The following is a 284,344-nucleotide window of genomic DNA, read 5'->3' as shown; positions in this document are numbered from 1 at the left end:
TTATTTGTATTGGGAAAAGTATGGAGCAAATAAACTGATGCCATCCACAACAGCATTTACTGTAGAGCTGAAGCTAGGTTGAAAATTGTATTAATATTTGCAAACCAGTTTTTAGAGTTTGCAGAATTTAAAGCCGCATTGCATGAACATATTCAGACCTTGAAAGAACTTCCACCACAGCCTAAATCTACAGCAGATGCATCTAGAAAAAAAAAAACTTATTTTGGGCCAGGAGCTGGATTATAAAGCTGCAAAACTGAAAAGTCATTAAATGTCATTTAGGGACTAATGTTTGCCTTGTGCCCATTTAAAAGCTTTACTGTCTTGTGTTAGCCTGACATGTTTATGGTGCTGCCACCCGCTGAGATTTGTTTTTGTTGGCTGATAAACCACAGTGATACAGTCAGGCCCAAAATGAACTCAGTCCTGCACCAAACTAAACTTAATGCTGCAGGTGTTTAGAGAACAGGAGCACTGGATCTGTATGTAAATCATGTTTGTCTTGCCGACTCTTAAATTTCCATTGTATATGGTTAAGTCAAATGCAAGGAGTTATTTAATTTGAATATATTTTCCCAGGAAGCATGACTTATTGTTTGACCTTGAGTCACTATTAAACAGCAACATAAAGACTTGGGATGAGTTAGTAAAAACCTCACCACCGACAGCGTGAGTTAAAATACTCATGCTGTTAAGTCCACATATTAAAAGCTGCTGTTGGCCTACAATGCCAAAAGGAAAGGGAAATGTGAGTAAATAAACACTGAGCAGAGGACCCTGGAAGGGTGACGCTTTATTTGCTTGCTGCCCCGAGTTTAAAAAAACAAAGCAGTGGCAAATGGATGATTTAAGTCACATCAGAGGACACACGTCTCCTTCAGCCACAGACTGCAGCACATGCAACCAGTTAAGTTTGTCTCAGCTGCGAAAACAGTCCGACATCAGACACCCAAACTGTTTGACTGTTTTTGCGCCGAGGTCTCACAGAGGACACAAAGCTGTACCAGGAAACTGCAGAGGCTGTTTGAATATTTTCAATTAGCATAAATAAGGTAGTGTCTCCAGAGATTTCACTTCATGCAAATTAATTAAAAGAATCATGATTCATTGAAGATACACAAACTGATACAGACTTGTGATATCTGATAATCCCCCAATCACAAATTAAAGGTTAACAAATTCCCCCCCAAAGGATCAGCAAATAAATTAAGTTACAAGTTTCAGACACTCTGCTGCTGTTGGGTTAATTACGTTTTTCAGGAACCCTGAAGCATCGATTTTGTGTCTTTGTGGGGCGTGAAAACCAGCCCGCCAAATGCATGCTTAAATGTCAATTCAACAAGATGCATTTGAAGCAACTCTGTAACTTCATGGAACTGTGAAAGGCTCTTTTGCTCGTCCAGAAGAAGGATATGTTTTTATCCATACTGATGAGGTCACAGCGTGTTGTGCTTGCCTCCCACTGAGTCCTGTGTTGTTGTTCTTCAGAGATCGCCAAGAACAGCAGCTCTGTCTGGAACCACAGATCAGAAGAGACGGCGTCCTCTGTCTGAGCTGTATGTTTTTTCATTCTATTGATGACAACGTCAGGTTGTCCGTCCAACACTTCACATTGTTGATGGAGATATTCATGTTCCTCAGAGGATAAACTCTGATGCTGTGTGGATAAACAACTACCACATTGATTGCCATTGAATTGGAACAGATAGTCATGGTCTCCAGAGGACTAACTTTTCCAGTGTTCCTCATTTTGCTCTAGTTCCAGCAGTAAGTCATTTCTGTAATTGATCAGATGAAAAATCCTAACATCTTTTTTGTGGATTGTCCAAAAATTTGGTTCATTTATTCATGGTACCCAGAGGATGAATCCTAATGACCTTGGATTAAGATTTTATTTTTTTAAATATTTTTTTTGGGGGGACTGGGGAGGGAGCTTTTTCTGCTTTTATTAGAGCGGCAGGAGAGTGGATAGAATCAGGGAGAGAGAGGGAAATGACATGCAAAAAAGAAGCAAAAAAGAAGCAAAAGGTCACCTGCTTTAAGGACGTAGGCTCTTTGTACATGTGGTGCACAGACTAACCACAGTGACCCTTGGCTTAAGCTCTTGTGTTGGAAAAGGTTTTCAGTAAGGGACTTCAGTATGAATGTTTGTATCCCCCCACAGGATTTATTGTTTTAACTTTGGAAATCCCTTAACTTTTCATAGCTCAGAGTGCAAAATTATTTATATATTTCTTCAAAAATCAAATGAAAAAAGGAAAAACAAGTGTTTGTGGCAGTCACAGGCCCTAAATAAGTCTGCTCATTATTTTATTTGGATTAAACTAAACGACTCAATGGTCGCCCTGACTGTCGATGTACCTTACTGCACACATATAGAGACCTGGAGAAGATTCTTCCTCGAGTTAAAGCTATCAGCTAGTTGTACAAGAGTGGCAGATAAACATCGTTTTATAGTTTTAACATGACATTAGCATTCAATAAAGTAAGTCCGAACAGACCTGTGTGTTTGATGGAGCAGCTTTTGCATTTTTTCAACCAAATACTTTTGAAATTTTAGTTTACTCTTGTTGGTTTTTTCCATAATTGCCTACCTCAGCTTAAATTCACCATTTTTAGCACACACTATTTTTCAAGGATCTTGTTTTCTTACATTTGCATTTACATCTAAGGCGTCTAAGTTGAGCATGTTTAATGCTAATGGACGCTAATATTCTGCCCCTTATCCACCTTTCATCATCAGGGCCACTGTTTCCCTCACAAATGGGTGTGGTGCGGTGGTCTTTGTTGAGTGGTTAAAATGGAAAATACATGAAGAAATGAAGCAGCAGCAACTTTCCACTGTTGCTTGGGACAAACTTGTATACCTATCATTCATGTTGTAGCAAAGAGAATGCATGTTCCTTGCTCTGGTGATTTTCTAGACTTTTCTTGCAGTCAAGCAATCCCATTAAAAGCTGAAAACCAACAGTGTTTTGATCCTGCTAACAAGTACCGCCTGTGTAGCCAAAGCCGGATATAGTTTAATTCCTCCGTGCGATAGAGCTCCATTGTTTTCCAACAACTATTAAAAAGACATCAATGAGCCACACCGTTACACTGACAGATACGTTTCTTCATTAAAGTGAACAAAGTACAAGCAGTTTATTTTGAGCTCATCCCAGATTCACAATCCTGCTGCTGAACACTCACAGGAGCGTTAAACGTTTGGCTGAATCCCCCAACGAATACACTTTTAAGTCCTGTTCAAGTATCATTTGCAGGAGCTAACCAAGCCTAGGTCTTTCAGGAAATTGAACAGTCAAAACCAGTCTCTTTTAAAACTCAAATGACTGAATCTGAATGGTGTTTTAAAGATTTAGGTCTCCAGTTGGGAAAAAAAAAAAAAGGGCTCTGGGCTAAAAGCAACAGACACTTGGCTTTGGTCTTTTCATGGGAATAGGGAGATACGTTTCCTGTCTCTGTGTGTCTGGCCATGCTTAGGATACAGATAAAACAGGGCAACGGTTGTGTTCAGGTAAAGCTGGGGAGAAACATTAATCAATAACTATGCGACCACATGTTTATTTTCCTCATCCTTGCCTGCCAATAAAAGTAAGAAAAGCAGATCATCGTTACTGGAGTAGACCCGGGTCAACTGTGCCATTGTAGGCTGTGAACGTTACAAACCGAGAACACAATGAAAAATAATGCCAAGAAGGGATAGACTATAGAGGTTATGTCACGCACCCCATGTACAGAGGCTATAGTCCAAAGCCGTGCAAGCCCTTCCAGAGAGGGGGCGTGGCCAGACACAGCTCATTTACATTTAAAGCTACAGACACAGAAACGGCCTGTTCTGAGCAGGGCTGAAATAGAGGGGATTATAGGTACAGTAGACAAGAAACAGGTGATTTTTGGCAAGAAAGTTCACAGACATGTTTAGGGGATCTCTTAGACTTATTTAAACTGAAAAGGAGTATAATATGTGACATTTAATAAAATGGCTTCAACCTTAAGAACGTGTTCCTTTAAACATGCTTTAGCTTTAGCCAGCTTCTATTACTGATGATTTAAGGTCTTGATGTCTAATGAACAAATCTTGAATCCAGTTAAATAATGAAGACTTTGACAAGACTTGAAAGATTAAGAAAGTAGGCAGTTGGAAATGTTCAATTTTTTCTCACAGTCACCTTGCATATTACATGATAACAATGAGATTAACGGGTGCTTATACTTGAACTTGGTGCAGCAGTATTCTGAATAGAAAGAAAATTAACCAAATCTTTGAGATGAACTGTAAAATCCAACATGTCTGACAAAATTGTGGGGGCGGACTTCAGCCTGACAGCCTTGATCTGCTAATCAAACGCTTCCCCAGATCCGAATAGAAACATGGGGACGTACAGTCGTAGCTTCATTCACTGATTCTAGCCTCTTGAATGTGAATATTGTCTGGATTCTTTACTCCTTCCTTGCAGTTAGAGGAATATTTAGGGGGTATAGAAAAACAAGAAATTCGGAGGATGCAGTTTTGGGCATTTTTCAAAACAATAATCATCATTTTTGATCATTTAATCGACTAAATCGATAGAAAAATATCTAACGTCTTGACATAAATTGCAGCCTTACAAACAGTCCCTGTTTACTAGTTGCATATAAAATGTCGGTGTATTAGTATTACACACCGCTTTTGCATGTGGGCTTTGATTTTTCTACCTTTTCAGCAGGAACAGCAGGGGCTTTGGGCTTCGCTTACACCTACAGGTTAAGTCAGCAACTAACTTTATGAAGAATACGCTGATTTTGAAGCACATCATATGTTTGATCAAAGACAACGCCCCTCCATAATTGAACTATTACTGCCATAGAGGAGGCTTGTCAAGTGTTTACTCTGATTGGCATGGCTAAGAAAATGATCCACATTTCAAGTTTGAAGCCTGCGCGAAATACAGCACATGTAAACGTCCACAAAGCAAAAGGGTGATGGAGGTTCACACACTGTGTGTCACAGAGCACACAGTGTGTGAGGTCAGAGGGTGGATACGGCGTTGCAAATCTGGCACAAATTACACGCCTGCAGCAACCGGCAGTGTGAGGGAATTCCGGATAGGAAGCTGTGAGAAGTCATCAACCAAACTCTTTCAAGAGGATTTGGTTGTAATGCCTCCTCCACTGGAACAAATGGGTGAGCTGCCTGAACAGAAATACAGTTTTAAAGCGGTGGAGGGAGAGTCTGAATGATTTAAGGTAGTTAGACTGCATATGTCCACAGGATCACTTCATAGACGACAGAAGTGAGAAGGCGACAGAGGAAAAGTCTCTTTATTTAATCAACTTAAGCAATTATACACTACAATAGATATTTACCGTCATAGAAAATAAAACACTTCCTCTTCATAGGATCAAAAGCTTTCATAAGAAAGAGTGATCCTCTCTGTGTCATTATATACATAAATGTATTTTTTACTGTATAGATTACAGGGTGACTGCTGGTTATGTGATGCAGACTTGGTAATAACTGTCTCAGATTGATTAAATGACACAACTCAGTCATTGATTTAAAATCAGTTGCACTAAATGTAAGCCTTTCTTCTTAAATCTAGTAATGGTTAAAAATGTTTCTACTTACATGTTGTCTGTAACTAAACATAAACACAGCCACCAGAGGGCCCTCAAGACACCATGAACAACTTTGAGGCCCTGGCAGATCATCTTAACCTTGAACAAAGATAAACCTATTTTATAATCACTCAACTTTGTCTGATATTTTTTCGTCTTGGTAACAGAAATAAAAAGTCACCAGATTAAGTTACTCTCTCTCACACACTGGGTAGTGATTCAGCACTGTCAGTTCTGATGTACTCTGTGCTGTATACTCTTCTAATAAACCTGCAAATTAAAACTTCTGTTCATACTGTTCATGCCTGACAAATATATATTATATATATCGGTACAGGTCTGTTATTTATCTTATGATGACCACTGAACACATTCATATGTACCTCTTAGTGTTTATCCCGTATAATACCTCTAAACATGAAAAATGTTCTGCTTTAAACAATGTATTTATACCTTTATGAAGTAGATAGGACAGACAGTGGACAGAGTATGAAATAGGAGAGAGAGTTGGGAAATGACTTCCAGGAAAGGACTTCAGAAATGTATTTATTTTAATGTCTTTTTTTTTGTATTATATTTTGTATTCTAATGTCATCTTTCTGCTTAAGTATACTAATTGTTATGTCCTGAACGTTCTTAATGTACTGTTTTAAAAAAGGTATAAAGCACTTTGAACTGCTTTATGTATTAATGGTGCGAACTATATGTCAATTATATTAATATTAAACTAGCCTTGACTTGCTTTTTGCACTTTAGGTGAAATGCTTCATTTTAATTTCTCATTACTTTTTTTTTTCTCTACCAAATAACAGTGAAGCGAAATTGAATTCAGTCAATTTTCAGTTTTTTTTTTGATGATGTAATAGGATATAAACTATTCTGATCAGAGAAAATCTAACACATCAAAAAGGCATCACCAAACTTTAAGAGCTGAAGAATTAAGAAGTGAAAAAACTGATTTTAAGTCATGACTTAGCAATACAGCAGTAAATGTGGGGAAGTATTTGAGAACTGACATTTGTAAAAAATGGCTACAAACACTTCCTCTTCTTAGCCCCCCTAAGACCTCTTGATCTGTTTAAATCCTCAAAGATAAAGTGCTCAGACCCACCCATGGAAAAAGCTCCCAGAAAGCAACAGGTGCAATATATGTTTTCATACCGGTGTTGCGTGTCAAAACGCCTTTGAGGATATGGTTACTTCCAGACAGTGAGCGAGCCACAGGAAGTCTTCTCACACGCGACGATTCAAGGGAGTAATTTAGAGTCCTTTAGGGCCGGTCGGTAAAAGCTGCCTCGGGTCTCTCCCTTCATTTCCTCGACGGTCACAAAGGGAGACCATCAAGCAGCTCTGCTCTCGCATTGTGAAGGCGCTGATGTCGGAAAAGCCTCGTCCCTGTGCAATGACCTGCAATGTATAGTTTACTCGTATCAAACCTACAGTTCCTTCCTCCAAGACTGAAGGGAAAAGGAACAGACCGGATTTAATAACAGCTCAGTTTCAAGGTCAGCGTCAACAACAAACAGGAATTCATAGAAGAAGAAAACTATTATTATTGTTGTTTTGCATGTTTAAGGATTTCAAAAGGCAGCTATTTACATTTTTTCTCCTTGTGGGCAAGGGAAGTGTAAGCCCAGATTTTCTAAATGATTTCACCACGATGGCTTTTCAAGAGAAGACAGAATGAACTTTGGTTAGGGAGGGTTTTCTTATAAACTGACCAGGACAGGGTCTCTTATTCGTTCTCTGTCTCTGGCAGATCACAATCTGAAGGGTTATGGTCAACATTTAGTAGTTCATTTTTAAATAGAGGATGGTCCTATAGGAGCAAGTAATTAAATCCAATTCAATTCAAACAACTGTGTTAATCCCTCTTGGTGCAATTTGTTTGGAGCGACTTGTAAACATAACATGAAGGTTGCACAGAACGTGAGCGCCTTCCGGGTTGTGAAGATACCAGCAAAACCAAAACATCTCTTTAATACTATTACAGCACTGGGACTTTTTTCCTTCTATTTATTCATATCCTGGGGATGATGTGGATGCTTTTATCCAAATGTGTGTCTTCGTGGGGAATGGTATTTATTAGTGTGAATTTTATGCAAGTGTACCTTTTTAACTTCAACGCACCTACAAGGAAAAGTGATCCCAATTTTGTTGAATCCTATCATATAATGACAATTGTATGACAATACTTTAAATGGAATTTAATTGAACAACACTTGCCTCTTACAAACCATCTTTTTTAAATGTTGTATACTTAATTAATCCTCTGTGGGAAATGTGTCTTTGTACTCTGTTATTCTCTCAGTTGCTAGGCCCATCTCCACACATGCACAAACAGGAGCTTTAGACGTGCAAAGATGTCGGAGTGAGGGGACTACATATGGGACTGAATCTGACCTGCAATGATCATAAAAAAATCCCCCTGACATCCCCAAGGGTGTCAGGGTCTGACTTGTAACTCAGCGCTGTAATCATCAGGAAATACAACAAGGACACGTCCCATTTTTTAATAAGTGCTTAAAAAACATTTGACAAATCAAAAAAGCTGCAAAAAGCTGTCATCTAAATAAAATCCAAAACTGATATTTACATTAAAAGTCCAAAAGTTGCGATTTTTGTATCTGTTTTTAGATGTTAAAGCGTATATGGTGCTCCTTCTATGGGCCTAACCATCTTGGAATAATGCATCACTTCCAAGTCAGAGTCATGGAAGTGACTCTTCTCCTCTTCTCACCATTCTGCCAACATGTCAGAATGAAGCAATACACCCGGCTGACAAACTGTCAAGACTTTATGTATCACTTGAGAGGCATTGTTATTATTATTACTTAGACCTGTATGTTTCCTACCATCACAAGTGAAAACCTCTGCTGTCACTCAGCTGTTTCCCCGTCATAATTTCAACTGGACAAAAAAATAACTGCCAGTAAATTTGAATTTGTTTATATTAGAAAAACTGATGATAGATATTAAATCCTTTACATGGCAGACATTCTCTTGGTGGACGAGTATAATTTATATAAATAAAACACAGATTTACACAAACAGACTGATATATATCCTTTAAATAACATTACATATGTTCTAAAAAAAACTTTTTTTGTTTGGTTAAAGAGTTGCATTTCCCCCTGCTGGTAAATCGTCACTCTGCAGTCAGCAGCTGAAAGAGAAAGCTCCGTGTGTGTGAATCACCTGAACGAAGTCTCTGAACAAAACAAACTCTAAGCTGCTCCAGCGTCAGCGCAGATCAGGTGTGGAAGCCCCCAGGTAGGTGGTGAGGTCTGAGTTGTTTGATTTGATGAGCTTGGCCGGGATGGTCGACATGTTTAACCTCTGATAGGCAGCGAACCTGTGACAGCCTCCGAAAGAGTAGTAGTAATTTCCCCCCTCTCGACCTTTGATCCAGAGCACATCAATGGGCGGAACAACACTGATGTCTGCCGACTCCTGGAAGGACAGAAAACACGAGGCTCAATACATTCAGCACGTTTAGAGCCGAGAAGAAAACAAAACATGCAAGTACAATATAATGTAAACCTCTATACTCACATAAATATATCAGTGCATGAGCTTTATGTTCTCAAAGCTAACCACTTCAGAGATGGTGTTTTTTTGTTTAGTTTTTCTTTATTGAAAATGAAAGGTGAATTCCCCTCTGCAGCAAAGGTGAAAAGATAAAACACTTATGTTTGCCCTGCCTTTTTTCTTAAATTATTCTTTTTTATTTACAAATCTCAGGTACAGTAAAGACGGTGAAGTCTCACAGTAATCAAATCTGAAGTCTACAACTGTGGGATTCTCCTGTCTTGTTACTATTGTAACGTGAGGGTCCGATGTGTGGTGGATGGATCACTGAAGGATGGAGACGCACTTTACTGTCATCCACATTGTTCTGCTACACAACACAACCAACACTTCCTTGTTACTCATCACATGTCCCCGTCATTAGCCAATCAGAGGTTAGGATGATTAAACTCAAGGCAGACATTATGACACACACAGAAGTAGATTCAATATAATTTGATCACAGTTACTAGATGCTACTGCAAACATTAAAACATGGAAGTATATCAATATTAACTTTGTAAACTCAAATATGTAAATAGTTCACTGTATAAATGTTAACTGATTTTTAACTTAAACTTAAATACATGGATTAACTCAAATATATGAATTTACTTTACTTTTATTATTTTTTTTTTAATTTACTCCCACAAGTAAATCACAACATGTTAAAGCCTATGTAAGTTATTTATAAAGAGATACATTTGACATGAAAACAAATCATCATTTTACTGTCTTAATGCAACGCCATATCCTTAACTTTTACATGTATACATAGGCTACATATTATTATTTTTTTTACCTTTATTGTGTTCATCAGACTCTGGACTTTGAGCTCATCCAGTACAGGAGGAATGGGTCTGATGACGACATCCATCGGGACGTGATGAACCTCTTTGATGTTGTCCGAGTGAATCGACTGACCTGACTGAATGGACTCTGACGACATGTTTCTACAAGATGAAACAAACAATTTCACCCCGGGGTTACCGCCGAGCCAAAGCCGAAACATTTACCTGCTGACTGTAGTAGTAGAGTCTGGTCATCTACTTCCTCGAAACTAGTTTGTTTACGTAGTGCGTAACGTCTGTGTCGTCAACAGAATGTTTTAATTGGTCATCGGCGCTGTCAATCACAGATGTGCCACGCCCCCTCAGAACCGTTGGCTGGTTGGTACTAGGTAGTTAGGCAACAAATAGACCAAAAAGCTTGTTTTTTTCTAACGTTAAAATCCCCAAACGTGTATTTGTTTCGCAAATTATTGGCACAAGCGTTTTAAAACTGTCCTTTGTGGTCATATTATGTTAAAGAATGACAATGCCTGCTGAATTAGATAGCTAGAATAGGTTGAAACACAGGCAAACTGGTGCATTGTCAAGAAGTTGTCAATGCAACATTAATATGTCCTCACTTTTTAAGGTTAATATGGTTTTCTAAGCAACAACCCAGAACTTTCAGAGCAAAGTAACCAGTTATTTTCAGTGGAGTCAACTAATGAAGGTAAGTTCAAAATGTTGTCTTTTTTTTAGCTCTGTTTTTAGGCTCCACCATAGACTGTAAACATATGTAAATTACTATTAAGTAATTACAAGGAAGTATAAGTTACTGTAAGTAATTTAGGCTCCACCAACGACTTATCTGGCTCTGTATCTGCTGATTAATCCAGCTCAATGGTTATTAACTAAATATTTCTGTAACGTGATACTGGGCAGGAAATGTAGATTGGGTGATTGTTTTAAATGAATGCCAGCTGTAGACATAAGGTTAGCTATTAGAAAGGTTTGAACTAATAGTGGAATTTGATGGGTTGGCAGCTAAACAGTAATTTAAAACTCTTTATTAAACTTTAAATGTTAGGAAACTGCAGATTAAATAATTTTCTGTAGGTATTACTTTCAGTGACCCTTTCCGGTTGTCACATCGTTTTTACCGTTTAATTTGATTAAATTGGTAATGTCATGTGAATATATAGGCTAGTGCAATCTCCTTAAATATATGAATTCCTCTCTTTTGTCTGTACACCCACATAATTAGTATTTAAGTCAGAATGTTTAGAAATGCAGTGTGTCTGTAACCAGTGATGGAAAGTCACTCATAACATAATAAAGTACAGAACAATACAGACAAGGAAACAAACAGAGCATTGTATTACACCAAATAGTGATGCATGTAATTGTATTTTGTATTGTCTATGCTTAAACAAACATTCCAATGCACTTTGTTTTCTCATGTGTTGAGAATATGTTTGAAGATAAATGGACCTGATCTGTCGTTAAACTTCAATAACAGAAATACTTGTAAATCAATAAAAATGACGACGAGCAATCAACTAAGAAGAAGTAATGGAGTATAAATCTCATAACAAAGTGAAGTGTTTGTTTTTCCACACAGAACATTAGGGTTAACAGGCTGGCTTCCTGGCATGTAAACAGCCTTTATTGTTAGAAAGCTGTTGAATATTTCTTGGTATAATAGATGTAGTGCCAAACACAAACTTTAGCCCTTTTCTAAGACAACTTATTCATTTCGTGGCCAAAGTGTTTCTCATTAAATTGTATTCCTGCAATTAGTCATGCAGTTGAAGGGAGCCGCTACAAGCTCACAATCCTTTGGTGACAATAGTTTTTAATGAGGTCAGTGTTTTGTGTTGTCGACTGTTGCGTGATATAGGCTTCCTCCATCAAAGTGCACTAGTTGGTGATTTTCTATTTTTGCAGGGATTTCAAAGAGCCAGCCAGGTTGCTGTGGTTACAAAAAAAAGGGACGTCTGGGCCCGCAGCATCGCACAGGTAAGTGGAAAGCTTCAAAGATTTGTGGCAGTGGAGCGGAAACAGAACTATTGTTGTTTTCAACCAACGCACAGCTACAGCATCTTCTAATGAGACAATTAAAAATGATTTCTTGGACAGGAGAGGCAGGCCATTATATTGAATTATCACAAATACTTTGAACTGCAATGGCAGCGTCTCTTATGTTGATTAATTGGTCACACGGGGATCAGTAGCAACATGAAGGAGGTCTACATATATATAGTGTTTAATCATTAACAGTGGTATCAGAACATTATATATCCTTGTAGAATAAAACAGAACAAAACACAGCCTGTGATTTAGGACCTGCAGTGAATGTAATCACCTTTTTTTTAACTTTTGCAGCAACAATCTGTTTGTGGTTTCCCCAAAAGTCATTTTAGATTTTCTGCTTTTTTCCCCCCCTGGAAGAGCAATTTGGCTGATAGCACTATAATATAAAGTAACTGAACATCTCCAATTAGACTGTAATACGCTGTTATCGAGCGCGCCGCTGCCTGCATGACTTGGTGTTACTGTCTGAATAACTACAGTATTGTAAATATGTATGGTGACATATCCCCCCCTGGGCATTCACCACTTTATACAATGTCAGATTCAAGTGGTTTCTTTGCTGTCAATCAAAAGCCACTTTATCACACGCTGAAAGATGCCAGCATCACACAAAGAGAAAAAAACAAACCCTGTCAGTCAAAGCATATAGACATGTAAATCATCTCCAGTGCTGAGGTGTGTTTGGAGTCCCACTGCACTCTGTGTGACCCTCTGCTGTCACAGCAGGACTGTATTCTAGTCACTAACATATCTCAATTACTTAGATTGAGTTAGTCACACAGGTACAGCGGCAGGTCACGGAAGAACAGTTCCCACATAATGATTTGCTGTTAATATTAGATTTCAGTCCCCGTGGGATTGTCACACTTAGAGCAGCTGGAGAAAATTACCTGCCAGCGTTCCGACAGGGAAGTGAGCTATATTTATTTATACCATCTTTTTTTTTTTTTTTTTTTTTTACACGTTGACATGCTTTTAAAGTGATAATTATTCTGACGGCGATTTCCAGTCTTCAAACTATAGCTTTGTGATAGATGAACGTGTCTAAAATTGTGACACGGTTTAGCAGCGGAGGATGTTGCTGTGTTTGCGGCTGGATGTGTGACTGATTTGTTCACTGATGTTGATTATTCACTGGTGGCTCTCGCAGCTTAAACTTATGAAATTACTCTCTGCGCTGACTCCTTCTAGTAAACTGCCCAGAACGGGATTTCTGTTTAATGATCTTCCTTGCCTTGGAGTGAAATTGCTCTCCCAACCTCACCCCAGAGAGAAGAGGCGCAGTACATTTGGAGTGAGATTATTTAGATGCGGATTAAGCTGCAGACTTACATTTCAGTTCATTAATATTAACCCTTAAAACTGAAGCAATACATGTTGGGTTTTTTTAACTGTTCAGACATCAACACAAAAAGCTTTCAAATATTCGCATTTATCTGTAAAACAAATGATAAAAAACCTTACGTCTGTAGTTCTTTTGCTTCCTGTGTTTCTGCATGTATTGTATATATGAAAAGGAAAAAATGAGCTATTTAAGGAATGCACTCCTTGACTTCTGCTTGAGTGCTGATGACAAGTTGGATATCTTAGATGCATAAAAATGTGATTTTGACATGACTTCAAAAAGAGAAGCATACGGATGAGGTGGACCCTCTGCCAACAGAGAGACGGGGAAACAGATGGGTTTTACACAAACAGCACAAACATCAAGAACACTGAGTTAAAGAGCTTGGCAGTCTCACTTGATGAAACAGTGAGGAATGGAGGCACTTTTAATGAGCCTCTCTCCTGTGATGCAGAATGTGAAAAGACAAACTGTTAGCTCTTAAAGGGCCAGTTACAGTTGGTTGGCCTTGAATGGTTGAAAAGAACGGTTTTACTAACCTCTTGTTGACTATTGTTGGTCACTGTGAATGCACATTTGTTACAAGATGGATAGAGATGGCATAAACCGAGATTCAGGAAATATAGCCTCGAGTGGAACATGTCCCACAGTTGTGTTTATCAGTTGAACATTTAACAAAGCTTGTTGTCGTTGATTTTGAGTGCTGACAGTTGGTGATTCACCAACAGATGGCGCCAGATGTATGGGCAGGGTCAGAGGAAAGGCCGGCATGTGTTGAATCCAGAAGTGATAGTTTTTCTTATTATAAAAATGTCTTGTTGTTTCTTATGTCACCTGTTAGAAACGGAGAGACACCAGTTGCAACTGAAATTCTTTTTCATTGTAAATTGTAAATGAGCGTTGATAAAGAACAGAGAAGTATTTATTAGACTGCAGTTTTTGCACACACTTCATTTTTTTTAATTGAATGAATATCTGAAGGCCCATCACAGTTCACAGAGCCCATATGAACGTCTTCAGATGACTAGTTATACGATCAGTAAATACTCACATTTAAAAGGGTTCTTCCAGGAATAAATCTGGGTTTTTCTATATTTTCAAACAAGTCAAATCATTAGATGTATTCAGAATAATTATCCGACTAATGGATTTATTGACTGACTTCTTTTAGCAACAAAGTCTTTTTTTTTCCAGGGTGGTAAATCAGTGTAAAACACTTAGGGGCAAAAAAAAAGCAAATAACATTACTACCAATTGATCTGTTATATTCTCATATATTTTTAATTTATTGATTGATCTTTAAATGTCAGTTCAAAGGGGAGATTGGTTGTTATAGTTTGCTTACATTCCAGATATCCAGGTTACCATCTCAAGTCGATATAAATGTCAGAAGATGTCATTTTTGCATTTTTCCTTTACAGACTCTAAATTACCGGTATTCAAATTGTTGTTCATATTTTTTCTAACACCGAACCATTCAATTTATCGTCTAATCAGTTCAGCTGTAATATGATATGCTGCTGGATGTGTCTTGTGTGAGAAAGGAACCAGTTGCAATTACATTTGTACTACTGAACTTGAAACCTATTCATTATGAATATAGATTTTTGTCCTCACGTGTCTTTAATCACAGTCATCTTTGCCGTAGAGATCATTTGTCTGTGCATGGAAGCAGTTCAGTTAAAGTTAGAATAAACACAGCTGTAAATTCACAAACATTTCATCCATAGTTTAGTGTTTGTTTTCCTTCAGTTTGTGCTGTTCAATATCTGTTTCTGCTGCTGGATGAAGATCTGTGCAGTAACCTCGCGGCAACCCCTCGCCCCATCAGAAGGCAGTTACATTTCCTCTCAGAGAGTCACTCAGAAGATGATGGTGTTCTCAGGTCAATATCTTTGAAGTGAGCATGTGGCGTGCTCAATTTTGTAGGATGTTTTCAATAATTTACCTGAAGTGCTCAGTGTGTGTGTGTGTGTGTGTGTGTGTGTGTGTGTGTGTGTGTGGTGGTGAAAGGCGAAGGCTGAGCATCATGTATGAAGGGAGCGCAGCAGTCCCCCCTACCTGCCTGCCCGTGCTGATCACTCATTGCTTCTTGTTCTTACACACACAGCACAACCTCGGGCGTAGTAATTGGATTGCATGGGTCCTCATTTTATAGTCCATTGCTGTGTAATGAAATCAGTTATTTACTTTCATCATAAAATGTGATAAGGGACAACATCTGCCAGGGTAAAGTTTGAGTGAGTACGCCCATGAATGATGATGTGAGCTCTCTGAAATGTTGCTCCTGTGTGCAACAGAATCAACACTGAGTTTAAACTCGACAATTTATGTACCTGTACTTATTTGTGGAACTTCAGCAACTAAACAAGCACAGACGCTTGCAGTGACAGCCACAGCAATCACCGCTTTCCAACGTAAAAGAGAGGAAAGAGCAGCAGAAGTGTCCCTGCTCTGCTCTCTGCCTGCTGCCTCATTATACTGCTGCTGTGCTGCTGGAGGACACTGAAGGACACAAACGATTGAATTCAAGTGTTGTATATTCCCTGGAAACCAATCAAGAAAAGCCCCAGAATAATAATCCCTGTCCGCTGTCATGATTCATTTTTATTTTGTTCCATATTTTCCTCCCGCTTTTGAGTCGCTCAGAAAGACTAGTTCCAGCATAAAATCAATGTTCCATTAAAATTTAATGACCGGGAAGGGCTTAATAGTGGTGGAACAGATGCCTCTGCTTTTGATAACGCCGACATCCCAAGAACTCTTATTCAAAGCTGGATTGGTGTTGTCAGGTCTTCTGACCGTTCCTGCTCTCAGCTGCTGAGAAAAAAACAAAGAACATTGACAATTGGGGGTGGGGGGGGGGCCTGTGGCTGTGAAATTAAAAGAAAGTAAATTGACAGTAAAGCCCGTAAAATTCATCAAACATTGACACAGGAGGCCACAGCTGATGGCACAGTACAGTCTAAACTATGATTTATTCACTGTGTTGACTAAAGGCTGTTTCAAACAGATTCCTGATACACCATTTATTCCAGTACGTTTCATATTATACACGTATATATTTCAGAGAAAGGAGTATAGACAGATATTAAACCTGATTGAACAGGTGGGCCCGTCTACATTCGCCTGCACTGTGTGTGTGTGTGTGTGTGTGTGTGTGTGTGTGTGTGTGTGTGTTTGCAGGCTTTCTCAGTGACGAAAAAACAAAACAATTTTGAAATCAAATGTGATCATTTGGAAAGAAAAAAGAGTAGACGTCTGAGTGGTTCCTTGTGCTATTGTTTTTATTAATGTTATCATTGCTATTGTTGTCAGTATTAATTGCAGCAGAACAAGAAAAATCAAAACACCCCTCAGCAATCATGGCTTAGTTTCTTCATACTCAGCTGGAACAGAGAGAGAGAGAGAGAGAGAAAGATAAAGAGAGAGAGAGCTAGAGAGAGAGAGAGAGTGAGTGAGAAAGAAAGAACGTGGAAAATCTTAATCAGTTTTTTTTTTCTTTGAGGACCATATGGAAGGTTTCAAGCAGCCAACCATATGTTGAAGGCTTTTGTCATGGAAATCATACTTTTTGGCACTTCTTCATTGCGCAGCCAAGCCGGGCACATAAATAAAATAGAACGAGAACAGAAAAAAAAAATGATACAGAACATGATCAAATCTTTGAGGATACAGTTGGAAGTAATTTTTTTATCAAGACACTCCCTGATTCGCATGGCCACCCAGACTGCAATTGGTACCTGTATTTGTCTCTTTTTTTAATAAAAAAGACAACATGAATAGAAAAAGAGCAATTAAATGTCTACATGCATTGTCATATTATTGCTGTGGTATATTTACAGTTCTATTTACAAAATCATCAAAGAGGAACAATGTTTCCCTACATCTGTAGTGAGAAGCCTCGTTTTCTGCCATTAGTATTTTCTCTTTAGACGATCTGTAACACTGCCAGTTTGAGATTCAAGCCTGCGTACGATTTCCAATTTGATGTTTTTAATGATCTCATTGCTTTTATCTGCCTTATTAAAACAGAGTCCCCAGGTTTTCCCAGCCCAATATAAAATAAAACACATATTTTAAAAAGAATCCATAGGAAGTAATGACTTCTGCATCGGTTGAAGAATACAGCGACGCGCCCAACTGTGTGTTCTGCAAGTAAATCAAGAGACAGGTGGTTTGGATGCTCTCACGCAGTGATTCAGCTGTAGCACTTAGACGACCATTGACAGGCGGAACACGAGAGGATGCATAAACTGAGCAAAACTCCTCTTTTTTTCTCTTTGTTTTTTGATGTTTTCTTTTTAAGGGCGAGCTCAGCATTACTGCCATCGTGTCATCCATTTGGAAAATGCAAATAGCTGACAGTGCATTTGCCTGCTGGTGCTTGACCTTCCCCTTGGAGGTCGCTCACCGACTCAATTACGCTCCCTATCTGCAGTCTGTCTGCAAACACCTGTTATCCTCCCACACTCCGCCGCCCTCCGCCAATCCCACTTCAGCACATCTCATCCTCGCTGCGTCTGTTTAGAGGCAGTTGGGTTGGGATGAGGACGGCTGGTATTTGATTTGGTGGGGGGGGGGGGGGGGGGAGGTTGATGGAAGAGTTGGAAGTGCATTATTGCATGTCATTTTATTACAATTATCTCTGAAACCTTCATCACAACAGTTTACTTTGTGACTGACTCAATAAGTGCTGTTTAGGACATTTATTCACTTTCAATCTTCAATTTCTTTCCTTAAGCTGAAACTTTTAGAGTTATATTGAAGCATTTTGACTTTGACTTGAAATATATTTGAAAGGATTTGTTATTTTAGAAAGCTAAATGAAGTGTATTGTAATCCTGTTGTGTAACCCTCCAGTACGGTTAGATCATACCTACTACTCAGCTGTTGGAAAAGATTTAGATTTACCTGGAAGCTTTAAAAACAAAAGAAACATTTATATAAATCTTAACAATAATATAGAAAAGCAGTCGTTTCCAGTCGAATTAATGGCTACAGCAGTCGGGACTCACTGTATTTAAGATTCACTGTTGCTCATAGTTACGCCATCACTATCATTATTGCTTTTACACCTTTAATTAGAGTCGTAGATGACAACTACATTTTTTGGCTTTCTGATTTTACCAAATTGCTCGTTTTATTTTCAGGCCCACGTGTACGTAAAAAATCAAACCTTTCTGGAGTTTGTTTATTGCCTGAGATTTGAAGACTGAAAATGGGCTAAAAAAAATCTCCTGTAACAAGGAGGCGTTGGACTTTTGGAAAAACAGTAAGATGATGAATATTTTCGTTTTTCTTATTCTGTTAATCTTTTTATTGCTCCAATCGACTGAAAAGAGGACAGCTGTGATTGTTATACATGTCAATCGCCATTTCAGTAAAGTTATTGCCACCAAAACAAATAAAAAATAATTCTGCATTCATTCATTTGAAGTCTGCTAACACTGGTTCTGTACATTGTTCCTCTTTAAAAAACTAAGTCCCACGGACTCTCTACAGTTTTCATGCATATAAACATTTTCTTTGAAGATCAGCAGCATCTTGCAAGGTCAATGGATGTTCCTTTTTTAAATAATAATAAATAAATACATGATAATGAACACATAAGCAAGTCTTCAATAAATACACAAAATCAGGTCGATAAATAAATAGATAAATAGGTAGTTAAATAAAGTATTTACATGATAAATAGATGAAATGCATCTCAACCGTGGGCGGAGCTTTGAGCGACATATAAAAGAGACAAACAGAATCTTTGAGTGTCACTTTGTAACTGAGGGTGTGTGAGTCCATACCTTCACTCTGAGGTAACACAGGCAGAGGGGGAGCACCTCAAACACTGGGTGGACATTGCTCTTAAAGATGGAACGATGCACCAGAAAGGCAGCAGAGTTTATGCAAGCCACCATGGTGAAGGAAGAACATCAAGAGTTTTCATTGCTATAGAAGAGTCGACCGCACATGGCACTTATTACGATAGATCATTTGGTCTGGCTCCCAGTGTGTGTTTTTTTTTTTTTATTATCTAAGTCTGTATATCAGAATGAGACTATGAATTGGATCAGACAGAGGGTGTGAAAGCCTGTTCAACAGGCCAGTTTTAAAATCTCTGCTCTTGCAGATTAAATTGAATGACCTATGGCCTATGATCTTGTATAGCTTATTCAATTATTTTTAGTTGAATACCCACAGTTACAAAGATGCTTTTCATCAACAAGGGATAATAAGCACAAAAAAATAAATTTAGAAAAATCAAATAGAAAAATAACATCCGTTGAATTGAAACATTGGTGTGAAAAAAGGGTTTGTCTTTTTACCTTTTTAAAATGATCTCCCTTTTTTGCAAATACTGTCATAGTTCACATTTTCATAAAAAGTTCATGTTGGCAGTTGCAAAAGAATTCAATTCTTAGCAAATAAAAAGCAGCATAAAAATACAAGAGGTCATTTTGTCTCTAAAAAACAAAAGAACACTGTAAGTCCTTTTTTGTGTGTGTGTTTTTTTTTTTCATTTTCTCTTTACTATTTCCTATAAAATATCAGGAATCTAAATATTATTACTATTGATATCAATATCATTATAGTCATTGATAAAAATTCACATGCCAGGCCTCATATATAATTGTGTGTGTAAGTGTGTGCACACGTGCGTACATTTCTGTGTTTTTGTGGAGTGTGTGTGCATGTCTGTGTGCGTCTGTTAGTGTGTGTGTATACATGTGCCCACATCCGTGCAAGCACATGTTGCTTAATTGTGTACAACTATCATCTACAGTCTCTATTTGGGGGAAGGTTGTTTGATTGTATGTTTCTGTGGACGATTAGCTACTGTGCAGGGAAAAAATCCAGCATCTTTTGAAATTGTCTTTGCCATAATCATTAGAGTTTCTTCACGTAATCTCAGTGAAAATATTGCTTTCTAAAAAAAGGGAAGAAAAAAGGCATGGAGGGCAGAGTGAACAGGGTTATTGGTTGTGAACCGACAAACAGAGGTTCAAAATTTAGCTTCTTCTTCGCTGTTAGTTTTCTGATCCAGAGTCGTCTTCGTCTGCAGAGCCCTTGAAGCAAGCTGACTCATAGTGCTTGTTCAGGTAGGACTTGAGAGCGAAGGTCTTATTGCAGCGCTTGCATCGGTAGTGCTTGAAGGCAGAGTGTGTTTGCATGTGGGCGCGGAGGTTTGAACGGTCAGCAAAGGCTTTGCCACAGTGCGCGCAGGCAAAGGGTTTCTCCCCCGTGTGCGAGCGCATGTGACCTTGGAGGAGCCACGGCCGACTGAAGGCCTTGCTGCACACGTCGCACTTGTGCTTGAGGTCGTGGGTGAGGATGTGCATGGCCAGCGCAGGCATTGACACGTACACTTTGTTACAGGTGGGACACTTGCGGGCCATCTTGCTGTCCAGGCTGCGGTGCGTCTGCTTGTGTCTGCTGAGGTTGGAAGAGGTGGCGTACGTCTTGCCACACTCGTTGCAGGTGTGGCGAGCCGTGCCGGCTACCCCTCTCTCCTGAGCCCCGCCGTTGGCGCTGCTGCTTCTAGAGCCCCCTCCCCGACTCTCGCTGTCTCCCTTCCGCCTCGATCGCCCGTCAGAGATGAAGAAGGCATCCATGGTGTAACCCTCGGCCAGGGCCTCTGATTCACCACTGTAGAAGCCGCTGGCCGTCATGCCAGACTGCGGGCTGTCGGGGTGCTTCAGGTCGGGGTCGCAGTACTCCCCTCCACTGCTCACCTGAGTGTAGAGGGGGTCTGACACCGGCGAGGCCAGCTTGTGCTCCATCTTCTTCTCCTCCTGGTATACAGATGGCGTGATGTAATCCTGGATGTAGCCTGGGTAAGAGACACACGCAAACACAGTTGGCCAGGGGTTGTGATGGATAAGGACATAGTGACATGCTGCTGATTACATGATTATCATGCTGGATGAACGCCCTGCACGGAAACGGTGAAAAAGTGAGTGGCAGCACAGAGGTAATTGCATTTTTTTTGAGAACTCACAGGTTGTACGCACAATCTGGAAGTGATGCAGGGAGGCATGACACACTCTGCTGCGTTCAGGAAGGTTGAAATTTTACAATGAGGCTGAACGTTAGATAATAGCTCATCAAGGAATTCTCCTGTGTAAGAAGATGCATATTAAAGCCCCTCTTAAATAAAGTAGTCTTATTAATGACAGCTTCCTTTCCTCATGTCAGTTCTCTATCGCTGAGGTCTGTCTTCATGTTTGTTTACCATAACCTGAAACCTTGACAGATGTCCACACTTTTTATTTTGTCGTTTTTCTTTAAAAACACATCCCACAACATTTATCTCTAAACAGATGTTTCTTTTTTCCACATTGCAACAAATACCTGATTTTGTAGGACCAGATAAACTTGTTACATAGCTGCTTACATCCTGTAGGATTTCATCTCACTTCTCAAAGCACAAAGCACCACAAGTCATTTCAATGCGTCCAACTGCATAGAACATGATTTCAGAGAGATATATTTCTGTTGGCCTCATTCATGTCTTTTCTTTCCCTCCCAAGCAGCCCGGTGCCAGAGGAGCTAAAAGGCTTCCTGGCAGCTAACAACACTCAATACATTCTTATGCTGTGAATATCAGGAGCGTAATAAATACTATACGCATTCACCTCCAGGGCTGATATTCTATAGGCTCAACATGTGAGTGCAAATGTAAAATAAAGTGAAACTCTTTTCTTGAGAGAAATAGTGCATAGCTGCAGAAAAAAAAAGCCATCCCTAAGCAGTGTGTGCAGCAAGCGGTGGAAATTAGTTATTGACTGCTTTTTAATGAAATTCAAAGTTTAGAAGTGATCAATAGGCTATCATATGTAAAATAGTGCAGCTGTTACAGCAGCCGAGCAGGGGAGAAGATAGAAATAGTGCGATGAACAGATCAAGTATCTGAGACACACAATTATAGTTTGTCGAGGACAGTGTGCTTGAAGCCTGATAATGTCAGACATGGCTTTAAACACATTGTTTGTGAAGAGGGTCACCTGTGTACCAGCGGAGAGCACGCTGAAGAGCCTCCAAGAAACAGCCCATTAAGAAATCAGTTGAAGTGCTCTCTTACTACAGGGGTCTCCATTCCCAAAGGGGTTCTGTTCACACACGCACTTTGTCAAAGACATGACCATGACAACCCGGGGACAGGGAAGCACCAGGTCTGTGCACACAGCACTCCACCGCACTGCATGAGGTCACAGATTGTGTTTGTCTGAGAGAGATCAACATTTTCTTTCTAAAACTGAAGAGAAGCTATTTATCCTTTCTAAAAGGAAATACCTACCTAATCAATTTAACAAATGCTGCAGCTCTCGCAGCTAAATCCACCTGAAGGGTCTCTGTACTTCATGCCGTGTATGGTCTTTTATTCCGCTGTTGTTGTTTTTCCACATAACAAACTGTATCAGTGTAAGCAGCATTGTTTACTTTGCTTCAATCATCCAAGGTCAGACACAGAGCTCATCATTCAGGACCTGCGCTGTATCAGCCTTTACAGCTCATGGACTCACTCCTCTAATGCAAAGTAAGCATGTAATTAATGGACCCTCTCAGCCACCCATCTTTGTTGTTCCACAGACACTCAAGTCAAATGTCTCCACAATGGGGGGAAAGGAAATCTGCTGGCGCTGCAGAAGTGCTGATGCCGGGTATTTCTGCCATACTGAGAATTCTTTTATATTTTATCCTTTTGACTCAGCATGAAAATAATCTTTTGTTGAAATGAACTGCCTTTTTTTGAAACACCAGTGTTGCGCGCTACCTTCTTTTCTGCTCTTTGATAGAATGCTTATGTTGCATGGTGTTGAACAATAGACCGAGGAACAATAGAGAATAACTGTGATTATAAGAATTGATTGTTCTCCTGAAAATATAAATCTATGATTCAGCAGGAAATGTAAACAGCGTTGATTTCAAGCTGCAAAATGTGCCTGGTAAGCAAATAGGAAACACATGTTTTTATTTCTTGCTTTAAATTCTTTGATCTGTACCCAGTTAGCTGGTTTTAATTCAGCAGTTAAACATTTCCAACCAGCACAGGAATCTTTGCTATTCCACTAAAACCTGATGCATCTAAAATCCACTCGGCCTTGTTATAGAAGCGGTTGAATAACAGGTGGGCAGCATCATCACAACACTAAGCTGTGATCTGTGAAGCCTCTCTCGCTGTGGAAATAACCTGACAAAGCACAACAAAGACACACATATGGTCCCTGAATGTGGCCACAAAATGGAAGCAGCGAGCTTAAAGCAGAGCGTGAAAGTGAAGGTCGCCTCTCAGCTCAGACCGGAGCTTCCTGTGGCCGGACCGCCGTGTGCTGACCACAGTGCAGCTATGTGCCTTTCTTCATGTTTACTGTACAACCTCCATCACGTGATCTGCCTCACTGCTGCCCCAAGCATTTTTGTCTCCCTTTTTCTCCTTCCCTTCGCTCCCCACCTCCCTCCCGGCCGTACTGTACACTGTGCTGATGTCTCTTGTGGCGACGATAGGCCTGCACGGCTGAAACTCTAACCCCTGCTAGTTTTTTTTTTTCGAATGCCCGGAAGGAAGAGAAAGATGTAGTGGAGTGATGGGGGTGGGGAGACTGTGCATGCTCCATTTGGATGGGAAGAGGGGGGCAAGGGAGGATCGGACGGTGATGGGAACTCAAGGACAATAACAGCTAAGGACAAATGTATCATCTGATACTCATCTCTCATATTCATGAATTTTTTAGTCCACATGAGGGCCAGATATAGTCAGCGTATGTGTGTTCAGCCGACACAGCAATGGTACAGTCATACAAATACGTAACTGGAGCTTCTCCTGATTATACACACGTTTTGTTCCCTATTTACATAAGCTAATCCGCGGCTGTGACCTGAATTGTGTCTGTCCTTCACTGGAGTCAAAAAACAAAAGTCTGGGAGCAGGGTGGTGGGGGTGGGGTGCCTCTGGAGAGGATTATTTAGGATATTAATGCAAAAATCAGCTGGCAGCATGTTACGTCTCGCACTAATTTACACACTACGAGCATGTTATTGGCTCGAGCAAAAGAAAATCTCACCCGATGCAAAAACAAAAGACGATGCCATCTGTGCTAAGTGTGGAAATGTCAGGCATGCTGAAACCAGCATCAGAGCTGTAGCGCTAACAAATCTTTTACTGGGAAGACTGCAGGCATGTTAACTCACCATTCTCACTAAGACGGACCCCAAGGCTGGTCACCGAGTCTGTGATGGAGCGTGCAAAAGTGAACGAGTCGTCCAGGTGGTGATGATGATTGGAGGTGGCCACATTGGACGAAGAGAAATCATCAAGCTTGATCTTCTTCACCAAAAATGAGCGGGGCATGTTTCAATGGATAAAAACACAGAGCTGAGAAAAACGCATGAGAGAAAATAACGGAGACCCTCTGTGGAAGCACGCGTGCAGAGCTGGCTTGACGGTAATCCTTGCGGTTAATGTGGAGACAACGGCCAAAAACATAAGATAAGAAAGAAAATGGAAACCAGTGAAGAACAAGGCTGACGGCAATGCTGTGTGATACTCTCTGGCTCCCCCAGCTTCCCCCGGAAAAATAAAAAAATAAAAAATAAAAGCGATCCTGTTCAGCACTGGATAGCTCCTGTGATGCAGCAGGCTTAAGGGACCAGTGAGAAAGAGAAGAGATGGAGACAGACAGAGAGAGGAGGGAGAGAGAGACTGTCAGACTAGCTGAGATCAGCAATCACGCCAGCCTTTATATGGGGCACAGGCAGTGGAAGATCAGGTGGTGCTGCGAAATGGAGCTGCTTAGCTTTAATCCATCAAATGTCCCCGGGGACACACATCAAATTACTACTGAACCGTCTGTGCATTCGCACACAGACAGAGGAGAAAGAACACAGCCAGACCCCCACTGCCCCCACTGCTGCTCCCCCTTCCCCTCCCCTCTTTCACCCTGCCTATGCTCCATGCTCGGAGGAGGAGTAAAAGAGGAGGACAGACAATGGAGATGTGGATGAGAGCACACTCAGTGTCCTGTCCCCCATTGTTTTCAGATGAAGTGGCACAGTTTATGTTTGCCTTGTACAGGCGCTGCCTCCCTCATGTCATCTCTGTTACCTCAGACAGCCTCAGATCTCTGGGCTCCTTCGCCACGCTGCGCCGTACACACACGCTGAGGGCACCCGTACAGTACAGGAGAGGTTATCTGAGCGTCTGGGAGAGCTGGACCCTTTTATTAAAGCTGCTCTGGATTCCAGCAGTGTTGACGAGCGAGCTATGGGGAAGCACCAGTGCTGATCTGCTCGGCTGCTCTCGCTCCCTCCACATTACGGCTGCACAGATGTGTGTCCTGCCATGCGTGGCAGTGAATTATCTGATTAATTAATTACATTTTTTTTGATTAGGGTGAAATCTAGAATTAGATCCATGCTTGCTAAATTGGCCAGCTATCTCTGGGTTGGTTTGTATTTGTGAGGATTCATTAGCTCACTTTATTGATGTTATGCTACATTATACATTTTATTTTTTCATTACAACTCCACGATCGTTGTTCTCTTGTAAGGATGAATTAAAGAGAAATATTCAGACAGAATCATTAAATCTCCCGGATGGTCTGAATGCAACAACTTACACTGAGGCAAAAATGATGCACCTGTTTGATTCTCTATCAACAGGAAACACTCAGCATCACTTGTTCGATTAATTCATGGGGACAGTATTAAATAAAAACAACAACTATTAAATAACAAAATCTAGAACGGTTATGTTTGCTTGTATAATATGATGAGGGAGTTAAAGCATCCAAATAGTGTAGAGACCATGTGCATTCTTTTCTGCTCCGTTTTGAATTGGAGCTGTTACGGTGGTGGTGAAGTCATCATGGGGACATCATGTTTGTAATATTCATACACAGTTAGTTTGTATTTTTTTTTTTTTAGATAATCACATCAGCAAGTCAGCAAATGTGGAAAATGTCCATTTCATTTTCTGAATGTTTCATGATTTTAAAGAAAAAGTAAAGAAAACATTTTTTAATTCTAATTTTCTGATTAAATTCTCACTTCTGGTAAGTCATAATTCTGCATTTCTATGACCCTACATTAAAGAAATTAACTAACAAATGATTTTTTTCTTCACTTGCTTTATTAGCTGCATAAAATTCTCTTTTTTTTTTCTTCCTCTTCTCAACATCTTTCAGCTCAGTGAATAAGTACAGCTGTTAGGTGAATGAACATTCTTCAAAAATGTTGCTTTAAATTCAGTTTTATCAGAGGAGCATGTTTTCCATATTAAAAATATTTTACCACCACTTGTGGATTCCAGCTGAAAGAAAAATTCAATCTGTCCAACAACCCATCACGCTGTCTCTCCAGAGATGAAATGCTCATCTTATTACTGATTGAATATATATAGAATCCACGTTTATCTTGAAATTATACTCGACTGTGCTTTAGTTGATGCATTTCTGTCCAGAGCTTTAGGGGTGCCCCCTCTCCTGCCGGGTACCTCTAACTCACCATGACAGTAACAGTGACCCTGCAGCTCGGACGGTGTTAAATCGGTCAGGTCAGGATTTATCACACGTGTGTGATTGTACATTACAGGACAAGTTCACATTGCTGTCAACGAGCGAAGCTTATAGAGCCGAGGCAAGGACGAGAAAGGTCAGCAGAGGCATCATTGTCTAAAATAACGAGCTGTGCTGACGGCTTTCTTCTATCGGGGGAAATATTTACGTCGTTTAATGAAGCCATGTTTTAAACAGAGTATTGGTCTTGAATGAGCTAATTGCAACAGTTTGCTTTTAGATATTTCACTAAACCCGCCCTAAACATCAGCTTCTTGTGTTGTTTGAGTTGTTGCAAAGATCATTATTTGTTCATGAGAAAACTGTTGAATTATTCCTCAGACTTGAATCCATGGTGCAGACGGTTAAATAAACAATGAACCCTCGTTGATTCACATTGAGCTTTTCCAGCAGCTTCTCCAACCTGACGGTTCTTAAACTACAGCCCACCCTCGACTGAAACTCTCATTATTTCTATCTCATGTCCTCAACACAGCAAGGGACTGACAGTCTTAACATGTTTAAGTATAAACATTTTTACACTGCTGTAACTAGCAGTTATTTTATTTTAACTCATTTTAAAAATGCCCAGAAAGCCAAAAATAAAGTCATAAAAAAAAAAAAAAAAAAACTTTGTCAACTTCCCGGAGCCCAAACATCATGTTTTATTCAACCAAAAGTCCAACACCTTCAAATATTTAGCTCACAACTAATATGGAAAAAAGAAACCACTCCACTTATTTCTGGTACCAAAACCAGAACACATCTTTTTTTAAACAGTTCTTACCGGGTGACATAGTCTGAAAAAATGTGACGACATGTTACATGTAGTTTCAAATCATTTTTCATTTTTCATTTTTACATGAATTGAAAATAAATGTGCTTGCTGATCTAAGGCCAGTCAGTGGAGCACATCTCATTGTGTTGAAAATAAAGGTAATGTTTACACAGTATACCAATACATCTGCCACTTCCTAATAAATGATAATTTATCCTTTATTTCCACCTCATTGTATCTGATGCTGGAGGAAACCACCTGTAACTGTTAAACACAAAAAACAAGAACACTTGCAGAAATGTTAGGTGACATTGTTTGTGCTCGTCATTTTCATGAATATCATTTATATATATACTGTATATTATTCCATTATATTGTATAATGATAAATAATGATGAATAAAATAGCGAGTGCAACAAGTTGTCAACAGGTCAGATGTGAAATGTGAGAAACAAAAAAGAGAATCCTGCTGTGATTGAAGCACTTCTCAGGTTACTTGCTGTTACAACAGCAGGAAACTCTTTGCCAATTGTTTCCTCCTCCTCATGCCGGAGCTCCGTCCACTTATGGCCCCCAGACTCCATCTGACATGTGGTCACTGCCTCAGGACGTTACCATAGTAACAGACCCCCTCAGGCTGGAGGAGGAATGTTTTTTTTTTTTCTACTCCGCTGCGGCGCTGGAGCAGGGGCTCAGCTCTGGTCAGATGGGAGGGGCGGGGGGTGGCGGGGGTGGTGGGGGGGGCTTTCATTAACATCCTGTATGGCCCTCCAGGGTTATGGAGATGACCTGAGCAGCCGAATGAATGAAGTCAATCTAGTTGATTTGTTCCTTCACGCTCTTCCACAAGAGACCCCCCGACAATTACCCCATCTACAGGAACATTTATTGTCTCTATTTACAGACACGTGGGGTCTGTTTAATCATTTCCTTTCAGGCTAATTCAGACTCCTGATATAAGAGAGAACTATGATTTCCACCTGGATTTTGATGCATTAAAGCTGAAAACTTAAGCATCTGATGCTTGGCTCTGCTTATATAACGTCACTCTGAGCTTGTTGGGCTAGGTGAAGAGAAGCTAAGAGTCCATTAAGCACAGCCATCTATAATTCACCTCTCTGCTGCTTACTGGGTCACTTCAACGGGGCTTTTTTGAGCTGCAACAGCGGGAGACTGTTTTTCTCTTTGGAAACATAAGCACTGCTGATGATTTTTTTAAAAGTTTAAAATACAGTATGAGCAAATATTAAATGCAACAAGTATTTGTTTAAAAGGAAACTCTTGTTTATTGTTTCCGTTAAAGACATGCAGTGTCAGCCATCGTGCGCGCTTTTGACAGAAAGCCTCTTTTTTGAAAACCTTTTAACACAGACACTTATCAGACATGGCTCAGCGAATAAGGTCATGTAACCAATATTTAACATTTACTGTGGATTTCTAGTCCAACATGCAGCCTGAATGGACCTTAACTGCCTCCCCAGCCGTACTGTATCTAATGCTGTTTGGCAGAATGCTCAGTGTATCACTCATGCCCTATTTGGCTTGTGTCTGCCTGTTGTCCGCCATGCATCTCGGATCGTGTGTGCATTTGTTGTCCATGGGCAACTGTTCAGTAAATAGGGCAATTAAGTGTGAAAAGCAGAAAGGAGCTAGCATGTTCGTATCTCTTTGGTGGGGGGGGAGATAATTTATGCTAATAACATCTCTACCGCTCAAGCTGCCCAAAAATGATAGCAGACCCCTTTGGCTTCAGAAGAATCTTTTCATCCTCTTGGAAGGAAAAAAAAAAAAATGGTTTCTCAACACCTTGCAAATAAGACAGCTGTGTGGCAGTGAATGAATCTTTCTCCCTCTCTCTCTCTCTCTGCCTTTCATCTGTAGATGATAATCTTTCTCCTTCTCTGTCTTGTATGGAGCATGTTTGTTCTTCATTTAGCCTGTGGAATACTTGAAACCTAGTTCCTCCATCCTCCCCCCCCCCCCTCTCTCGCTCTCTCTTATAGCCTCACACCCTGCGCACAATCTATCATCATTTTTCCTTCAAGAGCCGTCATAGGAAGTCGCAGCACGTGTGAATGTATTACTGTAAATAGTATCCCATGCATGAATGATGCTTCTTAATAACGCTTAAACTCAGGCTCAGTATGCTGTTCATGTGGCATAAATTCCTCCATCACACTGAGGGGCACACAGGCGTCGGGTGGCTGTGGAGAGCAGTGGCCGTGATGGCGGTTCAATAAATAACCCCAGCGAAAGTGGGAGCAATAAACCATACGAAATCTCTACCAGCTCCCCACTATCACCATGCTCAGCAAGGAGCTCTCATGTCAGCCACTAAGAACAAATGTATCAGCTTCCAAGGCTAACACGATTTCTTCTGTGCACAAGTGGAAAGAAGGCCTAACCGGAATGCAGCCTCCAGTTTGAAACATTTGGTCTTAAAGGAAGAGTTCGACATTTTGGAAATAGTGCTCATACCTTTTTTTTTTTTTTTTTCCAAAGTATAAGATGAGAAGACACAATTTTAATACCTGCATGCTAATTATGAAACTAATGCAAGCTCGCGGGTTTACTTTGCTTAGCACAAACACTGGAAACTGGGTGAACCTGAAACCAGTAGCTCACATGAAAGTAAAGAAAATCTATCCACAACAAGCAACTCTAAAGCTCTGTGACTAAGAAGTTATTTCTTGTTTTTTTTATCCTTAACAAAAACTAAGTGTAAAACTCACAATTTTGCTCACACACACACACACACAGAGACGTTTTCTTCTTGTTAACTAAAATAACTTAACTTATTACGACGTGCAGGCAGAGAGACAAGCCGGCATCACAAAACATTTGACATGTGATTATCTTTTATAGTTTCTGTAAGGAGTTTTAAAGTGGTTATGAAACAGACTGGAATAAATATCGCTGCTTTTTTTTAAGATCCTTAAAAGCAAACAAGTCCATCAGCATTAAGATAAACTATTTCTATAGAGTTATTTTTAATGTCTCAGATGAAGTGATTACCATCGACCACAAGAAAGAGCCTTTTTTTTTTTTTTTTTTTTTTCACATTTCCATGGCAAAGAGTCAGAGTGATCATTTAACTGTTAAGAAAACCAGGATGAGATTTTTTTTAATTGTAAAACAGCACAAAGGACAAGATCCGATAAGAGACGAGATGTATCAGGGTCGACAATCTTAAAAGTTTCTTGCAGGAGATTTCAGTTGGTAACCTTATCAGCAAACATTTGTTTTTTTCTATTACAGTGGCTCTTATCATCGTTTGTTTTTTTTGTCCACCTGATGAGTTAAAGTCAAACAATGATTGTTTCTTTTACCTCTGATATTTGGTTTCCACTTTTTGGGGACATTTTTGGCACTTTGGGCACCACATCATCCCGTTTTTCACCAGCCGTCTCTGCCACATGAGGCACATAGAACGAGAACGCCAAAAGTGATGAAAACAGTAAAGTAAGAGATCGGCAAGGCAAAGAGCTGAAACTCACTACTGAGCAACATAAAGCTGCACAGTAGATTTATATTTAGATTATTATCAAGTCGAAATATAACATTTTGTGTGTGCTTTTTCTCATTTTATTTATTTATTTAAAATGTATTTCACCGGGAGAACCTCTTTGAGATTAAGAATCTCATCTACTAAAGTGTCCTGGCCAAGAGGGGGAGCAGCACAACAAACAAGTTACAGACATAAAACCCAGAGAAATTACAGACACAGATCAACAGATCCTGAGTCACAGAGCAGAAAAGTCATAATTCAAAGCTTATACAACCTGGAGCATCTTCCTCCAACACTTTCAATCTCCTTTAATAAGATTTAAAAAGACCAGCTTCCTCAGAAACAGATCATCCTGCAGGAGATTTCAAGGCTGCAGGAACCTGAAACTCCTTTTCCCCGCACTTTGGGAACAGATAACAACAACAACACAAGTAATCAATCATGAGGTCATGATCGGCAGCTCTCTGTTGTTGTTAAATTTGAAGCAGACATCTCTGAAGAGGCTGATTTAGATTTCTGAGCTACTTTTCAATCTTTTCAGTCTGAAGGCTAAGCTAAGTTGGCAAACTGTCGGCATATACATTAAGCATTCAATCACCTAATTAGTACATCTAACTCACCATCTAACTTTTGGAAAGTAACAATAGAAATGTACTTTACATAACTCGTCTCTTTCTTTGAGTAAGTTTGCTGTTGATTCTTCTCCTTCCTGGTTTTTATTCTCTCCCAAATGTTAAGTTCTATTTCACAAGGGAGCTGTAATCATTTAATGCCCAACCAAAGATGTTCAGGAGCGCTTCAGTGTGTTCCTAGTAATGCCCTTTCATTTTCTAATGCTGTAATTAAACCTTAACTATAATAGTCATCATCACACCTTGCTCTGATTTATCGAGAATTAATTGTTCAGATAATCTTAGTCTAAATTAATTGGGTTAATTAATCACCAGCGTGTCCTCGCCCTCCCTCCTTCGAATAAAGGCATCGTAGGTCTTTTCACATTATGTTCCATCACGAAGGTCAGAGCAGTGGGTAATAGACTGTCGTTTCCAATTTGTACCTCCACGCAAAGGAAGAGCAAATGCATTAGTGAGATGGTATCAGCGTGTTTAAAATTAGACAACAAATGGGCAGATTTGCATGCATGCAGCATGCATGGAGCAGCCAGCAGAGAGAGTAAGTCTGCAAAACAATTACACACTGGCTACTCATTTTCTTTTTGAGGATTCACTTCACCTGTTTGCTGCCAAAGGGACAAACAAAGGAAGCGGTGTGTGTGAGCCCAGGACAGTGTGGTTTTATTGAAAGGGGGAAAAAAAGAAATCTGCAACCAAACAAATTTTCCAGCTGGCAACATTGAAAGAGGCATTTCCTCTTATGTGTTTTTCCTACCAGTGCATGTCAGAGAGAGAGAGAGGTGAGATCAATTTCCACAGGATTAGGCTGCCTGGGGAAAATGATTGCTTTTTCTAATACTTAGTAACAATTTTTCAATTTCCTGTGGTCTTTGTTACTCTCAACATTTTTGCAAATGAGCAAAACAGAGGCAAGCGGCGTTGCTGCTCTGCAAACTTCACCTTGGGACCAAGCATCATTTGCATATATATTGAGAGCATACGTTTTTGGTTTATAATAGTCACCATTCTGAGGTGGGGGCGGGGAACCGGGGGCGGCTGGCAGGCATTCTGTCACCTGTTATGAGGCCCTTGTCCATGAACATCCCTGGGAGACGAAAGCAGGCGATAATTACGGTGCTGGGACTAAACTGGTGTTGCTCTCTACCTTCACACGTTGTTTTAAATCTAAGGAGAAAAAGTAAAACAAAGATAGCTCAGGGCACCAAGCTCTCAGAGATTCTTTTTTTTTTTTTTTTTTTTTTTTTTTAGGAGGCTACAAAATTCAGAAAAAATTGAAAGAGAAAATGAAATGAATCTAACGGCACAGCTCTGATCCTGTGGTGATTACAGTGTGAGCCTGACACTAATAAATCCACACGTTCCACTCTTTGCACTTTCACTGTGAGCTGCAGCTAACTACATTCAGGCAGAATCAGAGGAGATGCACTGCAGATGGTCACATGACAAATGGCTTTATTGCCCCGCTATGGAGATTTGAATCATAATTGAGTGTCTCTACAGTGATGTGTGCACTTGGTATGACTCACAGTAAGTCTTTTGCCAGAGGACAGATGAGCTCTGTTGCTTCTACTTCAATCTGCTGCCGCGTATTTAGATTTCACCTCAAATCTCTTCTAAATCAGACTCACTATTTCTGTTCTATCTGAGAATTTGTGCAAGATCTGGATGAAGAAATGATTTTCTCTGAGAATAATTTAAACTCAGAATGACAAATACAAATACCGACCAAATGAAATTGTTGAATTCATCAGTTATCGGTTTTAGTGGTAAAGTTGAATTCAGAACAACATGAGCATGCACATTTGCACACCGATGCATGAGGGCCACGCATCACTGCTTTTGTGTGTGTTGAGCGCTTTTCAAAGGGCATGCTTTGTGCAGGCACAGATGATGCAGCTGGCAGAAGCATGACTATTGCTGGAAGCACGTCCACATTGGCACACTTACAGAAAGCCCTGGCTCCTGGGTCACACTTTATATAGGCAACATAAAGGCAGACTGTCCGTCTGCTGTCTGGCCCTGCGATAACGGCTGTGATGCTCCTTCTTTTAAGTCCGGGGACACTTGGAGTCCTTCTGGTTTCTTGAATCTGGAACTGAAATGAATGGCTCTATAATTGATTGTCTAATCATTTTTGTTTTAGCATTAAAAAAAATCTTATTTCCATTATCTCAACTTGGCGCTTTTTGTCTTATGTGAAAAGTGAAGTGAATATCTGAAGTTTTGACTGTGAAAACGTGCACTATTTGAAGATGTCAACTTGTGCGTCAGGAATAATAGTTTTTTTCAGTTTGTTGATTTATTGAGAAAAAGACATTAGGTTTAGATCAATTCTTTCTAATTTGTATCTGTGTGGATACTCTCCTCTGATTTTACAAAGTTTTTTATTTAAGATGATGTTAGAGCTAGTGTTACAGGCAGGCAGTTTTAGGGGAAAACAAATCATATTAAGAACAAATCAACAGGCACTTTAAATGCTTCAACAGTTAAATTAGGCTGCCTTACTTTTTTTATTCTCAACCCAATCCTCAAAGTTAAACACTGTAATTCTCTACCACTGTAACCGGATCAATCATGTTTCCCATGGAAAGATAGCTCCATTTATTCCATAATTGCCTGATAAATTAACCAGCACAGACACCTGTCAAAACAGCAGACAATCTCTGTGAATCCACCTCCCAACAGGCTCATCTTGGTGGGCTAAGTTGGTAATGACAACTCCCCAAGTCTGTCCCCTCAGGCTGAAGGATGAGAGCACCATAGAGTTCTCTTTTCCCATCCGTCCCTATTAGGATAATGCATCAAATAGACATTTTAATTTGAAGTTCATTTTCTCCTCAAGGCTCAGTAAATGTCTGCTAGCTCGCACGCTGCAAGAGATAACCTTTCTTCGCTGTGTGTGTGATCTTTTATATTTTTGTTTCCTAATGAAATGTTCGCCTAGTTATTTACCACAGTTTTGGCAGTGCGGGTGGAAGAGTGTCAATTCTGGATATTCCTGTGGCTCTTTGGAAATCAAGAGGCCTCCAAAAGCAGAAAACACAAACCTGATGTTTCATTCATGGAGCTCCTCCTCCAGCCTGACTAAAACCAAACTGCAGATGACTCATTGATTTCTACAAACAAACCAAATTGCCAGGAGTGGTTGACTCCATGTGACTCTGAGGAAAACCTCATCACTCAGCAGTTATATTGTTGTGCACCCGGCGACCTCCTTTTTTTTTCGACCGAGCTAGTGTGACGGTAACGTGCGTGAAATGAGCGCCGAGCGCCTGCCAGCGGTGCCTGAGCCCTCGCAGGGCCCGACACCTGCCCGCGCTCAGCTGTTCCTGCCACGGTTGACCGCATGTGGCTAATAAACAGACCTGTCCTTATCGCTGGAACTCCATTAACGGGGGGTCGCAGTCACCTGAATCCCTTGCCGAGCGATGGCAAATTACAAGGCAAATGTAATGGCTTTTTCTATATTGCCACACACTGAGATAGTGAATTACACCAAAGGCCTGATGTTATTACATGTCCCCAGGACGCTAGCTCTGTGTTTTATGATGACTACAGTGAAAACCAGGTCAGTGCTCAAATTGTCATGGTCTTCGCCTCCATTGCTCTACTTCTATCTATCATATCCATTCAAAGGGGGGAACAAAGGCAGGCAGCAGGTCGTGCACTTCATGTCACAGAGTGTCGAGTATCTCAGTTCCACATTTATAATACTGACCTCTAAATAAATATTTGTGGAAGAAGACAAGAATGTCTTCTTGACAGCGTTACAAAAGCAAAGGGGTGAGATAACGGGGATCCACGGTTCTCTTTAACACTTATGACAAGTAAGGGAAGAAACAGCTTTTACCTATCAGGTTTAATACAAAACATTCAGTTTTGACCTTAAAGATCAGTCGGACCAAAATCCAGAATGGTCAAAACATTTAATACTGAGCTAAAAAAACTGAATCAATTCATCATCACAGGGTGAAGAAGATCTTTGAATATTTTTGTTCAAGTTGAACTTTGATGAATTTTGATGCTAAAATTTGCTCTGTTGACAAACAAATGATGAGTGGACTGTACTTACATAGCACAACGTAGCAGAATTTAGTGTTCTGAACCCTCAAAGAGATTTGACACTATGTCACATTCACACACACAAACATTAATACACAGATGGAGAGGATGTAAAGTGGCAATCAGTAACAACTAATCCAGTATTAACACATTAACATGCCGCTGGCTTTGGCACTTGGGAGCAATTTGACCAAGGACACTTTGACATGTGGACTGCTTAAGCTGAGATTGGACTGCCAACCTTCTGATTCAGAGCAGACCGACTCTACCACTGAGCCACAGCCACCGCATTGATCGCTTCTAACCATGTATGCATGAGAATAAATAAATGCAGCATTAGAAGTGATGCCCAATCCATTCTGTTGTTAGTGGCTCTGCAGAACACAAAGCCATAAAAGTTTAACTTTTAGCACAAATAAAACTACCCAGATCTTCCGATTAGCATCTGCAGCATGTGGCCCTTAAATCAATCGCGCTTGTATTTTATTCAATCCCACCTCCAAACTGAATTTTTTCGGTTCTTTATCTTCATCCATTTCCAGAACCATCATTAAAAACCCTGCAGAGACATTTGTAACTACACTATTAACAAAAATAAATCTTGCCTTAGAGCATGGTCAAAAATAGGTCAAACACATAGTTTCACACTGTATATTCAGCACTTCTCTTTTGCTTTTATGAATAATTATTTTTAACAAGAAACAGCTTGTATGTTCTGGTGTTCTATAAAAACCTGTTACAAAGGTAACGTTACACAGTAACGTTACGCCTGTGCATGAAGTGCATTGTTGAAAATATAAAGGCTTACATTTCATATTCAAATAAAAGAAATAAACGCCAATAGATTCAACTGTAACTCACTGTTTCCATGATTCAGTATGTCTTTGCACTGTTTTCCTGCAGCCAGTAGTTATTAAACGTAGCCTCTCTGTGGTCTACAGTAGAGGAGGTGGGGGGAGGGGGGGGGGGGGGGGGAGGGGTGGTAGCATTCAAAGACAAGGGGTTTGTTTTTGATTATTGAACCCTGTATCTTTTCTGTGGCCATACATCTTCCTCTGCCAGGCCTCCCATGGGCTTCAGGACGTACAACACCACAGGCCAAGTCTCGAGAAGGAGGCAGGGACAATGGTACGTTCAGGTCCCTATCCAGATACCACTGGGGCCTCATTGACAAATTGTCCTTGTCTGGCCGCATGAGAGGGTGGGGATTGCGGTAATTGCATATTTCCCTCTAATTGCATTTGTCACATGTGGGGTCTGCTGCTGTGGAGCCAGGTCTGAGGCCCTTTCTCAGCGATGTGTTAAACCCAACAGCTGAACTCTCACCTGCACCACGAGAAGGGGATGTGCAAGAGGAGGCCTGCAAAGAGGGCAATAAATTATGCAGTGGCACAAAACATCAGCAGAGCAGCAGTGGAATCGGGCACTGAGGCAGCCGCCAGACGGAGACATGCTGCAGGTCCATTAGAGCCTCGGACGGGGTCAACAAGGGCTTGACTCACTGACGCTGTTTAAGGACAGTCAAGGGCTTGTAACACATGGCATGAAGCTCATGAGGCACAGACAAAAAAAAAAAGAAATCTTCAAATAATTTTGCATGAGAACAATTTTTCCGCTTTTACATGAACACAGCTATAGTTATTGTTTGTGCAGGTTGTTTGACACCCCTGCCTTTAATGCAAATATCGGAAAGTGTCGATGTCCTGTCAAAATATTATGGAAAATTTGTCGATATGAAATGAAAAACTATATCACCGGAGCAGCAACTTTTACTGAATCATAATGTATCCCCTAACCAGCTTTATATGATTATCAGGGGGGTAAGAGTTATTTACAATATGCAGTAGCTCTGGCACATTAGCGTCTTGTTAAGTAAGCTATATCCCTGTAAAACACTTCATGAGGTGTGCTGGCCTCATGCAACTGTTGGCTTCTGTCTCCACATAAACAAGCACAAAGCCTTGGGAGGGTTTACAGTGAGCTTTAAAAATCTTCCTCCTGTTACAGACTCTATTTTGTGTATTCTATCTTCACTTTGAAATGTATTTGTTTTCTCTGCGTTTTGTATTATTTTCCTTCTACATATCGACACAAAATCCGTTCCCTTGATATTGCGCCCTATATCAATCGATACCGGCTTTGTGCAGACTAAAAGCTCCTGTGAGCAGTTTTTGGCTTGTAATGAAACAGACTTAAATGAATACTGATGCAGCTAAATGACCAACAAAAGCAAACAAGACCATCACAGAGAAGGCTGATGAATTTCTGTATTCTTTTTTTAAATGCCTACAACCACCACCGCTGCTGCAGGGTAGGCGGCAGACGAGGCGATGAAAATCAGCCTGCCAGAACAGCCATTTATTTTTCCAACCCGGAAAGGTATTGTGAGTTTAACGTTCGAGATTTAAAATGAAGAAGGATGAGATTGTTTTTTTTATCAGAAATCACAAGAACAGGACATGTTCAGCAAATAGTTAAATCGTCACGCTTTGTCCACAGGGGGCGCCAAAAGCAACACAAACCAACGTTTCTTACGGGAGCTTTAAACGATGTAAAAAAGAAGACAGCAACACAATTCTTGGACAGAGCGGTTAACCACAGGTGACTGATTAAAGATATGAGTTCACATACCAAACTTGTTGTGTCAACTGAATACTATTATACTAATATTTTTTTATTGAACTTATCAATAAAAAATCATTTAGGGAAAATGCCAGGCTAAAACGTTTGTAATTTCTATTTGAAATAATATGACAGAACTGTGTCGTCCTCCAAAGTATTTTTTAGATCTCCATATTTTCTTAGCTGGAGCTGCAACTGAAATGTACTTAGTTCTATTTGTAAGTCTTCTGCAGACAGACTCAATTCAAGAATATTAGTATGTTCATTTCATTTTTAAGATAATAATCTTAAGCATTGGTCCTACCCAAACATATTCTTGTAATTTAATTTAAAAAAAAGAAAAAAAAAGGCAGCAATTCCTCAGGTGTGGGACTTTGAGCTTTTCTTCTAAAAAGTTTTAGTTTTCAATTTCAGTCAATAAAACAAAGTGCGTAAGCTTTATTTTTGTGCTGTTTCACGTGTTTCGGTCTTCCCTGCTCTGCCAAAGTTTGGTGTGTTGTGTTGAGGGAGGGAGTCAGGGGGACAATAATAACGAGCAGCTCTCATCTTGGCTTCTGGCGCCTCGTGATATGCGGCCCGGCTGCTGCATTATACAGAGGGGTTGTACAACTACATTTTAATCCACTCGTGTTTCTGGCCTGATAAAAGGATTCTCTCCATCTCTTTCTGTTTAATTCACACCATCATCAATCAAATGCGTCCCTGCCCCCACCACACCCCCACCCCTCCCTTCCTCCTGGGTTTTGGGGGTCTGCAGCAGATAGGTTGGGGGTCCCCCGAGGGGGTTAGGGACATGACGGACCGGTCACAGATGCCGCAGAAATTAAAATGCAAGAGTCTGTGCAAGGTGTTACATTTCTCAGACATGCTCATTTGCAGTAATATCTGAGCAACATAAGGAGGCTTATCTGTGATTCCACATACGACTCTCACAAGATTATGTGAATATGATTAAAAAAAAACACGCTGTTTGGGCGTGCGATCTGCATAGTGTGGCTACAAGTGTGGAAGATTCCCTGTGCGGTAGATACACTGCTTTTGTCTTCCACTATTGTCTGCACATGACAGTCGCCACAGGCTACTTAGTAATGAATATGTGCCTGTAGCATGTGTGCTGTGTGGAGCCTATGAATAGAGTAAATATGCACATCTCTGCACAACAGGTCAGCTTCTGAACACAGGCAGAGGAGAATATGATCAGTGGCAGACTGGGCTCCTGAAACTACAAAGGAATTATGTATAAACAAGTGCTCGGGCTGTGACTAAAGTGTCACGCGATGATGTCTGATGTCCCAGCAAAGCCTTTTTTGTCTAAATAAGGCTACAGTTCTGTGTTCTTCATTGTCTTTCATAGATATCCACAAACCTCTGATGGTGGCTCTCTTTATGTGACACATGAATATACGCTCCCCTGACAGGTAATACAGACTGCAACAAAAATAGCACATTTGTTAAAAGCCTATGTCGAACACTTTCATGACACATTTATAAAAGTAAATCATTTGCAGCAGGTTTGTTCAAGAAACATGCTACAACCCGTACGGTTACAATCGTGTGTTGTCCCTCAGTAGGGAATAGTGCAGCAACTGATTTTATTTTTATTCTAAGCAATGCAAATGATGAGGTGTTTTGTGTGTACCAACTATTAAAAACAGAGATAACAAAGTTTTGTACAAAGTAGAAAATTATAAAGACATACAGAAAAAAATAATAGTTATCAATTCATAAGCCACCAACATGTTACATCAAAGTATGAGATTTGGAAGGTACAATAACTACCTCAGGTATTTCATCACTCTATGACAAAATTAGTGTTAGAATTATAATCAAACTGATCACCTTTTAATTTAATTGTTTCCTGTAATCGATCTCTTTTTTTTATTCTTCTAGTTTAATGTTTTTCCACTGTTGCTTTCGGAGCTTATTTGGCCTTTTATAGTGCGTACAGGTCCCTGACAGGTTTGTATGCTGTCTACATTTTATCAGCATAAAGAGCCACGTTCCAAAAGGATGCAAACCAGCATCGGTGTGTTTTCAGTTTTCCAGGCTGTTTTTCAGCAGGTGTCACAAAGTGAATGTCTTAGTCTTCCAGACTACAACTCTTTCTGAACAGGCCAATTTGAACAAAGGATTAAGTGTTCATCATTAATCAAAAGGCTAATCTTTGTAGATTTAAGCAAGTGGTTCTCAAAAGTCAATACAGCTATGATTTAATCAGAGAATGTCATCACAGTTTACAGAGTAAAATGGAGAGCTAACAGACAAGGTCTTGAACAAATGATTTAAAGCTGATCACCTCTGCACACAAAAGGCTGAGTTTAAAGACCCACAGTGGGTTTACAATACCTCCGGTTATTATATGATAGGGAATTATGTTCTGTTTAAAATAGGGTTGTCTCAATAACTGAATATAAAACTAAGATATGAAAAATCTAATCATAACAATACTGTTGGCAAAATTGTTGCCGTTGTTCTTGTACAATAGAGACAGTGCTCCCTCTCTCTTACAACTTGAAGCAGCATTAGGTTAAAAGAATGACTCAAGCTCTGTAGTCTATTTAAAGCTTCTGTACTTTTCCACATCATCATCATCACATTATCATAAAAATAAAGGGGACTGTATCGTTTCAAAACACCGTTGCTGGGCGAACCTGAGGAAACGACCAGCACTGGAGTATATATAGGTTGTCTGTGCACGGGTTACGCTATTCAAATGTCATTTATATTAACCTGGTATGAATGTGTCGAACATTTTGAAAACCTTAGTTTAGAATCGAAACAAAGATGGAAGCATTGAAGTCACTGAACTGTAAAAACTGTTGTGTAGGATAACACAAAATACACTAGATTAAAGAAAATATATATAAAAAATAATAAAAAGAAACAGCAATTATTTTAATTATGATTATTTTACACAGTATTTTGTCTGAGGTGGTTCTCAGAGGCTTTGATTATCAAATCTATAAGTTGTATTAATTGAATGCAAACTTTACAATCACTGAAAGACAAAAGAAAGACCTGTCGCTTAATCAGCTTCAATGATCTCAAACAAGGCCTTTATGTTGTATCAGTTAAACACATGTAACATAAAGTTAGCATGATACACCACTCCTGCTCTCTCTCTCTCCCTCTCTCTCTCTCTCTCTCTCTCTCTCTCTCTCTCTCAGCGTTAATGCAGCTCCACCTCATAGTTGTAGTTAGTAGTTTGTGGGACAAAAGTATCAATATTTCATGCCGAGTGAATAATTCAACACCTGTGTATTCCTCTGCGGGTTCACCACCAGCTCTGATCCAGTCACTTCAAGACGTCTTTTGAGGATGGAGAGCCCTTCAGCCTAAATGACACTTGGCCAAATAGCACTTAAGTACATGCTCAATATTTTAACAGGGCCACGGAAGGAAGCCGTGGAGTGGCTGAGCTGCTCCTGTGAAGCAGAACAGGTGGATTGTTTTTGTTCGTGGAGAGGAACTGCTCGGCGCTAAAAATCGACCCGGAATTCTCCAGTATAGGTGGTGTAGTTACACAAGGAAGAGAGTATTATTACAGAGTTGTATTATATACATTCATGTCTGCTATAAGTGGCATTATAACAAATAACCCTTTCTGTTTCTAGATTTTCTTAATCTGAACAAATCCTGAGAAAAGAGCTAAATCTACCATGTGAAAGTCTTCAATACTAGAACTTGATGCCTTTTAAACTAACATGTATTGATTGATTCATTCATTGATTCATTATTAGCTTTCTTTCATAAGTTTATTATTCATCTATTTTCTATATATTTTCTTATTATCTGTCTTTTATTTCACTTCATTTATCTTTTTGTCAACATAAATATACATTTGTGTATCTTGTCTAAAGAATACTTGATCATTTATAGCTCTGGAAAACGCACACTGGTCTTCTTCAGCTTGTCTCAGCCCCACTTGTTCCAGGGATGTAGTAGATGTAATAGTTATTATTTCTGTTCATATATTTCCTTCTTCTTTTTTTTTATTGCAGAAGTTCACTTTCTCAAGTTGTAAACTGTGTGTTTAAGGTGGCCTATCAGAGGGAGGCTGGTGTATGGGGGGAGTGAGTCAAAGGAAACTATACAGTGTTCATTATTAACACACACAATAAAAGGACATGTCACCCTGGGCAACAGAGCAGCTCATTGGTGCATTTTTAATAGTTTTGGACAGCAGTAGAGCTCTGCAGAGGCACAGAGGTATGAAATAGATGAAGCACGGATACACGGTCAATACTTGTTGGTTGGATCAATTCATTGTCACTTTGTACTTTGTCAACAGGTGTGATCTGTTGACTAAAAAGATATACTGTATATTGGATTTCCCCATGTGTCTTAAAAGAAGAAATGCCACTTGTAAACAGGTTTTTTTTAAAAATGGTTTAAAGCTGAAGAGTTTCCATCAGCAGTTCCTTTTCTGGTAATCAAATTTAGCAAATTGTATTCTGAACTGTGCCCGGATACGTGTAAAAAATAGCTATTGAGGAAGCTCTGATTAACGCTCTGTTGATGAGAAAATTAACTTATATACACTTCATTATAAACCCGGCAGACCTCAAGGACCCAGACTTTTATGAAGCTGGGACCAGATGTCATCCAGCCACAGCCCCAATTAATCTCCGGGCCTTGTAACACGCCCCTAGAAACAAAAAAAAAAGACGAAAACCCTGATTGGGTGTGCAGGGCAGAGACAGTGAGTAGAAAGCGAGGGTGAGAGATGCTATCCGGGGAGCAGCCGGCCCTGGCGAGTCTGCAGAGGGTAAGATAAGAAGGGAAGGGGGGCTGTAGCCGAGCCTGGGTTTCAGAGAGGAGGCTGAGGTTATTCATTGCTCTGCCGTGAAAGCTTGAGAAGATTACCCAGAGCCTGGTTGGCAGTGATACAAGGGGGACAGGCAGAGGGGGCCCCCCTCTCACCCCCTTTGTTCCCCATCCATCTGCTTGAATCTCACAATGGCTCATCAGGACCAAGTAGGGTGGAGGGGTGGAGCAGCAGCACAGGCTTGCAGAATGGGAGGAAGTGAGCGTGTGGGGTGGGGTGGGGCTGAAAGGGAAGGGGGGGGGCAACCTGCAAGACATTGGGAGGTAATGCAAGGCAGCGTAGGCAGAGTGGTAGCTAAAAGGAGGGTGCGATAGCGCCGGACGGGGAATGAATCCTGGAGCACGCTGCTTGTTGAGATTGAATGAATGGTGCTGCAGCTGACAAGCTCTGACAGACTACATTGGGAAAGGCCGGGGAGGCGGGTGTTCACATTGTTATTTCCTGGGAGGTAATGGGCTGGCAGCTCCTCTTCACTCTGAATAATCAGTACTTTGGTTAGACTCAGACACCACTTCAAACCATGATAAATACACCACTCCAAACCCTCGCCACCAAGAGGATAGCATTTGTCTCTAAATGCCTTGACCACCGTATTTATCTTGTTGAGGAATGATCAGATGATGAAGGGTGCTTCCTTCCATTATGCAGGTAATTATAGGTGTTTTTACACAGGAAAACCAGCAACGGCGGCTTACCTTTACAGCAGGGGGCTTTGAACAAGTCCCACCGCTCTGATATCAGTGAAGGAAGACTTTAATGGTGAAATAGATCCCGTTTATTTCTGGCTGCCAGGCAAGCGTACATGCACAAATACAGTTAACGTGTTGCTGTGCATGTTGTAATCAATGCACTCACTCCTCGCTGGCGCTTTAACATAATCATGGTAATAATTCACTATTAGCTGCCACTGCAGGTGGTGATTCACCGCATGCATCTCAGAGTGCAGGAGTGCTGCAGGCTTTTTCTCGGGGAAAGGAGGGCAGTTTTTTTTTACTCAAAGTGCAGCAGGTTCTATTAATGGCAGTTCATCATAATGCAACGTTCACCTTCACGGTGCAAGAAGAAGCACATCCCACGGTGTTTCTGCACCTCAGTGACTGTATAGATGCTGAAGAGTGGAAGCCGTATGGATAATGTTTACTTGATTCTATTGAGAAAGGATTTATCTTCTTCTTCATCCCATCAAATCAAGTCATTTTTTTTTCTCACCATGTTGCTCAGATAACCCTCTCCTGAAGAAGTGACACTCGGGGTCAACCCGGCTTGTGATTGTTCTCGGTGTAACTAGTTCATGTGTGTCTGTATGAACAGCTAGAGGCCATTACACTGCTGAATATGAATAGCAGACCAATTACTTTGGCCCAGATGGAGGTGCATGCTCCTCGGAGAACGCCCCATCCTTGCCTATCACCCACACACACACACACACACACGACACACACACGACACACACTGCACTCTCTTTGGTAGTAAATGTTGAGGAATATGAAGAGGCTAATGAGGTACACAATTATGAATTTCAAACTGATATCACTCGTTGACAACATTTTAGATCCACTCTGTGTTTGACATTTGCGTCCCAGCAACAATGATCCTGCAGCTCCAACCGCGTCCTGATTGTGCTTCTCATCTAATTGCTTTGCGTTGACGGATGACACTCAGCAAAACTGTCATTTTAATGCATCCGAAACCTCAGAGGAGACGAGCGCACTGTTTAAGCATTTCAGCCGACTCAAATTGAGTGAACGGATGTCGCCGTTGATTCCTTTCTCCGTCCCAGTGGAGCTTTTACTGGGACATTCCCAACAGAATCCTATCTCAAACCGAGCCAGTGTATCTGGCGCTCACACACACAGAGGACATATGGCCAATCTCCCATCGTCTGCTGCGCTATTTACGGCTCAGTAGCCTGTCATTTGTTTTGCCTCTCAGAAACCAGTATGACACCTGTTTGAATTCTCAATAAAAGGCTTTTTTTTATGTCTGGGAGAAAGCTGTTGTCACTTAATCTTTCTCTCTACATCACTAATAATTGGAGCTGTGCTTTTCCTCGTAAGATTGACAGTAAGGCTTTTGTTTTTGTTGATTTGGCTCACAGTGATTGTCAAGTCAGCTATCAAATGTCAACGAATCAAAGAATTGTTGGGGCGTCCATGTGCATCTGCTCCATTTCCTCCGTACACACTGACAGCTCACTGAAGCCGAAACAAAATTTGTAAAGACCCAATATCGAACTTTTAACCGAGGGCAGTATCACCAATGTTTGGTCCATTAGCTCATCTTCTTGCTTACTACCCACTAAATGGTTCAAGATAAATTGAGCATTTTATACCCAAACTGCAAGCAAAACCAAACTGTTCTTTACTGCATGTGCCATGTTTATCTTGGCTGGGATTGGCTGAGCTTTGTCCAGGCTGTACTCCTACCTTACACAGTGTGAGCTGGGATATACTCCAGCCTCCTGTGACTCTGCCTATAATAATAAAAAGGTATACATGATGGGGGTGGGTGGATGGATGGTCGGATGGATGGACTGATGGATGGATGAACGGATGGATGAATGGATATTTAATGTGGGCTGATTAACAAAGTCACTGACGGCTCTCTTGCAGCACATATTTATATAGAGAATTGTATCCATAACAGGAGAAATTGAAATCATGCTAATTTCAAGGTTGTAGCTTAAGAGAGTGCTAAACTGCTGATACTCTTAGTCACAGTGAGACAGCAGTTGTTAACATTGAGCTGATGTATTATATTCAGTGAGTCACACATTTGGATAAAAAAAAAAATGTAAATACCCACATATGCAGGAAAAAAATGGGAAAAGCGGAGAGCTTTCTTTGACTATTACTTAACAGGATTTTATATCAAATTAATTTTGCAGGAACTTTGAGATAATAAAGCAGCTGACTCAGAGAAACTGGAATTTTTGGACTTTTTGTGCCTTTAATGTAGAGATAGGACAGTGGGTAGAGTTGGTAATCAGGGAGAGAGAGAGTGTGGGGAATGACATGCGGGAAAGGAGCCACAGGCCGGAGCCGAACCCGGGCCCCCCGACCGGAGGAATAGCCTCCATACATGGGGCGCGCGCACCAACCACTGCGCCGCCAGCGCCCCATTATGTCCATATTTTTCATATAAGTTGTTTTATGTTTTTGTGCGCCACAATGTCATACCCACATATCATCAGGTTAAGATAAATATGAGAGATTTCTGCTTTTAAACAGTGTCAGTCGAGTTTTTCATTCCACACAAACGTTGATAACTATAACATAATTATTTCTTCTTAACATGTTGTTGTGTTAGTGTCACAAACAGAGGGCACAGAGGTCAGGTCATGACCTTTGAATGTTTTAGCACCCTGGGGGGGTTACAATCTAAGGTCAAGACTCTAAAGACAGTTTTATGCTGATTCTATTTTTTTTGGCTCCGCTCATTTAAAGTCCTGGAACTGTGAAGCATTTCAAAACCCATTAACACTTCATTTTATGGGTCGCTTGTTTCCAGGATTGATTCCTGGAAAGAACAATGTCATCATATACTTGTTAAAGGGAAAGAGAGGAATCTCCTCAGATGGTGTTTTTATTTGAGTTGCTTGAATAACACATTTCTAGAAGATATAATTTAACAGCAAAGAGGAAGAGAAAATATAAAATCTGAATATTTTTATTAACATATAAATAAATAAATTCTTGCCATAATGACCTCAGTGTTTGTAAATATTGACTACAGCCCACGTTAACAGTTCTTCCCTGTGATGTTATGTTTAATGGACTCACAGTGGGCGTAGTATGTCATATTTTCCCTCTGATCCTCGCTGACTTTCGGTCTCCCGTAACCTGAAAATCATCGATCCAGCGTGATAAGCTCACGAGCAGAGGCTGAAGAAATGAATCATCCTTAACCTTACACTTACACGCCTGATCAATAACAGGAAACCAGACTGCACAGTTACATTTTCTGTGTTAGTGAGGATCCCTTTCTTCATTAATTTGACGGCAAGTCTTCGCTCAAGAGATCAAAGGTTTCTTGCGGAGCAAAACAGATGTTTGCTCAAAGCTCTGTGGACCATAAGAGGTGAACGCTCTGGGCCCAGGGGGGCTTCTGTGCCCTGGATGTGGAATCATCATCTTTTGTAACCGTGCTGAAATGTCTTCCTTCTCCGCTGGCTATGAAAACCGGAGAGAGAGCCACAGGCGCGATGCGTCAAATAGAGAGGAAATCAGGACAAAATTTACTTTCCAATAAAAAGATTGGTGTTGAAAATTTGGGTGGAAGGAATGCAGGACTTGATGTGGCTACAAAGAGTTGCGCAGGTCTATATTCACCATTATCTACGTTTTACTTCATGTGCTGATCCTTGAGTCAATAACCTGCATGAATAAATAATTGCAATGACAATATTCCTGTCAAGTTGTTAACGTGGATAAGGAGAAAGAATATATTCTGTTCTTTTTTAACCATACATGCTTTGATTAACAGATGAACCAGATAAGCCATGCTAACTGTTAGCTAGTTGGTTTGTTTACACGAAGCTATAATCTATAAAGCTGTAAGGAAGTGGTGTATCAGAAACAGCTGTGAAACTAAGGTGTGTTAAAGGCTCTGTTTACATGACTAAAAATTCATATTTTTTAAAAAATAAACCACTGATGCTGTCACTCTGCTTGGACATGCACATTCTTTTTGAAGGCAATAATTCAAAGTATTGCGGGACGTATGGGGGCTAGGGTCCTCCAAACGGGCGGCACAGGTTCGAATCCCACCTGTGGCTCCTTTCCCACATGTCATGCCCCACTCTCTCTCTCTCTCTCTCTCTCTCTCTCTCTCCCTGATTTCCAACTCTATCCACTGTCCTATCTCTCCATTAAAGGCACAAAAATCCCAAAAATAAATCTTTAAAAAAATAAATAATTCAAAGTATTTGCCAAATGAAAAATTTGAGCTGATGATAGCGCTGGATGAAAAGTCATGGGAACACAAACGTTTCATACACTTGATCGTGAAGCGATCAGAACTAATCTCTGAACCAAATGTAGACCAGTTCATGAAATAGTTGTTGAAATATGTCGCTCGAAACACAGTTGAACTCAAAGATACTGAAATACTTTAGAGGAGAAGAAGTGAACACTTTGGCATCCTGGTGATTACTAAAACTAAAAGTTACTAAAAGTAGAGAGAAAAACAGAGATGATTTGAATTTGAATTTATTTATTTAATAGGGACAATGCAATTTAACATAATTTCAATACAAAGCATGAAACTGATGTGCTGCATAAAGAGTATATAGCTATTGCTAATTTCCAACTCGTGTCCCCAGTCGGGCCTTTATGTAAACAAACAGATTAAAATGTTCAACATTCAGTTACATAAAACCCCATAACACGATATGAGGATACATTAAAATACATGTACAACAATACAAATGTTATAAACCAGTTTAAAATGAAGTTTGAAGATATTAATTAAAAGTGGGTACAGCTCTGGCTTGCTTTGAGCATTTCACCTGTTTTGTAAAAGATATTAAGGCGGACATTCATTTTATTTCAGGTGGTAATGTGTTCCAGAGTTTGCAGCCTTTGATGGAGAAGGCTGATTGACCAAACGTAGATCTACGATGTTGTACGCTACAGTCTCCATTCACAGTGCTTCTCGTTACCCTGTTTCCGTCCTGTTTTCGAACATATCTGGAGAGATGATCAACTAAGTGTTTATGATTCATCATCAGAGAACCATGAACGTCTGCACATGATTTCGCTCCGATCCGTCTCGTAGACGCTGAGAAAATGAACAGGGTACGTGTAACTTTGACGTGCTGGTGTCACAAGGAGGAAGGTCAAGGGATCACCAAAGTCATTAGGAGACATCATCAGGGGATCATGATTGCATGTTCAAAATTTAACGGGAATCCATTTCAAACTTGACACAGTTGAGTCTGGATCGTGGGGGTCAGCTGACTGACAAACAGCGGCATCAATAAAGCAACACACCCCTGTGGCGACTTCAAATGTCTTTAATACCAAACTGTCTTGATCTGCAGAACTTAAATCTGATCCTGATGATCAGTAGATCCGCACCCAGCAAAGCTTCCTTTCCCTCGTCTCTGATTTCTCCGCTCTTCGGATGATCATTTGGCCTCCAACACAGGAGACGTACAGTATCCACACTACCCGTTATGAAGGGAACAGGAAGCGGCGCTCGGGTTTAGAGTGTCACCCTCAGGCCACAGAGTGCTGAGTCAGTCGCCACTCACAAGGTCTCCTCGCCCTGCTTTCACCCTGCCGGCTGAATTATTCATTAAAGCAGAGGAAAGCACAGGAGACCCTGCTAATTTCTCAATGGGATTGTTGGCTGTCCTCACACTCGGCCGTCCAATGAGAAGAAACGCTCGGAGGGTGGGTTTTAATATGATCTGTGAGTATTTTACTCGATATGGACATCACTCGCTATCCACGCAATTAAAAGTGCTCTCATTGACTCGTGGCACAGCGGACACATCTTGTGTTTCCTGGTCTGATGTGGCATTAGCTGCTTTCAAGGACACCGGACAGCGATGTGTGGGCGTCTGAATCAGACCCTCGCAGATTTATTGAGTGCACTCACGCCATCGATACATTCAGCAGAGGCTCTCAGAGTTGTTTTAAAGGTTGGGGACTTTGCCAGTTGTCGTCATCAAAGAGAGTGTCTCCGTGTTCGTGTCCTTTGGTTATCTGGCGCCCGGCCATCGAGGCGTGCAGAGGTCTAACTTAGCATATGACATTCTCTCCAGCGACGAAATCCCACATAATAAACGAAAGTCACGTGACAGCGAGAGCGTCGAGGCAGACGGGGCAGCGGCTTCAGCGTGTTTTTCATCTCCAACTCTTCTACTTACTGAGCACAAGTGCAGGCATGAGAGAGATCAATAAACTGTGTGGGGTAATTAAATAAATCATGAGAGCGCAAAAAAAAAAACCCAGCAAGGCTACTGTCGAACAACTCAGTCCTTTGATCTTAATTTAAAAAAAAATCCAGATGTCAGACCGATTAAACACAAGTACATCCAAATTAAATATTTGATCACAATAGATATACTGGAAGCACATTGTTTATGTTCAACCTGACTTCATTATTTAACAGTTTCTTCATTCTTCAACACTGAATCCAGCTTCACATTCACATCAATCAGAGACGTTCAATATATCTACAAGGTCAGTGGTATCAAAAATCATGTTCCCATGAGCTCTTTGAAGGCAGATAGTCTTCTGACGGTCAAAACTGAGTCAGTCAGCTTTTACCCTTTAAATAAATTAAATATTTTAGAGAGAACTCCCAGCTTTAACTTATTATATTAATGTCTTCAGCCTGTTACATTGACAAACGACACTGATACAGTTCTCACTTCTGATAGAGTTGTTTTTGGAAAGTTCTGGCCCAATTATTTTAACATTTCTTGTAAGGTCGTGGCGTCGACCAGAGAATAAAACGCCGTAGTCGCTCGACAATATCTGCATGAAACTTATGAACGACCTTTATTGTTGATAAAATAATATTGTCTAACCTGTTTTTAAAATCCAACTCACAAACCGGTCCAATTTTCAATGTGAACACAGTTTTTCTACTGCACAGTTCTTGATAACCAGCTGAAATGTTCATGTTCACTACAGTGACGAAGGGTGTTGTGCTTTTCACGCCCGCATGTTAAATATGTGAAATAATTCCAGTTCAGGCGTATGTGCTCGGCTGGGCAGTACACACACAAACATGTTTTAAATGAATCCTTAAAGTGTTTTAAAGATGAACAGAAATATAAAGTGGATGTGTTTGCAGACTGTTATATTATATACGACTGTACTTTTGGACTCTTGTGGGTGTCCTTCTAGTCTTTCATTGATTTGTTCAAATTGAAATAAAAACACTATTTGCCTTTGGAGACCTTAGAAAAATGATGAGGTGCAACGGCTGCTGTATGATATGTTTGACTTTATACTAAAAGAAGATCTTCTTGCGCATTATTGGTTCTTTCTTTGGACGCTGACTGACTTGAATAGTAACACACACGCCCTCACACACACACACACACACACCCACACACACATTCCACAAGCCCCTCATATCCAAATCATTAAACAGCACTGAATTTGTAAAATTTTTATTATCCACCAAGTGCAGAGTCATTTTTATGAGTTTGAATCAGCAGCCAATAGTGGTTTGAAAATGCAGGTACAATAGAAGATAACAAGACTGTGGGGAACGAAACGGTGCCAATGAAGCATTTTAGAGGAAAGGAGAAAATGGAGTCATAAAGCAGTTAAGAATTATGATATGCTAACAGCACAGAATAGAAACAACAGGGGCATTGGAAAAAAAAACCACTTAAAACTGAATGGTAAGTATACTGTTTTAAGTATTGACTTTAATTACACAAAAACAACAATTCATGCATTGGTGAGTATCCCTGAAGTTCATTAGAGCGGGAGAGTTTATTTCTTGTTTTCTTCAAAATCATCAATCGTGACTCCCTCATCCACTGCCTGTAAGTCTTGTTTGCTTCCACTGAACTTTTAAAAGGACGTTACACTATCTGATTATTTCCATTGTCCTTTAATTCTGCTTTTGTATTGAATTTCACCGAAAACAAGACACTTCAAATAAAAAGGTCTGAGCTTCTCACACGAACAGAGGACTATTATTCATGGCTCAGGGCATTCTACACCACCATCAAAAGCGTTCTCTAATGTTCTCAGAGGGGATAAGGTGTTCAGGAGCAGCGGTGAAATGAAGACTCAGCATGAAATAAAAATCTGTTTTCACACTGGGCTAGAAGAAACGCATCTTTTTGTCCTTTTTACCTCAGATTTCTGCACTTCATCTACATCTTTACATCTGTTTACAGGGAAGATAAAAGGCTTAACATGCATGTTTCATTAGGATCTATAGGTCTAAGTGTTTCCTCCGGCTCTCTAATGCTACCTCCGTTTGTGCTAATTACACACCCAGCATCTTGCCACATTTGTTTGTCACCTCTTTCAGCTTTAAATATCAGTTTCATGATTACAGAGAGAGTGAGAGCGCTGCACCTCTGGGAGCAGCCGAGTTGTCAACAGGCACAAATGACAAATTTTCTGCAGCCTCCCACTCCCCGACACACCGAGCACAGAGAAAGAGAGAAATATGCCGACCTGTTCACTGACGCTCTCGTCCATAGCCCCACATCCTTGCAGCAACAGATGGACGGCCTCGAGGCAGTGCCTGAGAGACTTGAGTGAGGGTAAAGCTGCCAATTGATTGCTAAGATCAGGTGTGCGTCTACACAAAGGCACCTCCTGCTCTTTTCAAGGAGCAGGGTTATACTAGCCTCGGGACAAATGGAGACACAAAACAACAGTGGCATCTGTGGCAGGTAATGATCCCTATACCAGAAATCTGGGTAATGACAAACCTCGACCATTTGTTGCAGTTAAAATCACTGTTGCTCTTTGTGAGCTCCGCGTGTGTCCTGCAGCAACATGTGCCCAAGCTGTGAGGGCGGCGCGGGACAGTTACAGCCGTAGATCAGCCCGAGTTGGAGTTGAGCCAGGGAGAGCAGGGACGGATGAAATGATGTAAGCTTTTATCCTCTTCTGATCCTACCTGCATCCATAAACTGGGCTGCACACATTGCACGAGGTCAGAGGTGGATTATAGCGCACTGCATCAGCTAATGAGCATATTACTGGGTTTTTTTCTAGCGTGCATATTCACACCAAAACAAACACTGCATGATTCAATGCTGTCTTTCGTTTGTCCTGCCAAGGCTGTCACTTCACTTTTTTACGTGTGACTAAATGTATTAGGTTAAATAACCTTTCCCTTCACCATTCAATAAAGCTTCAGTCATTTATATGTTTTCCGAGTGCAAGGTCTACCCCTTTGACTATATTTTATACAGCAGCCATTTTCATCTGATGTCACTCTACGGGTGGAAAGCTCAGCTGCTTTTGTTACGTCATGTTGCTGTGTTCAGCTTGTTAGTAAAACTGGAACCAGACTGGAGTCATATGAAACTGGAACTGAAACATTTTTTTAATTAGGGCTCAGTCTCGTGGTCATGTATGATCGTGCTCTTCCTGTTTTTGTGTTATTGTTTGATAGTTTTTATCCTGCACTGTTCTGTCTGTTTATTGTTGTGCTTGTTTGTTTTTGTGTATCTGTTGTCAGGCTGTAGTGTGTGTCTCTTTACCTGTCCCTATACAAATAAACATTAATATATAAATTAATTCCAAAAACAGACTGATACATCATTATAATTTCACTGCTTACTGATTGATCAGCAATTAAACAACAGGTGTGATTGTAGTAATTGGGAAGGTCATTTTTCGAGGTAAACCACACATTTGAAACAACACTATCACATACAGCATGATAGCATTCATCCAACTCCTACAGCTAACATCACTGTCTGTACTTTAACACCAACATGCATTCAATCAAAAAAAAATATCTTTGCTTGAGGCTTTTCGTTTTTTGTAAATAATTATTTCCATCCGCTGTTGTATGATCATGCTTTTTTTTTTACATGTTCGAAATGTGTTTCCACGTTAAATTTATGGACGAAAAAGAAAGGGTGATGTTAACAAACATCTAATAATCTTTTTGTTTTTGCCTTTGAAATATGCCTTCATTTCCCTCCAGGTTTCCACTCTCCATACTGTAGCTTCTTCAGATGCAGTGACTTGATATCATTTGTCGTATTAACAACATTGCACAACTTGTAAACGAGAACACTGCTCTTCAAGCATTACCTCACATGAGGGAGTGCTTTAGTACTAAAAATCAACACGGCTATGATTCTGTCATAGGCATGAGGCTGCATGTTAACCTCATTGGTTAACAAATACCCAAACCAGCGGTCCGTCTAGTGGCACAATCTCATCAGATATTTGACTTACAATACAGAACATCATCTTTTTTTTATGTTTAACACTCTCATTGGTTTCCCAGTTAACCAATCACACATCTGTTTGCAGTGCAGGCAACACAATCAAATCTTTCTGCACATAAACGTCCCCAAACATTTAAAGAGCTGTGCAAAATCAACAAGGGATACTTCAAAGGTTGTGAATCAGTGATTGGGATTATTTTTGTGCCCAGGTAACCAAGAAGTGTCACCTGTCTTAATCTGCCTCAAACAGGTGAATGTTTACATTTCAGTCATATTGTACCAAGAGAAGAAAGCCTGAAAAGAACAACAACTCAACGCGCACTGAACGACCTGTCCACTAACGGCTCAACTGACATGTTGAAGCACAATCTCCACCTGCCTGCGAGTGATCCAATGTCATGTTTCCCCACAATGCCACTGTGGCACGGCTAAGACAAGGACCCCGTCACCCCTGGACTCAAACATCAACCAACAGGGTCTCGCCTTGATCCCTCTCTTCTCTCCTCTTGCTTTAGTAAACACGATAATAGCAGAGCTGTGTTGGTGTGGGCTCCATGTTAACACTGTGGCTGTCAAAGGCCATCATGCCCCTTCAAAGGATGATGGCTCTCTAAAGTGGGCTCTCTCGGCAGCAGCCATTTTCCACTTGACTGGCCCCACACACACGAGGGGGACTGGTAGCCCCTAGCAGCTGGGCTAGACTGGTCACTGGGGGTGGGGAGAAGGAGATGAATGGGCTGGATGTAAGAGGAGGGGGCTAAGAGCAAGAAGGGAAGGGTGTCTATATGCATCAAGAGGTGTGTTTGGAATATTGTCAGAAAATATGCCCTTTAGTTTACCCTCTAAAACAGTGTTCCTCAATGGGGGTCTCCCAAGGAGCCGTTTTGGGAACTTGACTTTTTTATGGTAATTTCCAAAAATATCTGTCGTGCATTATTCTGAGAATATTCACACTAGAATAAATGCAATAATAAATGTCTTATTAATAAAGCCTTATGTCATAGAATATAAAAATAATGCACATTTCAATACAGTCATTTAGAGAGGTGAATGTTCACTTGTTGCAACAGTTCGGTTTGAGTTTCTTGTTTTATTTTTGTGCAAACCTAGTCTCAGTAGTGAAAGATGAAATCAAGACATTTTTTTTCATGGATGACTAACAGGCATACAGCATCACATGTGGATAAAGACGTGAAAAGAAAGCAAGAATTGAGCCTCCATCAGTATCAGGAGGAATACATTTTAAAGAGAAATGCTCCAACAACTGCTTTTTTGATTTTCTTTTGCTGTACAAACTTTACCAACAGATGTATGAAGCTGCTGCCTTATGCAGCGTTTTTTCCAGTTTTTACGTTGTTTGGAATCAGACTGATGGCTCGAGGCGATATAATTTTTCTTTAAAAAGGCTTTTTTTTCAACCAAAATTATTTTGTGCTTTTACTTTGCACAAACAGTTTCAAAGGTCAATTTTTTTTTTTGCACATGTAACAGCTGCTCTAAAACCCTTCTGATAAGGATGCTCCTGCTCAGGTGTGCTTACATATATAGGCTGACCTGCTCATTGTTTCTGTTTCATCTCCACACTGGCATTTGCATAAAGCATCATTCTGCACGTCAGCTGAAACATTTTGCTGCTCGGCAGAAACCTGCCAAATCTGCTGCACTCCCTTGATGAGAAACAGACAGCCAGTATCTCATCAGGAGCTGGGAACAAAAGCCCATCGAGATGTTATGATATGAATGATAATTTTGCTGGTGTCTGTTTGCGCGGCCGTGTGGGCTTTGTGTCAACACTCCGGGTCCAGCCAGGTCTCACTTGGGACAAGGGGAGCGGGATGCATTTTCATAAATCATTTCTTGACAACACATCAAGGTTATGTGGTTGGCAGTGTGGCGCCTGTAAATTGCCTTTGCATTGACAATGCAAAGGAGCTCCGCTGGGATTTAAGCAGTTCAGTAGCTATTTATGGCAGGAAAATTAGGATGACCTTTTCTCATACTGTGATAATGGTGCCCTCAATGTAAACCAATGAAGTGAAATGTCGTATTATATCCTGGAAATATATACCACTTTATCCAGAAACGATATGCATACACACAAGCTAGGTTTTGTCACCGCTCTGCCGTCTCTTTACTACCCACAGTGTGGAGGTAATAATTAGCTCACTACAGCAGGGTAACAAGTTAGCACCCCCGTCCTGCTGTGCCGCTCTGTAATTGGTCCCCTCATGTGGCACAGTCGGCCCCAGAACAAAGGGTTCCCAGAGGGGGAATCCATGCTGACCCATGCTGAACCCTCCACAACAATGACAGGCAGGAAGCATTTACATATGCTGACAGACTTGTCTCCTCCTAGGGTGGAGTGCTAGGCACTTCATTAAAGCAACATCAATACCTGCTGATAGAAAACGAGGAGTGGGCCCGCGTGCATCACTGTCTGCTCTGAGACACTGTAGTGAAATGACACAGGGCTGTCACATCCAATCTCAAATAAATGGACGGCGTTTATTAAATGGAGTGTGTGTGGAAATTGATGGGAGAGATGCTGTCTGAGCTGTGCCCGTCTGTGAATCGTCTGCATGCATCAGCAATCGGTTTACCCACAAGCTGTTCACCTGAACATCAGCTGCCAAAATCTGTCTGGCTGCAGGTTCAGCCAAGCAAATTTTCACACTTCCTAAACATTGTTTTGTTTATTTACACCAATGAAAAGACACTTCCCTTTGTGTGGCCGTGCTTTTAAACCGTTTAAGATGTTAACATGCCCCTCAGTGATCCCTGCGGTCCCTGCATGCAAAGTCTCACACAGGTGATGTATGTGTCGATTCAGCAGGAGTGCAGGTGGGCTCGTCAGTCATGGCAGCATCATGGTGCTGTGGATTCATTCTCTTATCCCGTTAAAGGAAGGGTAAATCCTCCTTCCATTTGACACGCTGCTCATTTAGCTGAAAGGCACGGAGGCTGGAGGAAGGGAGCTTTAGTGATGGTGGTAGTAGTATGATTAGGGGGGTGGGGGGGGGGTTCTCTTTGGGAGGTGTCGTCCTGAGCAGATGGACCTCTCTGTAGCGTAGTTAGTGGAGTCTTCACATGGCAGAGGAGTCTGCAGGATCTCACAGGACCGGGACCCAGCATCCAGGTGGCCGCGGCCCCTCCTGACCAGCTGGAGGAGCGATGGGACCATCTGACACTCGCAGGGAAATGATACACTTTTCTTTGCTGCTTTGTTTTGTCCCGAACACAAAAGCCCCCCAAGCCAATCAAGGAATTTAGCTAATGAAGCTTAGAGGCAAATCCTTTTGATTACATATAAATACTCAAGGTCGTGTAAACATTGGAGATCAGCATTATGTGCAATCTTCTGATGAACCCAGCATGTAGAAAATGTTTGATACTTTTTGATGCCACCTGTTTTAAAACAATCCAATCTGTTATTTTCTATATATATTGTGTTGTAAATAATCTACATCTATCACATATGACAGGCGCGTCGGAGGATTGAGGCCAGCAAACATTTTAAAAAACCAACGGCAATGTTTCCATGTAGAAAAGTTGGCAATGTTTTTGTGCAATTTAAAGAGTGTGCAGGAGATTATTTGCCATTTTTGGCAATTAAAAACAAGAAATTTCCCATTTTTGGATGCCTAGGACTTGTATTTTCTGTTGCAGTGGTAACCAAACAAGTGTTAATATCATGTGATATTTACAAATTAGTATCAAAGTTTAAAATGCTGGTAATGTGACAGCCCTAAGGTGAAGGAGGAGACAAAATCATCATTCTCATGTATTGTTTGTGATCACGATTTCATTCAAATCTGCATCGACAACCAACCGACTGCAGTGATTTCTGTGCAGAATTACACAACACCGCAAAGTAGATTCAACAAATCCAAGTGAGAAAGTCCCATCTGTGCTTCCCCTCCACTGATCCTGCGCCCCGGAGGCTACATAGGGCTAATTGTAGCCCCATTTTCCCTTTCCTTATCTTTTTGTTTTTACTCAGTGCCGGGGTCAGGGAAGCTCCCAAGTGACCAGTGGAAGGAGCAACAGCCATTGGCCCCCGCTGAGCATCAGTAATTAGAGCCCCCCCCTCCTCCTCCTCCTCCTCCTCCTCCCTCTCCTCCTCGAGGCTGGGGAACCTCTCGCTCTCCTCCTGAAGGGCAAAGGTTCAGAGAGGAGGAACAGCTGCTGATGGGAAACCACTCTGCGGTTCCCATGGATGACCAGCGTCCCTGCGTCCTCCTCTGAGGATGTGCAGCAGCATCTCTGATAGGGATGATGGGGCCCCGGATCAGACGTATTATAGGATCGTTGTCTGTCTGGTTTCTCGTGGCTGCTTATCTTCTTCTCTTGCTTTTTGTTTGTTATCAGCATTTCTGTGACCAGTTGGTGATTTATTATTCTGTCAGTGATTTATTACTCAGAGCATTTTAGTCTGCGTTGGAAAGGCGTTACTGCAAGACTTAAAAATGCATCAAATTATTGGCTTGGCCTGTAAAATATACTTCCTTTTGTACAGGTGGTATATTTAAACATCAAAAAGTAAAAGCATCTGTGCTCTTACTGATGCGTTGAAACAAATCTCTGCACGCCTGAGTGTGTGACGGGTGCGTCAGAGGAGGGTCAAACTTAAAGACAATGCATTATAACCGATGAAGGTCGGTTAGATTGAAACGTTGTATGATCAAATCAATTTATCAGCATAAAGCGAGGCAGTGCAGGAGCCTTTCTCATTGTCTCTTACTGATGCATTCAATCATTGCATTTAAAAAGCTGATGCAACAACGCGTTAATGTTATAGGTGGATAGCTGGAGTTATAGTTTAAAGTTCTTTAGATAGTTAAAAATAACTGAATTGGTTTTTTTTGGGGGGGGGGTGTGACATGCAGGAAAGGAGCCACAGGTCGGATTTAAAGGACAACAGCCTCTGTACTTGGGGAACTACAGTAACCACTTAGCCTCCGGTGCCCCGTATACACAAGTAGTTTTGCCCAGCTGTTTCCACTCCATTAGGATCTATTTATTGATTTGTCTTGCCCCTGTGAGGAGTTTTTGAGTAGTTATGAAACAGACTATTGATGCTTCTTTATGACCAACAAAAGCCAATTAGACTATCAGTGATAAGATTGACTATTTCTTTATGATAATTTCTATATCTCTAATACGACTGGCAGGTAAGGGGGGGGGTCATTAACGTGAACTACAGTACACTGCAGAAACAGCCTTTGTTTACTATTTCCACTATTGTTAGGAGATTAGCGAAGAGATAAGATGTACTGCTTTGTTCCTTAGGGGGCGCCAAAATCAACACAAACCAGAAGTTCCTCACAGGAGCTTTAAGAAAAACTTCACTGATTGATATGTAGAATAAAAGATTGTCCAGGTGTCATGAAATTTGGAAGAGCCAGAAAGAAAAGAAAAACGGGTCTTTTTAGCATGTGGGGTGTTTAAATGGCAAATGTCTGATAGGGGGACAACACAAAGGAAAGGTGGCAAAGGCCAAAACCATCGCACCTTTTGTAAGAGATCACAAATAACTAGTTTGATCCAAACAACCTATTATTATATACGTGTTCATGTGTTTTCTTTATGATGAATCTCAATCTTATTAGTACAGTAATATCTACATCTTTCAGATCAATTCAATAGAATAAAAAATACAAATGACAACATGGGATGCTGGTCTCAGGTGGTAGAGCAGGTGGAGGATCGGTCCTTGTCTCACTGGCTGCAGGTTAGACTCCCGATCCTGACGCTGTTTGATGCATATCCTCCCCACATCTCCTGTCACTCTCGCTTTCAGATCCAAATAAAGGCAAAAAGCACCAGAAAAACAATCTAAAAAATAATGACAACATTTCTCTGAAAGTTGCTTTAATAGAAGTGGAAATTAACTCTAATATAAAGCTGGTAGTGTAACAATATAGATGTGTTAGTGCTGATTGTCTCACTTATATATTCATATTTATAAAATGCATCAACAGCCTGTTTTCATTTTATACATGTTTCAATGTATTATAGTTGTAATCATGTCAGAATGTAATCTTTAGCTCTAATGCTTCAAAGCCTTTTCCACTCCTTTGTGTGTGTGTGTGTTTTTTTTTCTTCATGTAGACAGTTTAAATGTATTTCATGGACAAGATTTGTGGTCACTGCAGTAATAGCTGTTAATGTCCGAAGTGTTCTTACTCCACCTGGTGGCCAAACAGTTTGAAGAAAGGTGCAAGAAACTCTCGTCTGTGAATGAATGAATGAATGAGAGGTGTGTCAGTGTTCAACTTCTGATATTTAATGTTTATACAAGTTCATAGTTTAGTCCATGATAGTGTATTACATGACACATTTATAAAGTTAAGTGCAAACATGGCTTCAAAATCAAAGAAATAAAAACATTTAAAAAAGGTTCCTCATTTTAGGAAACGTGCCTTCTGGCTCCGCATTGAAGAAACGATTAATACCTCCTTTATGTGTAGGCTGCATATGAAGCTTGAGCCTGTCGCCTGTTAGCTTAGCTTAGCATAAAGAACAGAAATGGGGGGGGGCAACGCTAGCCTGAATCTGCCCAGAGTAGAAGATAAGATTACTAGCACCACTATAGTTAATTAACAGGTTTTATCCTGTTCAAAATGTACAAAAATCAAATGTTAAATCTACGGCTCATTTGTGCTTTGCAAGACTGATTCCCCCACGATGCACCACAGAACGACACAGGTGGTCACTCCGGCCTGTGGCCATCAGACTTTATAACTCCTCCCTCTAAGAATCACACACCCGGACACTGAAGAAGAAGAAGAATTTATACTTTATTGATCCCGCGAGGGGAAATTCGTTTTTTACACTCTGTCTAGTAAACATGCTACACAAACATGAACTGAAATACACACACATGCACAAACAGGATCCTATGGACATGCACTAATGGAGAGGTCTCAGAGTGAGGGGGCTGCCCTACGGCGGGCGCTCCTGAGCTTGTGGGGGGGGGGGGTTAGGTGCCTTGCTCAAGGGCACCTCGGCAGTGCTCAGGAAGTGGCCTGGCACCTCTCCAGCTACCAGACCAATTTCCGGACTTGGTCCGTGCCGGGACTTGAACCGGCGACCTTCCGATTCCCAACCCAAGTCCCTACAGACTGAGCTACTGCCGCCCAACTGGATTATTAACCTGGACATGTTATTTAACTCTGAAACTGTCTGCAAACTGCTCAATACACCGTGCAATATCTTTACACCTTTACAACGTGCAGTATCTGTTTACAGTTCATCTTGTACATTCATAATGTAAATATTGCTTTATCTTGTATATATCCTATTACTGTAGCCCTACTTGGTACTTATTGCTCATTTTATTGCTTACTTTATTATCTCTATTTTATTTTATTTCCTGCTGCTGTATTGTATGAAGAGCAATGGTAACACCGAATTTCCCCCTGGGATTAATAAAGTATTTCTGATTCTGATTCTGATTCTGAGTGAAGAAGAAGTGAACATATTTGGAGTAACTGTAAAAAATAAATAAAATAAAAAGCAGCAGCTTACATTTACGGTGTTTTCATAGACACGCAAGTCCTGAAATGATCCCAAACGTTTTCGGGGTGAGCTGCATGTGTTCACAGGAACAGACACAATTTTCACCCTAACTTTGCCGGGATCTTTTCCTACCAGCTCCCTCGTGGGTGAACAGTCATGACCTTTACATCACCAGTGTGATCTTTGAGCACGTAATAAAGCTAGCTTCATTCTCTTTTCCACTCGATCACTGATACTGTGGATACGTCTTATTACACGTGGCTTTGATATGAAGGGAAAAACTGTCCTCACAGTGTCTCCTTCTGTCCCTTCCACCATCACCACTTCACTCTGTGAGCAACACGTGTCAATAAGCAACTCATCAAGATTTCATGGGCAGATTGTCTTGAAGTTTTCTAGACAATCTTCAGTAGTGCATGTGTGAAAACAGCTCAAGAGTTGTGTACAGATTAAACAAGATACACCGGTTAATGAGTGCTGATAGGATCCTTTTGGCAGAGCTCGGCTAGCAATGTTCCCTTTTTTTCATTCTTACAGCTAAGCTAAAATAGTTGGCTCCCGTGTCTTTCCCCATACTTAAGCACATATAGGAGTGGTATTGATCCCTAATCAAACGCTCAGAAAGAGACGGTCTCTTCCCTGTCCCCAGTCTCCTCCGTTGAAATATCAGAGACATTTAGTGTTGCAGAAGTCTCCAGACTGAAACAGCTGGTAGACGTTGACCAGCGGGAACATGGTGAGCGAGCCCACTAATGAGCCCATCTGCGCCGCAGCGCCACACCAGACCAGGGCGTTGTGGCTCCGGTCTCTCAGGATAACACCCACCATTACTTTGACATAAGTCAGCGTCCCCGTAAAGAAGAGCCATGAGAGCACCTGTAGAGGGCAAAAAAAAAGAAAAAAAACAAAGTGGACTCAGCAGCAGTTCATCTGATAATATTTAAACATCAGCTGTGTCTAAAAGGAAAAGAAAGACAGGATTTCAGGCATGATGGTTTTCAAATATTGCTCCCTGCTCCCTGATGTTACCACATCATTAGTTATGAGAGTGAGCAGAGTTGCTCAATCCTCAGGTGTTTTGTAAAAGGAGAAGTTGAACTTTGCCAAGGACGTTCCTCTGATAAAGAAATGCGTTCTGTTCTTCCCACGCTCCACATCTTATTATTTCACGTATCTATCTTCACTTACAATAATCATCTCTCCCACCGCAGAGCCTTGAAGTAGCGGACATGGACTCAGAGCTGCCATGGCCATGTTGTAGCTGCCAAATCCCGTCCCCAACACCGTCAGCCCTCCGAGAAAGACGAGTGACCTGAAAACAAGAAAAAGGTTATCAGCAGCTGTTTCCTCATTTCTAACATTCCACTTACAGATAACTTTGGATTTTCAAAGGACGTTTGATTGACTTTTATAATCCTGTAAAGCCATAAACTGAGTGTAATAAAACCCTTGAGATATTCGCTATTTAAGTACTCATTATACAATAGTTGATTGGGTGCCTGTATGAACACAGAAAGCTGTTTTATTGCTGTGATCAGACTAATAAAAGTCCACCATCAGGTCGGTTAATTTAAAGATGATTTGTCTAAATAAGTCTGAGTCAGCTAAAGAAAAGGGACTTTCTTCCAAGTTATTCTTCTCAGTGTGCAGTTCCTTCTTTTTATGCTTACTTGTTTCCTTCCTGATCTGCACAGGAGGGACAGTAACACAAACTGCTGAAGCGTCATGAACACAAAGCTGAGGTCCTCCCATTATGTTCCTGAGAAAACCAACTTTTGTAACTCAATGAAGTCTCTAATTCAGAACTATTTTATCAATCTCTCTGGAAAAAAAAAAACTCTGCAGGATGCTTAGTTTACATTAAATATTAGAAAAACAAACAGCACCCAGTGAAGCAGTTAAACTGTGGCCTTCATGATTTCAATCAAAGTGAAACAATGTTAAACACACTGCTGCTGCTGCTTTATCATAGTTCATAGGTTTCTTCCATATCTCTGAATGCACCACAGCTCTCTTCTAACGTCATCATTTTGTGAGTTTTTTTGGTATTCATCTCTACTAACCCTAACCCTAACCCTAACCCAAAAAACATTCACACCCTTCCTGTGTATCAGTGCTGCTGCTGTTACAGACCTGCTGAAGCGGAAAGCGACCACCTCTCTTGACTGACATTTTCCTCCCAGTTGTAAAGAAACCGGTGCTCAAATCAGAAAAAAAACAACCTGACAACAGTACTGGGAATAAAACTACCATCCCTATCGTGTTTGTTTTTTTGTGACACCAGCACAGGAGTCATTTGAATTTCCATAACCGCGAGTGTCTCCTTCAAAATGACACAAGAATCCGCTGTGGGCCGTACCCACCTGAGTGATTTTTGCCGTTTTATCAGAACATTAAATGCGTGTTTTCATTAGAGGGAGCAGCGTGACGTCAATACGGCAACTCCTCCAGCCTGTGCAGACTCTATTTACAAATTTGCAACATACGTCAGGGATATTCTGGCTTCATCCTGTTCAACTGGAGGCAACGCTGTCCATTTGTATATACAGTCTATGTCTTGAACAGTGTTCAGTTTATCATCCCAATGAAAATCACAGTTACCATGAGTAACAGATGCACCTTCTAACCTTGCAAGCTCGTGCTAGCGTTAGTCAATTACTTGCTAATCCATTATTCCTTTCAAGCACTCAACTCTTATACAAATCTGATCCTGTCGCTGAAATACCACTAAGTCCACAAACTGACTGCTGTAACGGTAGCCCCGCCTACTTTTTAAAGAAGGTAAAACTTGTTTTAATGTTCAAACATGCATGTGACTATTATTTATAATAGAGAGATATAACAACTGTGATCAGTGTAATAAAAACATTACATGTGTAGGACTTCTAACCTGTTTTGGAAGAACATTGCAATGGTGCAAGCCAGCGGATTGGCGACTGAAGACAAAGCAGCAGAGAGGTGATAGGCCAGGTTCCCGTAGGGCATACAGGAGTACGTCTGCACAGAGGGCAGGAGGCCGTTGGTGGCGCTATTAATCCACACCACCAGGAAGTAGATGAAGGTCAGCTGGTATACAGAGTGTCTGTGGCCAAGCAGAGGCCTGCTCTGGCCTAACCCGTCGCCCTGGCCTTTCACGTCTTGTCCGTCCTTCTCCGCTCCGGGGTTATCCAGCCCCGAGCTGACAGATGCCACCGTGTCTGGCACGAGGTTTTCAGTGGACAGCTCGTATGTGCGGGGAAGCCTGTTCAGCGCTGTGAAGGCCGCCAGGCTTATACACGTCATGGCTGCCAGGAAGAAGAAAAACACCCGGGGGGAGAAGTTAGGAGGAAGGTACTCTGTGTGTATCGTCCACGTGTCCTCTCCTGTGTGGTTTCCCGCCGTCTGAGAGGAGTTGACACATTTTGCGATGCCCACACCTTGCGCCAGAGCGACTACGCCAGGTATAAAGCCACTTAGCCCCTCTCCGATAAAGAAGGTGGTGACGTATTTAGCCGGAAGCTGCATCATGAAAGGCAGGAAGGTAACTGAGGAGGTGCAGTCCACCAAAGAGAGGAAGAAGGTGATGATGAAGAAGGCTGTGCTATGCAGCGCCCCGGCCACCACCGTAGTCCTGTCCCAGAAGAAGGCAAGCAGGATGCAGGCCAGGACCCCGTTGGAGAGGATAAAGTAAATGACAACATGCTCCTTAAGGCAACCCGGGCACAGTTTGTGCATGAGGGTGACCATCAGAGGTCCCAGGTTGGCCAGCTGAATGATGACCGTCAGGTAGGATGGGAGCTCCCAGGCCTCCGGGAGCGTGTTGACGATGAGGGGCAGCTCCACCCACAGGCCGTTCACCGCCACCCAAGAGCCCAGGCCAAAGCCACAGGCCAGCAGGTGGACCAACAGAGCCATGCTGCAGCGAGATCAGTCTGAGGAGAGTCTGCAGAAGAAGAAGGCGCCTCCCAAAATAGTCCCACCTCCCCTGTCTGTCATACCTTGAACAAAAAAGAAATGAACATTTAACTCACTTAGCCACTTTATATTCTAGCCTAAGATACATTTTTAAGGATTTGAATGTTACTTACACTAGACTTACAAACGCTTATTCAGCAAAACAACAAATAAATAGATATTTTCTGACTTATTTTTGGGGGTTTTGCAACTGGACAAGAACAAAAGTTAACCAACATCAGAGCTCTGTCACACAAAACATCTCAAAATTCTCCTCAAAGAAAAAAAAAAAAAAAAAACTAAAGTTGTTTGTGAACTCCTCGAGATGTTTGAACCTTTTCATTCATAATCCTTGAAGTTTCTCGTGCACCTGTCAGATAATCAGTTTGATATCTGTCTCATGGCGTTTCCTTAATCATGACTTTGAGACTAATGTCGAAAATGTGAAGGAGAAGAAAACACAAGACACTGTTGACTCATAATGCCTCTCTTGCTTAGATCACATGAATCAGATACAGTCGGTTATTAGAACTTCAGTTATGGATGACGTACTCACATCCTTTTTGAAAGTACCACTTCAACAATCTTAAAAATAGTCTAATAAAAATCCACATTAAAAAAACATTATGACACTAGTAGTGGACAAAAAACGGATAAGTCATTGTGAGATCATCGATATCTGCATCGGTGCATAAGGAGCATTTTGCGGTGATGTCAGCCTCCCACTGAGCATCACAGGATCAATCTGATGGTTTCAAGGTGAGTAATGGTGGAAGAGGAACCAAGGAAAACATTTATTTTCACTTTACAGACTTTCCTGTAAACTTTATTCTATTCTTTATCTATTAAATATTTTAGAATTTGACTTTTCTTGGGCCTTGATATTTATCAAAATGTCTTGTGGTGGTGCCTTGTGAGAAGTTTAAGGTCAGTATTTTGTAAGTAAAACTACTGATAAATCATCGACTTCTGGGGCGCAGGATAGCCTAGCGGTTATGTGGCACACCCCATGTACAGAGGCTGTGGTCCTCATAGCAGTGGCCGTCGGTTCAAATCTGACCTCTGCCCTTTTATGCATTTCATCCCCCACTCTCCAAAAAATATATTTTAAAAAATCATAGACTTCTGAAGATATCAAACATGACAGAAGACTAAATGTTTTAAGGTATAGGGTGGAAAATAAGATATCTGCTATATGGTGTCATCTCTAACTTATTCAAAACATGTGTTACGCATAAAAAAAGACCGCCCCCTTTTACATGTATTAAAAGTCAATTTACTCAGTGTGCATAAAAAAATACCTTCAATCAATCAATTTATCTTTATTTGTATAGCGCCAATTAATCACAAATGTTACCTCAAGCTTTACAAAAGAGCAGGTAAAACACCTTACTCTTTGTTATATTAGATTACTAAAGAGAGGGTAAAACACCTTACTCTTTGTTATATTATGTCACTAAAGAGAAGGTAAAACACCTTACTCTTTGTTATATTAGATTACTAAAGAGAGGGTAAAACACCTTACTCTTTGTTATATTATGTCACTAAAGAGAAGGTAAAACACCTTACTCTTTGTTATATTATGTCACTAAAGAGAAGGTAAAACACCTTACTCTTTGTTATATTATGTCACTAAAGAGAAGGTAAAACACCTTACTCTTTGTTATATTATGTCACTAAAGAGAGGGTAAAACACCTTACTCTTTGTTATATTATGTTACTAAAGAGAGGGTAAAACACCTTACTCTTTGTTATATTATGTTACTAAAGAGAGGGTAAAACACCTTACTCTTTGTTATATTAGATTACTAAAGAGAAGGTAAAACACCTTACTCTTTGTTATATTAGATTACTAAAGAGAGGGTAAAACACCTTACTCTTTGTTATATTATGTTACTAAAGAGAGGGTAAAACACCTTACTCTTTGTTATATTATGTCACTGAAGAGAAGGTAAAACACCTTACTCTTTGTTATATTATGTCACTAAAGAGAGGGTAAAACACCTTACTCTTTGTTATATTATGTCACTGAAGAGAAGGTAAAACACCTTACTCTTTGTTATATTATGTTACTAAAGAGAGGGTAAAACACCTTACTCTTTGTTATATTATGTCACTGAAGAGAAGGTAAAACACCTTACTCTTTGTTATATTATGTTACTAAAGAGAGGGTAAAACACCTTACTCTTTGTTATATTATGTCACTAAAGAGAGGGTAAAACACCTTACTCTTTGTTATATTATGTCACTAAAGAGAGGGTAAAACACCTTACTCTTTGTTATATTAGATTACTAAAGAGAAGGTAAAACACCTTACTCTTTATTATATTAGATTACTAAAGAGAGGGTAAAACACCTTACTCTTTATTATATTATGTCACTAAAGAGAAGGTAAAACACCTTACTCTTTGTTATATTATGTTACTAAAGAGAGGGTAAAACACCTTACTCTTTGTTATATTATGTCACTAAAGAGAGGGTAAAACACCTTACTCTTTGTTATATTATGTCACTAAAGAGAGGGTAAAACACCTTACTCTTTGTTATATTAGATTACTAAAGAGAAGGTAAAACACCTTACTCTTTGTTATATTATGTCACTGAAGAGAAGGTAAAACACCTTACTCTTTGTTATATTATGTCACTAAAGAGAAGGTAAAACACCTTACTCTTTGTTATATTATGTTACTAAAGAGAGGGTAAAACACCTTACTCTTTGTTATATTATGTTACTAAAGAGAGGGTAAAACACCTTACTCTTTGTTATATTATGTTACTAAAGAGAGGGTAAAACACCTTACTCTTTGTTATATTAGATTACTAAAGAGAAGGTAAAACACCTTACTCTTTGTTATATTATGTTACTAAAGAGAGGGTAAAACACCTTACTCTTTGTTATATTATGTTACTAAAGAGAGGGTAAAACACCTTACTCTTTGTTATATTATGTCACTGAAGAGAAGGTAAAACACCTTACTCTTTGTTATATTAGATTACTAAAGAGAGGGTAAAACACCTTACTCTTTGTTATATTATGTCACTGAAGAGAAGGTAAAACACCTTACTCTTTGTTATATTATGTCACTAAAGAGAAGGTAAAACACCTTACTCTTTGTTATATTAGATTACTAAAGAGAAGGTAAAACACCTTACTCTTTGTTATATTATGTCACTAAAGAGAGGGTAAAACACCTTACTCTTTGTTATATTATGTCACTAAAGAGAGGGTAAAACACCTTACTCTTTGTTATATTATGTCACTAAAGAGAAGGTAAAACACCTTACTCTTTGTTATATTATGTCACTGAAGAGAAGGTAAAACACCTTACTCTTTGTTATATTATGTCACTAAAGAGAAGGTAAAACACCTTACTCTTTGTTATATTATGTTACTAAAGAGAGGGTAAAACACCTTACTCTTTGTTATATTATGTTACTAAAGAGAGGGTAAAACACCTTACTCTTTGTTATATTAGATTACTAAAGAGAAGGTAAAACACCTTACTCTTTGTTATATTATGTCACTAAAGAGAGGGTAAAACACCTTACTCTTTGTTATATTATGTCACTGAAGAGAAGGTAAAACACCTTACTCTTTGTTATATTATGTCACTGAAGAGAAGGTAAAACACCTTACTCTTTGTTATATTATGTCACTAAAGAGAAGGTAAAACACCTTACTCTTTGTTATATTATGTTACTAAAGAGAGGGTAAAACACCTTACTCTTTGTTATATTATGTTACTAAAGAGAGGGTAAAACACCTTACTCTTTGTTATATTAGATTACTAAAGAGAAGGTAAAACACCTTACTCTTTGTTATATTAGATTACTAAAGAGAGGGTAAAACACCTTACTCTTTGTTATATTATGTTACTAAAGAGAGGGTAAAACACCTTACTCTTTGTTATATTAGATTACTAAAGAGAGGGTAAAACACCTTACTCTTTGTTATATTATGTCACTAAAGAGAGGGTAAAACACCTTACTCTTTGTTATATTATGTTACTAAAGAGAAGGTAAAACACCTTACTCTTTGTTATATTATGTTACTAAAGAGAGGGTAAAACACCTTACTCTTTGTTATATTAGATTACTAAAGAGAGGGTAAAACACCTTACTCTTTGTTATATTATGTCACTAAAGAGAGGGTAAAACACCTTACTCTTTGTTATATTATGTCACTAAAGAGAAGGTAAAACACCTTACTCTTTGTTATATTATGTCACTAAAGAGAGGGTAAAACACCTTACTCTTTGTTATATTATGTTACTAAAGAGAAGGTAAAACACCTTACTCTTTGTTATATTATGTTACTAAAGAGAGGGTAAAACACCTTACTCTTTGTTATATTATGTCACTAAAGAGAGGGTAAAACACCTTACTCTTTGTTATATTATGTCACTAAAGAGAAGGTAAAACACCTTACTCTTTGTTATATTATGTCACTGAAGAGAAGGTAAAACACCTTACTCTTTGTTATATTAGATTACTAAAGAGAGGGTAAAACACCTTACTCTTTGTTATATTATGTCACTAAAGAGAAGGTAAAACACCTTACTCTTTGTTATATTATGTCACTAAAGAGAGGGTAAAACACCTTACTCTTTGTTATATTATGTTACTAAAGAGAGGGTAAAACACCTTACTCTTTGTTATATTATGTTACTAAAGAGAGGGTAAAACACCTTACTCTTTGTTATATTAGATTACTAAAGAGAAGGTAAAACACCTTACTCTTTGTTATATTATGTTACTAAAGAGAGGGTAAAACACCTTACTCTTTGTTATATTATGTTACTAAAGAGAGGGTAAAACACCTTACTCTTTGTTATATTATGTCACTAAAGAGAGGGTAAAACATCTTACTCTTTGTTATATTATGTCACTAAAGAGAGGGTAAAACACCTTACTCTTTGTTATATTATGTCACTAAAGAGAAGGTAAAACACCTTACTCTTTGTTATATTATGTCACTAAAGAGAGGGTAAAACACCTTACTCTTTGTTATATTATGTCACTAAAGAGAGGGTAAAACACCTTACTCTTTGTTATATTATGTCACTAAAGAGAGGGTAAAACACCTTACTCTTTGTTATATTATGTCACTAAAGAGAGGGTAAAACACCTTACTCTTTGTTATATTATGTTACTAAAGAGAGGGTAAAACACCTTACTCTTTGTTATATTATGTCACTAAAGAGAAGGTAAAACACCTTACTCTTTGTTATATTATGTCACTAAAGAGAAGGTAAAACACCTTACTCTTTGTTATATTATGTCACTAAAGAGAGGGTAAAACACCTTACTCTTTGTTATATTATGTCACTAAAGAGAGGGTAAAACACCTTACTCTTTGTTATATTATGTCACTAAAGAGAAGGTAAAACACCTTACTCTTTGTTATATTATGTCACTAAAGAGAAGGTAAAACACCTTACTCTTTGTTATATTATGTCACTAAAGAGAGGGTAAAACACCTTACTCTTTGTTATATTATGTCACTAAAGAGAAGGTAAAACACCTTACTCTTTGTTATATTATGTCACTAAAGAGAAGGTAAAACACCTTACTCTTTGTTATATTATGTCACTAAAGAGAGGGTAAAACACCTTACTCTTTGTTATATTATGTTACTAAAGAGAAGGTAAAACACCTTACTCTTTGTTATATTATGTTACTAAAGAGAGGGTAAAACACCTTACTCTTTGTTATATTATGTCACTAAAGAGAAGGTAAAACACCTTACTCTTTGTTATATTAGATTACTAAAGAGAGGGTAAAACACCTTACTCTTTGTTATATTATGTCACTAAAGAGAGGGTAAAACACCTTACTCTTTGTTATATTAGATTACTAAAGAGAAGGTAAAACACCTTACTCTTTGTTATATTATGTTACTAAAGAGAGGGTAAAACACCTTACTCTTTGTTATATTAGATTACTAAAGAGAGGGTAAAACACCTTACTCTTTGTTATATTATGTCACTAAAGAGAGGGTAAAACACCTTACTCTTTGTTATATTATGTCACTAAAGAGAGGGTAAAACACCTTACTCTTTGTTATATTATGTCACTGAAGAGAGGGTAAAACACCTTACTCTTTGTTATATTATGTCACTAAAGAGAGGGTAAAACACCTTACTCTTTGTTATATTATGTCACTAAAGAGAAGGTAAAACACCTTACTCTTTGTTATATTATGTTACTAAAGAGAGGGTAAAACACCTTACTCTTTGTTATATTATGTTACTAAAGAGAAGGTAAAACACCTTACTCTTTGTTATATTAGATTACTAAAGAGAGGGTAAAACACCTTACTCTTTGTTATATTATGTCACTAAAGAGAGGGTAAAACACCTTACTCTTTGTTATATTATGTTACTAAAGAGAGGGTAAAACACCTTACTCTTTGTTATATTATGTCACTAAAGAGAGGGTAAAACACCTTACTCTTTGTTATATTAGATTACTAAAGAGAGGGTAAAACATCTTACTCTTTGTTATATTAGATTACTAAAGAGAGGGTAAAACACCTTACTCTTTGTTATATTATGTTACTAAAGAGAGGGTAAAACACCTTACTCTTTGTTATATTATGTTACTAAAGAGAAGGTAAAACACCTTACTCTTTGTTATATTATGTCACTAAAGAGAAGGTAAAACACCTTACTCTTTGTTATATTATGTTACTAAAGAGAAGGTAAAACACCTTACTCTTTGTTATATTATGTTACTAAAGAGAAGGTAAAACACCTTACTCTTTGTTATATTATGTCACTAAAGAGAGGGTAAAACACCTTACTCTTTGTTATATTAGATTACTAAAGAGAGGGTAAAACACCTTACTCTTTGTTATATTATGTCACTAAAGAGAGGGTAAAACACCTTACTCTTTGTTATATTATGTTACTAAAGAGAGGGTAAAACACCTTACTCTTTGTTATATTATGTTACTAAAGAGAAGGTAAAACACCTTACTCTTTGTTATATTAGATTACTAAAGAGAGGGTAAAACACCTTACTCTTTGTTATATTATGTCACTAAAGAGAGGGTAAAACACCTTACTCTTTGTTATATTATGTTACTAAAGAGAGGGTAAAACACCTTACTCTTTGTTATATTATGTTACTAAAGAGAAGGTAAAACACCTTACTCTTTGTTATATTAGATTACTAAAGAGAGGGTAAAACACCTTACTCTTTGTTATATTATGTCACTGAAGAGAGGGTAAAACACCTTACTCTTTGTTATATTAGATTAGAAGGACACCACCATCATGAGCACAGCATTAAGCGACATTCAGCATTAAAGTGACAGTGGCAAAGGAAAAACCTCGAACAGAACCAGACTCATGTTGAACAGCCAATCTTGTGTGAAAGCTTAATCATCAAATGTCACATTACTATTATGGTTTATCCGATTATCCGGTCTGTATTATTTCAGCACACGTTTGTGTCAAATCGCCTTAATCAGCAAAAACTTTATCTATCAAGTAATCATTACGATGTCACCCTTAGAAATAGAGTGAAGTAGAATTGTTAATTATCACATAGGTGGAGAGAAAGTTGACCTTGTAGACAAAACAACATGCCTTTCTGTTTCTGATAAATCCATTATTCATTGTTTTCTAAGTGCTAAGTTAGTCTAAGTCTAAGTCTCATTGGAGTGAATGTCAGCTGAGGCCAGTTGAGCTCCTTAGTTATTATCAGCAGACGTTTAAAACTTTCATGCGTGTTACCTCAACAAAGCAAGTCACACTGCAGCCTGCAGACTCTGTCTTCACAGACGTGACAGCTGATGGCAGCTCAACGTGATCTCTTTCACTTCCACAGTATTAAGCTGATATACATTTAACAACCCTTTCACTCGCCGTGGAGGAAACTTCATGAAACTCCATATTTTGATCTCACTGACTTGACATGTCAAGTCAGAAAACAACTTTTGTAAAAGCTCACATGGATGTGGAATTACGCAAACACTTCATCTGTAAACTATGTTAAGGCTTTGGATAACATTATCAGTTTAAATTTGTTTAAAGAGCTGTCTTAGTGTTGATTATCGTGTTCCATTTGAGTTCAAACTACTTAAACAAACACGCTGCCTCAAACAGAGACGTGTACTCACAAGTGTGCTCGGTCCCTGCAGGCCTTCAAGACGACTCGCTGTCATCTTACATGGAGGTTAGTGACAGATCCACCTCGGGCTGCTCTTACACAGAAGCTCTGATGGGAATCACATGGCTCCTGGGTAGGTCAGAGTCCACTGCAGCACGCTGATATAGAGCTCCTCTGGATAACAGAGAGGGCAGTGACTGAATCCAGCGAGCTGCCTTTATTGCACCCGCCTGTTTACTAGGTCAAGAAGGTGCTGAATCGACTCGAGGTGCCCCTGACATTTGCGCTCACCTGCAATCTTCTCCTGCGTCCAACAAGAACACAGAATGTGCAGCGGTTGTTGTTTTTGTCTGTCCGGGGCTGCACTGCCCCCTACTGGCGTCAGGGGAGAGATACAGCTTATGAAAAAGGAAGTTTACATGAACATGCTGTTTAGTTCAGGGATTGGGCAACTTTGGTCACAGCAAGGAGCCACATTCATTTAATTCTCACTGCCAGAGGGGCCAAATTGTAGAATACAAAAACGACTACAGTCGATTATGTCTCAAATTTAACTCAACATATACCAGTGATCAAATATTATTATGGACATATTTCTGGTTTTCATGATTTCATGGTAGATTTAGTCACGTTTTCTTCATGTTTCCAAATAATTGATGTGTAAAAATTGACCCGAGGGCCACGTTGAGGGTTGATGGGGGCCGCATGTGGCCACCCCTGGTTTAGTAAGTGTGATGGTCGATTGTAATTTCTCTCGATTAAAAACATCTTGCAGCTTGTTAAATGAGTGAACTGGACTGATTCACATGTAGACAGAGATGTAGACATTTGTAACATTATTAGTTTGTACAAGTTGTGACGTGTTTGCTGACGTTTCAGAAAAAGGGCTGGCGAGTGATGCAGTGAATCTAGAGTCTGTTGGGGCCTTAGGGGGAAAAACAAAAATCAATTGGGAGGCCCTCCAACCAGTCAGATGGGGCCCCATTAGGGCAGTGTCCTACTGTCGTTGCAAAATGTTCACATTTTGGTGCTGCTGTTGTGGTTTCAAGTTCGTCAGCCCTCTGGGGCCCCCTACTGGCCCCGGGACCCTTTGCCTGTTGACAAGCAGCTCCAGTAAGGCAACACTGAGGTCAACAACTGGCAAATGTAAACTGAATGCATGATTACTAAAGTATTACTAACACCTGTGCTTCTGTATATGTCTGCAAATGTAATAAAATCCAACATATTTTGTTTACCTTGGACTAGTTGGTGTTATTCATGCTCATTTTAGGTCAGTGTTTAAATGTCCTTAAATGCTCGTACATGTTTTTTCTAGCAAACAATAGTTCTCAGATCAGCGATTACTCTGGATTTAACTTGAGGCGTAGCAAGTATTGAATAAACGTTTGTCCTCCCCTGTATTTGTCCCCACACCACCTAACTGGTTTTCTCTTCTGTGGACCTACACCTGTAAGTACATCTCTAATGAGACTGTACATTATCTCACATCAGTAACTCTGCAGTTTTCATACAATGTTTTTTAATGTTGCACATGTTAATATTGAGTCATAAGGTGCGTTACAAAGGGCAGAGATAAGGAAATCTAAATAATGATGTCATAATAATAATAAGCTTCATAACTATTATAATGAAGGTATCAATCTTCTCATTGTACTCTGGACAAGAAAGTGAAAAAGATATTTCCCCAAAATGTTTTAAGTGTGTCTTTAATGAGCCTCTAGAAGTGTTTTCTGTTGAATCTGCTGGTTGTTTGAAAGTAGGAGTCACATAAATAAACACCTTACAGAAGGAAAGCTGCTTCTGCTGCAATGCTCTGGATATCATTTGTGTTTGCCTGCAGCCCATCAGCACCGACACGCAGTGATCTACATGGACACAAACGCATGAACTTAGATGTATGAACGAAGTGGAGAACGTCAAACAAACGACCACATGAAGCAGCATCGAGAGCTTCACGAGTCAGATAACGGCTCTGACGTTACTCAGGCCCCAAAAGAGGTAGCTTGACTTCACGCCTAGATTTGATCATGGGACTTCTGCAGATCTACTGTGGATTTGCTTTCTGTGCTACTAAGCACATTCAGATCAGATAAGAGATACTGCACGTAGTGTTCACTTTATACAGAAGAGAAAAAAAGCTGTGTGACTATGGTGATCACTTCCTGATCAGCAAAAGAGTTAACCACAAGGCTGCTTCATTTTTTTTTTTTTTGTGAGCTGACATCATCAAAATATTTCCTTAGATATCTGTCCATGAGACGTACTTTAATCATTTGTTAAATGTTCTTGGTTTGTGGTTTCATATGTACACCTTCAAATATGAGGGCTGTCTTTATCACTAACGGCAACCACACCCGTTTTCAATGTGACAAAAAGAGAACACACACAAAGAGGTACACTCAATAAGATTATTTATGTTATTGTACAATCTGCATTTTTAACAAATAATAATAAAAAAAGATTAGTAACATGTACAGTATTCGAATGATCAGATCTGGTGTGGACCGAGGACTCCGCCTGCCTCGTCACATAAAGTCCACCCAGAGCTCCAGTGATGGGAGGGGGGAGGGGCAGGGGGAGGGGGAGGGGGGGCCAGTGCCTGGAATGACTTTCATGAATTCTCAATAAAGTGTGTTTGCAGATATATGTGCGCGTGTGTGTGCATGTTTCTGTTTTTATATACTTAGTCTTCTGCAGTGTGTGTGTGTGTGTGTGTGTGTGTGTGTGTGTGTGTGTGTGTGTGTGTGTGTGTGTGTGTGTGTTTGTGTGCATGTGTTTGTTTTTGTATACTAAGTCTTCTGCAGTGTGTGTGTGTATATGTGTGTGTGTGTGTGTGTGTGTGTGTGTGTGTGTGTGTGTGTGTGTGTGCTCAGCCAAAGTGTCTGCAGGAGGTGGAATGTCACATGGCGCAGGATAGGGGACAGAGGGGATGGAAGCAAAACAGAAGAGTTTAGGGGGAGGGAGGGAGGGAGGGAGGGAGGAAGAGAAAAACATGGAGGCAAAAGTAGCAGGGGCTCAGTTGGAGTAGATCTGGCCCTCAGGTGGCTGAGGAAGCTTCATGTTTTCCTTGCAGGTCATGAGCCGTCGCAGCTCCAGCAGCACCATCTGGATACTGTAGGAGTTCTGCCACTTGGCCAGTGCAGTCACCGCATGCATGTCAACCTGCACGACAGGAAGCAAGTTAAGTAAGGATGGAGGTGACGTTGCACATGGACTTCTCTAGATGATGATGTATTTCTGATGGTACAAGTCTGGTGGGACCACTGGGGACATCTCTTAGGATTAAAACTTGTCATTATTTTCACTATTGATTACCCTGCCGTTTTATTTCAATGTATTGACTGTTTGATCTATTAGAGGTTCAAAAAAGATGTAAAAATTATCAATTGCTCCGTTTACATTGCCAATTCAAGGCTGGATATTTACGCCCCTGTTACACCTTAATCCGCAATGTAAAACACATGGAGGCGTCCTGCTGGGGTGAACTCTTCTCGGCTGCTTTGTCTGCATCAGACGCAGAAATAATAAGAGGTGCAACAGCAAAACTGTGTCACTGTAAAATGTCAGAAACGGAAAGGAGGAGCAGCACTGTGTGTGTGTGTGTGTGTGTGTGTGTGTGTGTGTGTGTGTGTGTGTGTGTGTGTGTGTGTGTGTGTGTGTGTGTGTGTGTGTGTGTGTGTGTGTGTGTGTGTGTGTGTGTGTGTGTGTGTGTGTGCGCACGGCTGAGATGTTGTATGTGAAGCTCTTGCTGTTTGTCTACTTCGTTGTGACTCTCGCACTTCCTCAACACTGTAACACAATGTGTGCGATATCCATTTGGGACACAAATATTATGCCATGGCAGATTTTAAGATTTAAAAAAAAAAAAAGGATCACAAAGACGTGTTTTGTTTAAAGTGGATTTTGTGTTTTGGATGATCCAGGAGTGAAACACTGTAAGACTTTAAAAGAGGTTTACTCTTTTATCATTAGATGTTCTGATTTTCTTTTCTCAGAATTTGATGATTTGATGTTGATCAAAGCATTTTTTATTATGTTTCTGTCAATAAACGGATAAACTACTGATGCTCCTAATTTGCAGAATAACAGATATGCTACACTTTGCGTCGGGTCTATGTACGCTCAGTGTGTTCAGGTTCAAAACAAGCAGTCGTACTACCTCATGTTTTAGAAAAGAAAAATGACATTTGGACTGAACTGAAACTGGAAAGCAGCCAAAAAGAGCCGACATGAAGATCTAGACGTAGATGACTTGCGGCATATGCAAATTTTCTTCAAACATTAATGTAACGTTTGGATCATTTGTTAGAGGATTCAAGCATTCAATCACAGAACAACTAGCTGTTTGCACTGATGAGTCTGCAATATGAAAATGTCTGTAAACGGTCTTAAGTCATAAGTAATTCATTTCGGGTTTGGGTCGGTTACAACTTAAACGAGCCAGATGCTGTTCCTTGTCCGACTGCATGCATTCAGGACGAAGGGCATTAAAATCGACTCCCTGCTTCCAGCTGAGACATCCGAACTCTGCCTAACAAAGCTGTAATAATAAGAAGAAGTTTGGAAGATGTACATACCACACCGTTGGAGGTGTGCACGCCATTCAAGTTGATCTTTGTCACAAATTTGACAAACGGCGGTGAATCTGGGTACTCTGGCCCACATTCAACCTTCAGATTGTACATCCTGTTTTCATAGCTCGTCTGTGGACAGAGACGGGCAGTTAAGAGAAGAGGTGATTGGACGGCACGCTTAAACATCAACAAAGCAGCAGATTACAATCGATGTCGGCAACTTTATTACGGTGGCGGAGAACACAAGCGATGCATGACCTGAAGGTTAAAAAACAAATCTGTCCTCATTCAGGCCCAGGAGATCATTCTTGGAGTTATTCTCGTGTGTGTCTCCGCACACAGTTGAAAGCCTCCATCTTGATCTTCTCTCTCTTTCCGAGAACTGTGCCCTGTGATGCGTAACCTGTTGCTTCCTGTCGCTGCCTTGATTTCACTTTCACAGCGATCGCGAGCGTCACTCGTGACACTCTCCTTCGCGTCTCTCTGTGGATGTGACTTTTCTCGGCCCGTGCGTCTGTGACGCGTAGACACGGCCGGCTTTTAACCTCCTGATAACAAATTCAATATTTCACATGAAAGAAGTTCAAATGAGTGCGTCCCTCACCCTCGGGGGGCCGAGGATCACTCCTCTCCACCGTGTTAAGGTCATGTCCTCGTCATCCTCCAGGCCCCAGCTGACCGTTCCATCTCCAACACCTTTCTGGCCTTCCTCCAGCTCTTCCAGGAGCCGGAAATTGCGGGGAACTTTAACGCCTGTTTTGTGAACACACACACACACACACACACACACACACACACACACACACACACACACACACACACACACACACACAAGACAAAGTCAGACTGTTAGGCTGTTACACGTGCACCGTTGCAACCCAACAAAAAAAAAAACCCTGTATGCAATTACGATAATAAGCCAGTTACTATGCAAGGGCGTGTGCCTGAGCAATGACTTGCAATATGAAAGGTCATGGCATGACTCACACTGTGTGGCAGGGACATAAGGAATGCCTTGATTGGCCGGCTTTGAGCAGCCTGAGATCTGTGGTGGATGTTATTAACATCATCTGGACTGTGCTGCATCGTGTGGCCTGTGCACTCACATATAGATTGTGCAGGTCCCGTTAACTGATCCACGCAAATCACAAGTCACACAGTGATGTGCTGCAGGCTGCAGGCTGCAGGCTCACTCTCCTGCACATCTATTCACTGAAACTCAACATGTATGTTTTTCACATGATTTAAGGAGAAGTGTCAGAAAACGCACGTCATCGTGGATGGCAGACTGGTTAAAATGAACTGATGATTTCAGGATGGTTAGATTGAGTCTTAATCCAGCTGAGCAGTTTGTAAAAACGGGTTTCTTTAAGGAGAACATCTTAAATAAATCATCAGGGTCTTTTCATGGTTGGGTGGTGGTGCTCCGATCACCGAGCTAAACGAAGCTAAATGACGGTATTAAATACAAACCAGCGAGTTACACTTTCTTTAATAAGCAGATTACTGTATCTGGATGTTTATTCTGATGTAACGGAACCTGAAGTCCCGTTAACGGCAGTAATAATAATAACAGCATGTCGTGGATCTAACTTGTCATAAGCTAAGCTAACGGTGTCGCTGCCTATTCATTGACTGAAGCTTTCCGTTAGCTTTGATGTTTCCATAAAGAAAGTGATCCAGTTAATAAACAGCGCAGTTATTCAACTTGTTAACTACACGATTTGAATTAATTAAGCCGATCGTTTAAGTATAGCTTATTATGGTGATTGATTTCTCTTACATTTACCTGATCCGGCGGCGACCGCCATCTTGTCGCTACACAGCGGGCATGTGCATGTGGCTTTGCCATTGTGGTCAGCGGTGCGTGCGCGTGACCGAGACGCGGAGCTGCTGTTGCCTTTGTTTGTTTGTTTGTTTGTTTGTTTAAAGATAAAGATAAAAATAAATATAAAGAATAAAGATAAATATAGAGATAGAGATAAAGAATAAAGATAACGAATAAAGATAAATATAGAGATAGAGATTAAGATAAATATAGAGATAGAGATAAATATAGAGATAGAGATTAAGATAAATATAGAGATAGAGATAAATATAGATATAGAGATAGAGATTAAGATAAATATAGAGATAGAGATTAAGATAAATATAATGATAACGATAAATATAGAGATAAAGATAAATATAAATATAGAGATAAAGATAAATATAGAGATAAAGATAGAGATAGAGATAAATATAGAGATATAGATAGAGATAAAGATTGAGATAGAGATAGAGATAAATATAGAGATAGAGATAAATATAGAGATAAATATAGAGATAAAGATTGAGATAGAGATAAAGATAGAGATAAATATAGAGATAGAGATAAAGATAAATATAAAGATAGAGATAGAGATAAATATAGAGATAGAGATAAAGATAAAGATTGAGATAGAGATAAAGATAAAGATAAACTTTATTGATCCCCGTGGGGGAAATTTGTGCATTACAGCAGCTCCAGAAAACAGGAGACGGGAATATAATTATTAAAAATATCAAACATATTTACATCAGTTAAATAAAAAAAATACAATAATGGAAAATTACACAGTAACTACACTGGAAAGAGTTATTAAAGAAACACACAGTGTGTAGCATGAGGTGGTGATGCTGTTTGTTTGTTTGTTTGTTTTTGTTCTCTGCTAACTATTACTGTTGCTTTAGGACTGTTTTCTGACCCAGGACCAGCGGAAACTCAGATTGCTATACAGACTCGTACACATTGTGTGCTGTCTCTTCAGTCGATTTGATGTTCTCGTAACTCAAGTTGCTGCTATACTTTCCATCCACAGAGCACTTTGGTGGATGCAACAGTGGGATTTGTAGTTGTTGTTTTTTTTGTTTGTATTTTTTTAGTTTGTATAATAATAATAAAGTTTATTTATGTAGCGCTTTTCGCAAGACAAAGGTCACAAAGTGCTTTACATCAACATAAAACACAAAAAACAGCAAACATACAATGAAAGAAGAAAAAGAAAGAATGAGTACGTCATGGACAACATTATAAAATGTGCTATAACCAGGAACAATAAAACATAGACGAGTAGGTATACACTGGGTGGACCTGATTACCCATAAGCCTGTCTAAACATTAACGTTTTTAATTGTTAACGTTTTTAATATTACAGATGTGCTTTATTATGTGGAGCAGGGATGGGCAACTTTGGTCACAGCAAGAAGCCACATTCATTTAATTCTCACTGCCAGGGGGCCAAATTGTAGAATACAAAAACGATTACAGTCAATTATGTCTCAAATTTAACTCAACATTTACCAGTGATCAAATATTATTATGGACATATTTCTGGTTTTCATGATTTCATGGCAGATTTTGTCATCTTTTCTTCATGTTTCCAATTAATTGATATGTCAAAATTGACCTGAGGGCCACGTTGAGGGTTGATGGGGGCTGCATGTGGCCCCAGGGCCGCCAGTTGCCCACCCCTGATGTGGACAGATATCTTGAGTCAATTGTGTTTTTTTAGTTTTTTTTTTTAGAAAATAGTAGGTTGTATTTGCCTTAACTTCCAAAAGCCCTCGAGAAACCAAGGCAGAGTCCAGTAACTTCACTTGCTCAAACTGAGTTAAAGTCTTTGTTTTACTGTGGATCAAAGTGAAGTTACTGTTTCACTGCAGTGGAGTTAAGGTCTTCTGTCTTTGTTTTAATATCTGTCATGAAGCACTTCTGACACACACAGCAGCTTGACTAAAGTGTAGCAAAGAAATAGTGTTGGTTGTGTTATTTTAACCATGCAAACCAAGTGAAATACAGTAACAAATGGAAGTTAATGCCCCGTATTATTGTACAGGCAATGCAAAGGCAGAGTACCTTAACTTCCAAATAAGGGTCAAAGGTCATGTTTGAGCTAAATATTTGCATGAACATTAATAACGTGATTAAAAAGACAAAGAATTGCCACATTTCCAATATTCTGCCTGCAACTCATTTGGCTGGACAACAAAAAGACTTAAAAGTCATTTTTCTCTGGCGAGTTAAGGTCTTTGTAGGGCAGATTAGTCCTCTGTCTGGACCAAGGAAACTATTTAAAAGCTGGAGTGAAAGAAACCGAATGATGAGCAAAAAAATACAAATTTAAATTCAGAATTTGGGAGTGAAATGTGATTGTTATGAAGGACATGAGTAGAAAATGTCTGAAATGTTTAAATCATATACTGCAATTGGTTTAAATCTGCAAAAGTGACGAAAAACACAGAAAGGGGGCCAGGCGGCTGAAGGCAGCTGCATTTGAAGTTCATGTATTTTGACTTGTTAAAGTAGTAAGAAGATTATTGTTATGGAGAAATTTAATCTAACTTTGTTTACCAATTTTTCTTTGTAATTACACCTGGGCTTTCTGGGGTTGCCACCCTATTGCAAACCATATTAATAGTATCATTCATGATTTCATGAGAAAACAACAAAAACGACAGACAGAATAAATGAATAAAAATACTATTAAATCTGTACTGTTTATTTAAATAAAAATCTCATCTTACTGCTCCCCTCTATGTTACAGCAGTGTCAAAAAACACTTCAATAATACTCTGTTAATGAATTAATGTTAAGTTAATAACTTTATTTGAAGTTTAAGTTAAGTTATAATTAAATAGGCCTAGCTAGTAGGCTATAAAGCATCTGCTGAAGTCCTGTTAGGTGCATTTCATTGTGCATACATTACTGTATCTGCCTTGACACTGAAGTTTGTGTTTGTACATTTTTACGGATAAAAAAAAGTGTTAATAAATCACTTTTAAGTATTACTCTTAATACTTCATTAAAACAACGTTTTAAATCATGGTTCACCACAACTGTTGCCGCACCCCACCGTTGGGCCAGTGGTGGTCAGGCCCCTACTGAGTTGCACCCCGCTGTGGGTGTCCTTTATTTTTCTGCTTGGAAGGTGGCAACCGTAGGGCTTTCCTTACTGGGACTTGTCAAAAGGTCATCCTTGAAAGGCACATTTTTATCCTCTGATTTAAACAGTGGAAGCCCAGATTAGCCCATACAGGCAAAACATGAAGACCGTAACTAAAGGAAGAATGTGCATCCTGATTATAACACTTAAACATCTTTAAACTAAAGCCAAGAAAGACAATTATGAGAGAACACAAGTAGAGTAAGTATCAACAGTTTATTTAGTTTAGTTATAAATACAGTTTAATATATACATTGTAAGTCTCCCAAATTGAAGACAACAAAAAGGCATCAAGGCGTTATTCTGATATCCAAAACTCCATCACCACCTGCTTCCTTAACCAACAGCAACATCCACTTGAGTCCTGCCTGTGAAGAAGTATGAGGCATGTGATGGTCAATTTAAAGTCGGTTAATAAGTTGTCTTACCCATATCGCTGGTAAGATTTACAGAACATTAATGGGGGGAGGATAAGGCAATTAAATTCATAAATCCAAAGATAATTACAAAAGTGTTTTCAACAAAGCATGTCAAACAAAACGGACGACAATCTGCCCTCACCACTTACCAACAAGTTCACTTGCTTTCACAAACACACACGGTCGCAAAATACCCTTCAATTCCACCGATGAAAACCCATCGTCTCTAAGCATGAAAAAAAAAAAAAAAAACGAACCCCTCGGCTTAATCACAAATTCTACCTCGAAAAGAGGAGGCAGAGTTAACTGTAGTCATGATAAATGGCTGCAGTAGAATCTACAGTGATTTTAAAATCAGTCTTTGGCCAACAGAATTTGATTCTTTGATTTGATTCTGATTTTTAACAAATTCATTTTTAAACGACATGAATTACTCCAACAAGAATCCTGAGATCATCTGAAAACAATAAGAAAGAAAACGTGAAAGCAGGTCAGATCTGTCCTTACAGCCAGACTTCAACTATCATTACAAGTCTTTCTGAGAGCACACAGTATTTCATACATGGGCTCTACAGTCACTCCCACAAATTCATTTTCAAAAGTTTTCAGTCTTAAAACTAATTATCTGATTATATGATGTCTTGTCTAGTATTTCTAACATTATAATAAACTATTGTCTTATTTTAAAGCAGTGAAAATGTCTTAAAAACATTATTCTTATCTTATTATTTAAAAAAAGCTATTAGCTGAAGCACTGGAACATCCATTAGAGCCAAAGCAAAATGTCTTCTTTAGGAGACAAGTTGTCAATCAAGGTTCAAATGTGTCTACTGATTGCAGTTAGCGGTGCCCAAACAACATCTGCCTGATACTTTAAACTATGATGCAGTCGCATGTATTGCACTACCTTACACGCACGTCACCGCCCCTCACAATACTCTAAGGGCACTAAGCAATCTGCAGTGTACTTCTGCTGCTGACCTATGGTGAATCATTGTATAATCAAGTATGAAGGATTCAATATCTGGAATACACACACACATACATACATAAAAGAAAAAAACTATTTTGGCTTAAAAATCAAAATTGTTCACTTTGAATATAACAGCAGAAGCTTGTTGATTTGGCCTGATCGACACAAGGTCACCATCTCCAATTCAATTCTGAAAACCCTGCAGCTGTAGGATGTCCTCAGAATGAAGATGACAGTTCAAACTTGGAACCATTTGGTGAAGATTCAGGGTCATTTTTTGAGACCAATTACAGGAAAGCAGGTGACCCAATAAAATGTCTTTGCACAAGCCGACATGCGGTATGCATGCATCCTTTAGTTTGTGTAAGTGACATCTTACTCAGTAAAGTAAATTTGTCATGCAGTTCATTTTTTTTTTAAAAAAAGCTACGTTTTTCATCTCCAGTTGTCCACCTTTCCCAACATGTTTAAACAATGAGAAAAAGAAAGGCATTTCAACCTAATCAGATGATTAAGACGTAGAGTTAAGGGCCTCTTAATACACTGCATAGTTATTGACTGTACATTACATTTACAAACCACAAAGAGCTAAACATAAAACAATCACATAATCTCATCTGTTCCAGGTTAGTCAGTCTTCACCAAAGCCCTTGTAACATCACCGAGTTCAACTTGTCATGGTTACCAAGACGGTACACAGTGGCAACATTACACACGCGAAAAATGTTAAGACTCTCGAGCCGACGCTTCCTACCCACGATACAAAAGAAAAGCAGGATGTGACGAGTGATATCAAGGCTACAAACAGTTGGCACAACTTTGGAATATCTGCGTCTGATCGACTGAGACACACATCCTATAAAAGACAGAATAACTGTTGCAAAGACACACAAGTGCTGCAAAAGACAAAACGGCAAAACAACAACAAAGAAAACAGAGACACCATTACTGCATCTGTGGTGTGTAAGGCAGCTTGACAAAAGTGAACGTGCCCCGTTCTCACAAAACCGTCTGTCAAATATAAACCGAACGTGCTCTTCAGAGGACACGTGGTCAGCATGTGAGGAGAAAGCTTAGCAGGGCCGGATTGGCTCGGCAGAACGAGACCACTGTTTGTGTATCTGTCGAGATTTTCAATTCAACTCTGACTGCAGTTACATTTCAATGTGACTTTTCTCCGATCAAATTAAATAGCCTCAAAATGATAAATAAACTCCAATCCAAAAGATAGAGAAGGAGAAAGTTTTGTATCGACTCTTGCAGTGTATCTGCAGTTTGACTTTAACTGGTAAACATGGCTCTGTCTTATTGATGTGAATTACTGGCTATTGCTATTCGACTTTTTAAATAAAAGATTGATTAACATATTTCTAATCACTGCCCATTTTTAACAGTCCCAAATGTGCAAGGATAAAAAATGTAACATTTCTTAAGCAGTTTGTTCTTTAGCTATAAACATTGGTAAAGCATCCAAACATCACCTCAGCCCTGCAAATTACCACGGGACCAAATCACCTTTTTGACTTGAAACATGGACTGGTGATTAAACACTCAAAGAGTGATCCAGAGAAAAGAAAGTGCTAAAAAATACTGTGATTTATCCACTCCAAACGAACAGTTGTGTCTCTGCAGGTGACAAAAAAAAGTGAGCGTTCACTCTTTCAAGAACTCTTCCTCCCAGATTTTTTTTTTTTTTTGACAACTGAGAGAATCGTTTTATCTCCTCTGAAAGATATTTTCAACCGTGTGTCAGACACCTTCTTTGCAAAAAGCATCTTTAAGTCACTGTTAAAAAAATTTGATAAGTGACATACACAACGAGTTTAGGATATATTGCATTTTGAAATAATGATCTCCGTGAGTGATGAAGAATATTCCATTAAGAGAGCCCTCCTCTTGACAGACAAAATGTGCAAGACTTAAAGCTATGGCATCGGAAACTGTTTGTTAGTTGTTTTTTTTGTTTTATGGATTAAAGTTTAAGTGAGGCAAAAAAAAAAAAAGGGGGGGATGAGAAGTCTGGACGGAGCCAGCATCTTCTGAGGTAGGGTGCAGTCAGCCTGCAGCGTTACTTGACTTTCTGAGCCCATTTCAGGTCGTCTGCTCGAGGCTTCTCTCCCGTCACGCTCTGGATCAGATCCTCCAGGTTCCTCCAGAAACCCAGCTTCTCCAGAGGGTAGTTCAGCCATCCTGCGGGAAGAAAAAGCTCAGTGACAATCTGCCCAACCTTCATGCAATAAACGGAAAGATTTCAGCTCAATCTCAATGTGTGCCCTTTGCTCGGACCCTAGTTTCAGACTGGATAGGCTCCCTTTGGAACCAGGTACAAGGGTAAGGAGTTAAAACCAAAACCTCAGAGGGGGAAAAAAAATCACTTGGAGGATTTATTTTTGCTTTTTTTGTTGAAATTTTGTGCTCATGTTGCACCAAAGAAAAGCAAAATTATAAAAAAGTAACAACAACCCAATTACACATTCCTCGGCATCTTCATCAAACTTGAACTTCCACTTCCCTACATCCCTCCATCATTCATACAATGAATGGACGGCTTTCTTCAAACCCACTTTTTTTTTTTCACTCTGCAACTTTATGCTCCCACATTTTGGTTTGAGCAACAAAGCCAGCTCAAACTGGATTGTTTGATCAGCATGGAAGATTATAGAGTCAGGATTGAGGATCACTTGAACACAGAATGCACTCGCCTGTTTCTGAACTCAGCTCGTTTAACCTTTGATGGCTTTTTCTAACTGTGTACTCCTGTTGTTGTTTGGTTTTTTTTAAGTTTTGTTTGTTTAGCCAGGTCTCACCTTATTAAGACACTTCACACCTCAATTGGAATATTCAGAGTTAAAGTAAGAACATATTTCAAAAGAAAACTTGGTTATAAAATGTGAACATGATTATTTCCCCACACTGCCGCAGTATGCAAAGCATTCTGGGGATTTTCTTTTACCGCCTTGTTTAGAGTCTGCATCTGAAAACACTAAACTATACCACCTTAAATCACAGACAAGCTGAGATTTATGGTGAAGTGGTAGTGGGGGGGGGGGGACTTCGGACTGGAATGAAACACTGCGCCCAAGAAATAGTTTTTTTTAATAATCCACATGATTTTAAATAAAACAGACAAACCTGTAGTGATGCAGAAGTACGTCTCGTGGGGGGAGACGTGGTGGATGCGGTGGTGCTTGCGGGGAAGAATGATGTGACAGTCCTGCAGGAACGTCACCCAGCGAGGCAGGCCGAAGTACGTATGAGACCACTTGTGAATCTGGTTGGTGAGCGTCACAAAGATGGCGAGTGCAAACAAGTAGCAGTACAGGGGGTAGAGTTGATATATCTCCGCTGCACAAAGGAGACACAAACAGCTGTTATGCATCGTCGTTTTGAAGTAAAAGATGAGGAAAGGACAGGGAGTTTTCAAGTAGAATAAAATGTCAGGCTTGGTTTGTCGAGTGAAAACTCACCAGGGGAGAGGGTGAGGAAGTTGAAGGCCATGTTTGCTAGAGGGACTATGGTCAGCATGCAGTTGTCACCATTGGTTTCGATGAAATCGTGACGGGTGATGGCTGTGGGGTCGATGTGGTGCTCTCGAAATGGTCGTATAAAAGCCTGCAGGACGGATCAGACCATCCGAATAGAAGGGGAAAAACAAGGAAGAAAGCACACTGTAAACACGGGGAAATGTTGTAGAACATTTACACTACAAACAACAGATTAAAGTTTAGAGAAAAAAAAACAACTCGAGGTTGCGTTACCTTTCCGAAGACGGGCAGATCCACCGATCCCCATGTGTCAGCCCCCCAGTGCACAAGTCCAGACGCAAAGTCTGCGGTCAGAATTCCTGCCACTAAGGATGAGAGAAAAAGAAATGAAGGAACAAGCAACTCTTGTTTTCCGACTAGCCGCTCTGAAAAACAACAGAACTGGTGATGATGCAGCATCAGAACATTATATAATCCGCCTGTCAGTACTCACCAATGCTCAACAAGATGTACCACAAGTGTCCCAGATGGAAATTGGCAAGTAGGTGAATGAAATTGAAGGCCATGAGAGAAAAGCAGAGGATAACGCTCAACCATTCTTGACATCTTTTGCCTTAAAAAAAAAAAGACAATTTATTAGTATGATTTTGTTTGTCTGACATTTTTCTGATACGATTATCAGTCATAAAGATGAACTTGATGATCAAACATTTCAAACTGAGATGACCGAAGTTCAGTTCACTTGTCAGCAGAATTTACTATCAGATGCTTTCTTCACAACACAGACAGTCAGCAATGCAGCGTTCCTCTGCACTTTGCTTGTTACGTGACCTGCGGGCAGCTTGGCTTGAAATACCTGCCGTCACCAAATGACAACTGAGAGAAGACGAACTTTACTGTTGAACCAAAAGTCTACGTGAGGCACGAGCTTTATGTTTAAATAGTTAAAGCCGCCAAAGTATGATCCTCCACAAGTTTAAGGAGCTCAGTAGACATTTAGTATTTGTACAATGGGCGTGAAGATTTACTCTTTGCATTCAAATCTATACCACATGAACGAGTGTGGGAGTACTTTCATCAGAGATCAAAACTATCTCCACACCATTAGGCTACTTTCTTGTGATATGGCTCTTTGAGTAGCAGAGAGCTTCGGCTGACTGTTATGAAAGGTCAGCAGCAGCAGCTCTATGGCCAAATGAGGCTTCTGAGCCTAAAGCAGAGGCAGTGAATTCTTCCAACATCTGCCTGATGCTCGAAATGTCAAAGGACAGCAGCCACTCCAACACCAATTCTACCAATCTCACATGATTCCCATTGTGCAACAACAAAAGTGCGACTGTGGCAAACGCAGAACTGTGGCTGATTGTTCTGTGTCATTAAACAGTCGCAGTTAAAGATACACCGACGTGTAGCCTATAGACTCTTTCGTTTGTTACTTGGCAACTAATACGCGGTACGCAAAGCCTGTCGTTATGTCACGCCACTCGTGGATACTTGAACCGGGTGAACAAGCCCATAAGAAGGACGCTACTGAGTGGTATCGGCTCACCTGGTGAGTATAAATTGGCCAATTCTCGGGCCCCGGCGTGTTGCGGACCCCATCTCACGGCACCCCGGCCTGGTCCCTGTGGCTCCGGGCTCTGGGTTTCCCCTCCACAGCCGTTCTCGTTCACCATTCTCGCCATTTCTCCGCTGTGGGCCCAGCCCCTTCAATTTCTGTGCTCGCAGTGAGGAACCAACGGAGTCGTCAACTTCTCAGCCCACAGACAAGCGCACTGTTTTCAGCCAATCGCGTCCGAGTCGATGAGCGCAGCAGCCAATCGCCGGGGAAAGAAAATGTTCCACAGACTGCCGAGTGTCCAATGGGAGAGGCGATGTTAGAGGAACCGCATTTCCTGACCCCACCCGTCCTGTGTGTGTCCACACTCTGATGATCTGAGCCCTCTGCTGGATGTGGAGCAGATCTGTCTTGTAATACGGGACACGACAAAGCAGGTGTTACGGCGACATCTGTTACCTGTCAGATTTGAGATGCTGCAGCTAAAACAAGAGCCTGAACACCTTTACTGTCAGGTGAGGTGTAAACAGCTACACTGTGAAAATGTTAAGTGAAGTTATATACTTTTTAAAAAAAAGAGAAGGCCACAATAAGACTTTCTCCCCTGGTCCAATTCACGAGTGTTAACTTTTTATTCAGTTAAGTTAACTATCGTTTCTGAGTCAGTCAACAGTACTTATGATTCTCCTTTACTTTTTCACCGTGTCCCTCACTTGTAGAGCCTACATCTATACCTGACACTTCTTAAAATAATGAAGAATTAGAGAATTAGAGTTGACTCGAGCATTTACCAAAATCTCCTTACTGCCATTTGTTGCAACAGTTGGTACTATCGAGTTGCTGGGTGTTAAATTTCGTTAATATTTTTGAGCTTTCAGGTGGCTCTCTGAGGCCTAGTTTAATGTTGCTCCTGGTCGGAATTGGGGCATTTAAAATAGCTGTTGAAAATGGAGGCAATTCTCAATGTTTTTTTTTTTCCCTTTGAAATAAACTGGCGTAGCCTTGTATGAGCTGCATCATCTGTAGATAAAGTGCAAACTACATGTTGACTTTCCCCGTTCACTCCTCCTGGTTTTTAACAATCAATTATGTTGTGTTGTCAAATGAGTGTGTGGGAGTGAAAAGTGTCATCTCACCTTCCTCTAAAAATGGAATAGAGTAGATCATGTAAGAAAAATGAATTGTCAAAAAATGGGGAAAATAAATGGGACCTAAATACTTTAAAGCAATGCTCAGCCAGTAGACACTGGCAAACATTTTGTGCAACAAGAATTTCACACAATATGTGATCCTGTATCTAAATACTGTATAGCATACTGTTTGCAGGGGCCCAAATGTTTGAGTGCATTTTCCTTTAAGACTTAAACAAATAGGCTACTTGTGCATGACTTGAATATTTCCTTTTTGCTTCATTCTACACCAAACTACATATGAAGTAAACATTGTGCTACTAAATACACTGCATTTATGATGCTCATGTATGTATATATTTTACAACTAACCATTTATAAAGAAGTTCCCTAATGATCTTATCCCAGCACATAATTACTCTCTTGTTCTTTTTTTGGGTTTAAGCTGAAGTTGGTGTGATATCTGCATTTGGACCTGGGAGGCGACAGTGCACATGGATACACGGCAGTTTGTGAGTCAGGAAAATGTTGCTCCTTTATACTGTTCGTGTCTTCCCTATAGACTTGAGATTTCCGGTAAAAACAGACAGCTGTTCATCCAAACAACTTGAATAAATAAATAAAAGTCAGAGAGAAACTGAAACCACCATTTTGCTCAGTAAAAGTGAGTCAGTGTGTTTATAATTCTGGGAAATGTTCTGAATACATTCCCAAACAGATGACAAGTGTTTTTGGCTGCACACCATGAAAAAATGTTGGTGAAAAGATATTCAAAGCATGGACAACACTGCTGCTGTAATGTTGTGTACACTCCTGCAGCTGACCACAAGATGGCAGTATGACCTTGCATAAAATACAAACCAACTCAGCTATAGGAAGCCAGTCAAACAACCTGTTTGCGTTTGAGCTCTTAGACCCACTGAGCATGTGCGTATAATGTTTAGACCGTTTTGACAGCTGGACCAAGTCGCTGCGTGCAGCTGTTAACGCTTTTTGTTCGTGATAATTGTGTATTGATTGTTATATTTAACGTGGAGTGTTTCTGAAGAAAAAAAGCATGGTGCGTCATGTGAAAGTTGAGGAAAGTATTTAAAAAGCTGACATTTGGAGCTTGTTGAAAACGCTGATCTGAAACCAGCCTGACTACATTTCTCAAAACTCCAGCCGTGACCCCCTGAACTAAGTCTGAACTAACCTGAATGTTGCTGAAATCAAATGTCCTTCGAGGCTTCTTTTATTAGGCTACACATAAACTTGTAAAATGCTGGACACTTGACAGAATATGATTGTTGTTATTGTCTTATTAATGCATTTTGACTATAGAGGGCGTGAAAGGCCGGGCTGCTGTCAGGACTCACCACAGTCTGTTTTCACTTGGCGTCAGTCTTACGCATTTGGCGTTGCTCTGAATTTTTTCGAGTCCGAGTCTTCTCCATAAAGGAGACACATTAAACAGCGAGGCTGTGTTTTTATTTTGTCCTGACTGAAACACTTAAATGCGGGAAAGACTCTTTAAAAAAAAGAAAAAGAAAAAAGTAGCACAGGTTGCCCGTTGGCTCCTCGCTGCGCGTCACACACCTGAGCCCCGCCCCCCGCGCGTAATAAAACCCCTTGAGACAGGAAGATCTGTCAATTCCCCCCCAATCCACGCTCACTGCCTTGCCCTCAGTAGGTTGCTCTGCTTGCTGTCAGCCACAGGCAAGTGACGCCGGGGCTTTAAACTCAAACATCGCCACTCTTTTTTTTGACATTTCACAACTGAAGAAGAAAAGAAACTCAGGGCGTCTCATCTCAGCCCTCCATGCTCCTGCAATCCAGTGGGTGTTAAATCCATGGAAGTGGCCGGTTTCTACGACGAGGGCAGCTTTGCTATCCACAGTAGAGACAGCATTATTAGTCCCATCAGCGGCGGCTCATACTGGAGGCTCGGGGACTCGATGACGGAGCTGGGCATTGAGCAGCGTGAGAGAGCGATAGACTTCAGTGCTTACCTGGACTCCGCTTTGCACTGTCCGCAGCAGCAGCAGCAGCAGCAGCAACAGCAGCAACAGGGGGACGTTTTCTCCGATTTCCTGGCGGAGAACAAGCTCAAGAGAGTTGCAACTTTGCAGGGCTACAAGAACTACTCTCTGCTGAGCGAGCTGGAGACGAGTCAGTGCGACAACTTGAGGGACCCCAGGGAGCCCTACGCGCTGGGTTACACTGAGCTGCAAGAGACCCGCGTGGATAGTGTGCTCAGTCCCGAACTCAGCCGATACAGAGCTGCTGCTGCTGCTGCTGCTGCTGCCAAGAGAGACGAGGGTCAGGAAAACGTTAAGATGGAGAACGGGTCGTCTGGGTTTGACATGAGGTCCTACCTTCATTACCAGCCCACCAGCGGCAGTCTTGGGAACATCTCCAGCGCGTCCTCGACCTGCTCCAGCCCCCCCGGCACACCTGGCCCTTCAGGTAGCAGCAGGTCACCCTCACACAGCGGCAACAAAATGTCCAGCGGGAAGGCGAAGAAACGCCTGGACAAGGACAGTGACGAGTACAAGGTGAGGAGGGAGAGGAACAACCTCGCCGTGAGAAAGAGCAGGGACAAAGCCAAAATGCGCAACATGGAGACTCAACATAAAGTGCTGGAACTGGCTGCGGAGAACGATCGTTTACAAAAGCGCGTGGAGCAGCTGTCCAGAGAGCTCGCCACCCTGCGTAACCTGCTCTCTGCCACTGGACAATGTTAAAGAGACCCCCAGCTTGACTGATCATTCATGGACTTTAGAGCCGGGGGGGCTCCACTGAGCAACGGTACGCTTCACAGGTGAAGACCACCAGTTTACAAGGACACTTTGAATGGGGGACTGAAGGAGTGGATGCATGGATTGCGCAATCATTCACGATTCTTCACATGTCACCTCAGCGCTCATTCTCAGATGTAATTTTTGTGTATGCAGTATTTCTGTGCAGGTTTTACATACATGCGAGTGAATTTCTACATTTTTGTGTATCTGGAGCAGTGGTTGTCAAGGGAAGAGTTGTGCTGCAGTGAAATGATGCAACTCTTTGTAATAGTATTGGCAATGAATGAAATAAGTCGAATTATTTAATATTAAAACGGGAAATGCTTTAATTGTACTTGATATTTTATTGAATTAAACAGATTTATACTTTGTCTAAACAATTTCCTTTGTTATTTCTTATTTTCTGTCCTTTTGCAGCAGGTGTAGGCTCAGACAGGCAGACAGGGGTGTTTTTCATGCCTTGAATATTCACACACTTGATAGTCAGACCATATTATTGCGTGTCAAATATAACATCTTTCTTGCAGATGAGCATTGGCTCGACAATAGGAAAAAATTGCAATATTTTAATGTGATGTGGAAAAAAACGGATACAGACATCTACATGTCTCTCTTTATTTAATCATCACCAGTGACTGCAGACGATTTATTAATGCTTCATATATCTATCATTACGTTATTTTATCATTCAATGAATGCACAAAGCAAAAAATGGCGTTCAGGGCAGTTGTAGCAATAGAAATCTCCCTGGTTACTGGAGAATTCAAAATAAGGCCAATACATTCAAAAAAGGGGTTTTTGCTCGTACCATTACGTACAATAAAGGTGGGGTTATTTTTCAAAATCAGCTTGTCCAAAATTAAAGTAAGAATCACACTATTGACAAGTATTGCGTAACTCTTTTATGTTATTTGGATTCTTCTGTTTACTCATTGATTTGACACAAAAATCCTCGGATCCTGAAATACACCAGACCAAATTTATACTGAAACGATACTGCTGAGAGCAGCAAAAAGAAAAAAAAGGACTCAGTCACACTGCACGCAGGACAGAAATGTTAGCTTTATCTTTAGCCCAGGGCTCTGTCAATAGTCTGCTGGGTCCACTGGCCCAGAGAGAGGTTCAAGGTTACATGGAAATTAATCAGCAACTAACCTCCTCGCACCACCTCAGGTCTCGATTACAGCCAAGAAGACCTGGCTGGTTTGGAGACAATCCTAAACAAACCTTGTTTAACCCTCGAGTGGAAAACATTCAGCAGAAAAATGTAGAAGTTAAAAAATGGGAGTGACGAAGAAGGTTACAACAATCATGATAGATAAGTCGACATTTGGTTTGCAGTGGAATTTACCAAGCCCATAGACTGCATTTCACTGTGTCCACAATATGAAACCTATCTGTCACAAGCAAAGTAAAGCCCAGCCAGAGACGATAAAGAAAGAGGCATGGTGGGATTTGTGTATGTGGTCCAAGACAATTCAGGGTGGGGGAATGTTTCCCAACTTCAAACAGCAGAGAGGAGAAGAAAACAACAACCCTGCTAGTTTCTATAGTAAGGCACACATTCTCTATTTCAGCGCTGAAAAAAGGTCTCATCATATCCCCCAGATTATGTATAAAAACTGTTTGTGCGGTGAGGGATGACATTTTGAAAATACTGGATGTTTCAACATACCCAATGATGGAACAGTTAAGCTTTGAAAACGTTGTGCAATATCCTCCCTTTCCAACACATCATCACTTAAAGAATGCTACACCCACATCTAAATAAGACATTGTTATCCTCCTTGTACAAGACAATAGCTGTGAGAAGATGTAGCCTGGCTTTGGGTCTCACTCCAGTGTACAGAACAAATTACACTAAATCATTATGAAGTGATATCTTGAAAAGTTGTCGGTTATTAAAGACAGAACTAAAACAACCACAGAAACCAAGCAAAAACAAATGTGATAGTAATTAAACATGTAACACTATGAAGACGTTGTTGTTTTTTTCTCTAGCTGTTTTTTTCTCTAGCTGTCAGCATTGGCAGATATCCATTAAAACATTCTAGACATTCTTCCTTCGATGACCCCTCGTTTCCTATTGGAGCCCCCTCGCAGACTTTCCCTGTTCCTGGATCGTATGCTGACAGGAGAGAGGGAAATTCCCACACATGATGACCTCCTTTCTTGAAAGTTTAGCCCAGCCCCCTTTCCTCATTTTACCGTCAATGGGCAGTGTCTGTCCGTAAAGTCCTTGTTGCATCATAGGCCCCTCCACAGGCCAACTGTCCTCCTAAAAAACTCCTCTGATAACACAATACAAACACAGACACACACCTGTCAGAAGTCCACTTTGTACAAGTTGTGGAGTAATGGAAGAACATTTGCTCTGCCCGTGATTCATGTATTGTGTGGTTTCTTTTGGCATCGTTGGTTATTCCCAAAAAACACTTTACGTAACACTTTTATTAGATTGTGTTCTTTAAGATTCCAGATAAGTCGATGGATTATTTCTCATTTAACCCTTTCAGGCTTTTTGCCGACAGTACAACATACCACAATGAGGTTGATGTGAAATTGCATCATGGAGCAAAACAGATGGATTAAGGGTTTTGTTGCATCTCAAAACATAAGCTAATTAGGCAACATGTATAGCACCCTTTGCAACAATAAGTCTATTAGTAAGTTTATAAACAGAACATGAATCAGCAACTAGTTATTCATAAAGTCATTTTTAAACCAACAATTAGATTTTGTTTTTTCTTGCTTCTATGAAGAGTTTGATGCTTGTTATTGTCACCAGTGATGGTCAGTGATTGTGATTTTTGACTTTTAGTTTAGACTAAGTAAAAACTTTGAAGATGACACCTTATTCTATCAAAAGTAATGACAGGCAAACAAAGAATCAAGGAAATAATCTGCATGTTTCTTCGTAATGACACAATAACAAGTTGGTTTAACAAACACAGAGTTGCTTTTAGAGCAAATCACGAGCAGCATTTATTTATAATAACAAAGTCATTCATATTTCAGTAGATTTTTATTAACCCACGTGTAGTTTACCAATCCTCTGAAAAAAAAAAAAAGACTGTTGATGTTGACTTTTTTTATTACAGACAACAAAATTCACAAGAAGTTCTAAAATAAAAGTCAGTCTTGGTTGTAGATAACTTCTGACCTCTGTTTTGTTTTTGAATGAAGCTTGAAGCTCATTCGATCCTACTGAAGGCCTACAATGTAAAAAAAAACAAAAAAAAACATTTCTGTTTAGTCATTTAATAAACAAGCTGGACTTGTTATTATATTTGATCTGCAAACGAATCATAGGCCTCTAATTGAGACTTTTCTTTATTTGTCAAAACGTGCGTCACCACCAGGCTAGCAAAAGGGACTGGGCTTTTAACTGGGATGGGCTTTTGTTTGAATTTTTACAGTATCATGTAAAAGGAAAGATTAAAGTCATTTTAAACTGACTGCCTGTGTCAGAAAGAAACCACCTAGTTTCTATTTGACCTCCCAGAGACCCTCACCCAGTCACACTTCAACTAATCGATGGTCTCTCAAGTGACAGCAGACCTTTTTAATTGTTGTTGTCGTTTTGAAAGCGAGGCTTAAAGAGCGGCCGAGGTGAACGGTTTCTCTCGTTCAAGAGGCCATGCCTTCTGAATTTGTAGAAGCTGTTTAATTTTTAATCTTGTTCCTTGTCACTGACTGACCTCTAACCAGAGCTAGAAGTAATGATCATGTGGCCCCTAACTGAAGGAGCTTGAAATCATTGGATACTTTAAAAGGTTTGTGTTTGAGCATGAAGCTGTACGTTATCTTTATAGACATTTTTGAAATCTTTTTGGCTGTAGAGTCTTCTCTTAAGCAACCTCCTATGACCTCGTATCACATTCCGTGTTTACTTGATGTTTTGAAGAATTGTTACTAAGAGAAATGACTCATAAAAACCTTCTCACAATTTTTAGTTCTACACCAAAGATTAAAGGTTGTTGGGATTTCTTGAAAACGTCTGAAGGACTCTATTGAAAGTAGCCCACTCTGGGTTGTCTGGTATAGATATACAGAGTTTATGGAGTGATATTTCTTAGTTTTGGTGAATTTAACTCTGTGATTTTGCTTTGTTCACTTACAGTTCCTCCTCTAAGTGAAAGGGGTAGCGGATATCCGGACCATGGGTTGTTACGGGAAGCCAGGCAGCGTTGGCTACGGTAAATGGTCCAGGACATGATCTGTCTCGAGGTGCACCCAGATTTCAACATTTTTCTTAACTTCTGCAATTTTTGCTGTAGATGACTGTGAAAACACAAAACTGACGTGCAGAAGTCACTTGCGGCCACTACACAGCAAGTATCACGGCCTTTATCTTGCGTAACACCAGGCCATCTTGCAAAATGGGCGTTGGATCAATAAAAAGGGAAGCTCTTGGGTGTGAAAAGTTAATTACAAAGCTATTGGGATATTTGAAGGTTTAATTGATGCCTGGTGCAGAGGGATCAACAGAACCCTCCTCACTGAGGAACTGTGTCAGTAATGAACCCGTTTAGACATGAACATGGAAATGAAACTGATTTAGTTTTTCTCGTTGCTTGTTTTATCTGGAGACTTGTTCCATTAGGGGCCAAATTAACAATAATCGATGATTTGCTACATCTTTGAAAATTGTTCATAAGACGGCTACAAGAGCTGTAAAGAGCCTCTTAGTGAGACCGCATAAATAAATAAGAATATAAATTATTTAAACTTTTCATTCTGCAAAATGTATTTTAAAAGTTACACCATCAAGATTTATTTTTTGGCTATTTGTGCCTTTAATGGAGAGATGATCCGCCCGCTTGGAGGACCACAGCCTCCATACATTGGGCGGGTGTGCGAACTAACCGCTGCGCCACCAGCGCCCTCGAATTGTAATTTTTCAAAAGTATTTCCTCATTCATTCTTTCAAAAAAGCACAAAATAAGACACGATCCCGCTATTTATTCAAAAGGTGTAATACTCTGATGCACATACAAAATATTCTCACAGAAAATCCTGAATTTAAACTGCTGTGTAAACAAAGCACATTCATTAACCAGTAAATAATCAACTGGATAAAGAAATGTAGTGTTATATCATGAATTTATGCTATGGGTTTAATATTGAGCATGCTTTGATAGGTACAAATCATTCTTATGTAGTATTTAATCAAGGCTGAGCAAAAAAGAATATTTTAATTAACTATGAAGAAGTGACAATGAAAAGCAACAATCAAGTTTAGCTGTCAAGTGATTTAAGCTGAGAAGAAAAAAGTTATATTTATTTATGTGTAATCGACATGAGGTGAAATAAGGGGCGTCAGTAGCTCAGTCTGTTCTGTAGGGATTTGGTAAGGAACCGGATGGTGCCCGGTTCAAGGTCCCGGTGTGGATGTGGATCTGGCTGGAGATTAGTCTTGTGGCTGGAGATAGTGGCATTTCACTTCCTGAGCATTGCCAACATGCCATTGAGCAAGGCCCCAACCCCCCTCCCCCCTCCCCCCCCCAACCAGCTCAGGAGCACTCGCTGCTCGCCCCTCACTCTGACATCTCTCCATTAGCGCATGTCCATAGGATCCTGTTTGTGTATTTCAGCCTATGTGTGTATGTTTAAAGGATTAATGAAGTATATCTTAAAAAGTACATTGGTTTAAAAATGGCATTAATACCTTCGTAGATTTTAATACCCTAAATTAAAAAAAAATTCAGTGGTAAGTTTACTTTTAACCACTGAAACAAATTGGTGTTTTTTTTTAACTCTATATTAAAAACATATCTAATAATACATTTGTTACATTTTCCCCTCAGAAAATCATTCAAACCACCTCTCATCACACATGAGCCCACACTGATTTAAATGCTGTTAACTTTAAATCACACTTCGCCCTCCGTGCAGACAGGAAGAGCTCAGTTGTTACTCATGAACTTTGGTATGGCAGGACTTTATGAAGAGGAAGATGAAGAACGAGTCTTTCGAGGTGCAGAAGTTTCCCTTCTGAAAGCTCAGCCCTTTGCTCTATTCCTCAAACTGTGGTCTGAAACTTTCCTAGATTACCAGGCACTCTGACATACTCTTCACTTCATCTTACATCCTGTTTTATTTCGACAACAGGGCCTGGAAAACAGTGAATTTTACAGAAATGAAAACTTGTCCTATGTAAGGCGAGGGAGGGCTACTTAGCTTCAAATGTGTGATTGACCAAATCAGGACGTAAACTGAAAGATGGTTAATCCAACGTGTGTAAAAATATGTAACACATGAAGCTTCTGTTCAATCATTTATTTAGGCTTGTGTGAGATGTCACACACAGTTATACAGTTAAAATGGACGATACATGTTTTAAAGTCCAGTCTAACCCAAATCAATATATTGTATGTATAATGAGATGATAGGAATTAATTTAGACTCATTAAAAGAAAGAAAACAGCTGTGTGAAGATTGTTCTCCTCTGATCTTGTGATTGCATTTCAAACCGCCTCAAGGGGGAGTTTTAAAAATGAGGGGGGGGAGAAAGAGTTCTATTGGCAAGTTGCTGTAAATTACTAAAGTACAGTACAGTAAGTGCACCGTAAATAACCAACTGTACGCTCATTAAATCCCAGATACCAAACATAAAAGAGTTACTCATGTGTGTGCTTTGAAATGTAGTGATTACTCAACAGGAAGCAGGGTGTGTTGATGCTGGTGGCATTAGTGAAAACATTCAGTACCCACACCAACTCAAAGATGTGACAATCCTCACGTTTACAACATCTAACCTTTCACCTCAGTCACACCCAACACCCAAGTTATTCCAAAACAAAGAAAATGATTGTCTAGCCTGTGTGTATTTTGGTCACAGATGCAGCGCTGCATCAGAAAATAAAGCTCACAATCACGCAACTGTTTTTCCACAGTTGCTGTGAAGAAAACATAAACAATAACCCAAAAGAACACAGTGGTGATATACTGCGGTTAGGGAGGCAGGTCGAGCTTTGTTTACATGTATGTCCTAGACCACGTCATGACTCTGTGATGTCAAGAGGAAGGATGCGGGTCCTTCAAGCGCACTAAGAGGGGAAGCACCAGCTCCAAATCTCGAAGCATTTATACGCTATGACCTATATGCATGTAATAAGCCTATGACAGTGGAGTGACAGAGATGTCTGTGACGGTTGGTGCTCCGCTGTAGCAGCAGGGGGGGGGGGGGGGGACGGTGGGGGGACGGAACAGGAAGAGGAACTGCTCACGGGTAAAGCAAAGACATCAGACTGTGACTGACACTCTGCAGTTTAATGAAAACAACAACAACAGCATTAAATACGTTACTGGTATATTCTAGAGCAAGAACACTTACCAGAGTTTATGTAATGGGTAACACATGGGCCGATGACAGGGATGAAGAAGTATTCCAATTCTATGTTGAAAACACCAAAAACCACTATGTTAATAAAAAAAATCAGCTTTCACAGTCTTACATCATTTCAGAAGGAACATCAGCAAAATATATCTAAATTAAAGTGAAAGAACTCGATTTGATGAGAGAATCGCCTTCTTCCACTGACAGAAGCAAATATTACATTTGTATTTTTGGAGAGACAGGACAGTAGATAGAGTCAAGGGACAGAGAGATAGTGGGGAATGACATGCGGGAAAGGAGCCACAGGCCGGATTTGAACCCGGGCCGCCCGCTTTGAGCACCACAGCCTCTGTACATGGGTCGAAAAAACTAACCGCTAAGCCCCTGGCGCCCCTAAAGTATAAGATTGTTAATCATGGTGCGAGTATAGATGTATTACTGTAGTAATACTTACTGTACTTCCCTTCGGGCCCTCCAAAAGGGTCTCATGATACATATTTATATTATCATTATTATTATTTAATCTATCCTTTAATTGAAAATGTTGTTGTTGTTTTTGTTGTTAGGCCTTGAGCAGCTATTTATATCAAACCATCTGAAAGGATTCAAGGGTAAATCTCTTTTTCATGGAGCTTCCAAAAGCTCAAAACTGCTTTTTATGAAGAGGCCAAAACTCCAAAACGGTTGTGAATCTCAAGAGAATAGTTCAACGTTTGGGAAATGTTCTTTAAACTAGTGTTCACACATACCCAAAACTTCACTAAATGTTTCAGCACGAGCTGCATGTGTGCATGTTTTTTCAAGTCAAAGGTGAAAAATTCTGCAGCTTGTCGTTGACACATTGCAACCTGAACATTTCGGAAGTGTTGTCGCAAAACGACGCAAGACTGAGCGAGACCCAGACGCTGGACAGTTTTAAATGCTGGACATGCTTTGAAGCTATTGGCGAGAATCTTTTGCACACTGTGGCACAACCAAACTGCAGAGCTGCCAAAGATACTGATTCTTTCATATTTCGCCTTCATTTTTAGGTTCAGAGCTGCGTACTAGTAGGTGGATAGTAAGCTGTAGTTTAGTATTTTCTATAAAGTTCTGTTTTTTTTTTTAAATCTCTATCTCTCTATATGAAAAAGGCAAACAGGCATATTTCTTAAGTATATATTAAATATACAAAATATTACAAAAGATTTATTCAAGGGAGTTCAAGTACAATATCTTCCTTTGACATGAATTGGAGTAGAAGTACATCGTAGAATAAAACCGGAGTACCTTTACTGTGCACTAGCTTGAGAAGATGTAATGGTTTTTTCCCACCTCTGCCTGATACTGAAAGCTGTGTAACTCAGCCCCCAGCTTTTCAAAGTTATGAAATGATAAGGACAAGAAGAAACATGGTACTGTACACCTGACAGTTTACTCCCACTTCCTGGTTTAACGCTGGCATTGTACAGCATTGTGTATTGTGTGTGTGTGTGTGTGTGTGTGTGTGTGAGACGTGACTCAGCCTTTGCAGAGTCACACTTGGAAACATCTGACTCCACGAGTATTTAGGAATTTCCTGATCCTTGTTCAGCTCTGATGATTTGATGATCTGCAGCATACAAAGGAGTCACAGCTCGCCCCTCCCACCCTCACAGCTGGCCAGCTATTGGGAAGTTCCAGGTTAATAACTAAACTCAGGCCACATGCTGGAAGAGTCAGGGGGGACAGGGCAGATATCCTTTTTGGTCGATTGTGAATGTGGAGTCAGCATTTTGCACCTTTTGGCTGAGTAAGAGCTCCAGTAGAATGACACACAGTAAACTTCTGACGTTGGTTCGTATTGTTTTTTTTTTTCACAAAATGTCCATTTCTCACCTAAACCCAAAAAATGTCCAGCTTGTAATCCTAGTAGACGTCATACTTAGATGACAGCTAACTTTATTGATAATAAGCAAAGTCATAAAATGTGAAAAATCCTCCATCATAAACTGCATGAGTCATGATCAGACGGTCTTAAGTAACAATAGAATCAACTGTGGCTTTAAGACGACTTCCGCTCCCTGGTCACACCTTGATTGTAGTTTTCCTAATGCAGTACAGAGCAGCGTGTACCATCTTGCTTGTCTGCCCGTTTGACGTCAGCACAGCGTTTGCAGGGAGTGCTATTACTCACTCTGTTAGTTAGTTGCATTCCTGTACGTGCTAGTGTCGACCTCCTATTTCCCAAACAGGAAGTCCCAGCCAAAGACTGTTGCCAAATCATCTGTACTACACCAGTGTGGTGGAATTTACACAAGCAACCCATGTGTCTCAAGACATGTTCCCTTCCTCCCTTCAGTGTTCATCTGCTATCACTGTTTTGGTCGTTACACAAACACCTAAAGCTGTAGAAATGAATAGTTTGAATATTTACTTTAAAGTGGACCGGGTCTCGTTGTGGAGGGTGATTACTGTCATTAATGAGAAGATCACTATCGCTTAGCTTCAAATAATTAGTGTGTTCATGAATTAAGAGCTTTATTTGTGGCTTGCAGAAACATGCATTGAACCTGGTTTTGCTCATCAATTATCTCTGTGAGTGATAATTGATGAGCAAAACCAGGTTCAATAAAGAAAACAGGAAAGAGTGGGCTGCAAGAAAAGCCAAGGCGTCATATTTACTGAGAGAAGCAACCAGGGAGCTTGAAGTTTCACGGTCCTACAGTGCCCCCTTGTGGTGTCTTGATCACACTAAACTCAGCTCTTTAAAGGCAGAGAAGCCAACAGGACTAACTCAGGGAACCCTCACCACAGTCAAGAACATAGTTAAATGTCTTATTTATTCAGGGCATTTGTCGTAAAATCATGAATTATCGACCACACTGGGTCTTATTTAGGATGGAAGTGCGACTGCATTTTAACTACACACCTTTTATAGTTAACTTTTTGTCTTCAAGAGCACCCTGGAGTTCACAACCCCGCCACCGAGAGCACCCAGTTTCCTCTGAAAACTCGGCTGCTCTAAAAGCCGAGTGCTGCTCATGTCGAGTACATTTTCTGAAACATAATAAAAGGAAAATGTGAGGTGCATAAGACACAGACTGAAAGGTCTCCGGACATCTTTAAAGATATTGAAGCATTTAACGACAGGTTTGTAACTTGTTCGTGTCAGAGCAATGACTGAGAATGGTTAAGTCAAAACAAAAACAATATATCAACAGTTCATCGTTTATTTAAAAAGGAAAACAACAAATGTAAATTAAAAAAATACATGTCTTTGAGCTCAGCATAAGTATAGAAAAAAAAACAGGAAAACCCGGTGCGATGGCTGCACAGGTGCTGAGATTTAATCCCTTGCTAAAACTGAATTAAACTCTTTTTTTTTTTTTTTTTTTTAAGAAAAAACTCAGCACACTGAAACCTGATTTTGAAAAAAATATATATTTATATCTAATAAGAGTGTGTCCCTGTAGAGGACATGAATACATTCTAAAGAAAGGTACAGCTGTCAGACTCCCCACGGAGCTACACAGGTAAACTGAATGCTAGCATCTCAGCTAATCTCTTTTAAGGACAAACCTGTTGATTCACGAATGCAGCATGCTAAAAAAAAAAAAAAAAAAAATCATAGAAAACAATATTGCGAGCTCAGGGCCGCATGATTCAACAGATCATCACTACAGTGTTTCATTTTCATCCCTGTGCTGGTGTTTGATTTTTTGGTTCATTTAAAATCCCTGTTCAAACTCGGTTTGATTAAGTAAAGGGTGACACATTGTTTGTATTGCTGGCGAAAAAAAGCGTTGGGTGTTATTTCGAGAAATGGTGCTACCTTTTTTCTGTCCCGTTAAGCTTGCGCTCCTGAACTGAACACACATTACATCACAACGTGAATCAGATGTATTGAAGTTCTGTTCCACATTTTGTTTTGGCCTTCACACAGGTTTGTCCACTGTCACGCTAAAGAACAGTACCGGAGGAAACCAGGTGTTACAATGTTTTCAAAAATCTGCTGATCCCTCCCACGACAATCGTAAATGCCAGGCGAACACACCACCCTCTCTCTGCACCAGCCACCAGGGAGCTTCAACACAGAGGGAATCAGGTATCCCAGTCTTCATCTCGTGTTCCACATACTGTTATTGTTTTAAGTCCCAAGCAACACACACACACACACACACACACACACACACACACACACACACACACACACACACACACACACACACACACACACACACACACACACACACACACACACACACACACACACACACACACACACACACACACACACACACACACACACACACACACACACACACACACACACACACACACACACACACACACACACACACACACACACACACACACACACACACACACACACACACACACACACACACACACACACACACACACACACACACACAGCTCCGTGCTCCACCTCCGTGCTCCTCCTTTAATTCATCGCTCTTCTAAGGTTTCATATCGATGAATTAAAAAAAGAAAAACTAACTATATCTCTCTTACTGGCATGTTTTCATTCAGGCTGGTTAAAAATCTGGCTCCGTGATTTCTGATTTGTGTCATCAAAAGAAAGTGAAATCCAAACGGTCGCCTCATTAAAGGCTGAAATGGAAGAACGCATTTGGTATATGAGTGAGGAGACACGTGTAAAAAGGGCTGACAGGCCATTCATCCTGATTCACAGAGCACAGGAGCTAAAACAAAGCTATTTTTCCTCTCTTCCTATCTCTTGAGTCTATTTTTTTTTTTTTAGTCAGCACACGTATTTGGGATGTGACACCTGAAAAAAAACCAAGGCCCTGAGCATCCAAGATGACTTATTGATAAAAAGTTTTAGTTGGTAATTGGCAGCCTTCGGTCTCCAACTAGCCGACCCCTCACACTGCATTTTGTAAAATAAACAAGTGAAGCTGAAAAGTCCAAATAACCCGCCCACTGTACAGTCAAAGCAGGCTGATTGGTCAATCTAGTCCACTTTGCGACGTCAGTGGAGAGACAGTGAGGAACCAAAACGAGGCAGAGGGAGAGAGACATCAGTGGAAATAGGCTCGATAGCAGACGTAAGCACTGAGAGCCAGTGCTGTGCACAGGCACACGTTGGTGAGTAGCGGGGACCAGGTCTCCGGCACAGGAGAGCTTTCCTTTGGCTGCTCGGCTGACTCGGGCAACTCCTGATCCTCGGACTCGAGCTGCTGCTGGGATTTGGTTGGAGCTCTCCAGATTTGCTCATGGATTTCCACGTGACCATCGAGCTGGTCCGCGGTGTCAGGAGGAGGCTGAGGGGCAGCGACGTTCCTCTTTCTCAGTTCTGGCTCTTCTGGCTCTTGTGAGGACCTGGTAGGGACAGAGTAGAGTATAGCTTTTAAGACATCCTGGAGCTTTTTGGTTTGGTTTTATTTTTGATTTCAAAAGGTACAGACACATTTTTTAAAACTTTTTCAGAATTGTCTGATCTCCCGTTGTTATAATGGGTTTTCTAATTCAGCAAAATTCAAATCAGTTAAACCACAAGAACCAGTTGTCAATGAGTGTTGAAGTCCAGGAACTGCCAGGTGCAATGACTAAATAGCTAGAAGCTGAAAAAACGATCTCCTCCAGTACATTGTATTTTCAGCACCTGGCAGGTGATCGAGTGACGCCGATAAGACGTTATGACTTAACACTCAAAAAGTGCAGCCTAATCCTGGTCTCTCTTTTTTTTTTTTTTTAACCTAACGATTTTTATTATACACTGACAAAAAAAATCATTAGACGATTACCCCAGAATACGGATTTCCATCTGTTGGATGAGCTCGTCATTTTCAGGGAAAAAGGACGGCTCAACTTTGCCATTATGAGGGTCTCTGGGAGGAGGAGGAGGAGGAGGAGGGGTGAACTCTGGAGGATCATCTTCCTCGTTTGACAGCTCTTTCCATGACTCCTTCAGGAAAAAAAGAAATCCCTTTGAGTATTTGAAAACACCCTTTATATTATGATGTTATGTTTGAACAGTTTTCATGTACGGCAAATATTTAATCGCAGAGTTTAAATGTGTAAAGACTGACCACCGGGTGAAGAGTAGCACCACAGAGACGACTTACCTGCAGAGATGTATCTCCTTTGATGTATTTGGCACCTTCAATGACAGCGAGGTAGGAGAAGCGAAGTTGATCTGCCGTCTGGATCAAACCCATTCGATGGCGTCTCATCTCCAGCAGCACATCGCGAATACGCACTGAAGACGGGTCCTTACGCATGGACATCTACATACAACAGCAAAAACACGCACACTTCAGCTTCGACAGCTCTACTCTTCACTCTCTCCATTCATTGTGACATCATTGCGTACAGACCAATAAGAGGCAGGTGTCCACCAGACAGAAGGTCCCAGAGCGTCCGATGCCGGCACTGCAGTGCACCACCACCGCTCCCTGATCCGAGTTTAAACAACCCGACTCTCGCACCTTGAACAGAAAGTTAAGGAAGGAGGCGGGGGACTCTGGCACCCCGAAGTCAGGCCAGGTGGTGTAGTGGAAATGTAAAATCTCACGAGTCTCTCGAGTCTGTGGAAGGAAATGAAAGGACCTCGTATCTTAAAAAAAGACATTGACTTTTTACGCACAGAAATGAGCTGTAAAAGATGAAAAGACTTACAGACAGATTTTCCAACTCCAGCTGACGGACTGTGTAGTAAGATTTGATGTCCTCTGAGACAAGAGTGAGCCTGAAATTGGTATCTTCAAAGATAGCATCTCCCTCCTCTCTGTGTGGCCAATATTGGGCACATTTAATCTTCCACAAAATGAAGAGAGAACAGCAAGAGAGAGCAGTGTTTTTATAGGGGCAGACAACACCACAGTACCCGCATGGTAACACATTAAGAAGGCACACTGTACGGGGAGAGAAAACTACTGCTTACAGATCCTTTCTCTATGACTCTGTTCAGCATCACTACACCACGGGTCCTCTGCTCCCACACCATCTCCCAGAAGTGGCCACATGTATTTGGAAGGGGTCCCTGAAACAGAATGAACAGTGGAGTTTATTTTTAGTGCGACTAAATTTAAACGGAGCATCTATTTAAAGATCTCCATAAAAGGCATCTGATCTGCTATCTTTAAAGAAAGAGAGGCTTCAGCAGGGACAGTTGATTTGAATGTCTACCTCTTTGTCAAAATGCTAGCTTTTGTTTGATTTACTTGTTCTCTTCCTTTCACTGTCTAGCCACCACAATCTAGATGAGAGACGAGAATAGCCGATGGAAATATTGATACACTCCTCTGAGATACTCCCTAGCTTTATGAGTAGGAGTTAGTGACATACTTTTGAGCCACTCGATGCACAGAAGCTGCACTTAGTGGAACATTGCAGGTAACATTAAATGCATGATATTGAACGCATGTTTTCTTCTCTGCTAGATGCAGAAGACGCACATGAACCAAAGTTGAAACAGCTGTCTCTGCACGTTTACAATAAAAAGAGGATTCATAACATTACTTTGTGTAGCTGTGAGCAGATAACGGGGCTTATTAATGTACTCGTCAGCAATTTCAACTTTCATAAGTACAACTTTACAACTGCAATTCCACAACATTGCAACAGCACAGTTCTGCCGTCTTTACATCTTTGTACTTTAGTACTAACACAACGAGGTTCCAGTGTGTGGGTTATGCCATTGTGGAAGTGCAACTGGCACAAAGTGTAAACACATGGCAGGAGCTTCACACACACACAGACGTGCTCATGTACACATAGAGCTGTTCCGCCCATCTTCCCCCTATTAAGCCTTTGTTACCTACCTCTGATGGCGGATCAGGGGTGGAACAACTTCGCCCCCAGAATTTCGCCTCCACGTGTTACACAAGCACTTTTCATATTACCAGTTAAAGGCTGCTGAAACATCTGGCCTTCAATGTGAATGTGACAGAGGCGTGATGTTGGGACCAAGTCGTTCCACCTTTGAGCAGGCATCGGAGGTCTGGGTGTATGTGTATGTGTATGTGTATGTGTAGACCCGGCTGTTTGTTAACACTGTGTTTCTGCAACGCTGTGATGCAATAAGAAACCACAGTCTGGAACTCCTGCTGTTGAGGAATCGGTATGAAAGTACAAAGATGTAATGCCAGCAGGGCGGCATTATTATCATTGGCTAACACTAAAGCATCATATATCATTGGCCATCCATTTAATGTTTACTCACATTTAAGATGTATAAGGCACACCTAGCTAAAATAAATGCAGTCTAATAAAAACAGTCCTGCAATAAGTCATAATACAGTAAATATTAGATGTTCAGTTTTTGTTTAAATAGTTTTAGAGGTTGTTGATTTAACTTAAGGATCCTTCTGAGCATGTTGTTTGTAGTGCTGCTGAATTGTATTCTGTTAAAATTGTCCAAGTGTTTGATGATTTCTTCTCTACCTATGGCTTCGAAATCTTCCCATGTAGGATTTTCAAAAAGGCAAACGCCACCCACTACCCCACACGGTAACAACTATTCAACCCAACATCAAAGACATTAGCAGGTATGTTGATTTTTTTCGACTGCATCATTCTTAGAGGAGAGCACTGAAACATGTCCACGCTTACCTGAGTGAGAATATAGTGCCTCTGCGCCTCCTCTACTGCGATCAGGCTGGCGTTAATGTAGTTGTTGGTACCCAGCTGCAGACATATTCTGCTGTGGTCGACTGAGGAGAAGGAGAAGGAGAAGGAGAACAAAAAAAAAAGTTTGTGTTTTTAATCTGCACTCAGGGGACTATAGATACTACACTTCTGTTTAGATCAAATGTCACGTCAGTGTTTGAGGAGAACACAGCTGTTTCCTTTGACTCTAATGCAGAGAAGAGAAACAACCTTTAACCCTAAACAGGATGAATCCGTTCCAGGTTGCTGATTTTCACATCGCGTTAAAAGTGGCAGAAGCACGCTTGACGACACTTACAGTAACTATTTGCAAACCTGCCTGACTCCGTACATTTTGCATATATTTTTATTGTGATGGAGAGGAAACCAAATCACAAGCTGTTGGATTGTTACTTCATGGGGAAATGTCTAACATATAAAAAGGTTCAGTTAGGAGTAGAGAATCTGACGCAAGCTGCACTTATTAACCTCCACAGAGGTATCAAAGGTCTGATGTAAAGGTAGATCATGTGGGACTTTTTATACTTGCCAGCTTGACTGTATTCTGGTCTCTCTTGTTTTCATTGCAATGCTCTCAGTGTCTCTTTGTGACAGAAATATTCATGCAAATAGCGTTTCAAGTAACCCTGACACATTTGCATTCATGTTGTCATTATGTTGATAGTTGTCATTGTTGATTCATGTTCAAAGTCTCTTTAAAAAAACACTTATTAACACTCACTATTAACAAGAATACAAAAGATACTTATAGTTCATCAAAAGTCTACATAAAACCTATAGTCTATAAATCGGGTTTTAGAAAATGCTGCCAGGATTAATCTGCATGAAATGTGCGTATAGTGCGTCTGCCTTTGACAAAAAAAGTGATGTTTTTGAAGTCTTAAGATAGTTCAGATTGATGCAATTCTCTGCCTATAGTGCAACACTGACATGGCATTGCTTCAGATAAATATTAGCGTTGTTGCATCAGAGGTCAAAGAGTATATATTTGTAGAACATAATCACTTGTGGGGCGACCCGACTTAGGTTCATCACTGATGCAACTCCAAAGAAAAAAAGTCACAGCTGGTGCAAAATGTGCAAATCACAAAATAGGTGACTATTCATTTAAAGGATCGTTTCACCACTTTGACACGTACTCTGTCTGGTGTACACTCAGACAAAGAAAAGGGGCAACTTACATGGGCTGACATCTCTGTAACGATTTCGGTTCTTGTTCTCGGGTAATTTAGCAACCTTGCAAGGGAGTTCACATGACTGCTGACGAATATCCTGTGGAGAAAAATAACAAAATATAAATGAAAATCATTACATTAACATGGCATTGAAGGTCTGATGGAACATGAATGATGCAGGTCCTGTTTTCACAGCTATAAGGAGTCTAAGTGTGTGTACAGGGTCTTAGTCATTGGAGTTGTATCTTTATATTTCTCATAAATGATGTTGAAAAACTGCATGACTCGCTCTAAACAGAGATACTGGCCTCATTAAATGTCTCAACCTTTTCAGGGTTCATGTGAAGGAGTGGTGTAAGACAGAATAAACAGTAAGGAATATGATGATATCAGCTGATTCATTCTGAGCTGTTATTAATGAACACAGCAAAGAGTGAGCATCAACTTCACTTCTAACAGGTAGGGTATTTATAACAAGACACCAAATTAATCATTTATCTCCTGCAGATATAAGTTAAGTGATGGGATGCGCTGCTGGAATCAAACCCAGTCAGACATCAAACAACGGATTTGGTTAGACAGCAAGCGGAACAGAGACTGCACAAGGCTCAAACTATAAAGGGTGGCTGCAGCTCACGGTGCCTTGCTTATCGTTTGACGTAAGAATGACAGCCTTATCAACACAGTCCCATTTCCATCTTGATTTTTCCAGGAGACTCTACCTGATAAACGACGCTCCAACTCCCGTTTTCATCGATTTCCCGAAACTCGGCTTCCATTGCAGACAGTCCAGCTGCCACTCCTTCGCCTTCTTCTTCTTCTTCCGTTCACTCTGATGTTGATAACCAAAGCCCCCCCCCCACCCCCCCACCCCCCTAGCAATCAAACAACTTGTACACAACAGCAGTGCCCTGACAACTGTCCCTCCGCTGTTTCTGTTATTCGCAGTAGGGCAGCATAGATTTCAGACCGTGATGCCTCTCTCTCGGCTCGGCCTGGTGTTAGCGGAAACACGCCGCTGGCTCCTCCTACACGGTGAAGCTGTCGTACTCCGGTGGCTTAAAAAAAAAAAAAAAAAAAAAAAAAAAAAAAAAAAGAGTAGAAACTGTTTCTTTAAGGAGATAATATTCCACTCTTGGTATCGAGGCGTAGCGGGAATTTGAGCGGTATTTGTTACACCCGGGTTTGTATTTGTTGCTAGAAGATATTTACTTTACCATTCTTACGGCAGCTGTAAAGACAGACCTGCGAGAGCGCGCGGAAGGCATTTTGATTCTGGAACGCTGCGCGCATGCCCGCCGGCTCCGGGAGCGCGCACGTACTACGTAAGAACGCACACTTTTAAACCCGCTTTTCATTGTCATTTTTAATATTATCTATATTAAAGGTTTTTTTTGGAATAAACATTTAACTAACTCTAACATCTCCAAGAATGTGTTACTCTCGCTATCAAAGAAAAATATATATATTTAAAAGGCTTCCAAGGGTAAACACGGTTCAACTATATATAAATATATATATACATATAACTTTTTTATAATATTTTTTTATTTATCTATCATACTATGCACTGGCAGAGCTAGTATTTTGTACTGTTATCTATGAGTAACAGCTACTTATGCACATGGACCATCCATACCACTTTTTTATCCTGGCTATGTATTGTGGGCTCATGTTTTTTTGTATGGGTGGGATATGTATGTATATATGTGTTGTGTTGTGTGTTTGTATGTATATATGTGTTGTGTTGTGTGTTTGTGTGTATATATGTGTTGTGTTGTGTGTTTGTATGTATATATGTGTTGTGTTGTGTGTTTGTATGTATATATGTGTTGTGTTGTGTGTTTGTATGTATGCTGGCTGCTGGAACACCTAAATTTCCCTGCTGGGATGAATAAAGTATATCTTATCTTATCTTAACTTATAATAATAATGATAAGAGAAGGTGATAAAAAAAACAGTTTTTGAAATGGCCCTTCTTTTTTTATTAATTTACTTCATGTAATGCATGGGACATTCTTAAGATGCTGACAGACCAATGATATCATTTTGTTAAAAGTAAAAAAAGTCTCACAAACTGAGCATCCTCAAGCTAAGTTCCAAAACTTCTAAACAATGCTGTCAATACATGATTTAACTTAACATCTTTGTTTCTGAGTGCTTCTTAACTTCTCCCCAAGTCCTCTGTTTAACACTTTAACAAGTCTTCCTTACTCACCCGCTCAAAGCACAGATGAACAAACACTCCCCAACCAGATGATTACAGATACACTAAAGAGCCGTGTGTACGAATGATCGTAGTAAAGCTTGATTTTTTTCACATCTGTTTTAGATTCCTTGAGTAGTTTGAGATCCTTGAAAGACTCTCAAGGCAGCATGGCTCCCAAGGACATCATGACCAACTCCCATGCAAAATCCATCCTCAATGCAATGAATGCACTTCAGAAGAGCAACACACTCTGCGACATCACTCTGAGGGTGGAGAACACAGATTTCATTGACATTTTTAATATTATCTTTATTAAAGGTTTTTTGTAATAAACATTTAACTAACTCTAACATCTCAAAGAATGTGTTACTCTCACTGACAAAGAAAAATATATATATATTTCAAAGGCTTTCCAGGGTAAACACGGTTCAACTTAAAGTAATAATGATAAGAGAAGGTGATAAAAAAAACAGTTTTTTGGTGGATATCTTCCTAAAGTACCATGAAAGTATAATGGCTTATGAATCTTTGCATTAGACCAGAAAAAGTCAGGGTAATAGGACATATACTTCTACCTTTTATTGTTTTGATTTGGTTAACTGACAACTGTTTTCTGTTTTGTGAAATCAGGTAACTTTGTTTGTTTGTTTGTTTTTTTGCAGCTATTGTTGTTTTGATATACTGTATAAATAAAATGTTCAAAGGGTAGGCATAATAAGCCTCGGCTTCATCCTACACCTTTTCGGCCGTTGTTTTTTTAATTTTTATTATTGTTCGTGTATGTTTCATGCTTTGTGGTCATGGACCGAAATAAATATTTACTACTACTACTACCAGTACCTGATGCGTACCATAGTATGCGATTTAAAAGAAGACACCTTTGTAACAAACCAGTACCCAATTAACTTAATATTTTCATTTCATTTGTAACCTAGAATAAAGATCATCTTACAGCAATTGATGAGATTTATCCATGCAGTGAACAAAAAAGATTCACAGTAACAACTTTTTTATACATATTTTAAGGAATTATCTTAGATGGATGTGTAAGCCATAAGTCACAATAAAAGGTTAAAGGTCTTATACAACAGACATTTATAGCAAAACGTACATATGTTGATAGAAATTAAATATGCACAAATTAATTTCTAAACATTTTCCTAAAGTTTTGTGGCATTAAAAGTGAATTAAAAACCTTTTGTGAAGTAATTTAAATAAAGGAGTGTCACGAGGGAACTCTCTGAATGAATTGACTTATTTAATTCCATTAGATAGATAGATATAATCTTTATTATCATTGTATACAAGGACACAACGAAACTTTGTTAGCAGCAATCTGAAACAGCAGCGTTTACAAAAACAACAACAAAAATATATTTGTGGTGATGTGAGAGAGAAGTATGCAAAAAAGGGGCCAGAGCAATTGCTGTTCAGTGAATGAATGATAATGATAATAAATAAATAGACAGTTGTGGTGACTGAAAGAATATATACAGTTATTATTGTGCAGTGACTGATTAATTAAACAAATATAAATATAGAGATATAGTGCAAATAAGTGAAGTTATAGTTCAGTGAAAGAGTATATACATTTATTATTGTGCAGTGACTGAATGAATGAATAAATAAATAGATAGAAATAGTTAAATGTTAAATTAAATTAAGGCTAAAATGTATCCAACTTCTATCTTATATTTAATTTTTAGTTCTTTTTCACACATGGTGCTAGACTACATTTTATATTTATTAGATTTCACTTGATAACGCTCGTTTGCTAATTCAGTCGTTGTAAATAAAGTTTTTTTGAAAGCAAAAAAAAAAAAACCCCGTACCCTCACGTAATGCTCTCTGTTTACGTCCACTGTGTGAAGCCTGCTGCTGTGACCTGCTGCTGTGAAGTCAACGAAATATTCTAGGTGGTAAAACGCGTGTCGGTGATGATGATGTGGAGTTATTTTTGAAATATCAGACATCTTTTGTCTTCGAGGAGGCCGCGCGTAGTGTGACCTAGCGGAGGTCACGATGGATTAGCTTTTAGTTCAATGGCTTTTTTTTTTTTCAGGCAGTGTGACTGACAGCAAGAACTGGGACAAGGGACTTTGTGGCTACTAACGTTAGCTAGCAACGCAACTTAGCTAAACGTTTTTGAATTACCGCAGCGACAGGTATTAAGTCAATTCATGACAAGTTCTTGTGTGTGTGTTGTCGCTTCTTGTGTTGTCTCCTTCTGGCCGCCAGCTCACTTTGTTACGGCTGTGTTTTTCCTAGTAGTAGTTGTTGTTGTTGTTGTTGTGTAGCGTTGGCGTTAGCCCTCAGCTGTCTGCTTTGCTAATGTGTAGCTATAGTTATTGCCTCCCAGTGGTGGAAAAAGTGTTCAAATCTTTTAACGGTAAGTTGCATTAGCAGTCCTTCAATGCAAAATCTCTTGTTTAAAAATGAAAGAAGCTGCACTCAAAATGCACAGAAGTAACACTACATGTTTGTAATACATTCTGTGTGTTAACTTAAAGTCCTGTTGCTGGTGAAATGCACCTTCTTTTTTTTTGATTCATTTACTTCATTTAATGCATGAGAAATTCTTAAGACGCTGACAGACCAGTGATTTCATTTTGTAAAAAAGTAAAAGTAAAAAAAGTCTCACAAACTGAGCATCCTCAAGCTAAGTTCCAAAACTTCTAAACAATGCTGTCATCACATGATTTAACTTAACATCTTTGTTTCTGAGTGCTTCTTAACTTCTCCCCAAGTCCTCTGTTTAACACTTTAACAAGTCTTCCTTACTCACCCGCTCAAAGCACAGATGAACAAACACTCCCCAACCAGATGATTACAGATACACTAAAGAGCTGTGTGTACGAATGATCGTAGTAAAGCTTGATTTTTTTTCACATCTGTTTTAGATTCCTTGAGTAGTTTGAGATCCTTGAAAGACTCCGAAGGCAGCATGGCTCCCAAGGACATCATGACCAACTCCCATGCAAAATCCATCCTCAATGCAATGAATGCACTTCGGAAGAGCAACACACTCTGCGACATCACTCTGAGGGTGGAGAACACAGATTTCCCGGCTCACCGGATTGTCTTGGCCGCCTGCAGCGACTACTTTTGTGCCATGTTCACCAGCGAGGTAAAAAAAAAAAAAAAAAACACTAGAAAAGACACTTTGAATCATGACTTTATGAAGTATGTCCTGTGTGGCTGGATAGATTTTAAAGCTTAAGTCAAAGTCAAAGTCAACTTTATTGTCAATTTCAAAATATGCCAGACATACAGTGGAATCGAAATTGCGTTTGTCTCCGACCCGCGGTGCAATACAACCAAAATGAGGTAAAAAGATAAAATAGAATGAGGTAAAAATAAGATAAATAATATTTACATTAATAAATTCTAAATTGTGCAAAATGGTAAATAAAATACAATTTTAAGAAAAAGTAAACTTGTGCAATATGTGCAGTGTGCATTAAACTGATTGTACTTTTGAAAGTGAAAATGTGTGTAATTACTTCTGAATAGTATCTGTTTATTCTTCACCTTTGGGGCTCTAAGGTTGTGTTTGTTGATACAATTAAGAGAATTGCTTCTGAACAATGCCCACTATTTGTGACTTATCCCTCAACGATGTATTTCTTGTGATTCCACCTGACTGTATCTGTTCGTGTGGCTGCAGCTTGCAGAGAAGGGGAAATCCTTTGTGGACATCCAGGGGCTCACCGCTTCGACAATGGAGATCCTGCTGGACTTTGTCTACACAGAGACGGTTTTAGTCACAGTGGAGAATGTACAAGAGCTGCTCCCTGCTGCGTGCTTGCTGCAGCTCAAAGGTAAGTTTAGGTGTTCCTTCTGTGTACCGTGATATGAGAATTGTGAGCATAGGCCATCTGATATCGTTATTAGTCCAGGTGGAGGGTATCTGCAGGTCCTGAAATGCCTTGAAAGCATAGAACTATTTGACCTCATACAACAGTCTTTATCAGGTACTGAATAGGTTTAAGATAAATGTACAAACTCTTATTGTTGTGTGAAAGGTTATGTACCTCACGTGGTATTTATAGAGGAACTTCCAAATCACGTTCGTACTACTGAGTACCAGTTCACTTTAAATTAAAAGGTTCAACATTTCAGTGACTGATCAACTGCAGAGACAGAGAGAGAGAGAGTGACATAAAGAGAGAAGGAGACTCTGTCAAATATGAGACTTGTTTAATACACATTATTAATATTCAGGGCCGTGACAAGCCACGTTAGTTCCACTTTTCAAAGCTGGCCACAGACAACTCTTTCTGTAATAGCAACAATAACAACTACTTTATTAACAAAGCTGGCAAAGGCAGTACAGCTAAACCTGAGCGAGCAGCTGGTTAATCACAGAATGTATCTAAAAGCTGAACAAGTTTGATGGCAGGTACAGGTTTTATACTTTTGTGGTTTGTAAAATATTCTGAATAATTAATGTTGAAATTGAGAGGTTTAGACCTAATTTGTGCAACTGAAAATAGATTAGTGTAATATTTTAGAGGAAACTTATGATCAAATGCCTCATAGAGTACTTCTACCTTATTCCAGGGTTCCAGTATCTGTGTACATGTAAATGTTTCAAAGCCCTACTTTGGAGAAATGAAACAACTCTAAATGTAAAGTGAGGTGAATGTGACTGTGGGATGTGGGTTGTGTCTCTTCTCTTGTATATGAGTATGAGTCAGCGACGTAAGACGAGGACAAAACACTGTTACTGATGCACGCTACAGGAACTTTGAAATCTCATTGTCATCTTCAAACCTTCAATAAATGAATAATTTTAAATTAAATCCCATCAGCCCTGAATCAATTCATCCTTTTATATCCTAACTTAAGTCTTGGGTCACATTAATTAAATTAACGATCTCATCTGGATTTATTGTTATGATGTGCTTTGACAGGTATTAGCAAGAGCCGGGAATTAAATGTAATTCTATGTGGCATTAAAATGTCTTATAAAGGACTTAAATTTATCCCTGCAGAAACCCTGAGGCACGGCATGGCACCACTTTCCAAGTGAACGTGCGTCTGCATTTCATAATTAACGGGTGTTGAGTGACATGAGAATCCTGTCTAAAGGGATTTGTCAGAATTCAAAGGATACATGTGTTGATACAATGTGTGTCTTTTGTTTTCCTCCCCAGGGGTGAAACGAGCCTGCTGCGATTTTTTGGAGAGTCAGCTAGACCCTTCCAACTGTCTGGGTATCCGAGACTTTGCCGAAACTCACAACTGCCTCGACCTGATGCAGGCCGCTGAGCTCTTCTCGCAGAAGCATTTCTCTGAGGTGGTTCAGCACGAAGAGTTCATGCTGCTCAGCCAGACAGAAGTGGAAAAGCTCATAAAGTGTGATGAAATCCAGGTAGGAACACCGCACGTCATGAAGGCTTATATATGTATGTTGAAGGCTGCTTAATCTGCACACTAAAGATATGCTTTTTGAAATATGTGAAACCAAAATGACATGATCGCTTACCTGTTGATCTTTATATATATATCTGCAGTTACAATTATGGTTTGAACTGGTGTTAAGATGCCCAAAAGCAACAGAAAAGTACAATCATCCAGACTGTCACAGCTTTCTTAGCGTAATTCAAAAACCTTAGAGAGAAAAGAGAAGAGCGTGTACCAGCGTGCTGTAATCTCAGTCCGTGTGGCCCCCACCAGCTCCGCTCAATTTTGCGGATTCGGGGCTGACAATGAAATTGCAGGGAAAGAAAACCTAATTTAAGTTTGCCTTTGTGCTCAGGAAATTCCTCTTCCCAACCACATGCTTGGCTTTGTGAAAACACCGTTATTATCACACAAAGATTTATAGATCATCAACTCGCTCAAAGGCCCCTTCCTGTCATTTTTGTTGTTTTTAAAAATAAAACGAGACCTCACATGTTTATCACAGCCACGCATCATTTGCTCTCAGTAAAGCTACTCTCTCTGTGTCATCTTCTTGTGTTTTCAGGGTGAGAATTTATGGCTTTCTTACATTAAGCAGATTGCATTGTTGCCCTTTGTGTCTTTGCAATTCCAAAAATGATGGCAAGTGCTGCACAATTGATAATACATTTGTTGCATCACTTATAAACAATGTGCAAACTTTTAACTAGAGTTGTCAGCTAATCGTTTGGTTTATAAGTGGATTAGAATGTTATTCTCACTTTACATACCGTCTGTGCGTAGGTGGACTCAGAGGAGCCTGTGTTTGAAGCCGTGTTAAACTGGGTCAAACACAACCGAAAAGAGCGAGAGCCCTATCTTCCAGACATGCTCGAGTTTGTCCGATTGCCGCTCCTGACCCCCCGCTACATTACAGATGTCATTGATGCCGAGGTGAGCCAGACGACACACAGTTAATCACACCGGGCTTCCGGCGAAAGGATTATGTGTTGACATTTTGATCACTGTTAGCACCATAATTAAGCAGGTTTTGACACGTTTCAGCCCCTCATACGGTGTAGCCTGCCGTGTCGAGACCTTGTTGATGAAGCCAAGAAATTCCACTTGAGACCCGAGCTGAGGAGTGAGATGCAGGGCCCGCGCACACAAGCTAGACTAGGTAAGAATCCTTGTATTAAATTGCAATATAGTTATAAGCATGACTCCCATACGTCTTCTCTTTAATCAGCGCAGACAGTAAAAGGGATTTTTGTTTCCTTTCAGGTGCCAAAGAAGTCTTGTTGGTTATTGGAGGGTTTGGCAGCCAACAATCACCCATCGACATCGTTGAAAAATATGATCCCAAAACACAAGAGTGGAGCTTCCTGCCTGTAAGTATTGAATATATACAAAAAGTCTTGGGTGTTTTCTTTTTTATCTCAGGGGATTTGGCTAAGGCAATACATGCTTTTGTTTAACAGAACATTGCACGGAAAAGGCGCTACGTCGCCACGGTGTCTCTTCATGATCGCGTTTATGTGATCGGAGGTTATGACGGCCGCTCGAGGCTCAGCTCAGTGGAGTGTCTGGACTACACCGCAGACGAGGACGGGGTTTGGTACACCGTCGCCACCATGAACGTGCGCCGTGGACTCGCCGGAGCCACAACACTCGGAGGTGACTTCGGCGGGTTTTACCTTTCTGTGAGAAATCTCCTGTGTTCATTGTTCTCTCCCTGAAACAGCACTCAAACCTTTTTGTGTTCCTCTCGTATTGGCAGATATGATTTATGTTGCTGGGGGCTTTGATGGCAGCCGACGTCACACCAGCATGGAGAGATATGACCCAAACATTGACCAGTGGAGCATGCTGGGAGATATGCAGACGGCCAGAGAAGGAGCTGGTTTGGTGGTGGCCAGTGGGCTCATATACTGTCTGGGTAAGGACACATGATCTTGACTTTAGTCCTTGATGACTATTTGGGACTAGATATAAATAATTGTTGTGGCTCAGTTGCTAGTGTTACGGCCTGTGTCCACCTAGCGATGACGTCAACGGCGCCTTTTTGAAAAGTTGAAACATTTTCAACTCAAAGCGATCAGAGCGGCCGGTTAAAAAAAAATGGAGCGTTTAGAAAAAAGATGCTGGGCGCTGAGCTTTTTCTCCAGGAGCCACCTGCTGCTGTAAATGCTCTCTACTGAAATTAAATATTATCTGTTGAAAATGTGACACATCAGTTTCCTTACAGTCAACAAACTGATTACCATATCAACATAATCTAAAGACACTGCTGATTAGAAAACAAAATAAATGACTCATCCAACATCTGATTTTAGAAAACTAAGACTTTTTGTAAAGACACAAGGAGCCTTCACATGAGTCCTACTGGGCGAGTGTTTCTGAGAGAACTGTCTCTACCCTCATAGCTTTTTCTGTGCTATAAATGACACTTAAACAATATTAGTAAGGCAAACCGAAGTGGACATACTAACTCTCTCCTGTCAGGCCCTGTATCAAACTTTTTTCCTTTCTGCCACTCGTCTCCTGTGAACAGAACTTTTAGGCTGCTCGACAGATGATTCAGTCCATTTCTTCAGCGAAGACGTCGGGATATTTTAGACTCGTTTTCACTCGTCGCTCCTTTTTAAACACTTTGATGGTTGACTGCCTCTGACAGATTCTCTAAATGAATAATAAATGGACTTGAAGACACAAGCTTAGCTCGAACATTAAGACTTCAAACAACCCATAGTGCAACACGTCTGTAAGACCTGGTGTAAAAAAAAAAAAATCAAAAAAAAAATCAATACTTTATTCATTCAGAAAGAATATCTGGGGGCCATTACCCGAACAGACTAACCACCTTATGTTAAGATTATAATCAGAAAATGTAGAAAATCCATCAATGGCTGCAGCAAGCAAATAGATACACCGTCCATACCGTTTTTTTAATCATTCAATGTTTGAATTCTAAAATGTCTAAAATCAAATATTGAAACGCCCAAGAGTCAAGATGACGGCGTGAATTTACTTATTTTGTCTGGCAAGCTCTTCAGAAATAAATATTTCTAATTCACTGTTGCATAAAACAAAGACAATCCTATCAAATAAGTTTGTTTAAGTTAATAAGTTGTATATTTTAATACAAAAATGACTCAGTTGATTATCACAATGATTGCATATTCATTTTCCATCAATCCACTCATTGCAGCTTTGCTCCTGTGTTTGCTGATTATTCCTGGCAGGTGGATACGATGGACTCAATATTCTGAATTCAGTGGAGCGGTATGACCCACACACAGGCCACTGGACCAGTGTTACCCCCATGGCCACCAAGCGGTCAGGTAAAGAAGGAAACAGACACACAGTCAAATGTCACAGCTTTCTCTGTGGATGTTGGTTTAACCGAGGCTTCGCTGTTTTCAGGAGCTGGTGTGGCGTTACTAAATGACCACATCTACGTCGTCGGGGGCTTTGATGGCGTCTCACATCTGGACTCTGTTGAAGTCTACAACATCAGAACGGACTATTGGACGACAGTAGCCAGTATGACCACTCCTCGATGTTACGTAGGAGCGACCGTTCTACGAGGACGTCTCTACGCCATCGCAGGGTGAGAAACAGAGTCCGTCTTTCTGTAGGAGTGGGTTTACAGGGTAGGGAAGTTTGAACCAGGCTAACCTAGGAAGTAGCCGGAAGATAAAATTGTTGTTTCGAACTATCCAGCATAGCAAAATATTTCTCTTACTACTATAAACGTGTGAACGCAAACAGCCACATTTTTTCACTCAGACTTCACCTGAAGTTTCTCCTGACAGCCCCACAGTATTTTTTCATGCATCAAGTCCGAGTGAGCTGATGTGAGAACAGCTGCATTACGTGCATCTCCGTTCTTTTGCTGACATTGTAATTACACCGAACTACATGTAGCATTGATATAAAGGCAAATATTCTCATCATAGCATCGTGTAGCGGACTCTGTTGCTTCGTCCACTACTTCCTCGTCTTTTTTTTTTTTTTTTTTTTACATCACGTCTTACCTCAGGAGACTCCCCGCCCACCCTCCCACTTCACAGGGATAGTCTCCCGCCGTGAGGAGCATATGTTTACAGCCAGGTTAAGAGAATATCCAGAGCAGTGCTCCTGAAATTATCTAGATATTTTCAATAGTGTGTCAGTGAAAACGTCTTGTGACATGCATGAAACGGAGGACTTATAAGTGCAAGCACAACCTGTTTGAATGTTTCTGCATGGACCTGTTTTTCTTAAGACAGACTTGACAGATTGTGATATGTCACTGGTACTCCCACTGCTGTGCAGCTGTACTAACTCCAATGAATAGTCAGCTTGAAAACTGTTGGCTTAGTAGGCTCTCTTTCCGTGTACAACAGTAACAACTCCTAATCAGATGCATATTTTGAAAGTTCCGCATTTACCCAAAGAATGCTCCTTAAACCCTCAATAATATAAGAAAACCCCAAGACTAAATCAGAAAATGCTATACTAGGATTTGGTGCGATCAGGACTGTAGACGCCCGCTCTACAGACTGAGCTAAACTAGATGATCTTTCACTGAAGCGGCGCTGATAGTTGTGTTTTGTCTCTTCTCTCTCTATAGCTATGACGGGAACTCTCTCCTCAGCAGTATTGAATGTTACGACCCTGTCATCGACTCCTGGGAGGTTGTCACTTCGATGGCGACACAGCGGTGTGACGCGGGAGTCTGCGTTCTACGAGAAAAGTGAATCTTTGCCAAGAATGAAGAGCCCAACGCGGGGGGACGCAGACAGAAGGACAGGCAGCTAGACTTTGCTACAAATGCCACTTAACAGAGCCACAGAGGGGGATGTTTGTTCGCCAGTATGCAAACAGGTACTCTCAACTGACGGGCAGCGGTTTGGGCTGCCACCTCGACACTAAGACTGTGCAACAGAGATTCAGCTTCACCGCAGTAGACGTCATCTCAAAAAGAGGCCTCCAGGAAGCCCATCACTACATGCATGACTCTCTTCGGTGGTACATGTTGCTGTCGTTACCTGTGAGATTATTTTTTCAGTTCGTCTTCAAAGTGCAATATATTTCTACTCATCATGAGAAAACGTAAGAGGAAGGAGCCGACGAAGACTCCAGTTGCTGCTATTCGCCTTATGACTTTGGCCTGCATCCAACATCCGCGCTGCCACCCATTCGACTTTGAAGATAGATAAAGTACAATGGTTAAAATCGAGTGTACTCATTGGCATCTGCGAGGTCATTAACGGGTCTGTAATTCAGCCCTTTTTTGTAATTCTTCCTGTAAACTGTGCTTTTAGATTCAAATCACTTTATTATAAAGTTTAATACTTATTGTCGCTCTCAGAATCTATATTTAGAGATGAATATGGTTTTAGAAAATGACTGAATTGTAACAGTTGATCTTTTGTCCTTCCATTCAGTGGGAATGCAGAATCACACAGCAGTAAGTATGAGGTGCATGTGATTTGTTTTTATTCCTCATCCTATGGCCTTGGATATGTTCGTGGAGGACACAAAAGTCAGAACGTCACTGTTGCCTGGGAAGTGAATAAACATAATGAGAACCGAAACGTTTCATCTGTGATGCATCTCAATCTGTGGGGGGGAAAAAAAACACAGAATATTCATCGGCTGGGTCGGTAACATCTACGGTCAGAAGATTCCTCACTCGCACCCAGAGAGGAAACCTGCAGAGTCATCCAGATGTGTACAGGATATACGCATCCAGTGTATATCCTGTAACATAAAATGTATCCAATGAAACACAGAAAAGAAAAGACACAGAAATTATTCTATTCTTGTTTTAAAGGGCAACTTCCCAATTTATTTATATTTCAATAAGAAGTTGCGTCGGTATCTGTTTGGGTCTCCATATAGTGGTCTGCTTTCCCTAAAGGTTTTTGCCACACTAGCTCTTGCTCTGTCGGTCAAATGATCCACAGTGCAGATTCTCGTTGTCAAAATCCATTAATCCATATTTTATACTGATCGGGGGTCGCAGAGGGCTTGAGACAATTCCAGTGGTCATTGGTCGAGTGACGGGTACACAGGGCTGACAATCAAATATTCTCTCACACACACATTTTGTTAGTTACCGATTAACCTAACTTGCATGTCTTTGGACTGTGGAGAAGGCAGAATATCTTAAGAGAACCCTCATGTGCACTGGGAGTAACACATAAACTCCACACAGACCGGCCCCTCCAGCTACGGGATTTAGACAAAAAGCTGTGCGCCATGTCGGCTGTGACACGACTGCTAACCAAACATCGCTGTGCAGCTCTTACCGTCAAAAATTATTCTTTTTAAACATGAATGGTTCTCAGAAGCTTAATCTCTAGCTACAAATCATTTTCCCATTTATAGTTCATTAGACAGAGTGCTTAAGATGTAAATGGACTTGAGCTTGTATATTGCTTTTCTAGTCTTCTGACTGCTCAAAGTGCTTTTACACCACAGGTCACACCAACACACACACTGATGGCAGAGGTTGCTATGTAAATTTCATTCACATTCATAAGATTGCAGATGAAGTAGCAAGAGCGACAAGGGGGTGTCTTGCCCAGGGACACATCGGGTGTGTGGCTGCAGGAGCTGGGGTTAAGAAGCAGCAAACATTACAACTTCTGAATCAGGATTGATCTCTGATTTTTCATGTAGTGCTACAGTCAACTATAAAATCATAATTATTCCAAAGTTTAAGTTTATTAAATGATCAAAAGTGAGAATATTACCATTGGTCCCAGCATCGATTTTTAAGTGAAATGAAAGAATACTCCCAAGTTAAAGTTCTTAATCCAAAATATTATTTAGCAATCTTGTATTTTCTGCTCAGTTTGCCTGAAGTATAAAAGTAAAAATAATTATTCAGCTGGGGGAAAAAACCCATAGCGAAAGATAAGTTAGTTAATATACAACATAATAGTTGGCTTCAGTGGAGCTGTTTTGAATGACTTTATACACTGTTGGTCACTTTGGTCATTTATCCGTTTAAAAATTAAAAATCATAACTAAGCACATTTTACCATCCACTAAATCCATTTACCTGAGCACTGTTCTTCATTGTGCAGGTCAGTAACAAGCAGAAAAGTGTCTAAAACAACATCTAAGAAGAAAAAGTGTTCATCCATCCCTCCCTCCATCTGTCTGCTCACTCCTCTCTCTTGTGGAAAGCCTGAAAAAAAAAACCTGTCACACTGACACCAATATGAGCCTGTCAGCAGATATAAAGAGCGTCTGCCAGCGGGCGGGCGGGACAGAGCGGAGCAGAGCTGGTGGAGAGAGAAGAGTTACCTGTCCCACAGCAAGAGGAACTTCTATGTGTGTGGAGCCTTGCTGGTAGATTAACTAAAACAAATCCTGCACAGAAATCAACTTCAGTCATCTGGAACAAAATGGTAAGATCGTTTTAATTTATCTCAAATATGCAAACTTATCCTCAGAGAGAATTTTACATTGTATGGATTTAACTATATCTAAGGTCTCGCCCCTCTCTGCCTTTTATTGGCTCTAAAGGTTGAGCAAGAGTACATGTAATTGTTATCAATGCTATAAAACATCAATCATTACCTGCCTGCATTAAGACTGATTATTTCAATGAAAAATGCATTGTGCTGCATGTTTATTAACATGCAGTCTGAAAGATTTAGTAGGCTTAAATGATGGATTGACATTTCTCTTTGTATTCTGAGAGTTAATGGTTTTATGATTTCACAATCACTGACAGACTGAGACATCCAGCCAGAGGAGATATGAGCTTCATCGTTAACCTCAGAAACTTAAACTCTCACCATTAAAACCTATTCGTCGTGAATCTTAAAGATTGTGTATTTTTAATCAATATTCAAATTCCAAACTTGAGTCTGCCCATGACTTCCAAATGTCACTCAACAGCAGAAAATCATCTTGGGGGATGTTCCTCCTGCAGAGACAACAAAAGCTGAAATTCTCAACATGTAGAAACTTGACTGCGGGAAGCACTTAGAAAATGCAACAGTACAGTGTTGGCCTTTGATTACTCTTAACAACTGGAAAAGCAGAGAACAAGAGCAACGGCTAATAAAGTGCATGATCAGACGTGTTTGCATAGCACACTTAGCTGATGTGTTTGAAGCCAAGGAATGAACATAAAACAATATTATAAACAAACAGATGCCTAATGTCCAACAGAATATTTAGGCCCTTAAGGGAAATACTTCATAACTGTAATCCTGCATTGGTCGTTTCATTTGTTTTAGCCCTAAAGACAGCAGAACCACCATGGAATATAATATTAGGCTACCTCATGAGTGACATGGTAGACTTGTAAGCTTGAGCTTTAAAGGTTTGTGTTTGTGACAGATGGCTGTGCATTCAACCATCAATGGGTTTGGTTGCAAAAAATTGTTAAGAAAAATTTCTACAAGACTTGTTAACTTGAACTTTGTGCATAGAACAGTTTGAGACACGGGCTGCGTCCCTGGTTCAAATCCCCATCAGACAGAGCCTCTCTGTGTGGAGTTTGCATGTTCTCTGTGTGTGTGTGTGTAGGTTCCCTTCCAGTACTCTGGCTTCCTCACATAGTGGTTGGATGGGCATTTGAGACGGTCAACTTAACTTCTGCATGTATTGTTCTTTTTTTCTGTTCAGAGAGAGTGCATCTCCATCCACGTGGGTCAGGCAGGTGTGCAGACAGGAAATGCATGCTGGGAGCTCTTCTGCCTGGAGCACGGCATCGGGCCTGACGGCGTCTTCCTGGACAATCAGGCAGAACCCAACTCTCGTGAAGACCCGTTCAACACTTTCTTCAACACTGGGAGTTCTGGGCGTCATGTTCCCAGAGCCATATATGTGGACCTGGAGCCCACGGTGGTCGGTTAGTTTTCCTGTATTTCTATTGATATTCCTCTTTCTTATCTGTCGTCTTTATGACCCCTCCAATCATCCCATTACGTGAGTTTCAACCCATCCACATGGGTCATGCATGTACTGCAGATGGGAACGCTGGTATCCAAGCAACAGGTGCAGGGATGACTCCTTTGCCTTTTATTCAATACTGGCTAACATTTACAGAGAGGTAATGTGTAAATAACAAGCAGTATATGATTGATTTTGAAACTGAGCAGAACCATTTTTCTCCCTGAAGTCCCTTCAGTTTCATCTCAAGTTTAAAGACAAAACATGTTTTACATATTTCCAACATAGCCACACAATCTTAAACTGCTCATTCCTGCCCTTTACTGGTCTTCCATTTAAATGTCAATGATATAGTTAAAGTCTTTATACGTAGAGCTACAGGTGAAAAACATGAAGTAAAAAGTTACTAAAGGAAGTTTAGCCATGTAGGTGAGCAGAACCATCAATAAGTCAATAGGGTTGAAGGTTAATGATAATGTGACTGTAAAGATGTTGAAGTCTGTTTTAGAGGACTGGTCAGTGCTGCCAAGGTAATTCAAGACCCTTCGTGGATAAACTTTTCATTTCAGATGAGGTGAGGGTTGGGAAGTACAGAGAGCTGTTCCATCCTGAGCAACTGATCTCCGGAAAGGAGGATGCGGCCAACAACTACGCTCGTGGCCATTACACTGTGGGAAAGGAGGTCATTGATGGAGTCATGGAGCGGATTCGCAAAATGGTCAGCAGTAATATTCAGCTGCAAAGACAAATACAATCATTTTCCTTGTTTTGTTTGGCCATTTTCCTCTGCAGAAGTTTTACTAAAACTATGATGGCAATAACTATAATACCAAACATTACGTTCCTACGCCGCTTTTTATGAACTTTATGGAAAATAACCTTAAATTTGTCTTGCAGAAAGTGAAATGAGAACACCCATATCACTTAGTTTAATATCATGTTTTTCTAAGTCATTGATGTTTCACTTCATATCAGGGTTCGGGTTAAAAACACAAGATAACGTACAGGTTTGTGATCTTAACAGGTGCTGAAACACAGATTTTGATACCTATTGGCAAGTTAGAAGTTTCCCCTATAGACTGTATAAAACATGGACGTCGTCTCAGCGACATCACCCATTGGTTTCTGAAGCCCACTTTTGAAGCCCTGCGATGGCAGTAGCAATACTGAAAATGCTATCTCAATCTAACTCTCCATCTACCTAGAAACTGGCAAAGAGATGGAGTCATGGGGCGCCGGATCGCCCAGCGGTCATGACGCGTGCCCCTTGTACAGAGGTTTGAGCCCTCGTAGCACTGGCTGTGGGTTCAAATCTGACCTCATCCCTTTGCTGCATGTCACCCCCCACTCTCTCCAACATCGACCTTAACACCCAACATTTCTTATCTCTCTTCAGCTGTTCTATCCAGTAAAGGCAAAAAAGCCCCCCCTAAAAATATTACTTTAAAGAGGTGGAGTTGAGGCGGGCCCTAAGCCTTCTAGCAAACAGCTAGCTTGCTGCCAATAAGTCACTCCCCTAATTATGTGTTTTATCATCCATAAAATCTAAATGGATGAGTTATTTTTTTTAAATCACCCCAAAGTGTATCACGCTGTAAATGTCTGTTTCTGTGGTGTGGACGAGGCCTCAAGTGGACACTCGAGGAACTGCACTTTTTTGCACATTGGCTTTATTGTGCTTAGTTTCCTCATGTTTACAGGCTACAGGTTTTAGCTGCATACTGAATGGACCAAAGTGAGAGTGATATCTTCTCGTCTCACTTTTTACAAGAAGGCATATTTTGCATAATGTTGAACAAAGTCTCATCTTTCTATTCAAATCATCAGACAGACCAGTGCACCGGGCTGCAGGGTTTCCTCGTCTTTCACAGCTTTGGAGGTGGAACCGGCTCTGGCTTCACCTCTCTGCTGATGGAGCGTCTGTCTGTTGATTATGGGAAGAAGTCAAAGCTGGAGTTTGCAGTCTACCCGGCTCCTCAGGTGTCCACAGCTGTGGTGGAGCCGTACAACGCCATCCTGACCACCCACACCACCTTAGAGCACTCCGACTGCGCCTTCATGGTGGACAACGAGGCCATCTACGACATCTGTCGCCGCAACATGGACATTGAGAGTCCTGGTTACATCAACCTCAACAGATTGATCGCTCAGATTGTGTCATCCATCACAACCTCGCTTCGGTTTGACGGAGCTCTCAATGTAGACCTCATGGAGTTCCAGACCAACCTGGTCCCATTTCCACGTATCCACTTCCCTCTGGTCACCTACTCACCCATCATCTCTGCCGAGAAGGCGTACCACGAGCAGCTGACTGTGGCCGAGATCACGAGCGCCTGCTTCGAGCCAACCAATCAGATGGTCAAGTGTGACCCTCGTCACGGCAAGTACATGGCTTGCTGCATGCTGTACCGAGGGGATGTCGTTCCGAAGGAGGTCAACACTGCCATTGCAATTATAAAGACCAAAAGCTCCATTCAGTTTGTCGACTGGTGCCCCACTGGCTTCAAGGTGAGAAACAATATGGGGTTAATAATCTCCATAGACAGATTCCGCATGGGGGACAATATTTCTGGTGTTGGATTTGTGGTCATGGTAGTATAAACCACTATAGCGTTTAAGTGGGCTTTGGCTGTATGATAAGAAATCGTTTTTTGAGAGATGAAAGAGATGTAATGCAATCCAGGAAAACATCAGATAACCATTGATTTATTTCTATATATATTCATCTTTGAATAGGTGTAGCTAACAATCCAGACCTGCGTTGCCTCTCCACTCAAAATCCATCCTTGCATCTTAATTGAAGTTGCACTGTATACAATAGCAAGCACACATGGACAAAGAAGCCTGGGCACTGCTAATAATCACTTATCCTAAGAACCCCTGGCTTCACCAGAACCCCCAAAAAGGTGTCCATTGCTCCCTTTGTTTACATTGTCTTAGGACAATAGCTGCTGGGTTACAGTTACAGTTTACAGAGATGCTTAACTGTTTCGATCGTTCTCTTTGTCTCGATAGGTTGGGATCAATTACCAACCCCCCACAGCAGTTCCTGGGGGAGACCTGGCCAAAGTCCAACGAGCTGTGTGCATGCTGAGCAACACCACTGCCATCGCCGAGGCCTGGTCTCGTCTCGACCACAAGTTTGACCTCATGTACGCCAAGCGTGCGTTTGTCCACTGGTACGTGGGTGAGGGCATGGAGGAGGGAGAGTTTACAGAGGCCAGAGAGGACCTGGCCTGTCTGGAGAGGGATTACGAGGAGTTGGCTCATTCGAACCAAGATTTTGAGATTGAGGACCAAGAATACTGAACCTGAGGGCGGTTACTGCTGCACAGCACTTCTGTAGAGAGTCGATCACTGTTACATACTGTATCCCTTCTTTTGTTTTCAAAGCAAGGATGAAACAAATCTATGATCTTTCTCACTGTCATCTTTTATCATTTTAGTTTTTATTGTAACCACTTCAGACACACACTTTTGTTTGGTTGGCATTTTTACTTCCTTCTAGCTATCAGGATTTTGGATGACTTTAATCTTTTTTTTTTCAGGGGAAAAAAATGGCTTCATAAAGGGACAGTGGGATTTTTTTTGTCAGTTATCAGTGGCTAATAAACCAAAAGTGTGTTTTTTTAAATACCAACATTTTGAAAAATTGCAACAATACATCTGAATGTTGTTTGGTTCTCTTAATTACCTCCAGATTACAGTCTTCTCCTCTTATCAGAAAGTGGACTGCACTTGACTGAGAAACGAGTCCTGAATCAAATCAATGTATTAAATAAGAATTAAAAATATCAAAAACTAATTAGATTTATCAGTGCTGTACATCATGGCCCACATTTTAACCCTAACCCCTTTGATTTCCTCCCAAGCTTCAGTTATACCTTAACTTTGAACAAACATACTAATTAAGCATTAACAAACACTTTTCAAGCATTAAATTCAATAACGTTTTGTTACTTGTCCACATTTGTCTCATGAATAACTTTGTTTTCATGAACTTTAAATACTTTTACACACTAGATTTGTTTGCTGCTAATTTTCAGAGTCTTAGCGGGACACTCTTTTAAAGGGAATCTTTATTTAAACGAGGCTTTCCTGGATAAATTAATTAAGATGTTTTAGAAGTATCAGTTACAAGATTATTTTATGTTAAAAACTAACTGTAGATGAAGTGATCAAAAAATCTCCACTAGTTATAACATAGAGCTGACATTATAGCAATTGGACAATCATCCAATAAGAGTGACAGGGACCATTCTCCATTAAAGGTACGTTTTCTTTAATATAATAAAATGTTGTTTCTGCATTTATTGAGGTGAAATTTAGAATAGCCTACATGGCGTCTTTATGTAGGCCTATATAATATTTTTAAGAGTTTTATTAAATAAAATATACATACTATATATACTGTATTCTGCCTCTATCCTTGCTTACAATAAATTACTATATAAATAATTGTATGATTTGTATGCTGTTGAGTCCCCAGTCTCTTCATGGCCATTATTTTGGGGGTCCCGAGCTGAAACGTTTTGGGACCCATTATCTACATGACTTGAAGTTGTTTTATTACCTTGAACTTCTTTAAACATGAGTTTGAGAGACAATAAACCTCCGGTTATAGAATATACATCTGCAGATGTTACAAAACGTTCGTGAAGAGCATCCAATCAAACTGCACGGAATGGCTATTTAAAAAATGAGTCCCGGTAGCCGTTAAGGTGTCACCTTATATTCATCCGCACAAGCGTAAACATAAAACAGTTCTCAAAGACGTGAAAGGTGACTTAAAAACACGATGCATAGCAAGTGTCCATGTTGTTACATATCAGATTTAGTGACGAATTGGAAAATGACAAGAACATTTCAACTTCTCTTTACAAATGTATAGAGCCGAGCTATAGGATAAAGACTGAGGAGCAGCCATTATAATCGCTTCTTTATCTGCAAAAAAACACACACAAGTGTTTCATTAACATTAAACATTTCTATCTATAAGACTTAGTCAAGCCCAGTAGTGTAGTTAAATGTTGGAATATCCACCACAGTTAGAGTCAAGCCAAACCTAAGTCTAATTATTAGACTGTCTGGAAAATAATACACCCAAGGTTAATGTATTAGACTCCAATACATTAACCTTGGGTGTATTATTTTCAATATAAGGCTATTCATTAATTCCAGATTAATATTTGGACTGCAGTCAGTGGTGGACATAAAGTGGCCTACAATCAATCAAAAACTAAGTATGCTACAAATTATTTCAAATACATTTAGTGGCAAAATGGATGCACACAGACCTATAGTCACAATCTTGGATGATTATTGCCACAAATCAGCAAAGCACACCAAAGAAAAAGCCTTCTATATACATGTTTTATCCAGAATTATAAAAGGCTCAATCCATGTATGGATCCTGTAGTGACTAAGGTCTAATAAGGATTAAAAAAAAAAAAATCTAACAATGATTAAAACTCTCACAATCTAACCCTAACAATAGGCACTATTCAAATCCAACAATATGGTGTCTTTATATAACATGGGTAGTAATAGAATAGAATTACTTTATTGATCCCAAACTGGGAAATTGTGGCGTTACAGCAGCAGGTTATCCAACACACAATATGAGTAAAAAAAAAAACCCACAATGTTAGCAAATCTAAACACAATATAATATTAAATACAAAGTAAATAAGTACTAAAAATATCAAAACTAAGAATGTTAATATATACAACCAGGATTTAACTAAGCATTACTAGTCTTAAATAGGAAGATTAAATGTGGAAGATTGAATGTAAATGTGCAAAAACAGAGTCGTAAATGGTTGTAAATTAAATATGGAAGATTAAATGTAAATGTGCAAAAACAGAGTTACAAATGGACAGTATTGACATAAGTTAAAGTGCATGAGTGTAGACATGTTATAAGCAGAAACTATGCAATATAACGGCGAGTAGACAGCCAAATAAAGTGAACATAATACAAACAATAGTCAGCAGATTTATATCAGTATAAAATTGCCTGAAATCAAAATCATGTGTCTCTCTAACAGCATTTTGAGACGTTACCAAAAGAGAAATCCCACACGCACTAATGGGACCTGAGTGGTGTCTAGTTTCTTCAGCGGACGTGCTCACTGCCTTGGAACATTCTCCTCTCTGTGCATGGATGTGTGTTTCAGTGGCTGTGTGTGTGTGTGTGTGAGAGAGAGTGTTTGTAGGCTGTATGTGTGTAAGCTGCCTCATATCGTGTTGATGACGACCGACTGCCATCGAGTCTGACGGCGAACAAACGGGATTTTAAATTAAATCAACACTTTTTTTTTTATTTTTTACTTTTTTAACAAAGTGAGTGACCTCTCTTCTGTCCGAGCCGCCGCCGCCACCGCCGCCGGGTCGGTCCGACACGATGAGCCAGCCTCGGCCGGACGAGTTCAAGCCTCCTCCGGAGTGCCCGGTCTTCGAGCCCAGCTGGGAAGAATTCAAAGACCCGTTTGCCTTCATCAACAAGATCCGTCCAATCGCCGAGAAAACTGGCATTTGCAAAGTCCGACCGCCTCCGGTAAGTGCGAGAAAACGATAATAAAAAACACTGATGCTCGACCGTTGAGTCGGCGGTTAGACGGTCCAAGCGCTTCGGGATTTAAAGGGACTGTTCAACATGGCGGATTCACGGCTATGTTCATTCTTTGTGCTGCCACAGCTTAGCAACCTATTCCCCCCCTTTATTACCCTCACCGTAGTCGTTCTTTTTTTTTTTTGTGTTAACTTTACACTACTTGGCTTTAGTAAAGACCGTGTCCGCGTCTTAGAAGCGAAATATAACCGTGGTTCGCAGATTGTCAACAAAGCCTTAATGGTCCCGATCAATGGGCCACTTAGCACAAGTAGCATGCTAACGCTAGCTGGTAGCTCACCAACCCAACCTGTCATAATTGACGCTTTGACAAATAGGTGGCAATGCGGAAGCCTCTCTGGTGTGTGGTAAATGATAATAAAACGTGAAATAAACACGGTTGTTGAAGCTTTGTGGTCCTCTTCGTCCTTAAAAGTCAGGAAAAGCCCTGCAGTTGACGTTAATTATGGATTATTTGTTGAGTAGCATCATGATGCAGTTGGGTCACTCAGTGTGCTTGTGACCCATCACTCCTAACTGTTTGTTATGATGATTATTGTTGAACAGTGTGTTCTATCAGATGGGTTAGATATAGATGGATTATAAGATAAATGACCCCACGATGGGACTAGAAGCACACACTGTTATTGAACCTTATAGTCCACTTTTAAGTGTTAAAAAGGGAGTTTTGACTCTTGGAAGTTGTCTTTTTAACCCGTGATTTGACACAGCAGTTCAGTTGTTTTGCAGGTTGTTATACTTAAAATGTATTATAGATGAGCTACTGCTCATGTATGAGCCTGTGTTGTAGGGTGTTGTCCTCCATGTTGGCTTTGTGGTAAGCTGTGCTGGTGAGTGAGTCTTCCATCTGGCCATTTTGTGTGCCAGTGGGGGATGTTGGCTACTGACTTAACACAAGAACTTGGGTCTCTGGATATTACCTTTTTGGTAAATACAGGATCATGTGTTATATTTGCAAGATTATTGATGAGTGTTGTGAGATGTAAATTAAAGAGGATCACAGTATTCCTGCAGTATCAGCTGAGGTCTTTTGCCTCTATGGCACAAACTTGGTTCCAAAATTAGATAAAACATGTTTAAGATAGCCGTAGACATTTTTAACTGACTATTTTAGTTTGCTGATGTCACCATTGGTAAAGAATCTGAACATTTCTAAAATTTGGGTCAGATCTTTTGAAACACAATTTTCACAAGGACACCATTTTGAATTGACAGAAAGTAGACCTGGTAAACAAAAAAGATCAATGTGAAACTGAAACCTGTTAAAACTGCCGACTAAAAAAACTATCCATGCGACGTATTTGTCTGTGATGACCTTCTGATGCCTTTGTGTGTATTTGTGTTGCTGTTTAGGGCTGGCAGCCTCCGTTTGCTTGTGATGTTGACAGACTTCACTTTGTTCCACGGATCCAGAGGCTCAATGAACTGGAGGTGAGTGGATTGAATCAGTGATCATTACATGACTGTATCTATGTTTGACTAATGAAGTCATTTCATAAAATGGACATTGATTTGATTTAATTTTGACCTCATTTTACTGTCGATGCAGCCCGTGCTCATGATAACAACAAACAGTGATGAATAACCTCAAGTGAGAGTGTTATACAAACACATAATAACTCATTAATACTTGTTCCAAAGGTTAAATTATAAGACATGAAACCATGGATGGATGTTGTTTATCTTAATCAACAGGATTCTTTTCCTAATTTTCTTGGGGAAATATTCCCCTGTCTCAAATAAATGTGTTCCATTGCAGTGTTCCCCAGAGATTGTGTTGGTTTTCAATGAATTCCTTCAATTCCTTTTCTCAGTTAATTTCCTTCGACTAAATCTATTTATAGCCCAGTGTCGTCATTTATTGTTCATTTTCCCAGGCACAGACCAGAGTCAAGCTCAACTTCTTGGACCAGATTGCCAAATTTTGGGATTTGCAGGGATGTGCCCTCAAGATTCCTCACGTGGAGAGGAAGATTTTGGATTTATATAAGCTGAATAAGGTTGGATATTAACATCACTCAGTACTGCTTTTCACGTACACTTCATGTCTGCCTCACTAGGACCGCCTTACACCTGTACAGTCTCATACGACCCAGTACAACAGCTTTGCCCTGAATGTTCTGCTTTTACAATGTTTGTCATTTTTCATTTTTCTTGACAGTTTGAAAGTTAATAGATCTGAATCTTTGCGTGTTGTTGAAGTTGGTGGTGATGTTGCACTGGAAAGTAATCTCTTAAACGGTGTTTAAAATATTCTGCCCCCCCCTCACGTGTGTGTCTGTATATGGAGAGGATAAATAATAATATAATGTTAGTAATGTTCACTGTAAACACAACAAAGTACAACCTTAACGACAAAGCTGTAGCTTAATTAATACCTGTCTGACAAGCCGTTTTCACACATGAACACCTGGAAAGTTCAAGTTCAAGATCTCAGGAAACAAGACATCGTGGAAGTGGCGCACAAAGCAACAGAGTCCGACTATAATGTGATAATTTGCCTTTATATCAGTGCTATGTGTAATTCCACACATTAACAAAAGAGTGGAGAAGAACATGGGGCGTCGGTGGCCTAGTGGTCAGTTTGCAAGCCCCATGTACAGGGGATTCAGTTCTCATAGTTGGCAGCCTGGGCAGTCCTGTCTCTGTAATAAAGGCATAAAAAGGCCCGTCCAAAAAAATCATATTTAAGAGAAGAGAAGAAAGATGTTGGCAAACAGAATACATAATGAAGCTTTTCATTTTGTGCATGGAGACCGCACTGGTCACGTGCGTACAGTCTGTATGTTGTGGCGCTGTTCCATGGGCACTTACATTAAGTGAATTTTCCTGAATATTTCCTGCTGTGTTCACACATCAACTCACCCCGACTTCACGCAAAAAAAAATCTGCTAGGGAGCTGGCAGGAAAAGTCAAGTGAAAATGTAATCTGTTTTTGTTCACACATTCAGCTCACTCCAAACATTCCAGGAAGTTTTCAGGAATTAATTGCAAGTGTGAAAGCACCACCCGGTAGTTTTTAGTCCCAAAAGCAGAATTTGTTTTGCAAACCTGTTGTATTAGACATTTCTTTCTATATGGGTATTTTTTAAATAAAGTGGCAGGTGAGTGTACATTTATAGAAACCTTAAAATGAGGTGAAATAACTCACCATTACTTTAACCCGTGTCATTTCAGCTGGTAGCAGAGGAGGGTGGATTTGATATCGTGTGTCGGGACAGGCGATGGACTAAGATTGCAATGCAAATGGGATTCGCTCCTGGCAAAGCTGTCGGCTCACACCTGCGAGGGCATTATGAGAAAACGCTCTATCCCTACAACCTGTTTCAAAGCGGAGCAAACCTGCTGGTGAGTTGGACACATTGTTCAATATGACGGCCAAACAGTGTGTGACTCATCTGCTATACAAACCCTAATAATGCTTAAATAGGCATTTTATTTCTGCCTGTTTTATCATTTGAAATAAAAAAAATAACGCTAATTATTTTTAAACAGTTGTTTCATAGAGCCCTGTCAAAGAGTTGAAGGCAGGATGGATTCCATTAAGACCTTTAAGATAAATGAAGCATTATTAGGATATGCATGTCGTGTGTTGGGCTGTCACTTCAACGTGTGTTTTCTTTATTTAAATGTAGAATTCAAAGTTTTGTTTACACCGTGTATCTGTTTCTTTTGAAAAGTCTACTAATGTGATCTGGTGCCTCGCCATGTCGTTTAGAAGCTTTGGCACCCTAATTGTTCAAAACATGTTGCGGGAGAGCTTTATCCGCTGTTGTTGGATTGGTGCTGCGTGACCTCCTGGACAGGTCACTCTAAATTGTTTAATTACCCAAGCTCTCTCTTGCCTCAGGCACCAGAGGCAGCTTCCAAACTGATGCGTTTGGAGGCTGATCCTGAACTTGAACAGGTATGTTTGTGTCACGGTCAGAAGCCGCTCGGCCTCATAATTAACAAACTGCATGTTAATCTTTTGCTGGACAGTACGCTGTTAGCGCAGCCTCTTGTTGTCGGTATATTTGCCGATGTGGGGTTGTGAATGAAACCCCTTCTTAGGTCAGTCATTAACCACTTTTATAATGAAAGGATAACCTCAAAGGAATGATCTGCAACTCTACAAGTCAAACGATGTTGACATCTTCATTTTAAGACTTCCTTTTCTTTCAGTAGATTTTCTCTTTTTTTCTCTCCCTCCCAAAAGCTACTTTAATTTGAAAAACAACCAACTCACACACAACTCCTGAAACTTTGATATTCACTGCTTGTATGCCCTTCTTTTGGCTCTTATCTGTCCTTGGACGTCTCATTGGCATGTTGCTCTTCAATTTCAGAGCTCCCTGTTTGGGCTGAACACTGCAACTAACCACACTCTTATGGCCACGTCAGCTGTGTGAATAGTTTATACTATATATTGTCTTACAGAGAGTATGGTCCTGTTGTTTACCCATGTTTTGTAGCTCCCAACACTTTTGTGACATATCGTCCCGTTAATTTGTTTTGTTGCTGAGAACTGAAATTGTAACCATAAGGAGATCCTTTTAATTTTTTTAACGTACCCCACTGAACATTTCCACTTCCTGTTGTAGACACTTAGACTTACGATCTCTTGCTGATTGCCCCGTGTCAGCATACGGGGATTTATTCATTGAGGCCCTCTGATGATTTTGTAGCTGGTGAGCTGTGGTTTTGATAAACATGCTCTCTCCTGCAGTGCGTTCAGAAGCCAGTCAAGTCGGTGGAGACTGCAGAAAGTGTTGAGAGTGTGGACACAAAAGAGCACAAGCTGCAGGACCAGGCTCAGAGGCAGCCCGCCCAGACCCCCGAACCCTGTCCCGTTGCTCGCAGAGCCAAGCGCATGAAGTGTGAGGTGGGTGTTGTTGTTGAAGAATGTCAAACACCTGACTCGAGCTGGCTTCGATGAGCTCTTGCATTGTTTACTATTCTTTTTATTTGTTTACACTCCCATTGCCAATTAAGTGGTTTTAATGTTGCCTGCAGTTTGACGCCTCACTTTGTCTGCAGGCTACCTGTGTGAAGACTGAACCAGGTGAGCCCGGGGATAACAAGCCCAACCTGAGGCGCAGGATGGGTTCTTTTGTGGCCAAGCAGGAACCAGGTCAGACTCCACCTCCCAACGTGAACAAACACTTACATCATACTTTCACTGTAACACAACTGTAACCATTTGAACTTTGAGCATTTCTGTGTGTATAGATTCATAGGGGAAGTGCTAACTGTTGACAAACATTTGTCTATTAAGAAACATTGAATAATGCCAATATGGAGCTTATAGTAAGCTCTATATTCAGAGGCTCCTTTTATATTTGTTATTAAATGTTATTATAATCATTTTAAAGATACTGGGGGGGTTAAAATCAACTGTGTCTAATATAGAAGCACTTTTAAGTCCAATGCTTGGTACTGATGTAAGAAATGTCTCCTGCAGCAGAGAAAGAGATTCCCATCCCAGTGAAACAGGAACCAGTTGAAAGTAAAGAACCAGTAATTGAAGCAGAGAAACCCAAGTCGCGCTACAAGAAATACGTCGCTCCCGTCCCTCCGAGTCCGGTGAGTAGACGCCTCTCTTCTTTTATTGCCTCTTCAGATGAGTTGAGCTTCATGAGAGACCACATTTCTAAACCGGAAATGAATACGCTGGTTGTTGGCTGAATGCATCATCTGAAGTACAAGCTCAGCTTTAATTGTTTATCGTTAAAAGTAGTCCTTCATAGCAGTTACACAAATAGAAATACATAGAAAAATAAGAAGTATTTACAGGAGGAATAAGGCCTGTGATGATATCTACATTTCAGATGATATATTGTCACAGAGATCATTTTGATACAGTTGTTATTGTCATGTCAACATAAAGGATGAGGTCTTGTCCGTACATTGAATGATAGCTCTGTCTCATATGTATCACAGCAACAGGAGATACAAAGTGAAAGAAATAAGGGAACATGGTGTTTTGCAGCAGATCAACACTTTCATAACCCAGAAACAAAAATGATATGCAGAATTAGAAGTTGAGACCCTTCACTTAATGCGTGGATTGGTCTGCCATTTGATCGAAAGCAAACTAAGTGTAGATGCATTTACAGTAAGACCGAGTGAAAGTGAGTGCTCAAACCGCCTCAGGAAGTGGTTTGAGATGCAGACTAGCCAGAAGTAAAACGGCCCGCTTTCTCGCCCTGTGTAATCTTCACTCCTGCCCTAAGTGTGACAATGATAAGAGGTTATTGTAGTCTAATCTCCTTCATCCCTGAAGTGACCCTCATATGAATCCTCTCTGCTTGTGATAACCAGCAGCTAAAGTTTCTGCAACAAAAAAAAGAAAATGACCTTGTAATAAGCCGTTTGTTCTCTGTCTCATTAAAGCAACAAGGAAAAATGGCTCCAGTGATTCCTACAGAAACAATCACATACCAGGTAATATGTCCAAAGCGGGCGCACATTTGTGGTTAAGTGTAAATAAAGTGTATTAAACCTCTTCTTGAGTATGTACCAGTGTAATTAAGATGTGAAGTGTAAAAGGGGCTTAATGTTAGACAACCTGTGAAAGAAAATCATCACTTTCACTTTCATTAGAGTTTCCACTTTTAAAAGAATCAATCTTCAAGTATTTTTTGGAAATTCTGGTTCCTTCAAAGCTTTTTTCAGTCATCATGACTCCGAAACAAGTTGATGAAAAATGCCCTTTGTTCTCAGGTGGATCTGGTTGTGTGTCTGGTGTGTGGCAGCGGGGGAGAAGAAGACCGTCTGTTGCTGTGTGACGGCTGTGACGACAGCTACCACACCTTCTGCCTGATCCCTCCTCTGCACGACGTCCCCAAAGGAGACTGGCGGTGCCCCAAGTGTCTGGCTCAGGTGAGGACTAACTGTGATGCCTCTTTCGATGTGATGCAAAATTGTCTCTGGAGTATTGGGCTCTGCAAGTTATCCAAACGACGAGAACAACAAGTCCGTCTACTCATCACTGATGTATTTTTTTTTTTTCTAACTTCCCCTCAGGAATGCAACAAACCTCACGAGGCGTTCGGCTTTGAACAAGCGTACAGAGACTATTCCCTGCGTGCATTCGGACAAATGGCTGATGCATTTAAATCTGATTACTTCAACATGCCTGTTCATGTAAGTAGAAAACGTTTTTCAGGATGAATCTGGTGATTCTTTCTCACAGTGAGTATTTTAGATCTGACCTAAATGTCTCCTTCATGTGTTTGTTAACAGATGGTGCCCACAGAGCTGGTGGAGAAAGAGTTCTGGCGTTTGGTTGGAGCCATTGAAGAGGATGTTACTGTCGAGTATGGAGCTGATATCGCCTCAAAGGAGTTTGGGAGCGGCTTCCCCATTCCAAACGGGAAATTTAAGGTTTCCCCAGCTGATGAGGTATGCCCGCAAGAAAAGCAACCGCCAACTGTGGATGCATGCATAGTTTAACTTTATTTCTGACACGTTTTGTCCATCCGTAGCAGAATAAAATAGATTGAAATACATCACAGAGATGTTATCATTGATTTGAACATAAAAACATTCTGTAGCAGACTGCATACACCCTTATTATAAGAGCTATACTTTGCACTGTAATGCCTCATTATCATAGAACCCACCCTCCTCTACTGTTCTTCATGCCATTTCAGCACACTCACTGTCATACAACAGGAACAAACTGCTCCAAATCAAGCACAAAAACACACTCGTCAATTATTTGAGACCCTACCTTTCAGCCATTGTTTATCCCTTTTTACATTTCCAGTTCAAAGTGGGACTTTTAAGCCCTGTTACGTCATGCTGACGATGTAAATGCCCTTGAGGCATAACGATGGGCCAAAGTCGGGGGGTAATGATAAGCATCCAAAGAGCTGCAGATTGGATTCCTGGTCCGCCTGCTTCGTATACAGGGCCTAACTGCTCGGCCATCAGCACCCTTATTAGGGATGATTTTTGTTTTGCTGTATTGTGATCTATAGGACATGTTCCTGTGTTGGATTATGTGTCTTTCACTTATTGGTCTCTTGTGTTTATAAGCTGTAAACAATAAATTATCTTTTTATTGTTCTTTGTTTTGCAGAAATACCTCAAGTGTGGCTGGAACCTGAACAACCTGGCAATGATGAAACCTTCTGTGCTGACTCATGTGACAGCTGACATCTGTGGGATGACGCTGCCGTGGCTTTATGTGGGCATGTGCTTCTCCTCTTTCTGCTGGCACATTGAGGATCACTGGAGCTACTCCATCAACTACCTGCACTGGTACTTAATATAGAAAAAAAGTGATCTGATGGCTAGCATCAGGCCTCAGACCTTATCGTGTTTGTTTCATTTCAACCTACATCTTATTTTTATATCTTGTGCACCAGGGGAGAGCCCAAAACCTGGTACGGAGCTCCTGGTTTTGCAGCAGAACAGTTGGAGGAGGTGATGAGGAAACTGGCCCCGGAGCTGTTTGAGTCACAGCCTGACCTGCTGCACCAGCTGGTCACCATCATGAACCCCAACACCCTAATGGCCCACGGGGTCCCAGTAGGTTTTGTTTCTTATGCAATAATCTTCACTGTCTATTATCTGCAGTAATGCACAGCTGAAGTTTACAGACGGACAGCTAGACTCTTTAACAGGAACATTAATCATATTCTTTGTCTCTCCTGTCTTTCAGATTTACAGAACAAACCAGTGTGCTGGTGAGTTTGTCATCACATTTCCAAGAGCCTACCACAGCGGCTTCAACCAGGGCTTCAACTTTGCCGAGGCGGTCAACTTCTGCACCGTGGACTGGGTATATATCCCTTCTTTATTTGTGTCGTGTTATTACTGTGACTTAATAAAACACAACAAGAACTGCCATTTTAACCCTTTCCTTTCCTCTGTGGAACTCCAGATGTCAATGGGCAGGCAGTGTGTGGACCACTACCGTATGCTGCACCGGTACAATGTGTTCTCCCATGACGAGATGGTGTGCAACATGGCCTCCAAAGCGGACACACTCGATGTGGTCCTGGCATCATCTGTGCACAAAGACATGGTCTCCATGATCCGAGAGGAGAAGATATTGAGGGAGAAAGTGAAGAAGATGGTAGGATAGTCCCCATAACCATATCAATACAACATGATGTTTTGTTTTGTATTGTATTGATTTTCTATTTAGCATGCTTTCTCTACTACACTTCCATGTGTGAACAACACAAGCACATGTTGTCATCTCTTCTTGATTTTCTCCCTTAACACCTTTTTCTGTTGTCCTACCCCTTCAGGGCGTGTTTCTTTGCAAGGAGGCCAAATATGATCACCTCCAGGATGACGAGCGGCAGTGTGCCAAGTGCAGGACCACCTGCTACCTGTCTGCCATCACCTGCTCCTGTAACTCTGGAGTACTGGTCTGTCTGCACCACATCACTGACCTCTGCTCCTGCCCTGTCACAAACTACACACTGAAGTAGGTCCCTCTGGAGTTCATTTTTTAACCTCTGTTAACATGGCATGTATACATAAATACTGTGTGTCTATGAAAATGTCATTCATTACTGAAACTCTCTGCAGCTCCAGTCCATTTGAATGTCTGTTTCTCTTCTGTCTGCAGCTACAGATACACACTGGATGACTTGTTCCCCATGATGAATGCTGTGAAGCACCAGTCTGAGCTGTACGATGACTGGTCTGCCCTCGTCACAGAGACTCTAGAGGCTAAACTGGAAAAGAAAAAAGGTAAAATGTAATTCCAGATTAGCAAACAAAAAGAATAATACAAGCTCTCTGCTAAAAAAAACTCTGCCGGGTAAAAGTAAGTCTTCTTTTCCCATGCAGCCATGTTTTAGCTGTTAGAACACTTTGCATTTTGTTTTTTAATGATTTCGAATGGTTTAGTTGATACATTTTTGTCTGTAGGGAGCTCTTTAGTGTGTGTGACGCATGCAGAGAACCAACAGCATATTGTGCCTCGTTTAGAATCAAATAAAAGTAATGTTGCCGTTTTCATGAAACTGTTCTGCTAATCTGACAGTGGCTGTAAAGTAGTAGACTATAACAAAACATAAGACAGACGATGAAGCTGTGCCACACATCGTCTTTAATTGATGTTGTTCTAAAATGACAGCTCCAGGACACAGATGTCGCATTCAGTTAAATGCCAGTCCCCTCCACTCTTACTGTGTGTCGCATCCTCCGCTTCCATTTCATGTTGGAGAGACTTAAGAGGCGAGGAGAAGAAGCTAGGAAAGGATATAAGGATGTACAACTCAGGAATAAATATGCTCATATATCTCCGACCGAAGTGAATTGTGTGATGAACAACTGTATAGTGTACAGTTCAGTGAGTCGTGTAACACTTTATCTCTAACCTGATCCAACTCTCTCAGCAGCAGTTCAAAAATATTCCAGCTGCAGCAGTAAAAAAAAAACGTATATGACACCATCGTTTGCCATCTTTTGTCCTGGTTGATCACATGATGCAGCCACAGTGTCTCTTCTTCTTTCTGCTTCCCTCTGCTCACCTCAGCCACATTTCCTCCTCAGTATGCAAAGTTGTTATTGACTGTGCCAGTGTAAAGCAAAACATGCAAAACGCATACAGTCCTGTTTTTCTGCTCCGAAGTAGTGCTGTCACAAGACCAGAATCTTAAACTTGAGTATGATACAAGTCAAAGGATCCAACAATATTGATTTCCTGTTACCATGGCAACTAAAACAGAGCTGAGAGGCACCCAATTTTGGGTAAAGTCTTGTTGTTGTTTTTTTTTACTGAAAATTGCAAACTTACTCCCGCACACTGTCTAAATTACACAAATATGTTGGCATTGAATTTGTGCAATTAAGTCGCCACTCTGTGTTTGAATGCAGCTTTGATTTAAAAATATGACTAAAAGTTTTTGGTTTTTAAAATAAGGTTTTGCCCTTATGGTACTATTTATTATATAAATAGCATCGATCACATTGTTTTAAACGAATGGTATAAAAGTATTAAGAACTGTGACAACCCTACTCCTAAGACTGAGTAAATATTTACATTTTAATACAACCAAATATTTCAAGTATGATTTGAAGCTTTCTGTTGAGTAATCCTACATCACCCGCTATGCTGCAGCTGAATGATGAAGCTTGGCCGTCAGCATATAAACAAATCACTCAGACACTTTTACTCTGCATGAATGGGGAAATAACTGACAGTGATGTCAGTTAACTATAACCAATAACTGATCTTCACTGAAAAAAAGAAAGGATGAACAACGGGTAGAAGCCAGTTATTTGCATCATGTGTCTGCCTCCTATTCATCTGACGTTCTCTCCTCAGGTCTGCCAGTGTTTCGCTCTCTTCTTGCTGCGTCTGAGTCCAAACTGTTCCCTGACAACGACCTGCTGCGTCGGCTACGTATGGTCACGCAGGATGCAGAGAAGTGTGCCTCTGTGGCACAGCAGCTTCTCAATGGAAAGAGGCAGACCAGGTAGGAATGAACACACTCTTACTACAACTGATGAGTTTATAGATTAGCTGTCTTCACATTTCCCAATGTGTTTCTTAAAGTCAGGAAATCTTATTAGTGCCTTTAATGGAGTTCACATTCTTAAATCAGCGTACTCTCTCCCTCAGGTATCGCTGTGGGAACGGGAAATCATGCAGCCAGCTGACTGTGGAGGAGCTGAGTTCATTTGTAAGGCAGCTGTATAACCTCTCCTGCAGTCTCCCTCAAGCCCCCCTGTTGAAGGTAAGATGGTTGAGGATGGATGCATGATGTAATCTCACAAAAGCCTTTTTCACGTTTGCTCTCCTGAAAAATGTTCAGGACAGGCTGCCCCTGAAATCATCTGTAGATGCCAGTTCACATTTTCACTTCACAGTGAGAGACTGGCATCACCTTGACCATAACATTTGACAAGCATCGAGAGCCAACATATAAAAATATTAATTTGTTTAATCAACTATTTATTCATTCTGCTGTTGACTAGCGAGGGTGATGATGTTTAACCTTTTAGTAAAGTAAACACACACCCCTAAAATCAATGCTACATATCATTAAACGTATACACAGTATCAACCAACGAGTGTTAGGCACATACTTTCAATCACAACAGAATATTCTCACAGACTTTACACAAAGACATAGTTTGAAGTATGTGAAGGCGTTTATTCTAACTCCCTGCATGCCTGGATTCATGTCTCTCTGTAGGACCTCTTGAATCGCATCGAAGACTTCCAGCAGCACAGTGAGAAGGTCCTGGCAGACAAAGTCCCCAGCGTGGCTGAGATCCAGAGCCTGCTGGACGTCAGCTTCGACTTTGACGTGGAGCTCCCAGAGCTGCCTCGTCTCCGGGTGCGGCTGGAGCAGGCACGCTGGCTGGAGGGGGTTCAGCAGGCCAGCGCTCAGCCTGCCACCCTGACTCTGGAGACCATGAGGAGGCTCATCGACCAGGGAGTCGGCCTGGAGCCCCATCCGTTAGTGGAGAAAGCCATGGCCCGCCTGCAGGAGCTGCTCACTGTGTCGGAGCACTGGGAGGACAAGGCGAGCAGCCTGCTTAAAGCCAGGTGAGGGCAGCACTGACTGATCTGTGATGATGTGAGCCTCTGAGCAACAGGGTGGTAAAACATCCAAACAAAGATGTATTATTTCTTAGTACTTTGTGTCACTGTATCGTAGCTGTATCCTCATGTCAGGGTGTTTGCACTGATTGTAAATGATAAATGTTATAAAACATCAGTGCGCCTGATTTTGCTTCATTTAATTACAGCTAGTGCAAAATGCTGCTGCTAGAATATTCAACAAGATCAACAAAAAGTGAGCATCACGTTTAGTTCTGCCGTCATTCCACTGGTTCTCACTGCTGTTCAGTATTAACTGTCACAAGTGCTTTTTCAAAAGGTCTAATGGCATGGCTGTCAGGAACATGCATCTTTTCTTTCTCCAAAGGCAGAGAACAAAGATTTCAACAGGAGCTTCAATTAATCCATATTTTTAAAGCTTACCCTCCTCTACCATGCTTAGTTTACTGCAGCTTTGAAGCTTGACTCAGAAAATATTTGTAGTTCTTTCTATCATATTAGAAAGATTTTCAACAATTCTCAAGATGAATCCATTTTAAGAGTCGTAGTTTTTAAAACATTTCGAGTTTTCTTTGCACCACACACTGATCACGTTGAAAGTGTTGATGTTGTTATTGATGCGTTATTGTCCTGCTTTATTACCTTCAGTTTCTAATGTGTTTTTCTTTTCTGCACACCACAGACCTCCACACTCCATAGAAACTCTTAGTGCTGCTGCTGAAAAGGCTTCTGCCATCCCCGCTTACCTCCCAAACTGTCTCCTCCTGAAAGACTCCATCAGAAAAGCACAAGAGTGGCTTCAGGAAGCCGAGGAGCTTCAGGTTAACACAACCACTTGGACAACTAATGGCCTATTCTCTGTTTGGATTCATTGGGTTTGTGTTCTAACCCTGAAATAATGTTATTTTTCAGGCCAGTGGCTGTGTCCTGATGATTGACAGCCTTTCTGATATGGTGCTGAGAGGACAAGCCATCCAAGTCCACCTGGAGCCTTTAGACCGGCTCGAGTCTTTAACGGTAGAAGTGCAAGAATGGAAGGAATCTGCAGCTGCAACTTTCCTTCCCAAAGACTCCACCCTCACCTTACTGGAGGTAAAATCTCACAAATGATTTAGAAAGAGTAAATAAGTCCACTAGGTATAAACTCTTGAAATGTTTCAGGAGTTGTGTGATTGTAAAAAAAGACAAATGTTAATATTAGGCATTGATCAACTATTTGCAGCTCAATTAAATGTGGTAACAAATGGTTCATGGCTGTAGTTAACAAAGTCCTGGTAAAAGGATACAGATTTTATTAGCAGCACAGCAGCTTGTGAATGACAGACTCATACATGTAGACATGCAGTCTTAATGAGGCAGGTTAAAATACCATAAAATCTTGAGTATAAGAAGCACTTAACATGTTTTCATCTAAAAAGTTTTCTGTGTCCTATATATACGGGTGTGACCAATATACCAGTATAAAATGCTGACACGAGTGCAGCTGACACCATCACCCACAGCACGCCGCCTGATGGGAGATTGAAAATGTGTCCCAAATTCATCTTGTTTTGCAAGCTGTGCTGGGAAACATGACGAGGCCGGCAGCGTCACCTTTGAACATCTTTTCTCCGTCATGAGGTCATGATCCTGCAGAAAGGAAACAGTGGTTTACTGTTCAGTAAATAAAGCCTGTGGAGTGCTGCTTTGATTGAAAGACTCCTCAGTTAAAGTCAACAAGTGACCAGCAGAGTCAGGCAGCCCGACTCGTGGTCTGTGGGTCTGTATATTTTACAACTTGCCCCTTAGGCTGAGAGCTCAACTACCGTACTGTAGTTAGTGCAAACTCCTCAAAGCAAAAACAGAGCGTACTAAAAGAGCTGCACACAAACTGACCATTGTGGACTTAGCTGAACACTATACAAATCGTTACACAGGACCACAGTTCAAACCTTTTTGTCTCTGGGAGACGTCCAAAAACAGACTGTGTCTTACTTACCGGTGTGACTATTAGTCAAATTAAAACCATAAAGTCTGTAATTGACTAATATTGCAGATTTTATGGAAACTGTTTTTTTCTTGTTCTGTTGTCTTACAACACAAACAGAATGTAAACATGTAAAATGAATGCAAAGACATCTTCTCCCGCTTTCCCCTTCTTCTTTTTTGTAATGTTTTTCTCTCCCTCTACTCATTTTTTACAAATACATAAAAATCAGTAGTAAGTCTGAACATCATTAGACAAAAAACTAATGAAGAGGGCTTTCATATTATATCTGACATCTGGACATGAGGGTGAATCTGCTACTTGTTCTTAACCGACTGAAGTTGTTTGCTTTGATTATAGAATGTTTTTTATGCCATGTATTGATATGCAGGCTGCACAGATGTGAGCTCCTCTGACTAAAAGATTTGTGTGTAAAGATAACCATGAAGAGAAAAAAAGATCTGCTGGACTCTGGTCATTACTTGTCTTGGCCGGTTCATGCAAAAGCCTGACAGTTATTTTCTTCAACACAGGTCCTGTGTCCAAGATGTGAAGTCGGAAATGTGGGTTCTCCAAAGAGGAAAGCAAAAAAAGGAAAAGAGTCGCCTAAAAGTAACAAGAAGAAAACGCCACGGCTCAACACTCTCAGCGATGTGGAGAAAGCTCTTTCAGAGACCAAGGATTCTACCTCTGCAGTGAGTGCAGTTACTCGAAGCCAGCAAAGAAAAAAACAAAAACCCAGTATGGCAGTTAATGAGATTAATGAACCATCACTGTAGGAAGTTAGTCAGACTCACTCTGTGTTTTTTCACCAGATGGCAACTCTGGAGGAGCTGCGAGTACGGGAGATGGAGGCTTACTCTAATCTCAGGGCAGCTAATGAGTCAAAGCTCCTTCCCACAGCCGACAGCATGGACCTGAAGGTGTGTGTCTGTCAGAAGGCGCCCATGGGTGCAATGCTACAGTGTGAACTCTGCAGGGACGCCTTCCACAGCGTGTGTGTCAGAGACTCCTCAGACTCACGTGAAACACAGCCATGGCTCTGTCCGCAGTGCCAGCGATCAGAAAAGCCCCCCATGAACAAAGTCCTCTCCCTGCTGGCGTCTCTGCGGCGGGTGGGAGTGCGGCTGCCAGAAGGCGACGCTCTTCACTATCTGGTAGATAGGACAGTTAACTGGCAGCACCAATCACAGCTGATCTCACAGTCGTGTAACCTCCCAGAACTAGAAGAGAGACCAGGAACCCCTCCTACTTTAACCCGCTGGGCATCGGCAAGCCACGACACCCAAAACAACTCTCAGGTCATTCTTCTTATACTTCTTTACTGCCGTTTTTTCTGTAGCTGTTGAAACGGTTTGCGGATGCTAACTTTGAGATTTGATGTGTTTGATTCAGGCTCCATGTTTGACTCCAGAGTGGAATAGGACAAGCCATGCTCAGACCGTCTTCTACACCGAGCAGAGATGCATCCCGCTGCAGGGTCAGTGTCATCCTACTCCGAACTGCAATAGAGACTTAACGGAGAAGACGTTTGTCGTGGCTAATTGTTCAGTGGGGTTCTTCACATGAAACCTGACATGAGCCCGGCTCAATGTGTTCCACCAAAAAAGCTCTAAGACCACAGAAACCCGCAAAATATTTGTTACACAGCATTCTGGGATGTCCTGGCAGATGAGCAGAAATTGGCCTTAACACAGGCTGTCTCTGAACGAAGTCCTTCATACTTTAATTATGAAACGAGTTCAATTGTCTCTCTCTTTAAAATTAATTCAACTTAGCTGAAGTGACTTAGCCCAGCTTTGTGAAGCCCAAAATGAAACAAAACTATACTACACAATACACTGAAACTTGCCTTTGGGAAATGTATCTTTAACACATGTAGGTGCCTCCACAGTAGAATCAACAACAGAGAAAAGCACTTACCAATGTGAACCAAAAATACATAACTGCACATTACCCATAATGCACAAGATTAGCATTTAAGAAACAACAATGAAGAGGATAAGATGAGAACACTGTGGTGCTTTTACACAACCAATACAGCCTTAAGAAACATTAGAGTGGGCACTAATGATTTAAACGGTTCACTTTGGATTTGGTATCATCTGTTAGGCGGTAGAAGCTTGTACCTCAGAGTGGAAGATATGAGTTCTGATTTTTACTCTCTGCACTTCCCTGAGTTCAGACTGCTCATAATTGACTAGAAGAAGTTTTTAGTCCTCCCATTATCTTCAAGATCAGCACCAGACAAGAACTTGGATTAATTGCTGCTTTCAACATCATGTCGCTAACTGAACTGCTTCCCACTGCTGGGTTAAAAGGCTTGAAAATGTACAGATTATTATTGCTCATGATTAGTTTTCTTCCGTGCGACAGGTTTGAGTCAGGATCTGGAGGAACTGATGGTGGACGGGCTCCTGCTGCAGGTGTCTCTACCAGAGGTCCAGAGCCTCTACCACGTTTTATTGGACAGAGCTAGCAGCCAGCAAACCAACAGATGCATGTCACCGCCACAGGACGAGTCCGCAGACTGTGACCAACACACGCAGTTCAACTCTCAGGGAAAAAATCTGCCACTCAACCAGGTTTAAACTCTTTCTACAAGATAGACCAATCACAGTACTGCACAAAACTGCCACTTTGTCAGTTTTAATGTTTGATCTCTATTTTCAGGATGGCTTTGACAGTGTGACGGCCTCAGAAAATAAAGCAAAGCGGCATCTGGAGAAAGAAGGTTTGGATGCGGAGCACAGGGAGAAGGTCAAAAAGCACTCTCACAAAAGACAGAAGATGAATAAAAAGAACCTGCAGCGCAGGCCGACCTCGACCTCATCCTCACCGCGCTCTGACTTCTCCCAGTCTGATGACTCTGATGAGGAGATGGCAGTGTGTCCGGCAGAGAGATGTCAACTCCCTGAGGGAGATGAGGTGAGAACAGTTCCTGTGAAGCCTCAATGTTCTGCTTTTGTCTCTTCAGGGGTCATTTACCTTTAACTTTAGGGAGACCTCATTATGTGGAATCTTCATCAAATATAATGTGACAACATTAATTGATTCTATACTCCATGAACCTGAATCATCATTATTAAATATAGGCAACACATAAAGGTCAAATGTAATTTCCCTTAAAATGATGAAAACAACGATGCTGATGAAGAAGCAGATCTGCACAACATTTTTAACAGGCTCGAAAGAGAAAGTCAGACAATGACGCACCACTTATCTTTTTAGAGGTTACAGCTTTTGATCCATTATGTGAAAGCATCTTGTGTGTGTGTGTGTTTGTCTGCAGGTGGATTGGGTCCAGTGTGACGGCAGCTGTAACCAGTGGTTCCACCAAGTCTGCGTCGGCGTTACAGCTGAGATGGCAGAGAAGGAGGACTACATTTGTGTCACGTGTACGATGAACGATGGACATGAGTAAATGAAGAAAATGCTTTTTTCCCCCCGAAGGACCGCTTAAGATGTCTGCCCTGTCGTCAGTCTGTTTATGGAGCCACCAGTCTGGATGTGTCACTGATCTTCTACTCCCCCCTCAACCGCCGCGTCCCGTCCCGTCTGTCCGACCCCTTTTGTAACAACGGTGCTATCTCCTCTTTGACTTGTTGTCCAGAACTATAATGTTTAGTTATTTTTTTGTATTTTTACACATATATATATTATATATATTTCTTTCTTCTTATGAACTGTTTGTGGTTGTCTCAATGGGAAAAAAAAACAAACCAGGATGTGAAGTGTGCTGCATGGGATTCCATTACATCAGCGCCAAGGAGTCTTACAACACAACGCACCCGGTAACGAGGGTTTATATTATCCTCTCTGGAACCTCCTTGCATGTTAAACCAGAGCTAACGGGACAGAAATCATGGTTTTCATACACTTTCCCCACAGAATTAAAAAAAAAAAAAAAAAAAAAGACTATTGCATTTTTTTTTCTTGAAATCCAGTGTTTAGTACCTGCATCTTAATAATATAATTATTCCCCCTTTTTTTTGTAGAATAGGTTTATTTATCTGAGCAATAATTTTCGTCCGAGTTGACTTAAATGGCTTGATCTTGGCTGAGTTGTGTTGGTGCTTCAGCGATGGTGAGAGCCCCAGAGTGTAACCCAGCAGAGCGTTACTGAGAGAAGGACCTGGGTTTAGCTGAAGATGTTACAAGTTTATATATTGTGGAATAAAAACCTTTTGTTCTATTGAGAAGTCTCGCCTTTTTCACTTGATCGGTTTAAACTAAGACACCACGAGATGTTCTCATAAACGGGGTTTTACAGTTCAGTTCAGTATAAATGTCATTGTTTTTATTTCAATGTTATACAAAGTGTTTTGGGGGGGGGTATTAAAAAAACCATTACATAATTTGTAATGTTTGTCAGAAATCAGGAAGGCCGTTGTGCCAGCATTACTCAACAAATTCTCAACTGATATAATCTGAATGTCTCCACTATGAACTCTGTAATAGACTTTATATGAGCACATTCTGGCTGCAGTAGAGGCTGAAGGTTAATATCTCATCTTAAGACACTAATAAGTGAGACTTTTTTTCTGCTCTAATGAGGTTACTGTTGTAAAGGTTGCTGTACTTCATTATGACTCGGCTTATGGATGGAGTTTTCATTTCTCAATGAAGAAATCCACCTTTGTTTTTAACGAGACAATGAAAACTAATTAACCTGTTTTTACGAGTGAACCAACTTTTTTTTAACAACACAATTAACTTTTAAGTGTCTGAGATGACTGCATCCAAAAACAAGCGCTGCTGTTCTTGACTTCCCTTAGATAACTTTAGAGCTCAGTAGGACTTATTTAACTGTGAGAGGTAAACGTGTGTGCTTTTTGTCGTAACTAAAATTGTGAAAAAAAGAATCCTGGTGTTTCAAATATATAGAGCTTCATTCAAAGTACCGTACTCATATTTCCTTTAAGTCGTGTGTTTAAGGCCTTTTTCCTCCTGTGGACGCAGGGAGTGAAGATCAAGGGATTAAACCCCACACCTGAAGTTAAATATGAAGATATTGACGTCTATAGAGAGCTGCATCTATCAAACCAGAGTCTTAAAAGAAGTATTTCTCCTCCCACTTAATTAGTGATCTGAAGCAACTTCTCATGAAGACCCTCACAACAGATATATGTGGTTCCTCATTTAACAACCCTCAGGTTGTCCTGATTGGTTTTGCATATTTCCGCACAGAGCCAGTGAGCCACGTGCTCATGACATAATGACTCCCTTCTCTACTCACTCTGCAGGCCACAGAGAAACACAGGATTGTAAATGTGCACACCAATCAGCATTTAGTCATCATCCACCTGCAGTTTGACCAGTGTGGAGCCCGAATCATCGATAATTAAGCTTTATGTTCGGATGCATTGGTAGTGTGATGGCCTACTCTAATCTGCTTCTCACTGAGGGGGGAGCCAAAAACCAGCAGAATGACAAGATGAGCTCACAATAAGATAAACATGGAGGTTATGGCTGCTGAGACTACAGCCACTAAACACTGACAACACTGATTTGATTGTTCAAGAGCCTGAGTGGCAAAAACATAACATCATTAAATAACATTAACAATAATTCTGGAGTGGAGATAAGTTAAAAAAAAACAGTCTTTTTCATGGAGGTAAGATGTTTAAAGGTAAAAATAATGATGAGCTGCTTCAGTTTAAGGCTCCTGGGGCCCGTATTCACAAAGCTTCCTGAAGAGCTGCTCCTAGTGACAAAATTCTAAGAAAATTCCAAGGGTCAAGACATTTTCTAAGACTTTCCCCCTAAGGGTAGGACTTAGATCCCTGTAAAGATAAAAGTAATTGAAAAGGCAACTTAACCCTAAAGAGAGCTCCTAAGGGTTAGGAGGAGTGAGGAGGACTTTCAGGAGGTTGAAGAGTTTCTCAAGACGAGGAGGAAATAAGGAATGAAGAATATTCTTATTGAATCAAAGTTGGGCTAAACAGACACAAAATATTCATGCAGATGATTCAGTCCATCTCAGACTGTTGTCAGTGCAAAGTGAGACATGCAGAGTAAATGTGATTTACTCCACAGGTGTTTCTGACCTCAGGTTAAAGGCTCTTTACATGCTGATGTCACTATGTCACTGGGCAAGTACAGCTTACAATTTATTCAACATAGATGTTAATGTCATAGCGCTCATAAACACATCATGTCTGACTAGATACTATGGTCTATTATCACTAAGAGAGCATTTTATTTTCTCTATTTTTTGGGATTAACCAATCACAGCTTCTGAAAAATGTATCAATGGTGTCGAACACACCTCCTCATTAAGATAAAAGTTTCAGTCCCTTCCTCGCTCAGTTGCTCTGAGTGAGTATGTCTCTGAGAAGACTGTCAGAATATTTGTGAATACTGGCCCTGGTGTTTTGCACGCTGACTCACTGTAACACTGTCATAACTTACTGGTACAACCTGAATGTGTAATTATATATTTCATAGCTTGTGATGTAACCCTGGCTCTTCTCCAAAGATAGAAATTACATTTCGAATGTGTCCAAAATACAAAAGAGGATATGATGAGGTCACAGAGGAAGAAAAAAAAGTTGGAACAAAAATTTAAAGAAAGGAAGATGTAAAAAGTGAACTAAGGATCTACAATGGAGGGGAAAAGGGTAAGAAAATAAAATTAGGCAAAAGTATTTTACTGTGACACAGCTCCAAACACTATGTGGGATATAACTTGTTTTATATGTGAGATTATTGCTAGGGTTGATATGATATATTGCAGTGTATTTAAAGCCCGTAGTGTTCATTTAGAACTATTTCAAAGGCTCAGGGGCTAACTTTTAGAATAAACTATAGAGGGGGATTTCTTTTCATAACAACAATTTAAGTTTGAAAGAAAAAGAGAAAGAATTAGAAATGAATCTGAATCTTAAATTGATTTGTGTAATTTGTTGCCTCTTAGAGCTAAAGACGGGTGAATACTTCATATCATATACTATACATTAGATCTGGTGATGGTGGTGTTTCTTGTATTTAATAACTTTTACATTAGGCTAAGTCGCCAATGATGCATGGATGTGTTTGTGTACTTTTATGGTACTCTTAAGCTTGTTTGATGAGGTCAGCGTACAAAGGGTCAGTCTCCAGAAGGATACTGCATATATTTATGTTTACTTTACACAACGATGATTTAAAGGCTGTCAGTTATTACCTCCATATGAAATTTACGGCTGTGGTAAAAACTATTTAATTAGTTTGTTTTGATAAACAGGGCAGCACATATTGTGGAGTAACCCCGAGCAACATTGTCCTCATGCATGCAGGACATTAAGTGATATTTACTGTCATAAAGTCATCTGATGGTGGACAGCCTTTGGTCTGTCATGAACTCCATATTTAGCGGGCGTAATGAGGAAGAAATGCAGGCTGAGTAACTCATATCATCCATTCAGTCATTGTGCTGTGACCAGCTGGGTGCCTTTCATGTGGCCAACAGAGGCCCAACACACACACACACACACACACACACACACACACACACACACACACACACAAACAATGACAGAGGAAATATGTCAACATAAAAGTGGATGATCAACTGAAGGAAGCTATTTGGATACTGCCAATAATGTGACACACCTACGATTGCATGAGGCTCAGGAACAAAAGTTCAGTTAGCTAACCAAGCAGGACGAGGACAAACTCCACAGCTGAAAGCAAAAACAGTGTTGTGTATTTAAAATATGATCAGACTGAGAGTCTAAATCATGTTAGCGGTACACGGGTGCTTTGTATTAACTGCTAATGTGCTTACAGTCTGTGCTTGAATGTGTAACGTTCATCTTTTGCAAGATCTCGGTGAATAAAATGAACATGTCAAATATGTAACTAACAATCATGTGACTACTGGATAGGACGCTTGTTTACTGGCAGTATGAGATGCTGGGAGGAGGATTATATTTGCAGTTTAAAGTATGGGCTTTTGAATGGTAACTCATGCTACCTGTTACTTAGGAGGGTGGGTTCGACATATTGACACAGGAAAGTATACCCCCAACATCTGTTGCTGTGGAAAAATAAACACTAAAGTATGAAGCATTAACCTTAATGTTTTATAGTGGAAGGATGTTAAGATAGGGAACGCAGACACGCTGCCACCATGACACTGCTGGAAGGGGAATAAGCCTCGCAGATATAAAGTCATACATCTATGTTTGTGACGTTTTTTTATTTATATATATATTGAGGTGCTTTATCAAAGTGATTACAATTCCATCCAGTTGAGACAACAATGTCTGAAGTTTCATGGCAATCCATCCAACACATATCTGTACATTTCACTAAAACTGGAACTATGTCATGGTGGTGCTATCGGGGAAAAAGTCAGGCCATCACCTTGTGGTCAGAATCTGTCACAAAACATAGATAAATAAAATAATAGTAATAATAAGTAATCATTATTTAGCATCCTTCAAACTAAAGTTACAATGTGTTTTATAATCATGACCATGTTTTATTACCATGAAATTTAAGTCTCAATTTTTATGCTCATGAATTATTTATATGTTGAGTTATCATAATAAACAAAAAAAACAAACAAACGATCTGCTGGTGGTGGCACTAAAGAAAAGGTCAAATGTCAAAAGATGAACTAAATCAGTAGGATTTATCTTCTGGGGAAATTATTATCCATAAACCGTGTTAAAGACACAACCCATAAAATGTAGATGACGCGTCGGTTCAAATTTAGTGTGTTTAAAGTTTTTAATACGCGTTATGGAAATTAAGATTCATATTTCTGGGTTGCTTCAGTCTCGCATGAACTCCACTTCATCTCTCCACCCATCAGGGTGTTGAAATGGTCGAGTTATATGTCGTCCTTCAGTGAGTCAGTGTTGCGCACACATGAAACTGTCATGTGAGTAAACTGGAAATAATGTGGAAGATGGCTCAGCTCTGCTGCGCTTTGTTGCTTATTAAAGAAACAAAGAAACAAGAACAGACCAACCAATGACTCTTCAACACAAAGTTAGCACAGCGTACATGTGCAAAACTGATGACATCATCACAGAGTCCACTGTTGACTGACAGGCACTCATTCATGATGCACAAGGTGATCTGAATGTTTGATTTATTCTGCCTTATATCTGTATTTTACTGTATTTACAGAATATCCGTTTTCAGCCTAAGAAGGTGTGTGAAACTAAAGATTGCTACATTCATATTTTGAATTCTATGTAAAATTACAAAAAAACAACATCTTTCCAAAGTAAACGTATGATAAGACTGTATATATGCCAGACAAACCATCTTGTATTTGGGTTATGTTATAGACGTAGAAACAAATCCCATAACAATACAAATCCAAATGCCAAAGAATTACAAACACAGGAACTGTTTAAATCACATGGGGGGCTTCAAAGCATTTGTTATTGGATCCAACTTCAAACTTCACCTGAAAAATTCACTTGCCAAACATCAGCTCTCAGTGCAGCTGTGCTACTTTCTGAATCCAGGCTCTTCCTCTCTGCGGCTGTGAATGTTATCTTCTTCGTTTGGCTGATTTAGACTTTGGAGATGTTACGATTTCCTCAGCTTCTTGAACATGGAGAAAGAGAAAATCGAAGAATGTACCTTACACACATTATATGTTGTAAGATTACACATTGTTGTTTTTTTTCAGGAATATCCACTACTAAATTATATTTTCAAGAAAACGTAAGACTAATTGTTTTGAATTTAATGATTTGCCTAATGCTGCTCCATGTTTGTTCTGCATGCTTCGTGTATTTTATGGCTGTGGCTACTTACCTGATCACTCCAATACTGTCATCTTATTTATATTTGCAGTTTTTTTTGCAATGCTTCATCTCAAGATGTTGCTTGCTCCCTAATTATGTATTTTTTTCTGACTCTTTCTTATTTTATTGTGTTGATCTTAAATCTGGCTACAGGAGCTACAGATGGAAACTATCCTTTTGGTTAACATTGGCATATTTACAGAAATGTTGATTGTACTGTTCCTATAGGATAAAAAATATTAATAATATTCCCACTGTCATTACTAAAGTAAAGGACCCTTTAAGTGAGAATTTGACAGAGGCCTATATGTACATATAAGTATCTGTGGTGTGTAAGTGTTTATCTATGTGTGTGTCTGATAGATAGATAGATAGATAGATACTTTATTGATCCCGAGGGAAATTCAAAGCATCCAGTAGCGGGTTACAAAGAGGTACATGACATGAAACATTTGTTAAAAATTAAACCACAAAACCGCCGCCCCCCCCCCCTCCCCCATACATATATATTAACCCGAAAAACAGATTTAAAGAATACCTCTAGATGAATCAAACTTAAACTGTGCAATTAAAAATAGATTTATACAAGAAATGTACATAACCCGTGCAGGGATAAAAAATATATGTGACATTTAAACAAGAACCTTTAAACAGTGGAGGGAAAAATCTGTAATTAGACCTGAATATAAAAAATAAAAATAAAAAAGTGTTGACCTTCTGAAGTTGTGTTGTTTATATATGTACAGCAATGTTTAAAAATCGTGCAAATTATCAAAAAAACAGACATTAAATAACAGGCAGTGCAAACATTAAATTAAAGGTGCTATTTAAATAATTGAGGTGATCGTTAAAGTGTCCGACTAAAGGCTGACTCTTGGGACAGCTGTGCAGATGGGAAAAGGAAGATTTAGTCCAAGTGTGTGCTTTCCCCCTGCCATAACCGTGAGGTGTTGTACAGACGTATGGCCAGGGGGGACAAAAGAGTTCTTAAGTCTGTCTGTGGAGCCGGATTGTGACAGCAGTCTGCCACTGAACAGTGTGTGTGTATATATATATATAGAATTCAATAATACATAAATCAAATCCAATAAATCAGGCAAGCTGTGACTGTGGTAATTGTTATTCTTTGAGATTTTTCTATTGGTCTTTTTTCCACTGGTATTTTATCAGTAGGCTATCAGCAGGCGCTGTATGAAGAAGTTATTGTCTTTATGAAGATAACATTGTTGGCAGTACAATAAACTATCCTGCCTGAGGATCTCAGACTATCTACATCAGTATCTTCTTTTAACACATTTTTATCGCAAGGCCTTCTTATAATCCATGTTTCATCCAGGATGTTTTATTTGTTTTACTGTTAACTTTAGCCAATCTTTGTCTCTGTTGTTTCTATTTTCTCTGTTAACTAAATGATTGCTGCACTGTTGTTTTATTTTTCATGCTTTTAATAGGATTTTATTGTTGTGTATTTGTAAATTGTTTTATTTCTGTATTTCTGTAAAGCACTTTGTGACGTTGGTTTTGATAAGAGCTTTATAAATAAACTTTATTATTATTATTATTATTATTATTATTATTATTCGCTGTACAGTCAATATACGATTAAAAAGAGAGAGAATTGTGTGTTTAAATTTAACAGGTTTAAATTGTACCCTTAAGCTGGACCGCTGTGATTGGCTGATCCTGATCCAATCAGGAGCCGCCGTCCCGACCCCTTCCGTACATTCACCCAGTGTGATTTAGCGCACACATAGCGGAACACGGTAAGTGTCTTCAGGAGCTTTTTTTCCCCTCTTGTGTTAAAATTACCAATTAAACAGTTAATTATCAAGTATTTGACTTCATTAGTTCAACGACGAGTCCCTGAAACAGGCAGTTGTCTCCGGTGAGACACTGAAATGACTTTTAGCTCCGCTGCAGCGAAATAATGACTGTGAGCAGAAATAGCTTTAGCTTCCAAGCTAACCGAGAGGAGTGTGAATGTAAAGTCAGATAATGACTTATTAAAAGGTTGTCGACGCAAACACAGTGCAGGTTTTAACTCTCCGAGTGTGTCTCTTTACGTTTTCACACATATTGAAGTAGTTCATCGACATTTCTGTCTCCAAACTGAAGCGTTAAAAACACAAACCGAGTGACTTCAGCTCGTTGCTAACTGGGCTAACTTTAACTTCTCATCCCGGCGTCAACAAAACACTTACATGACCCGTAACTGCTCTTACAATTGAGTTTAACGTTTGACAGGAAAGAAATAACGTTAAAATGTGACATAAGGTTGTTTCCTCTGTGTGTGGAGGTGATGTTTGTTAGTCAGTGTTTGTGTAGCATGCTAACACCCGGAGCCTGGATGCGCGAAATGGCCACTAGCTTCATGCTAACATTTCTGTTGACAAGATAATTAACCAACTTTTTTTTTTTTTCCTCACGGATCACTGTAACTCAAACTTTGACGTTTTAAATTCAACATTTTTACAAGTTATGTTGATTCGTTTTGTTGTACTGACTTTGACTTGTTGGGTTTTAAACGTGTTGGGAAACTAAAGCCACACCCTTCATGTCGAAACCAGCTGAGATAAAAAAAAAGTCCAGAAGAAGAAGTTTAGTTTCATTTTTTAATTATTAAACTCCGACAAAAGAATATAAGTTTATCTTTTTTTTTATCTTTATCGACAGACTTTTAATAAGTTTATGTTTGTGTTCTTCTGTCTCTGACACACTTCTGATATTTTATTAACTTCTGACTGAGGTTTTAATTTCTGCATCTTAACTCACAGATCTTCTGGCTTTATCATACTTGTTGTTTTTTTGTTTTTTTAGAGACAACATGTTTTATTTTCTGTCCTATCAGCAACAGGTGTTTGAAGAAATAAGTTGACAGTTTAGTTCAGGGGGTGGGCAACTGGTGGCTCAGGGGCCACATGCGGCCCCCCATGAGATGAGATTCACCTTTATTGTTTATTATTTCACATATTCAAGTATAGAGTAACGAAATGAGGTTTGGCATCTCACCAGAAGTGCAAATGAGCAGAAAGTGCAAGAATCTGTGCTATAAGTAATTACAAAATTTACAGAGTAGACTAAAAAAAGTGAATTTTTGGGTATATATGTCTGGATTAATGGGATGCTATAAATATAAATAAATGCTATAAATATAAGTATATTCTTCAGATTATAATATACAGATTAAGGTGCAGTGAGCATGCTATACTAGATTACAGAATATGGACATATTGTACAAGTCGATAACTTATTGAGGTGATATGAACATACTATAATACAGGTGGATGAGAGATGTGTGTATGACCAGGAGGAGTGGTGGGGGGATGATGGGTGTGAGGTGATGTGCAGGGGAAGGGGGGTCAGCGGGGGGCCGAGTTCGGGAGGGAGGGAGGGAGGGAGGGAGGGAGAGAGAGAGACAGAGTTCAGAGACATGACAAAATCTGCCATGAAAACCAGAAATATGTCCATAATAATATTTTGTGAAAGGAGGTCATGTTTGTGTTCTTCTGTCTCTGACACACTTCTGACTGAGGTTTTAATTTCTGCATCTTAACTCACAGATCTTCTGGCTTTATCATACTTGTTTTTTTCTTTTTTTTTCTTCAGACAACATGTTTTATTTTCTGTCCTATCAGCAACAGGTGTTTGAAGAAATAAGTTGACAGTTTAGTTCAGGGAGTGGGCAACTGGCCACATGCGGCCCCCCATCAACCCCTAAAAGTGGCCCTCAGGTCAATTTTAACACATCAATTAATTGGAAACATGAAGAAAACATGACAAAATCTGCCATGAAGTTCAGTTCAGATCTTTATAATTTGATTTGCAGTAGTGGACACAAAAACACAACAGATAAACAGACAGTGCAACACAACCTGATGAAATACAAAACATAAAAACTCACTGTTCGTTAAGAAGTTTCACTCAACTGGTATAAATAAATAAATATAAAGTGCAATGGCTCTGCTTGAAAGTGCAGTCAAGGATTTAAAGAAGATTAAGAGCGTTAATTGCATGAGGAACATGTGAAGATTTAAATCTGTTTGCCTTAGCCCTGGGCAGCCTGTACCGCCGACCTGAGGGGAGGAGAACAAATTCCTCTAAGAGAGGATGGTCAGAGCTGGACAAGATAGACTTTGCTTCATCATGAAAACCAGAAACATGTCCATAATAATATTTGATCACTGGTATATGTTGAGTTAAATTTGAGACGTAATCGACTGTTATCGTTTTTGTATCCTACAATTTGGCCCCTCCGGCAGTGAGAATTAAATGAATGTGGCCCTTGCTGTGAACGAAGTTGCCCATCCCTGATGTAGTTTGTTATGTAACATGTTACAACTCATCTCCTGACTCCATAAAGTAAACCCACACAGAGCTTGGAAAAGAATCCTCAACATGATGTGTTGACAGCTTATTATTTCTCTCCTGTTTTTCCACGTGTTTGTTGTGTAAAATTTGCCTCTCAAAAAAGCCTTGTTTTTTAAATAATTTACAAGCATAACATTGAGTTTTCTGGTTTAATGAATCCAGTATTATCTTGACCATTAATGCAGGATAATATTAGTATAATAATTTCATTGTTTGGTTTGATTCAGGACAAGCTTCGTGTCTGAACATTTTGGTGAACCCTAGCTTTGTGGCTCCCTGCAGACTCTCAGCACTCGCCCGCTGACATCGGAGTACCTGTGGATCTGCCGGCCCCCCCTTCATCCTCCCCAGATGTAGAGGAAGTTGTCTGCAGCAGCCGTGTACACAGTAGGTTAATCTGCTTTCACACCATACATTTTTTTCCCCCCATACCTTTTGTGCAAGGCTTTGTCAGTTTCTAAAATGAAGTTGATGTTGACATTTTACAATCATATACTTTTAGGTGTTCATTATCTGTTAGCATAATGGACTCTCAACAAGGGGAGATTTCACAAACAACATTCATGAGAAGGATGTCGGCAGATGCTTGATACTTGAAAAGCTCGAGCTCATATCTAATCAAGGGAAAGAACCGATTTCTTATCTGATGGCCCCGCTTTGGAGCACGTTTTACGACACCCACATGAACTTACATCTCAGACACAAAGCGGTTTGCCTTTATGCTGATTTTTTTTATGATATTTAATGCGTCAGGCACATGTTGGCCTCACCCTTGGGTGCACCCCCTCGCCTCGGTAATTATTTCAGTGTTGTGGTCATGTATGCGTCCTCTGATCTCCATTTTCTGTTTGTATGGTGTGCTTGAGTAGACGAGGGTCATCACAATGGCTCTTTGTGGAGAGCCTCGTGTGCCTGTCTCACTCTGTGGGTTTCTGTTGGTGCTTCATACGTCGTAGTTAGAATTGCAAATGCCAGCCGAGTGTGACAGAGTGGTTTTTGTATTGTTTGTTGCAACATTCGACAAATGTCCCACAGTATGATCACTAGATTCAAAGAGGTTCTTAAATGAGATTTTACTGAGCATCACCCCCTCTTTGACATTTGAACATCAAATGAGACCACATTTGCATTTCAGAGTAGTATTAAAAACACAGCACTTTGAAAGCGCTCTTCACTAAGTGTCTCTCTACATGCTGGTTAATGTTTTTGATATGTGATTATCAGCTACAGAAATGTTTCTTGTGCTCTCTCAGTTTGATTAAATTCTAAATATATTAAGTAAAAAGTGCTGCGTATTAATCACAAGAATAGGGCAATACAAAACTACTCCTGGTGTAACAGGCTTTATGGGATGTACAGTGTTCATACTGATATATTGGGATTTTTAAAAAATCCAGTTTTATGACAAACTGGAGGCATAAAGTCCATGCCATCATATACTCAATATCTGAACTAAAAAGTACACTTCATTAAATCAGGACAGTGGCATCTAGATTTCAATTGGCCACAGTCTGTAACATCCGACATGAAAGCACTACTTGTTCAGTCTGAGCGAGGACATTTGCATCTGCTTATCAGTGAAGACATTTTCTTTACCTATGAACTATTCAAAGTTTTTTTTATTTTTTAGAATCTTTAAAATTATCACAACATAGAATCACAATGCCTTATTGTGTATTGACATTTTTAACCCCTCATTGAGAGTGCTACTCCAGTTTAACATCTTCCAATTCTACATACCCACTCCGTCCTACTCTTAACGTATTAAGCAAATGAGGCAGATAGGCCGAAACATTTCTCAAAAGTAATCCAAAGTGTTACGCAAAACGTGCAGAAAGAAATCAAGACATTAAAATGACGTTAAGCTGAGGTGGAAGATGCCACCGTTAAACAGCAGGCTGGGGCACCGGTGGCCTAGTGGTTAGTTTGCGTGCCCCAAGTACAGAGGCTGTTGCCCTGGAAGCGGGCATCCCAGGTTAAAACCCGGTCTGTAGCTCCTCTTCCTACATGTCATTCCCCACACTCTCTCTGTGATTTCAAACTCTGTCCACTGTCCTGTCTCTCAAATAAATGCTAAAAAAATCTGAATAAATGAGCTGGCTTCTGTGTCGGTTAATGGCTTGATCCTTCATTCAGAAAAAAAACTAAGAGGAAAAAGTGTCAACAAGTTAGTCCTGTTTTATTTACTGGATGATCTGTGACTGATAATAGATTTTTTTGGTAACGACAGTTTCCTATGATGCGAAACATTTTCAAGTCTGTGAAACTTCCCTCGGCTGCCGTCATTTTCTAGGCCATCTACTCTGTTTAATCTGTGTCAGGCTGATGGAGCTGATGATAGGTCATTCTCTGTGGCCTTTCTCCTCTGAATCATAATGAGATGAAGTTATTTAGGGCACTGCAACTATTACCTTCTGACTGTTCTTTTCATTTTCAGGATCTATTGAGTCCACGGCTCCACGTTACATCATACGAGTCTAATTATGCTAATTAATGTTACAATGAGATCGCTTAATTATTCTGTGATCCAACTTTTACTATCGGGTGAAACACTGGTCTTACATTTCTGGACCTAAGGAGCTGGTCTTTGGTTTCTCCCTGCTCTTCTCTTTTTTTTTTGTTTAAGTATTTTTTAAAGGCGACGCCCCTATTGTCATGACAGCTGAAATCCCTTGGTGGTGGGTGGGAAAGGGAGCTCATTATTTTGGCAGAGGAACAGCGTTTTAATCTTGTGATGTCACCAGTCATTTTTTTTTATAGTTGTAGATACTGTACTGACAGGGTGTTCACCCTTACATCAGCTTAGTTGACTTTGCCTCACTACTTTCGTCGCTGTTCATTTAGTGTCTAAGTCTTTATTTGTAAATGGAAAGGATATAGAAGTTTTTCAGTGATATTGTTTTTTTGTTTCTGTAAACTCATAGAGATTCATCTTTGAAAAAGGAAAGTTGTAAGATCTTAAATCTTCTTTAGACTAAGCTCGAGCTGTAGGGTTTTTTTTGTTCTGTATGCTGAAAAAGAGACAAAGATCCTCTGTCTCACGTCCTCTGTCCTTCCACAGACCTTTGTGCTGTCCAGTGAAGTTGCCCACCATGCGTGAGTACAAGCTAGTGGTGCTGGGATCGGGAGGCGTGGGAAAATCTGCACTGGTGAGTGACGGCTGCTGCCATGGCTGGGACTGAGCGGGGTCAATAATTGTGTATGGTTGTCATAGAATTAACAACAAATCAGGGATTTCCACAGACATATGGAGTAATCAGCTGGGGGGGTCCGGAAGCATGCACATTTTAAAGCATCTTTTCTATCATATACTCTGTTTTTTATAATATCTTGTATTTATTAAGTTCGTTCGCTTTCCCAATTCTTACCAGTTAAGGAATTATTTCAAAGGAGAATTAAGCTCTTTCTCAATTAAGGTCGGGCTGGTAAAACATTTTAGGTGGGCTGTAGGTAGCCCAGCAGGTCCACACCATGCAGGGTTTATTTAAATAAACGTATTAACTGTGATGCACACGGGGGTCTGGGGCTCCTCCCCCAGGAAATTTTGAGCAACTAACATGTAATCCCTGCATTCTGATGAATATTTATGCAACATTTTGTGATGGAAATTCAAACATGTAAGAGGAAAACGCTGCATTATGAAATAATAATTAACCAAAAAAGAAAAGAATCTACTTCACGCATGAAGCTCATGTTGTTGCATGATCTGTTCCTTTAAAACTGATTAAGCATAAAGTCATGAGAGAATTCCGATTCCTGTTGTAACACTTGAAGTAAATAAAGAAAAGTCACAAACCTCCAATAACAGCCAAACCCAACACACATGAGATCTCACCACAACAAGGAGATAATTAGATGTTTATGTTGCATCGAAGAATTCATTTCAATTATATGAAGTAGATGTCAGAGAACAGATGCATTGTGTTATAGTTTACTACAGATTGACATAGCAACTTAATAACTCTTCATATTGAACCATGTTAACACACATCACATATTTTGATCATATCGTGCATGCCGACTATGAAGGTTTTTGTTTTGTTTTAGTTACCCTATAAGTGATTGTTCTTTTAAAAAGCTGCAAGAACCGTGAAAACGTACATGTATTCTGTGAGGGTTCAGATTGATTCTTAGCGCTGCAAAAAACACATTATGGTGCAGAGCTTTCATCCTGTGGGCTAAATATTGGTGGGTGTGATGTTCTTAAGACAACAAAGGATAAAAGAGAGTGGGAGGACTTAAGAAGCCTGAGTCATGTGATGTCCAGCTTGAAGAATATGGATGATCCTTGTTAATAGATTAAAGGGGTTTCTAGTCGAATATAAAGGAAGATGAGTATTTGAAGTGTGTGTTCTATTGTGAGAGCTAGATTTTGGATGAATAATTGGTGATCATGCACTGTCTTAATGTTTTTTCCTTTGTCTCATTTGTCCTCTTCAGACAGTCCAATTTGTGCAAGGCATTTTTGTGGAGAAGTATGACCCCACAATAGAAGACTCCTACAGAAAGGTGAGCTCAGAAAAACACTTCACACACCTCGCTCCCCTCCTCAAAATTTGTCAAACAACCCATAATGGTTATCTGTTAATATGCATTAACTTGTATCATTTAAAAAAAAAAAAAAAAAAACGGTTTCTTTTGTCCAACAGCAAGTGGAGGTGGACGGGCAGCAGTGTATGCTTGAAATCCTGGACACAGCTGGAACAGTAAGTCCGGTCTCGGAGGGTTTTCAGGTGGTGGGGTCTCATAAGATAAATTCAAACAGGCTGCTGATGTTTCCCCTCCTCTGTTCTTGTTCCTGTAGGAACAGTTCACAGCGATGAGGGACCTGTACATGAAGAACGGCCAAGGCTTTGCTTTGGTGTACTCCATTACAGCGCAGTCGACATTTAACGACTTACAGGACCTCCGGGAACAGATCCTGCGAGTAAAGGACACCGAGGACGTGAGTGTTATCAATTTATGATCTCCAACAGAAAGTTTAGAGCAGGACTTTTAATGAAGAGCATCAATGATAACAAAACAGATCTGAAATATTCACAGATCTAAGTGAGCCTACTTGAGGTGAATCTGAAGGATACATCAAGAACACCTAGGTCTTCAACATACATACATGTTAAAAAAGATTCAATGGGACATGTATACATAGTGACTTAAACTGTTGCACTAATAAGAAATATGGCGCACTGTGTAAAGTATGGCTATAAAGACATTGTTATATTTACTACCGCCTCTGTAGCATGAGGCACCTCCTTAGCTTGGGGAGTTTGTCTCTCCTGTGATAACCTTTTGGTGTGTCTTTTATAATCTTTCGGTGTCTCTTCTCAGGCTCATCACTTCCTCATTAGAGGCAGCTCTGTGGGAGAGAGAGGGCAGAGTGAGGGAGGGGGGCAGGAACTTTGTGACAGGGTGGAAATGTCAGAGCTGCAGTTAGACGCTATCTGCCACTATCAGTCTTGGTCTCTTCATCTCTTAATTTAGAGGGAGGATGTACAGCATGCTGAGAGTGTGCTTTATTTATTCACAGTGCGTGTCTTGGTTGCGCTGCTCTTACTTAAGGTCTCTCTTTGTGAAAATATTCTGCTGATAAATATATAAGAACAGAACCATGTGATAAAGCCGCGAGGCATTTAGTTATATAATAGCCCGTGTGAGAATGAATGCTGTTCGATGCAAGATGATATTTTCAGACTCTAATCTGTGACCTTTGTGTTAATCGATCAGGTTCCCATGATCCTGGTGGGAAACAAATGTGACCTGGAGGATGAGCGTGTGGTTGGCAAGGAGCAGGGTCAGAACCTGGCTCGTCAGTGGAACAACTGTGCCTTTTTAGAGACTTCAGCTAAATCAAAGATCAATGTTAATGAGGTAAGAACTGGGGATGTTCCTACGACGACTGATGTCCCTGGTTGGTTAAAGCTCCTATGAGGAGTTTATAGCTGGTTATGAAACATAATGAAACTAATACTGATGCCCCTTAAGAACCGAAGAAGCAAACCAGACCATCAGCATAAATATTGATTATTTCTAAATTGGTAATACTTCTTCTTCTGCTGTTGGGTTGGTGTCACACTGTGTGGTGTGATTTGTTAAAGAAACACTACTAGCGCATCAGTAAAGATATAAGATGTACTGCTTTGTTCACAGGGGTCGCTAAGTTAGACACAAAACTAAAATTCTTCCCAGGAGCTTCAAACACAGGTTTAGATTAAGACCAGAGTCGGGTGGTTATACGCTAGTTTACCTGGGCAGCTCCTTCAAGGTGCCGTACGTCCACTGCACAGATTAACGTTGTTACGGTAGATCGGGGAGAGTCCATTCACTTGAAATGATTTCCTTGTTTCATATGTCAGGATATATTTCCAAAAAGATATGAGTAATGACAACATATGGAAGTATCCGACTAAAGCTTCCTCATTTCAGCGATGCAATCTTTATAATAATTTAATTTTAAGTTGTAAATGTTTCAAATAACTAAAATTATGAAAAGCAGAAAACACATGAGTGACATCCAAAACAGCTGTGATGAAAAACTTACTTTTGAGTCCGAACAATAAAAAATGAAGTTGGTACTTTCTTGGTCCATTCTTCATCTGTCTACCAGGTTTCAAGGTACTCTGGCCCATGTTGTTTCTGTTATACTGCGGACTGAAAATAAACAAAACTTTCCAATGTTGATCAGTGAATCAGCTCATTCAGTTTCCTTCTCAGTTTCTGATTTAAAATGTTTGCACTTCTACATAAAATACTTTGATTGATGGGAAACATCCTCTGTCCTGTGAGGTTTGGTTAAAAATAAGTGTTTGAAATTAAAACATGCCATATTTAACATAAATTCCACTGGAAAAAAATACCACCTGGATCTTTTCCCTGCAAGACTTTATTTCTCGACTCTTTGCTCAAACCAAGTGTTGACACGTCTGAACTTCCTCTGTTGTAGATTTTCTATGATCTGGTGAGACAGATCAACAGGAAAACGCCGATGGAAAAGAAGAAGACAAAAAAGAAGTCGGGTTGCACACTGCTCTAAAAACGCCCTCCCACAGTAGCTCCGGGCCAGGTGAGTGGGTGCTGAAACCAAATTTATTCCAGACATGTGAAGGGCTCCTGCTGCTTACTGAGCTCTGGATTGTCACTGAAGGTTTAGATGCTTTATTGCAGCAATTATTCAAGTAACACACGAGCATGTTTTTGTGTCGCACTCCAAAGATGATCTCAGCAAATGGATGTAGAAAGCCTCACTGATGTCCTTGAAGCATGATGACTCATTAAAGCACGTCTGCAGGTTTATAAGTAAACCTTTAGGGAAGGAAATTGAATTGGTTTCTTTCGGCTTTGTGCTGCCATCCCTTATACAACCGTTATTTCTCCCACCTTCTAATGAAAGGAAGACATTATAGAAAGCAAGCTGATAAAATGTAGACCTTCACCTTTTCAAGTGATGCATCTTTAATATAATAGTTTAATATAACATTTTCATGCATGTTGTGGCTCCACCTGCTGTTTGAGCTTTGTCAGTGTAATAGTAAATGGAAGAATTAGAAATGCTTCATTGATCCCTGAGGGGGGAAATTGGCTCACACCACAGTTTCTCCCATTTTAGATGACAAGTATGTCAGCGCATGTACGATATAAGAAACATGTTAAAAAACATATATTCACAACAATCCAATAAATTACAAACTATATAAAGAAACAGGACGAGGATATAATATGCCACAGTTTTTTCTACTGGCATGTGATGACCGGAGGGGAGAGTTTCTTAACGAATGTATTTATCCCCTCCACAGATCCCTCGAACATTGAGTATAATTGTTATAACTGGCACACAACTCTTTTCTTATTTGCACTTACTCTAGACTAGTCTAGCAAGGCTTCTTATAAAACGGCCTTTTATATCCGACTAATACAGTATTCATTATGAAGCAAGCTGCAATAAAAGCACTTAAACTCGTTCCAACTGCTCCCATTAACCTGGCACCAGAAATTGCTCCAGTTTCTTGCATGTTGCTTTATTCTCAAGACAAAAACTGGAGAAGAGATGTTTGAATAATGACTTCACTGTCTGTCTATTCTCTGCACTTCAGTCCTTTTTTTTTTTTTTTTAAGATATGTTTTGGGGCATTTTTGTCTTAATTTGGATGGGACGGAGAAGACAGATATGAATTGTTGGGAGAAGAGAGTAGGGGATGACATGCAGCAAATGTCAAGGGTCGGACTGGAGCACAGGCGGACTGTAGCCTCTGTAAATGTGGCACACACTCTTAACTACTATGCAAAACCGGCACTCCTTTGGTCCATCTTTTAAGGCTTCTGTACTTGCTTTTACTCTGGTTTTTGAAGATGATAGTTGCCAGAGCTGCAGCTGTCATGTGTGAAAAAAACAGTAGCTACTAACATGCTATAACAAGTTGTAAGTGGTACCCTTACTCGAGACCAACCTGACCAGTGGCTGTCATGTCACTCAAAACCTCTGCTCTAATATGAGGCTCCTGTTACTCAAACAGCTCGTGTTCAACACATTTTTATGCCTCTCTGATACTGTAGCAGGAGGCATTTATTTCCTTCTTTCTGTACGTACATCTCTCTTATGCTGCTTGATGTGATATCTCAGGAACCCTTAGAGGGAATATCTTTAGTCCACTTGGACTCAGAGATAGACTGATTCGATTTATGTGGTCACTGTGAACTGAAGTCTGTTCCATTTCTGTGAAGGTGATGATTCAGCAACGCCTCGAGTGGATATTTATTCCATCTGGTTTATTTGTATTTTATCTGTATAAGAGAACGTCAAGATCAGGAATCAATTAGCTCACTGTGTCCCTGAGCTATCCCCCTTCTTTATCTTTTCATGTATGTATTTATTTTTGCTGTTGCCAGAAGGGTCTACTGATAAACACATGCTTTGCAGAGAAACAGATAAAGGGAGATTTTATTTAGCTGTATGTCCTTCATTTAAGAAGTGGGTGCTACCTCCATTTAATTTTGGTCACTACTAAATCTTTTTAATTTGATGTTAGGGTACTTTCTTCTTTAAAAACATCCAAATGTATCCCGTATCCAGCATCAGTCTGTGGGAAATACAACTTGACTGGTCGGCAGAAACAAACGACCACAAGGCAGTAAATCTAGTTTGATATGTACTGACATTGTTTTTGTCCTGCTTGCAGAAACGTGTAATGATTAACAGTTTCCCAGTGGATCGTGCCAGCATTCCAAGTCCTCTCCAGAGCGTTTTGAAAAAGGCTGACAGAGATACTGTACCACTCGCAAAACGGCAGGAGACGGCACATACTCTCAAGATACTCGTCTCTTCTTTTTAACAGCAAAGAAATCCAACTTTTTTTTTTTTTTCTTTTTTTTTTTTACTGTCAGCCTGGTGACAACTCTGTTTTTGTTTGGTTTCTTCTTTGTTTTTTTCTCTTCTCCGTGGTGTCTTTCTTTTGGGAATATCAGTGTGAAAGAAGAGACCATGGGTTTATTAAATCCATATATGGGAACTAAAATGTTTTATTCAAAGTAACAGCGATCTTTGGCATATTTGTGACGATACGTTTTGCAAAAGAAACCATGTGAAATGTTGGCCTTCTCGTACATTTCTGCACTAACCGTGTCAACGAAGATGCGTCATTGTCCATAAGTTACTCGCTCCTACTTACCAGGATGTGTATTGATGAGATAACATCTTTCCTAAGTGACTTTGTTTTTTATCGAAAGCTGCAAGCCTTCCATATTTCCCATAATATATTCTACTTCCATTTTTGCATAATAAAGCTAAGGAAATTAGTATTTTATAGACTGATGGGGGAAATGGTTCTGATTTGTCTTGAGGCTGAAATATATTGTACTAAACCAACTCTAATATTGCTGTCACAGATGATTTTCCAGCTTTTATGAATGATTAAATTTTAGTACATTTTCATTATTTTTGTCTTGTTTCCCTTTATTGCACATTTTTATATGCTTCGTATTGGGGGTTTTATGTATGAATTTAAAGATTTCGATATGATTTTCTAGATATCTGCAGTTTCTTTTTAATCAAAGTATGAACAGATCGGCTTTCACTGTCATTCATGTTTTTCTCCACAGCAGGCAGGGGCTGAGCTTGGTAATGTATTGCTCCGGACTCTCAGCAGTCTGAGGATCAATACCTCCAGGAGAGCATCGACAGGCTTTAAGTGTAACTGTAGTGTTTCCTGTCGGCAGAAATGAAAAGCCGTAGCTGGAGTCACCGGAGCTTAAGAGGAGGAGTTTTGCAGGTTTGAGTCGAGACAGGAAGGAGCAAAGAGAAAGAGGAAACTGAGGGCAGAATAGAAACTGTGGTCACATGACGGAGGCAGAAGAGACTCCTCCACCGCAGTAAGTTGGGGAGACACGACTGCCTCTTTAAGGTGTCACAACACTTCACTGAAAACAAAACCTGACTCATACAGGTCTGAACTTCAGGTGTACAACCAGAAAAATAACTAATTTGCGAAAGCTGCAAGTAACTAAAAAAGTTTACTCCATTACTGAACTGAAGGACAAGTTTTAGGTATCCAGTTATACCCGGTTTGTTTTATATTGAGTCTTCATCATTTTTATTGACCACTTACTATTTTAGAAAGAATATATCAAACCAACTTTGAATATGCAAAGTATATGCTCAAGATTCAAACCACAGCAAAAACTTCATTTATTTTGCACTACAATGGTTCAAAGTGTTATATAAAATAAAACCAGACATGGGACACACCTAGGAACAGAGGAAGTGAAGAATGTGAATTGGATAAGGTTTTTAAAGAAGTCAAACATTTCCAGAAGCTTTCACACAAAAAGGTTTGAAGAAGAGATTTAAAAGAAGCCAGAGACACATTTCAGATGTTTATGGGGCTACAGCAGTTTCACCAGTTGTTGAAAAGGTTGCCTTTCAATACAGATATGTGACCACTGACCAGACCTTACATGCCTTTTGATCCAACTAACTTTGTAAATCATTAAACAACAGCTCCATCTCCACTAGATTCTCTTCAAGTAATTATAGTTCTGGTACTTCTACTTGAGTAAATCCTGTGTACTTTCATTGCCGGGCAACAGCATGATGTTTCCTGGTTGGAAATACCAAATGGACGGTGTCTCAGCTGGTCCTGCTGTGTCTTTGCAGTTCGTGCTACCTGTGCAGAAAATGACCGATATTAACCTCAGCTGTAACCAAACACCTGAAGCACCCCTGAAGGTGGAGGAAGCTTCAAACCTGCCGCTTTTATATCGCTGTTAAAATCCTTTTTTTCTCCGCTGATCGATTAGCGGCGGTGACTCCCATCTCTCCCACCTACCTCGGCCCTCCTCCCCGCCTCCTTCCCCTCCCTCTCTCCCGCACGCATGCATACAGACCGACAGGCTACGCGACCCCCCTCCCCCCCCTTCCATCATTTTCCCATCTCTTACTCACTCTCTTCCCTACAACAAACATGGCCGCGAAATCTGATGGTGCTCCCGTCTCTCTGCGAAACGAAATCCCACCCGAGTGTCCTCCCAGGTCAGACCCACGGCCGCCGCTGCGCGATCCCCCCGAGCAGCGCTACTCTCTCCCGGACTGCTGCTGGACGCTGTGCGCCCTTTTGGTTTTCTTCTCGGACGGGGCCTCAGACCTGTGGCTGGCCGCGGACTACTACCTTAGGAGGGACTACTGGTACTTTGCACTGACTCTGGTCTTTGTGATAGTCCCGTCTTTGGTCGTGCAGGTGTTGAGCTTTCGATGGTTCGCTTACGATTTCACGCAGACCGTGGAGAGCGGCACGGCTGCGGCGGCCGTGGTGGCCGCGGCGGGAGCGGAGGAGAGCGACTTCAGCACCAAGGACAGCGGCGAGCGGGGCGCTGGCCGCAACGCCGCGGCCGGGGTGCTGCCTGGGCCGGGCACCGGGGGAGGAGCCCGGGGCTGCTGCAGGGTATTCATCTGGCTCCTCCAGGCCATCATACACATTTTTCAGCTGGCACAAGTCTGGAGGTAAGTCTGGACACCCATAGCGATATAACTGTGGAGTGGGAAACTACACAATATGCTTCTGCCTTTGTGTGTGTGTGTGTGTGTGTGTGTGTGTGTGTGTGTGTGTCTCTGTGCACATGCATAACCAAAGCCCGACGCCCCTTCCTGCAGCTCAACGATTGTGAGACCTAATCTTTAAGGCAAAGCTGTGCCCCGAGTATCAGAATGTCTTTTTGTATTGTTTGACATCTCTGCCCAGCCTGGAAACCGGGATAAGTAGACTCCACCCATCCCCTCCCACCCCCCCTTACTATAGCCCCCTGACGCGCTTTTAGGTCAATCATCCCCCGGAAAAATCATCAACACCAATCTCCGTGTGTGTGTGTGTGTGTGGGGGGGGGGGGGGGGGGGGGGGGGGGGGGGGGGGGGGGGGGGGGGGGGGCGGGATCCCTCTGTGTGTTGGGCTTTAGGCGAGAAGCAGTCTGACAACGGGAGAAAATGAAGAAATGTCATGAGAGTTGCTTCCTGATGTGTGTGCACCACCTCCCCATCGCTGTGTAGTGTATTTTCAGTGCTTGGCTTGGGGCTCCCTCTCTTCATGTTCGTAAAAAAAAAAAAATCCATATTCTCAAATCTCCCAGCAGCTCCTGAGACTGTATACGCCTGTTTCTCTCAGCTGAGCCCAAACATGTTTAATTAGCCAGCGTGTGCTCTGAGAGAGAAAAACAAAGCAAAGTGCACACTCTGTGGCATTACTCTCACATGGATGCTAGTAGGTCTGTAGGTCAGCTGCTCACTCAGTGGTGGTGAGGCAGTGGTGCTCAAGCCTCCAGTGCTCTGATGGGTTTTGACAGGGTTGAACTGCTGCCAGTCAGGGCGAGTCATTCAGCTGAACTGAGGTGGGAGGAGGGTTAGACAAAATACTCCAAAGACATTTTAGAGACACACTGGGATGTTACAGAAAGATGAATCATGTGTAATGATGAAATCGGATGCAAATCAATTGTTTGATTTATCTGCAGGCTTCTGTGTCTTTCTCTTGCGGTCTCTCTCTCTTCCTGCCTCTTTAGACGGCCCTATGGGTAATATATATTGATCCCTTATTTCCTCCTGGAGTCTTCTTCGTGTATGTACGTGTGTGAGAGAGTGTGTCCAGGAGCACATTAAAATGTTGTGGCGGCACAGAATTACCGGTAATGCCATTAAAGCTGTTGTGTGTGTGTGTGTGTGTGTGTGTGTGTGTGTGTGTGTGTGCGTGTGCTCCGTTCGTCGTTGGTGCTGCTCTCTGACCAGGGGTGTCTGCACATTAAGAGGATTACTGCTGTGTGTTTTACCCTCAGCCGTTAACTCGGGAATGATCCGTCACTGATACACTGATAGTCAGGTTGAACCGGGATCAATTCAGGCCGGCTACTAGAATTAAATGTCAGCACAGGACAAGGGAGGTGGTGCTGTGTTACAGATACAGATACACCATGAAACTCTGCATGTGTGTCGGGGTGTGTGTGTGTGTGTGTGTGTGTGTGTGTGTATCTTTGACCCTCATTACTGCTCGTATATACGTGCTCTATTTTCTCACTGTGTTACATCCCAAGGCACACTTTGTATAGCAGGAACCAGAACAAGAAAAAAGGTTACACAAACTCCCCCGTGGTTCACTGGGCTTGTTGACATAGGGCTCCTCCGACCCTTCTCCCTGAGGCTATTACTGAGACATTTATAGCTTCAGTCCTCCATGGCACTCTTTTTCAAAAGCTTAGGTGTTAGGTGCAATGATGGAGGTAAAGGTTTATGTCGGACCTTTTCATTACTTTTTGTTGAAATGGCTTGATTTATTAAAGTGAGGCACCGAGGGGTCACAAACAAACATTTCCTATGTCAGACCTGTAAGGTTAGCGATATAATAAAGAAAAGTTGGTTGCTTTAATAAACACAATGCTGCATTCAACATATCTCCTCTCAGTTTGACTCTCGTAAATCACCTCTGCTAAACCAGACGAGGATTTTTTTTAAAGTGTGCAGCTCAGTGCTTAACTGAAGAATAGCATTATTGATGAGTGAAATGGGCTAATTAATAAAAATACAAATCTTCTGAGAAACAATTTGCTGAGAAAATCAATGTATGTTATCACTGCTTGTTGCCTTTGTTAGAACAAGAGTCAAACCTGCAGCCAATGCGGGCAAAGCCAGCCCCCCCCCCCCCCCTCCCCCCCACACACACACACACACTGTATGTTTGAATGTAACAAGGTGATCTCACATGTTAACACATTATTACATTTGCACGGTGAACTTGTTAGTGTACAGCATAATGTATGTTAGTTATACAAGGACCGTATAGAACTTGTACAGACAGGGGTGGGACTAGAGGTTAGCAAAGCTCAGGAAATTCAAAGGGATTTACAGTGATCCCCCCCTCCCCTCCCCCCGTAACCTTCAATCTGAAATCTGGATTGAAGGATTTTATTTGGATTTCTTTTCTTTCTGCCTCCGCTCATATATCCCCGTTTCTCACTGATTTTATGTGAAAAGTGATTGAAGACAAGCTCCACATTCACCCCCCCTCCGACGCCAGCACTAAAATTAAAACCACAGAGCTGCTTAGTTCAGTTTCAGTTTAATCTAAATCCTAGAGGAGACGAAACCAGCTCTTTGGCAGGAACTACTGACAGCTCACAGAGTTTGGAATAATGAGTTATGACTTCTGAGAGTTGGTGTTTGATGTCCAAAAGTTTTTGAAGCTTAAGACGTAAAATCTGTCCAATCTCTCTTCTTCTTTTTTAGCTAAATTTAAGCCAATGAGAAACCTGTCTGCCTCTTTTTATTTCAGTCTTTTTCAACTGCACTCATGATCCATTTAATTCACTTTGTACTCAATACTGCTGCCTCACTCAACTTAACTGTACCTTATACAAATATCCTCATATATTGCTGCCTTCACCTGTTTACTTACCAGGTTACACCCTGTTTACATTTCAGTCTTTTCATTCAAAGGTTATGTGTGTGACAAACAGCATGATAAGAACGTCATACTGCACAGATTCTCTGGCCTACAACGTCTGATCTCCTATGTAAGAAAAGGAAACATCACAAGGGACGTCACATCATCGTGATTTGAGTTTGTTCAGAACAGATTAAAGCTGTGATGCAAAATGTTTATCCCCACTTGTTTTGAATCATTTCCTTATTGTAAAAGTAACAACTGTATGATTTGAATCTCTAATATATTTGCACATGCATTGTGATAAGGAGTTCTGAAGATTTCATCACACAGCTGCTGGTTGTAACCGATGTGCATTTGACAATAAACTGCTTGATTTCTCACCTACAGGTATGTCCACGCCCTCTACCTGGGCGTGCAGAGCCGCTGGCACAGAGATGCCGAGCGCCGTCACTACTACTGGCGCATGATGTTCGAGAGCGCTGATATCAGCATGCTGCGTCTGCTGGAGTCCTTCCTGAAGAGCGCCCCTCAGTTGGTGCTGCAGCTCAGCATCATGATCCAGGCCAAAGAGGTGCTGCCCCTTCAGGGTGAGTGCCCAAAAAAAAATGACCAATCGCCACATCTGTCAATCACACTTCTGTAGCCCATGCTGCTATTCTGAGTCACTTGTCAGAGCAGGGAAGTGTGTGTTTTTGCTGTGGTAAGTGGGAAGACAGTTCCCCCACAGCCTTTTCTACCCTGTCTAACTTCTCTTGCACATTCCCTCTCCTCCCCTTCCCTCTGTCCGGCAGGCCTTTCAGCTTCTGCCTCGCTGATCTCCCTCGCCTGGATGATCGCCTCCTATCAGAAAGTCCTAAGGGACTCCCGAGACGATAAGCTACCGATGACCTACAAGGCCGTCATAGTTCAGATTCTGTGGCACCTCTTCACCATAGGGGCTCGCACTCTGGCCTTCGCCCTGTTCGCCTCAGTGTTCCAGCTTTACTTCGGCATCTTCATCGTAGCTCACTGGTGCATCATGACGTTTTGGATCATTCAGGGCGAAACAGACTTCTGCATGTCCAAATGGGAGGAGATCATCTACAACATGATGGTGGGCATTGTGTATGTGTTCTGCTGGTTCAGTGTGAAGGAGGGCCGCACTCGCTGCAGGATGCTCATCTACATTTTGACTGTTTTTGTTGAGAACGTGGCACTCACCACAGCCTGGTACCTGTACCGCGGCCCTCTTACCTCAGACTTCTACGCTGTCACCATGGTGTGTGTGGTGGCCAGCAGCTACGCTCTGGGCACCTTCTTCATGTTTGTTTATTACTGTCTGCTGCACCCTGATGGCCCAGTCTCAGGGTGGGGTTCCATTGTGGAGAAGGAGGTGCCTTTGGAGGCTTTAGTGTCCCCAGCTTCCAGCCTCCCACCTGATGTAGTGAGCAGCCCCCCCAGGACCCTTCAGAGAACTAAAGGGTCTGAGCAGGGGCCAGGGGTGGATGGAGATGTGTTTCAGGTACGACCCCCTCGGGGAGCTCAGGCCCCAGTGACCAACCTCACACCCAGGACTGAGGGGCCTGTCATTCGGATAGACCTGCCAAGGAAGAAGTACCCCGCCTGGGATGCTCACTTCATCGACCGCCGGCTGCGCAAAACCATCCTCGTGCTGGAAAGCGCCGCCCCGGTCACGCCAAGGATTCAGTACCGCTGTCTGAGCACACCCAAAGAAGTGATGGAGTACGAGACCACCGTGTGATGTGCTGACAGTGCTTTGACTCGGCTCGCTGCCATGTTGACACCTTGCCTGAAATAAAAAAAAAGGCAGGTGGGTGACTCCCACCAAGCAGCCTGTTTCAGCTCCACGCCCACTTGATTGCTCTCTGTACTCTGCGGCGCGTGGGGACAAACAGGCAAAGAAAAAATGGAGGCGTGGTGTCTTTGTTTTTCACACAAGGCAAAGTGCTGGGATGTTGTCTAATGATGGTGCATATTTCAGTTTCTGTATCATTTCTCAGGTCAGGTTGTGGTACAGGAGGAGGTTGGTGTTAGCTGCATTGCTCGCTGTTGAGTGAATTTAGAGAGAAGCACAGACAGGCAGGCAAGTTGAGCTGCACAATTATCAATCAGAGGCACAAAGTCCTCCTCGGTGACGGTGCTTCAGCACATCCTCTTAAGGGGGTGGACAACAGAGACAAGCCTTCAACATGCATGATTACTTATGGCAGCTAGAGCCAACACACCATGGTTAATATTTAAAGAGTCACAGTGTCAGTTTAACACGTCTACAATAAATACAGTACAGGTACTGAGGATCACAATCATCATTTTCCATATCTATTCACTCATGTTGAAGAAGTCTCTGAGAATGCTGCTTCAGGTCTAGATGGTGGTTCAAAAGCAACATTTGAGTTGAATGTAAAAACAGTTGAAAAATGTGATTACTTGTGACAAGGCTTCAAGCATTTTTACCCTGTTAGTGGGATTTCCAACATTCCTGTGGTATTTGTTTTTTTAGGTAAGCTAGAACAAAACAAAAGAGATTTGTGTGTGTTTACAAGCAGCCTGTTGTATTTGGGACATGCAATCACATTTGAAATAAAGTACATCTTCTGCAGAATGTGTATGTAATGGAAAAGCCGCAACATTATGATTTGCATTTACAGGATGATCTCTACTGATAGGACTCAACAGTTGTATTTTCATAATGCACCCATTTTTCACATGAAAAGAAACAGGACAGATATGCATTTCCATGTGAATTTAGTCGTACAATTGGACGGGATTAACTGAGGACAGCGCCGTCTGTAATTGTACTGTGTCCATACGATGTTGTATGAAAAATGTTTTAAAAAAAAGATTAGCTGCAGACTTCAATCTGTACAGAAAGCTTTGATATTATTGATGGTGAAGGCATGTGGTTCATTAGGTAACACTTTATTTTACAGGTCTGCTATTTTCTTATCATTATTTCAAATCCTGCATTGAAGGAAACAGATAAAATCCCCATTTAGTTTTAATAGTTATATAAATCATTGGTTTCTTTAGATTAAAAAATATCTGTTAATATAAACCCAAGAAATAATGAATTCATTATAAACTTTTTAGGTAAATGTTTAGGTAAATTACATACCTGCATGTGGACACATTCCAAATGTGTGCACAAGGTTACAACAACTGAGCATTAATTAAAATAGATTATTAAGTGGTCTACTGATTGAGCAGCGTCTGAATTTGAAGTTTATTCGTATCAAAGAAGGAACATTTTGTAGAATAAAACGACCAGTAAAATTCAGTGTTACCATTCTTTCTGCTGTCAGGGTTGCTTTTCTATAGAAAACTCACAAAAGGGAAATTTCTTAACTGTGTGTATGTCTGTGAATGTGTGTGTGTGTGTGTGTGTGTGTGTGTGTGAGAGAGCTCACACACTAGCATGTGTTTGGGTGTATGTTGGAGAGGAGGGGGAGTCCTGCCATGTGCATTTAAGTTATTTAGAAATTGTGACACTGAGACAGTTTTGTTGTAAACACTGTCCAGTCTGCTTGTTGTTGTTTTTTCCCCAGATGACACTGGAATAAATGAAGAGCCCAAATAGCACTGTTACAACACAAAGCCAGAGCGGCTTCAGCTATGGTGCTAACTGTTTAAAACCACCATGTAACAACCACACAGTGTACCATCAAATGGGCTTGTTGTGGCAGGAGATGGGCGAGGCTGTACCTCAAACATAAAGCTAGAATCAAAAAGCCTTAAACTAGTCATACCAGACTGTTGCTGTTCCAAGGAAGAAAAAAGGACTAACAAGAAGGTGAAGAAAATGTCATTAAGTTGTTGTTGCTAAAATAAAGAGCAATGTGTTTACCTGACCTTTGCTGTTGGTGCCTTTTTATACATAGCAAGCCACTGTAGCTATCTCACAGTGCTAATACTATCATGCTGATGTTAAACAGGTGGATTGTTTTTTTAACCTCTTAGTTTAGCATGTTAAGGTGCTAATAGTTGCTGATTTCCACCAAACACAAACTGCGGTTGATGTGAATGCCATCTTTATTCAGGTGTTTATAGTCTTTAGTTACAATTCATCTACAGGGGGGAAAAGATTGCTAAACATCATAGAAATCCATCCAACAGTTGTCAAGACACGTTTCCCTAATTAGTGTCAAAGTAAATCTCATTATGATGCTATAGGAAAGAATTGCAGGAATAATATAATCACTTGACTCATCATCTTGGATCCATGAATGCTGCACACAAGTTAATTGATATTCTCCTTATTGTTGAGATACCAACAGACTTAAACTGCGATAGATAGATAGATAGATAGATAGATAGATAGATAGATAGATAGATAAAAAGATAGATAGATAGATAGATAGATAGATAGATAGATAGATAGATAGATAGATAAAAAGATAGATAGATAGATAGAGGCTGATTATTTTGATTGGGTTAAGTCTTAATCCTATCCTGTTGCAGAGGATCAGTAGATTAGCAGCACAGAATGTGCCACTAGTGTGTTGTACATTCACAGAGGTCAATAATCTGTACACACTCTTTGGCATGCTGTTATCATTGTAATTCTACTAAACAGGGAATGATTAAAGATTCAGGATTTCCGTTAGCCCATTCTATTTTCACTTCACTCAGGAGATGGAAAAGCTTTCACACTTCCATCTCAGAGAAAATACAGTCACTCAAGCTTCATTGCAAGTCAATGGGGTGTGAAACTGAAATCTGAAATCTTAGCAAACTGTCAACTCTTATTGCTTGTGGGAAATGAGAGAACAAGCAGCCTGTTTGTTGGAGCTCATCTTTGAGCTCACAATCGCAGTTTCACATTCTGCTGACTTGTTTAGAAATGCTGAATAGAAAGCTTGTGCCTGTTTCTCCCAGGAACCAACACTCTGATGTGTGAAGGTTTTGATGATCTGAAACTGTCTGGGTCTTGTCAATACTCAAAAATACTTTTTATTTCGTCAACTCTGCCAATGGAAATCCTATTATTACGCATGTATTATCACAATTTGCTTATTTAGATTATTTAAGAAGTACTGAGTATCATTTAATATTTAAATTAAACAGTATTGTTGGCATATTAGAATATGATTAAGCCATGATAAATTACCATTTACAGATTAAGAAAATGTATAACCAACAACTAAATTACTTTTTCACTACTTGGAAAAAACAAATTATTTTCTAATTGATCGATTAAGTGATACTAGTTAGTGCTAACTAGTTTTAGGAGAAACACTTTAGTTTAATAGGATCATGTGGGTATAAAAAAATTGTAGAAAAAAAAAATATTATTATTATTAAATTATTTTAAGAAGTAAAATTGTATCTATTAATTTGGTGTTTATTTCCTTTGTCTCAGGTGAACCGCCCCCCTGTTTTAGTTTACCCAATCAACAAAGAGAACCACGAACATTCCCCGCATAATAATTAATTTTATCCAATCATATACAAGTTCTCACATGGTTCCCTACAGCAAATCACCGTCCAGAGGGGCGGGGCTTATGTACTGCTATCGCTCTCTCGTTGCGTTTAACTGCCACATTTCAAACTAGAATGGCGACGGCCTTATGCAGTCTACAATCTACCGGCAGCAAACCAGCGAAGCTACACCGAGAGCACAGAAGAAAGGCGAAGGACTCAAGAAGGCGGCAGGCGGCCCTCTTGTTTCTTACCAATATCTCACTCGACGGGCGCCCCCTTTGTCAAACTAGCGATGGAAATACCGACCAGAACGCCGGCGAGGAGCTCCGACTCAGGGAGAGAGACGTCGGCACAACCGACGTACCCCTACCGGCGGTCAGCCAGCCATCGGTCTCCCAGGTGACAGAGCTCGCCGTAGCGGGCAGTGGCTCGTCCTCCAGTGTCCAGGGGGTGGTCAGTCCTTCCCGACCTTCTTTGGTAATGTCCCCCGGGCAAGTCGGGGCAAGTGCTGTGGGGGCTAACGAGGTATTTTTGGAGGGAGGCAGTGTGGCCGAGACGCTAACGCCGGACACCCCACTGTCCCCTTTGCCCACTGTACACCAGCCGTGCTCTCGGGTCAGGTCAACACCCACCGCGCTGAGCCCGGTACCTTCCGGGAATCCTCAGGATACACGGCAGAGGTGAGCATCTTTTAAGGACTGTGTCTCTTCTTGGGCCTTTGAACGGAATGCTTTCTGCTATAAAGAGATACATTCACTTTCATTTCTAAGTAGCTCTGACTAGTGTGCCAGCATTTAGTTTGTATTATCTTCTACCTATAAAGATGTAGGCCAGGGATTGGGCAACTCTGGTCACAGCAAGGGGCCACATTCATTTAATTCTCACTGCCAGGGGGCCAAATAGTAGTATACAAAAACGACTACAGTAAATTATGTCTCAAATTTAACTCAACATACACCAGTGATCAAATATTATTATGGACATATTTCTGGTTTTCATGATTTCATGGCAGATTTTGTCATGTTTTCTTCATGTTTCCAATTAATTGATATGTAAAAATTGACCTGAGGGCCACGATGAGGTTTGATGGGGGGGCCGCCAGTTGCCCACCCCTGATGTAGGCTATAAGCTATGTGTCAGCTATGGCTATAATGGATCTATTGATTAATGTAGACTTAATTAGTGAGGAAACCGATGACTCAAGTCCTATCATATAGTTAAATGTTATTCCAAGTCTAGAAGACAAATATGATGTGTTTCATGATGTGGTTAAACTCAAGTGAGAATATGGATCAATGGGCGAAAAATAACAACAATGGAACATTAGACAATCAGTCGACGATAAGCAAAGTCTGATGAATCAGGTTCGACGACGTAAACCCTTAGTCTTGTACAGGCCTAGTAAAACAACAACACAAAACAACTATAATGGATATATTGATTGATTGAAAAACAGGGGTTGTTTTATTGTATTTTTTAATATTGACTTCTGTTGGTTGGTGTCCATTATTGATTGTGTCTCATGTAGATTTCTAACAATCATTTTTTTTCTCCAATGTTCTATACAATAACCAAAAGTCTGTCAGTTATGACCTGATGTAAGTTATTGTGTGTAAAGTGACTTATACATTTTTAATCCTCTTGTAAAAGCTGGGTGGAATGTTAACCTCGGTGACTTCACCTCATTTGAGATGCAAAGCGGTTTACATTCATTCCAGTTTACAAAGTGCGCCTTGTCTTGTGAAGGCTTTTTGACCAGCATTAATTAAGTCTTTTGTGTGTTATCATGACCTTTACACAGATTGAGGAATGTCTCTGGTTCTCCTGGGCCCAAGGTGCCAAAGAAGGTCCACTTCATCAAGAGCATGAGGCAGTATGATACCAGGGGATGCAGGTAAGTCCCTGGAAGTCATTTGCATATACAAAAACATTTACATACTATATAAAGGTACATAAGTCTGCAAGCAGTATTTCCTGTCAGCAGAGTGTAAAAAAAAAAAAAAAAAAAATAGGGAGGGACTCCATTTAGTGCAATATTCAACAATTTGTAAGAGCCTCAATCGACTGCTAGTCTCACAGTCGAGCACAAGCATCTTTCCATTCCAGCTACATGGAGGGCTTCAATGTCTCCTCAGTGTGTGCATGAAAAAATCCCCCTGAAGTATTGATAGAAGAACTATGTTTTGAGGATTTCATTGGAATACTACAATCAGGAGAATACAGTAAATCTTGGTAAATGGTAAGTTTAAAGATGTTGTATCTTGGTTGGTGGTGGTCTGATAGATGCGTAGATTGTGTCTGCTGTGGTAGTTGAATCTGCACACACTGGGCCGTCAGTGCTGTGCCTTCTGTGTGTTTTATGGTTATAAGGCCACCTTAATGTAGAATTAATGAGTGAGGAAACCGATGAATCAAGTCCTATCATAGAGTTAAATGTTATTCCAAGTCTAGAAGACAAATAGTTTCATGATGTGGTTAAACTCAAGTGAAAAGAACAACAATGGAACATTAGACAATCAGTCGACGATAAGTGAAGTCTGATGAATCATGTTCGACAACGTAAACCCTTAGTCGGGTACAGGCCTAGTAAAAGAACAACAAAAAACAAAGGCTGTTTTATCTGAAACAGGACTTTAACTCATGAGCAGTGTTACACACCTCTTGCTTGGATTGAAATAAGCTGCTTAACTCTGACACAGTAACATGGTTTATGCAGAACAATAACAGCAGTACAGCTGCTTATGGGGTTTTGCTGCTGTGAATTGAATAACTCCTTTATGCTTTGCAAAAGCCAGAAGAGTTGCAGTATGGAAATCTAAGACCCTATTAAACCAACAGTAAAGTATCCCCAATGCTGGAAGGACTGAATATCACATGTGTTTGTCAGTCGTTGTTGCCAGATGGAAATGGGGGTGTTTGTAATTGCACACAGTCCAAAACATACACAAACAGTCTGACTGATGTGATGAACAACAGCCCAAAGGTACAGCACTTGTTCCTATGTACAATGCATTTGCATGTTGTTTTATGTGTTGTCTGTGCTTTATTAAGTATATGTGGCTCTCCCTGCAACCAAATTTACCCACAGATTCAAATAAAGTAACCTGAGCCTTAACCAGTGAATTCAACACCAGTTAAACTGGTACAGGGACACCAGTCTGTTCAGCTGGTCGACAAGTGTTAGAAAAGAAGAGCTTGATCATGTCTTTGTTTGGATTTATTTTTTCTGAACACAGTTGAAATAACATGCCATAATATTTCCACTTGCCAATATCATGTGTTTTTATTCCCATTTTTACATTTCACTTTTTCCAACATTTCATGGCCTGAGCCTCATATTTGTTTTTTTTGTGTCATGTGTTTTCTGCTGGTGTGTGCAACACAGGAATTGGGCAATCATAGATTCCGTGACAGGTTTGACTCTCTGCTTCTTTATAACGCACAAAGTTGGTTCATGTTACTAAGTTGAGGCTTATGTGTATTTGTTATATAACTGGGACTAACCGGGGTAGATTTCAGTGTTGCGATATTGTCACCTAGAAGAGATGTGATATCTCTCCCTGAGACCCACTGACTGCTAACTGTATGTTATAGATTTCTATTTTGTGAGGAGTCTCTGGTGATTGGGCAGTTTTCTGAGTTGCCTGAAGCACTGTTGTCTTCAGTGGTTGTGTTGCCATGTAGTCCTCTTAGGGTGGATCATCCACTTTTTATATGATAATTCTATCACCTCCTGTTCTAACCAACTAAATGAAAAAATTATTTGTTTTAAGAGTTTCAATAATCTCCTTAATAAATCTATTGACGGGTGAATTGATTAATCACAATCAGATTTGAAGTTTGTGAACAGATACAAGGAAGAAAACTCTGGTTATTTTTTTTCTGTAATAAACAAAAGTACCAGGAAGATAAATAGAAAATATTAACAGAACAGACCGGAGAAGCTTAATGTAAGTACCAGTAGGTGGAAAAAAGATCTCTGTATAAAAAATTATAAAACCAAAAGAATCCACCTAGATAACTAAATTGTTAGTGTTTGTTTTATATACAAAAATGAAACAAAGTTGGTGGATTGGGGTTTATCAATATACATGTAACTCAATAAAATACATTTTGATTTTGGTCTGTATTCAAACGATAGTAAAAATTGACCTTGTGGGTTTTGGTAGGTCAGAATTTTCCTGTTGAAATATTTTCTGATATGGAAACCAAAAATAGACTTTTATAACTTTTCATGTAATTTGAAACAGGCTAATGGATTGATAATGGGAATATGTGACACATCTCCTTGTTCTTTTGAGATGTACTGATGTATCTCTTTATATTTTAGAGAGTTGTAGTATTCACTAGAGAAGGCACAACATGTACAGAGATTACAGTCCTTGTTGCGTTGGGTGCTGGTTTGACTCTCAGTTCTCCTGATACTACCTACATGTCCTGTCTCTTCATTTCCGACCTGACCCCAGAGCCCTCCGAAATTTTTTTTATTTTCAACTGATTTTATTTTAACAATGAATCCCCAGTCAAGTTTAGCTTTACTAACCTATGTGACTCTCAGATATTATTAACAATTCACACACTTGCACATCCATCTCCAAGGTCTCTCCCGCTCCCGCTCTAAGCTTTAGATTTTAGTTGATGGATGTTTGGCTTTGGTAGTGACGTAGATCGATGTATAAATGGCTCAGTGACTGATTTCTCTGTGTACAGGAGCTTTATAGTAGCTTTCACTGTGGTAGTTGCTTGTAGACTCACACACCATCTGTTTTGTCTGCTGTGATTGCTGTGTCCTGCAGGATTGCGCTGATTTGTGCCAAGCGGTCGCTTTATGCTGTTTTCTCAGTGCTGCCCTATGGAGAGAGTGCTCACCTCAGGTACACAGAAGGCACCATCCCAAGCAGAGAGCACCCATCCCTTGCTTTTCCCCCTCCACATCCTTCTTTTTCATCCATTTGATCATTAATCTCAAGACAGGGCAGTGTTTTGTACAGTGTTGTTACAGTAAAATACATGTGACTCTTTCTGAACAGTGAAGCAAAGCTGGAGGCTCAGAGACAAAGGTTGTCGTCCGTGGTGGTGGTTGACCTGCTGCCTTCCCTGGAGGGGTTGGAGCTGGGGGCCTATGGCAAGGTGAATGTCTCTCTGATATATGCTGGAATTAATTATAGATCTGCTTTATTTGAAGTTTGCAACTATTTTTTTCTCCTCCTCAGACAGTGTCGTATGCCCAGTTTCTTTATCCGACCAATGCCTTGGTAAGGCAGAAAAACAACAACGGAACAGCAGAGAGCTGCACAGCTCAGACCCCTCAGCCACGTTTCCGTGGCAACGGGCAGAGGAACTTCACCCCTGCTCGCCCGAACAACGGCATTGCTCCAGACCCATGTATGAAGATAGACACACACAGATACATGCCTGCTTCTCTTTCTTTGAACTGGCCTCAGATATATAAAACAGAGTAATCGTTTGTGATTTCAGGTACAGAGGAGGTGGTGGAGTACGATCCCAACGTGCTCAGTGACCCTCAGTGGCCCTGTGGCAGACACAAGAGGGTTCTGATATTTGCATCATATGTGGTGAGAGTTTGTACATTTCATTCATACGTTACCATGGACTCAAATAAAGCTTTTCATAATGTATCTTTTCTTGAAGCCTGCTGGTTCAAAAATAGATGATGAGACAAAAGCAACTTAGGTTGTCATGGAGGGTTTCTGCCGGTGAATGTGTATTTCTGTGCCATTTATATAAACTGGTAACTGCTTTTAATGAGTTCTCTGAAAAGGACATGAGTGCTGATAAAGACTGCAGACAGGGAAAGTAGATAGATACTTTATTGATCCCGAGGGAAATTCAAAGTAACAACAGAGCAGCTGAATGAAGGGATAGGAAAATACATATAGCAATGTCTCTTTGTATTTTAAATAATACATTTAACAAATGAAACTACAGGGTATCTGCAGATCCAAAAAGGTGGCTTAAATGTGTAATAAGAGAATATTTTCTCTTCCCTATTGTTGTCAATATTGATCGTTTTTTGAGCCAAAACACTCTTGTTTACTGTAATGGATGTTGTTTAAAAGGACATTACACCGTACCGTAATCGTTAGTCACCATCAGACATGTGGCAACCACTCTTAAGTCTCGCTACTGTATGTAGAAGTTCATTTACTTATTATGGACAAATTCAGAAGATTCAAGCAAAGAAAGTTTAAGAATGAGTTAATCCTGCTATCATGTTCATGCCTCAGGGCAGAACTAATAAAAAAGATTGTTTCATACTGCTGGGTAGTAATACAAATTGATTTGGAAAAGTAAAAAAAATCTTCACAATATCCCCTACGGATTGTCCTTTCTCGTTCTAGATACTTTATGAAGCATAGGCTGTTTTAATATGACGTGTAAATTGTTCTGATGGATTAAGATGGATAAATGAAGCAGTTCTCCTCTTCTGAACCTACAGTGGTTAGTGATAGAGAAAACATCTATTATGTCCCATTCACATGATTTTATAGCTGCTGAGCTGATGTTGTCATTAGATTGTAACTTGTACCATAAGTGCGAGTGGAAATGATCCTTACAGGGACTGTTCATAAGCAGAACTGTAAAGTTTTATTTGAGCTAAAAATGACGTACGGCTGCTCTTTATTGCTGCAGACAACTGTGGTGGAGTACGTGAAACCATCTGACCTGAAGAAGGACATGAATGAGACTTTCAAAGAGAAGTTTCCTCACATCAAACTAACTCTGAGCAAGATAAGAAGGTACAGATACATTTCATTTCTACTTCAATTCACAAACTGTCCTTTCTGTTCCTCCTCATATTGCCTCATGGTTTTTTATCTGCTGAAAAACAAGTCGCACAGTGTGATTCTCCTTATGAAACTAACAAGTTACTGCCCCCCCCCCCACTAGTCTGAAGAGGGAGATGCGGGCCGTGAGCGAGGAGTTCGGTCTGCAGCCGGTTACCACAGCGATGGCTTTTGTTTACTTTGAGAAGCTGGTGCTGCAGGGCCGCCTCAATAAGCAGAACAGGAAGCTGGTGGCGGCGGCGTGCGTGTTGCTGGCTGCAAAGATCAGCAGCGATCTGCGGAAACCAGAAGTTAAACAGCTGATTGATGTGAGTAAAGTTTTCCACACAAACAGATCTCAGAGTAAAATCATAAAACACAGATGTTGACCTGTAAACTGTTTACCCCAAATCCCAACCAACACCCTTATTGTTAAAGGAGAGGAGAAGACGAAGTACAACTGTAGCTCAGTAAACATTATTCTTTTATTGTCTCATATTATTTATAGGAAACAGTCATCATGCTTGCCAGGATGCTCGTCAAATAATGCCTCTTTAGATAAAAGAAATGCAAGCTGATTGGCCGAGAGCTTGCAATGTGAAAAGCTAAAACCAACTTTAAATGTTAACAGTATTTCCATTCAAATTAATCTCATATGAACACTATAAATTAAAAGATAACATGTGGGTACAGTAGTTAACAGTTTACAGTTGTTAATCTTAACAAAAAGTGGTCGTTTTTGGAATTTTTGACACCTGAGATTCCCATGATAACTGCATCTGTTAAACAATCTGTAATGCCGTTAAGTGAGAGCTTGAAGGTTCCCATGAAACTTCAAACAGAGTTCTGAATACCTGTCTTGTATAAAAAAGCTAGCTAGGGAGGACTTGTCTCGGATATTGATTTGCATTTTAAGAAGCAAAGAGTTCAAGTGCATTAAGACCCTCCAGACTTTCTAGAGGACTAAATTACAGCTTGAGACGTGCCAATTGATTTTTTTAACCTCCAATGAAGAACTTCTGTTTGTGTCGATGAAACAAAGTTATACATCTTATCTATTTGCTGATCTCATCCTGTACATGTGTAAGCTGTATTTCTCGACAATCTCATCCCGCTGTCTCTTAACCATCAAATGCATCACTCTGTGCTTTTGCTGATATATTCTGTGATAAATATTAAGTTTCTTCAGCATGCTGTCACCCACCTGCCTGACACTGACACTGACACTAAACATTAGAATTGACTATAGAAATAATACGTCAGTCTCATTTGCTTTTGTAGCTCATATAGAGACCTCAATATAAGTTTCTGTTTTATAACCACTTAAAATGCCTCACAGGGACTTAATATTTGTTCATTTTAATCATCCTAGCTTTAAAATCAAATTCAAAACAGACCATTCATCACATCAGTAGTCACAAAACAAACGCTTTATTGGATGCCTGAGAATCAAACAGACTGAAAGCACACATTTGTTTTGTGGTGTTTATAATCCTCTGTATCTTTTCAGTCTAGAATCACATCATAACATGGCTTTCTTTAAACCCTCTCTTGTTTCTCTCCCTGTGGACGAGCAGAAGCTTGAGGAGCGTTTCCGTATAAACAGACGAGAGTTGATTCCTCTCGAGTTCCCCGTGCTGGTTGCCTTGGAGATGGGACTTTACCTCCCAGAGAGCAAGGTCATGCCGCACTACCGCAGGCTGGTGCAGCAGGGTTAGACCGGATCCGGGGAAGTCTGACACTCCAGTGGTTTCATTACCAACATCAGCAGGTGTGTGTCTGTGTGTGTGTGTGTGTGTGTGTGTCTGTGTGTGTCTGTGTGTGTGTGTGTGTGTGTGTGTGTGGTAAAGTCAGTAGAACTTTAAATTAAATATGACCTTGCGTGTGTGCATGTGTGGATGGACCAGTTAATAAGCTGTGGTGTTTCTTCTGGTACTATTTATGTCTGTCATTTGAGACTCGAGTCACTCACTGTATATGAAGAATGACTGGTTTACACTTGTTGGCAAATATAGTGGACAAGATGGGATGTGTGTTTTATGTGTGCCATTCTGATGTTGATCCATGAGCTCTATGTTAGAGATGGTCAATGAGCACATTAATGGTGCTTTTATTTCTTTAACTCCTGACCCTTTTTTTTTTTTGTACTCTCACTTTGTATTTACCATAAATGACATGGGCGCTGTGATGTTTGTGTTTGAAAACACTTCACCTGCACCTTTCTCTTTACTATACACAGCCAGCCTGTATAGTATTTATTATAACAAAGAACTCACTGTTGATTTTTGTGTATGCCTTTTTTAATTCACTGTGACACTGAAGTGTTTTTAACCATTCAACTGAAACATGACACTGTAGGTTGATTATGTGTGAAATGTAATATTTGGTTGTAATTGGAAATTAAGGAGGCCTTTTTAATTTATGCTGATTTTATTTTTCTACTGTTGTGCCACAATAATGGAGCCGCATTCATATATTTATCCTGTTCTTGCATTTTAGAGAGTTCCCACTCCTGTGCCAGCTCTGTGTTCTGACTTTACAGATCTACAGAATTACTACTGTGTTGTTGTGATGAACAGGATTGAGGAGGCATGTGATTACAGTACATGTTTTTGTTTTTGTTTTGTGATAATACCCAGGGATTTGTCTTCTTAGGAAAAATGCACTGGTCACGCTGTTTGTCAAATATTCAGTTCTCAGGAATTTTACTTTCTACTTATCTTTGAATGTCTCATCATATCGTATCTAACCCAAAGAGATGTTTAAAATAGGGATGCACCGATCTCAAAATGTTCACTCTAAATGGCGAGCTCTGGGCTGTTGATGCTGAATATGACTAGGAGTATTTAGATAATAAGCTCCATCATTTTCCTAAAATTGTGAAGTAACATGCAACACATAAGCAGATAAAGACGTGCCATTTTTCATGTTAACTTAATTATTTGTTAATATAATTGTGCAACAGCAAAGTGCTAAGGAAATCTGTCAGTGTAAAGCTTTGAAATTGTTGCAACAAACTGATCAGCCACAAACTTCAGCATAAAACAAAAGCCCTGTTCTGACTGCCTATTCAATGTAATGTATTATATATATATATATACAACCCTGTGACGTCTCACCTTCAGTATGAAGGTTACAGAGCCTTATGGGGGGATGAATTGATCCTACATTAGCTGTTGAAGATAGTTATAGAGGCGTTACAGGGGTTAGACAGGATCTGCGGTGCCAGCAGGGGAGTACAGCGCTGTGTGTGTGTCGAGCCCCCGCCTTTTCTCTAGACATTGTTTGGTTCGTTTCAGCGCTGTTGTGGAATCCCACTCTGAACAAGGCTAATGATGCGTGACGTAGTAATGTTGACAATCATCAATTGAATTGAATAGATCCACCCAGAAATGGCCCTCACATTACCATATCCAGCTTCTGAATACTATCAAACGCTAGAACTGATAACCAGTTAGTTACCAGTATGGGATCGGTGCATCACTAGTTTAAAAAAAAAATGTTACTGTAGCTCTCATGTTACTGAAATCATCTGTGGGCCATTGTCATCAATAACCAGTACAGAGTGTAGAGCTTTGATGAAAAAACTTTTGATGTCCGAGTTGCTTCTACAAGTGCCACATTGTTTTACACCTGCAGGACTTCCTGTGTACTCACTCTTGGCCTGTAACTACAGTGGCAGTGAAAGAGTTAACCATGTGATATTTATTGTTGACATTTCTCAGTCTTGCTGCTGTCGAGATCTATAAACGTTCTTGTCTGTGAAAGATGATCAGGTGTGGATGGTGATTGTTTAATGTGTGCGTCTGCAGTCGTGAAAATTGTGTTGCAATAAAAGTCCATACAGATCAATGTACGTGCACAAAGTGTTCTACTTGTATGGTTGGTGTCAAATGGTGAATGTTCATTGTTTTCATACTGTTAAATGGATGTTTTTGAAATATATTTTCCGACAGTGAAAAGCCATTAAAGTGTGTGCGTTTTTTTTTCTCCAACTCAATAAATAATGTATCATCTGCATGCAGCTGATTTCTTGTCTTCAGGGTTCTGAAGGTAATAAATAAAAGTCTACACAGCAAGAAGTGAGTGTTCAACAAACAGCATGAAACAAAGACAGGACAGATGAGTATTATTCTTTCCACGATTTTACTGTTCCCTTGGGTTCTGACAGCACAGACTAGTCGCTGACATGCAGGAAGAACACATGTTCAGTTTATATTATTGAACACACTGTTGGAGGATGAACAAAGCATTATCAGCAAACGAGAGTCTAAGTGACTGTTTCTACCATATTAAACATAATATTTATCCTTAGTGTTTAATAGTTACAAAACAAAGCAGCAGCAAAATAAATATGTTAAATAGAAATGCTCAAGAGTTTTTTAGTCCAAACTCATGTCTTCATCGTCATCTTTCTTGTCTTTGGAGTCTCCCTCCTGGTCGGACTTTGTCTCTGTTTCCATGGCTTTGGCAAAAGCCTCCACGTCTACAGAGAAAGAGATGTGAAGAAGTGAATATCAGGTACTGCACACAACTGTGAGATTTTTTTATTTAGTCTATGTAATATACATTCAAATGCAACCTTTAAGTGTATATTAAAAAAAACAATTGCCATTATAACTCCCTATAACCGAAGAGACTCAATACACAAAGACAACAGAAAAAAAAAAGTCTTAAAAATAATCATATTTGTTGGCTTCAATATTTAATCTATACCTTTTGTAATAATTCAATAAATTAATAATTTAAGATCTAACAGACATGTTAATACTGGCTCAATTGCTTGAGCTCAAATACAGGTGATGGTCATGCTTTAAAGCTTTCCTTTTTTTCCCCCATCCAACATTTTGAGAAAAATGTCCCCTGTCCATGTCTCATCATCACTTGTGTAAAAGTATTTAATTTACTTACTACAGATTATTACTTTGAAACAATTATAATGAAGTTCATTTATAAACCAAAACCAATGTCACAAAGTGCTTTACAGAATATAAAACCCCAACGCATCTAACTGAAACAATGCATCTAACCTTTAACCTGAAGAAAGTTTTTATATATCTTTGTGTGTACTGTACTGAACCCCGCACTGTAGCTGTTCCATTAATACAGATGTTTAAAAAGGACTGTATGGTAGAATCATTTAGAGAACCATTAGTTTAGTGCAAGTTTGTCTAAATAGTTTTTGGTGAAATGTATTTGATTACATTTCATCAGTGTTAACAAACATTACGACACTCTTCACTTGACATTTTGAAGAGAGTTTTCTCGCATTAACGGAGAACCTACACAGTTAACAGTGTCTCTGTGTGATTCAACACTGACCTCCTTTGTTCGCAGCGTCGACAGCCTCTGCAGGCAAACCAAACTGGTTCATTAGAGGCCCTAACTGCCCCGACGCCAGAGCGCTGCTGAACATGCTCATAGCCTGCAGAGAGGAGAAAAATATCAACAATAAGGACTAAGCACTTCACTGTGCCTTAGGATGGAAAAATTGTTAAATGTCAAATTTACCCCAAAGCTGTAAAAATGACCCAAGAGTGGTTTGTGTGTTCATCACATGTGCAGCCTGAAACTGTTTACCATGGCAAAAACTGAAACGGTTATCTGACAGAAAAGTTTAACTATTTATGTGCTAACACTATGTCTACAATACACACAAAAAGGCTGATGTTTATAAACTAATAGGACAATGAAGAGTGAACAGGGACCTGCTGAAACTGCGGCGAGCTGAGCGTGTTGTGGAGCTCCTCTGAGCTCTGAGGCAGAGACTCTCCTGACGGCAGGTAGGGCATCAACCTCTGCTGCACCTCCGGGTTCACCAGGATTGGAGCCATGACTTCAGGTGTCAGGACGCTCGCCAGATCCACTGCAGGTAACAAACACCACGGTTAGGCGAACAAACAGATTACTATTTACACAGCCAGCAGTTATTGAGCCACATTCACTTTCATCTAAAATATAAGTCTTTGAGTGCCGTTTTGTTTGTGCTCTTTACCAACTCCTGAACATTTCTGGCACCTCTGCTGCCAAATATGTTCATAGGCTGTCACTAAGTGTTGTCTACCTGCTGTTTGGTACAGTACTTTGAGTTTTAGGGCTTTTTGTTTCTCCTGGCTGCAGCATAAAATAACCACAGAAACAAAGAGCTGACTCTGGTTGCAGCTGCTGATTCAGTTGATATTTCTCCACAGAGTACATTCACCCTTTCACTTGCAGGCAGTCATGTCACACAGAATATTGATTAAAGTTGCTCCTTTCGTAGCCCCACAGCTAATTTAGACTCTTTTATTTACTGTCCCTACACCTTCTGCTCTCTCTAGTTTTGTATGAGGTGAGGGTGATAAATAATATCCATGAAGCAGGAAGGAGCGCTGTGCCTAATGTAGTGTAGCACAATAACATTTAATCAAAACAGTGGCAGACTGCAGTGTTTGCTGGGGCTTCCTGCTCCTGCAATAGACTGATTGTATTAAGTTAAAATTACATGTTATTACAGGGACTGTTGCGTTCACAATTCGTATTATCTGCTGCATAATTACTTAAAACGACACTAATTGGGTCATAATTATGTATTGTCCCTCAGGTGGTTGTGTAAGTTTTTCTCTAATCACACTTTGGGGGAGCTCAGTTTTCAGTCCACATGAAGCATATATATATATATATGATATATAGTTGGTCTCTCACCGCCCTGTCCGCCGGCCGGCACGTTCATGGTGGCGAGGATGCTCTGCAGGTCTCTCAGCTGGATGGGCTGTGTGGGGTTTGCTCCCCCCGCAGCAAGAGCAGACACCGCTGGGGTGGTGGGGGTGGTGGCTGTTGGGGAGGCTGCTGAGGTGGCTGAGGGAGTTATGGGGGTGGTGGGCACCTGGGAGGAGCCGAGCCGGCTGGCGGTAGAGGTAGAGGTAGGGGTGACGGCTGTGGAGGGACTGAGAGAAGAGAAGGGGAAAAATGATTTTATGATGTGAACCGTTTATAACTTACCAAGAAGAGAGCAAATGATTCACTGCCTCCTTCATTCCAATTCAATTGATTGAGTGGGTAACCATCAGAAACAGAATTTACCTAAAGAAAAATGTATTAAAGATTTTTTATTTTATGCCTTTCTTATTGAAAAGCTGTTTCAGACAGCTGATTCTGTTACTCTCTTCAGCCTCATGTCATATCTGCCCCTCATAGCATCAACATCGTGCCTTCTTTGTCAACCTGCTGAATTAAGAATATTAAACAGAAAGTATAAGAGATGTTTCTTTGATATTTTTAAGATGTATAAAACACCTTGTGGAGGAGTTGCTTGCTGCAGGAACACTGCTGCTGCTGCTGCTACTGCTGCTGCCCAGGAGGTTGGCCAAGCCGGGACCAGCAAGCGCTCCGAGACCTCCTGTTTGTCAAAGACAAAACCGCCATAATTAGCATCAAGCTGTATTTACAAAGATATTCTCTTTTCTCTGATTAGCATCTAGTCACACCATCAGATGTGCAGCTTGAGACTTTAGTGAAGAAGTTACTCACCGATCCCGCCCAGTCCTGTTGGTCCAATGAGCTGCATAAGCTGGTTGTGGCTCATGTTACCCAGAAGGCTCTGCAGACCTCCCTCCCCTGTACATGAGAAAAACAAAAAGGGGCATCCAGCATCATAATGAGATTTCAAAGACGCTTTTTCTTAAATCATATTTCAGGTGGCCGCAAATTATAAGTAAATATTATTAGGTGGTGAGCATTTGTTACCTCCTAGAGCGGACAGATCATGTCCTCCACTGCCACCACTACCCAGAGCCCCGGGCATGGGCGGGTTGTTGAGGTACTCGTTCACTTTACGGCAGTTTTCCTCATCCTTGTCAGTCTTTGGCTCCTGAAAAAAAAAAAAAAAAAGGTTTTGTGTTGGTCTAGGTTTATGAAAAACAAAACTGGATTAACAATTACTGCTCGTATCTTCCTGAAAACTAACAGAAAGGATAAAATACAATTTCTTAGACCTTTTTAGTCAACACTGACGATGCTCCCTTTAAAGTCTCTGTGTTACCAAAAGAAAAAAGTACAACATTTTCACACAGAGATGTCAACTGTTTATTTTCTGTGGACAATTTAAAGCAGCAAATTCAGAGAAATTCAAGTAGCCCTACTCAGTATTTGGGATATCGAGTTAAAACTATGGTGCTCTTGTTCATGTTCAGAAACATATCGACCAGTATAACCGTGATTTCATAGTTTTGGAGCTCTATGGTACAAAGGATCAGGCTTTGGCTTCACATGTGATACTCATTAGAATCAACGTATTGTTGTTTTAGTCTTTCTGTGAAACACTTTGAATCATCACAGCCTTGTGTTTTAATTTATGATATAAAATGAAAGATTTCTGCCACCTTCTCTCTGTTTTTCCACGTTCAGGTAGATTTAGCTTTAATAAGAGACTAAATTATCCTGTAAAACAATGCTGCTGCCTACCTGCATCCAGAAGAAAAGTCTTTTGGAGCCTGCTTTGAACTTCAACACGAAGACCCTCCCAGTGGTGCACTGGTTCACCCGTTTGAACTCACAGTCATCAGGGAAGATGATCAGGTCCTGAATCAAATCATGTAAAATTGTTAGCGAAGTCAGAACACTGGTCTAACTACTCAGACATGCTGACATTCAGAGTAACATACGTCATCCACGTTCCCCGTGGTCCGATCCTTCCAGCAGAAGTGGATGAGGGAGTCGTCGGTCTGCTGGATGTAGACCTGACCTTTACGCTTGTCGGGGGTCACCGTGCTGCCCTTCATGGTCATCTTGCCCGCACGAAACTCCACCAGATACTTGCTGGAGGAGCCGCGGGACCCAGACACCATGCTGGGGAAAAGAGCTCCAGAAGCCATGATGAGAAGGACAGATCACTGCGGGGACAGAGAGGAGGAAGGTCAGTGATGCACAGAAACACGTCATGCAGTAAAATATATATCCATACACGATTTCTTCACCTCATTCTGAAAAGTAATTTAAATAAATAGGTGATATGCAAAGGTTTTTTTTTATTACTTATGTGTTTAAATATAAATTCCATTGCTTAGATTTTTGCAAAATAACTCGATGTAACAGGGACTGTTTAAGATTACAGATAAATGTCTGAATAATAGAAAGACTATTTATCTGACTTTATGCATTTGGGGTTGTGTTTCTTTGTAGGATGACAATTTTCTTTTATTAAGTATTTTTCTTAATCGCATTAACTAAAGGCTTACTGGCATTATTGCATTCATATTAACAGTTGCAGCATATGAAAGAATAACTCATGTCTCGTGATGTTGTCTTTATTTTTCTGTGTCACTGTTTTAGAGTCACGTATGCATGTTTGAAATAATCATTTTTATTGATAATTCATTCTGGACATATATCTAGTCTACTATAACATTCAATGAACAGCTTCTGTTTTTTCCCTAAATTTAATTTAAGTGTAGATTAAATGAAACTATCTAGAATACGAGATAAAAAGGTAATGATTTGTTACGGTCGAACAAAACGACATAAACAAGTCATCCCAGTGCTCCCATAATAGCCAGGCTACTGGGGCAGCCACTGTAGCCACAGATGACTCTGCATCATCGAGCTAGCAGCTAATATTCAGCTGCTGGTGGTCACGACCGAGATGCAGTTTTAAACGTTCACATTGGCGAAATAAACACACACTAATTCCATGTTACAAATGTTCAATTATATCTTTTAAAAATGTTTTTTTTTTTTACTTACATGTTCTCACTGAAATTCCGTTTAGCCTGAGAGCAGTCTCACAAACAGAAGATAATCCTGATTGGCTGGTTTCCGCCGGTGCTTTGGTGTGATTGGTCGATCCATGTGTCAATAATGAAGGCTTTAAATGTGCTGCGCATGTTCGGTGGAGACGTCACAATGTGTCATTACACTGAAGCTGTATGGTTAGTCTTTTAATACAAGTAAACACATTATAAAAGGCTTTATAAATTATAAAATTACTTATCAGTGATTAATGAATATTGATGGTAGGGATCAGTAATTAATTATTGTAAAACACACCTTCATTTATGTTTTTAAAAATAGGTAAAGTTTATTTTACATTGTGGGAGATGAAGTTTAATATTTAACAAAGCAAGATACAACTCATATCTATGATTCTAAATGTTAACTAATATTTTTGGACACTGTATTGGAGGTATTTACCCCTTAATGATAGTGACCCCTTTTATCTTTGGACTATCCAATCTCACCTTGTGGAAAGGAGCTATAAAAATATATTCTACAACATTTCCACAAGCATTATAAAGACAAAGCTAAACACAGCATTGATGTCGGCCACACTGGTGTCTGAATTAAAATTCACACTACAAATAAAACCCATCTTCTTTCAGACAATGACAAGGCTGGTAACTTTAATAGTCCATAATTTATTTCTCAAATATGCCATGTTTACATATGGTTGAATGTGAATAACCGTATGTGCAGATAAAAACAGGAGATCAATGAACTTACGATGTAAACATTGTCAATCTGATGCTATACAGAACATGAGAATGAAGAGTACGAGACTGAGAGACTAAAACCGGCAGCCCTGAGTGTCTGCAGGCCTCACAAAGTGCTTTGAACTCAGAGTAAAGTTTAGAGCAGTGGAAGACATGACGAAGGATATTTCACAACGCAAAATGTGCATTGGACTGTGAGCGTTCACATGTGCAGTTTACGCAAAGATTAGTGCTTAGAAACAAAGAGGAACATCTGAATACCACCAGACAAACGCCCTGTATGATGTAGGCGCAACACACTCATTAACGGCTGCCTTTGTAGTGTTTGAAGCACACAATGGCCACTAGCTAAGGAGGATGAAGGATTTCTATTTGTTTGTTCACATTGTCGAAGGGCGGATGGAGCAGTTTGCATAGGTTCATGATGGCTGCAATGTCCTGGCCAGTCTTATATGCTGCTTGCAGCTTGGACTGCTGGAAAATGGTGCAAGGGCATCAACCTGGGACTTCTGAAAACAGTCAGAGTACTTTATAAATGCCAGGAGTCAGACCGAAACAGCTTTCTCTTGAAACCAAATGTTTTTCAACTGTCACGGAGAGAATTAAGTTAAAATTTGCCTCAAACTTTCCTCCTTCTATGAACTATAAATCCTATAGAAATAAAAGCACATACCATCTGATCTGACTTAAACATCCTGGTAATATCATCGTATTAAAAACAAATGTCCAAAGAAAGCCTCTAACAAATCCTACTACAAACGTCTCAGAAAAACAAAAAAGAACAAAGAAAAACTAAAGTTTCAGAATAAAACTATTGAATGGTAGGTGCAGGTCCATTGGTACATAACCAACAGGAACTAATTTTGGCACTTTTCATGGTGCCTATAGAAAAAAACTTTCACAAATACAGGCTTAAAAAACAAACACGGCTCAAATAGAAGACTACAGGTAACTATCGAGCTAACTGATGGCAACATTATACTTCCTGTTTACGGCCACACAATGATGGGATGTGTAGATCCAGAACTTAAACATGATTACGCCTCAGTTAGAAACAAACAAATAAGAACAATAACAGCATTATTATTGTTTTGACTGTTAAAAGGCTCACAATGTAAGTACGTTATATCTCTTAAAACCTCTGGCTTTTAACCAATCAGTCTGTGTCCCTTTGCTTTACTGTTTTATGTGAATGCATTTACACCATCATATTTAGTGCACAAAAGGTTTCTTATGGCTTTAACTTGTGTAAATAATCTTCTTGGTTAGCATGCATGCACCAATAATTATACACATGACCTATGTTACAGCTGAAGATGATATAATGTACCAACGATATCTGTTTACTGTGCAGGTAAATGAGGTTATAAGCAGCTTTTGTCTCTATTGTGAGTCTCCAGTCACAGAAAATGATCACAGTTGTGACATGTTAGGGATGTACGCAGCTAACTAAAATAGACATCTAAAATTCAAATAGGTAATATTTATAAATGTATATAAAAGTAACAGATGTGTTGAAATATCCCCTGATATTTGAATGCAACTGGACTGAAGTGTGTGGAGCATCTACAGGTGAGGTTATGGCCTATTACCTGAACTAAAATACCCTTTAGAGGTCAAAGCTTTGTGTCCTGCAGTTGCATGATCCCAAGCATACAGGTGAGCCCTCAGCAGGTGAGTTACACATATGGACTATTATCATAATTAGGGCCTATAAAGATGAAAGATGTCAACATTTACAGTAAGTAAACTCTAAAAAAAATCTTCTTTATATAACAATTCTCTTTCTGTGGACGAGTTTCACAGTCATGATCTGGTAAACACTCTGATATCAGCTTTTCATTGATTCACACAAAGACACAGTACCAGTGAGCGTCGCAGACACAGTTTTACGATGCTGAGAAGTAAAGGGAATCCTATCAGAGAGGAGATCTTCATTCTGAGCACCTCCTGTGTCAATAGATGTTGGGGCAGTCAGTGTAATTCCTGTCAAAGTATCCACCTGTGTACAGCCAATCCTCAGCTCCGGTGTGAGGGTTTGTTGCCGTCTTGAACCACCTGGAAAGACATTAAACATTCAGCACTTGTTGATAGTTACAGGGTTAAAGAAGTAACTACATTACATGGCTGATGGATAACTGAGAAGCTCTTTCCTGCATTTGTCCATTTTAAGTAACAGAAGTTTTAAAAACTGCATCAAATGATAAAACACCATCCAACAGTTTGTTATCCTTAGGCTACATTTGACAACTTGCTTAAGTGATTACAAATACAAACTGTATTATTTTGTGATGACAACAGACGTAGACTCTAAGGTAGGTTTGTTTTTAAAAGAGCACGTCTTTCTGTTCTGTTTTTTTCCGCATCCTTAATAGACCCCGACTGACTTATCGGCCGATATTAGAATATTCAGTGACTATCAGTGTCGCCTAATTTGATCACATATATACGCTGATATTACTAGAGTTATTCACCAGTCAAATAGTATTTAATTTGAGTATCATTGAATTACACTAGCAATCCTCTTTCACCAGCAGAGTGTGCCAGTTGGATTACAAAAAGCATTATCACTCTCCAGAGTGTCGAGCAGTGATGCACGTACACACGTTGTTACTTTCTGTTTGAGTGATCATCTTGTCTTCATACTGTATATATTTCCCACAAGTGTTTGATAAACCACATTTGAGGGATAAATGCAATAAATGTGTATATCTATATTTATATATATATATATATATATATATATATATATATCACTGAAGATCAAAGATAGATTTGCTCTTACTGACATTGTTCCCTTTTTTCTAGATCCTTGCTTGTGTTGTACTTACTCTCTGATGTACGTCACTTTGGATAAAAGTGTCTGCTAAGTGAATTGTAGAATTGTAGATAGATCAAAGTAAGATATTCCTAATATCGGTATCTGCACCAAAAATCAATATCGGTCGGGCACTAATTATAAATGACTGATCGGACATGAGACAAATCTCCTCAACATGTAACTGTCTCAATTAGATCTCAAGTAATGTTTTTTTCATGTATTTGATTCTGTATTTAGTGATGTATTGATGTAGCCTTTAGTTGTTCTACAGCATAAAAATGAAACAAGTAAAACAGGAACATAAGTAAAAGGAAGTAGTTTGACCATTTGAACAACACATTATGCTTCCAAAGAATTTATGTCACTCTGAACATGTCTCAGAGAGTCTTTAGGTGGAAGTAAAAAAAAACGAGTTACCTGGAAAATAAACATTAAAGTTAAAAAGAAAGAAAAAGAAACACACCGTGTTGACCACTCCTCCTTGTCTTTGGAGCGTTCCTTGCGTGATGCTCTTTGTTTCTCCTCTAATCGCTCTTTCTCTGTATTTGCTGCGTCTGAAAAAGAAACATGAATGAAGAAGTCATTCAAAAAGGATCCTGCTAATGAAATCATGCAGGCAGGAGACAGTTTCAGCTTCTTTTCTCATCAGCGCTTTAATCCACTAAAATGTGGGGGAAAATAATACATCTTGGAAAAAAATGTCTGGAAAGGTTTTGCAAATCAGACTTCTTAAACTTATTGTTCAAATGGGAAATTCTCCTCCACAGCCTTGTGGAGGCTTGACAGCAGCATTTTGTATCTCGCTCTTGTTAATAGATGAATGTGTGTGAACACCTCAAGGCATGTTTTGATTGTTTCTTTACTGAATTAGTGACATACTCCATTATGTAATTTCACACATTGTTAAAACAACAATTAAGATATTAACTTAAACGATTTATATCGATCACTCCTACTTGAATGTCAACACTGGGGTCTGAGAGGAAACAGTATTTTGATCCACTCTATGCAGCAGATTTGACCAATTCTGTCTTTGACTCCTCTCTGTATGTCTGAAGTCAAAGGCTGACATTACCTATGTCTCCATTTTCCATGGCTCTGATGTCGGGCCTCAGCCGGCAGTCTGTTGGCGCCAGGAGTCTCTCCATGGCGGGCTCCAGTTCATTTAGTGTCATGGCAAAGCTGGTGAAGTTATACATCTACACAGAAGGAAACACAGCACAGGACAGTTCAATGACAGTTTTATGGAAATCTTAAACCAATTTATTTAAGTATATTTCTTCAGTTTTTCTGTGTGATATTGACCTGTGCGGAGTGAGCAGGCCGCGGCGTTATCCTCCACAGTAAGGCACTTCCTGGTATCACAGTCACAGTCTCTTGAACGTCCGGCATCTCATCTGCCTCGTCACCTTCACAGCTTTGTTCCTATACACACACACACACACACATATAAATGACGTTATCAGACACGGACTAGCTTTCTAAAGCCTGCAGTACGTATGGTTCTTATGCAAACAGGTGATTCACAGAACTACAGTTGCCACAAATTCAAGACGTCTCTCAAGCAACAATGCATGTCATTGCAAGACATAATGGATCAGTGCTGGCAATGATCTAATCATACACTACACTGGAACTAGACAACAGCAGTAGCACACTACGAAGATCACATACATGATTACCTTACCTTCTACTAAAGCCACTGCATGTTATTGTGAAAGGAAAAGATGTTGTTTGAGAAAAGAATTAAGAGTGAGGAGGAGCGTTCACAGATTACTTCACGTAAGTAAGACAGAAAAAAAACAAAGTCAAAGACAAACGAGAGAACAGACTCGAAACAACAGTTCAGTCCAAACAGAATGTACCGTCCATCTGAGCGTCTCGCACCTGTTTCAGCTTTTTAGTGTCTGCCCCCGTCTTCTTTCTGTTTGCTTCGTAAAGCTTGGGGTCCATGCTGTACATGCACTCGGTCCACTTCCCATAGATCACTCTCCGCTTCTTCTTACTGGTTAAACAGTTAAGAAGTCAAATTAACTAAAGACAAGATGAAGCCAAACAGCTGATCATCGTTGTTGTGCTCATCTTACCTTTTGTCTTGGATATGACCTTCTACTTTGTGCAGCTCTTTCCCAAACATGCCGCACGGTTTGAAGTTTAGCACACACTTATCTCCCGTACTGATAAATGAAACAAACAAAAATTCTGTCAGTATTTGCTACACTGACCCGGTTAGATCTTGGGAGTTTAATATTTCTCATCATACCTGTGGTTGACGATCTCCACAGTTCCGTACTGCTCAATCCAGAGTTTCCCCAGGATAATGTTATGAACACAACACAAGGGGTTTGTCCAGGTGTACACCTCTTTATGTCTGTGAGAAAAAGAAAACAACACAATCTTAAAGTGATGGTTTGTTTTTTCAATCTAGATGAGAAGACTGATATCACCTCTATGTCTGTCTTTAAAGGGAATGTTTGCCCCTGGGTAAATATTTGTGAAAGCAATAAACTTCTCACTGCGTGCTGAATTTAACAAGAAAGACGAGGTTTCCTGCTGGAAGCGCCTACATGTGCCAGTTAAGATGAATTGTACAAGTAGATTCCCTGCATTTCTTTAGACGCATTCTCTGGCGTGAATGAGTGTTAGAAATGTGCGAAATTTCCCTTTAAGTTTGAACATGGAGCAGCTTATTAGTTTGATAAGCTACAGACTTGAAACACAGTGAAACAGCTCTCCTGGTTCTGTCCAAATGAAACCAAACGTTCCCACAGAGAGGTCTAAAGCTTCTACTTCAGAGTTGTAGTTCTATCTCATGTTTATCAGACACTTGTGTTTCTAATTTGTGAACTTTAGAGGTGCTTCTTCTCTACTAATGCTTTGCAAAAAAGAAATAAGTAATTTGATTAAAAGATGCTTGACATAATGACTTCTTGAGTTCTCACATTTTCAAACAAAGTTAGACTTGAATATAATTATGGTGTAAATATGAGATCATGTTAGAAAGTTTCGTTTTGAGGACCAGCTGTATACATAAACAGTGACTGAAAGATCATGTTCAAATCAAATCAAAGGAAGCTAAAACAAAACCTCACAACTACAACATAACTAATCAAAGAAAACACTCACTTCAGTAGCTCTAGCGTCATGGTTCCTCTGGGCTCCGCTTCCACACTTTTGCCCCAGAACTTGAGTTTGGGGTAGATGGTGCCATGAAACTCGAACTCTTGCTTCAGAGACTGAGCGTGGAAGGCACTTACAGGAGGGTGGTGGCTCACTTGCTCCGAGATCAATCTGTATCCTTCGTCCTCTCTTTAAAAAAACAAAATGACAAATCACACAAATAAATACAATCATCAGGTTCATTTATGTCCTCCTGAAATCAGAACTGTTCAGTGCCGTTTCATCTCCAATACCTTGTGAGTTCATATGTTTCCCCTAGTAAAGGATTAAACGGCTTTCCAGTTCTTTCCCATTGAGACGCTACAGCCGACACAGCGAATGCAGCGACAACCTGTCACAGAGATATGAAGTTCAGAGGACTGAATATGTAAAGTTTAAGTCACTTTTTAATCATGAAACAATCTCATCTTCTAGCTTTGCTGACTTTCTTTTTTACATGTGAAAACAGGACTGAATACATTTCAGTTTTAGACGGTTGCTGGACAAAACAACCTTTTTGAAGCATCACTTTGGATCATAGAAAGTTTAATAAGCAAAACTGCAATTTTTTTCTGACATTGAATAATGAGATATTTGATCAAATGGAATATTTTTTTGTTGGAAGATAAAACTTGAGTATCCGGGACATTCATCTGTACAGGTGTAATTACAACATTATGCACACAGAAGAAGATTGAGATGAAAAACAAATAACAGTAAGCTCATTTCATGACAAAAAGAGTGATGTGTTATCTCTACCTGCATGCGGTCTATTGAGTCAGACAAACTGCAGGCTTTGTGGATGAGGTGAGTGTGCTCCATGTACTCAGAGATTCTCTGCAGAAAGCTCAGCGGCTCGTTGAACACGACCGGCATCGCTATTTTAGACAGCTCCTGCGTGACAAACATGGTCAAAAAGGAGGATAGATTAGCAGGAGAAATACAGAGGTAAGCTCTCACAAGTCACATTCACAGTGTGACGATGGTGTGCAAAATGTTTCCAATCCAACAACTCATGAAACATATTCAACTGTTATGTAACAAACATCCTACGAGATGAAGAAGAAACAAATAATGTGTTTTCTATTGATTTAACTTTCATTTAAGGATATTTTGGGTTCTTTCACAAAGATTTCAGACCCAGAATCTTCTAATTTGACGTTAGAAATTCAGATGACACTTTTCTGAATAGCTGAATAGAATATAAGTCATGTTTTGGTTTGATTAGTTGGGTAGGACTTACCATGCCAATGCACTTCTTCAGTATACTCCAAACACTGAAATTGTTCTTGGAGATCATATCAGCAGGTAGAGTTTTCCTGGTGCACATTTGGACCAAGTAAGGTTAAAAAGATGATGTGGGACAAAAAAAAAAAAAGTATCACAGTATTTCTGGCTCCTGAGCACAAAGTGTGAAAGCAAGTCTTTAGAGAACACAATGTACGACATCTAGAAATCTAGAAAAGGTAAAAAAACAAATGGCCCGTCTTGTCTTGTTACTCCAACAGTTTTGCAGAGGAGGTGCTCAGAATAAAAAAATGCAGTTGCACTGGCTTCATCTGCTTCCACATGTGAGTGCATGCATGATGAACCCCCCCCCCCAAATACATGTGTGGTCTTGTGTTAACATGCACACACACACGAACTCATGCATACCACACATGTGCAGGATTCCTCACCTGCGCTCCCACACTCCATTCTCCTGTGAGGAGCTGCCACCAGTCACCTGCTTGTTGTCAAACACCAGGGCATCTTTGAAACTGACTTCACAGGAATCATCTGACTCCAGCCCTGAAGGAGACAAGAGGATGGGTTAGGACCCACGACGCGCGCACATTTCACTCCAAGACACGTCTCTGTGACTCTCTCACCTGTCTCAGCGTCGTAAAACTCTTCCTCGCTGTTCATTCTGAGCAGAGAAAGTAACTGAGCGTTATTCAGAAGTCATGTTTCCACCGTCGGCCTGTCCCTGCAGCTCCAGCCTCTCTGCAAGCATCACAGGCTGCCAACCTGCAACCAGCGCGGACTCGTTACCACCGAGCAGAGCAGTTATGCCAAACATTACCTTGTGCATGCTGTGAATATCGAAACAACAGCATTCTAGCTCACTACCAGAAGTCCTGTTTCCTTAAAGAGCATCTGCTAATCGTTAGCAACCTAGCTGACTAGTAAGCTACCTAGCCGTTAGCGTTGGTGCTGGACTGAGTTAAAACGTCATTTGGAGAGTAAAGAGAAGATATTAGACAAAGTTACCAACACAAACAACGACACGAAGATTAAAACACGTTTCATTATGTATACCTGCGAGTTGAGTTAAGTTAATGCTCTATTGATAGCCTATACAATACGAGGTGTAACTGCCACTGGAACAGGGGCGGAAGTGGGCGGTAAGGACACCGTGATTGACAGGTCCGCAAGCCAGTCACATCCCAGCATGGACAGAGGTCTGGAAATAAACCTGAAAACAAAAACAACAGATCAGTGGAGCAACCACAGATTTATTTAACAGTGTGAGTTAGATTAAAAAAGGTCATTAGAATAGAAGCTGGGTGGACACAAATCGTCCCTTGGGTTAAGATTATGTTTTAATAGAAGTTTCAAATATTAAAATAATAATAATAAACCCGCCGTGTGAGGATGTTTGTGGTATTATTCAATTAAATAATTCTGTATTTACAACAAATGTGATTATCCGAGTTTGTTGACCGACAAATGAACTGAAACGCACACAGTACAACAATACATGAAGTTCAGCCTGTGGTGCTACAAATATTCCACAAGGTGGCATCTTTATACATCAGCTCAGTTAACCCTAAAAATGCATTAACATTAGAGATGTAACATTAAATCTGAACTAGGCTAAATACATGAAATATCTAAAACCTCACTTTGATTTGAAGTGACTTGAAGTGATTTGTAAATACTCAACTTGTTTATTCAGCCATTCATGTTTCCATTTTTGCACTGCATGTATTTTAATGTAGCCTGTGTTTATTGATATTTTAGGACTCGTGTATTTATTTATATTTTCATATATTTGCACCATAATGAATCTCGCAGTTATTACATCGCTGCATGTAAAATATTGGCACGATAAAATGTGACTAAAAGCCTCCACACTTAATTCTTTTAGACCTCGAAAGAACAAACTCCACAAACCAACAATATAAAAAGCTTGAGGAAAAGAAGCCCCTGTGATGAAATAGAAAGCAAGGCTCCACATGTGACAGATACACAGCCAACAGAAAGGCTGAGGACAATGAGCACTACACTCTGAACACAACTCTGACTGTGTAAAAAAAACATGGGCCTGGATGGGAGATGGATGGATGTTCAAGGTTCAAGGTTCAAGGTCAACTTTATCATCCCTGAGGGGCAATTTGCTTTACAGCCAGCATTGATTAGAAAACAACTGAAATACACACAATTAACTCTAAAATACATTCATCAAGGGGGGAGGATTTACATGATGCTGTTAAGGAGACCACAGTAGTTGTAGAACGATCTGATGAAAATGAATGAAAAGCCTACTTGAAATATAGCCAATTCATTTTCCTCAGTAACTTATAGTTAAATTATTTATTCAGGCTAGCTAGGCTAAACATTGTTGTAGTTTTCAAAATGTATATATATTTAAGACGTCATTCCTAGACCTTATATGAAATACGTGGGAAACAAACACTTTATTTTCTGAGTAATTTCTAACGGTCAATGGGGTGATTTTATTTTGGAAATGATGACCGGAAGTCATTAACAAACTGAATTAGTCCTCGTGTCTGCCTGCTCAGCTGCCTCCTCCTCTCTGTGTGTTTTTTGGAGGAGTTTCAGTTTTCAGGATGGAGGAGAGGAACCAGTCGGATCTCGTCAGTGCGCTGTGAGCTGCAGAACTAAAAACCTGTTAACGCATCTGTGGAGTTTGTATGATCCTTTTTTTTTTGGCTGAAAAGTCTGTAACCTACAGTGATATTCTTTGAAATTGTTCGAATCTGTGAAAATGAGTAGAGACGGGGACAAGAGCGCAAAGACTTCTCTCCGGAGCCAAAAACAACCCCGGACGCAGCAGCAGGTTTCTGTCCAGCAGAAGAAGAAGAAGGATGAACTCTCCAAAGACTCACAGTCAGGGAACGACATTGGAAAGGAGATTAAATCAGCGGGATCGCTGGGGAAACGAGCAGGGAAAGTGTCGACAGGTGCCACGGTGGATGGTCAGCAGAGCCCTGCTGCGCAGAGGAAACTCTCCGACGCCAGTAACGCTTCAGAGGACCTAAGCAAAGACTCCGGCTGCTTGTCCGGGAAACTCTCCTCCTCCGACAGCAGCTCAGAGATCTCAGACTGCACCTCCGAGGGCAACAAGCAGGAATCTCCGCGCTGCATCAACGAATTAAGCTGGGTAGACGGGAGAGCTTATGTGAGGCCGGACAGCGAGAACACAGGAGACGCAAACCCGTGCGTAAAGGCAGCAGGAGATCCGCGCGCCCTCCAGCCGCATGCTGGAGGAGGACTCGGTTTGTTTGACTCCTCAGGGACATTTCTGGAGCTCATGATGGGAGAGACAACCGATGATCTTGTCCGGGAGGTGGACGATTTGAGATCAGAGAACGAGTATTTGAAAGTAAGTATAGCCTATACTTTCTAAAACTCAAGCTGCATGATGTTTGCATGGATTATTCAGTTTCCCACATATTTGTATGATGGCTTGTGTGTTGTTTCTCTGTGAGATCTATAAAAGGCCTTCAGACTGAACTGCAGAGGGATTTTCTGTAAATGCTCCTGTCAATCTTCATTAGAGAAGCCAGGAGAAGGGAAGGGAAGCTCTGAGGCAAGAAGCAATAGTCAACATTTACTATGTTGAAATGGGAGAAAACCCATTGAAACAAGACGGGAATCATTGCCTTTGTTACTGTCACACATAAAAAACAAGACTTTACTCTACAGCTATAAGTTCATTCATGTAATTTTTGCCTTACATGGGCAGACTCCCTTCAAAGGGTTTAGATTTGTTTTGTTTATTATATTCATTATGTCACTGTTCACTATTTTACTGTTTTCACAATTTATTTTCTATGAGGATGCATGATAGTTTTTAGTACTCCCCAAAGATGACATCACTTTGACATCATCAGGGCAATACTCAGATTTGTAGTCTTAAGCATCAGCTGAGGCTGACTCCAGTTACAAGTGACTCATAACACCTGTGATATTATCAACATTCAATTTGCTGGTGTATTAGTAAAACCAAACACCTTTAACATGCTGGATGTGAAGAATTATTAGAGTAATCCTTTTTATGTAAGGACTCAAAGTTGGACCCTTTTCTTAAACCTGTGACAGACTTTTATGTTTGCAATAATTTTAGCGCCCCCTATGGACAAAGTGGTACCTATTATCTTTCGCTGATTTTGTCCTGCACATGTCTGACTTTAGTGAAAGTCTTGGTTCGTTTTAATTCAGTCAAATGTAGCGCTCATTCAGAATATCATTAACAGAGAATGCAAAAAAAATGTTTCTGCAATTGGTTTTCACTTACCTTGTGTTCCAAAGATAGTGTTATGCATTTGAATTTGAATTTCCTACAAAGATAAGAATTACTATGTGCTGTTGTTTTTTTTTTTGTGTAGGATGAGGTGGAGGAGCTCCGCTGTGAGATGCTGGAAATCCGCGACATGTTCCAGGAGGAGGAGGTGTACCAGCTGCAGGAGCTGAGGCTGCAGCTCGAGCAGGCCAACAAGACCTGTCGCATCCTGCAGTACCGCCTCCGCAAGGCCGAGCGCCGCAGCATCCGGGTAGCTCAGACGGGTCAGGTGGACGGGGAACTGGTCAGGAGCCTGGAGCATGACATTAAGGTCAGACGTCATCTTCACTTTCATCACAGTCCCTCTGTCTGTGTGTGTGAGTGATCATGTGGTGGAAAAAAAAAAAAAATCACTAACCAACCACAACCAATAAAAGCCCCTTTCTCGAAAATCACAGCAGTTCCAGTTTCCAACATCAAAGTGAAGATTTTGTGTCAGTCCCACTAAGCTTTTTCTCTTCAGCTCTCTGAACAGTGATTGGGTTGTTCTTAAACGCTGAAGGACTTTAATCATTTGACAGCAGCCTGAGTCAGAACCGCCTGCATGCCGTAAAAACCTCCCTGCTGCTTTTTTCAGGGCCACAACAATTTCATTAGTTTGAAATGTCTTCATCATGCTTCCTGTTTGTATTTTTGTCCTGAGACGGTGTAATTATGTGGTGAGTTGTTCACCATGAGTAGAAAGCACACAAGCACAATAAACCTAATTAGGTCAATAATGAGACTGTGTGGTGGCAGTGAGAGCGCGGCTGTGTGTGGTGGTGTTAAATTCCCAAAACTTTCCCACCTCTCCCCCTCTAACCCCAATCCAGTCATGAATTCCTGTCACAAGCTTTTCCTTGTTAAGTCTCCCGTTTTTTTTTCACAAACCAACATGCTGTCATAACATCGTGTTCATGAATATATCAAGGACCAGAAGATTTCTTCACAGCACTTGATTGGCCCTTACCTGGGGGGCCGATCAGGCCGAACATGTGCTAGTTGCTTCTGAAATGACTTCTTCATAGAAATTCATTTAAAGGCTACAAAACTATTACTGCACCAAAAAGGCTCCTATTGATGTCAAAGAGACATGGTATTGCCACAAAGACAAACAGGATGACCACTAAAAGATACAAACCATACAGAGATGCAAAAACCAACTGAACCAACTGAAAAAACACACAAAAGTAGCACCAGGAGACATTTTTTTAGCACAAAGAGACTCAAAATGAATATCGATGGGCAATAATACAAAAGATGCTAAACTACTACAGATAAAGAAAGACCACAAAGATGACAACTGAGAGATAAAAAGTAACAATAACCATGTGGTATTAGGTTAAAACGTAAAAAAAAAAAACAGCCATAAAGAAGCAACACAAGCAAAAAGTCCACAAAGGGATGAAACTACGAAACTATGAAACTAAGAGGTGTAAAATGACCACAGACAGATCCAATGCAAATAAAATAATTTAAATACGCCAAAGAGACTTTAACTACAACGAAAGTTAAGTTATGTAGTTTCAGTAAAATAAAAATAACTAGAAAGTATTTAAAAATGACTAGAGGTAGATACAAATAACAAAAAGTATGTAAAACTGCCATAAAAAGAGGGAAAAGGACTCTAACGACAACCAATATTAACAGTAAGAGACTCTCATCTTGTACTTTGTGACAAAAATGACCACACCATGTAAAGGGACAAAAGATGATGAAAAAGACAAACTACAAAGAGACAGAGGAAGACTACAAAGAGTCTTGGTGTCATGTAGGAGGGGTTTGGGACCTTTATGTTTCTGTTCTCAGGGGGCCCACTGTCTCATAATGTGTCCATTACTGGAGCTACAATAACCTGCTGAATTTGGCTTTGTTTTCAGGTTGCAAAGAGCGTCTCTCTGCGGCTGTACAATGAGCTGGACGCCGTGCAGAAGAAGAACTCTCAGCTGGAGTGGGAAAACGAGGCGCTGCGGGAGAAGACACAGGAACTAGAAGTGGCCAAACAGGTGTTACAGGCCGAGGTGGAGAAAGCCAGAGAGGTGAGATATAAAAGCAGAACGTCTCAACATATGAAGGTGTCCCTGCCCTTCAGTCAAAAATGATCACACTTAGTTTAATGTCAGGAAAAAGGGTAGAAGTGAGTGCTGCACTGGGTCAAAAAATAGAGGAATCAGGTGCTCTTCAGGAAAAGGGGACAAAAGTCAAATAGCTAATAAAAAAGTTAGACTGTCTAGAAGTGTGGAGAGGCGGTCTTAACTGAAAGTCTGAGGCACTCTGATGTCGAATAAAAATCCTTTATTAGACAGGAAAGTTTTTCCCAGTGCACTTCTGCTGAAAGAGTATCTTTCTACATCTTCGTCCAGCAGTTCCACTTTTATAATGGATGAAATCTTGACAGAAACATAAGCTGCCGCCATCCCTCTGCTCAGGAATCCTTCACCACATTTCTGCTGCTACACAGCTGCACCCATCCCGGCCAGTTGTCCCCTTGTAAAGTCAGGTGACACACGACCCTGGTGGGGCTCGATGATACGAGGGGAGGAGGGCACGGCCAGCAGCTGCCTGGTGCCACGGCGAGGGTGAAGCAGCCTGGTATGCTGAAGCCTGAACTCCAGGCGCAGCTGATATCCTCAGCTGAGTCTACAGAGAAAAGGGAGTGAGGGTGCGAGAGATTACAAAAATAGACTCTCTCTCTCTCTCTCTCTCTCTCTCTCTCTCTCATGCTGTCCCCCTTTCTGCTTTTATTAAGCTAAGCTAAATCTGGATCAGTGTGTATTATGGCATTCATAAAGGCTGTGAGCATCAACATACTGACCTACAACCATCCCCTTTTGATGCTTTTATCTAACAGTGAACACCACACCCTGACAGGTTGAGTTTCTAGTCCACCTTTTGTTCGTGCGGCCTCCTCGTGCCTCAGGAGGCTCCCGTGATAACGATTGTGCACTTCTAATCCAGGTTTCGGCGCTTTGGCATGATCTCAGTCTGGGCTACTCATCAGAGACAGCTGCTAGTCCCTTTGATCCCAACAGGGAAATCCACTTAGATTACCTAATCTAGGAGCACAAACACAGTGTAGATCCATGTGAAGAAGAGAGAACCTTTTCAGGCACTGCGGGAGATAAAACTGGATTTTCTGTGAAGCTGTTCGAAACACAAAATGCCTGACGATGCTTCAACACTTAGGAAAGTAAACAGTTAGAAAATTCAAAAAATCTTATTATGATTAGCAACACCATTTATTTCAAATACCCTTTTCATTTTGATCATACCTATTTTTTTACAGTTCAGGTCACAGTATTGAGATTCTCTGCAGCCCACAGGCCCACTGACCTTGAAGTGAAAAGACTCTAGCCTGCAGAAGATGGCTATTATTAACAAAGTGACATCCTGTCTAGTGTTTATGAGCGAGACAATGCTGCCAGACAGCAGCTAACATTCCTCTCATGCTCAGACTCAACAAAGAAACTCGGCCATGTAGAGAAGAGAAGATTCAGGCATCTCAGAAAGAAGCAGACGGGAACGATTGAACATTTTACATTCTGTTAATTCTCAGGGGGAAAAAAAAGTGTTTGACTTTGAGTGTCTCTTTCCAGACAAAAGTTAATAACAAGATCATTACCATTATCTAGCCTGTCCCATTAATATGAAGCCAAATGCTGCAGCCGCTTAGCTTAGCTTAGCTTAATTTAGCATAGATTAGCTTTAAGACTGGAAACAGGTGCAAACAACTAGCCTGGCGCTGTCCAAAAAGTACAAATAATATTTAATAAACAAAAGTTTTATCATTTTAAATGTTAAAATGAGCACATTATATTTTGCTTGTTTGAGCCTCACCAAATAACAACAACATTTGAAGGGAACTAAACTTCAGAAAGTCTCAGCTCCCTGTCTAATATAAACCTGCACATAACCTTATGGAGTTATAAAAAAATGTTTTAACACAGAAGGTGTCACATCCTTATTAGAGAGCTCTACAGGAGCTAGGTGATTTCCTTCAACAGATTCAGGCTAGCTGTAGGTGATGTTTATGCTAAGCTAAGTGTCTCCTTGCTTTAGCTTCATACTGACCAGGCAGATATAAAAGTCTATATTCCCAATGATGTCTCAGCAAAAAGATATAGACATGTATCTTAGTGAGCTTGAGACATGATTTAATTTAGGTCTCTGTTTAGCCAAAGTTATTTAGCATAGCACAATGTGTTTCAATGTGACGCTAATGGCAGCAGCAGGTTAGCTTAGTTTGCATAAAGAATACAAATTGGGGGAAGAGCTCACGTGGCTTTTCTGAACTTAATTTAATGACATGTTGTTTGTTGAAGTTAAAAAAAACTGAAGTGAACTAATTTCCAGGAAGTAACTGATCTCTGCTAAACACTAGTTCAGCCATATAAACTTGTAAAGTAAAATAATAATGATCATGCTTTAAAAGCTTTATCAGAACTCAGCTGCTCCAGGCTAGCTGTAGCTGGAGTGTATGCTAAGCCAATGAAAGTGTCTGATGCTGTAGCTTTATACTTTCTTTATACTTAACAGACATTCACAAGGATGGGTGATCCATCAGCAAGACATTTTTTACTTCTTTGTAAGTCAAAATATAGGTTGTCAAATAGCCTAGCAGTGGTTATGTCGTGTCTTTGTGTACGGAGGCTATAGTCCTCATCGCAGCGGCCGTTGCTTCAAATCCGACCTCAGCCCTATGCTGCATGTCATCCTCCACTCTCTCATCCCAATATTTCCTCCCTCTCTGGATCAGTCCTACCTAATAAAGGCAAAAAATCCCCCCAAAATAACTGAAATAATACACATAGAGAGAAATGTATCCTGATGAGATTTTGGCATGATTTCATTAAAGTCTCTATTAAGTCAAAGTTGTCCAGTGTTGGCTGCAAAAATGTCTCAGAAGCTGTAGCAGGACTAATAAATCCAGACAGTTAATTTGCTTTGAGAAAATGGCTCATCAATAACAAGTTGCTCAGTGGATCTGTTTTGTCTTGTTGCTCAGTTGATTCACGTCTTTGTCATATTTTTACTTTTCAGGGCACTCTGAAAAAGAAGAGCATCCGCTCAGCCGTCAGCAGGGCTGAGAAAAGGCTCTCTCAACAGATTGAGGTATGTTGTTCATGTTTGATTTTAAACGTAGCTGCACCTATGAACACATTTACATGCAATTTATCTTTGTCAGAATAATATTCATTTGTTTGTTTGTTTTCAAGCCGGATGACAGCGCAGATCTCAGGTGCCAACTCCACTTTGCCAAAGAGGAATTAGCTCTCATGTGCAAGAAGCTCACCAAGCTGGTATCAGAGAGTGAGGCAATGCGGGAGGAGCTGGCCAAATACCGCTCAGCCTTTGGTGACGTAGATGCCAACGTGTTGCCCGAAGGTAAACGACACTCGGCCCGTGCCAGGGAGGCCGAAGTGAAAGTTCACCTAAAACTGGTGGAAGAGGAGGCGACACTCCTGAGCCGGCGGATTGTTGAACTTGAGGTGGAGAACCGGGGACTGCGAGCTGAAATGTGTGACCTGAGAGAGAAAATAGTAAAAGCAGGAGGAGGTGGGGAAGAGGAAGAAGAAGAGAACCGGGACGTGGGGGAGGAAAACATGTCAGCTTCCACACAGGCGAAAAACAGAGAAGGAAGGGATCAAAGTTTGAAAAAAGGATGCAAAACGTACGAGAAGGATGCAGAGAAAAGTAAAAGTGACGAGAAATCTTTGCGTGGTAACAAATCACGGACCGAAAGGACGACGGCTGCTTGTCACATGACCCGAGAAGGTCCTGTGGGTGGTGAGTGGGACCCGTCAGACACTCCTGATATTGAAAACAAGAAACTTGACGGAGATCTCAAAGGTATGACGGTAAATGACTTTGAAACTCTTCTGGCTCTCAGAGATCATTCCTGCATTTTGAGTTCGGCCATCCAGCTCCTGATGCCACCAACAAAAAATGGCCACTCGTCATCTCCTTCAAGTGCGTTTAGCTCTCCAACAGAGACGGACTTGAACGGCAAGGCTCAGAATATGTTCCCCCCGGGGCCTTTGAACGAGGCTTTGGAGCTTCTACAGGCCATGCTGATGGGATTCATAGGGAGACTGGAGACGCTTCTTACAGGAGAAGATTCGGGGAAACTCTCAGTTCACAAGGAGAGACAAGCTTTGGAATCCAACTCCTTCTCCTTTCTTTCTGGAGAAAGTCGAGATGGTGACGCGGATGCATTGAGTAAGCAGGCGGTGGTTGACGATCTACGCACCACAGAGGTTAAAGAGCGAGACAATCAAACGGGACCGGCATCTTCCCTCCAGTCAGACCTCATCAGCAGCTGCAGGGACCCAAAAATGCGCCTTTCGTTGCAGATTCTGTGGATCGTTCATCAGTGGTGTCAAGTCAACGGACCTGGAATCGAGGGAAAAGAGGTATTCTTATCACAAGTTGTGTTTGTAGTCTAAGAGTTTCTTAACTTAAAGCTCCTGTGAGGAACTTTTGGTGTGCGTTGATTTTGGCGCCACCTGTGGACAAAATTATACATCTTTTCTCTTTGCTTGTTTTGTCCTTTTTCATGTGTAAGCATATAAACGTGTTTTTTATTTTTTAAACAAAAGATCTCATACTGCTTACATTAACTCTCAAATGTACCAGTTATGGTAATCTCTGTGTCTGACACCTACACCACTGCAGTGGTTTCTGGAACTTTATAATAACAATGAAGAAGTAATTTATCTCGTGGCTGGTTGTCTGTTTCACAACCTGGTAAAAACTTCTCATATGAGCTTTTAATCACTAAATATATCCGTTTGTTTCCATTCAGGGTAAAGACAAAAGCGTGTCTGTGCTGCGGGGATTGTTGCAGGACCTCAGCACAGAGCTCCAGGATGATCCAACATACTTTGGCAGTCAGGCCAAGGCCACTCAAGGCAAGACAGCTGAGGTAAGGATAGTGTTTACCCGTCCAGCTCCTCCCTGCTGTGTGGGAGTTTGTGTGATACAGTGGGATGTCCTGACGATGATCTGTCTCCCTGGCCACAAGTGGTCGTGACTCTCGCTTCAACAGGCATCATGTGAAGACTCATGCCAGAGTATTTAGGCTAATCTCTTGAAGGGGCTGCAGCCAAACAGGACACGCATGTTCAGATGTACTGCATGAAAACACGCAGCTGATCCACTGCATTGTCCAGACTTAATACGTCGCGGTTCATGGTTCAGAGATGTAGCTCCTTATACTGCTGCTTCACCTTGTCGCTCAGATGAAAATTAAAAAAGGAAGTTTCATTGCACGTCAGATAAGACATGTAATCTGTCATTTGAGTCTTTGCCACTGAAGGGTTTGTGCGCCTTTTGCACAGCACGGCTCGAGATCTGCTTTGAAGAGAAGGATTAATTTCTTTAATGGTTGTTTTTACTCCTTATCCCACTGGCTAGACAGTAATCCCTCCTTTCCTCAGAGGCACGACTAGTTTGCCTTGAAAAATGAAGACTCCATAGTATCATTTCCAAAACTCTACTTTTCTTTACTGGATGTCCTCCATTGTTGCCCTTTGTTTGCTGCGTCACGTTCTTCTTCTTTTGCGGGCTACACATGCAGCTATCACCGTCCAGCTTACACCCCGCCGACCAAGTAAGAGAACAGTTAGCTGTGGAAACTCGAGCAAGATCAGGGTTTACAGCACCAAACCGTACCAAACTGCTGAACCCAACTTGTTTTTGAATATTTATTTTTGCTGTCAAAATGGGCATTTTTAATATGGCTGTTAAACGGACTGCCTTGGCTTTTGCAGGCAGCTTCAAGTGGCCATTCGTGGAAATTCATTTTGAGCAGCTTCAGTGTTGGCATTGGTGTTTTTTTCCACAGAGATTTCTGATCGTTCAAATGATCTGAGTTGGTTTTACGTCTAAGTGCCAGACAAACAAATCCAATAATGACGCCTCAAATAAACTGAAGAGTATTGTTCAATGTTATTACGCTCCTTCCTTAATGGTTAAGGTCTCTTCTATCAATGCAAATATCTTAAACCTCAGACAACTACATCGGCAAGTGGAAAGCTGTACAGATGGGTTTCTTTCTCTTTTAAGACGTAAACACAGAAGAACGCAGAGTATGTACAGAATTAGACATATTTCGACCTGATAATGGTGCTATAGCAACAGTTAAGGAGTCACCTAGGTTATTACTATTCACACAAGTGTCACATTTAGTCATTATTTAGCCAATAGACTTTGAGATATTTCAAATATACACCTCATGTTTGTAGTAAAAACTGAATAAGAGTATCACTGAATATAATTGGATTGATCATCTGGCGAATGTTTATTAATAAAAAATCATTTCACTCAATGTTTCTTGAGATTCTGCATAAAGTTCTGGATCTATATGTGAAGTTCATTAACATGTCATGACCAAAATGTGTGTGCTGTTCTCTTTGTTCAGAAGACCATCAGCAGTGTCTTTCATGATAAACAACACTCTGAGGCTGACAGGTCAGTGTATTCTTTATGTCTTGTTTACTTTGATCTCTAGGTCTCTTTGGTCATATTTCATGTACCACCCGCTGTTTTCACAGGACTTACAGCTCAACGTGGAGAAGGAGACAGTTTCCTCCACTCAGCTGCAGGAAGAAGAACTGGTGCTATGTGTGCCAGGAGGCCGCCCATCTGGACCGAGAGGACCCGGTTAAGACGTGGGACCATCTAATCATGCCGCTCAGCTTCCCTGATCTCGACTTTGAGCAGATGTCCCTGGAGAGGAGCCACACTGCCCCAGAAAAGTCGGCCTTCAGAATCTACTACAGCCCCCCGTCGGCTCGCAGGGTCCAGCTGGCTCAGCAGCAGCAAAGCCCGGTCACAGACGGAGAGTCTTTCAACTCAGCCTCTCCCTGGTGCACGCCGCTAACCTCCTTCTCCCAGCTCTGCCTGGGCTCGGCTAATAACTTGAGTGACGACATGAAGGAGATGACGGCGAGCTGGAAGCAGGCGGTGCAGAGCAGCTCGCAGGAGGTGAGAGAGAGACTACAGGGGCGCAGGCAGGAGGGGGCCTGCTCGTGCTCTCAGACCCACATGAAGCCTCAGATGGTCAGCGTGGGGCTGCAGACAGACGGGACACACGGGTTAGCTACTTCAAGAAGCAGTCCATCCAGAGTCCTCAGCCCCTCCCTGCTATCCGCCCGCTCTCACCACATCTCCAAGTCACTAGATGGGTCACCAAGCAGAGGGGAGCGGTCCAGAACCTCAGCCTCCTCACCCAAGCTGTACAGGAGACACTCTGCGTCCAGTGTGTCCTCTCCGTCCTCATCCACAAACTATAGCTCCTCCTCCTCCTCCTCCTCCTCAACTCAGTCTACCTCAAGAGACAGAGCACTTTGGAACATGACTCATCAAAGCCAGACCGGCCTCTCGTGGTCCCGACAGAGCAGCCTCAGAGGTCAGAGCCAGATCTCTGTCGGCAGCACCAAGCCTCCCAGCAAATCCGCAGGAGCGAACCGTTACGGCATGGTCACAGAGTTCTTGCGCCGGGTGAGCGGCCGGGTGGACAAACCGGCTCCAGGATCGGCGCAGAAGACGAAGAGCGGGCCGAAGAACCTGGAACGCGTTCCAGCGAGACCCCCTGCCGCTCCGCTGCACAGGAACGACAGCGTGACCAGGATCGTCAACCAGAGGTTCATGAAGCAGAGAGAGGAGGCTGGACGAGCGCAGAGGGAGGAGAAGGGGGGCGGTCTGGGCCCGAGTGTCCGACACAGCCAGAGTAGCGCCACCTCAGAGGTCAGTGGAACAAATGTGTACGTCTGTCACACAGTTCTGATACCTTAAAAACACAACTTCTACTAAAACAACATGTTTTCAACAGTGGATTAACTGACAGAATCACCAACTTTATATAATCATTCTTTATAGACAACATGTAGAGATGTGAGTGTAGAAAAACACATCTATAAATGATTACATTCATGTCAGCTGAACTCCATTTAGCTGTTTCAACACCATGGTAGTCTGAGCCTTTTATCTCAATGTCAACGTCGTGCATTTACTTGGACACCTTTCTAGAACAGAGACGATGTTAAAGTAAGAAGTGAGTCTCCCCGGCTTTTCCTGCTATGACAAGTTGAATATACCGACTTAAGTGACATCACACAAGGCGATGCATCAGGATTCTCTCTGTAGCCTTTAGTCCAAATGTGCAGTAAAATTGGTAAATGCTCTAAATGGACTTTACTTAGAGGGCGCCTTTCTAGTCTTCTGACCTCTTAAAGCACTTTGACACTACATGTCACATTCACCCCGTACACACACATTTACTGATGCAGAGGAGGCTATACAATGTTTATACAAAGTGCCCTTCAGGATTCACTTTTTTTTTTATTAGGTGCAATAAAGTGACAAACTGGTGATATACAAATGAGGCACAAAAAAAACAAACTGACAAGGTCTGGACAACGACTCCAAAATACAGTAAAAAAATAAAATAAAATAAGTAAGACAAATGAAGACAGCAAAATAAGACATCAGTAGACACACATCAGACTACGAACAGAAAAACTACAAAACTATATGAAATACCTAAGAAAGGATCCAAAAAGTGAAAGAAGCGATAGAGAGAGAGAGAGAGAAGGGGAGGGAGAGAAGGTGCTTAGTAAAGGGGACTTGAGAGGTGGAAGAGAGTTGAAGAGTTGAGCAGTGGTATGTGTTGAATTTGTTGATGTTAAACAATGTTGTGGTGTGAGAGGTGAGAGTTTGTGTAACGATTATGTTTTAGCGGAAGTTGACTGCAGCCGGGGTTTGGGGTATTAATTATAAGCATTAACTTATTACGTTCACATTTACACGCCAAGAACGTGTCTTCCAGAAGAGCTTGGATTGACAAACTAACCTTCTGAAAGTAAGACGACCAACTCCACCTCCGAGCCACAGACACCCCTAAACTGTGTTATAGATTATAACTCATGGGGTTTGGGGTGTCAGACAGCCCAAAGTCAACGACACACCTCGGCCATTATTGTGGAATAATCCCCCCCTCCCCCCCACCTCTCCTCCCATCATTTCCTGTCTCTCTTCAGCTCTCCTATCAATAAAGGAAAAAGTGGGGGCGCTGGTGGCGCAGTGGTTAGTGCGCACGCCTCATGTATGGAGGCTATAGTCCTCAAAGCGGGCGGCCCAGATTCGGATCCCACCTGTGGCTCTTTTCCCGCATTTACAGTCTATGGTCATTCCCCACTCTCTCTCTCTCTCTCTCTCTCTCTCTCTCTCTCTCCCTGAGTTCCAACTCTATCCACTGTCCTATCTCTCCATTAAAGGCCCAAAAATCCCAAAAATAATCTTTAAAAAAATAGGCCTGAAAATAGAACTTGGGAAAAAATCACGAGTCATCATGAGTTTGGTCATGAGATGTAACCGCCTCCTTTTTTTAACCTTTATTTTACCAGGCAGAATTGCTTGAGATCAAATTACCTCTTTTTCGAGCAAAGGCCAAAATGGCAGCAGCAAAAAAGAAATATAAGACAAACCCAAAAAGAAAGCACAGACATGAGTAAAAGAGACAAATACAGTCCTTAACTACCAGAAATCAAACATGGCAACAGAAAGGCGAGATGATACACTTGAGCATGAGCTCCAGCATGATAACTTTAATCCACAACTAGCTATTTATGTATGATTGATACTAAACATTTGCTGGCCAGTAGTTCTTAAATGCTTTTTATTGTTTAAAAATGTAATATGTGGCTGGTTTTGGACCACTTGCTGGACAAAAACAAAAATTCTAATGATGCCAAGTTGGGAACTAGAAACTTGTACTTGTTTTCTGATAACTTCCACACTAAATGTTTGCTTGGTTACCTGCAAAATATTGCAAATTGATCGTTAAATCAGCTTTTTTTGTAATAGGCCCAGTAAGCCTCACATACTGATACCATACTGAATTTAATCTCTGTTCGTTTTTTTTTTTATCTCGTGTAATTCCTCTTATCTCTCGTCCATCTCTTTAACCAGGACAGAAACGACGACTGCAGCTCCGGCAGCACTTTGACCTTCTGCTTTGCTCGTCCGTCTCGCTCCGTCCAGAGACAAACATCAAACCAGAGCAAACTCCCCCATCACAGATACTCTCCTCCAGCGAGTGTGGCTGGAGAATCCACCTGTGAGTGAGCGGGCGGGCGGGCGGGCGAATCAGCAGCCACAATGATCCTTTCATGACAGCTGAGAGAGCGGCCAGAGCCGTGATGGAGGAATTCAAAATCTAATCTTCAAATGTAAACACTGCTGTGATGCAGGATGGTTGAACTGGGAGAACTGGTGGACTGTTTGTAGGATTTTTTAGGAGAGCTTTAAAACTTGATGCTTTCTTAATGGTGCAATTCAAACTCATCCTCATTCACAAACTAGCATTCTCTTAATTTCTATCAAACCAAATCCTATATTTACAATGTTTAAACTTTATGTAAAACTGATTATGCACTTATATTTGTGAATTGCAGATTTTATATTATCTTTGTAGTTTTTTGTAGAGAATATCCTCATGTTTTGTTGATTAAACTTCTCAAATCGGATCAAATTGCTCTGTTGTTCTTCAGTCTGACCTCTTTTTCTCTGAAGTCTGTAGCTGCAGAAACATGTTTACTCTGCAGGATCAGAATGGACGGGGTTTTCTGCTTGTTGCGTCACATGCTCAAAGAGGAAAAAGTAACTGCTAAGTAGTTAATAAGATCAGATTTCCTCGCGTGTCAGGAGCATCATCCCCGTGCCTGTCTGTCTAATTGTCTTCACTTTCACCGTCGCTGCACGACAGCAGCCAGCACATCAGAGAACAGCACTTTGTTATTTCTATGTTTGAATAAACCTGGATATACAGTTTTGACTCACAGTTTGAGAAGACGGCACAGATTATCTTTGAGCAGATCAGCTGAAAACACTTTGTCTCTCCTCACAGTGCTCAAGGACGAAAGGGGGGGGGGGGGTCACACAATCACTTGGTGTCATGTTTCTGCTGCAACACGTGGTCATCCTCTAATGTTACACACACACACACACACACACACACACTCACACACACACACACACACTGTGGGTTACCTCCCTGTGGAGAGTCCTGTTTTCAATCATCAGTTTCACATAGTAAGTGAAAAGGTGAAAAAATAAAACGTGCAGAAAAGAGATAAAAACTCTCCACTGGTTTTATTTCTAAACGTACAATTTAAATATAATACGATTAAAGTGTAATACTGTCATTCTCAACTTTTGTTTAAATTCTGGGCTGAATAAAAACATGTAAGCGACTAAGCCACCGTGTGTTCACAGTTAAAAGATGAAAATTTAGAACAAGGGCAAGATCATGACTCACTGTGAGATGAAACAAAGTTTTTTTTACAGTCTATGGAGGGAACACATTTCTGCACTGCACACTCACAAACATCGACGATGTAAATCTTACAGGTAAAATGATCATCTTCCATTGTTCTAAGGACATTGTTGAATATTTATAAATTGATCTAACATGTTGCTGTACACATAAATGGTTTGATGTTTACAATGATATGTAGATTTAATGGTACTGGAATATTATGAGGCTCTGATACGTCACAAAACAAACTGGATTTGTTCTTCAACAATACGTTGCAATAATAAATACGTAATGAGACATGTTTAGGGATTTCTGGTCTCATCTGAGCACATCTTTTGTTAAGATTATTATCTGCAAAGTTTTTAAAAAGCAAAGAAAGTCAAATGACCTGTGTTCAGTTTTGGTGTGCGTCAGATAGCTGACCTGTTTTTCAGATTTGTGACGAGGTTTATTTCAGCTAATCCAGGCAGCAGATTATCTGGAATAATTCTACTTCCTTAATTTTACTTTAAGAAGCAGAAGAATGTTGTCAAGCAATAAAGAAGCACTTAACCCTTCAAAGTTATAAAGACAAAATGTCAAACTTGTACTTGTCAAGAAATACATTTGAAATTAACTGAAAAATAACTTGTTATGTAGAGTGCAACTTCGCGGAAAATATAGTGAACCGTTACTGAATAGTGTAAAAAATATAATGGAGTATAGAGTACGTCAAAAAGAAAATATTCGACTAAAGTACGTGACGAGTTTGTAAAGTAGTTCTTGAGTTAACCCTTTATAGAGCACTCATTGAAATTCCAAAATTCAACCTTAGAGTGTTATTAGCGGACAAAACTTTATTTCTGTTGTAAAATTTTTAAAAAATGTTCAATCAACGTGAACAAAGTTACCGTATTTGGTTCCTTTCCCTTTAGTGACTCATTGGCCTTGGCTCATTTTCTGTGAAGAACATATAACAGAACACATTTTCAATGACCACACACTGTACACCCCCCTAAACATTTATATTACATACAGGATGTTCGGGTCCAACGGGACTAATTAAAATGTATAAATATATATAATATACTGTATATATAAATAAATAAATATAGCTTTGTCAGTGTGGTTCCTTATCACAACTGATCAAAAAATGGCCAAAAGATCTTCTCAGAGGGCCTTGCAATTGATTTTGGTAAAGCGAGAAGAGTGTGTGTGAGGATCACATGTCTGACAGTGACTTTGAAGAAGAGGATGAGATTGAGCATCAGCCAGTTCCAAAAGGTAAAGGGCAAATATTAACCATATATGTTGTTTATATTGCTTGTAATTGGGATGAAGTCAACATCTGTTGAGTATTTTAACATAAAATTTGTTTTGTTTGTGTTGAATTAAAACCACAAAAGTGCAGCAGGTCCACCAGACCCACGAACACTGGCTGCATAGCTAAAATATGAACACCACAGAAGGGTTAATATTTCTAGAAATGGGTTAAAATTATCTCTGAATCACTGTATAGTGTTATAAAAACCTTTGGCAACATTAAAACATAATGTCCTAAGTTGTATTGCTTTTTTTTGTCAAGAAAATGCTGTAAGTACGAATTGTTCAGTGCATCGGGCATATGTTCAAAAATGGACAAATCTAGTTAACTCTAGTTTTTAAGTGAACCGTGAAATCACTTAGCGCAACTATCCAAGTCTCTGCTGATTGGTCAAATGCCACAGTAGCGGGATCTGTGACGTAGGGTGCTCTCTTCTGATTGGCTGAGTGAGGACCACATGCTTCTCGACCTTCCTGAGGTACAGCAGGGTGGCCATATGTAATGCGTGCGGAAATTACCAAAAATAGTCACTTGCCCGATATTAACTGCTCATAGGATCGCACACAAAATCATGCAGTACATAGTCTCACCTGAGGGGGCGCTGTAACCACAGCTCTGCTCGTTCTGCCAGGTGTGTTCCTTCTTTAGCGACATTTGTTGACTCATAATAAAGCCACATATGGAAGTGCTCCTCCGCCCTTCATGTCGGATATAAGTGGGTTAATTTGATCATAAATAGGACTTTAGATGGAGTCTGTTTTCTCCAGGTTTGACTCTTATGATTTTGAGTCTGATCGGCGGTTTCAGGACGGACTGAAGAGTTTAAACAACACGGACAAACTGCTGGATATGAAACTGTTCTTCTACAGCAGGTATGTAAAGTCTGTTTCTCTGCAGGTTGAGCTTAATGTGTTTTTAATGGTGCGTTCACGTGGTGTCGGACACACGCACATGACCGCCTGCTCAAGTCGGAACAACAAAAAATGAGGTGCCTGACTTGTCATAACATGGGGGGGCAAATATGTTTTACTAATGTTAAGAGACTTTTTTATGAATTCACGTATTGCACATAACATTTTTTGCTAAAATAAAACTCATAACAGAGACATAAGAAGTATTTAATGTCAACACTTAAAGAGTTGTGATTTACCGTTTTTCATTGAATGAGACATTTTTTATTTTCAACAATTGTACAGCTGACACTTGGAATAAGCTGGTACTCTAAATAGGAAACAATTAGTTCAAAGCTGTTGAACCAAACACAGCTTTTGTTTCATTAATTGTTTGAATTTTTTTATTTATTTTTTAAAGTTTGTACTATTTAAAAAATAAATAAAAACAAATCAGGGGGGACGAGACAAAGCTAAAAAGATTTCAGGGTAAATTTCTTCACACCCTTATTTTTTACTGGTATGGTATTACATTTGAAAAACATACACATTTAAACACGTTCACATTTATGTGTCAGGTTTAATTCTTCGAATACAACTTTATTTAAACTCTGTAATGGCAATTTTCAATTTTTGTTTCCTTTGCTCCAATTATTGCCATTAACACACAGGTGGGGGTGAAGTCTTACACAGGTGCAAACAATGAGATTTTCCAGCCGGTATTAAAGTTGAGTTGAAGGTTTATTGAAGCGACTTGATGGAGATATGAGAACAAAAAACAGCATTTCCAGTGAAGCCAGTAGAATGAATGAATTGTAGTTGGTCCGAGTGCTGGTCTGAAACATGAATGCCGGTCTGGTGAGAACTGTCTGTGCTCCCCCCCTACCTGAGCCTTCCCTTTCCTGTCACCTGTGCCACTATATATATATACACGCCCCTGTGCATTCAGTGGAAAATAATATATTCAGATAAATCTAATGATACAACATGCCAACGATAAACACAAAATCCTCCTTAACTTCATGTTGCACCACAGAAGATGACCCTTTCTGCCCTCTCTGTCATCACCAGGTTTGTGGAGCCGATAGACCCGACTAGCTACAAACAGCGAAGCTCTTCTTCTTCACGTCTTGTAACCCCAGTGGACTGCAGGGTTCAGCAGCTGGACCAGAGGACTTTTTCAGATCCGGACTCTGATATCAGTGAAAACCAGACAGCTGAGATGGAGGTGAAGCCGCTTTCCTTTGCAGAGGTAATGAAACTGGTGCAGGAGGGTAAAGAAGTCCCCGGAGTGAAACAACTGGACGTGAAACCGACCAATCAGAGTCCCACACCTTCTCACATGGACAGGATACTAAAGCCCTGGGAATTATCATCAGTTTCCAAATGAACGTTTCACTCTTTATAATACTGTGAACTTAAAAATCACATTTTCATGAATAAAAAATCAGTCTACATTTACGTGGCATTATCAAAACTACGATTGAGGTTTGGTTCGGTAAAGTAATGGAGGAGCAAAACGTTCTCAAATATACCACAGATAAACTTCACCTGACATATGATGAGTCAAAACATCAGAGATATTCTTCAATAGAGTTGAAGGTGGCAACACTTCATAGGAACATATTGTGATCTATACCCCTCTACATTTATGAACAGCTCATTCTTTTAATTAAAGAAAACTTCATGAAAATGCGCCATGAACATTTTTAAAATACAACCTTCTTCTGAAATGTTTGTAGCATGTTGTTGAAATCATTACACTTTAACCTGCTGCAACATGAACGAAGCTGCACGTGAATGCATCAAGTTTAACTCCATCAGTGAAAATGTGTTTGTTATCATGAGAGCTGGTTGTATTGTAGACAACCTCACAATTCAATCCTAATAAACAACTAATGCTGTTTTGATCATGAGCAATTAAACGACCCAGTTTATTACATTAACAGTTAAAATGTCCTGCAAGAACCTAAAGCTGTTTTGTGATTACTGAAATACTTTGAGTTTGTTTCCACCCACTTGAGCGTCCAGTTTTGTCCTGTATTGACGGCACAGTGGACAGAATCTAAGTAATGACCTGCATTATTTTTTTAACCTTAAAGGTCTGTTTAGATATGCTTCACAACAAACCTTTAGTTAAAAATGCTTTTGAGAGATGTGCAGGAAATCCCTGAAATGCAGCGTTCAAGAGCAGCCGGCTGTATCGTCGTTAATGCATCTGAGGCCAGTTTAACTTCATGATTTAAATAAGGGCTCACATGTGGACAACACGCACTGGATCCAGTAGTTTGATATGTGTTGGTTGTTTCATCTCATGAACCAGATTTTCTTGTAAAGTGTCATTGTCACTGTCTGATATCAGATTATGATGAAGAGATTAAACAGTCAATTTTCCTCTGTATGGACCCAATCATCTCAAACATCTGCAGCTGTGAGCCACTGTCCATCCCATCATTCAGCCTTTTACTGAATTAAATTGGAGAATACTGACCCCTTGTGGTGAAATGTATTATTGGCATGCTAAATACCCTGATGTAAAACCTTGACAAGCACTCCAGATTTTCTTTCCATCAGCTGATGATGCATCAACACTGAGCTCATTACCACATTGACTTAAACAGGAGTTTGGTTGAATGATCGATTCTGATTGGTTACAGTAGGTCATTTAACTCCTGATATTGCACACGTCCTTTATTATTAACCTTAAATTGAACTTAATTCATAGTGATTTTAAGAAGTGGCCATAGACACTCTTTGTCTTGACTTATGTGTTATTACTTGTGCTTAAGCAACAGGACCTGACAGAAATGAAAGAAATATAGTTATACAACAACAAAAAAAACATCCACCTGAGTCAAACATTTTATTCAGTTCATCCTAACATGACATTAGTTGTTTCCACAGACGAAATGACCAATGCATCGCCTTTATATTTCCAGACATCACTTCGTTATTTCCTAAGAAACAAACACACTAACAGTCTGAACAATCACACAACACAAACACATCCTAGGAGAAAAGTTTGCTTAGGTCTCGTGCCAAAAAAAAAGGAAACCAAAACCGAAAATGTACACGCAATGTTAGCACCGTTAGCTTAGCACCATCAGGAATCCTAAACAATCAACCAATGAGGTAAATGATCTGACGGTAACATGTGGTCAGACACAGACAGTAAGATTCAGCACCACGATCAGAACCTCCAGGCAAGTTAACATGATCCATTTGAACAGAGATATAAAAAACATGTTTGTACAATCATCATCTAGATACATGTGAACAGTAAGAGAAAAATAGAGTCAGTAAGGTTTAGAGAATAATAAACACTCATGCAAACTGATTTTATCGACCACACCAGACTGCTTATTCTTCACAAAGCAAATGTTCTTATTACTGTGAAGTATGGTTGTCTTTGTTTATTTATTATTCTTCTAGTGCTGCAACTAACTAAAATGAATTTGTGATTATTCTCATAATTAATTGATCAATCATTTAGTCTCTAATATGTCCAACAAATGTGAAAAATGCTCACCACAATCTGTCAAAGTGCCGTCTCAAAAAGGCAACATTTTTTTTTTTATCAACCACAAGTCCAACATTTAAAACGTTTAGCTTCAAAGTAAAGCAGCAAATTATTTCATCGAGGACACTGAACGACAGCAACAGGCAAAGAAATGACCAAAACTGTTTCCTTTTATCACCTTTGAAGCTTTTAAAGGAAACAAGTCTCCCACATTAGACACTGTGCAACATGTCAAAGTCCGACCTCTGCATGATGTTCTCAACACGCTGGAGTTAAAATATATATTTAAAAAAAAAACTCATCGTCAGTTCACATAATGTTTTTGGTTTGGTTAAACAGTTTTCATTCAAAAGAGGTCAAATGTGCAAACCCAGTGAGGTTGTTCTGGACTAAAGTCGCTGGTGCACCACAGTAAGAAAAATGTTATTTGGATAGAAAGATTGGTGAATTAGCTCATAAAAGTCCAAACAATCAAATTAATTACAGCTAACAGTGAACATGATTAGATCAGTCTCAAAATCCCTGTAAAGATTATACAATAAAACAATAACAAATCATGTAGAGAGAAAACAAAGTCAACAAATCTATTCGATTCTTAAATAAATACAGGATATAAAAAGTCAAACTGCAGATTTTTAACCAATAAAAAGTGTTGAGGTAGAGACCTAAGGTCTGGACCATGAAGCAAATTCATCAGCTCTCTTTGGGTCACCTGGTTTCACTGAGTAATCCTGAATGCATCATGAGGCTGGCATGTGTATCTCATCATTCAGATAGAAAAGTTTGTAGTCCATGTTGGTGTCACTTTGAAGGTTTCCACCATATGTGCAGTCGTCTAGAAAACCAGCATTTAGCTGCTTTTGTCTCGTGATGAACAACTTTATGAAACATTAAAAAAAACTTTAAATGTTAAACCTGCAAGCTCCACTGAGAGAAGCCATTTGAACAGACACTTGGTGTTTTGATTTATGTCAACTTTGATCAAATATTCATTATCTTTGAGCTCCGTTCTTGGACTCCAACAAGTCCTGAGGGATTAATATGTCCACTATGTTTACTAGAAAGACCCTGATGGTGTCTGTGTCTTCTGATGCTGGTCATGCAGTAAACAGGCAGTTGTTTTATCTACCACAGCCTTAAATGAAGAACCAGAACATGAAACAATAAGCTGAAAGAGGCTAAAACACTGCAGAGCTGTGACATCAGAATAACATTTTAGCATTAATATTTTATTGCAATAATTAAAAAAGTGTATCCAACTTATAAGTAGCTAAAATCAACATACATTTGGCTAATAGTTTTGTTTCTGTTTATTAAAAGCCAGCATGTTTATGATGATCATGGAAGGCATTGGAAGGCATTCCCTGGTGGTCTAGTGGTTAGGATTCGGCGCTCTCACCGCCGCGGCCCGGGTTCGATTCCCGGTCAGGGAACTACCTTTGTGGGCGGCAGTAGCTCAGTCTGTAGGGACTTGGGTTGGGAATCGGAGGGTTGCCAGTTCAAATCCCGGCACGGACCTAGTCCGGAAATTGGTCTGGTAGCTGGAGAGGTGCCAGGCCACTGCCAAGCCACTTCCCTTGAGCAAGGCACCTAACCCCCCCCCCCCCCCCCACAAGCTCAGGAGCACCCACTGTGGGCAGCCCCCCCACTCTGAAACCTCTCCATTAGTCCATAGGATCCTGTTTGTGTATTTCAGCTTATGTTTGTGTAGCATGTTAACTAGACAGAGTGTAAAAACAAATTTCCCCTCGTGGGATCAATAAATTATTATTGTGACTCTACAGATATATCATATTTTGTCTCTATTGCAAATTTGTAGCTTGATTTTGAACTCATTGTTTCAGGAGCGATATCTCCTCATTTCATGTTATTGTTGCTGAGAGATAACGTGATCTGTTAAAAAATGAACCGGTTTCATGATACTGAAAAAACCTGAGACAAGCCCAAAGATAGCTGGCGCACCATGGAAACTTGCTTCCTGATCCAGACCCTGAACAACAGTATTGTTTGTATAACAGCACCATCATTTATCAAAAGGAACCTTTTTAAAAAAAGTGTCGGTGCCTGCTGGTGGACCGTGTATGATTTACGAATCACAGTTTAAAAAAAGAAATAGAAAACGTAACTAAAAGTCAGTAAAAAAAACAAAATGAGGTCTTTCTGATACAGAGTGGGGTTGAAATACCTTGAAATGCAGGGCAGGATAAGGCAGTAGGTTTACTGCTGCTTCTCCAACGAGAGTGTGGAGATTCAGTTCACAGCGGTTATTCACATTCATAATAATCCTTCAGCGGAGCGAAGAGGTGACGGATCACAGGGACACTCCAGGAGCGACCCAGGACCTTCTGCCTGTGACTCCGACCCATGTTGTTCACGTCTGTGTAATGTTTGGGGAAGCCAAAGATCCTGCAAACAAATGCATTTACATGTGTTTTAGTGCCGATGAAGAAAAATGTCCCTTTGCAATAACGACCCAACACACTGTCAGCATCATTACTAAGAAGGAAGAGGCTTCATGGCTACTTGTTTTTTTGGCCTCATCTTTCAGCTCAGAGCTCCGTTTGTTACTTTTCTTGAACATGCCCTTCAACTTAAAACTCTTTCTGAGATTAAAAATCCTTTTAGACCGTATGAATTTAATTTCACAGAGACATATATATGATTTTAGAAATGCTTACTGCTCCATCTCGGTGCACCACAGGTAGTCTTCCTTGCCGTTCATGTTGACAGGAAGTGGCCCCGTCTTGCCCTGCCTTATAGAGTTGCTCTTCGTTGTGATGGTGCGGACTTTGTCAAACTAAAGGAAGAGAAGAAGAATCAGAATCCTTTTTTTTTCTTTTACAAAAACTGTTGAATAACTTGTTTTGGAGAGGAGAGCTCTGCAGATTGTTCTGCAGGATGTTTCAGACATTATAGTTCAGCTTCCTTTCAAACACCATACTGACCAAAGTAACCAGCACAAAGCACATTATTTATTATGTTACATTTTCAAGGCTTTCCAGCAATTTATCACAAACATTCTCCAAAGTATAATTAACATATGACTTTTCATTGCGTGCAGATACATCGTTCAGTAACAACAATTCAACAACAATAGATTTCAGCAGCGCGGGCGCTTCATCTTTCTGCAGGGAGAGAAAAATAAAACATTTACCGTTGCCGTGCGTCCGACTTCCAAACAGGCCTGAAGGCTTACTTTGTCATCTAGAGACGTGGCAAGAGGCCTGAAAAGAAACATATTTGTAAACTCCACTCTTCTTTTTCAGTTCCAGTGTTAGAACATGCATTAAGAGAGAAATATCATATATCAAATAGTAGGCACCTGTTCATGCCGGGGAGGTTTCCCCAGAAGTAGCGTGCTCTGTGAGCAGGACTGACCTTCACTGCGTCTATGAGAATCGGATTACACTGGAAAAAAAAGAGGGAGGAAGGGTTTTATATAGTCTGTGTGGGCATTTTCATGGGTCAGAGCAATGCTTTCACTGGTTATCAAATATGAGCTCACCTCAAGGAATCGGCAGATATCTGACTTGTCGTTTGCACTCATGAAAACCACGTTCTCGAACAACCAGAAGAACGGCCGGTCGTCGCCCTCCTTCGGCTTCAACAGGGTCAAGATGCGGTAGAACTCAAAGAAAAGCCTTCCGGTGCCCTCTGCAGGACAAACAGAGATTTCATTTTTAAAAAAGATTTAAGTGCGCAGAAGATGATGCCTTCAGCTCAGATATTTTTTCCCATTAAACATCAGATTCTTCTTGTTAAGCGGCAAAAAAAGCGTTTAATACAAGTGTGGAAGCTGCATACCAAATAATCCTTTTCGAAGAGGATTGACCATGGACAGGTCGTTACAAGGACTTCCTCCAATCAGAAGGTCAAATGGACCCCATTCAGCCAGCTGCAACACATTTTGTTTGGTTTTTAGACTTTTCAGTGTAACACTAACACAAAGAAACGAGTACAGCGTCACATTTATTTTCATTGATGGTTTGGGAGTAAACAAAACCGTCCAGCCTGTACTCACGTGTTTCCGGGTGATGGTACGAACATCATTGACATATTCTATCTTCCCCTCGTGCTTGATCATCCCCACGGCGATAGAATCCTCACAAATCTCCGAGGCGATGTATCGCTCGACTTTAAGGCCGAGGTCTTTGAGCACCAGGTATCCTGTCACGACGACACAGTAGTTAAAAGAAGGTCAACACGAGATAAATACGCTGTAATCACCATGCCTGTTTGTCCATGGAAATGTTACTGCTTTAGCACAATAATGACAAATGTTAGCAGAATGCACAAGTTTCTTTAAGTTCATAAGATGAATAATTAACCAACCTGTTGCAATGCCGTCAAAAAGAGAAAGCACCCTGATTGGCCTGCGCAGATCGGCAGAGATGGAGGGATAAATTCTGTGAGGCTCCTGCGATTTCAAAAAAGGAAACAAAGAATATTCAGCAACAACTCTTATCAGTAGCTCAACTCTTTCATAGCAGTGTTTTGTGTTAACCAGTCAGGTTTAAAGACTCTGAGTTATAGCCTTACAACTTCCCCATCAGGCTTCTAATCAGTGTTGACTTTATCTTTCCGATAGAAAGTTTTCCCAGAAAGCAGAGGGAACAACACCTTATAACAAACATCTCTAAAGTGGTTGACAAACTGTAACGTGTGAACTGGAATAGACCAAAGAGAGAGGAAAGCGTTGTACGTACAAACTCCATGGCGCTGTTGTTGACAAAGAGGTCTTGAACCTTGACACTCCAGTCTGGTCTGAGTTTGAGGTTCCCCTCGCACTGTGATGGCTTGCAAAAGTAGCAGCTCCAGGGGTCAATGTCTTTCATTTTGTCAAAGGTTCCTGGACCCACCAGGATTTCCAGGCAGTCCTTACAGAAACATCTAGGAGAGGCAGAGAAAACGGTTAACATACATGTGACAGTCAGCTGGTTAACATCTGTTAAAACTTAGGGCCTGATTCACAAAAGGATTGCGCAGCTTTTGTTCTGGCTAAATTTGCAAATGAGTGACCGCCCCCCTCAGAGTACCCTCACCCCCGCCCCCCCCCCCCCCCCCCCCCCCTTACCTTAGATTTGATGATATCTTATATTTGTGTGATAAGATTCAGAATATATAAATATTTAAGTTAAATAGGAGTCAACATCGAGCAGTGTTTACCTGCAGCAGCTGGCGTTGCCGCACAGAATGACCTCCAAGCCGGCACAGCACACGGTGCAGTACGACTGGTAGCCATCTTCATCGTAGCGATACAGTGTCTCTGTGAAGTTCATCTGCAGACAGTGACAAGATGGTGTTGCAGCATTTTGGATGTTAACAGCAGCTGTGTTTCAGATGGAGGTTAGACATTCACAAAACGGGCTGGGATGGAGTAAAGCGGACCAGAAAAGTAAACAGGGATGGATCACTGGGTCATTAGATTACCTTGCATTTTAGACAAAGGCCACCTTCAAACAACGGGTGCACCACTTCAATCTCAGAAGATCCACAACACAAACAAACATCTGAAACAACAAACCACAACGTCAGAATGAGAATTTTACTTTGATGTAACAGTTTTTAAATAATAACTCCTCCCTCCCTAAAACGTACCTTCGATTGTTTTCCCATTCTGTTTGACTTTTTCAGGTATCGATTCTGTGAAGAAAGGGGGAACATAATGATGATGATGACATAAAACCATATGATTGAAGCCCCAATATTTACTCTCATGAGAGTTTGAAGAGCAGACATAAATAACTGATGATGTCAATGTACCTCTGTTGTAGATGATGGCCTGTGTGTTCGCCTTATTTTTGTAAACATATTTCCTTTTTGCTGGAGGCTGGTAGTCGGACAGGTTGGAGTCAGAAGAGTCCTGCAGTCCATTATTTGGAGCAGAATCTTTGAGGGCAGAAAAAGATTAAATTAAGAGAAGTGTCGCTTAAGATGCACGTTTAACACATCAAAAAGAAAACAATGTTAAAGTGAAACTGCGTGAACATCCAGACAGATGTGGATGTGTAGAGATTTCTTTTAGGGGTGCAACGGATCATGAATGTAGAAGTTTACAATATATTTAAGAATCTGGGGACTGATATCTTTTTTTTTTTTTTTTTTACCTCCCAACAAAGTTCTTCAACATTACAAATACAAACTTGAAAGCTTTGTGGGTATAACAAAAACTTTTTCCCCCGTATGAGCTTTGACAATGTTGAACATGTAACGTATGCACACAGTTCATCTATCTGCTCCTGCACACAAAATCACAAACAGGCAGTGGTTTATTTAGGTACGTATGATCCACATTTTGTCAAAGCTTCAGTACTTTTGGATTCCATCGATACAATGGCAGAGATCGGATCATTTTAAAACACAATCAAGTGTCTGATATTTTGAGTCTACTCTATGAGGCCTTTTCATAATCTAGTCATCAGTTAATAAGTAAATGCCCACCGGGAGGTGCGAATCCATCTGGTCCTGTAGGCAAAAATCCTCCAAGAGCCCATTCCACCATCAGCGACAGCTCTTTTTCTTTATCTTCTGTCGATGCAAAAGACTTTTCACATCGCTCACCTGCCAGCTGCAAATAATTCATATTACATGACAAACAGTTAACAACAGTAACGTCTGAGTAGTCAGCTTAAAAAGAATATATATAAGATATGTCCTTATTAAGAGGGCCATTGGTTGATTGAAAGCCAGGAAACAAATGAGGTTTATAACTCTATTTACATTAAATGATAAGTATTATTAAATAGAAAAAAATCAAGATTACAGTTTAGTTGTTCTCACTGGTAGTTTCTAACCTTCTCGTTTCAGCCAAATAGCTGCTGTGGCTAACTGTCCACTTGTCTTTTTCCTACAAGTCAATCAACATTTGTTTTCTAAAGCTTATAAAGGACGGGTGGAACTGTCCAACCGCCCTGCGGCCACAGCGGAAGGGGAAGACAACTTGCTCTCAAACTCCAGTCATGAGGGTGATTTAGTCGTAGTTGTCCAAGTTCTTCAGAAGCTTAACGTTGTATAACTGTGTAACCAACACATGCACAGAGGAATTAATGAAAATGATTTAATGTATTATCACTCACCTCAATGATTTGGAAGATGGCTTGTTTGTAGATGGGCAAGCTGGCAAAGGAGTTTTTACAGAAGCACTTTGTGAAGTGACCTAATGGTAGAAGACTCTCGGTGTAGATCTGCAACCAAAAGTGACAAAGTCGTTCGAATCTGTTTCATCACATGTGAGGTGTTACTACCGCTTGAGACCATTAACTGCACTTCTGACCTCTGAGAACATCCCGTCTCCGAACCACTCCACACGCCGCATACTGGGGGGAGAGGACTTTGTTTTCCAAGGCATCACCATCCCAGGCCACCAGGAAAACCCCTTCACTTTTCCCCACACCAGCTCTCCTATCGGAAAGCCTTTTCCATCCTGCAAAAAAAACAAAAAACATTAAAAAATAAAATTAAAAAAATGTAAAGACGAGATAAAAATCGAACACAGAAACACTAATTCTATAAAAACATGTTGTTTAGCTCTTTTTCTGCTGATGTTGTACATTACCTGGTAGGCTTGTTTCCGTCGTGCTCTTGGAGTTGATTTAATTGGTGATGATTCCTCTTCAGTCTAAAGTTGGAGATATTTAAAACCAAAAGGTAAGGGCGAAAAGTAATTTAAAGAAAAATCACAACTCTTCCTTAAAATATATTTTTTTATGATTCACAATTTGATACCTTGCATCCGCAAAAAGTTTGAAGATAAGTGAGATGAATCTGACAGAAAGGATTTAAGAGCCTCTGTCTCAGCAGTCTCACTTGTAGCTTGTAGTGTTACCGCCCCATTCCTCATTGTAATCATGCCATCAGTTATATTTGATCTTTGTTCAGGATGCTCTGTTTTTGCATTAAGTTGTTCTTATTGATCTAGCTGTTCTCAGAGGTCAGAGGCCTTTCATTGCCCAGGGGTATTCTGGTAGTATACTTGAGTATACCTACCACCTCATCTTTGGACTCCGGACCCTTATCAAGTGTGGACCCGTTGGTTTCACCAGCCTGAAACACTGTACGGGCCTGTGGCTTCTGGCGCAAGCTGCTCTCCCAGCCATAACTCCCCCTAACGTTCCCCTGAGAGACAACACACTCCCATTACACCAAAAAATGGAAATTCATGCACATGCAAATGCAAATGTATACCAAATCACACACACTCATGCCTTCTTTTAGGGAAAGAAGAAATAGGATTGTAAAGTGCATAGGGCTGTCAGAAAAAAAAACAATAAAACGTCAAAGATTCATTAGAAAGAAGTGGAGACTAATAGGGCTATCACACTTGCAGAAAACTCCTGAAAAAAATCTGATCTTTCCAGGAGGAGCAATATGTGTGAATGCAAACAGCCCAATTCTTCGCTTGGACTTCACTCAGAGTTTCTCCTGACACATCCCTAGTCTTTTTTTCTGCAGCAAGTCCGAGCGAGCGGATGTGAGAACGTTGCAGGATATTATCTGGAGAATTCACCTCGAGCCAATGAGAGGGGGAGTGACGTTTATATCCAGAGCAGTCCTCCTGAAATGATCTAGATATTTTCAGGAGTGTTTATGTGATAACGGCTTAAAGCCCAATTCACACATACTCCGCGCTCGCCCCGGTCCGTCAGCGCCGTGCACTACGTTGTACTTAGCTGCCACTCTAGCCAATCATTGTGTTCACACAGGGCGCGCTGCGGTCCGTCTCCGGAGCGTGCCACCAACGGCTCTACGCTCTGCTCCGTTTCAAATACGGAGCGAGTCTATTTTCGCCGGAGTACGCTGCAGGCGGGCGTCAAGCTGGACAGAATATGACAGCCCAGACAGGAAGTCAGACGAGGAAACGCACAGAACCATCCGGTCAATTTCAAAATAAAACACAACATACGGACTCGCGATCGTATTTTTCATCACTTTATCAACATGACGTCAAAACAGGCACCGAATGAACAACAATGCATCCTCAGAAAGACAAAGCAACGTGTTGTTTGCATGTTTTTGTCTTTATTCCCGCGGGATCTTGTAGTTCTCCTGTGATGTGCCATGGGTGCGCTGACGTCCCAGAAACGGATCCAGTGTGACGGCGCTGACGGAGTATGTGTGAATTGGGGTTAAGAGTCTTATAGGACGTAATTTCTCATGCAGCAGAAGTAAGTTTTGCTGCTTTCTGGTTTCTTCTATAAAGTACAGCTGACAGTAATTAAGAACAAATAAAAGTCTTTACATTGAACTCAATCAAGTTTTTTTCTTCTGTCATTTAAACCTTCCATTTGTTCAATTAGTTGTAAGTAGACGAAGTAGATTAGGAAACAGACGTCGAACAGAAAATAAACGGTTACCTCTTTCCAAATGATGCCCTTCTCTCCAAGAATACGGTCACCATCATCTTTTAATTCTTGGGAAGGGAACAAAGAATATTTAAATATTAAGATCACAGATACTCAACCAAGGAGCTAAAGTATGATTGGTTTAGTTTTTAAAAGGAGTAAAATTACACTTTCCCTGTTGTGTATAACATTTTCTTCAAGTAGTGCATGCTGGTTGAATGTTGATTTGAGGCAAATAAATGTTTTTCTTACCATTTATCTTCCTGAGACGGACTTCACATGGCTTCACTGTCAGAGAATGGCCATTTGAATCTAGAAAAAAAAAAGGGTTTAAAGTGTAAATAAGTTGGATCCAGTGCACTGGCTTCTGAATTTCTGCTTTAACTGTATCACATGTGCAGCTCACAAATCACTGTCATCATCCCATGCAGGACGATCAACTTCCTTCTTCAATTTCCCCTGATGGACTTTTATTCTTCATACCTTCTGGGGAGTCCTTGTAGCTGGTGCTATCAGAGAGAATACTGTCAGACGTGATGTCACATTCACTCTCCGAGAACGATGCAAAGTCTTCACTCTCCAGAGCCTGATGTAGAAAAAAAACATTAATTAAACATGAGGAAGTTTAACACAGACACAGCCAAACATGCTGATGAGCTCCATCACCTGCATACCTGAGTAAAAAGCTGCCGCGATTGAAGTGGAGGACAGGGGAAAGACAACAGGGTCAAGACAAGCTTCCTGAAGACAGAGGTTGGCTTGGTGTCTTTCAGCACACTGGCCCAGTGTTTCTCTAGTGACGCCACTTCTGGGTTTTCCTTCTCTCCCTCCTCTGCCAGCTGATACTTAAGGAATTCCCTCGATAGCTGGTTGACCTCATCAGGGGAACTGCAGATTCCCAGCTTGGTCCCAAGTTCCTCAACAGATTTCCCTGTCACCTCCTCCCTGCTCTGGGGATTCAGCAGCTGCGCGACACTCCTCAGCACCCCGTCACTCAAGGGCAGCTCTTCTGCAATGCAACCTGTGAGCGCAATGCAGAGGGACAAAACCTCCTCTGTTAGCAGTGGCAGCGCGTCTGCAGCCTTAGACTCTTTCAGGGAGTCTTCCACAGCTTTACCGCCCAGATTGAGCTCAGGGCTCAACAAGTGGAATTTCTTGTTCTTAAGGATTTGAGGATCGTGTTCTTTGAGGAAGCGAGCAGCAGCTTGCGGATGAAGGAAGAAGGAGGTGTAGGTCCCCAGCAGGCTGCTGGCCTCCTCTAGGATAAGCAGCATGTCTGCTCTGGCACCTTCCTTTTTGGTCTGTAGATGCCTCTGGAAACTGTGCAGAGGTTTCAGTGACTGCTCCAGAAACATAAATGTTGCCCTGAGTTTAGGATCAAGCAGCCGGGAGTGGATTGACTTGGCTTTGTTGTCTTCCTTGTTGCAAGACTCAAAGTATAATACAAGATCTGTCCATATTTCCTGCATTTTTTTGACGAAAAGGCAAAACTGAAGGCAGCTGGTGTTGACATGAAACAATGGACTTTGCACACTGTCTGAACCAAAAAGGGCTGTGAGGTTGTTGTTCTCAGTAGTGCAGGACGAGTGGTGAGCATGAATATCTCCTATCAGCTCTTGAACCTGATTGGAGAGCTCTTTAATGACTGCATGGCAAGCAGCATCAGCGACGGTGTACAGCCCTCTTAAGGCTACTAGGTTGGGGTTGAGTTCCCTGAGCTGCGAGCAGATCTGCTCTAAGGCCGCTCCGTTACCATCACAGTAAACGGCCACAAGATTATCCGAGGGTAACTTGAATTTCTCCAAGGTTTCGACCACTGCTGCCGCCGTCTGATCTTCCTCACCACCCACTGACTGAAGAGCATCCACAAATCGGACACAGTGCCTGGAGGCCTCGACGTCAAAAAACCCAACGAGGACCACAGAGACGGTGTCGTCCTTTTCCAGCGCTACCCCTCCATAAATGTATACACAGTAAGGCGTGTGCTGGCAAACGGATGCAATATCTTTGGGGTACTGCGGCCCCAGTTTAAAGCGTGCAAAATCTCTTGACACCTGTTCGCCTTCAGCAGAGCCAGAATAAAACTGTTTGTAAATAAATCGAATGGCTGCTTGGCTGCAAGGCGGCGGCTCGGGCAATTGGCTTAGTCCCACACTCGCGGAGGCTGCAGCTCTTTTGTTGTGTTTTTTGGTGTCCACATGTCGCTTGAGTTCAATAAGGCCTCTATGATATGTCACCAGGTTCTTGTCACAAAAGCGGCAGTATGTATAGTGCTCTCCCAGAGCACTCTGCTCGGCCCAGTCAAACATTTCGTTCCACTTGACAGAGAAAGAGAACTTAGTTTTTGTCCCTGTGCCGTTCTCCTCCGTGTCTGGCTCCATTTTAGGTTTCGCTGTCAAAGGAGAGAAAATATTAATTCACAATGACTGAATGTGGTGATATTAAAACACACTGATTTTGTTTTGATAGCACAGGGTAAAAAAAAAAAAAAAAAAAAAAAAACAGACTTACATTTACGTTGCCTGGGACGTATAATGGTATGTTCCAGGATGGGGCGGATATCACGGCCGTCTCGAGCTTTCACAGGGTCGTAGTCTTCACTTTTCACATTTGCCACGAAGAAAGCCTTGAACCACTTCAGGATCTCAAAGCTGCTTCGAACATGCCCTTTTATGAGCTCCTCAACTGGAATGGCCTAAATTACGACCAAGACAAACAAACCATCAAACAAAATTAAATCTCTTTCATAGTGAACGAGGGTAACAGTATACTTCATTTGATATATTGCACATACTGTACACTTGTGCAAACATTGAACGCATTCTGAGTCAGTGATTTATATTAACAGATACCTTTCACCTATCAGCACCTTTAAATCTCCAACTTGACATGTTGTATCAGTTTTGTTTATTCTTACATGAAGGTATAAAGATTACATTTCATAGATTTATGAGGGATAATAAACTGGGACATTTTTCTGGAGAACAATAGAAAGCAAGATAAAAAATTAGAACAATAAACAATTGTATGTACAGCTGCCTGCTCAACATTATTATTGAGTCCCCCAGTAAGACTTTATCATTATTTATATAATTTACAATGCTAACCGATTAGAGAATTGGAGTGCATACCTTTACGATGCTGTTCTTGCTGAAGGCCTCACTGAGCAGCCTGAAGTTGTGCCTGTAGTCATCCTCATCTTTTGCATCGAACTTCACCTTGGCCAGGTCAACAGATCCAGGAATAACCCAGTCCATGAGCTGACAGTGAGAGGCCCCTATAGGATCAAACACGATGAAGAAAACAGAAAGTGTTGATGGGAGAGGGAGAGAGTTGATCCCATGATGGGATGATGCACGATGAAGTATTTTTCCACGGCATAATCCTGACTCTTATGTGACAGCTCCCTGTTGCACTCTGTGCTTTTCTGTTTGCGTTTGCTACAACAGATTCAGGATGAAATCGTGCTTGTTTGCCTGCAGAGAAATGATTTAGAAGCAACCACTAAAATACAGCAGAAGCTAAACACAGCTGAACCCCAAAACTGTACTAAAACTAGAAAACTGTTCAATCATCAGTTATAATATACGGTTTATATCTTAAAGTATAACGGAAATATGGCAGTGTAATGAAACTGCAAGCAAAACTCTTTGGAAACAGGTTATACAAGAACTGACAGACAGGATAAAAATATTTGTCTTTTTTCTTTCTCTCTTGTCACCACCACAGACATTAAGCCAGCAGTTAAACGCAACACACAATTTGGCATAAAAGACGAGAAGGAGGACAACTTCATAAGTTCTGGTCGTGCTGACGGATTACCTGAGCCCATGTGCCGCACATCTCTGAAGCTTGTCTTCAGCTGATTGTTGGCCCAGGTCAAGACGTAAAGGCGACTGGATTTATCGCTGGAGGAGTCTGGAGACACAACCGCTGGACTTGTCATCTTGCAGCAGTCTAAAAGAAGAAGAAAAAACAAAACTGTTAACCGTTTAGATTTTTACAATTTGCTGGACAAACTAACAACCCATGCTTATAACAATATGGGCGTTTTACCCAAATAATCTTAATCTACATTTTTAATGCATTATTTTGAATTGCATTTTTAGCAATCATTGAGAGTTTGACGATGTAGGAGAGAACAACTTCATTCATTTCATCATTAGTGTACCGTAAGTTACATATATTTTTTTATATTATTATGTTTTAAATCAGAGCCTTGTTGGATTCTGTGCTTAAAAAAGAAGCCCACGTCAGATTATCGTGGTTCTGGTGCCACCACTATCAATGTAATGCTGCCACACAATCTGTGGTAAACAGCTTAGTTTTCTTCTGTGATTCATACTGAATCCCTTTAAAATGGCAACTTTCCAACATTTCTCCTTAAGGAAAACATGGCTGTCATGTACTGCCATGGCTGGCTCATCGGGGTGGGGGGTGGTGGTGGTAGATCAGACTGGGCCAAGAGTGGTTTCTAATCTCTATTGTCTGACTATTGGGGAGAAAGGGCGAAGGCTGTCAATCTTTGCATTTGCAAATTCAGCTTGCATCGGACCATTTTCTGCTTCTGTGTACATCATGACACTGATCTGTGCTAAGGCTGTGGCCCACGTTGCTGCTGCTGCCTCCTCTGCCTCCTCCCCTTCCTTCACAATGTATAGAAAGTGATAATGAAATCTCGCGTTGTCCACATTTTGCCGCGAACGTCCCAGCACAACTTCCACTTTTCACTACCAAAGGATACAATGTGAAAAACAATGTGTCAAAAAACAAGGGGCAAGTGCTTCCACGCTGACCGGCGTTTTTAACTTCTTGTCTTCATTTCACATTACATGCATCGTGAAGTAGCTTCAGTCTGGTTTCACATGAGAGCATTTATGTTTTAGATACAAGATTAGACCACAAAAAAATAATAATGAAACACTCCGACAGCCGTTTACTAAGGCGTAATAACAACTGACTATCTGTGCATACACTCATTGTTTGAGTGTACAGCAACTAGTAAATATAAACTAATATAAGTCATTATCTGGAAGTCAAAAAAAAAAACCCTCTCCGGTTCACCAGCCCATCTGCTGTTTGTACGAGCTCACCGGTCTTTGTTGCGAGCAAGCAGAAGGTTGAATTAACACCAAGCCGGGACAATGAAACGTATTGCAATCGACCCACGTGTGTGTATCATCTGCAAAGCCTGTTTCTATAGGTAGGAAGCCTCGTTAGAAAACAAGCGTTTCGTTTAATCCATAGTCAGTGACTTACCTCGGTCGTTCCCCTATAGAAATAGTCGATCCTCCAGACTCTTGCTTGCCTACAGCACAAACCGGCCCGGGTGACGTCCGCGTTATACGGAAGGATCCATTGGAGGAACGATACTGGGGGGCTGTCCTGTAGTAACAAACTGCAAGCTCCCCTCTTGAATAGTGACGGTGTTATTGCGAAACACCCCATTAGTTTCTATAGCCCCCCCCCCCCCCCCCCCCCCCCCCCCCGCCCCAGTGGAGCACTAAACAAGTCATTGCATAGCATCGCAAATAAGATGTGCATACCAACCCGATGAATATATCAGGTAGTAGAATAATATGCCCAACATCACTAGCTCCATTAACTTTCGCGGCATGAGCAAAACACCGAGCCCACAACATTTGCACAGTCGAACCAAATATTCGGGCAATAAAATGTTTGCGTCGCACTTCAGGCTAAACCCTTTAATGTCAGTATTTAATTTCGTCACCAAATTGAAGCCACATTAGGCCAAATGTTTAACACTGAAACAGTAATTATAGGTTAAAGGTTTCATGTTGGACCCGTAATGGCGGCTGTTGTACCATCATTCCCTCTTCCTGTTTTATCATACTTTGCAACTTTACCAGTGGGATGCATTTTTAAGCATTGGTCAATTTAAAAAAAAAAAAAAAACTGTCTGTATCTCGCTTCAGCTGTGAAAAAAAACCAAAATATAAACGATTATCGCAATGGACAAGGTGCAGACATCATGGCGCCTACAGGCCATTTTGAGTATAGTGTAAAAAAGCGTATCGTTATGCAACAGAGACGTGGCCACATTAACAAATAACCTGGTTATAATATGGTGGTTGCATTGAGTTTGGTGTAATATTCAAAATCGTAAACACTGGCACCAAAATGGCTAACAATAGACATAGAAAAAAGTAACTAACACATGGTCAACAAACATCCCGATTAAGTCTTTTCTTGGATTGATTGGGAAATTACTTCATGGGCTACTTAACAACAACAACAACAAAAACTGGTAGCCTAGGCTAACATGTTGCATAGTCTCTGTTTAATTTTCATTCCAACAGAGAAGACTTAATGTAAAGTAGCTTCATCCATCAAACGATGGAGACGGAAAAACCAAGAGGGATACGACAGTTTACGACCAGCTTTGAACTTCAAACTCAAAAGTATTACGTATGCGCTGTCACGAGAGAACGGGGAAGAGAGGGAGGTCGGGAGTTTAATGTGTTTGTCTGAGTGAGTTTGTCTGCGCTGACATCCATGTTGAAATATTTATGGGATGATACTGAGGTGTATAACCCTTCATGTGAAACTACTCCTACGGCGTGAAATACTGCTTTAATACCGAATGTCCTCGTGATGTCATTACAAGGATAACTCCAGGCCTTTCTGAGATCATCTGCTGTCCATGGTGGTCTGCTCTAGTGGTAGCCTACAGCGGGGTCAAAGAGGTCAGGGTGGGCTTTGTTTGTCTGACCACATCTCCTTCGGCCCGTCCTCCCAAAGGACGGGATAATCAAAGAATAGAGAAAGAGAAAAGTATTGGATTTTCACTTTCCTTCATTTGACTGATGTTCGGAGACGGTGGAACGGTAGACAATGCGTGGATGCTTGTTTTTGTTCTCGTAAGAAGTCAAAATGTCCAAAAGGGGATCGGTAATTTGGAGTTCTCTGTAAAGTGTCATCACGTGATAGGTTAAGAGGTCCAACAAAGGAATTCAGGAGTCTCAATTGTGACCAATGCTTACAAAAGGAGGAGAAAAGCCCACCATAAATTCCACTGGTCGAAAAGCTTGAATGACGGGTCCAGCAAAGTTTAACAAGTCAAGAAGCCTTTTTTCAAGTGGAGTATAGATGGCAATAAGGTAGATGGTAGATGGTTGCTCCCATACGTATTCCCTAAGAAAATATTCAATTAGGCTTATCACTGACAGCAGCTCTTATCTGAATAGTATTTAATCTGGCATTAGTCAAGGATTGCAAGCTCTTGGGGTTTAGCCATTGTTGTAAATGATTAACTATAGAGAGCCTCAATCTCAAAACATTCGAGCACTTTCATCATTTCGTATACCATTTGACCTTGTCTAAATGTCTAAATTGTATTAATCCTTTTTTTTTTTTCAGGCCCTCAGTGTACAAGTTCCCTTAACTGCACCTTCCTTGTGAATACATCAACATTAATCATGTAGTAAGTATCAAGGTGTGTGAAAAAACAATCTTGACCACTTTCATGAGTGTCATGCTGTGTGGGGGGAAAATAAAAGCATAAAGGTCTGAGAACAGGGTAGAAAGGTCTGAAATAGGGAGCACTCTGGGGAAATGGCTATTTCACACTTAAATGAATGGGTATCATTTGGAAAAGCTCAGCTGTTAGAGGCACTAAAGTGGTGGCTTCTCAGGACAATTGAACTACCGGGTACTTGGCCATCCTTTCATACAGTCTGTAGCTTTAGGTGTGATTGTAGAGGAGTGTTTGAAGTCTTGAAAAGTAATTTTGCACTGTAAAAATCTTCAATGCTTGTTGATTATTTGGTTTTCTGATTGTGTAATTGACTCTTAGACTGCTTGTGATATTTTAGTTTTTGTCAAAATAGCATGTAAAGACAATAGGGCTCATTCACTAATACATGTGTAGAAATGTTGTTACTCTTCATATTGAATAAGTGCATGCGCAGAATCACCGTTGGAGCATGACACTGGTCAATTTTGTTCTCACCATCGCCACCGTATGCAAGTGATTCAGAATCGTTCTAAATTGACGGGCTCGATTGCAACCTGCAATCACTATACTCCCACGCCCCCATCGCTTAATGTAAGGACATCTGATTGGTGTATCAAGCCGAGAGTGGTGAGGTGAAGACAAGTAGAATCTGCAATAAATTATGGACCCTGCATGCCCTCAAATGTGCTACCAATTAGTCGTTTGGTTTTGGCAATAGATGTGCAATTTCATGGCATTATTGGTGGGAGTGGTTGGCCATTTAATGAAAGTCAAAACTGTTAATATTTAATATTCTTCACTGTAAACTAAGTCTTTATTAATTTAGATGAAAGATTTTTTTAAAGTAAAATAAGGAAAACAAACAAAAACTTTATCAAGGGAATTTTCTAGCTTTTTAGCTGCCAAATGCTAAACCTTGTTAACCGGCCAATCATCAAGACTGAGTCTCTTTGGTGTATCGGCTTTACTGCCTAAGTCCTTAAACAGAGTTAAAGTTGGAGTAGTAAGAGAAGAACTGACACATCGTTGGTTTGGGTTTTTAATGGGATTTCTTGACTGGGGCGGCAGTAGCTCAGTCTGTAGGGACTTGGGTTGGGTCAAGTCCTGGTGCGGACCAAGCATTGAAGTTGGTCTGGTAGCTGGAGAGGAGCTCAGCAGCGCCTACTGTGGGCAGCTCCGGCACTCTGACATCTCTCCCTTAGTGCATGTCCATAGGATCCTGTTTGTGTGCATGTGTGTGTATACTTCAGCCTATGTGTGTGTTGCATGATTGCAGAGTGTAAAAACTGAAATTTCCCCTTGCAGGGATCAATAAAAGTAAATCTTAATCTTAAAGACAAGCTCAGAAAAATACTATTTGCACTTTTAAATAAGTGCAACCCATGCTTTATGTGATTAAAATAAGACAAACTTTGCATTTGACACAGTCAACGACTATAACAAAATAGTCCTCTATTTAAACTAATGGGCTCATAGCTACAAAATCTCAACTAAACCAGCTGCACTAGACTGTCGTGTGGTATTGACAGAAAAACCAGTGGTCTGAAAACAGGGAGAGGAAAGTTTGTAAAGGGAAGAAAAAAGACTGACAAAGGTCAGGGGGAGCATTCAGGGGATACGGATTAGAAGACAGAGCCTGACAGGTGCAATCAGATGTGTCACACAGCCGTGGCAAAGTGGATGTCAATGCAGCCATGGGGGTGCCGCTATGAGCACGTCACAGCCAATCAGGAGGGCAGCGTGAGAGCTGCAGAGTGTTTGGGCACAGGTGGCTCTGACTGATCCTGAACATGTGAGAGAAAGAGAAGTTGGGGTTGATCAAACATGCAAATCAGCTGTTTTTGAATGATCGGGAAGTAGTCTGGTTTGCTGCTACATGAGTTTCAGTTGAATTTTGACAACTTGTGCGTGACTTGACCAGCAGAATGTCTGACCACTTAACTCATTCACGCACGTCGGTGTGAAATGCAGATGTTGTGTGAAAGATAACGCTTCAGTTACGAGCGGTGGTTCGGTCACCGGGGTCACAAATACAATCTGCCTTTGTGTCGAAGAAACTGGCTTCCTCTGGGCCCCCCAAAGCCTGGCAGACCACAGAGGGGTGTTTGAGTTTGGGCTTACTGACATGCAACTTCTCCAAGAGAGGTGTGGAGGAAACTGGTTTGACATTTCTGCATAAACTTCAACATATTTATCACAATTTTGAAAACTGCTGTATGACTTGCTCCGGAAATACGACGTGTTCTGTCACATGGAGCTTACTGTCGTGCAGTGAATTTAGCTCATTTTCATGTAGGAACTTGTTTTTACACACTAGCTATAAAATGGGAGGATCACTTAGCTTGAATACAAACAAATTGTCAAAGAAAGTTTTTGCATGATTCTGTTGTTGCAACCCTGTGGCTTGCTATGTGAATGTCAGCAAGCTGTCAGAATCAACTTGCAGAGACTTGAACTTCTCTCAGGAGACCACAGCCAAGTTTGTGTTCGGTAACTTTTAGTTGTGTGAGAAACACTTTTGAGAGCATTTACTGTTTAGTTTCTCGTTGGTAAATTCAACGATGACGGCTGACATTTAAGAGATGGCTCCTGAAAAGCTCTGTTTGAGGAAGCAATGAACAAACATGAATGTGCAGACACTAAATGACATTATGAAGTTGTTTGACACTTGAATGCAGCGAGAATGGTTAATGTGCTTGCACGAAGTTCATTATTTACACCTTTAGCAGGTCACAGGGCAAAAATATCATTCAACTGTGTTCAGTTTGTTGGCCATCTAATGAATGTAAGTCAAATGTGCTAATCTTTTAGAGCTAATCTTTGCTCAATTTAAGGCTGTACACCGCCTTGAGTCTCTGCTCCTCGTGCCGTGTGCTCATTTACGCCCCCTCATGGATTCACAAAGAAAACGAGGGTGAAAGGAGAAGGGTGGAGGCCTCCTCTTCAGCTCTATAATCCTGAGTCAAAGCGGTGCGCGTGTGGAGAAACAAGCTCACACTTTGGAGGAGTGAGAGCCGGAGCTGAGGCCCTTATCTCCCCCACCCCCCATGATTAACCACACTCATCGCCCTCTATGGTCCGTCGTTTCCTGTTACTAAGTTACCAGTTGCCATGATTTGCCTGGGCCGCTTGTGTTTCCATGGCGACTGTGCCCATTCTGTCGTCTCCTGGCTGCGCTGTCCCGATGGCCTGTATCCACCCCGGGCCCTGACCCACACCACAAGTCCCTCCACCCCCTCCCTCATGGTCCCATAAGGCTGTCAGTGTGTGTTCACGTCGCTGTGCAGCCCCATCACCATGCCAGACTGGTGTGTATAACTTCTGCCTGGTGTGACTGAACAGACAAAAAGAGAGCGAGAGAGAGAGTGTTGATGTAAAAAATGACACTAAATATGCAGTCAGCACGCTCCCTGTCTCCTTTACATGGCTTCACTTCATCTCACATCAAACACAGCATCAGTATGAGGAGAACAAAAACTGTCTGATTCTGAAAGGGGGAGGTCACCCAGATCCTGCAAAAAAGAACAAAAGAAAGACACATTTCCTCAGTTAGAAAGTCCTTAAGGCATTTAATACAATCATTTAGACTTTTTCTTTCTGAAATCGTATTGTAGCCAATATGTTTTTCTCTCTGTTGGTGTTGTTTAATGAGCAGACGCAGCTGTAATCCTTATAGAAAGTTTAACTCTACAAGTTAACCATCACAATAAAAAAAGAGTCTAAAATGTATGATCACATTGCTAACCCCCCCCCCCCCCCCCCCCCCCCCCCCACCTATAGGCCTACTTCTATGAAACCTACTTCACAATTTCATTTTTGAAAGCTTTTACTTAAAATGATGGGTTGTGAATGGAAAAATTTTGAATGGAAATGGAAATATTTCCCATATACTTGAAAATCAGCACCAGATTTATACAGAAACCATGTCCTACACATTAAGATAAGATAAGATAATCCTTTATTTATCCCACAATTGGGAAATTTACATTCCACTGACCTTAATGTAGACAGTTACATTTATTTAAGAAAAGCATCAGACAGTAACGACAGTAATGTTAATTTGAAAAAAGCTGTTATAGGGATTTGCTGTTTAATTGAATAAAGTATAATGTACTTTGCTAGTCCATCCGGTAATTAGATGGCGGTTCAGTGGAAGATGATAAGATTACACGAACATCTCACTTTTGTTTTATACCCAGTTGTTACTCCTTTGTTCCCCATAGTCTTGTTTTGTTCAATGAGATAACATTGCATATTGCAGGCTGTATAATTAAAGTGTATGCCGGTTATGAAAAGACAAAATTGTTCCCGTTGAAAACATTTGAAATGTTTGAATAAACCCAGAGTAAGAAGTAGGCAAATATTTGGAAAGACTTAATGCCATCTAGATTCAGAGAGACATTTTTCAGTGATATGAGTCATTAAAAAATGAGTGAATAAAAAAGGAATACATTCTAACTCCATTCTCTTTCTTTGTAATAGGTGGCAGCAACAGTGCCTCGAAATGGGCATCCCGAAATATCAGCAAATGAAACCATTTTTATGGCTCAGTACAACCAATGGTGAGTATTCCTGTGATTTAGGAGAACCGACTTTTAAATCGGCACATATAGCCTTACATTAATTTTAGGATCCGGCATAAAAATATTTCAACATGGAATAACTTTACTGTCGAACTATTAAAACACAAGTGTGTTTTATTGTCACGTTGGTCGTGAGCAGGACGGGTCCAGTTGAGGATGTTACCACACAAAGGAGGTGCAGTTTTCATCTCCACCATCAGGAGGCAGTAGTGCTCAAATTGTCAGTCAGGCTGTATCACGCCGGGAGATCGACACCGGGCAGAGCAGGGTAAACTGATTCACCATCACTCCCCCTCACTGTGTGTCTGCCTCTCATACTCGTCTTCAGTCTAACACTTGTAGCTCTGTGTCACTGGCTGTCTCTCTGTTTACTGTCTCTGTCCCCCCTTAAGCTCTGCTGAGGTTGTTGCACCCTCCTCCAAGACAGATTTTGTTTGTTTACACTACAGCTACACAAGAATTCTCTTTACAACTAGATCTGCAGACATCGTTTTTGTTAGCAGTTTAAACAGCCCTGAAGAAAGAAAGAAAAAACCTTAAATGTGACAGCTGAGCACTGTGATACCATCAGAGGTGGAAACTTCGGGGAAACTCAAGTATAGGCACAACTTTGAACCCTTTAAAATGTTATATTACTTTGTTCTTATACTCCTCTGCATTTTAGGCAAAAAAATTTGATCGTACGCTATAGTTTTTGTTCATAGAAGGATGTAAACACAAGAATAATTATTTTAAAAAATGATGCATTATTTTTATTAACTCACTTACTATAAAGTTGTAAAAAAAAAAAAAATGTAGAACCCCAGTTGCCAAAAAGCTTGGAGGCTGTGCAAAATGTAATCAACTGAGACTCTCTATTTGATTATGATTAGAAAACAGAAAGACAACATGTCAAATGTTGACACAGACAAATTTAGTTGTTTTTGGAAAATTCTAAATGAGAAATTGAAAAAATGTTTAAAAAAAATGCGCTTTCTGTTTGGAAATCTTGGACGCCCTGTTCTCTGTGCCAAAGAGCAGAGGGACCATCCTGCTAGTCTTCAGTGCACAATTCGAAAGCCAACATCCGGTATGGGGGTGGATTAGTGCATAGGGCATGTGTAACCTGCTTATTTGTGAAGGCACCATAAATGCTGAAAAATATATGCGGGTTTTGGAGCAACATATGCTGCCAACTTCTGTGTCAGGGAAGACCTTGCTTATTTCAGCAAGACGTTACCAAACCACATTCTGCACGTACTACAGAAGCATGGCTTTGTAGTAAAAGAGTCCGGGTGATAAATTGGCCTTCCTGTGGTCCAGACTTGTCTCCTATTTAAGATGTTGGGGGGTATTATGAAGGATAATTTAAGACAGGGAGACCCTGAATTGTTGAACAGCTGAAACCCTCAGCATGAATGGTAAAACATTCCATTTCAAAATGATAGAAATTGGGTTCCTCAGTTCCTAATGTTGTAGTACTCGAGATTGGTCTTGGTCTCAAGACCACTATTTGAAGGTCTAGTTTTCGTCTCGAAATCGAGAGCATTTTTACTCAATCTTGTCTTGGTCTCAGTCTAAGCGGACTCCAGATTTTAAATCAAGACCGGTAAAGACCACCACTGATACAGTATGTCACCACTCTGTTCATTACAATGACTAGAACGAAAAACGCCAAATTAAACAACGAATAGCTTCACTGAATTTATAGTTTGGTTAAACCATTAGGAACTCATCTGGAAAAAGTCAGGCAAAATAAATCACATGGCAGTGTACAGCTCACTACGCCATTAGGTCACTGAATGTTTTGACTAATCTTTGGAAGTCTTAAAAAGAAGCATGTTATGGTGCTGTGTCGCTGACGCTTTAATTTAAAAGCAAACTTTGCTTAAAAAAGAGAGCTCTTGTACTTTGTTCACACTCATGTTGGGTTTTTTCATGAATAGATTTTGGTCTTGGTCTTGACTCGGTATTGGTTAGTGTGGTATTGACAACAACACTAGATTTAGATGGGGCCAACTGCCACTACGGAAGAAGTATAGTTGACAGAAGTTGCATGATTGTTATCTATTCAAACGTCTTCAAACGTCATCTTCAAACAGATGAAACTTAACTGGACCTTCCTTGATTATTTTTGTTACAAGAATAACAAACATGTTTAATATTGTGAAATAGTGGCAGTTTAACTGTGGCATCAAAACTAAGGTTAAGAAATAAAGAAAGTGATGTCAGAAAAAAAAGTACTATATAGATATAACAGAAGGAAGTTAAGTTTTGTGACTTTTTCCAGATAAAATAAATCATCTGGGATTTTTTTTCCTTCTAATGAACATGGATTCATGTCTCTTGGATGAAAGTGTTGGTTTAATACGTACTGTACATCCACCCCAACCTAATCCTGACGTGAACATTCTGGCTGTTACTATCGCTTCTGACTTCTCTCTATGCTTTGCTCCTGTCTTTGTTTCTTCAGCCACTAGGCTAGCTGCTGTCATGTACATTTCCTGGACTGTAAGGCTTGACAGCATGTCTCCACCTTCTCACATTATACAAAAGTGAAGCCAAAATACATAATAAGAATGAACTAAAATGACAGAAATCGTGTTTGAGGTGTACTTTGATTTTGTAGTTTCAATAATTGATTGTATGAAAGACGGATGACACCACAGCTCCCTGAAAGTGAAGCCAAATCACACAAAGCACAGTTAGAGCTCCACCTACTGACTGGCTGCAGTATAGGTCAAAAGGTATAGGTCAACAGAGGTGTAATCTGGGGAACGAGCTGGCTTTGTGTAACGTCAGAACTAGTGAGGCGGAATGGCACCGTGTCTTTGTGCATGCATGAGTGTATGTGTATGTGGAGCTCCCGCTGTGTGCTTACAAGCTGTGTCTCTCGCGCTTCTGCAACGCCATCATGCAATGTGAATTCACACACTAGGGCACCAATATTATGCACTATTGGATGCAATGTGTTAAGAACACAGGCATACTGACGGCGCTGTTGCGAAACAGCAATCTGTACGCGGCTTGTTTGGGCTGTTCCAGCCTGATATGCATGACAGAGGCAGAGCAGCCAGCTAGGAGGTATATTGCCATACTGCCACATAAATATGCTCCTAATAACAACTGATAACAAGCATATAATGGACTGAACTGGTTGACTTGCTGTGAGAAAAAAAAAACAAGGGCCCAGAATAGAACCCTGAGGAATACCAGTAGTGATGTTAGAAAATTCAGACAAAGGTTGGGGTTACACTGTACATGTGGTACTTGAGGTAGGATGAGGATGGGAGAGTGCAGAGCCTGAGATAGACTGTTTGTTTTTGGAGGGATGAGAGGATGATCTGGTGGTTCAGTGTGTCAAAAGCCGCCAAAATGTCCAGCAGAATCCAAATGGAGGAGAGGTAGGCTGCTTGAGCAGTGTGGAGTGCACTAAAATCAGTTTAGTGCCCCTTTGGGTGAAGAATCTGAACACTTCTTCCACCACTGGATATCATGTGCTCTAGAACATGTGGGATGTAGACAACAGTGCATAGACAGAGAGGATGATATTATTTTCCTGTTATCCAGAGTTTAGTGGTGCAGGTCCGAGTGTAAATAGATGGGTGTGAAACTATTGTCATTAGGCTGGTGTGAGGTTTTAAGTGATAGGTTTTATTTTATAACGTGGGGTATCTCAGTGCGGCACTACCCTTGCTGTGGGCCTCCAGGACAGGACTTGTCCACCTTGTGGTGAAAGGAAAGCGCTCAGTGGGAGATTGTGAACATAATTACAGCACTTTTGCCTCATTAGGAGTGAGGAGGCGTGACCCTGCCTGCAGGTCTGACAGCTGAACCACACCATGGTGGTGCTGAGAGATGATCTCCACTCAGTGGAGGAGGGGGTTCTAAGTGTTAGAGGAGAGCAGTATGAGGCCTGTTTGATTAGTTGTGTCCTCTGGTTGAAGATCTATTTAGATTTATTTTTTTATGTGACTAAAGTAGTGATACCACAGTATAAAACTACTCAACACTGTCTTATTCTAGTACAGAAGTATACTTGCCTCAAAGGTATTTATAAACAAGACACTTGCCCCCTGTGAGTTTTGTGTGTTTAGATATTATTATTTGATTATTAATTCATGGGGAGCAGGACATAAAATCTGAATGGCATAGCCCACGGATAAATCAGAGGGGTCAAAAGATGATCTAAGGTCTTAAACGTGTTCATAATTTTTTGCTTTTCTCTATCAAATTCATTATTTGTGACGTATTTGACACATTAATCTCTTAATCCTCTAAAATGACAAAACGTAATTCAATATGAGATGACTTTACCTTCTTTAGATTCAAATACATAAAAATATAAAATACTTTCACACTTTCAACCTGTTAAAGTTCTACGATTCTTTCTGACAAATCCAATAAAATCACTAAAAGCTCAAGGTTGACCGGAAACTGCCTTTACAAATGAATTCTTACAAAATCATGTGGAATCCAAAACAGCAGAGAATATCACAGATATTTAAAACTCCACAGGAAACAGACGAACAGTAGAAGAACAGAAAAAAAACACAGAAGCCATCTGAGATTTGTGCAGAATCAAGTTAACCTCGTATTGGGTTTTGTTTGACCCAAACTGATTAAATGTTGTCCCAGTTCTCAAAAGTCTGTTACCATGTAATTTTATTAGGATTTTCTTTTATTTCAGAGTCGGAACATTTAACATTTACTCTGACCCTTAAATCATTTTTTTGTTTTCATAAAATCATCATCCGAAAGGCAATAATTAACTAAGGTTTCAGATAGGCCTAAATGCAGTAGAGTACAACAATTTATTTTCAGCTGAAATCCAGGCCAACTGAAGAACAAATATAAGTAAAAGTACCTTAAATGTACACAAGTATTATAATATCAGGTAATATACTTTCCACAAGATTTTTTTCCTCAAGTGATATGCTATGTAGAAGAAAACTCAACCAAATGCAAATCCACGTCCACAGTTAAACCTTTCAAAATAAGACTATTTTTAAGGAGTTCCCTCCCTCGAGGGATGGATGTCCTAAGAGAAGACACCAAACCAAATGATGAAATTAAATGAAATGGCTTACAGCGCTCCTCGGCCATTCACCACACAAACAAACATACAAACAAAAAGAGTATATTCTGTTTGTTTTTTTTCTTTTGACTGACGGGCTGTTCATCCATCAGTCAGGGTGGGGCTTGTTCTTTTTTGTCCAGCGCGCGTCGCTTGGTTGTCTGAGTCAGGATGGAGAGATGAGGACGGGGCATCCCACTCACCCTCTGCACGGCCGGAGACACTGCTGCGCTGCTGTCATGGCAACAGCAGCAGTCACCACTGCCAGCATGGGCCTATAATGCACAGGCCAGGAAGAGTCACACACACACATGCACACAATGAGAGCACGACATCTCACAAGCAGAAAACTAAAAATACAGATCCTTGTCTGCACGTGTGCATTTTTTCATTTTCTTAACTGATGAAAGTTGGGATAAGATTAACAAAGGAAACAAATATGAACCATTCAGGTTTATTTTTTATTTTTTTATCCTGTTTCTCTTTTTTTTCCCTTAAGCCTACTGGGACAGTTGTATAGTTGTAGCCTTTAAAGATCTCCTTAATCTTCAACCCAGAAACGAGTTTCATCATAATATTGCTCTTAAAGCATGTTAACTTTTCTTCAACTATTTTTAATATAAATTTTACATAAACTTTGCAGTTACACAATCATTTTAAAGGTAGTTACCCTTTAAAGAAAATTAATCTGAGCTACAGGATTAGATAACAGCAGGACGACATGGTAGAAATGTCTCTGAGGATATTTTATTTTGAAGATATCTTTTATTTGTCTCATGGGACTAACTAGGTTATACATTACCAACATAAGGTTAATCAATGGGACACATCATCATTTTAAAAAGGAAAAAACAGAGAAGGGTAAAAACAAAGTGTTGCGCGGTAAAGGGGGAAACTGTCCGTGTTTTTCGAGCATTTTCTTCAGACAGCATCAAACAAAAATTTCTGCCCCCACCCTCTCTCACCCTCCACGTCTCCAAATCGGACATTTTCTCTCTACGGCTGCTACTTGCAAAGCGCACGCTCTGCTGTAAATTAAGACTGTAATGATGCAGATGTGCTTTGTGTGTTTTTATGGGATACGCACAGACAGAGTGAGTGCAGTGCGGATCACATTCAAACAGGTGTGAGGAGCAGAAACAATCCCAGGTGGCGCATGTTGATCGGATATGTGGCTGTACTGGAGCTCATTGTGAGCCTTTTTTTTAAAGGGTTGAGCAACCTGCATCTGAAAATAGTGTATACTGTTGGAAAGTAGGTCGGTAGGAACTGAGAGCGACGTTTGTTTCCACGCTTTTGTCTGTTCTTTGTTGTTTAGCGAGGACTGTGTTTTTTTTTCTTCTTCCTCTACCCTTTTACGCACAGGTGGGAGATACCCGCTCGGCGTACTGTAGGACAGCCCCCCTCTCTGCTCCTCAGCTGATGATGTGAGGAAGTGACATTTTTCAGCGCTGCGGTTCGGGACAGCACTGCTCCTCTGCAAACAGGTGTGCTGCCGTCCGGGTCACTTCGGCTGAGGGAAAGCATCACGGAGAGGCAGCGTCCCAGAACCAGAACCAGAAAATATCCAGGACGCGGGACAGCGGGGACCAGCGGAGGCGAATCAGCCCGTTCAAGTATTTTCTTTATTAGCCTGGGCTATTTAAACAGAGAGAGAGAGGCAGAGAGAGAGAGGCAGAGAGAGAGAGAAGGAGAGAGAGAGCGAGAGAAAGAGAGCAAGAGTGGGGGAGAGCAAGAGTGGGGGAGAGGGAGCGATGGCAACGAAAAAGGCGTGCGTGGATGCGACCAAAAGGAGCCGGAGCCCGGTCGTGTTGGAGGCGGAGATGTTCAGTGAATTTCAGGACTGGTGTCTCCGGACTTATGGAGACTCCGGTAAAACAAAGACCGTCACCCGGAGAAAATACAACAAAATCATGCAGACACTGTTGCAGAACGACGAGACGGACGGCGTGTATATCGACAACAGCCACATTAACGCCAAATTCAAATTCTGGGTGAAGTCCAAAGGATTTCAGGTCGGGACCAACGTGTTAGGAGAGCACAACAAGAAAGGAGCTCCAGGGAAACCCGTGCTATATGTCCCGGTCAAGTCAACGGTAAAGTGTCTGCGTGCATATGTATGTGTGTGTGTGTGTGTGTGTGTGTGTGTGTGTGTGTGTGTGTGTGTGTATATGTGTGTGTGTGAGAGAGACAGAACGTGCGTGAAGTTCACGCGCATGAGATGTCCCGTTACCGCCTATAAGTTGTCTCATTATCTCAGCTCGCACACGCATCAGTCACGTGAATTACAACAATAACTTATGAATGTTTTGTGGTCCCGGCTCGCCCTCGACTCTCCTCTTAAAGCTTCACTTTGTCCACATCCCAACCCCGAGCAGCCCTACTCTCATCCCTTGCTGCCATAGCAACGCCGGTGCCTCCTGGCAATCGCGATTGTAAAAGGTAGACTATCATGATCAGACATCTCGCCAGTGAGGTTGAAGTCCTGTCAGCGGCACGCGGCCGGCCACAGAACATGAGATAATTGACTATTGACAACATTTAGTTTGAACAGTATACTGTTCAGGTCTCGTGGAGACCGATGTGGTGATGCTGTGTGCGCGCGCACGTGGATGCAATGGCATGTTCGTGGTGGGTCGGGTATGTCAGGCTACTCCCGCGTGCTCTTTGATGGACCTCAGTCTATTAACGCCAACAAAGACGGCGGCAGGTCCTCCTGTCTGTGGTGGGATCAGCAGGATTGATTGTAAGCGAATTTGTCAAAGGGCACGCGCCCTCACTGTCCCATCTGAACCGAGCAAAACGGAGCGTGTCCGTGCGTCGACAAGAATCATTTGTCTTTCCTTGAGCTATAACACATAGGGTCTAAAAACACTCAAATATCCGTGTTTTAATTGAGAATATGATTGTGCGTGAGACAGTCTGAGTCTTAGTGTTCGCACCCCACTTTTCATTGTCCTGGGCGGGATGCGGATCGGCTCGCAGGCACTCGCTGATGGTTGCTCTGGCAACACCTGTGTGGTCCAGGATAGTCTGCCTCTGCCGCATTTCATTGTGCACCTTCAGACATTAAGCCCTGTAAGCTCTTTTAAATCTGTTTTTGCAAGATAAATATTTCAAAACGATTTTCTACATTTGACGAGGGAGGAAGCAGCTGTGCGTAATTGGTGACCACGTGAGGGGCTGTGGCGGAAACAAAAGGGTTTGCACGGGACTGATAGCGACATACGCCCACAGTTAGAGCTCAGACTTCACTTCTGCATGTATCTGGGGTGGGGGGGGGGGGGGGGCGGGGGGTGATGGAAGTGAGGTGACCGCACGAGCCGCTGAACGTCACTCAGCTGCAGGTGCATTGAGGGTTAAACCACACACTCTGCTTTTTTTTTTTTAACGGTTTGTGAAGATAAACATGAACATGGTGAACTGTCAGCAGTGCAACCAGTAGCTCTCTCTGTGCACGGCTGTCCACAGTGTACAGAGCCTGCTGTGACAGTGGGGAGAAAACCACCATTTTAAAGAAGTGCCTTCAGGGAATAACCCCCCACCCCCACCCCCACCCGGCTCACCGCCTTGCTGGGATAAGAGTCTCTCTGGACCCTTAAAGAGTGGAGACCCTTTTTTTGTTGATAACTAACTGGAGGAGTTTTTGGCACCGATTGCAGATGAAATCCTTTGATTTAGGTTGAATAGCGCTGATCCCTCCACAGGTGCTGTACCTGTGTGAATACTCAATTTAGATTCAGGCCCTGAGCCTTTACAAAACTCCTCTAATCTCTACTCAATATTAGGTTTCCCTCTGGGCAAGAGGGCAGGTGTGATGTGTGTCTGCAGGTGCAGATGCTGCCTGAACGCTTTGTTGATTAGCTTTTTTCTGCATTTGTTGTCATTGATTTCTGAATTTAACGTCTTATGTGTCCTTTTGTCTCCAGTTAGTTTTATTTATCTCCAAGAAATAAACTAAAATTATTCTCCGAGGTCTGATTGAACCATCAGAGAGGCTGAAAAAGTCTAATTTGTTTATCGCAGAGGAGTGCGCACACACTTTGTAGCTTGCATAAAGTGGGGGGGGGGGAAACCTCCCCTTGACTCAGCTCCACTTGGGAAATTTAAACAACAAACAAATAATCAGGGAACACAAGCAGCTTCTAATGATGAGTCAGAGGAAACAAATCAAACTATATGCATGTGACTATTAGAAAGCAAGATTCACTATCACAGGTTTTATAAATAGGCCGTCCTGGGCCAGTGGAGAAGTGACACACACACACACGGGCAGACATACACATATAATGGTCAGTGGCTCCTCGAGCGGCTGCAGGGTGGGGGGGCGTGTCTCTGAAGCATTGGATCCTCCTGCAGCTGCTCCCAGGGTGTGCCAAGTTTGTGTACGGGGGCAGGCAGGGGGCTAAATGCCGGGCGGCTGGGTGGGGGAGGAGTGGATGGAGGATGATGTGCAGACAGAGAAGGTCTCTTCTGTGTGTCAGTAAAGCACACAAGGCGGCTTCAGTGTGTGACGGGACAGACAGGCAGGGCACAGACACACTGACTCAGTGTCGATCTTTTCAAGCAGTACAGAGATTTGTTTTCCGTTTATGTTTTTCTGTCCTCCCGCTCGTGTTGTCTCGCCCTCTTTCTGCTGCTCAGAGAATCCAGCATCCCTCAGTGTTGGAGATGCTGCCTCGTTTAGCCTTCATTATGTCCTGATTAGAGGACACCACAGAGGAGGAGGAAAGCAGCACCACAAACAGACTCAGAATCGAACACAAGCCTTCCCTTTGACGAGTGCATCCCAGTTTTTTTTAAAGAGACGCTTAAACGCCCAGTGTGTTTCCCCTTGGCTGACATGAGCATTGTACTGAAAAAACTGAAGTACTGTGGGCTGTTGCTTTTTGTTACCATGCCAACTGAAATCTGTAAATATCTCTGTTCCTTTCTCCCAACAGAGTTTGGTGGACTTGATGCTCTCACATACACATTTATGTATAGATATATATACATGTAACAGTTCATTTCATATGATGCCTAAAAAGTGAGAGGTGCAGGTGCTGCTGCATCCACATCAGCTTGTGTAAAGGTTTATATTTCAACTCCACTGATTAGTAAAAAAAACCCTAATATTTACATACCATTAGACCAAAATCCAATACGTATCTTACAGCTGAAATTTAAGGTTCCAAAGTCAACCAGCAAGAACTTAATTTCTCGAAGTTGATCTTAGCATTTGAATGCAACATCTGTAGGAGACAGAAAATATTCATGGGAAGTTTTCAGGTTTTTGTTTGTTGTCTGTAGTTTTGACCAATCACATTTGGAAAAGGAAAACAGTGTGTATAACCCTATTCACACATGCACAAAACTTCCTCAATTTTCCTGAACTTCAAAGGGTGAGCTGCATGTGTGAACACAAACTCAATTCCCCTCTGACTTTATCAGGATCTTTTAATGCCGGCACGTTAAAACTTCTGCCTCAGTAAACGCAGCAGGTAATATTCAGGAAAATGAACAGCAGGCAAGTGGGAGGGGGGGGGGGGGGTGACGACGACGACGTTTATACTGTTTTATATTTTCTGCCCTCCAGTATGTATTAACCGCTCATTCCTTCATACTGTCAATACGTCCAATAACAGATAGCATTGATATATACATGTAAAGGCACTAACTGTCACCATAGCTCGGACTCTAATTTTTTATCAGCCATTTCTAGAACTTTTCAGGAATGCATGTGTAAAATCAATCAAAAAAATCATAGAAATAGTACGGATAGATGGATGATAATACATGGGGGAATAGAAGAAAGTATTACTGTTAAAAAAAAAGGAAAGGAGGAAATCCTGGAAGCCATGAGCTATCGTCAACTGATGGCTTTGCTTTTTCTTAATCTCCTTAAACAAACATGGAAGTATGAACACACTTAGTAGTCCAGTTGTGGATTGTTGTCTCTCTATTCTTGCAATGCAAATTGCTTGTCAGACTGTGAACAATGACCAGAGAACTAAAAAAGGAAGTCTCATTCGGGATATCGGTTATCTGTTATGTATGCTCTTGACACTCATAAATATTGTCTGAGCACCAGAGGCTTCTGCATATGATGATAGCAGATTTTAGTTCAGAGCTTGACAGAAGTGCAAAGATATTTATTTGAGGATCATAGAGGACTGATGGTACAATAAATAATCAATCTCTTATAGAGCAGAACCAAAGAAATGTAATAAAACATACTCAAAACATTGTAAAGTGAATCATAATAAATGTAGATTATTTTCGATTTATGATCCATCAACTTTTATTGCAGCTCCATTGTCAACTATTTTGTAGATTTCACAATCATTTGAGGCATTTTTTTCCCAGCAAAATGGATCGTTCCAGCATCCTAAATGTGAGCATTTGATTCTTTTCTTCGCCTTGTATGTAGTAGACTGGATTCTTTGACTTTTTGACTGTTCATCATATCAAATTAGAAATTCTGAGATGCAACCACGTTTTTTTCTTGCTGTGTATTCTGATATTTATCAACAGAATGAATAATTGATTAATGACTATAATTGGCAGATAAATTAATGATGAATATAATGGTTAGTTGCAGCCTTAAAGTGACAGGACAGAAACACATGAAACTTGACTGCTAATAGAGGATTCAATCGTGCTTTCATTTTTCTAAACACAGGTTTTACTCAGGACGTCCTCTCCTCTGACAGAAATCACAAAGTACCCTTTATACTCTGCTTTTTGGGAAAATGGGACCTTAATGTTTGTGCGTCACGGTCAGCTGGGAAGAGGAACATCATCATTATTATCTGATTAATTAGTCCACATTTCCCCTGAGAGCTCCTCTTGGGTGGAAGGGCCACAGAGTCAAAAGAATACGGGCCCTATTATTCTGCTACATTTGCATTAATGCTACTAAAGCACAGAGGAGCGCCCCGCTTTTTGTCCTGTTTGGGTTATTATTTTGTTCAACCACCCCCCTCCTGCACTGAGCCAAACATGTGCTCACACTCATGGGTTAAAACTGCAAATACTCACCAGTCCGGACAAGAATTTACCTTTGTGTGTATATGTGTGTGTGTGTGTGTGTGTGTGTGTGTGTGTGTGTGTGTGTGTGTGTGTGTGTGTTTGTGTGTGTTTGGCTGTGATTGACACGTTCATCAAGTGTGTAAAGGTGGAGATCTGTGCGTGTGTGTGTGTGTGTGTGTGTGTTTGGTCCCAGAGCACAAATCTTTGTTAAACGAGAGTCAAACGGAAACTCATAAAGAAATTAGTTTGAGTCAATGTGTGTTCATTTCTTAAAAAAACGGGTGATGAAATCCGCCAAATTGCATGCATGTGGTAGTTTTGTGCATAATTGTGTGTGTGTGTGTGTGTGTGTGTGTGTGTGTGTGTGTGCTCGTTGAAAGAGGGGGTCGCTGATCGCATGCTCTGTGTTTCCTCCCTTCAGCACCCTCTCTGTTGCCATGGAGAGACCGTTCTTTGCTTTCCCATAGGAGGAGAAATTAACACCATTTTTAACTGGCCCGGGGGCCTCCCCCCTGTGTGGGAGATAGTCTGAGTTCTGCTGCTGTGCACACGCACACGCGCACACACGCACTCACACACACGCAGACTCTTTAAGACTATGATAATCTTCCTACCACACCACTACAGTAATTTTTAATACCTTTCCGAGGCCGACGTTTAACGAAGTGGGACAGTATGATAATAGCCTGAAAATGGCAAAATGGACTCTAGGACGTGATGATGTATGTGCGGGTCCTTGTGTGTTTTATGTGTGTGTGTGTGTGTGTGTGTGTGTGTGTGTGTGTCATTTACCCTGTCATTTGAGTCAGTGACTGGAACGTCAACAGTGCTAGGCCGCCGGGCCACTGGGACCGTCTGTGTCTCCGGCTCGGTGGGATATTGGGGATGTCACACACTCTATCAAATAAAGCTCATCATGGGGAGCAGCAGAGAGGCGACACGCACACACACACACACACACACACACACATTAAGGGACATGGGACAGAGAGGAAGAGCTCAGAGCACCTAATGTGGGTTTAATGACAGGGTTTTATAATTGAGGCAGAGAGGAGGATGATCATGAAAAGAGAAGAAATAGGAGGGGATGGATTTTATTTAAAAGAATGGGGACACTGTGGAGGTAATAGTCTTTCTCATCTCAGTTTTTCTTTTGTCGCTGTCTTCCCCTTGGAGCACGCACACACACACTCTTTCACACACACATACACTCAAGACACAGGGATTGCTCCATTTATGTGTCCATTAGCCAGTTGATAGATTTACAGAGGGGAGATGGGGCTTTAAAAGATGACCTGTTGTCACATCTGCAGTGAGATAATCTGAGTCATGAGTACTGTTGACACAGCCACAGTTGCCGCTGCGCACACACATGCACACACATAAAATATCCTGGCACAACTTAAGCTACTTATGTGCAGCCACCTTACAAACAAAAAAAAGCACACCATCTTCTTGTACGTTGCACCTTTGACTTTTACAGTAACGTGCAAAGCTGTATTGAAATTTTGGACGAATATTTCTCCATCAGTGGTGATTTCTTGCAGGATGCATCTTTTTCCATCTTCGCCGGCCTGCCTTTGTGACCCAGCTGCTTCCCCATGAACCCCCTCCTCCTTATGACCTGCCTGTGTGCAGGACTGCTCCTCTCTCCCCTCAGCGACTCTCTGCTACACTGTGTGTCTGTGTGTGTTTCAGTGTGTCTGTGTGTGTTTCAGTGTGTGTGTGTGTGTGTGTGTGTGAGACTGCCAGCGGGGGTGGGGGCAGCCGACTCAACCCCTCCAGTCTCCTAGCAACAGAGCGGTTTGGTGCGGGACAGGGAGAGCACACAGGGGATGGGGGCTGGTTGTACAGTGGCAGGGGAGAGCAAAGTCCTCCAGGATTAAAAAGATAGAGAGAAGGAGGGAAGGAGGACAAGAAGGAGGAGGAAAGGAGAGAGTTTTTCGGTGTTGTTGCCGATTAGGGATGCTGACATGTCTCCTTTTGCTCTTTAAAATGACACGCTGCAGCTGATGAGACCAAATATGTAACGCGCAGTTCAACAGCTGTTCTCCTCCGAGATGCTTCAGCTATACAAGCTCTGCCCGGTAGACATGTAGTGCACTTAAACACACAAGGCACACACAAACACACACACTCGGAGCATGTGGTGTTTTGGGGGTGAATATTTAACTCCCTGTTGAGTTGTGTTTGGAAAGTAGATAAGAGCTTATCTGTGCTGAGGAGCTCAAGAAGGCCTCAGGTGGAAGGTGGGACGTTGGAAGAAATGCTGCCATCCCTCAAAGTTTTCACTTGAGGAGTTGTAGAACACAATAGAGGAGAATAATTAATTGATTTTTATATCAATCAGCTTTTTTTTTGGCTCCTTTATCCCCCATTAGAATAATTTTGAAAGCAAAAATGCAAACTGCTCCTTTGTTTCAGTGTCTTGAAGCTGTAGGTTTGTATTTATGTCTGTTTTTGTTTTGCTATGTCCAAATCTACTCACTAAATGAAACCAATTACAATTTTAGTGTAGTCTACATGTTATTATTTTGATAAACTGTACTGGCCTTGAAATCTCCCACAAAGTGTTGTGTGAAGCAATAGAGATGTTACAATTCCATTTTTCTCCCCAATCCTGAGTCTGATATCTCAACATTTAATGTCAAACTTAAAAAAAAGAAATCTTAAAATGGTTGGAAAAACTCTGAAAGCTGTCATTTTGCTAGCTTTGACATGCATTAAACTCTCTCTGCTAGAACCCAAGCGGCAACCTCTGATGTTTAAAGATTCAAAAGATGAAGCCAATGTGGTAGTGCAAAAATACTGCAGTTCCTGGAGTGTCCACTTGGGGCTGGCTCCAAAAGCAAACAAATCCCATTAGGTCCAATATCAAAATATTAATTTTTACAGCAGAAATAAATATATATACAGACTGGTTCATAAAACAGTTTTTTTTCTCTGAAGCTTATGTCTTTATTTGTTAAATTGTGTTGGGGTTAAATACTTTTTACAGGGTTAGGGTTTTGTTATATTAAGGCTAGAAATATGCACACTAAAAATAACTTGTTGGAGCCAAATATCCTCCGCGAGAATTATTTGTTAACTTAAATTACAAGTTCACAAAAGTTGAGAAAGTTTGCAGTGGAGCTGAAAGTGAGATTACGGAGAACTATTTTTCTCTAAACAAGCAGTTATGAGATTGAATGTGGTGTTTTTCTGACATCGATCCAGAAAAAAATAATCTGTAAGAAAAAATGATAGCTGCAGCCCTACACAGAAGAATTTCAAATATGGAGCTCAGATTACCTCCAGGTCGAACACTGCTGGGTTAAATATATGAGGGTTTCCTTGAGGTGGGAGAATGCACTCCCTGCAGAATATTCTGCGTGTGTTTGGATATTATGTTGGGGTTGAATTCAGTGGAGGATGCAGCAGCGGTGTGACTGCACTGCACACCCCACAGTTGTATGAGATTATCTAAATCCAGCGTGAATTGTCCTGACACCATTGTCCCAACAGCAGCAGAAGCAGCAGCAGCAGCAGCAGAGGTGGTGATGATGTCACTGGGGGTGCGATAGATTACAGCTGTGATGATGAGGTGAAAGATCACTATTATTTCATTTATTATCATTACATTTAGCCCGCTGACAGGAGAGAGTGGATGAATGGAGAGAGAGAGAGGAGAGGGAGAAAGAGAGGGAGAGAGGGCCGGATTAAAACAAACCCGCTCTGTGAGCTGGTTTTAGTTGCCATGGCAACGATCATTACCTCGCACTTGGGAGAGCAGGAGCAAGGAGAGAGAAAAGGAGGAGGAGGAGGGGGGTTAGAGGAAGGCAGGAAGGAAAGAAAGACGGGACGGAGGTACGGGATGAAGACATGCAGGGAAGCAGGAGAGAGGGAGCATGTGGGGGGAAAACAAGAGAAATTCAAATGTCAGATCTCAGGAACAGTGCAGAAATGTCATGAAGAAGAAAAGGAGGGAGGAGGGGTGTGTGATTTCTCAATGCCAGGGGGACAACTTTTTTGATCTTGGGACCCTCCTCTCACTCAAACAAGAGAAAGATCACACCCCAACTCAAACACCATCTCCAGTAAATGTCAGAGCCGGTGTCATATCTGCATGGAAGAGGCAAAAAAAAATTAATTACCTAAATCCTTTTTTTTCCCATTTTAAGTTTGCAGAGACACTTTCAAATATCAGCAGGTGCAGGAAACTGAAAACAAAAACTGATGGTAGTGTTAATGTTTTTATAAAGAAGGAACTACTTGGAGAAAAAAAAAGAGGGATGCAAAAATGGTAGGAAAAGCCCCATGTGGTGTTGTGGATGGAGGCCGTTGTCCCAGCGATCCCACTTGTACGGCGTGTCACATGACCCCTTGCCCAGCACACCTGCCCGGGAGAAATCAGTGGCAGTTTCTATGGCGACAGGGTCAGCAGCATATAGAGGTGGGGGTAGCAGGCAGTGTTGGGCCTGCACTGTGTCTGTGGTGTTATTTTTAAACATTGCAGATGTGAGGTGATGGTTGGAGACCGAGCCGGGCCGAGACTTCTCCACCTGAGACATATATTTAAAGATTGAGTGACGGCTGGAGGCGGGCTGGACAGAAAGCTAATTTCTTTTGGATATAAGTGATGATTTGGAAACCTTGTGCGGTGTGTATGTTTCCATATGACCCATGACTCATGTGCCTAAAAGATCTGTCTCACGTTGTCGCATGTTTGCAGGAATCTCCATCTGCTGAAGATGATACAAACATGTTTTCTCTGTGTAACCGAGGTGGGACATTAAGCTAAGCCCCCTTCTCTCTTTTTGTTTCAGTGTTCAGATGGGAATTCAGCCCAGGACAACTCTTCCCTGAAGCGTGTAGCCGTGGTGGAAGACTTCTTCGACATCATTTATGCCATGCATGTAGAGATGGGTGCAGACCCCGGCAGAGCGCCCAAACATGCAGGACAGAAGAAGACCTATAAAGCGGTGAGCAGATCCAACAATGCAGCTCAACACTGCAACAAACACCGCCAACACAGATCTTTGTCTCTTTATACTTGTCAGTATGGAGTATGTTAACAGTGAAGTCAACATTACCCTCTGGTCTGTGCTGTTTCATCAGAATCTGTACCAAAGACAGGACAAAAACATACTAACAAAGACAAAGGCAGTATTGCCCACACCCAGTTATTTAAAATCTTTTTAAAATATCTGTCTTACTTTTTCAAAGAAAAAAAATCCATGCAAACATAGCTTAGACTTTTATACCATAGACGAGCAAGCAGCTTTGTATTTCTGTTAAATGCTAACATTAGCATGCTTAAATGCTCAAAAAAAGACTTTAAATACTATCAACAGCTTACAACAAAAGTACCAACATGTAGCAACAGGTTCCAGTGTTTACTGTGTTTTTGTGGTGGTTTAGCATGAATTTGCAGATGAGGCTAATAGGAGTATTCTTAGCTTTGCAGGTACTGTTTATAAAGTGAAGCTTCAGACAAATTCAAACTGTGGCCTGACGTCGGTGTTTGAAAAAAAAGTTAACATGACGCCGAACACTTAGAGTAAAAGTGGTGAAAATGGTTAACTCAATAGCTGCTAATCATTGTTAGCATCTTAGCATGCTAGCTTTAGCATTTAGTAAAATGCATTGTTTCACACAGCAACATTTTTCCCCCCATGTGCACGTTTAGGTTTAGTTGTGCTCAAACACACACGTGTAAAACATTTTGAATGTTTTTAACAAACAAAGAGAAATAGAAAAAGAAGACAGATACTATGCATTTCTTTCTTTCAAAATTATTTATATTGCTTTTTCTTGGATGCATGTTCATATTGCAGTTAGATGGCACAACAGTACATTTGAACCAAAACATCCACAGTAGGTAGATACAGAAATGACTGTGAACATTAGTGGTGTGGGAAAAAAAACGTACCAAAACCCCACACGCGAACTGTAAAACAAAAGAAACGAATAAAAAATAAAATAATAGTAAGATAATATGCATTTCTCAGTAGAAATATAACAATTAAAACAAAATACATAGATTTGTTACGGGGACTCTCGCCTCATAAATTTAAGTTTGCAAAACACAGTGTGATGAAATCTTCTCATTTTCCTTTGTGTGAAATTTGTTCCACAACTGGAGTTAAAAAACAAAAATCACAGTTTGATTGTATTTGATGGATCTGGAGTGAGGTACGTTTCCCTTTGAGTGACTCAAACCTCAAAGCATCTCAACTGAAGGCATGTTACACACTCCATGACCATCATGATCAGCTTTTCCTGAGAGACAATGGACTTTAATTTTTATCCCTGACGACATAATGTTTCATTTTTAGCATCATAAGTTACCAAGGGAACAACGAGCCACCTTCACCAGGCAAACAAAGTGTTCTTGTGTTTTTTTTTTTTCATGTCACAAGATGTTTGAAGAACAAAGGCTTGTGTGAGGTGTGGTCTGCTCGTAGTCGGGTGTGGTGTCCTGACTCCACAAGGGTCTTTGTATGCAGCTTCTGTGCCTTGTTTAGTGGGGGGGGGGGGGGGGGGGGGGGGGGGGTTGTTGGCAGGACTTTGGCACCCCTCCTCCCCACAAACCCCCAGGATTGAAAAAAATAAAAATAGATCAAGCTCCTCCTGCCCTGTAGAGAGGTCCTGTCACGTCTCATAGAGTGTACCCTTTTGAGGAGGCAGCATCAGTGGGGCAGGGCATAATATGGAGCTGTCACTGTGGCCTTCTGGGAGGTGCACGTTCCTCTGGGTGGCCTTTCCCTCTCTCGCTGCCTCAAGGGGGCATAAGGGGTAGAGAAGGGAGGGGGGGGGGGGGGGGGGGGGGGTCAGGGGCAAAGGGGATGGGGAGGTTCGGGCACTGGGGATGGTTATGATGATGGTGGTTGGTTGTGGGCCGGTGGGGGTGCTCCCCCCCCCACTGCCTCTCCATGGTCACGTGAAGGTCGCATTTTACAGGGAAACGCCAGAGGGGGTGAGGAGGGGATGGTGGCATCGCAGCGGAGACAAACAGAAGAGGAAGAATGAAAGAGAGGTGGAGACGTGAGTCAGCTTGCACCTGAGCGAGAGACGGGAGAGGAGGGATGAAGACGACAAAAATCACTCTGGTGTTTGGAAATCAAAACAAATAAATAGAGTTGTTTGGTATCAGCCGGTACAGCACAAAAAGGGGTATCAGGTGTCAACGATTATGTGAGTCAATGCCCGGATCCAATACTTGAATCACTAAGCCCGTAAGAAATAAAAATAGACCAGTTGCAGCAGGTAAATTATCACTGATCATAACAACATGGCACTGTAACACATCAGCCCCTTTCACACATGCACTGCAGAAAATGTCTAGAACATTTCAGCACAGCCCTGACTTCTTTAAAGTTGCCCTTTAGTGGGTGAATTTTCTTTTTTCAATTGGGGGGGGGGGGGGGGGGGGGCGGGGGGGGGGAGCAAAAAGGATGCTGCTGAAGTCACAATGTGATATTTACCGTACAACATATCCAAGTTGGAGTCCCACACTTTGATGACAGTTTTTTTTTCTTCATATCAGTGATACACATACATGACATACTGTATGTGTAGCATATTCACGGTATAAACGAAAGTGTGCAAAAGAACGTACTGGGGCGCAAGAAAGAGGACGTAGCAGTTTCATTACATGCATCAAGATAACGTTTCTCCAGATAGTTTGAAGGGTGTGGTGCATGTGCGAAAGGAGCTAATGACTCTCAACAAGCCCAGACACTTTAAAAAAGTTAATTCATAATACATAAGTCAACAGATCTGAGTCCATGCATTCATATACATATCTAAAATAGTTTTGAAAATCAATTAACAGACTGGTAAACCTTAACATTGAATATTGTGTATATATTTCACAAGTAAACAAGGGTTGTTTTTTTTAAAGTACAACACTCAAGTTAAGGTATTAAAAGTTGTATTGGCGAGAAGCAAAGGGAATCTGAACATCTCTAGAAATATTTGCAGGGTTTCATCTGGAATTAGGCCATCTGAAGGCTTAAAAGAGCACCTAGAGGGAGGACTCCTCCTCATGTCACATCGAGATAACACATAACCACTGACCCAAAAACACCTGCACCAAGCAGCCACAGCCTGAGCCAAATCTTCTGCTTTTTTCTTCTTCTTTTTTTTTTTTTTTCCACTGTTGCCATAACCCGGTCTCCTCTGCTCTCTCCCTCGGCACAGATAGCAGAGACCTACGCCTTCCTGCCCAGAGAGGCGGTGACTCGCTTCCTAATGAGCTGCGGAGAGTGTCAGAAGAGGATGCACATCAACCCCAGCACAGCCGAGTTCAAAGGTAAAACCACACACACGCGACCTGTGGATTTCCTCGCTTATTCTGGAGGCATCATTAATTGATGGCGCTATTTTTGAGTTTAACCTTTAAAAGTGTTCAGATCCTTTCATATTCTGGCTTAGGAGAGGGTTAATTATTGTGTTGAAATGCATGCTGAGATGGTTAAAAGCAACCTGGACTGTTGCTTTTTTCTGGAGTAATTGTTGGATTTTCAGGAATAATTTCATCCTAAGATTTATGAAGATGTTTCACAGAGGCGTTGTTGTTGGATTCTTGACGTCAAAAACAGTTTCACGCTCACTATGAGCAAAAGTGTACTTAGGTGTTTGTACTTTGGAGTTTTTGAATCGAACCCTCATAAATAAACCATCCTGTATGTATCCATCACCGGCATGATGTAACAAAGACTCAAGAGGACCACATCTCTGGGATTGTACAGAAATGATCACAGGCGCCCTCTTGTGGTCAGTTTTGATACTGCAGTCAGCTCTTAGCCTCATTGTTTTATTTAAGGTGCTTCATACAGTCAACGCTTCTGCCTGGATTTCAAACTTTGGTAGGATATTTCACCAAATAAAAACTACTTCCAGAACAGTTTTACAAAGGCATTCAGTGACGAGAATCCACTAAAATCTGTTATGTTGGATTTGTATTTACTGATGTACTTTCCAGCTTGAGTTGTACTCTTGAAACAGGAGCTATTGAGGTTTTCAAACTGAGGTTGCTGGACAGGTTAAAGCTGCTGCTCTTCAAACAACTGTTGATTTGATGTGATTAAAATACAAAAGGTATCACTTCTTAGCTTCTTAACCCAGTCATATGAAAACCCACAGGCATGATACAAATATCTTCTGGGTCTTTATGACTCACACTTTTCTTGTATTTTTTTCATAATGACATCTAATAATTCCCCTTGCAAATATCGCACAAATAAATCTAAATTTGCCTGAAAAGTAAGAAAGGAAATTCTCCAAAAACTTGCCTATAAACTCCAGTATGTGTCCATTGATACAGTTCAAACATTAACGGGTACTCAAGATGTGTATTAACATGTATCTGTTAACTTTTTATCACTTATTATTATTTGATAAATTCAAAATAATGTTGTCATTCTCCATTACAAGTAAAATTTGGATTAAGGGATAGGCTACAATGTTCTTCAAGAATCAAAGTTGAAATGTCTCATATTTTAGTATAACCCGTATTATTATAAAATAATTTGTATATGTGGAAGTTTGCTGGTAATACTCAAAGGAAGTATAAGTACCAAATAATCTACTTTTATTTTACTTGATGTAAATCATCATTATTGAAGCATTTATATCTATTCTGTAATTGTTTTGTTGTTGTTTTTTTCTTCCCTTGTCAGAAAATGACCGGCCCACCTCTCTGGTCCCGGACCTCATTGATTACAACATGCCTCTGACTGCCACCTACTTGAAGCAGATGAAACTGCAGTGCATGACGGCCACTGAGAGGGTGAGTGTCTCTTTACTTGCTCGTGCACCGCGAGTGTTTGTGAATCAAAGCCGGAGGATAAATACAAACGGTCCTAATGGACTAATGAGAAAATCAGCTGTTGAGATCTCTTTTTATTTAACTACAATTATAAACCTTGTGGCTGAACACAAATCCTCTGGTTATTTCATTTTCTTCTTTCTTTGAGGCTTTAGGAAAAACCTCAGGGCAGGCAGAATAAGACGTCCCTCCTTTAACTTTTAACGATCCCAGTCGTGTTTGGAGGAGGGGCTCTGTGCGAAATGAGGATTAGTAAATCCTCTGTGCACGCTGACGTCACTTATAGACCCCTCCCATGTGTGGCTGTGACAGAAACACTCAGGAAGCACTGTCACTAAAGTGCAGGGAGCGCTCCTTGATGATGATAATGTCGACCTCACTCGCACATAATTAGGATTATCTGGAACAATGACCCAGAGTCTGATTTACGGGTGAGTACAAATTAACAAATGCTCAGAGTGTTGGTCGCGTCTGTGTGCAGACTGAGAATGAGCAGGAGCCATTATTTAATTATTAACCATCCCAGAGGGTCGTTTAACTGTTGTAGGACGTTTGTAGAGATTTGTTACAGGATATCTACTGCACCGGTTTAGAGAACGGTTAAAAACAGCAGATTAGTTCGGTTTGTTTTAAAAGCAGATCAGAGTTTTAGAATGAGTCTGTTGCAGCAGCTGTTTACATGCTGCTACTCACTCTACTAGCTATCTATCTCTTTGGCTTTAGAGAAAAACTTCATATATTTTGAGTAAAGGATGGGGTGATGAAAACAAGCCTGAGATCCACCCCCCCCCCCCCCCCCCCCCCCCCCCCCCCCCTTGGTCACTTGGATTGCATTTAAAAAAGAACCAACACTTATAAAGCTCATGAAGTCGGCAGATTTAAAAACATCCTCCACAAACTCAGACTGTCTGTACTAGTTGATAATTAATCTAAATGTATTTTGATTTAGTCCCTTTTATGATGAGTTAATTTAACATTTGGTAAATTAATCTTACGTTCCTGAAACGTTGTGGAGCACTGATGATGAGTTGTTTAACTTTCAGTGCTTGTAAAGCCGGAAACTTTTATCTCTGAAGCTTGGCGGAAACGTCAGGATGCTTTGTTTTGATCGCATTATTATTGGTCAGTGTCTACTTCTGGTTTGTGGCCTCTTTGTATAGTGTCTCGTAAGACTGTTTTGGGCTTACAAATCGGTCAAACATAGGACTGCAACTTCTGTTTGTGCTCTTTAAATGACCAGAATCACTAAATGTTACAATGTTTTGTCACATTAATATTTTTTGTTCAGTAGCTCTTTACAAACATACCTCCATTCTTTGGGATGTTAATAATACTTTAGGATGATATGTCATATTGTCTGAACTGATGGGACAGTAAAGTTGATTTAATTTTAACCCTTAAACATTTGAGGACGGACACTAAGTGTTTGAACTGAATGTTTTGTGACCTCTCATAAACCTGGTATCAGTTTTAAAGACATTCTTTTCTTTATCATTATTGATGCTACATTTCCAACTACTTAGAAACTGTATTTAGAGACTCTCCCTCTCCCTCTCCCTCTCCCTCTCCCTCTCCCTCTCTCTCTTCAATGCTCCATCGCTCACTTGGTACCTAATGGAGCTGTCACTGAGCATTTTGGTCCTCCTCGAAACCCCTCTTGCAGAGGGACGGACATATTCCCAGGAGTTTAGGCCTATTTGTGTGCTCGTGTGGGGGGAATGATGAGATGACAAGATGTATTTCTGCTCTGTTTCCACCACACACTCATAGTTTTTGCCCCCCTTCTGCCAGCTGACACACGACGACGTGCGCGCAGGCCAAACGGAGGCGCCTCTTTATGTTAGCGTGATTTCAAATGGCCTGTTGGTCTGAAATGTGTTCACGGCCTTTCAGCGGATGATGTAATGTCTGCAGTTTAAAGCCAAGGCTCTTTGAATAGTTTGTGAGATTATTCTGTTTCTCTGTTGCTAATCCTTACCCCCGTGGTTTACTCATACTGGTGTTACGCTACAACAAGCATCTTTAGGGCCTCCACGTAACACAGCTAAAAATAGCAACGCTTTAAGAAACATATTACTGAGCAGGGAGGCTCCTCCGCTTCTTTTCTTCTTCTTTTTTTTTTCCTGCCGGACTTCAGAAGAGTTGAAGTGTAATATCACTCATTGAGGTGTAAAGATGTAAAGTGTGTTTTGTTTGATGTGTCCGGTCTAAAGAGTCAAAACTATGTCAGTGTTTCTTTGGTGCAAAAATATTGTTAAAGCTAAACGGAGACTTGTGGAAATAGTTCTCCGCTGCAGCGTACAAAGAAAAGACTTTCTTTTGGAGCATGAAGAGGGAATTCCCTGCTAAAATCATTCTAACTTTGGAAAGTGACTGCTTGGTGTTTTTAATTATTTTGTATGGATTTGTCTCCTTGCACTTGCACTGGCAGCAGTTTAAAAAGAGAACAATAACAGCTAACAATGTGGCTTTCCGTGTATAGTAGGGAAAGTCTGAAGCTGGCACATAAACACGGTCTCTTCTTTTCCTTCTCCACGTCCTTATCTCTTCGTTGTAATGTAAACTTTGATGTTGCTTTCTCTTTCTTCTCCCCTGCCGGCTCCCCTCAGGATGACAGTTCGATGAGCAGCGAGGACATGAACAGCGCTGAGCCCACATGGGTCGCAGCTGAGCAGCCCCCAGTGCCTGAGCCCAGCCCACCCAACGGGGAGAGAGTCAGCAACCCGGCAGCCAGCGTGAAAGAAGAGGACGGTAAGACACCACAGCCGTTGTTGTTATCCCGGTTCTCGTGTTGTTTACGTTTCGGTTCTTGAACGTACGCGCTTTGCGGAGGACGGCGGCAGTTCAGCGTTACACAGGAAACAGCTTGCTTCGTTCTTAGTGAACTAATCCAAATAAATCCACTCTTACAGGGGGTGGACACACTGCCGCAGCCCCAATCCACAGTGCACCCCTCTCTCTCTGGGCGCAGGCTTAGTGAAGTAGGACAAAGGCCGATGTTAACCTACACAGATTATGTAGCACTTTAGAAAAATGTCGTATATCTGTCATTGTCAACCGAGAGGGGAAATAACAGTCTTCCAGGTGTGCACAGAAAACGTGCAGGAATAGGAAGAGCCGGCACATGGCCACAAACTTGGTTATAAGATGTTTGTGTAAGCTGTGAGCTTTGTAGTGTGCTGTCCTGTGAGGTGTTAGAAGCTGCCTGAGGACTATGGAGGAAATTAAGCGATAGTGGACATTCTGGCATATTTACACGGAGCCCTGCTGTTGATATGTTGACGAATGATTACTGCCCTCGTTCAATAAGTTCAGTACATATATACATAAGTGGCCCTTCCCCCACTAGTCTCTCCTCATCCTCATCTCTTCCTCTTTGCTGATAAACTCCTCAGATTCCTCCTTCTGCCCTAACTTTCATTTATCCTGACAGTTGACCCGAATACCCAACATGAGACAGGAAGTCCCGCCCCCCCCTGAGCTCCAACATTTAGGAGTAAACAAACTCACATTAATGCTGAATCTCATCTCTGTGTCTGCTTCTTACACCTCTCCTCCTCCTCCTCCTCCTCCTCCTCCTCCTCCTCCCAGATGACGACTCCTCAGAGAGCGGCAGTGCCAACGGGCTGCCGGCCCTGACCTCCCCGGAGGTGCTGGCTGTGGGTGGGAACCCCCCAGATGGTGGGGCCCCTTACGGGGAGGCGACAGAGAACGGGCTCAGCGCTCCCCTGGACTTCAGCACCACCTCGCCCTCGTCCTCCTCAGAGGATCAGCAGCCGGTCAATCTGAGCGACAGACTGCTGCCTGCAGGAAGCTCGCCGACGAACTCGTACCCAGCGGAAGCCAATCGGAAGTACCCCGTCAAAACAGAGTTCGCCAACAAGGTAGGAATAGACTGAAATACCCCAAAAATATTTGTTTCTTATGGAGTTACAATGTTGTCTTGTTCTCAATAATCAGTTAAGAAATGAAGCCTGTACAATGTGTAACGAAGACGTTTTTGTGTTTCTGTTTTTTTAGTCCCCTCCGTACAGCTCAGGAAGTTATGACTCTGTGAAAACCGAGCTGAGCATGAGCGCCGAGGACTTGACCTCTGGTCGGGCACAGATAATCGACGACGACGATGACGATCATGACGACCACGACGACAGTGACAAGATCAATGACGCTGAGGGGATGGACCCCGAGAGACTTAAAGCCTTCAATGTAAGTAACCTGTCTGACTGGTGCCGTATCATTACATTCATATCGAGAGAATCCAGCGCAGGCCAGGACTGGAGGAGTGCTGTTATTATGCAGAGATATTTCACTCAAATCCTCATATCAAAAGCCAACAAAGGCAAGAACTCAATCATCTCCGTTCATCATATGGAAACCACAGTCTGCGTGATTCTGATTTGAATGGAAATGAATAAAACAGTAGAGCTGCAAAAATGCAAACACGAGTGAAGAAGCAAACTGAAAAAAATATTGTCCTGCATGTGAGCAATGACTCGATTTCCAATCTCCTGTTTCTATCTCCTCCCCCTCCCTCTTCATCTCCCCCACTCTTCCTCTAATGCTCCCCCCATCCCCTGCCTCCCCTTCCCTTCCCTCTCTTTTGTTTTCGCCTCTCACACCCCTCTCCCTCTCTCCACGCCGCACCCCCACTCCATTTTTCTGCTCTACATCCCCTCTCTCCCCTCCCCCTCTGCCTGTCTCTGTCAGATGTTTGTGCGTCTGTTCGTGGATGAGAATCTGGACCGCATGGTGCCCATCTCCAAACAGCCCAAGGAGAAGATCCAGGCCATCATCGAGTCCTGTAGCCGCCAGTTCCCCGAGTTCCAGGAGCGCTCCCGCAAGCGCATCCGCACCTACCTCAAATCCTGCCGCCGCATGAAAAAAGGCGGTATTGAGGTACAAAGTGCCCCAATTTAAGATTAAGTCATTGACATAAAAAAAAAAAAGAAATGTTTCAGAATCATAACATGCAAAAACTCTCGCTCCCCCCTCGGCCAGATACGACCCACACCTCCTCACCTCACCTCTGCCATGGCTGAGAACATCCTCGCTGCTGCCTGCGAGAGCGAAACCAGAAACGCTGCCAAGAGGATGCGGCTTGATGTCTACCCAGCGACGGTAAATAGTTTGGCAGAGGATGCTTTGGAATTTGCCCCAGCATGGATTCAGGAATCTGCTTATAGCGCTACGCATCATTAACACCGAACTGCACAACATAAACTAGAATATCCACCCCCCCCCCCCCCCCCCCCCCCTCTCCACAAACTGAAAACATTTCATTTCCTGTAGGATGAGCCCTCGTCTGTTGACAAGACCAACGGGAGGGACCCGGCCCCCGTGACTCCGTCAGCGTTCTCCATCTCCAGCGCAGCTTTTGCCCAAGACCAGCTCTACACCAACGGAGGCCTCAACTACAACCTGCGAGGGTACGGGACAGTCGGCAGCAACCAGCAGAACTCTGGTGCTGCACAAACTAACGGTGAGGAGCTTGACCTAATCTGGTGCCACAAGCGAGACCAAATATGTTTCGTCAAATGTCCCAACGACGATAAGACGGATGTGTTTGTGCAGCTATTCTCGATTTTCAGACGCGGTGTTCTATGACTCTTACTGAGGCTACAATTCCCATTGTCCACTAGCCGGGTTTAAAAACAGACACTTCAAAAAAAAAAAACGAAACGCATCAGTCTCTCCCCTACTCTGAATTTACGCAAAAGAGCATGCTAAAATGCTGAACTTAGAATTCAGATGGTTGACATTACCTTAACTTCTAAAACCCAATATACTGTATTTCCAGCGATATGATGAACGTGTTTGCATGCTCACATCATTTTGTATCTGCATCTCAATGTGGCATTACTTTGTCTGAGAAGAGCCTTAAGAAACCAAAAGGAAATAAGGTTCATTTTTTTGTCATTTGTGTTAGTAGCAGAGAGCACTCCCGTGATTCCCCGCTAGCCTTGACGTCATCTTTTGTTATTGAAATATTGATTGAGAGCCCCCTGGTGGCAGAATCTACATATTCTATCTTTAATGGCTGATCTGCAAAAATAAGCATTCAGGGATCTCTTTTTTTGTTAGATTTTAAAATCCTCTTTGATCCTTATCTAAAAAACTTTCTACCAGTTGACGTGTTTTTGCCCAGAAATAGTTTAATATGTGACATAAAGAAATGTACAGATTAAGCAAATTGTATCGTTATTTTGTGCGCTCCTGATGTTTCCTTTAACGTACATATTTCTCCATGATTGCGTCCGCAGGTCCCACAGATCTGAGTATGAAGTCCGCTGTTCCCAACTCCACCTCCGCCAGCTCCAACAGTCACGGTCAGGGCGGCGGCGGTGGAGGAGCTTCGGCTCAGCTCAGCCCGCCCGAGGTCACAGCGGTGAGGCAGCTCATCGCCGGATACCGGGAGTCAGCCGCCTTCCTGCTCCGCTCTGCAGACGAGCTGGAAAACCTGATCCTGCAGCAGAACTGAGCCCTAAAGCCTGATAATCATCTCTCCGTCACACATTTGGGGGCCGACTTGCATTCAAAGACACAAAAAGAACACGAGTGATACTGCAGTGCACTGTGGGTCCTTTAGGTATGATACCTTTACTTATTCCCACATGTATATGTATTCTGACGGGCAAGAACGTGTCCCAGGCTGTTTCTTTATGCATTCGGTTCACTTTGACCTTAGTGCCCTGTTATCCGTAGCCATTCATTCACCATTCAGTTCATCTTAACACCTCAACCTCCATTCGTCTCAGGAAGTGATGATAAATGTGAAAAAAAAAAAAGTGATCTGCATCGATACGCAGGGGAGTTTCAGAGGTGTTCGCTGTGACTTAAACACCAGATTTGGCTCATTTGTGTAGATCTTTTGGAGAAATTAAGAGTCAAAAAGCAGCAGTCCTTTCTTATCTCCTTGTTCTTACTTTTTTTTTTTAACGATGTAAAATATGCTGTACAGTGGCACAATCTGATTGGCTCCTCTCTCCAAATTAACTCCTGCTTCACGGAAAACCTGGAGCGTTGTTTTCTGACAGCCCATCGATGAATCGCTGCTAAATCCACTGACCTGTTCACCTCAAAAAGATACTGAAGGATGTAGAAAATCTAATCCATGAGCGAGAACAAAAGAAAACCAGGAACAACACTGAACAGTTTTCACCTGTAAATTCTTACAAAGAAATCAACTGATGTGGTCAAAACTTTACCTCGGCTCTGCTCTGTTGGAGTGGTTTCCAGATTGTTTTGGCATGGCGTGATGAAGAGGCACAGACTCATTATCCTACGTGAGTTTATTTTCAGTTTAATTGATATGACTAATTCTATCACAGATAATTAGTTTTGACTCCAAATGAAAAGGAGGCTTTTCAGAAGCATGGGTATGCAAATTGAGGTTGCAGGCATCTGTCAGGGAAACAAAGGAGATTAATGTATTGTTTAGACTCTTGGTTTTTTATAACCAATGCGACTGGAAAAGCAGAGAAAGGTGCAATATCAAAGATAATCAGTAAAGGTGGTCTTACTGAGAAGGCTTTGTCTCACTCGCTCAACAGTTTTGAGGCAAAAATGGGAGGAGTCGTTGACAAGAATCTCCTCGCAAGTTGTTAAAGGAGAACCTGTATCCCATGCAGCATTGTAGCCGATATCAATTGTTGTTTGTTGTGATCCTTATCGATTAACCTCATAACTGGGGCACTTTCATGTATTTGGGATCAGCAGTGGTAAAAAAAAAAAAATGGAAAAATGGGACCTGGCAGAAAAATGAGACTTAATGTTGCACGTCTGATTTTGAAGTCATTTTGTGAAGTTCTGTGAGTGTTTTTGAAGTGAAAACGAGCTCACGTGCATCCATTAGTGACGGTCAAACGGTATCAGCTTAACATACACACGGCTTTACTGGATGCAGTGAGTGTGTGTGGGCTGCTCAGACAGTTTAAAAAAAAACAAGAAAAAAAAACACTCCCATCATCAAGCCGTCTGGCGGTGTGTATCATCCTCTCTGACCTCAGCACCCTCTCTCTCTCATCTCCACTCATCGATATCACGTCTGAAAAACACACTGTTTGAAAAGCAAGAGACAATCTTTGAAAAGATGTTATCGCATCACAGTTTACTCTCCCAGCTTTCTGCTCTGCTGTGCGTGTGTGTGTGTGTAAGTGTGTGTAAGTGTGCGTAAATGTGAGTGTGCGTGTGGTCTAAGGGCACAACAGAGCACTCAAAGCAGATCTAGAGCACAGTCTCACAACAGACACTTTTAACAGTGAGTCACTCGGCACAAAAAACAGTCATGTAAGTGTGTGTATGTGGTGTGTGTGTGTGTGTGTGTTTTATTTTATTTTTTTGAGGTGATGTAAATGTTATTGACAGTGTGTAGATTTCTCTCGTGTGTGTAAAAGTGGAGTGACCCAGTTTGTACGGCATCAATCTGTGAAGATTTTATGAATCCAGTCGGCTGAAACATTCCAAACACGGACGATGACTCTTCGAGGCAGCCTGAGAAGAGGCTCGCACCTTATCAATCCGTCAAGGTTTAGAGAAATATTTCTTTATTTATCACAAATCTATCAAAGTTATCGGTTATTTATCATAAATCAGCGTCATTCACCACCAACAGGCTGCTCTAGAGTTGGATTTCAAACTTAAAAAAACCCCCTAATTTTTACATTTTATTTCCTATATCATATTGAGCTGCATTGCATTTACATTTGAATGATCTATTGCAAGTTTGGAAGCACTTTATAGCTCAGGATTAAGGTAACATAACACAGAGATTGGCGTGTGTCTTTACCTCATTTGGATGATGAGATTCAGTGTAAACATGTAAAGATCTTATAACAGGACAGTTAAAGAAGCAGCCCTCTGTCTGGATGTTATTGATGATTTAAAAAACAAAAAAAACAAGCAGCTCTTGGTTTGGAGCTGAGTTTGAACTCATCAGTTTGTAAAGTGGGCGGTGTTTCATGAAGCGGGGCGTCGAGAGAAAAGCGTGAAGAACGTGAATGGATCTGCTTCGTAAGGTTGGCTCCGAGCTGATGATGACTTCAATCGTAAACTCAAAGTGAAGAAAACAGGCAAAGTACGGTTTGCAGCCACGAATCAGAACATATCGAATGCACCATATGGAAAGCAAAACATCACAATAAAAAGGTACAAATCACTGCAGTGAAGACAGTAGAAGAGCACGACGATATGTAAGGTGGGAGTTATTGTTTCTAATAACCTACAAAAGTTTATCATCTGAACCTGCAGCTAGCATCAGATTCACAGTTTATAGTGTGATTCATCTCATTGTTAAGCTTTCTAATACTTTACCGTTTGGATTCACTTATTAAATGTTAAAAGTGTCACTCTGAACCAACTGTCTGCCACCTGCTCAGCATCAGACAGCTGACAGATGAAGTTAGCAGCTAGCGCACTAGTGGAGCATTCAGCAGCTGAAGGGGGAGAGTTGGTAGAGACACAGCTCTGAAAAACAGAAACATTTTCTCCATAAGTGCTTGTGTAAAAAAGGAGCGTCTCACACTGTGGTGTTAGTGTTGTGTTCACTACTTGTTTCTGCTGCCCCCTAGTGGCCACAAGACATCAGTTATTATCAGTTACTCAAAAATACAACCGCCAAAGCCTCTTTTTCTTGGAGCTGTTGGATACATTTCTGGATATGTGTCCCTGTCTTTGGTGAAATTAAAAGAAATAAAACATGGGGAAACATTTCTAAGTGAAGTTAAATCTGAAATCCAAAGTCAGTTCACCAGCTTTAATGTAGGCGCTGTGTATTTTAAAGCTTATACATTGATTCAGATGTTGTGCAGGACATTTTGTAAAGAAAAGTTCAGTTTTGAGTATGAACTTCTTTTTTTTTTTTGGCATACAAAATTGAAACACTTAAACTTCAGCAGTGAAAACAAAGCTCCATTAGAACACCATGTTTACGTCTTAAAAGTCGATTGTAACAATGTGAAGATTGCAGCCTCCAAGCTAGTTTTCCAGAGCCGGCTCATTTGAACCTCCTTTATGAAACAGATCCTGACTTAGTCTTGCTTTCAAACGTCGGTCCTGCTCGATGAAACCCCCCCCCCCCCCCCCCCCCCCCCGGGCTCAAACAGACGTAATCATAGATGTTCGTGGGACCCGAGTCCTCACACATGTCTTCCTCGTCTTGTTTTCCTCACGTCGCGTCTAACTCAGTGATTTCATGTCCTCACACTTAGCTTGCAGATTTGTAAAACTGTCTTGAGTCGACGCTGAGCAACATTTTATAGCTGTTTGCTGGAGTAACTGTGATCAACGA

General features: G+C 40.9%; 18 protein-coding genes, 1 long non-coding RNA gene and 1 other non-coding gene across 29 annotated transcripts; 11 read left to right on the top strand and 9 right to left on the bottom strand.

Annotated features, from left to right (window-relative positions):
• Window positions 1-8,654: 8,654 nt before the first annotated feature.
• srxn1 (sulfiredoxin 1 homolog (S. cerevisiae)) lies at window positions 8,655-10,247 on the bottom strand. Its single transcript, XM_061057843.1, has 2 exons — window positions 9,974-10,247; window positions 8,655-9,054 (listed from the first exon to the last, which is right to left on the bottom strand). Exons 1-2 carry the CDS (start codon window positions 10,181-10,183, stop codon window positions 8,845-8,847), a joined length of 420 nt encoding a protein of 139 aa, XP_060913826.1. The 5' UTR covers window positions 10,184-10,247; the 3' UTR covers window positions 8,655-8,844.
• A 1,228-nt stretch (window positions 10,248-11,475) lies between these two features.
• Window positions 11,476-26,247, top strand: LOC132989904 (uncharacterized). The gene is made up of 2 exons (XR_009675947.1): window positions 11,476-11,960; window positions 20,755-26,247. It is a non-coding gene; the product is annotated as an uncharacterized LOC132989904 (long non-coding RNA).
• scrt2 (scratch family zinc finger 2) lies at window positions 20,406-24,727 on the bottom strand. The gene is made up of 2 exons (XM_061057842.1): window positions 24,568-24,727; window positions 20,406-21,208 (listed from the first exon to the last, which is right to left on the bottom strand). Exons 1-2 carry the CDS (start codon window positions 24,725-24,727, stop codon window positions 20,406-20,408), a joined length of 963 nt encoding a protein of 320 aa, XP_060913825.1.
• A 34,286-nt stretch (window positions 26,248-60,533) lies between the features above and the next one.
• slc52a3 (solute carrier family 52 member 3) lies at window positions 60,534-74,144 on the bottom strand. Its single transcript, XM_061057836.1, has 4 exons — window positions 73,852-74,144; window positions 64,681-65,767; window positions 62,979-63,102; window positions 60,534-62,666 (listed from the first exon to the last, which is right to left on the bottom strand). The coding sequence occupies exons 2-4, from the start codon at window positions 65,682-65,684 to the stop codon at window positions 62,457-62,459; spliced, it is 1,338 nt and encodes a 445-aa protein (XP_060913819.1). The 5' UTR covers window positions 65,685-65,767; window positions 73,852-74,144; the 3' UTR covers window positions 60,534-62,456.
• A 2,094-nt stretch (window positions 74,145-76,238) lies between these two features.
• On the bottom strand, window positions 76,239-80,250 carry LOC132989898 (ubiquitin-conjugating enzyme E2 variant 1-like). Of its 2 annotated transcripts, none has more exons than XM_061057834.1 (4): window positions 80,202-80,250; window positions 79,023-79,171; window positions 78,422-78,547; window positions 76,239-77,006 (listed from the first exon to the last, which is right to left on the bottom strand). In XM_061057834.1, exons 1-4 carry the CDS (start codon window positions 80,227-80,229, stop codon window positions 76,860-76,862), a joined length of 450 nt encoding a protein of 149 aa, XP_060913817.1. In that variant the 5' UTR covers window positions 80,230-80,250; the 3' UTR covers window positions 76,239-76,859. The 2 variants fall into 2 exon arrangements, with proteins under 2 accessions (XP_060913817.1, XP_060913818.1); XM_061057835.1 differs by having other exon boundaries at window positions 80,208-80,250.
• A 3,334-nt stretch (window positions 80,251-83,584) lies between these two features.
• On the bottom strand, window positions 83,585-90,086 carry peds1 (plasmanylethanolamine desaturase 1). Its single transcript, XM_061057833.1, has 6 exons — window positions 89,809-90,086; window positions 88,753-88,872; window positions 88,533-88,624; window positions 88,242-88,386; window positions 87,907-88,119; window positions 83,585-86,964 (listed from the first exon to the last, which is right to left on the bottom strand). The coding sequence occupies exons 1-6, from the start codon at window positions 89,942-89,944 to the stop codon at window positions 86,843-86,845; spliced, it is 828 nt and encodes a 275-aa protein (XP_060913816.1). The 5' UTR covers window positions 89,945-90,086; the 3' UTR covers window positions 83,585-86,842.
• A 2,485-nt stretch (window positions 90,087-92,571) lies between these two features.
• Window positions 92,572-94,110, top strand: cebpb (CCAAT enhancer binding protein beta). Its single transcript, XM_061057832.1, has one exon. It carries the CDS (start codon window positions 92,780-92,782, stop codon window positions 93,671-93,673), a length of 894 nt encoding a protein of 297 aa, XP_060913815.1. The 5' UTR covers window positions 92,572-92,779; the 3' UTR covers window positions 93,674-94,110.
• A 10,139-nt stretch (window positions 94,111-104,249) lies between these two features.
• ptpn1 (protein tyrosine phosphatase non-receptor type 1) lies at window positions 104,250-112,139 on the bottom strand. Its single transcript, XM_061057847.1, has 9 exons — window positions 111,589-112,139; window positions 110,873-110,963; window positions 109,635-109,735; window positions 107,965-108,063; window positions 107,700-107,837; window positions 107,399-107,608; window positions 107,147-107,308; window positions 106,826-106,986; window positions 104,250-106,400 (listed from the first exon to the last, which is right to left on the bottom strand). The coding sequence occupies exons 1-9, from the start codon at window positions 111,643-111,645 to the stop codon at window positions 106,100-106,102; spliced, it is 1,320 nt and encodes a 439-aa protein (XP_060913830.1). The 5' UTR covers window positions 111,646-112,139; the 3' UTR covers window positions 104,250-106,099.
• Window positions 112,140-114,972: 2,833 nt separating this feature from the next.
• LOC132989889 (kelch-like protein 12) lies at window positions 114,973-124,048 on the top strand. 3 transcript variants are annotated; one of them, XM_061057816.1, is made up of 13 exons: window positions 114,973-114,991; window positions 115,138-115,240; window positions 115,976-116,202; window positions 116,743-116,896; window positions 118,235-118,452; window positions 119,268-119,417; window positions 119,529-119,643; window positions 119,748-119,854; window positions 119,945-120,140; window positions 120,244-120,402; window positions 121,709-121,807; window positions 121,890-122,076; window positions 123,082-124,048. In XM_061057816.1, the coding sequence occupies exons 3-13, from the start codon at window positions 116,020-116,022 to the stop codon at window positions 123,206-123,208; spliced, it is 1,695 nt and encodes a 564-aa protein (XP_060913799.1). In that variant the 5' UTR covers window positions 114,973-114,991; window positions 115,138-115,240; window positions 115,976-116,019; the 3' UTR covers window positions 123,209-124,048. The 3 variants fall into 3 exon arrangements, 2 of the variants coding, with proteins under 2 accessions (XP_060913799.1, XP_060913798.1); XR_009675946.1 differs by lacking the exons at window positions 114,973-114,991; window positions 115,138-115,240 and adding an exon at window positions 115,295-115,464 and having other exon boundaries at window positions 123,082-123,724; window positions 123,899-124,048; XM_061057815.1 differs by lacking the exons at window positions 114,973-114,991; window positions 115,138-115,240 and adding an exon at window positions 115,295-115,464.
• A 1,637-nt stretch (window positions 124,049-125,685) lies between these two features.
• On the top strand, window positions 125,686-131,831 carry tuba5 (tubulin alpha 5). Its single transcript, XM_061057813.1, has 5 exons — window positions 125,686-125,875; window positions 127,107-127,332; window positions 127,943-128,091; window positions 129,201-129,881; window positions 130,389-131,831. The coding sequence occupies exons 1-5, from the start codon at window positions 125,873-125,875 to the stop codon at window positions 130,680-130,682; spliced, it is 1,353 nt and encodes a 450-aa protein (XP_060913796.1). The 5' UTR covers window positions 125,686-125,872; the 3' UTR covers window positions 130,683-131,831.
• Window positions 131,832-133,523: 1,692 nt separating this feature from the next.
• On the top strand, window positions 133,524-152,701 carry kdm5bb (lysine demethylase 5Bb). 4 transcript variants are annotated; one of them, XM_061057810.1, is made up of 29 exons: window positions 133,524-133,932; window positions 135,361-135,438; window positions 135,885-136,007; window positions 137,185-137,355; window positions 137,858-137,914; window positions 138,716-138,871; window positions 139,027-139,120; window positions 139,454-139,572; window positions 140,383-140,433; window positions 140,713-140,871; window positions 141,016-141,135; window positions 141,235-141,393; window positions 142,076-142,257; window positions 142,365-142,527; window positions 142,661-142,780; window positions 142,883-143,077; window positions 143,256-143,437; window positions 143,582-143,706; window positions 145,289-145,439; window positions 145,586-145,700; window positions 146,163-146,518; window positions 147,216-147,354; window positions 147,446-147,625; window positions 149,033-149,194; window positions 149,315-149,800; window positions 149,895-149,979; window positions 150,876-151,084; window positions 151,173-151,427; window positions 151,792-152,701. In XM_061057810.1, exons 1-29 carry the CDS (start codon window positions 133,780-133,782, stop codon window positions 151,921-151,923), a joined length of 4,677 nt encoding a protein of 1,558 aa, XP_060913793.1. In that variant the 5' UTR covers window positions 133,524-133,779; the 3' UTR covers window positions 151,924-152,701. The 4 variants fall into 4 exon arrangements, with proteins under 4 accessions (XP_060913793.1, XP_060913792.1, XP_060913795.1 ...); XM_061057809.1 differs by having other exon boundaries at window positions 133,525-133,932; window positions 139,451-139,572; XM_061057812.1 differs by lacking the exon at window positions 137,858-137,914 and having other exon boundaries at window positions 133,525-133,932.
• A 7,254-nt stretch (window positions 152,702-159,955) lies between these two features.
• On the top strand, window positions 159,956-172,550 carry rap1aa (RAP1A, member of RAS oncogene family a). Its single transcript, XM_061057804.1, has 9 exons — window positions 159,956-160,020; window positions 162,853-163,012; window positions 165,687-165,774; window positions 167,066-167,134; window positions 167,275-167,331; window positions 167,430-167,570; window positions 168,350-168,493; window positions 169,566-169,685; window positions 171,796-172,550. The coding sequence occupies exons 3-8, from the start codon at window positions 165,718-165,720 to the stop codon at window positions 169,653-169,655; spliced, it is 558 nt and encodes a 185-aa protein (XP_060913787.1). The 5' UTR covers window positions 159,956-160,020; window positions 162,853-163,012; window positions 165,687-165,717; the 3' UTR covers window positions 169,656-169,685; window positions 171,796-172,550.
• A 1,196-nt stretch (window positions 172,551-173,746) lies between these two features.
• On the top strand, window positions 173,747-181,382 carry xkr7a (XK related 7a). Of its 2 annotated transcripts, none has more exons than XM_061057802.1 (3): window positions 173,747-174,611; window positions 177,922-178,121; window positions 178,326-181,382. In XM_061057802.1, exons 1-3 carry the CDS (start codon window positions 174,076-174,078, stop codon window positions 179,273-179,275), a joined length of 1,686 nt encoding a protein of 561 aa, XP_060913785.1. In that variant the 5' UTR covers window positions 173,747-174,075; the 3' UTR covers window positions 179,276-181,382. The 2 variants fall into 2 exon arrangements, with proteins under 2 accessions (XP_060913785.1, XP_060913786.1); XM_061057803.1 differs by lacking the exon at window positions 173,747-174,611 and adding an exon at window positions 175,047-175,489.
• A 1,683-nt stretch (window positions 181,383-183,065) lies between these two features.
• LOC132989880 (CDK5 and ABL1 enzyme substrate 2-like) lies at window positions 183,066-193,593 on the top strand. 2 transcript variants are annotated; one of them, XM_061057798.1, is made up of 9 exons: window positions 183,066-183,635; window positions 184,757-184,849; window positions 187,752-187,829; window positions 187,986-188,085; window positions 188,169-188,340; window positions 188,434-188,531; window positions 189,610-189,716; window positions 189,868-190,072; window positions 191,321-193,593. In XM_061057798.1, the coding sequence occupies exons 1-9, from the start codon at window positions 183,088-183,090 to the stop codon at window positions 191,459-191,461; spliced, it is 1,542 nt and encodes a 513-aa protein (XP_060913781.1). In that variant the 5' UTR covers window positions 183,066-183,087; the 3' UTR covers window positions 191,462-193,593. The 2 variants fall into 2 exon arrangements, with proteins under 2 accessions (XP_060913781.1, XP_060913782.1); XM_061057799.1 differs by lacking the exon at window positions 187,752-187,829.
• A 482-nt stretch (window positions 193,594-194,075) lies between these two features.
• On the bottom strand, window positions 194,076-199,601 carry LOC132989881 (proteasomal ubiquitin receptor ADRM1-like). Its single transcript, XM_061057800.1, has 10 exons — window positions 199,464-199,601; window positions 198,386-198,613; window positions 198,186-198,302; window positions 197,469-197,592; window positions 197,253-197,339; window positions 197,019-197,121; window positions 196,428-196,669; window positions 195,452-195,609; window positions 195,066-195,168; window positions 194,076-194,229 (listed from the first exon to the last, which is right to left on the bottom strand). Exons 2-10 carry the CDS (start codon window positions 198,593-198,595, stop codon window positions 194,126-194,128), a joined length of 1,248 nt encoding a protein of 415 aa, XP_060913783.1. The 5' UTR covers window positions 198,596-198,613; window positions 199,464-199,601; the 3' UTR covers window positions 194,076-194,125.
• A 513-nt stretch (window positions 199,602-200,114) lies between these two features.
• On the bottom strand, window positions 200,115-208,596 carry LOC132989879 (oxysterol-binding protein-related protein 2-like). 2 transcript variants are annotated; one of them, XM_061057797.1, is made up of 14 exons: window positions 208,491-208,596; window positions 208,061-208,199; window positions 207,869-207,980; window positions 207,433-207,508; window positions 206,949-207,083; window positions 206,444-206,541; window positions 206,157-206,339; window positions 205,294-205,401; window positions 205,118-205,207; window positions 204,918-205,035; window positions 204,336-204,455; window positions 204,106-204,229; window positions 203,494-203,584; window positions 200,115-202,267 (listed from the first exon to the last, which is right to left on the bottom strand). In XM_061057797.1, the coding sequence occupies exons 2-14, from the start codon at window positions 208,095-208,097 to the stop codon at window positions 202,165-202,167; spliced, it is 1,395 nt and encodes a 464-aa protein (XP_060913780.1). In that variant the 5' UTR covers window positions 208,098-208,199; window positions 208,491-208,596; the 3' UTR covers window positions 200,115-202,164. The 2 variants fall into 2 exon arrangements, with proteins under 2 accessions (XP_060913780.1, XP_060913779.1); XM_061057796.1 differs by having other exon boundaries at window positions 208,061-208,574.
• Window positions 208,597-209,905: 1,309 nt separating this feature from the next.
• LOC132989580 (uncharacterized) lies at window positions 209,906-221,418 on the top strand (the record flags this gene model as incomplete). Its single annotated transcript, XM_061057275.1, has 8 exons — window positions 209,906-210,801; window positions 211,808-212,032; window positions 213,621-213,779; window positions 216,781-216,852; window positions 216,957-218,153; window positions 218,546-218,665; window positions 220,163-220,212; window positions 220,296-221,418. Coding segments are annotated over exons 1-8 (3,564 nt in total), but the record flags the coding sequence as incomplete, so codon positions are not given.
• Window positions 221,419-232,135: 10,717 nt separating this feature from the next.
• On the top strand, window positions 232,136-232,207 carry trnae-cuc (transfer RNA glutamic acid (anticodon CUC)). Its single transcript has one exon. It is a non-coding gene; the product is annotated as a tRNA-Glu (tRNA).
• Window positions 232,208-232,549: 342 nt separating this feature from the next.
• On the bottom strand, window positions 232,550-245,484 carry dnmt3ba (DNA (cytosine-5-)-methyltransferase 3 beta, duplicate a). Its single transcript, XM_061057795.1, has 26 exons — window positions 245,375-245,484; window positions 243,938-244,072; window positions 243,247-243,392; window positions 242,627-242,810; window positions 240,790-242,507; window positions 240,599-240,701; window positions 240,368-240,427; window positions 240,128-240,183; window positions 238,761-238,889; window positions 238,330-238,392; window positions 238,048-238,197; window positions 237,851-237,958; window positions 237,216-237,342; window positions 236,538-236,663; window positions 236,373-236,417; window positions 236,205-236,284; window positions 235,941-236,053; window positions 235,481-235,664; window positions 235,107-235,191; window positions 234,796-234,941; window positions 234,579-234,669; window positions 234,280-234,428; window positions 234,097-234,182; window positions 233,929-233,998; window positions 233,453-233,571; window positions 232,550-233,180 (listed from the first exon to the last, which is right to left on the bottom strand). Exons 2-26 carry the CDS (start codon window positions 244,059-244,061, stop codon window positions 233,039-233,041), a joined length of 4,404 nt encoding a protein of 1,467 aa, XP_060913778.1. The 5' UTR covers window positions 244,062-244,072; window positions 245,375-245,484; the 3' UTR covers window positions 232,550-233,038.
• Window positions 245,485-258,249: 12,765 nt separating this feature from the next.
• nol4la (nucleolar protein 4-like a) lies at window positions 258,250-283,051 on the top strand. Its single transcript, XM_061057792.1, has 11 exons — window positions 258,250-259,327; window positions 269,051-269,206; window positions 272,430-272,541; window positions 273,911-274,020; window positions 276,669-276,810; window positions 277,651-277,943; window positions 278,080-278,265; window positions 278,767-278,955; window positions 279,058-279,177; window positions 279,349-279,538; window positions 280,320-283,051. The coding sequence occupies exons 1-11, from the start codon at window positions 258,986-258,988 to the stop codon at window positions 280,535-280,537; spliced, it is 2,058 nt and encodes a 685-aa protein (XP_060913775.1). The 5' UTR covers window positions 258,250-258,985; the 3' UTR covers window positions 280,538-283,051.
• Window positions 283,052-284,344: the final 1,293 nt, after the last annotated feature.

Source organism: Labrus mixtus, chromosome 15, assembly GCF_963584025.1.
Source record: "Labrus mixtus chromosome 15, fLabMix1.1, whole genome shotgun sequence".
Classification (NCBI taxonomy): domain Eukaryota; kingdom Metazoa; phylum Chordata; class Actinopteri; order Labriformes; family Labridae; genus Labrus; species Labrus mixtus.
The sequence above is the reverse complement of the archived record's forward strand: the minus strand, read 5'-3'. Positions and strand labels throughout refer to the sequence as shown.

What these genes read in the sequence shown, in the direction of transcription:
- scrt2 (XM_061057842.1), bottom strand. Translation starts at nt 24,727, where the DNA reads ATGCCCCGCTCATTTTTGGTGAAGAAGATCAAGCTTGATGATTTCTCT. An exon ending in GGTCCGTCTTAGTGAGAATG is followed by an intron (nt 21,209 to 24,567) that starts GTGAGTTAACAT and finishes TCTCTTACCCAG; the next exon opens with GCTACATCCAGGATTACATC.
- srxn1 (XM_061057843.1), bottom strand. Translation starts at nt 10,183, where the DNA reads ATGTTTCGGCTTTGGCTCGGCGGTAACCCCGGGGTGAAATTGTTTGTT. An exon ending in GTCTGATGAACACAATAAAG is followed by an intron (nt 9,055 to 9,973) that starts GTAAAAAAAATA and finishes CTGTCCTTCCAG; the next exon opens with GAGTCGGCAGACATCAGTGT.
- peds1 (XM_061057833.1), bottom strand. Translation starts at nt 89,944, where the DNA reads ATGGCGAGAATGGTGAACGAGAACGGCTGTGGAGGGGAAACCCAGAGC. An exon ending in GGCCAATTTATACTCACCAG is followed by an intron (nt 88,873 to 89,808) that starts GTGAGCCGATAC and finishes TTTTTTTTTAAG; the next exon opens with GCAAAAGATGTCAAGAATGG. An exon ending in ATCTGCCCGTCTTCGGAAAG is followed by an intron (nt 88,387 to 88,532) that starts GTAACGCAACCT and finishes TCCGTCCTGCAG; the next exon opens with GCTTTTATACGACCATTTCG.
- LOC132989881 (XM_061057800.1), bottom strand. Translation starts at nt 198,595, where the DNA reads ATGGCTTCTGGAGCTCTTTTCCCCAGCATGGTGTCTGGGTCCCGCGGC. An exon ending in TGATCTGTCCGCTCTAGGAG is followed by an intron (nt 197,340 to 197,468) that starts GTAACAAATGCT and finishes TCTCATGTACAG; the next exon opens with GGGAGGGAGGTCTGCAGAGC. An exon ending in GCAAGCAACTCCTCCACAAG is followed by an intron (nt 196,670 to 197,018) that starts GTGTTTTATACA and finishes CTCTTCTCTCAG; the next exon opens with TCCCTCCACAGCCGTCACCC.
- LOC132989880 (XM_061057798.1), top strand. Translation starts at nt 183,088, where the DNA reads ATGGCGACGGCCTTATGCAGTCTACAATCTACCGGCAGCAAACCAGCG. An exon ending in CGGCATTGCTCCAGACCCAT is followed by an intron (nt 188,341 to 188,433) that starts GTATGAAGATAG and finishes TTGTGATTTCAG; the next exon opens with GTACAGAGGAGGTGGTGGAG. An exon ending in TGATATTTGCATCATATGTG is followed by an intron (nt 188,532 to 189,609) that starts GTGAGAGTTTGT and finishes TTATTGCTGCAG; the next exon opens with ACAACTGTGGTGGAGTACGT.
- xkr7a (XM_061057802.1), top strand. Translation starts at nt 174,076, where the DNA reads ATGGCCGCGAAATCTGATGGTGCTCCCGTCTCTCTGCGAAACGAAATC. An exon ending in CAGCTGGCACAAGTCTGGAG is followed by an intron (nt 174,612 to 177,921) that starts GTAAGTCTGGAC and finishes TCTCACCTACAG; the next exon opens with GTATGTCCACGCCCTCTACC. An exon ending in AGAGGTGCTGCCCCTTCAGG is followed by an intron (nt 178,122 to 178,325) that starts GTGAGTGCCCAA and finishes TCTGTCCGGCAG; the next exon opens with GCCTTTCAGCTTCTGCCTCG.
- tuba5 (XM_061057813.1), top strand. An exon ending in CCTGGAGCCCACGGTGGTCG is followed by an intron (nt 127,333 to 127,942) that starts GTTAGTTTTCCT and finishes TTTTCATTTCAG; the next exon opens with ATGAGGTGAGGGTTGGGAAG. An exon ending in TGGAGCGGATTCGCAAAATG is followed by an intron (nt 128,092 to 129,200) that starts GTCAGCAGTAAT and finishes TCAAATCATCAG; the next exon opens with ACAGACCAGTGCACCGGGCT.
- LOC132989889 (XM_061057815.1), top strand. Translation starts at nt 115,407, where the DNA reads ATGTGTAGCTATAGTTATTGCCTCCCAGTGGTGGAAAAAGTGTTCAAA. An exon ending in GTGCCATGTTCACCAGCGAG is followed by an intron (nt 116,203 to 116,742) that starts GTAAAAAAAAAA and finishes GTGTGGCTGCAG; the next exon opens with CTTGCAGAGAAGGGGAAATC. An exon ending in CAGATGTCATTGATGCCGAG is followed by an intron (nt 119,418 to 119,528) that starts GTGAGCCAGACG and finishes GACACGTTTCAG; the next exon opens with CCCCTCATACGGTGTAGCCT.
- LOC132989898 (XM_061057834.1), bottom strand. Translation starts at nt 80,229, where the DNA reads ATGGCGGTCGCCGCCGGATCAGGTAAAT. An exon ending in CGCCGCCGGATCAGGTAAAT is followed by an intron (nt 79,172 to 80,201) that starts GTAAGAGAAATC and finishes TTCACAAAACAG; the next exon opens with GCGTTAAAGTTCCCCGCAAT. An exon ending in TGATCCTCGGCCCCCCGAGG is followed by an intron (nt 78,548 to 79,022) that starts GTGAGGGACGCA and finishes CTCTGTCCACAG; the next exon opens with ACGAGCTATGAAAACAGGAT.
- ptpn1 (XM_061057847.1), bottom strand. Translation starts at nt 111,645, where the DNA reads ATGGAAGCCGAGTTTCGGGAAATCGATGAAAACGGGAGTTGGAGCGTC. An exon ending in GTTGGAGCGTCGTTTATCAG is followed by an intron (nt 110,964 to 111,588) that starts GTAGAGTCTCCT and finishes TTTTCTCCACAG; the next exon opens with GATATTCGTCAGCAGTCATG. An exon ending in TGGAGTTGGAAAATCTGTCT is followed by an intron (nt 107,609 to 107,699) that starts GTAAGTCTTTTC and finishes TTCCTTCCACAG; the next exon opens with ACTCGAGAGACTCGTGAGAT.
- kdm5bb (XM_061057809.1), top strand. Translation starts at nt 133,780, where the DNA reads ATGAGCCAGCCTCGGCCGGACGAGTTCAAGCCTCCTCCGGAGTGCCCG. An exon ending in ACTTCAACATGCCTGTTCAT is followed by an intron (nt 141,136 to 141,234) that starts GTAAGTAGAAAA and finishes GTTTGTTAACAG; the next exon opens with ATGGTGCCCACAGAGCTGGT. An exon ending in AGCAGCCTGCTTAAAGCCAG is followed by an intron (nt 146,519 to 147,215) that starts GTGAGGGCAGCA and finishes TGCACACCACAG; the next exon opens with ACCTCCACACTCCATAGAAA.
- rap1aa (XM_061057804.1), top strand. Translation starts at nt 165,718, where the DNA reads ATGCGTGAGTACAAGCTAGTGGTGCTGGGATCGGGAGGCGTGGGAAAA. An exon ending in GCGTGGGAAAATCTGCACTG is followed by an intron (nt 165,775 to 167,065) that starts GTGAGTGACGGC and finishes TGTCCTCTTCAG; the next exon opens with ACAGTCCAATTTGTGCAAGG. An exon ending in GAGTAAAGGACACCGAGGAC is followed by an intron (nt 167,571 to 168,349) that starts GTGAGTGTTATC and finishes TTAATCGATCAG; the next exon opens with GTTCCCATGATCCTGGTGGG.
- slc52a3 (XM_061057836.1), bottom strand. Translation starts at nt 65,684, where the DNA reads ATGGCTCTGTTGGTCCACCTGCTGGCCTGTGGCTTTGGCCTGGGCTCT. An exon ending in GCAATGTTCTTCCAAAACAG is followed by an intron (nt 63,103 to 64,680) that starts GTTAGAAGTCCT and finishes TCTTGTTTTCAG; the next exon opens with GTCACTCGTCTTTCTCGGAG. An exon ending in CGGTGGGAGAGATGATTATT is followed by an intron (nt 62,667 to 62,978) that starts GTAAGTGAAGAT and finishes TGCCCTCTACAG; the next exon opens with GTGCTCTCATGGCTCTTCTT.
- dnmt3ba (XM_061057795.1), bottom strand. Translation starts at nt 244,061, where the DNA reads ATGACAAGTCCAGCGGTTGTGTCTCCAGACTCCTCCAGCGATAAATCC. An exon ending in GAGACGGGATGTTCTCAGAG is followed by an intron (nt 237,959 to 238,047) that starts GTCAGAAGTGCA and finishes TTTTGGTTGCAG; the next exon opens with ATCTACACCGAGAGTCTTCT. An exon ending in GAATGGGAAAACAATCGAAG is followed by an intron (nt 236,285 to 236,372) that starts GTACGTTTTAGG and finishes TTGTTGTTTCAG; the next exon opens with ATGTTTGTTTGTGTTGTGGA.
- cebpb (XM_061057832.1), top strand. Translation starts at nt 92,780, where the DNA reads ATGGAAGTGGCCGGTTTCTACGACGAGGGCAGCTTTGCTATCCACAGT.
- LOC132989879 (XM_061057797.1), bottom strand. Translation starts at nt 208,097, where the DNA reads ATGAACAGCGAGGAAGAGTTTTACGACGCTGAGACAG. An exon ending in GTGGAGATCGTCAACCACAG is followed by an intron (nt 205,208 to 205,293) that starts GTATGATGAGAA and finishes TTCATTTATCAG; the next exon opens with TACGGGAGATAAGTGTGTGC. An exon ending in ACACTAAAAAGCTGAAACAG is followed by an intron (nt 204,456 to 204,917) that starts GTGCGAGACGCT and finishes GTGTGTGTATAG; the next exon opens with GAACAAAGCTGTGAAGGTGA.
- nol4la (XM_061057792.1), top strand. Translation starts at nt 258,986, where the DNA reads ATGGCAACGAAAAAGGCGTGCGTGGATGCGACCAAAAGGAGCCGGAGC. An exon ending in AGAAGAAGACCTATAAAGCG is followed by an intron (nt 269,207 to 272,429) that starts GTGAGCAGATCC and finishes CCCTCGGCACAG; the next exon opens with ATAGCAGAGACCTACGCCTT. An exon ending in AGAGACTTAAAGCCTTCAAT is followed by an intron (nt 278,266 to 278,766) that starts GTAAGTAACCTG and finishes TGTCTCTGTCAG; the next exon opens with ATGTTTGTGCGTCTGTTCGT.